Below are 288,358 nucleotides of genomic sequence, written 5' to 3' on the forward strand. Positions count from 1 at the left end.
CAGTGTGTCCTTCCTTCTCATTTGGTGGCCAAAGTATTTGAGTTTCATCTTCAGGATCTGGCCTTCTAAATAGCAGTCAGGGTTGATCTCCTTTAGGACTGATCGGTTTGATTGTCTTGTAGTCCAAGGGACTCGCAGGAATCTTCTCCAGCACCATAGTTCAAAGGCCTCAATTCTTTGGCGCTCAGCCGTTCTTATGGACCAACTTTCACAGCCATACATTGCAACTGGGAAAACCATAGCCTTGACTATACACACTTTTGTTGGCAAGGTGATGTATCTACTTTTTATACAATACACATCTATACATTTATAATTTATAATATGCATTGAATAAATAAATCAAATTTCATTTCTTGAATCTTCTACAGATTTTCTCTTAAGCTGTGTGTTAAAATTTTTTGCTGCCTGTGCCAAAAATAAAGAGAATGTCCAAGAAAGTCAACTAGATTTGTTTCATTTTTGGTGATAGAATATCAACTTCTGTTACAGCAGAAGGCAGGCTAATTCAGGGGACAGTGAGAGCATGTTGTATGATGCAGAGAGCTTTGTCTTCTCAAACCTCACATCTGTTCCCTTCCCCATATCTACACACCGAGAGACCGATTCGCAGTCATTCTCATTGATGGGGCCAGACTTGTTTATATTCTTTTCAGTAGCAAAGACTACAACTATTTGGATTTGCCCAGTGTTATATTGGATACAGTTCCTGCACTCTTTTATTTTCTCAGGAGTTTGGGAGTACAACAGTCTCCAAATATCTGTCTCTCACGAACCAAAGAATTCTGGCTTTTCTACGATCCATTACAAAGAGTGACCTAGAAATACTCTTTGCTGCTTTGTATTATGCAATTCCCCAGCGTAAACTTCTAATTCAGTCTTGCCAGTTGACCTACAAAACTTTTGATTTGTTTGCCAACTGTTTTTCTTTTCGTCTTGCATGATTTTTAACACTTTTGTAGCAAGGAGAAATTAATTAGCTGAGGCAAGAAAAACACTCTATTTGTGAAATCTATAGCTCTAACATAATTATTAAAAGCTCACAGTCTTTTTTTTTAAAGCCTTTCTTATTTTAAGGAAAACATGTAGTTTATAGTCTCCACTAAGATTCATAATATTGAACAGCTTTGAAAAGAAATGAACTATAAAGCTAATTAAGAATGTGATGTGCTTTTCTTGATTCTAGACACCATATGAGAAGCAAATAAAGTGGACAATTAAATGATAAAAATCTTGTTCCTGTAGAACTGAATATTATTTAAATACTTCCCACTAAAAACAGCATAGCCGTAACAACCATAAGAAATAGCTCTCTCCTGTAAAACAATTTAATTACATATAACTCCAGAAATATGAATAGTGCCCTTGGAAAAGAAAGTTCGTAAAATTTGTTTTTAAAGACATTTTTCTGGTTGTAATGGTTCTTCTTTTTAAATATTTCAAAAAATGATGGTTGTTTAGTATTGATCTTCCTATGATAGCACTAACTTACTTGGATCTGCATTGCAATAAAGAACTAATGTTGTTAACTTCTTTTCATTATCCCCCCCCACCCCAAAACAAAGTACAGTAGTAACTCTCATTTTGCTATGAAGTCACAGTGCCTCCCCAAGTTACAATGGCAGAATGCATTTCTCCCAAGACTGATTTTCTGGAAGGAGATATCACCTGCTTTATTTCACCCTATGGTTTAAAGCGGTGGTAGTCAACCTTTTTCTACCTACCGCCCGCTAATGGATCTTTCTTGATGGAAAAATTTCCTTACCGCCCACCAGTTTTTGCGCAAGTGCGGAATATTTTTTAGAAAGGAGGGTGTTGTTTTTTTTAAAAAAGAAATGTACATACATTTATCTTTTTTATTTCTACTTTATGCATGTTTATAATGTTTTTATCTTTATGAGCCAGACTAAACACTGCTTACTCTCCTCTTTTATTTTATCCCCTTTTCTCAAATTTTCTTCTCTTTTTTTGTTAATTTTTTTAATCTTTTCCTTTTTATCTCCATTTTTTTACCTTCCTTAGGGCAACGTACAAAAGTAAGGCTGAGCTAGTTAGCCCACTTATTATTATTAGCCAACAATTCTCTCCTGCCTATAACTTTTCTTTCTCCTATTTTGCAACTGCTCTGTTCAGCTTCTGCCTGTCCCTGCTATCCCCTCACCCCCTTCCCCTTCACACGTGTTTGCTTCTCCTATTTTGCAACTGCCCACTTGCTCAAAAGGAGGTTTTAACCTCCGAAGTCCCTACCACCCACCTGGAATCCTGAAACGCCCACTAGTGGGTGGTAGGGACCAGGTTGATGACCCATGGTTTAAAGAAAAAAATGAACTTATTCAAATAATGCTCACAGCTGGAACTATTTTTAAAATTGTTTCTTATATGTTATGAACCTATAATAGCTCATATTAAATAGTAACCTACTAAAATATTGATATCTATGGTAATTTATTATTTTGAGAAAATAATAGAAAAATCTGCTAATTAATAAGGTGCTGGAAACGAACTTAGGTTAAGGTGTGTCTTGAAAATCTTTGAAAATGTTAACTCCCACATCTCTTCTGTAACCAAACTGGAGTCACCACGAATGGGTATGGCTAGCTGATGAGAGCTAAATAGCTTGAAATAGATCTATACTAGTCTCCCTTTATTTATTTATCAGCATAAATATAACATATATATATATATATAAAGTCACAACCCCTGGTATGCCCAAATATGGAAGGAAGGTCACACTTCCACTCTCTGTCTTCGGCTCGTCACAAGAGACCATCCAGACAGAAACCCAATATTTTTTACTGTTGCCTTTTTGTTACATTTGTTATATTTATGCTGATAAATAAATAAAGGGAGACTAGTATAGATCTATTTCAAGCTATTTAGCTCTCATCAGCTAGCCATACTCATCCAGTTCTGTGGATCCACCAATGGCTTCCCAAGAAATGGGTAGGCTTTAATCTTCCATTAAAGATAATGGAATCCCTCCATCCAAAGATGCATTCGCCATCAAGTGGAACCAACCACATATCATCTCCCAAGACACATTAACCCAGTAGAAGATACATGGGCCTGTAACATGGGTGACTCTGGGATTCTTTTTGGTTCCTCAGTACTAACAGGCTCAAATTCCTCCCAATCCAGTTAGAGCTTGTCTGAATCAACTCCCTGAACCCACATAACAAGTGCCTAACTCAGGCTAGATCTGAATGGCGTTATCTGACATATAGCATCCTTGCAGGTAATCCACTGGTTTCTTGTTATGCAGGAGGGACCAGATAACCTAAAGTAATGGATGACAGGATGCAGACATTGTTAGAATAGAAAAATACACTTTGCTAAAATATACTATGGCTATGAGATAATCCCTAATAAAGAGAGTCACTTTGATGTAGCAGTTACAGCATCAGGTTAGAAACTGGTAAATCATGAGTTCTAGTCCACCTTTGACATGAAGCCAGCAGGATGGCTACTGCGCCAGCCATGTTCTCTAAACCTTAAGAAGAAGGCAGTAGCAAATCAACTTCTGAAAATCTTGCCAAGAAAAGTGCAGGGACTTGTCCAAGCAGTGGCCACGAATCCAGTGAATGGAAGGAACCAAAATAAATAAAATATTTAAAATAAAATCAATATCATAACAAAGTCTTTTATTAGGTTTCAATATCGCTCTTCACCATCCACCCGTTGATGGTAACTTTCCATAGTTGTCAAAATGTGGCGATTATGCACCATAACTAAGGATTTACTGGATCTGGGTTGTCAAAATATAACTGATAGCAAAGAGATACTAAAAAGAAGAAGAAAAATTGTCACTACAATCTACCCTACAGATTTTTTGGCAGCCCAGTTTCAGCATCGAGGGATGGAAGAGTCAAAGCACTGCTGAATTTTCTATCAGAAACTCTTCTATATACCTCTACTAGGATTCTTCCCTTTTTAAAATGGATCGGAGCGCAGAATTCTCTCTGCTAAGCAAATGCCACCCGACAGACTTCAGCCTCCAATGCGTGCGCAGCGGAAAAGCCCTCAAAACCCACCCCGATGGAGGGACGTCTTCGCGGCTGACCCACGCAAGCAACCTCCGATTCAGAGAACAGTTCTGAGTGCAATTCCGCCTGGAGCCCTGCAGGGGGCAGCAGAGAGAAAGAAAGGGAGGTTCTTTCTAGAGTTTCCATCTCTCGTATCCTCGCTACTTCCACTTCCTGGCCGGGTGTCCGTCCGTTCGGCGGCGGTTGGGAGTGGGCTGCGTTTGCGTCAGCTGCCGTGAAGAAGCGCGCGGGGCGATGGTGCTGCTGGAGAGCGAGCAGGTACCGCGGCCTAACGCTCCGTCTCCGGGGGTGCCTATTAGGGAAGGGGCCGCTCTTTGAGTTCGCAAAGCCCGTTGCTGTGGGCGGAAATCCGACCTGACCCCTTTGCAGGGGTGGGTGGGGAGTGGAAGGTTGCTCTCCCGCAGTTCCTTGCTTTGTGGAGCAGAATAGGCAGCGGTGGGATGAGGGGGAAGATTAACAAAAAGAAGGTGGCAGTTCTAGGGGCCTTATCGCTCTTCTGCACCTGGTCTGCTCAAAATCTGTATTCGGACCCTAAGCAGCGCATAAAGCAATTGGACAGCCAGGGAGGGGTGCCCATCACTTCCCCCTTATAGTATTATGTCACTCTTGAAAGTTGTTAAACACCCCCCCCCCCGGCATTCGTTTGCATGTGGGCCGCTTAATGCACAGTGAATGCCAGACGCTCCAATCCATGGCGTCAGTTCTTTGCTACGTGCCACTTCGTTTTCTGGTGGCACCTGATTTGGCAACTGTCAACGTACTTGTTGAATACTCCTTGCCATGGCAAATTAATGATTACATATGGCTCATTTGAAGTAGTTTACACTACATTGCATCTTAAGAGTATTGGCTCTGATTAACGAGGTCTAGTAAGTTAGAATCTCTGATGGGGGAGTAAAGAACAATGAAAGTTGTAGTTTCAGTGCATATCTAGTTCCATTAACAGATTATAATGCTATGGTTTAATGGTCAAGGGCAGCGTTTTCAATATTGGGTGCAACTAATTGTTCACTAGCTTGAGAAAGAAAAATTCAAAATTTGTAACAATTAGATGTTTTGTTTGTTTTTGCAGTTCTTGACAGAGCTAACCAGGCTTTTTCAGAAATGCAGGACCACAGGCAGTGTCTATATAACGTTAAAGAAATGTAAGTATTACATTCCTGTTTGTCTCACATTGGCTTATCAATATTTTCTCATAACAAGTCACATGAAGATTCTGCCCTGCTGAGTAGTGGAACTGCAGTTCAGTTAGTAAATGGATAAGAACCAACTTCAGTAATCTCAGTAATAATATAGGAATTGATTACTTCAAACTTAATCTATGAAAACAACCTGATTTAGACCTGTACTGAGTCAGGGGTGTTTAATGCTTCTTAAGCATAGTTTTTCTTAATCTGAATATTTTCTGCTTGTTGGTTAGAAACGTCCAACTTTTTCCTGAGAGTTTTGACAGAGCTAGGTGATGGTGTGCACCCGTCATTGATAATAGCCTTTAGCTGGGAAATTCTGAGAGTAGAACTCCACACATGTTGCTATGATGGAGGAACACTGGAATAGTGAGTGGGAGAAAACTCCCCCCCCCCACACTTGAATCCTAAACATTATGAAAAGATAATAAATTTTCTTAAGAAAAATGTTATTTTTGGTCTTGTAGCATGGGAAGAAAAATGCTTCCAAGTGAGCAATCTGTAATGGTATTGCCACAACTGGGAAGTGAGTTGGTGGGTCCTTTTAAGAATTAAAGAACAGCTTCACGTGTGCTTAATATTGTGCAACCTTATTATTGTGCCCAGTTTAATATAATAACCAGCATTCTAACAAAATTATTTCCTTATGCTATGTTATGTTTATTATACTTGTATGCCGCCCTATTCCTGAGGGACTCAGGGCGGCTAACAAACAAGTGGGGAAGGGGGAAATACAAAAAACGAACAAGACAAAAACAAGATACAAGAAACAGATTAAAAGCTACACAATTATCGCAACAATTCAAGTGGGGCTGGGAACTCATCAGTCCCAGGCCTGCTGGAACAGCCAGGTCTTGACGGCTTTGCGGAAAGCCTGAAGGGTGGTGAGGGTCCGAATCTCCACGGGGAGATTGTTCCAGAGGGCTGGAGCAGCCATAGAGAAGGCTCTCCCCCTCCAATCTACACTTTTAGATTTCTAATATATGAAGCAGAATTAAAAAATGAAGAAATGTATTTTATTAAAATATTATCTTGCCATCTTTGGATGTTATGTAATTTAACTGGCTAGTTTTGCTAAATACGATATATAACTTTGATGCTTCTGTTTAATGTAGATGATGGTCGGACAAGACCAATTCCACGCAAGGGCCATCTTGAGAGTTTTGAGCCTGTAGACAACAAATGTCTTCTTAGAGCCACAGATGGGAAGAAAAAAATAAGCACAGTGGTAGGTGCTATTCTTTTATGAAAGGATGTTTTTTCACCATTGAATTTTTATTTAAGTGGGGGAGAAAGACTTTATATAAAATGGGTAATGAGGTTTTTTTATGTATTTCAAGATACAGGCTGACTTTTACCCTCAAGGTAGCTAATAACACTTTAAAATTAAATGTAGGCAATTACCAAAAACGGAGTAATCAAGTTCAAAGGAATTAAAAGGTCTAGAAAGAGAAATGCTTTCAACGCTTCCTAAAGCAGTATGAGCGGAGGATATACAGCTTATTCAGTAGATTAACCTGTGGAGTACCTATCTTTAAGAGGCATGGTTATTGACTAGTGAATTGTTCTTAATGAATAGTGATTAAGATCAATACAAAGAAAGTTGGGGTTGACTAGTCTTGTTAGATGGGTTGGACTGAGAAAATATGACTTACCCATATGACTTTCTACCTAAAGGAAACCTAGGATTCACTTTCCTGGTTTTTAGCCCATCACTTAACCAATGCACCAAAGCTAGTACATAAAGTATAAATTCTTATCTGAATTTTGTGATCAGCAGAACCAGCTGTTTTTGAATATATTGGTTCATCATCCCATAATTCTATCATGAAATTGATTTCTTATAGGTGAGTTCAAGGGAAGTTAACAAATTCCAGATGGTAAGTTTGTATCTATTCATTTAGACGTCAAATTTTTAATCAATTTTAATTTTTACACTGAATGCATGACTAACTAGAACCCTATAGAAATGTGTAGCTGCTTTCTCTCAGCAAATATTAGCAGTTTCCTGAAACTTGGGTTTTTTAAAAAAAATATCTTGTTTTTGATTGCAGGCATATTCAAATTTGATTAGAGCCAATATGGATGGTTTAAAGAAGAAAGACAAGAAAAGCAAAAACAAGAAAAGTAAAGCAACACAATGATATAAAAAACATTTCTCCAAAGGATGGACCCATGTTTTACCCCACATTTTTCTTTATGTAACCACTTACCTTTTGACTAATAACTGAATTTACCAACTAGTAATTGAAGAGTAAGCTTCTTGTACAGAGAATGCTCTCAGGATTGTGATACACAAAAATAAATATCTCTAATGCATAAATTTACACACCTGATTTGTTTCATATCTTTGACTTGTTTCAATAAGTGAATTACTGGAATATCTTTACTCAGAAAAATAATTTTGATGTAACTAGTATCTGAAAATTTTTTATAAGTAGAATGAAGGTTGAGAATGAATTTCAGTTCTGGCTTTGCTTTATTGTATTTCACTTGACCTTTAGTAAACTATATTTTCTCAGCAAGAAACAAGAGGATTATAATTAGAAATATGCATCTTATCATAGTTACATAAGTGAATTTGATCCATAGCTATAGATATTTTTCTTTCATTAAAAAATGTAGCTGTTTGACTGTATATTCCTGTACAGGTTTTTTTCAACTAAACAAAACTTGGCCATTAAAATATTGGGAAAATGTGATATTCAGGGAAACCTGGTCAGCTGAAGAGCCATTTTAAAGAACCTAACTGGTTAAGCAAACTCACATTCAGTTGACCCCTATGATCAATAGATTCAAATGATTGATGCTCCAATAGAAGTATCTTTATACTTAGTAATTCTGTAGTTTTATGTTAAATGTTGTATGAATAATGAACTAGCTTGTGCCTTTACACTGAATGGAGAAAAATCTCATCTAAAAGATTTTAGGCTGAAAGGTACAGTATTTAAAAGTCAATTTCTGAGATATCGGACCTACATATAATCAATCTAGGTAGTAAGCAAAGACAATCAAAATACAAGAAAAATTGTCAAAACTTCCACCGCATCTCTGCACTCACTGATCATCCAGTTCCAGTCCGCCATTAACCTTGTGGGCAGAGAGGAAGTAGTAGTGCCTGGGGGGGGGGGGGGAGTGAAAGTTAAGAAATGAAGGTGCCTCTCCCAGACAGCCTTTCAAAGTCAGAGAAGAATGCAGCTGCAAGCCAGCCAACCATAGGAGTGAACGATTCAAAAATATATTGGAAATTGATTGGACAATGAAGGGGCCCAGGATTGGGAAGTGCCCAAGGTTCAAATTGAGGCAGGACTGACAAAAATAGTTAAATAGCCAACCGGGAAGAGGAAGTTTTCCTTCTCAGATAGGCTTTTAAAAAGTAGGAATTCCATTTCATCTTTGTCATTGGCAAAAGAAACAAACCCCCCTGCCTAGAGGCAAGTCAGAGATCCAGGAAAAATACAGCAATCTTAGGACTAATTGTTTCTTTATGAAAAAATGATATGCAGTGCTGCCTTTCCTATACTTGGGTTTGCTTGTTCTGCTCTGTGTGTGTGTGTGTGTGTGTGTTTGTGCATATAACCGAAGGAAGAACAGCTGGGATTACCCCTTTTAGAAGTACTTATTTTTCTTTTCCTTCTTTCAGTTCTTATCTGATTTCCTTAATCTAGACATAATATCAATGATAACATTTTAAATGCTTAATGACTCAGCACTGTAATTCCTAGAAAAAAAATTACCTTAGCACCAGGTCATTTGATTAAGTTAAACCCCCCCCCCCCAAAAAAAAAAAATGCTGATAGGGGAAAGGTTGCCATTGTACTGATGTCAGAGTAATTTGGGCATGCTTGCATTCATGTGCAGGCATCCCTTTTACAAATGTACAAACTACAATATTCCCTTTTGGAGAAGCAGTGCTATGCAGAGTGCAGAAAAATGATAAGCCAAAAAAAATTAAAGACACAACTAAAATTAAACTTGACTAAAACCAGTTGTTTCACAAACTCCAGATTTACAAAAGCACAGTAACTACCTCCTGTCTAAGAAAAACAGGAGGTCCTAGAGAAGATCTTAGCTGATTCTACTGAAAAATATAGATATCCAAGTGTCTTAGCCTCTTCCTTATAAATTCCTTTCAGTTCACAAAGAGGGATGACTGGAGATTATTGCTTTTCTGCTTAGCCTTCTTTCCCAATTTCAAAAGATGGAAGGAGATTCATGGACTGAACAATGAAAATTGCAGTTACTTGACTTTTTCATAACCAAATGACACAATCTGTCAATTTTACTTTAAGCAAAAACAAGTACACCCTGAGGTACCAGAAGATTATTTTATTTTGAAAAATATATGTACAACATATTTTGAAAAGATTTACACCATTAAAGATGCCAACTATGGCACATGAGCTCAACGTAATACTTAGAAAGGTAGCGATTGTCCAAGGAATGGGGAATCAGCATGTTTTCTTTATATTAATGCAAGTTTTCTTTATATTAACATAATTGGAAGCACACATTTTGTCCCATTCATTATCCTGACTTTAATCTTGACATAACTAAAACAGGATTTTGAAGTAATCGTCTTTGTAACTGTAGAGAACAAGGATAGGCACTCTGAAAGAAATAAACAGGCAGAAAGTTGAGAGAACAATCAATTTTCATAAAAAATCCTATTGTATTTCAAATTTGTGTTAGGGTTACTCATCAGGAGATCAAATAAATTTGTCCAACAGCTATTGGACAAATTTATCTTTGTTCTACAAGATCTTCTATACCAATTGAAATCATAGTGCCATATCAGGGGTGGGTTCCTGCCAGTTCTAACCTCTTCTATAGAAGAGGTTCCACAAATCTACAGTGCCATTTAGAACCGGTTCCAGCTCCCTCCCCCCACTGGTTTGCACATCATCAAGATGAAGAACGAGAGGAGGAATTCTGGGAGTTGAAGTCCACAAGTCTTAAAGCTGTCAAGTTTGAACACCCCTGGGGTTTTTTCTAAAGGGTTAGGGGTGCAAGTGTTTTGTAATTTGACAGCTTTAAGACTTGTGTGCTTCAAATGCCAGAGTTTCTGAGCCAACCTTTTGGTTGCTAAGCAAGAGCGTTGTTAAGTGAGTTTCACCACATTTTACAAGTTGGCCACGCCCACCCAGTCACTTGGCTGCAAGCCACTCCCACCCAGTCACATGGCCAGCAAGCCACTCCCACAAAACAGGCCACACCTACAGAAGAGGTTCTAAAAAAATTTGAAACCCACCACTGTGCCATATGGTTCAGCACTTCACATTATAATGGTTCCAGACTGCAGTTCCTTTACTGAATCTCACACAGGGAGAATTTAGTGGCCTTTTAATACCAGAGTCTAATGTCAGTCTTTGATACTATAGAACTCTTACAGTGTTTATACTAGGAGTGTCAAACTGGCGGTGCGTGGGCCAGATGCGTCATGCACAGGCCATGCCCACCCAAACTCTGCGAATGGGAAAAATGTTGCAAGAATGTCACGTGAAGGCAACATGACACGGTGAGTTTGCCATTCGTGGTTTATAATAATCTAAAATCTACAAAATGATCTTCCAGATTCAACCTGAGAGTCTTATACCATATTGCTAGTATGCATAGGAATACTTACTTTTTTTCTATTTTGATGGTATAAATTTCATCACAAACTTGTTTAATATATCTTTGCTTCGGCAGTCGAGACATCAATTGTTTCACAGTTGTATAGAAAGCTTGGTCATCAAACTGAGAAGATGGAAAATATTCAAAGCAACATCAGTCTGAAACAGGGACTGTGAAAAAAATAATGCTGAGAACATCAGGATGCTTTTATTTTTATTTTTGGGGAGGATGTAAATATAGACTATAATCTTTGATTTCTTGGAAAAGCAATTTACAAAAATGTATATAATTAATGTTCAACTTTACTTAAGCTTTTTAAAAACTCAGTTTATTAATTAAATCCACCAGTAAAGGCCAGTAACTTAATTCCTAGCTTTACCTCTAATGATAAGAAGGGTATTATAGTTTCCTTTGGTAGATCAACCTGCAAAAAATAAACACTGAATCATTACGATGATATAAACTATGAGATAGAGTTAGTCCATGTTAAATTGGGTATTGAAGAAGGCTAGATCTACATCATCCAAATTTGGGACTGTTTACCAGCACAAAAATTAACTAGATTAAATAGCCTCAAGCTCTCATTTACTGCAAGAATGCTCTGTAGTCACACAGATTCACTCATTCATACCAGATTCTGATGACCAATAAATAAATTTTCAAACTCCAACCAGAAAAGAACTTGAAACTCTGACATTACAGGGGTTCTAAAAGAGATTTTGGATTCCCTTCAGAATAATTGGGTCCAGGCTTGGTTAAAAAATTAATAGTTCAATGAAGACCCTAATACTGTCACTCCTTTCTCACACTGAATGCTCCATATGCCCATTATTGCCTTTTGTTGCAGGCAAATTATAGCCAATTGTTTAAAGGTTTTGGAAAGTTTCAGAACAAAGAAAGTGATTTCAATGGATTCCAGATAAACAAACAGGAAATTTACCACCAATGAAGCAAATTGATTCCTGGAAATTATATCTGTATCTCCGATACAGCTTTAAATAGAGAGCTGTATGCAACAATACGGCTTTAAATTGAGAGCTGTATGCAACAATATTTCATTTTAATGCATGCCAATTAGTGTACTTTCAAAAAGACAATAAAGTTATTTTAAGTTCTAATTGCTGGTTTCTTATCCAGTTATTAGATTCAATTGGCTTGTAAAAAAAGCAAAGTAACTTACTGCTAAAATTTCAACTTCACTCAGTTTCAGCGGGAAATTAGTAAAGCAAGCTTGGAGTTTGGTTTGTACCTGGAAGTCACAATAGATTACAATAATTAACAAACCCTGACACCAACAGAAAGAGAATATTTTATTTTTACATTAAACAAATATAAAGGTTAGGTTAAAGGTTTATTGCATTTATATGCTGCCCTATTCCCGGAGGGACTCAGGGCAGCTAACAAACCTATTCCCGGAGGGACTCAGGGCGGCTAACAAACCCAGGGGAGGGGGGTAGTACACACAAGGTAACACAACAAACAAGATACAGAGAAAAGTTTAAAAACAATCAACAGTCACACAATTCGAGCGGGGAAGGGAACTCGTCAACCCCAGGCCTGCCGGAACAGCCAGGTTTTAACAGCTTTACGGAAAGCCTGAAGGGAGATGAGGGTCCGAATCTCCGTGGGGAGTTCGTTCCAGAGGGCCAGAGCAGCCACAGAGAAGGCCCTCTTCCGGGTGGTCGCCAATCGACATTGGCCTGTAGATGGAATCCGGAGGAGGCCTAATCTGTGGGATCTAATAGGTCTTTGGGAGGTAATTGGCAGCAGGCGGTCTCTCAAGTACCCAGGTCCAATACCATGAAGGGCTTTATAAGTAACGACTAGCACCTTGAAGCGTATCCGGAGACCAATAGGCAGCCAGTGCAGCTCGTGGAGGATAGGTGTAATGTGGGTGTACCAAGGTGCACCCACAATTGCTCGCACGGCTGCATTCTGGACAAGCTGAAGTCTCCGAATGCTCTTCAAGGGCTGCCCCATGTAGAGCACATTGCAGTAGTCCAGTCTTGAGGTCACAAGGGCATGAGTGACTGTTGCGAGTGCCTCCCGGTTCAGGTACCTGTTATACCTGTTAACTGTTCTTAATGCAAAAGTGACATGCAGGGATTTATCTTCACATTTACTGAGATAAACAGAGGGAGAAGGGGGTGCACTCTCAATTCCATTTTTGAAATCCCTATACTCATGGATTTCTTGCTTTCCATCTCCTTTTCCAGCTTAATGAGGGAAAGCCACACCTGGTCTTTCTCCAATATATCCTCCTGGAGTGATTTCTTACAGTGGCCGCCTTATTCCTGGATTTAACTAAGAAATCTCTTTTGAAAGCTACAGCAAAAAGCAGTATATTTTTCTTTCCCAAAAAGAAAATCAATTCCAGGTTCTCTTCTTTAATCCAATTGTCCCCTGCACCTCCCAACCCAACTCCTGATCCTGTAATCTTCCAACTGTCTTAGAGAAATTCTTACTTAAAATCAATGAAGGAAAAGTGCTAGAAAGAAAACTTAACTTGCTTGAGGAAGGAAAAACCATTTGACTAGGAAGAGAAGCAACTATGAGAAGGAAACATTAAGAAATGCATCATGTGTCTGTGTCATTTAATCTCTCTCTCTACAAATAATAGGCCTGGAGTTAAACAAAAATTTTGTAGAGCAAAGTTTCCTGACTCAATCTTTGGAATTCAAGATAAAATCTGACTCATATCCTAAAGTGTCACTAGCAGAAAGGGTACAAAATAATGAAAAATAATGAACCAAAGGAACCAGAATTCTGCTTGCCTATTTACTATTTCTTACATTTCTTTCTACTTCTACATCATCTTTGTGGTATAGTTTCAAAGTTTCAAGTCATATTGCAATATTATTATTGAGAGAAGAAATACATCTATAATACCTGAGCTTCATAACGTCGTCTGGCACTTGCTGACAACTTTTCTGGTGGAAAAATGTATACATTTGGTATTACTGCCATTCCATGTGGTTCAGACAAACCTGAAATGCAGAATGATTTAGTTAAAAATTCCACTATTTCTTATAGGTGCACACTGGAACTGAGACTATAAAGAATTTTGTTTGAAAATCTGTCTATACACTCATTTAGATTTTCGTTGCTGGACCAAATACAAGTATTGTAAAGGTTTGTTGTTATTATTATTCCTTTCCTTTTAAACTACCCCACATATCTTGTATGATTAAAGGCCTTATATGAATACTAATAAAAATAAAACAGTTATACATTCATTTATTTCCTTTATTCTATTTAACTACCTTGGAGGAGGACTGCTTTCCCAGTTTAATCTCCATCTCTGCTACATAAATACCAAGATCTCTGGAAATACAACACACTAGTCATTACATACCTGAATTACTGGAAAATGATCCTTTCAGATTTTGTGTTGTGACATTATCACAAATTTCTCTAAAATAGGATTCAAAAATCAAAATGTGTTATTCAGTACTGTTTTCAAAGCAACAGGTTAGGACAGAAATCGATATTTTATTAATAATTGAAAGCATTTGTACATTTATTTGTAAATAAATGCTTAAATAAAAGAACTACTAGATTCTGGAAAAATATAATAAACAGATTACTTTTCATCATATATTAATTCAGTATCTTTGTAACATTCACAGAGTTAAATCCAGACTTAATCCTTTGTGGGATCAGGTCATTTTTCAGCATTTTCCAGCCCTAATACCAAATTGTTTCAAAAGACCTCTCAAACCTTCTACTTTAGGGAAGTCTCGAACTAATTCAGTGCATATTACAAATAAATAATTTGAATTCCATCCAATATTTACACAGGGAAGCTCCCCCTCCCCCAAGCCTACAGCCCCAACTTCTATAACATTTCAGTTTAAGACATATTACAATAAAGCAAAATCACTGTATGATGCATTGTTTATAGTCTTTGAGGTGAATAACTGCAAAACCTGCATCACAACCACTTTGTTTATGGTGTATCATTTTCCTGCTGCAAGTAATTCTTATTTTTCAAGTTATGGTACTTGTTGCTACCTGCTATTTCTTTCATCATAGAATTTGGTCCTCAGTTTCTGAGCCAGATGGTCCACTACATCAGACTCCAAGATTCTTTTTTCTGTCTGCCTTTCCCTTTCAAATGATTTTATCTGCAAAATAGCCCCACAAAGTGTTTTAGTCTTTATAAATCTGCTAAATCTAAATAATGAATTATCAGATTTAAATCAGAAATGGATGAGATGCAAGTAAATGATTCCTTAAAAAAAACAGCAGCCTTAAGGATTAAGCCAACGATTTTTTTCCTGCAAACTCCATTCCCCTTTCACTCCTCTTTTATTTCCTCTGAGGGTCAGCATTCATCGTCCACCTGTGGTCTTACTCCCAAGTTGACCCGTTCTTTAGCTGTTCCCTTTTTCTGGCAACTCTGCATGCGCACACTGGGAACAGGCTCCAGCTGTTTGTCTGCCTCACTGATGTCTGCCTCTGAAGGCAGCTGATAACTGGCATATGGCTCTGGGCCCCTCTCTGCCTCCGACACAGAGCCCTCATCAGAGCCTTCCCCAGACTCCAGGGTTGGCCCGTGTTCCTCCCCAACCTCCCCAACCTCCTCACTGTCTGAATCTGTTGCCAGCTCAGCTAGCGGGCTACAACAATATCTTCTCTAGCTATATTCATAAAAAACTTTCAAATAGGCATGAAAGCTTGCTGGGTGACTTTGGGCCAGTCACTCTTTCTCAGCCTAACTTGCCTCAAAGGATTTATGTTATAGGGGAAATAGGAGGAGGAAGGAGAATTAGGCACGATCTCCTTCGGTTATTCATAAAAATAAAAGTGGCATAAAATTCTAGTAAATAAATAAATGTACTGAGTGGACAGAGAGAAGAAAGGAAGTATGGTATGATGCCACCATCATATTTACCTTAACATGATTTCCTTCTTTATCATAAATGAGGGCCACATAGGTGATTCCAGAACATCTGCAATACTCCTGTAATTCTTCCTGGGACTAGCACATTGAAAAAAAGGAACAAAATTACTCTTAAATAGCTGAAAATGTTTTCAGCTGGCAGAATGCTACAGGAGGCACTCTGCCCCACCCCTCCCTTCCACTGAACTACAATGCTGATCTGGCCCTCGAAGAAATCCAGGTTGACACTCCAGTTCTAGAGCAAGTACTCAGAGCTATGGTCAGCTTGTAGGATGCCATACTTTAAAAAAAAAACCTTACAAAATTCCCACCACCTTGTAATAATAGACCGAACTGTGATTGGTGGTTTTCAAAGGTAAAGACAAGAAGTTCACAAGTGAATTTTCTGGTAGTTAAAATTTTTCCTCCTTTAGTGATAACCCCAAATCTTATTTAACTTATCTTTGCTTATTGTTCTATATCAGATGAGCTTAGAAAAAGGAACAGCTATATGCAACAGAAACAATGCTAATTAACATGTAATAAATGACAACTTACCTGAGACCAGTCATACATAATTTCAGCTGCAATTCCTGCAGCCCAGAGCTTCTGAACAACGTTTATGGCTCTTTCCATAGATTTTTGGCCAACACTAACAACTAACAAATCACAGGAGCTCACTGTAAACTGGAAGAAAAGAGAAATGGAAACCAGAGTATTACTTAATTGAATGGATTGTTCTGAAATCACTTAAACTAGAAAGGCAGGCAATGTTATTCTAAAGTTAAGATATTCTTGGTCGCTTAACACGATTCATATTACAATTATGATGTTTTGGGGGATACAAGGGACACCCCACCCCCCCACTCCCAACATCTTGGTTCTTCTGCAGAGATATATTAAGCAGTTTGAAATTACCATATCCTGGACTGTCCTCTTTTATTTGTAATTACAATTAGGTACAATTATCTACAATTAGGTAATGGAAATAGTAATGCCAATTTGAAACTGTGCTATCTCATTTTCATTATTTAGATTGCTTGAGAAAGATCTATATTTCCTACCCTTTATGGAGTCTACCTGAAATATGCAAAGTAGAAAAACAAACATACTGGCTCTTCCATATTCAAAACTGTGGAACTTATTCTGTCCACAGCTATGCTGACTCCAACAGCTGAAGGAACAAGACCAACTGCCTCTGGACCTCTGAATTGTGAAATCTGCAGAAACCAGAAAAGGAAACACGCTAGAAAATGATCAGAGACTTTTCTTGTACCTAATAGGACAAATTTGTAATGCTTACCATATGATCATATCTACCTCCAGCAGCAAGAATGTCAGTAACTGTTCTTTGTCTCCGTTTAATGTATGCAATAAACTGAAATATAATTCCATTGTGCTGCTGTATTTTATAAACCAAGCCCAAATTTATGGATATCTGCAAGAGAAAATTTTTATTTCATCATTTTAATCACACCTCAGACGTGGCCAAGCCTCAAGCTACATGTGAGCCTCCTGAAATTCCTAGAGTGAGCTAAGCTAATTTTTTTGGATACACCATTTGTTTTTCTGCAGGTTTAGGCACCAATGCAGAGGTTGTGGCTACCATCTTGACTTTTTTGACTGCCCCGCTCCTGTGAGGTAAACTAGTGACATCTCCTTTGCAATGATATATTTACTGACCCTTAAATAGAATCAAATAATATAGTTAAATCTGGAATTTGCTTATTTTTTGAAAAATATCCCAAGCTTCCAAACTTATACTACGTAAAATTTTACACCCAGGTCCCTCTTCCTCTATGATGTTTGAATATTCTTTTATACAGTTGGCTGACTTAAAGCCCTGTAAGAAATGCTAATTGTTCTGACCCGCTCCTCCGTCCAGTAACGAATGCCGAGACAAGCTTAACTGGAATGTACTTTATTAGCAAGAAACCAAAACTTCGTGGCTGAAAGCCAAGCATAACAAACATAAGGACCTTGGCAGCAACTCAGACAAGCCTTGGCAGCAATCCAGCCTGCCAAGCTAGTTACAAAAGTTCTCCAACTTTTAGCCAATGCGTTGACTTCTGCAAGAGAGGCGTGTGCACAACCAGTCTTTTTATAGTCTGGAGAGGAGCCTAATGACCACCAGCTGAGTGCAATTACCTCCTGTACTTGCGCAACTGTTCCTGATGCCTATTAGTGCCGGGCATCCAGGAACAACTCACTACTGGCATCCGGATCACTCTCCCTTGTCTCCTCCCCACTGGTCCAAGGCTCAGGTGCCTCCTGGTGGCCAACCAGCCTCTCTGCGCCCTGCTCGGAGTCGGAACCCTGTCCAGGGTCCTCCACATCCTCCAGAGCCGACTCATAGGGCCCCTCGCTGTCGGAGTCTGCTGGCAGCTCCAACGGCTCCTGCTGGGCCACAACAGCTAATTATACAATCCACTGTTTTACAAACCTGGAATTTTATGCCAAGTTTTTTTAACAGACCCACTGTTTCCTCCAGGTCTTTCATGCCAAGTTTCACTAATGAGGCAACTCCTGTCTTTTGCTTCACCATAGTATTCAACAACGGGGTTAGATCTTGCAGCTCCCCTTTTTGCTCAATAAATCTGTAAAGTCGAACAAGCTGAAAAGACACATAAATATGAATGGGTGCATGCTGGAGTTCTGAACTAAAAGTGCAAAAGCCAACTTTTTGTGTTATTTAACTACTAAGTATTAATTATTTGACTTCAGTTTTTTTTTAAAAAACTGTGAAATATAGAGGTAGTCCTTGATTTACAACAGTTCATTTAGTGACCAAAGTTACAATGGCACAAAAAAAAGTGATGTATGACCATTTTTTACACTGATGACAGTTGTAGCATCCCCATGGTCATGTGTTCAAAATTCAGATGCTTGGCAACTGACTTATACTTATGACAGTTGCAGTCTCCTGGACTGCATATGATCACCTTTTGCAATCTTCTGATGAGCATTGGGTTTAGTAGTTAACTAGATAACCCATGATTTGTTGGCCATTCTTTCAATGGGGAAGCCAGATTCACTTAACAACTGTGGGCAGAAAGGTCATAAAAGGAGGAAAAATTCACCTAACAAATGTCTCACTCAGGAACAGAAATTTTGGGCTCAATTGTGGTTGAGGACTACTGGGTAATTCAAAGAAAACCATTGGAAAGACTTTTCTTTGCTCTTCACCTCTTTATTGTAAAATAGCTGGCAGGAGAGGAGGTGATGAGGTGAGACAATAAATTTGTAAAATAAGCGGGTACACAATCTTCTACTAATTTAAAGAACTACTTGATTTATTTGTTCCCACAAAATAGCTATGAATTCTATCTGCACTCTGCCCATTAATCCATCTCAGTTGAGACATCAGAAGTCCTGTGCCTCATCTGACGATGGAGAAAAAGAAAAAGTTAACTATGTTTTCAGACAAATAGAAATATTTGGCCAATTTAACCTTTTGATAGTTTGTGTGGAAGACCAAAAAAATATGAAAACATTGGGTTTAGTAATTAACTAGATAACCCATGATTTGTTAGGCCCATGATGGTGAACCTATGGCACTTGTGCCACAGGTGCATGCAGAGCCCTTTCTAAGGACATGCCAGCCATCGCTCCAGCCCAGCTCTGCTGCGCATGTGTTTGCCTCCCATTGGCCAGTTGGTCTTTGGGTCTCTGCCGCGCATGTGCAGTGGGTGGGGCACATGTGCAGGGGACACTCACATTGCATTGTGGGAGTTTGCACCCCATTTGGGGCCTGGAAAGCCTCCTGCACCAACCTGGAAGCAAAAAATGGGCGAGGGGGGGTGCAGGGTGCCTGCGCAGGGGTCAATCGCATTGCATTTGGGAGGGGGGGTTCACATTGGGCATGCTTTGGGCATGGCACAAAAAGGTTAGCTATCACTGTGTTAGGCCATTCTTTCAGAAGTATTTCTTTACTAGATTCCTTGATGCTCTTAGACAGAACTTCTAATATAACTGCCTTCACTGGAAATGGTGGGATACTTCAGAGATGTATCTGGGCCTTGAAAGTAGTCCAGGTTGAATTGAATTATAACACAATCGATCATCAGCATAGGAAATGTTGTATGACATTTTGTATCTTGTCATAAAGCGTTTTATGATAATTTTAATGTTTACAATTATAAAATGTTTCACAAAACTCATCAAATTTGAATTTCATGAGAGACATGGCCCTCAGATTTTGGACACATTCTGTAAGATAGTCCATTTGAGGTACCTTGGTTTAAAAATTGTTACCCTATTATGCACCATTTTGCCCACTTAAAGGTTACGGGAATGAGAGTTTCAGTAGTGTATGGACTAATCAAAGAGAGATTGCAAGACTGATGAATGGGACTTAAACAATGTATAAATGAAACAATAAAATTAAATTTCAAATTACTTACATTGTTTGCTGAAAGGGAAAGATTGCAGAACTTGGCTTCTACTTCTCTTTTAGTTAGCTTTTCAGTCTGCAGTAACACAAATAATTGTAACAGGTTCATTGATATTTCTTTATTCTTGATTTTTTAAAAAAATCCTGCAAATGTTAAAAGTGGTTTCCATTCTAACACATACGGTACCTGTTCACGAATTGCAGGCTAATCATTAGTGAAATTATAGGTAAATATGATTAATGCTACTAATTACCCTAAATTAGATTTCATGTAAGATCTCCCAACTTTATCTTGACCTTGGAGGAATGTCAAAATAAAACCTCCACTTGATACTATTTGTCAACTATCATGCCACTTTAAAAATGAATGCATAACTATTCATATGAGAATGAGTGCATGTTTAAGCATTCATTGCAATGAAAGAGACAAATGCAAGCAACCTATGGCTGAGTCTGCTTAGCAGTGAACATATCAAGATCTAGGAATCCCCAAGAACAGTACTTTCTACAGGGCCAAACACAGTTCTGGGTGCATCACGCTACTTCTGGTTCTTCTTTTATTCCCCCCTGCATCCTCCACTATATCTATTATTCTTTCTGGCACCAATTTCACATTATAAGATGGTTAAATTGACATGTCTTTCCGTCCCTTTCCTTTAATTCTTAAAGATTTTGAAAGCTACAGAAAAAAAAAAGATGTCACATGCAATATTTCCATTTCTCCTGTAGTGAAGAAAAAGGTAAACAGAGGGCCTCTACTCTTTTTAACTCTATGTTAAAATCATACAACACAAGCATCCAACGTATGGAATTGAATCTCCAGCCATTGCCAAGTTTAGCAGCACCATAGCTTTTTAGTAGGCTCATGACAAGTAGAATGATTGCACCATTGCCTACTTGCAATAGAAATATTTTACTCCGTATCCAACAGGGCTGTTTTGATGTAACTTGAAATATTTCTCTTAGAAAGTCCCAGGAAACAATGGATGCATGATCCAGATTTTTCAAGTTTGCCCTTCATTCATTTCCACTTTTTTGTTTTGCTTTGCTTTTTATTCCCTTCCTACAATTCCCTTCACTTAGCTACAAAAATCTAAACAAGCAACAGATGGCGTAAAAGAGCAGGACGTTTCTGTATCTCTCTGTTGTCATTTAATTGGTATCCATTTTTTTCAGTCCAGTTGTAGGACGGGACTTGGAGACAGTCAAAGTGCATGCAGGAATAAGACCAACTTGGCTGTTTGTTCAAAGAGTCTATGTAGTGGTGAGGCTGAAGATATGGGCAAGGAAGAGGTAGGTAAGGCAAAACAAATACTGCAGCTGCAGCCTGATGTAACTTTCCAAGCATGTTCCCTTTATTTACAGAGAAGTTAATGTTGCCATGACCTGCTAGTTAAAAAAAAGTCTGTGTATGTATGGGGAATAAAATAGAAAATGTTGTCCATCTAGGTGAGATAAAGTGTATGTGTATTTGGAAGGACAGTATATATTTCATTACTGAGCATTCGTTTTTTACTCTTGTAGAGGCTTTTTAGTGTGTTTCATTGTAAAAGAAATAGATCTTTGCTCTCTTTTTCTGGTCATTGTGCTTCTAAAGCAGGGGTGTCAAACTGGCAGCCTGTGGGCTGGATGCGTCATGTGCAGGCCACACCTACCCCAGCTCCGCGAAGGGAAAAAACATCACAAGACATCACATGTTGGCAACATAACGCCGCAAGCTTGACTCCCATGTTCTAAAGGGTATTTTAATGGCCACACATTTTTTCCTCTTTTTTATGAGGTTAATGAACAGCTACTCTTCCTGTTCTGTTTAAACATCCTTCCTTCGTTGACAAAGGTACCCTGTCGGCCCATCCTGTAATCCACAACATAAAAATGCAATTCAAGAACAACATAATGCCTTACCACAGCGTCGTACAGGATTGTGTAAACTTGATTGAGCTTATCTTCAGTGATCCCACAATGCAGAAGGATTGCTTTCAGCAAGGCAGTGTGATTTAAGTAGATACTATAATTTCTTTCCTAAAACACAAATGCATTTCAGTTGCATTTCCATTACTTTTTAATGACAATGAAACTTAAATGTTAGTATCCAGTATTTCTTCTTCTATCCCACCTCTTTTGTGTTATATCACTACTGAGACTACCTACACTGAGAGAATGTTACTTGACAATGAATTTAATTCATAAATGAAGAATCTGAAGACCCATGAATCCACAGAGGCTCTTCTGGAATACAAGCTTCCCTCTCAACAATATTCTGGGATAACACAAAGCTTCTGAATTGGATTTCATTAATGTATTATATTTAATTCAATTTAACGGAATTTAATCAATGAATGAGATTTAATCCAATTGCACTGGATTTCATTAATGAAAAATATCCTTATGGCCAGATAAGAGTTATTAAGTCAAGCATCTCCTATATCAATAATTATAAGTCACCAATAAATCACTACTTTTTGGAGTAATATTGTATATTATATTATAGCAATATTGAGGCCTTTATTATACAATTATAGCACTCACTTTTTACTAGTCACATCAATGTATTTTCTTTATTATTTTATTTTTGTTTAAACTTCCTTTTTATTTCTTCATTTTTGTTTATACTTGTGAGCCACCTTCAGTAGTCCCATGGTGAGACAAGTGGCAAATAAATTTAATAATAGGAATGATGATTTGTTTGCACCTACTCGGAATAGGAACACAGAAGGAACCAAGTCATACGTCTACTAGTCTTCTTAGAAAATAGGAGGAGTTAAATCCTGGATTCTCACATAGGAAGTGAAGAAAATAACATTCCCACCTCTGGCCCGATACCTTTTGGAAAGGTCAAGACAGAAAAAACACCTACTTGCAGCACAGGAAATTCCTGGATTATTTCACAGATTGTGTAGATGGTTTCTGCAATAGGTAAAAAACTATTTCCAGTAGGTGTGATGATATCAAATGCACATTCTAAGAGTTCTCTTGGATGACAACGATCTAGTTTCCGAGGCCTGAAAACTCGCTCAATGCAGTATCTAGAGAGATAAAAGTGTGCAGTTGAAACACCCGAAACCATCTTCTGTGGTAGTGTACATTAATCAATCTGTCCAGTTTTATCTACTCCAATTGGCCATGATTTCCCAAAGCATATTTCCCATTCTTTAGACTTGTTAACCTACGCTCCCATAATTCCCCTGTATTTGGGGACATGGTTTAATTATCAAACTTTGGCTGCAAATGTATGCAGCTTGGCCCTCAACAATTCCGGATGGTTTACAAGAAAGATGTTTCAAAAACATCGATTAAAAAAAAGAAAATAAAAGGTAAGATTGACAGAAAGGATCAGTATGAAGCGAGGGTTCTCACTCTTGCTCACAAAAAGCCTGAGCAAAGAGCCAGGATTTTATGGCTCTTCTAATCAACAGCAAAGTGGGGCATCACTTAGATCTTGAAAGAACCTCCTTCCAAAAAGCATGTGCTGCTACAGAGAAAGTGTGTTTCTGGGATCAAGAGATGACGTAGTTTAATTGAATGATCCTGAAGTGCACCAACCATGTAAGATCAAATAAGTCAGATAGATACTACGGGAGACAGGTAGCAACTCAGGCCCTATGCCATATATTGTAGGGCATTACAGGTAATGTTCAGCATCTTGAATCATGTTCAGAAGCAAACAGGCAATTAATGCAGCTTGCAAAGCAGAAGTTTTGCATGGGTTTATTGAAGCACCTTATCACTTCCTGCATCACCAGTTGAAACTTTTGGGTGGTGTCTAAGGGCAGCCTCAAGTAGACCATACTTCAATAGTCAAGCCATCAGGTAACCAGACATGAGATTCTATCTGAAAGGCCCACAATGACAATGAATGATGGGGATTGTGCTCCAATATACCTAAGGTGTATTATGGGATAGATTGCTTCAAGGGCCCTAAATAAGGATATATTACTGAAGATTCCTTTTAACTGCAGATGCCAGGAAATTCCATTCAAAATATGTGGCTTTCGGTAAACTTTGGTCCCTCTTCTAAGCCAGCTTTATTTTACAGAAGTACAATGCATAAACAATCCATCTTTGTCCAGTTTTGAAAATAAAAAAATGTATACCTGGGAGATTTCCCTTACCTTTTCAAGTTTGTTATATTATTTCTAGCTACAAATCTAGCAAATGGAATCTGAAATGAGATATAAAAGCAGGTTATAAACTGAAAAAAAGCAGTATAAAGCAAAATATAATTTTTATGGTTATCAATAGCAATCTTTAAGTGAAAATATAGTTTATAACATAAAGAAACCAAGATGTTTTACTCAGCATGTAAGCTTATCTTCCTATCGAACATGGAATTATACTGACATTTCTTTTCTTCCTTCCCAATGCATCCCCTTGTGCAAGCTCTTTAAATCAGTTTCTAATCCACAGTAGTTGATTTGCCCATACTGCTTGAGAACTACAGAAGATGGCAAGGCCAGTCCAAGATCCTTGAAGATGATATTCATACTCACTCTGAGATCATAAGGAAGCATCACCAGCATTCCACTGTGGTCCATCAAATATGATGCTTCATTGTGCTCATAAAGTTTTCTATTCCTAGGCATCAGCAGGGGAGTATGCATCTTGACAGCTCCTGTGCATAAATGATAATAACAGTATAATTTCATTGAACAAATATTTTTAAAGAAATTGTTTCAGTATTCACTTAACGTTCTCATTCTCACTTTTCAAATAAAGTATGTGTTTACGACTTGTTTCAAGTAGAGACATTTGAACTTCTGTGTATATTTGCTCAATGTTTCAATAAATCTAATTATATATAGCTGAAAACTCCAGTTAGTAGGCATATACTGTAAATATAATACTGAATATGCCTGACATTAATTCAAGAACAAGGTATGGAAGGTACCAGAAGTACAGTACCTATTTCTGCTGTCAGAATAATAATGCTGCATACCTCTCTTATAAAAATATTTCAGCCTAATTCAAGAATATCTATATAAGCATACATACCATGTCTTTTAAAAATTCGGCTAATTGTCTCACACACATGTTGTTGAATCTTGGTTGACCAAACTGTAAAGCTGCCCTAAAATTAACAGTGATCAGAGGTAAGCAATGCATTTTCCCCTTCAGTTACAAAAATAGAGAGTGCATCTAAACTATGAGCAGATTTATATTCATTGAGCTTAACATACTGTACTAATTAGCAAATATATTTTCAGTAAATATTTGCAGTTTCAAATCATCAAAGGAGGTTTCTATTCCCAAAAAGGGAATACTGAGTAATGTTTATTTGTTTCTTTCCCTTCATTAGCTTTTGAGAGTTTATATGCTTGAAATCTGTTTCTCATGCCTGCAATTTACTCCTACATTCCATCTCAACTCACAAATTAATACAGAGGACTTTGAAAACAGTGCCTGACTAGGCATTCCAATGCTTGTATTTTATTTGCACATGTTAAACTGTGTTTTCCTGATCTGCAGGAAATAGGATCCTAGGATTTTTTATTAACTTTTTTAAAAATGTGAAATACATTTCTGCAATGAATGTGTGCCATGTTTTGATTTTTTTTAAAAAGCTACTAGTTATAATAAATGGCAGTATAATGTTTAAATATATTTCAGAAATTCTGCCTTGAAAGGACTCAGATTGAAAAGGAAGCACAATCTACTGCATGTGAGTTGGGCAGCATAAAAGTTTAATAAATTATTAAAGGAAAAGGAAAAGTTCCCCTCCCACAGATGTGATAGTCGTTCCCGACTCTAGGGGGCAGTGCTCATCTCAGTTTCAAAGCCAAAGAGTTAGCGCTGTCCGAAGGCGTCTCCGTGATCATGTGGCCAGCATGACTAGATGCTGAAGGCACACGGAGCGCTGTTACCTTCCCACCAAAGGTGGTCCCTATTTTTCTATTTGTATTTTTACATGCTTTTGAACTGCTAGGCTACCAGAAGCTGGGACAAGTAATGGGAGCGCACTCTGTTACGCAGTGCTAGGGAATCAAACCACTGAACTGCTGACCTTTCTGATAAACAAGTTCAGCATCTTAGCCACTGAGCCACCACGTTCCTCTAATAAATTATTATTAAGCAAAAATAGATCAGGTTGGCCATAACTCTTGTCAATCTTCTGTAAGGCTTAAAGACCTGATTTGTCACTAGGCCTAAGATGGGGTTGAGCATTGCCTATTTTAATTATTATAGGTGGGTCTGTTTTTACTTTGGCTTTTGTTGTGTGTATGATTTTTTCCTTTTTTATATTTTTAACATGGTTAGAGTCATTAATTAGGGATGGGCAGCCCTATAAATTGAGTAATAAAACAAAATTATTACTGTATTTTTCAGAGTATAAGATGCACTGGAGTATAAGACGCAGCAAGGTTTTGAAGAGGGGAAAAACGTTTTTGCACTCTGCAAACCTCCCAAAAACGGCCCATTTTTGCGAAAAACTGGCTGTTTTTTTTTCTCAAAAAAAGGGCATAAATAACCCTTATAAGGCTTGTAGGGTGCTCCTGGGGGGTGGGCCCCCTAAAAACGAGCAAAAAATGCCTGTTTTTGCAAAAACAGGCCCATTTTTTGTCAAAAAAAGGGGCATGGATAGCCTTTAGGAAGCTTATAGAATGCTTCTGGGGGCTGGGAGGGCAAAAACCGGGCCATTTTTCGCTTATTTCTGTCCTCTCCAGACCCCAAGAGCTTTCTGAAAGCCTTCTAAAAGCTATGCACGGCCATTTTGATGAAGGAGCGAAGCAAAAAATGCTGTATGCAGTGTATAAGACCCAGATTTTCAGCCTCTTTTTTGATGGAAAAAGGTGCATCTTATACTGTGAAAAATGCGGTATTACGGCTTCAAAAGTAAATGAAAAGTGTTTATAAGACATAACAGGAAGCCACAGAGCAGCAACCAAAACAACCACTAACACTTTCTTCCCCTGCCAATTTTCATACTTTGTGTAACTGGAAGCATTAGAATTAGTCAAAGCAATATTTCCCAATGCTTTTCATTTTTCTTCCCCATTAGTCCCCCGCTTTTCTTTTTCTGTTTGTTGTTTCTTGTTCTGTTATTATTTTAAAAGCAATAAAATAAGATTCCAATCATATCTAAGTTGCTGTTTTTTTCAATGCAGACTTAAGAACACACCTTGAGGATATCACTGTCATAGGTATAATCTATTCCGGGAGAAATGCGCTGGGAGAATATTTGGTCCATCATGGTCCGGTATGATTTTCCGTCCACATTTGCTAAAGTATGATGAAGGACTTCATGAAGTTCAGACTCTTCCAACTGAGGTGGTGGAAGATGTTCACTTTTTAAGAGCTCCATAGCAGTTGGCCGTTTTGAAGGATCATGGTTCAATAGCCAAGCAATCACCAGTTTCTAAAAAGCCAAAATACATGGTGACATTTTAAATTTATAAATCAGAGTTTTCTTTCTAACTTCTATCTTTAGATCTGTCTTCCTAGTTATACACAATCAATATATATCATATTTGCAGCTATTGTCAGAAAATACAAAAATATGGAATAATCTTTCAGTCATGCTAATAAAATCTGTAAACTGTATAATATTCCAGTCATTTTTAAAAAATATTACTTCAATATTACTTTCTAAATATTCATTTTTTTTCAAGGAACTAGATTACTTTGATACGTATTATTTAATCCTAATGGGGCAAACAGACATTGATTATATATTTTGTTATTTGCAAAGTCATATCCGACCCATCGTGATCCCAGGGACAACGTTCCTCCAGGCCCTCCTGTCCTCTACCATCCTCTGAAGTCCATTTAAGCTCATGCCTACTGCTTCAGTGACTCCATCTGGCCACCTCATTTCTCTGTCGTCCCCTTCTTCTTTTGCCCTCAATCTTTCCCAGCATTGAAGATCCAGATCATGAATAAGGTCAGGTATGTAAGGATATATTTGACAGCAAATATTTGTGGGGAAGGTTGTTGAGAAGGTGGTGGCCTTTCAGCTCCAGCGGTCCTTGGAGGAAACCAGTTATCTAGATCCATTCCAGTCAGGCTTCAGGCCTGGCTACAGCACGGAAACCGCTTTGGTCGCATTGACCGATGATCTCTGGAGAGCTAGGGATAGAGGTCATGCCTCCATCCTAGTACTCCTTGACCTCTCTGCGGCTTTCGATACCATCGACCATGGTATCCTTCTGCGACGACTGCGGGAGGTGGGGGTGGGAGGCACTGTCTTACGGTGGTTCTCCTCTTACCTCTCGGACAGGTCGCAGTCGGTGTTAGTCGGAGGGCAGAGATCGACCCCTAGGCCCCTAACGTATGGGGTGCCGCAGGGTTCGGTCCTGTCCCCCCTTCTTTTTAATATCTACATGAAACCGCTGGGTGAGATCATTCGACGACACGGGATAAAATACCACCAGTATGCGGACGATACACAGCTGTATCTGTCTGCCCCGTGCCAACTCAATGAAGCGATGGACATGATGAGCCAGGGCCTTGAGGCTGTTAGAGACTGGATGGGGGTTAACAAGCTTGTACTCAATCCAGATAAGACCGAGTGGCTGCTGTGCTTCCCTCCCACTAATTGGCCAAGTGTTCCATCTCTCAGGCTGGGGGGTCAAATAGTACGCCCCTCAGACAGGGTCCGCAATTTGGGAGTCCTCCTGGACCCACAGCTGACTTTTGAACATCATTTGTCAGCTGTGACCAGGGGGGCATTCGCCCAGGTTCGCCTGGTGCACCAGTTGCGTCCCTACCTGAACCGGGAGGCTCTCACAATAGTCACTCGTGCCCTTGTGACCTCTAGGCTGGAGTACTGCAACGTGCTCTACATGGGGCTGCCCTTGAAGAGCATTCGGCGACTTCAGCTTGTCCAGAATGCAGCCGCGCGAGCGATCGTGGGTGCGCCTCGATTCACCCACGTAACACCTATCCTCTGCGAGCTGCACTGGCTGCCTGTTGATCTCCGGGTGCGCTTCAAGGTGCTAGTTGTCACCTACAAAGCCCTTCATGGTATTGGATCTGGGTACTTGAGAGACTGCCTACTGCCAATTACCTCCACTAGACCAATAAGATCCCATAGACTAGGCCTCCTCCGAATTCCATCAGCCGGCCAATGTCGACTGGCAACTACCCGGAGGAGGGCCTTCTCGGTGGCTGCTCCGACCCTCTGGAACGAACTCCCCGTGGGGATTCGTACCCTCACCACCCTCCAGGCCTTCCGCATAGCCCTTAAAAGCTGGCTGTTCCAACAGGTCTGGGGCTAAAGACTTGCAACCCCACTCGAATGGTATGACTGTTGTGTTTTTTAACGGTGCATGGTTTTCATGTTTGTAACTTGTCTGTTTTTTCCCCTCCCTTGAATTGTGAGCCGCCCTGAGTCCCCTCAGGGAAAAGGGCGGCATACAAATAAAGTAAAATCTAAAAATCTAAATCTAAGATGTAGTACACTTAAAGAGAACAATTACCATAAACTTAAACAACAGATTGCGACAGATTTGGCAAAACAGGGAAATTTACAATTATTAATAATAGGGAGAATATCAACAATCAAGATGAACATATTACCAAGGATTGTATATTTGTTCCAGACAATTCCAATTAGATTAGGGAAATATTATTTTGACGATTTAAACAAAATAGTGTTGAAGTATATTTGGCAGGGAAAAAAAGTGAGAATAAAACTAAAATTGTTACAAAATGCTAGAATAAGAGGAGGATTTGGTCTACCTAACTGGGAATTATATTATCAGGCAACAAGTTTGATGTGGGTCAAGGAATGGATAACATTAAGAAATTCTAGATTATTGACTGTAAAAGGAGATGATTTGTTGTTGGGATGGCACGCTTTCATATGGTATAAGGGAACAAAAACGCAGGGGTATTTTAGAAGACATTATATATGCAAGGCTTTGCTATTAAATTGGGAAAAGATTAAAAGGCAACATTACTTAAAAATTACAATCTGGTTATCAACTATTGAAGCTTTTTCATATCCAATAATATACAAAAAGGAACTAACAGTTAGATATGGTGAAATATTGAATGCAAAGGGTGAACTTAAATCTATGCAAGAATCGGAACAGCAGGGTATAAAGATGAACTGGTTTACATCTTAAAATGGAAGGTTTCCATGATAAAATGACTGAGTTAGATAAAATTTTGATAGGTACTGATGAAAAGGTAATTTAAAAACTATATGAATATTTATTAGAAGCTAAGCTAGAAGAAGAATATGTTAAAGAATCTATGATTGCTTGGGGGAAAAACTTTGGACATGGAATTGATTTAGAGAATTGGCAGAAATTGTGGTCTCAAAATTATAAAATGACAAAATCAACAGCATATAAAGAAAATTTGTATAAGATGTTTTATAGGTGGCACTTATCCCCGACAAGAATAGAAAGAATGTTCAAGAATAAATTGGAAAAGTGTTGGAAATGTCATCAGATACCAGGTTCACATTACCATATGAAGTGGACTTGCATAGAAGCTAAAACATATTGGACTAAAATCCACACCTGGTTGGAAAAAACGATACAAAAACATATAAACTTTAAACCAGAAATCTTTCTATTGGGAATTATACCGGAAATATACAATAGAGAAATGAAATATTTGAATGTAAATGTGTTAACGGCAGCTAGAATTGTATTTGCTAAAAATTGGAAAAATGAGAAAATACCAACGCAGGAGGAAGTTATTTACAAAATAATGGAATGTGCAGAAATGAGTAAATTGACATTTGAAATTAGAGAACAAGAAGATAAACAATTTTATAAGACATGGGATTTATTTTATCAATGGTTAGATAAAAAAACATGGAAATGAAAGATACTAGAGAAAGTTACCAATACAAAAATAATAGAATGACATTGAATATAATATAAATATATATTATTATTGGATAGATTGAAGATGATGTAATGAATTGTTATAATATAAATGATCCCAATATTTAGTGTAGTTCATTGAAAGTGAAGTAATAAATAGTGATAGTCAAACAAATAAGGTACAATGATAATAATGTATATAATATATTGGATTTGATAATATGTGAATTGATATAAATTGCAAGTGATGACTATGGAAAGGATGCATAAAACCCCTGTAACCAATCGACACTCTGTATGTGATGAAAGATGGTTTTATGTTTTATGTCTTGTTTATGTTTGTCTAAAAATTAAAAAAAAATCTTAAAAAAAATATTTCCTAGCATTAGGCTCTTCTCCAGTGACTCCTTCCTTCTCATTAGGTGGCCAAAGTATCTCAGTTTCATCTTCAGGATCTAGCTTTCTAAAGAGCAGTCAGGGTTGATCTCTAGATATTAGGAGATCTAGATATCTCCTCTAGATAGATTATATATTATTAACTGCCAATAAAGGAAAATATTTGTAGCTCAGGGTTAAAATGAGGGGTTCTTGCTCCTCTCTGAGCTTGGCTGTTTTCTTGCAGATGTTTTATTACCCAAATTAGGTAACACCATCAATCACTGTTATTTACCTAATGTTATTTACTTTGGGTGATGAAACTGGTGTAAACAAACAATCAAGCTCAGAGAGCACCAAGGACCCCTCATTATTATTCATTATTTTCAAATTTAACTAGGAAACAGACCAGTATTAATCTCAATGGAGGAAACAGATACCACCCTGGGTTGCTCTGGCAGTAAGACGGGCAGTCTCTAAATTTGATAAACAAATACATTAAATTGTTAACACACAATATAACCATTACTTTTTTAAAAAGTGAATACCTGTTTTGCATTTTTTACTTCATCAAAGTCTTCTGGAAATTCAATAAATGGCTGAAAAACAAAACACATTAGAATAATGTGATCACCTTAAAGGTTATATCAAAATGAAAATATCTTTGTCATTTATAATTATGTAGGGTAGCCTTTCCCAACCTAATGACTTTCAGGAGAATTACACCTCGATTTTTTTAGTTCCCAGCAGCGGATCCAAGAGTCATACTAGCTAGGCATTATGAATGTTGAAATCGTATCTAGAAGGTGCCAAATTGGGTAAATATATGAATAACAGACTGGTAAGTAAGCCAATTTCTCACCTGTCTTTCTACTGTGCCCTACAATACCTAATACGAGCAATTGTATGGCGTAAATCCTGTATCTTTTTATACCATTACATAGTTAATGTAAACCAGAGGTAAGCAAAGTGTAAAAAAAGAAGTGTTTCACAAAATACATTAAGTGGAGACAAAGCATCGGTCTTCAAAGCGCTAAAGCAGTCACCTCTTTCAGAAGGTTCAAGTGCCAGCTTCAAAAGCTGTTTCCATCCATATCCATACATACATCCATGCCCAGCTACTGTGTCCATATAGGTACAGTTATGAAGCAACTAAGCATCCCTTGCAAAAGATGTGGCAGCTTAAATAGTCCAAAGAGAAATTTTTCATTTAAGCTCATGTTTTATGACACACCTCTTATTAATGCTTTGTCCTAATACAGGTAGTCCTTGAATTACAACCAGAATTGGGACCAGAATTACCATCGCTAAGTAAAATAATTGTTAAGACAGTCACACCTGCTTTTATGAACTTTTTTCCCATGGTCATTAAGCAAAGCAACAAGGTTCTTGGTAGAATCACATGGTAGTTAACAGTCTCCAGCTTCCCCCATTGATTTTACTTGTCAGAAACCAGTTCGGAGCTGGCGTCTTTCTATAAATCTTGGTGGGGTGTGTGTGGAGTGCTGGCTTTGTTTCAGTAAGTGGATTGATTAGCTGTGTGGTTTTATCATGATTGGTAGATTGGTGCTGGCTGTGTGTCCATTGCTGTTTTGTGCTGTAACGGCCTGGGTGGTAGGTGGGGTTCATTTGTTGACTAGGGTTGGTTTCCAGATGTCTGGTAGGTGGGAGATATCGTCACGTTTATTCATGTTGTGTGGGTGTTTCTCTATTTCGATAGCTTCCATAATTATTTTATATGAGTTAGTCTTATATGACCTAGAGAGCAATTGCCATGAATTTTTCTTTTTAAAAAACTGTCCTATCTAATAAGTTGTTGCCAGACAAATTATAAATGAAATTTATACATACAAGCCTTAACTGACTAAGAACAAAGATTCTTTCCGATGCGGTAGTCATTGGATGATAGGACATCTCAAAGAATATTATACCCAAGCTGAAGAGGTCCACTTTCTAGAAAAAGAAAACTGAAAGTCAGTATACTTGCAAGAAATAGAATCTGGAATCTAAACAGTCCCGGTATCTTACTTAATCAGATTGCTTATCTTATAGTGGTCCCATTAAAAAAAATATTGTGAAAGAGAGTGCAAAGAACGCTTGACTGAAAAATGAATTCTAGGACAGTTGAGAAAATAACAATGACACTGTACAATTGCTGCCATTATACTTTTATATAATACTAATGTTTGAAGTAAACAAAATATAGTATGCAAATATCTCACTAGGCAAGAGAAAAGTGTGCCTAAAAATGTAAATAGTCAATATGTAAAATCAATCCTCTTTTAAAACTTCTACACTATAGCAAGTGCCATTCTAAAGGCTTTCCCCTATCAATAATAAAAGGTTGTTAAAATTGTTATTGCTTCTTATATCCTCTTTGTCTGCCTATACATCAGTGTTTCTCAATCTTAGCAACTTTAAGAGATGTGGACTTTTCAACCCCAAGAATTCTGGGAGTTGAAGTCCACACTTCTTAGAGTTGCCAAGATTGAGACACACACTATAAAACATGCAGGAAACTTCAGTAAAGCAAAACCAATGTGTTGTAATAGTTTCAAGTTTCAAGTTCAAGTTTAATTTTATTTATTTATTTAATAGAGTAAATGGCAATCTTTGGATCTAAGGAACAAACCTGGCTCCAAAAACCCCCATTGTGGATTTCACATGATATCACTGAGGCAATTTCCCTGATAAGAATGTAAGTCTTATGGACATTTTTACCTGATTGTATGTAGATTTAGTACTTCCTTGGACTTCTGGACTCACATAAAGAGCAGTGCCAACCATTCCTGTTAAGTTTCCTATTAAAAACCAAAGATTTAATTATTGAACTTTATTAACTGCTTTCCTGCCTTTTAAATGCTTAGAAAGTAACTCACACATTTTACATTATAGCTTGAAAATGCAATTATTCTACAGTCAGTTTGCAAGTTTGAATACAAGTAGAGATATTTGTCTAAATATTTTACCAAATTAGACTTTTTGTATCTCCTTTGCTTTGTAATCTGAGCTGTAAATATGTATGTGTGGCTATGTGTTCTTTTAAAATCTAAGCTTTCAGTATTTACTGAAACTCTTTATATTATAGGTATTCACTGTATTTTTACCAATATTATGTAAATTATTTTATGGTCACAATCCCTGTTTCATTAAAAAATGATTAGGGAAATGTTGAAGAAAAGTCCTTGATCAGAAGCAGACTAGAAGGTAATAAGAAAAGACAAGAGAGGTTCAAACTGCTAATGTATACAATGGAGCTACTATTGTTCACAACAGAATGCTAGAAACATTTGTTAGAACAAGTCATAAATATGAACATTTCTTAGTGTTCAAATATGAAAATTAATCCTAAATGGTAGGGTATTATTGGGACTTGCTAGCAATCGACATAAGGTTACTTAAAAATTAAGCTTGGTCAGCATTTGAATGCTATCCCTGATCCTGTCATTGGAAAGATATAAATTCATTTCAATCTGCATTTCAAAACTATATGTTTAAAGAAGCAGGGAAACATGCTGCTTTATACCTACCCAATGGATCATTTGCAACCACATTTTGGTTGGAAACTTCTCCAGGTTTAGAGTCTACCTGAAAAAGAAAAATGCACCATATCTGGTTATATAGATCACACTCTTAGATCTGAATAATGGCTGGAAAGTAATACAATACAATACAATACAATACAATACAATACAATACAATACAATACAATACAATACAATAGTAGAGTTGGAAGGGACCTTGGAGGTCTTCTAGTCCAACCCCCTGCCTAGGCAGGAAACCCTATACCATTTCAGACAAATGGCTATCTAACATCTTCTTAAAGACTTCCAGTGTTGAGGCATTCACAACTTCTGGAGACAAGCTGTTCCACTGATTAATTCTTATGTCAGGAAATTTTTCCTCAGTTCTAAGTTGATTCTCTCCTTAATTAGTTCCACCCATTGCTTCTTGTTCTATCCTCAGGTGCTTTGGAGAATAGTTTGACTCCCTCTTCTTTGTGGCAACCCCTGAGTTATTGGAACACTGCTATTATGTCTCCCCTAGTCCTTCTTTTCATTGAACTAGACATACCCAGTTCCTGCAACCGTTCCTCAAATGTTTTAGCCTCCAGACCCCTAATCATCTTTGTTGCTCTCCTCTGCACTCTTTCTAGAGTCTCCACATCTTTTCTACATCGTGGTGACCAAAACTGAATGCAGTATTCCAAGTGTTGCCTTACCAAGGCATTGTAAATTGGTATTAACACTTCACGTGATCTTGATTCTATCCCTCTGTTTATGCACCCTAGAATTGTGTTGGCTTTTTTGGCAGCTGCTGCACACTGCTGGCTCATATTTAAATGGTTGTCCACTAGGTTTCCAAGACCCCTATCACAGTTACTACTATTGAGCAAGGTACCACCTATACTGTACCTGTGCATTTTGTTTTTCTTGCCTAAATGTAGAACCTTCCTTTTTTTACCATTGAATTTCACTTTGTTAGATAGTGCCCAATATTCAAGTTTGTCAATATTCTTCTGTATCTTAAGCCTATCTTCTGGAGTGTTGGCTATTCCTGCCATCTTGATGTCATCTGCAAATTTGATGAGTTCCCCATTTATCCCCTCATCCAGATCATTGATGAGGATGTTGAAGAGTACTGGGCCTAAAACAGAGCCTTGAGGTACCCCACTGCATACTTCCCTCCATGTAGATGCAGTTCCATTGAGGACTACACGTTGAGTGTGGTTGGTCAGCCAGTTACGAATCCATCTGCTGGTGATGCTGTCTAACCCACATTCTTCTACTTTATCTAGTAGTAGGATATCTTATCAAATGCCTTACTGAAGTCCAAGTAAACTATATCGACGGCATTTCTCTGGTACACTAATTTTGTCACATTATGAAAGAATGCAATAAGATTAGTCTGGCATGATCTGTTTTTGACAAACCCATGTTGGCTTTTGGCTATTACTTTGTTTGCTTCTAGGTGTTCGCTAATTCGTTGCTTGATTATCTTTTCCAGAATCTTTCCTGCTATTCAGGTCAGGCTGATAGGTCTGTAGTTTCCTGGATCTGTTTTTTCCCCCTTTTTTGAAGATGGGAACCACATCAGCTCTTTTCCAGTCCTCTGCTCCAGGATCTCTGAAAGATATAGTTCAGTGGTTCTGAGATCTTGTCTGCCAGTTCTTTTAGAACCCTGAGGTGTAATCCACCCGGTCCTGGTGATTTGAACCTGTCTAGGGTAGACAGGTGCTCACTTACCATTTCTTTCCCTATTTCAACTTGTGTTCCTAATCTGATTTTTGTGGTGCTGTTTTTGATAGGTTGGACTGTTTTATCCCTTTTTGTAAAGACAGATGCAAAAAATGAGTTAAATAGTTCTGCTTTCTCCCTGTTGCTTGTCACCTTCTTGCCACATTCTCCCAGCAATGGACCAATTGTTTCCTTAACCTTTTTCTTGTTTTTAACATGTTGGAAGAAGCTTTTTTTAATTATTTTTTACTTTTGTGGCAAAAACAGCATTGTTTGAAAATGTATGCAAATGGCAATGCATTAGACTTCAGTCCCTATTCAGTTATGGAACTCATTAGCTGGATCTTGAACTAGTCAGTGAGGATACAAATATGATGTTGACAAGTATGTAAACCATAATATGATGCACAGCAGTAATGGTAGTCTCTTATTTTAACTATTGGTTCGGTAGTATCTGGGCATGTGCCCGTGATAACATCTGGGTGGGAGGGCGGAGCCTTGCGCCACCGCCACTAACGTTTCTCCTAAACCGGTGCAAACTGGCAGAATACCACCTCTGATGCACAGTGTACGAATTAACATATTTCCTGAAGATGTATTTATTAAATATATAAGCTAAAATTAAAACATTGCCTTGTTCTATAAATAATAATATATCATAAATTATATATTACAGCATACACCTTTTTTTATAAACACTTACTGTATTAGCTGGGTGATCTGTTGCCAAACCAAAGTCACCAATTTTCACATGATCTTCTGAATCTAAAAAAATGTTGACAGGTTTCAGATCTCGGTGAATCATTCCCTTTAATAAAATCAAATAAAGTTTGATATGAAACAGTGTGCATATGAATCACACTTCAAACAGAATATAAGATTGGACCCTCAAGCATGAGTCAGCTCAGCCTTTAAGAGTAGTGGGGCAAACTTTGTTTACATTTCTATATTCGATGATGATTATCAGAAGTCATGATCAAGATGATAAGATGATGATGATGATTATATGGGCACAGTCTTTGAAAACTGCCTAGAATATTATAGCATATGTTATAAATACTTTTATTATTGTTAATGCTACTTGTGAGCCTCCTTGGTTAGGATTTGTATTCTAAAAACAGGATATATTACCAAATACAGCACTAATACTACTGAAAGCCAGTTTGTTGTGGTTAAGGCATCAAGTTAGAAACTGAGAGACTGTGAGTTCTAACCAGGTCTTAAATACAAAGCCAGCTGGGTGAACTTGGCAAGTCACTCTCTCTCAGCCTTAAGAAGAAATCTTAAGAAAACTGCAGCATCTAGTCTAGGTAGTCACCAGGAGTCAAAAACTGATTTAAAGATACCTCCTCCTAAAACCATCTAATATAACCATAACTGTTTATAATTTCATTATTAACAGCAGCACACAAAGTGATTTCAAAGATATATGTGCGCAACTTTGATTCAATATTATTACAATAGAAGTAATATTGCAAACCAGCCAGAGATAACTAAATACCCAGAAAATGTTAGAACATGGGGAACATGGATAAAGAAAAAAGATATCGTAATGGTATTAATAGCAAATCAATAATATCCCAAACTTGGGATATGAACAATAACCTATCTAGCCTGGAGGTTTTGGAGAGGTCAAGTGTGCACGCAGAATTGGCACTGAAGCTTTATGCTGCAAAATAACACTTGCTTGAAATGGTGTGTATCTTCCTAGAATCACCTATTTTCCAAGGGGATGGGAAAGGAGAGGAAAATCAGTTAAAACCTGTCTCATTCTATTATATTGTATATAGCTTCACTAGCTCAGCCAGTAGCATGCCCAGAATATTAAATAAACAAATCTAAAAAAAAAAATTAAGAAAAGGTTTTACAATATCCCATAAAATCTAATATTACGTGGTTAAGAAAATTCAAAATAAAGCTACATATAGCAAAATGTGCCAAGTTTTGTTGGTACAACCAGGAAGGACACCAGATTTGCAAAGTAGGATTTAACAGGTTACCTATCTCTGACTAAGGAGACACATCAGATGGTTAGTCAGATGGTTATCTTGCTGGCAAAAGCAAACATATATTGTTTTGGATTGTTGAAATAGATAAGGAGTTTTGCTTAGGCTTAAAGATGTGGCTTCTGAGTCAGATATACTGGGAAGCACAAATGAAAACTGGATAGCAATGCAATAATTGAAACTTCCCCTGCCTTTATCAAGGCCAGAATAATTTTTTGGTAAATAATTAACTAAACCCAATAAAGTACAAGATATGTGCATGGGCTTGACATGACCATCACTGACCTTTTCATGGATATAAGCTAAACCATCCAATATTTCCCGGAAAAGTCTCCAAAGACGATTGGTATCTTGGTATAAACCTTGATCAATGGTATCTCGTAATGTGCTCTTTTCACAATATTCCATCTTTAAATGCAAAAGGGGGGAAAAATTGAAAGCATTTGGGAAGATCACATGTATAACTGTTACTATTCTACAACCCAGATTTGGGGTGATTAATCATTCAAATACTAGAGGCTTCTCCTTTAAAAGAAATTTATTTAAAGATATGTATTCTGACTGGCTAAATTTAATCCTTTTTTTTTTGAGGGCAGACAATGGAAGGAGACAAAGAAGGAAAACTATAGGTTTGTTTGCCTGAATTTCATTTGCTTAGCTGCCTGACTGGAAAAAAATAAGCCCTTTAAAAAAACCAATGTCTTTTCACCTTGTTATGCTAAGAAGAAAGAAGTTTATGTGATTCATAAGAATGCTTCTGCATACTTATATTGTTTGATCAATTCTAAGGGTGTATAACACTTAGTCACGGTAGCCATTACCGTTTTCAAAGGTACAATGTATTTGATTAACCCAGACACATCAATTTTGAATATTTCCTGCAACGGAATGAAGCAAATATTATACAAAGTGGTTTGTTTTAAAGATCAGCCAAAGCTTTTAACACCTGTTCTGCATGTGGATTATTTCTCACATCAGATGCAACAGGTAGAATGTTCTTTTCCCGCAGCAGGGGGCAGTATCTGGTTGATCTTAAGAAGCTAATGGAATTAATACATGGAGGGGAGACAATCAGGAAATCACAAAACTTTAACCTAGAGTTGAAAATCCTACAGTAATAAGGTCCAAACTGAGCAATCAAAACACATCCCAGCACAACATCTCATGTCCATATTGAAAACAACATGCATGTTTCCATGTAGTTATTAGGAGCTGGGCTTGAGTTGAGAGATTTTGTTATTTTAAGCATGCTCTGAAATCATAAATTGTTTGCTTCTAAAACTTGTAAGGCTGAAAAAAACTACTTCTCACTGATTTCTTAGATGGCTTCTGATGATACTGGATACTGACTGTAACGTTACTTCTATCTCAGAAACAGAAAATGTTCATTTTATTCTGAATATATTTATTCTGGCTGTACCAAATGATAATTTCCAACCTGAATATAAAGATGGTGCACAGTCTGAATCACTGATGTTTTGTTTTCTTCACTAGAACTATCTTTTTCCTTGTAGTCTTCATCCTAGATCACAAAAATACAGAAGTACAATATAAGCAAACTTAATTCTTCACTACATATATTTAATCAGTCCATAAATCCACAGATAACATTTCTTTCATTTAAAAACAGCATTCTTAAGTGCTGAAATGCCAAATAAACCCGTTTTATTTATATTCTACTACCCAACATCACAACATGATGCTGGGTACAAATATTCTTATCAATAAAGCAAATAGCAACATTACTGTGGCTTTTAACTGTAAGCAGAATCATATGACAATACATGCTGTAGAGCTTTTGATTATCAGATTTTGAATCCACATATTTGAAAGAGGATGCTTAAAGATGTATTTTCAATAGAATATTTACCATCATCTGATTTCTACTATTGCCTTCTTCATGATCAAAAATGATATCACTTTCAGAATCTGCTGCTGGCCTAAATCAAGAAACAAGAACTTTTAAATATCGAAATCTTTGCAGAAGGTGCTTTTTTAATTTTTCCCTCACATGTTCCACAGAGGTATGTTTAATGGTAATTCATCAAGTTCAAAAATTACTCTATTGCTGTGATACTTAATTCTAGTTTCATTTATTAATTTAATTATGAGTTTTTATAGTTTTAATTATCCAGTACACTAGAATAGATCTGACCTATTTAATTAAATGCCATGTATAATCATATTAAAATCATATTAAAATAAAAGATGACAATAAAGACTATAGCATCTCACAGGCAAAAATCCTAAAAGGTGGTTTATCTTCCACTTCCGATTTGTCCGTAGGGCCTATTTTCGTCTTCTGGAGCCTTCAGGGAAGCATCCTGAAGGTCTCTGAAGGCTCCGGAGGACTAAAATGTACAAATCAGAAATGACTTCCGCTTTGCTTATAGGGTCGTTTTTCGCCCACCAGAGCCTTCAGGGAAGCCTCGTGAAGGTCCCTGAAGGCTCTGGAGGACTAAAACCGGCCCTGCGAGCAAACCGGAAGTCCGTTCCCGAACTTCCAGCTTGCCTCTGGAGGCCTCCGGGAGGGCGGGGGAGGCTGTTTTCTCCCTCCCCAGGCTCCTATAAAGCCTCTGGAGCTTGAGGTGGGCAAAAAAGGCATGCAAAAAATGTGGGTGAGTGCTAGTCATGCGCTCATGCGGGCTGGGGGTCGTGCATTGCATTATGGGTGTGGCACGCCTGCACACGACCCCCCTGCACTCCCCCCACTTTTGGGACACGAGCCAAAAAAGGTTTGCCATCACTCATCTAATTAATTAATGGTAAACAAGCAAAAGGAAAGCAGAGAAACAAAATGTTCCTACTTACAAGAAAGACTGCGAAAAGACTCCTTCCCCTTCATCATCGTCGTCATCATCATCATCACTGGATTCCTGATCAGCTCCGCTGAACCTGGCACTGGACGATCTTTCACAAGAGGTGCTCCACTCCACCGAACTGGTCAGGATAGGAGGAGGGGCGTTTGCTTCTATGTCATCCACAAACACCTGCTCACCTTTCCCGTTCTCAGCCAGCTTCTCAGCTATTTTCTTCTCTTCAGTGCTTTCTGATGCAGAACTGTTAAGCAGAGGACCCTCATATTTCTCTATCCAGGCGTTGTAATATCGCACAATGTTCTCATGGTTTAGTCGTGACAAAAGCGTTACTTCCCCTTTGATTCTTCGAAACTGCTTGCTTGTGGGATTTATACGAATACGCTTCACAGCATAACAGCAACCATCTAGATTGTTCTGGACCTGCCCATTGAAAAATTTTATAAGACAGATGTTTCAATGGAGATCAGAGGTGGTATTCAGCCAGTTCTGACCGGTTGTAGTGAACTGGTAGCGGAAATTTTGTGTAGTTCAGAGACCGGCAAATACTACTTCTGACTGGCCCCGCCCGCATCCATTCGCTGCCTCCCAAGTACCAGCTGATTGGATTCCCAGCTGATCCTTTTGTTGCCCTGCACAGGAGAACAGAGCTGGAAAGCAGGTTAGTGGGGTGGGGAGGGAATGGGGATTTTACAGTATCCTTGCCCTGGAGTGGGGTGGAAATGGAGATTTTACAGTATTCTTGCCCTGGAGTGGGATGGAAATGGAGAACTGGAGTAGGGTGGAAATGGAGATTTTACAGTATCCTTGCCCTGGAGTGGGATGGAAATGGAGATTTTACAGTATCCTTGCCCTGGAGTGGGATGGAAATGGAGATTTTACAGTATACTTGCCCTGGAGTAGGGTGGAAATGGAGATTTTACAGTATCGTTGCCCTGGAGTGGGGTGGAAATGGAGATTGTACAGTATCCTTGCCCTGGAGTGGGATGGAAATGGAGATTTTACAGTATACTTGCCCTGGAGTAGGGTGGAAATGGAGATTTTACAGTATCGTTGCCCTGGAGTGGGGTGGAAATGGAGATTGTACAGTATCGTTGACCTGGAGTGGGGTGGAAATGGGAGATTTTATAGTATCCTTGCCCTGGAGTAGGATGGAAATGGAGATTTTACAGTATCCTTGTCCTGGAGTGGGGTGGATATGGAGATTTTTACAGTATCCTTGCCCTGGAGTGGGATAGAAATGGAGATTTTACAGTATCCTTGTCCTGGAGTGGGGCGGATATGGAGATTTTTACAGTATCCTTGTCCTGGAGTGAAGTGGAAATGGAGATTTTACAGTATCCTTCCCCCAGGAGTGGGAAGGGACTGGAGATTTTGCAGTATCATTCCGCTGCCACACCCACCAAGCCAAGCTATGCCCACCAAGTCACGGTCACAGAACCGGTAGTAAAAAAATTTGAATCCCACCACTAATGGAAATCATATAAAAACAATTCCTTCTGGCCACCCGCTCATTTCTTTTCCCCAAAAAATAAATTCTATTTTTTTCTCTTTATTGTTTGCACAAATGGATAAGATCAGCATTTGTTACACAATCTGTGTTTTATTTAGCAACAGCAATAGTGTTTAGACTTACATACCGCTTCACAATGTTTTATAGCCCTCTCTAAGCAGGTTTAGAGTCAGCATATCACCCCCAACAATCTAGGTCCCCATTTTACCGATGGGATGGAAGGCTTGAGTCAACTTGGAGCCTAGTGAGAATCAAACTGCCAAACTGCAGGCAGCTGATAGCAGAAGTAGCCTGCATTACTGCATTCAAAACACTGCGCCACCACACTTACACACATAAGTCAAAGCGATTCTACAGAGTAAAATTTGTTTCACACTGAACACTGCTTTACCTTGATGACTGCTCCAAAAGCTCCTTTTCCAAGCAGCTGTAGTTCTTCAAATTCATTGTAATAACGTGAAAGTTGCCTCTGTGTTTCTGTGACGTGAACATCACTGGCAATGTGACTGCTAGAAATAACAGTTTCGATATCGTCTATTGCTGATGAATCTGAAATTTAAAATATATATATATAATAGAAAGGGAGATGACTTGTACACAACCTGATATTTAAAATTAACAAAAGCTGGTGTGACCCTCAGTGTGGGAGATTGAAGCCTCTCCTCTATTCTATTGCAGTCTAAAGTGCTGATTACTACAAAATTGTATTGGCAGGTGCCTCAAAATCACCCATCCAGCTTTCAAGCCTAAGGGAAGCCCAGAACTCATATGATATTTACATCAAAAATACTCCCCATCTGAAAAATATAAGATACTTAAATATAAGATTTTGTGACCATTCAGGCATAAATAATGGCTTAGAATTATTTTATTGCCTCTTGATTCCAACTGGTGTTAGAAATTATGATATTGCACATCTGAAATTCTCTCAAACAAAACCTTTAAATAAACCTCTACCAAAAACAAGAAAACCACCTCAATATTTTTGACATGCATTTTATATTTAGATATGCAGTTCTCGTAACACAATCTAAAGATACATGCCATTAATTTTAAAAACACATTTATATGTTTACCTAAAAGGCTGGCACATTAGAAACACTGAAATATTTACCGTCTGGGCTTTCTTCCAGTATGGGTGCTTTTACTAGTGGTGGATTAACAAAACTATGCTGTAGTAGCTGTTGAGGACTCCATCTTTCTTTATCTTCCAAGCAAACACACCTGAATGCAATCCAGACAGATAGAGGTTAATATTGCTATTTAGGTTGTAACTATATAAATCTTTGACAATTAAAGCTGCAAAACATGTTTATAGTCCTCGACTTACAACAGTTCATTAGTGACCGTTTAAAGTTACAACAGCACTGAAAAAGTGACTTATGACCATTTTTCACAGTTACAACTTTTGCAGCATCCCCATGGTCTTGTGATCACAATTCAAATGCTTTGCAACTGGTTCATACTTATGACGGTTGCTATGTCCTAGGGACATGAGATCACCTTTTACAACTTTCTGACAATGGGGAGGCCAGATTCACTTAACCACTGGGTTACTAACTTAACAACTGCAGTGATTCACTTAAAAACTGTGGCAAGAAATGTTGTAAAATAGGGCAAAACTCATTTAACAAATGTCTCACTTAACAACAGAAATTTCAGGCTCAATTGTGGTCATAAATTGAGGACTACCCATATAGCCTTCTATAGCCTTGTGCTCTTCAAGGGTTGAAATCTTGGGAGACAGAATCTCAGATCTTTCTGAAGGAAAATCGCTAAGTAGGAAGCAAAATGTTTTCTTTAAACAATTGCTCCTAATACAGAAATATACAATTTATCACGAGAAAAATTAGGTAGCAACATCCTAAAAAAATAAAGTTAGATAATAATGCCAAATGACATAACTTTATTCAGATATTCACATTTTAGCATTTCAAAAATCCCAGGTTTTGTGTATAGTTTTCTGTCAGCAGAACACAAACCAATTCTCCTTCCTGAACAGAATGTAGAGGATGTGAGGAGATGGACAGAAATTGCACATAATCCACAACATACGTTGATTGCTATGAATTTACACACTGATCCTGATATTTATTTATTAAACTTTTATATCACACATCTCAACCTAGTGGCAACTTTATTTTACTTACAATCAATAAAAGCAACAATATGAAACATTGAAACATTAAAACATTAATCAGATGTACCTGATAAATACCATGCAGGAAAAAAAGAATCACTATTTGTTCTAGTAGTTGGGATGTGATCTTAAATCCCAATATTATATGTATTAATTTATTTAAAGTTCAAGATACCAAAACACAGTCTAAATCAAAAACCCTCTTACATCCAACTAAAAAAAGTGTATTATCACAAAGTACTTAAAAGCTGAACTATATACTCCAAAATAAACTGCAGCATATCTTTGCAATATTTTTTTATCTACAAAAAAAAAGGTGGATAATATTCTGGTCTAATAAAGGACCCAAAATTTGATTAGAATCCGTAGTCATAATTATATGATACACAGTCAAAGTAAAATTAGGCATGCAAAATAACTGTGAAGTATCTTCTTGAACTTAATACAACCATAAAAGTTTAGGATTTCTATTTATTTTCTATTTCTAATATACTTCTTCTGGGTCTGAGGCCTTTTATGTCCTACAAAACTAACAGAAATATTATGTTGGGCTACAACTCAAAGTACTGAAGCACATAAGCACAGCTTATATCTCGCCAAGGGGGAAAAATAAAGAAATGTAAAAAAAGAAAATTATATACCATATGTTTTGGAGTATAAGATGTACCTTCCCCCCTAAAAGAGGGTGAAAATTCGGGTGCGTCTTATACACTGAATGTAGCCCCACCCACCCACCGCCTCCAACCCTCTGTCTCCCAGCAATTTACCTCCTTGCAGCAAAACGGGGGCTCTCCACGAGGCAAATTGCTGGGAGGCAGAGGCAGATTTTTTCCCCCTTGTGCTAATCAAGCTGTTTGCTGCAAGAAGATAAGTCAATAACTATAAATGCCTATAGAGTGTTCAAATTATTAGACTTTTTTAAAAGACTGCTTTATTATTGTTCTAGACAGTGTAACAAAATGAAGAAGCTTTTTAAAATAAATGCTTTTCCTGCCTAGGCAGTGGGTTGGACTAGAAGACCTCCAAGGTCCCTTCCAACTCTGCTATTGTATTTTATTGTATTATAAATAACAGAAAATAACTATACTTCCAGAAAGCACATCAATTTTAACAGCATCTGTACAAGTATAGTCTGAAATGTAACACTACAAACAGTGTATATTGTCTGCACTGTTGCTGTTTGTTGCAAGGAGGCAAATTGCTGGGAGGCAGGGGCAGATATTTTTCCTTTATTTTCCTCCCCATAAGCTAGGTGCGTCTTATACTCTGAAAAATACGATAAGTAGCCAGCCAACAATTAAAAAAAAGAATAGAAAAAAATCCAGAAGAAAAAATGTAAGTATAGAACCAAATCTAACAACAACCCACCCGTTAGTTAACACAGCATTATAAAATCAATATAAGGTGTAAAAATACATCTGATTATTTACCAACATTTGATTTTAGAGTAATGCATGCTTTTTATTGTCTTCAGCTAATAGGGTAAAAACTTCAAAAAAAAAATACCCGCCATATTTCTGTATGCATAAATTCTACCTGCACACCTAAACAATTATCTTGGTTTGTAATTCTTGAATCATGTTAAAATCACAAAGAGCAATTATTAAATTATTTAAATTGTTAAGATTCCCACCTGTATCCTAAATTATAATTATGCATTATTATGTTCAATAATGGTTAAATGTTATGGGTTATTTACATACTTTTTCAAAAAGTCTTGAAAATCATCAGGCAAATCACTTGGAATTATGATTGGATATTCCTTGGTTTGCCATCCTTGGCTGAGAGCAAGCAACATCAAACCCAATCTCCATACGTCTCCTTTTTTCCCTGCTTTGTTGGGTAAGGCATCTTCACTAAATCGGACTTTGGTTTGCTCAAAAACATCCTCCTTACAGATTTCTGCTAAACGTTTGGAAATACTGTAGTCAGTCATCTTGATGTTTCCTTCAGTATCTACCAGAATGCTGGATGCATTCAAAACTTTGTGGACCACTGAATTACTATGTAAATAGTCAAGAGCTGACAAAAGCTGAGTTGTGTAATGGCGCAACTGATCCACGGGAAGCGGGATGTCTCTGTCCAAGTACATAGAAAGGTTAGATCCATTGATGTGTTCCACCAATATGTGTACTACAATTGAGTCACTGTGCTCTTTAAAGGTCATAGATAGGTAATGCATGATGTTAGGATGGTTTAATTTCACCAGAGAGTTGAATTCTGTTTCTGCTCCCTGTATCTGTTGAAAGGAAACAAACATTTCAATTAGTATTGAATTATGGAAGAAATAGGCTTACTCTTAAGATATTTTTCGTACAAAGCATTGAACTCCGGTCAACTGAACCTCAGTCAACTGAATCCGTCAACTGAACCCAAGTCAACTGAGGAAGCTAGATAAAAGACATTTGTAAGCTTTTAATCATGTGTCCAAACTATTATTTTTCTGTTTTTATACAGAACGTTTCATTAAGAACTGAATCATGGAAGGAAAGGATTATGGGACTGGCCTTTAGGGCTGTTCAAGCCAGAGGTGGTATTCAGCAGGTTCTGACCAGTTCCGGAGAACCGGTAGTGGAAATTTTGAGTAGTTTGGAAAACCGGTAAATACCACTCTGATTGGCCCCGCCCCCATCTATTCTCTGCCTCCCGAATCCCAGCTGATTGGGAGGGAATGGGGATTTTGCAGTAACCTTCCCCTGGAGTAGGGAGGGAATGGAGATTTTACAGTATCCTACCACACCCACCAAGCCATGCCACACCCACTAAGCCACGCCCAAAGAACTGGTAGTAAAAAATTTGAATCCCACCACTGGTTCAAGCTACCCAAATTATTCAGAGGAAGCAAGCATAGCATCTTTGAAAGAGTTTGAATTAATGAGTTGATTTCTTGAAACATACTGACCTGGAAGCCAGAAGACAGACAGACTACTCTTAATGAATAGCAAAGAGATAGCATGCGCACACATTTGCATGAGTGCAAAACACTGCTTCTGAGTCATTTTCATAGCATGCAAAATCCTAATGATTAAAATAACATGCCTACAGATTTATACTGGAAATTTATATTAACCTGCTCAATCCAATGTCTTTTACTTGTGCTCTGAATTGGCACAGAATCATGGCATCTATAGGACCGCAGATTGGAGAAATATTATCTTTCTTGTTCTGTTCCAAAGTACCCAGGAAGAGTTTCACATTCATTACTGATATTCGGTTCTTTGTTATACAGCACATTTAAGGTGCCTGATGTCCAGTTATAATTTTCAGGTAGCAATAATAAAACACACACACAAAAGAATGATTACCTGTTTTTTACACTTTTCAACCTTTTCCTTTTCTTGAGTCGTGAGAAATTTTCCCATTTTCTTTTGCCACTGAAGTACCCATTCATGCACTTGGACAAAGTTGCCAGAACAAATATCTAAAGCATTGTAGATTGATTTACCAAGTTCTTCATCTTTGCCTTTAGATGAAGGTAGATAAAGATATCGGTTATTAATGCAAATATTCTATGGATTCCAAGTTCATATTAAATTAGACATTACTTCCATTTGGTATGTCATGTCCCCTTTTGTTGCCATTGTTTTAGACACACCAGGGTGAGGTAAGGTTGCATTCAAAATTAATAAAAAATTGTCAATATTTTTGGTGGAAAAAAAATGCAGCGTTTGATCATCTTTCATATGGAAGGGGAAATGATCAAAAGATGTTGAAATTCACAATTGCCCAAATAGACCACACATTCATGATAGAGAGACAAACATTCTCACAATTATTACTACCATAAAAGCCATCATATTGTTATTCAAATTCAGAAGCGGCTTGCTGCTTCAGCAGAATGACCAGTACAACTTTAGCCACACCCTAGGACCGTGATGGCGAAACTATGGCATGCATGCCACAGGTGACACACGGAGCCATTTGTTAGGGCACAAGAGGCGTTCCCGTCAGCTCCAGCACTCATGTGCGCGCTGGCCAGCTGACTTTGGCCTTCTCTTAAGGCCGTTTTTCACCTGCCAGAGGCTTTCTTGAAGCCTACAGAACGTGAAAAACCGGCCCTATGGACAAACTGGAAATTCAGGAACTGACTTCAGTTTGCTCCTAGGGCTGTTTTTTGCCCTCTGGAGCTTTTTGGAGGCTTTCCTGAAGGCTCCAAAGGGGGGAAAACAGCCTTACGAGCAATCCGGAAGTCACTTTTGGTTTCGACCGTACGACTGTTTTTCACTCTTCGAAGCCTTCAGTGAAACCTCCTGAAGGGTCCAGAGGCAAAAAACAGCCTTACGGCCAAACCGGAAGTCTGTTCCTAATCTTCCAGTTTGCCCGTAGGGTCGGAATTTTGCTTTCCACGGACTTCAAGGAAGCTCCTGAAGCCTCTGGAGGGCCCTCCGGCGGGGGGAGGGAAGCTATTTTCACCCTCCCAGGCTCCTAGAAAGCCTCTGGAGCCCAGGGAGGGTGAAAGGTGTGCCAAAAGAGGGGGGGGACTGCTGGTCGCAGACGCATGCGCAGGTGGGCGAGGTGTCGCATGTGCATGCACACTGGGGTCACGTGCATAGCATTATGGGTGTGGGCACGCCCACACACAACCCCCCTGTGTTCCCCTCACTTTTAGCACACGATCCAAAAAAGGTTAACCATCATTGCCCTAGGGTTTTACTTGCATAAGCATCTGATATCACAGCTATTCCATAACCAGTGGAGATTCCATTTGGTGGAAAAATCATAGCTTTTTGACATAATTTGCTGCAAACAATGGTAAAATCACAATGTCAAAACTGAAAAAAATGTAATATTTGGCTGGTAACATTTAACGATGCTTAAAGATAAAAAATGAATAGATTGGATCCTTTGAACTGTCAAATAAATACGGGATCACAAAAAGGGAGGTGGCTTAGCTTTCCCCTTTCACAAAGTATATAGGTATCCCCTTTCACAAAGTATATATGTTTTTACCTTGAAAAGAAATGGACAAACCTGCACAATATATATTAGCATTTCTGATATATTGATGTTCAGCTTACCTATACATTTTCCTTTGTGTACTTTAAGCTGACCGTTTGCACTGCTATTAAAGTTCAAAATTTCACATGTTCCTGGAGATTCTTCACTGCTGCAGTTAGAATACTGACGCTCTCTCCTATATGAGCAACATCAATATTATTTTCTTTTGAGAAACACACACACACACACACACACACACGTGTGTCCCTCCCCCCCCCCTGTAACAGCCACTAAATTCACTGAGAAAGTAGTCAAAATACTAGTCTAAGTATGTGGTACTAATAGCAAATTAATGTATTTCCAAAGAACCTGGTTCATTTTTTAATTTCAATTAAACTATTATTAAACAGAAGAGAAATGCAATCATTCTGCATTTGCAGAAAGATAAGTCATTATCTTGTTCTTTAGAAAATGTATATTATTTTCAAAGAAAAAGATAACCAAGGAAGATTTTTTAAATATATGTTCCTATTTTATCATATAATTCATTTATGTATGTTGTACACCTTCAGCTTCATGGACTTCCTGTGAAAAAGAGTCAATTATAACTGAATGTCTATGAACTCTGAATTTACACAATGAACTAAAAATTAACAACTTATATAGCTTTTGCATAAATTACATATTTGCATAAAATATGAATGTAGTTCAGGCTGATTTGCCTAATAATGGGCAAAATCTATTGTTTGATGATACTGTCTGAAATTTGATTTTGTTTATTGCATCCAAAGTCCACTATAGGGGGGACTTAAAAACCAAAGTTTGCTATATTTATCTAACTCATCTGCAGTAAGTGGAAAATTAAACATATATAATGGTATAAACAAATTTCTAAAATGTCTAAGTCTCCTGCCACTAGAATAATCAGACAGAGACCGATGGAAAACAAGTATTCATCCAGCCTTACAAATATTATTTTTGTAATTGTAATGTGTGAAGTATTCATTATTTTTGTTCTTTTGTTAATTTTCACAAATTTGTATATCATTTGAAATGACATGAGCATCTACAAAAACAAGACATTTCATGAGTCAAAGCAATTAATTCTCTTAAAATATCTTAACCCGTTGTGATAAATACATACTTTGAACGTCCTGTGGAATTTGCACGATATTTATTATTCCCTATATGGTCTGTTGCACCAGTTGTTACGCTGACAGTCGTTTTGCTCCCTGCAACATCTTGAACAGTAGAAGGATCCTGCTTTGTCAGAGTGGTGTTACTCAAGCGTTCCTGGATAGGTAGCGATGAAAGTGAATCACATTAGTGCACTAAAATCTTTTAAATAACTGACTTGTAGCCAGAATTGGGATCAAAAATTTGGTTGCAAATCATGATGGTCATAAATTGAGGCACTCACATGAGAAGAAGTAATTTGGGGTAAATATTTCTTTTTTGCAGTGGTTATTAAGTGAACGCTGTGGTCATTAAGCTATCCCTTTCATTTGGATGGGTATTTTTTGCCAGAAACAAATTAAAATGCAAATTGTATTCATGTGACCACAGGGTACCCTGACCAGTTGTAAAGCTGACCCACCCAACATACAGTCATGTGATAGCGGGGAGGGGCAGTACAATAATTTAAGATGGCTGAGAGTGCTTCACAAACCATAAATCACCCATTCTGTGGCTGTTATAACTTTGAAAGGTCGTAAAACAATAAGTCACGGACTAGTGTAGATGGGCTCCTGACCGCAGCTCCCTTGGGGGGAGGGGGGAGGCATTAAAGAATGATGTGCTTTCTTAACTGAATATTATTTTCCTTGCTATTCAAGAAGTCAGTGTTGACAATGTAAGTTTGCAACCTGAGGCAACAGGCAGAGACATTTATTCTACCCTGCTTTTGTATACAAAATCTCTATTGAGTCCAAGAACAAATGTAAGCATCGGGGTAGTCTAGGTCAAACATACTGGTAGCCATTAGGAAAGAGGGGGAGTTTGCATTGGTAAAATTCTAACATTTTATGATTTGGTACATATAAACCTATGGTAAGAATACCACGCCAACCTTCTCTTGCTATCCTCAATTCCGTTTATCCCCCTCTGCTTATTCCTGCACTGAGATGAACAGCAAATAAGTATGTGGCTCCCAAGTCCACCGAGAATTTAGATCAGTGTTTTTCAAACTTGGCCATTAAGATGTTACCCAGAATTCCACAGCCAACATTCGTAAACCCATCATGAGAGAAATTCTAATCTTAAAAGTTCTCTGAGAAATGGTTTCAATTTGGAAGAACGAACTGCTTCACAAAAACCTTGGCAGGGTGTAAAGGAAATGAGAGGCCTGCCTCCAATCTTTCTAAAGAATACAGATGTTGTTTATGGCTTGCAGTCTCCATATCTGGATCAAGGCGTTTTGAACCAAATCATAAAGAATTCTACGAAAGAAAGAACTGGTTGATACACGTATTTCCCTATTCTTTGGCAATACGGAAAATATTTTTATAATACCTGTTTTGCTATTTCCTTCCTTTTTCTTTCTTCTCTTTTTTCTTCCTCCCTTCTCTGAATTTCGTCAAGAATTTCACGTTGCTGAAATACATTCATTGATATGCGATAGAACAGTATCTTATTTTACTAAGCAGGAGTTTGGAAGATTAACACCAGGTAAATGATCAAGCAGAAAAGAATACAGCAATCAAGGAATTACCAAGGAGGAAATCACACCTTCATCAACATTGGCAGGGTTTTGCTTTACTATATAAACAGGAAGCAAACTCCACATTCACTAGCATTAATGATGTTACCTAGTTGGATAATAAAACATCTGCAAGCAAACAACTAAGCTCAGAGAGCACTAAGGACTCCATAGTTCAACTCTGAGCTAGAACATTCTCTTCTATTGGAAAAGTAGACTGATTTATTTATGTGTACAGTTCTTCAACCTTTGGAAGAATAGTACAAAATATATTAGTAACAATACTCATATAAATGAATAATTCAGATTGTAGGCATGGGTTTTTTTTCCTGTTCAGATGAACAGAAATGAAATGAATAAGATGAGGAAGATAGAAATACTGCAACGTTCTCACCATCTGTTCTTCTTTTTTCTTCAGGTCTTGAATTCGTTGTTGTTCTTCCTTGGCTAGTCTTTCTTGTTCCTTTTGTTGATTCTTTAGCATTTCTTCATGGAAAGACTTTGAAGGCGGTTTATTGTAATCACTGAGAAATGACTGTATGTATTCTGCCAGCTCAAATATCATCACCTAGGAAGGTAAGTTAGAACAATTAAACAGTGGAACAACTTGCCTCCTGAAGTTGTGAATGCTCCAACACTAAAAGTTTTTAAGAAGATATTGGATAGCCATTTGTCTGAAATTGTTTCCTGCCTGAGCAGGGGGTTGGACTAGAAGACCTCCAAGGTCCCTTCCAACTCTGTTATTCTATTCTACTCTATTCTACTCTAGACACAACTGTTTAAATGCTTGCACTGGCTATACTTATATAAACAGCAGCACATCCTTCAATTAAACACAACTGATTTTGACTTTTTTCTTTTAAACTAAATAATTAAACCAGCACAAGACTAAAGTAAACTTGACTTCAGAAGATCCTGTCCCATCTCAACAATGAGTATCATGCGTGTTTCTATTGAATATATACCTTGGTGGTAAGGCATGTATTTACAAATATTATAGTTCTAAATCCTACTAGTTAAAGCAGAAACAAAATAATTTCTCAACAGTGATTGAGAATGAAACTATATACCATATTTTTCACACTATAAGACGTTCCAGACTTTAAGACGCACATTAGCTTTAGAGGAGGAAAACAAGAAAAAAAAATCTCTCTCTGCCTCCCAGCATCCACTCAGTATTCATCTGGCTAGCGTCCTTGCAGCAAACAGTCTGCCTCTTCCATGTCTGCTGCCTCCACTGGGAAACACTGGAGCCTTCACTGCCAAGCAGCTAATTGGCAGTTGGATCCGCCTCCCGGAATACTGCCAATCAGCTGTTCTAGGTGGCAGGGATTGCTGCCGCCGTCCATTCACCGCTGCTACTGATCACCGCTACCTATTCGCCACTGGCCAATCCCTGCCCCCAATCAGCGGTTGTGAACGGGCAATGGCAATCGAGCGGTGGCGGCGATTGGCCACCACTGCCTATAAAGCTGATAGGCAGGAGGCCAATCCAACCGCCAATCAGCTGCTCGGCAGCGAAGTCTCCTATGTTTCCCGGTGGCACTTACAAATGCCACTGCTGCACCAACACCCCCCCCCTTTCCCCCACTGCAATAGTTGCTCTATAAGAAGCGCAGACATTTCCACAGATTTTTGGTGGCAAAGTGTGTCTTATAGTTTGAAAAATACGGTATATGTATTAAAAAGTCATTATTAATTTGCATTTGACAGTATTCGTATAACCCTAATATTATACTGTCTATACAGACATTTAAAGAAGATATTAATCATTTTTAACATTTACACTTAACAATTGTAACAGTAAAAAAAGAACTTTGTATTGATCTGTCCCATTAATTTACCTATGCAGTTCACCTTGATGAAATATGATTGCACATTCATATCCTTCTAAATATATCATTTCTGCTTTGAATAGATAATCAAAATGTTCCAAGTTCAAAATTAATGCCTTTGTTTCTTTTGGCAGAAAAATATAATAGTCATAATTGCTGTGGATATGTAGCCTTCATTTTTCTCAAGCCTAAATTGCATTTGAAACTTTGGAAATTGACAATGAAACTTTGTTACATTTAATTGGGTGCAAAAAAAAGGGGGGGGGGAGATTAATCACTTCATTTATTCATGCCAATTTCTGCTCTAGAGCCAAGTTGGTATAGTGGTTATGGCACGAGTGAGTTTGATCTTAGGCATAAAGCCAGCTGGGTGACCTTGGGCCAGTCATTTTCTCTTTCAACCCTACTAACCAAGCAATGACAAAGGACTTCCAAAATCTTGCCAAGAAAGCTGAAAGTCCTGTTGCTCCTTGGTCCAAAGTCCTCTTTTCTGATGACAGCAAATTTTGCCAAAAGCACCAAAAACTGGTTCAATGACTGTTGGATTACTGTGCTTGATTGGCCTCTCCATTCTTCCTCCATACTCTGGGTCCTTGGTTTCCAAATGAGATGCAAAAGTCGCCCTCATCAGAAAAAAGAACTTTGGACCACTGAGCAACAGGACTTTGGACCACTGTGCTTAAGACCAGGGTCAACGCAGCCGTCTACCAGGAGATTTTGGAGCACTTCATGCTTCCTTCTGCAGACGAGATTTATGGGGATGCTGACTTCATTTTCTAGCTGCCCACACTGCCAAAAGCGCCAAAACCTGGTTCAATGACTGTGGGATTACTGTGCTTGATTGGCCAGCAAACTCGTCTGACCTGAACCCCATAGAGAATCTATGGGGCATTGCCAAGAGAAAGATGAGAGACATGAGACTGAACAATGCAGAAGAACTGAATGCCGCTATTGAAGAATCCTGGTCTTCCATAACACCCCAGCAGTGCCACAGGCTGATAGCTTCCATGCCACGCCGCATTGAGGCAGTAATTGCTGCAAAAGGGGCCCAAACCAAGTACTGAGTACATATGCATGCTTATACTTTTCAGAGGTCCGATATTGTTCTATGTACAATCCTTGTTTTATTGATTGCATGTAATATTCTAATTTTCTGAGATGGTGGATTTGGGGTTTTCATGAGCTGTACGCCATAATCATCACAATTATGACAAATCACAGCTTGAACTATCTTAATTGCATGTAATGAGTCTATCTCATATATTAGTTTCACCTTTTAAGCTGCATTACTGAAATAAATGAACTTTTGCATGATATTCTAATTTTTTGAGTTTCACTTGTATGTCCAGGAATCAACACTGACTCAAAGAGAGTAGAATAGAGCTGGAAGGAACCTTGGAGGTCTTTTAGTCCAACCCCCTCCTCAAACAAGAGATCCTATACAATTTCAGACAAGTAGTTGTCCCGTCTCTTCTTAAAAACCTCCAGTGATGAAGCACCCATGATTTCTGAAGGCAAGCTATTCCACTGGTTAATTGTTCTTACTGTTAGGAAGTTTCTCCTTAATTCCAGGTTGCTTCACTCCTTGATTAATTTCTATCCATTGTTGCCTGTCTTTCCCTCTGGTGCTTTGGAGAATACTTCGACCCCCTCTTCTTTGTGGCAGCCCCTCAAATATTGGAATACTGCTATCAAGTCACTTCTAGTTGTTCTTTTCTCTAGACTAGCCAAACCCAAATCCTGCAATTGTTCTTCATATGTTTTAGTCTCAAGGTCTTTGATCACATAAACACACACAAATCTGCTCTATTTTATTGGGCACACTGTTACTGGAAAATAATATATAATATGTAGCTCCATCAAACAATAGAACAGGATTTTCTAGTTTGAGAAAACAGGAACTATTCAGATAATTAGAAAAGTTTCCTCCACATTCATTCGTAACAACATTCTAGAACCCATTTGCACCTATACATTCTCATTTGTTGAAGAAGGATAAGAAATAATTATCTTATAGTGTGTTGCAATGCATAAAAACAAGATCAAGCAAAAAAAACAACCCTAAATTAAAGAAGCATCATGTTCCCCTGAAAATAAGACAGGGTCTTATTTTCTTTTAACCCCCAAAATAAGCGCTTGGCCTTATTTTCAGGGAAGTCTTATCATTTTTGAAGTGCAGGAGGTGGCAAGTGTGGTCATCTTAAGGCTGCTACTACATTGCAATAATTTCAGGAAGAGCTTATTTTTTGGGGAGGGCTTATTTTAGTGCATGTGCTCAAAAGCCCGTTTGTGCTTATTATCTGGGGAGGTCTTATTTTTAGGGAAACAGGGTACTAGATTACTTCAAAACACATGCTAACATAAGTAATACTAAAAAGCAAGCATTTATGACAGAGATGACATGACTTGGCTACAATTAAATCTCACTAAGAGAGTAAAAGTCATATTCTCCCTTGATAAAGAGGGGCAGGAAACAATAGCACATAGTGCTAAGAGACAGTCCATTCAGAAATCCTTAATTCTAAAGAGTTCTTTCTCCTTAAACAGAAGGCTTGCCATCATCACCAATGTAATGTTTCAAGATAAGCCTAATTTCTAGTGGCTTCCCAGGTACATATGTATATTTTGGGAAACATTTATGTGATGCACTACTGCTTCTTCTGGGATGATTCCCTCCCCCCACAACTTTCTGTGTATCCTACAGCTTTTGTGGTACGTCTGTGTGCCTGTGCATGTGTCCCATTCAATCTACCTCACTGAGCTTACTAAAAGTAACTAGATATTACCATCTCTCTCAGCATTAATGGTGTACTGCCAACTCTAATGAGACTGTTAATATTCTGTGAGAATTTTATAATAAATCCCTGCTAAATAATGAAAACTCACAAAGTAATCAAAGAGGCTTTAAAATCCTCTAATCAAGCATGATAAAAAGTAACACAAGGATATATATAAAAGTAATGTATAAATTAATTAATAATTATAAAACGCCTCCTTCTATAGATTGATTAGATTAGTATAGAAATTAGATTCTATACTAATTTCATTCCCCAAGGCTGTTAAGACAGGACTTTTATTTAGGGCTTTCTCAACTTTAGAGCTGCTTTTACTATAATGGATTTGATACCTGTGCTTGTCTATTTTTACCTTTATTTAATTTTATGGATCTTCATATCATTACCGTTTTGTTTTCATTATCATAGTATTGCAATGGTATGGTTCTTTGTATTTTCACCGACTGATTACCACTGAGAATTTTTATTATTATTACAGCATTACAGAATGCACTACAGAAGTGCAATAAATAATTTAGAGATGAGAGCCAAGGTGGCGCAGTGGTTAAAAGCAGCACTGCAGGCTACTGCTAGATCAGCAGGTCAGCGGTTCAAATCTCACCGGCTCAGGGTTGACTCAGCCTTCCATCCTGGGTAAAATGAGGACCCAGATTGTTGGGGGCAATATGCTGACTCTCTGTAAACCGCTTAGAGAGGCCTGAAAGGCCTATGAAGCGGTATATAAGTCTACTGCTATTGCTATATTGCTATAATTCAGTAAACAAAAATAAAATACACAGCACTAAAAGTGGCATTCCAGCAAGAAGACTCACATCTGGTAATGATTTACAGAAAGAAATGAAAAGGTCTGAAGATCATGGAAGTAGCTATTAGAAGCAAAAGTGATCTTCAGATTGCTTAGGAAGAAAAGATAAAGGTGTTGTCACACATGGTGTGAAGCACCAGCAGTGCATAATATGCAACATATGTGATGAATGCTTCTGGTACAAACTTTTCAGCTAATAGACATTACTGGAAAAATATTTTTTTGCTCAAAATTGATGATCATATTCACAAAACACACATGCACATTCGCCATATTCATTTGAAACTTCAAATATTATACCAACAATGTCACTCAACATGTAGAGTTAAATTTACACACTTACCTCTCCACAACTGTCTTTTGCTAATACCTCTAGTTTGGATTTTAACAAGTTTATATTTTCATTTGATAAGCCTTTCACATTTTTAAGTTCTATTTCTGGAACACTAGAGGGAAGAAAAAGAAATCACTAGAACAGGAGTTTTACAAGGAGTTACCCAAGTTATAAAACAGTACTATTATTTCCAATAAACCATGAAAACATGTTATTGACTGTTATTGATGTTATGTCCAGATTTTCCTCCCAAAAATGTTTTCATTCTTTTAATTTTAGAAAAAGTATAAAATAGATTTTTTTAATTTACTCACATATCGGGATAGGTTTGCGGACATTTCACCCATAAGTCAACTTTGGCATAGACTTCGTGGTCACCAGTTAATCCCTGAGGTCTCAAGACAAGATTGATTTCAGGAGATTCCCGTATCTACAACATTAAAAAAAATAATTCTGAATGTGCTCAACAAAGACTTTCTACCTGACAAGAATGTATTCAAAGTTTTTATTTTTCTGGTAAGCTGAATTTGTTCTCAAGGGAAATTACAAACTAAATATGTGACAGAGCTTTTAATAAGAAACGATTGTATCACACATCATATATAAATGTTCTGGGGGAAAACCAAGTCTTTGGGGAAGTAATAACCTTGCTAATTATATTTAAGTAAAACATAATTACTTATTGAAAATAAGTTGTTGATGGTTTTCTTTTAACATTCACGGCACATTCACCAAACACCAGCAACACTTGGGAAAAGAAAAAAATATTCCCTTTCATACTTTTATCCTAATTGCTCATTTTGATAAACAGTCATATTAAGAAATCATTTGATACTCGTGTCTCAAACTAAATTCAAGAAGGAAAAATGAAATAAGGCACACTAGAAAAAAAATTATCTAGTTGGGGATAATCTTACTCTCCAATTATATTTCTCTATGTTTAGCCCTGGGCTATGTAAAAGCTAAAGTTTATTAATCTCAAGTGATTAATACCAGAGAAGAAAGCAGAAGGAATGGATTTAATTATTTACTTGGTGAAGATCATTGGCTGGACATTGTCATACCATTGACACCTGACTTGTTAAAAAAAAATCTGCCAAATATTTTGCGACACTGTTAAAGCAATATGTATTAGGACATTACTCACAATTTCTTATGCTATTTTTTTTTTTAAAATTCAGATAGTAAAACTGGGGTTGTATAATTTTTATATCTGTAATTGCCGGAATACAAAAAATATTCTCATCACTTTGTCTTAAAAAATTGATCCATGGAGATGATATACTTATTTCATTAAGATCTACTTTTTCCTGAGAGGTTCACATAGATTATACAGAGGAAGGTGTCATCTAGTTTTATCCCCTTAAAACTAAAGTAGGCTAGGCTAAAGAGTTCAATGGGGTTTGAGTTTAACCCACAAAACTACAAGTTTTATCTCTGGTTTTCAGCCAAGAATACGAAAGGGTAAAGTAAGTAAGTAGCGGGTTGGGTGTACATGTTCAGTCTTTTAATTGTTAGCACTTGCAACAGTAGGACTTGTTATTAACAATTAATAACAGATGTGTATATGATGAGCATATACTTTTAGGAATCTAAAGAAATATATAATTGAGAAATTCTATAGTATAGGTTGTACATTTTTTCACTGGTTGTGAATGAATCCTGATTGAATTCCCAGTTATCTCATTTTATTTTATTTTTTACAAAAATTACACATTGCACTTTAATTAGTTTATCTCAGTGAGGTTTCTTACAGTAAGAATATTACTGCCAGACCAGACCATTAAAACTGTAAAATTATACTGAAGATTTAAGTGAAGTACAGAAACCGCACCTTTGTTTGGCATTAATTACATTTTAGTAATTGTTACCTTACAAAAGTGTGAGCTTAAATGGATTCCAGAGGTTGGTAGAGGACAGGAAGGCCTGGGGGAAAATTGTGCATGGGGTTGCGATGGGTCGGACATGACTTCACAGCTAACAACACCACCTTATAAATAACTATCAAGTTGTCTCCATTAAAATTAACTCATGTATGTATCTGAATGTATATATGTACCCATATGTGCATAACTTGAAATTACTGAAGCATACTGCACCATGCTGTTAATTTTACGTCGCACATCCTGTTGTAATTTACTTCCATCCAATTGCTCTACAGCCAATGCAAGTGCTGGATGGGTTTGTAGCAAACTATGAATGCTACCAGGTTAAATAGATCCCTGTTATAGATTCACAAGAATAAGGCATATCTGCATACGAGTCAAATTCCATACTACTTCATGGGATGGCTGTTCCAGTGGATTAGTCGTTTTTGGATGTGGATGTGGAAGGTGAAGGTCGTTAATACCCCTTCAAATATTAAATGGTTTCAAACAACAATTAGGAAAGGACAGGTGAAAACAAGGATTGGGGCGAGTCAGGCAAAAAAACCCAAAAGTTCAGTCTCAAAAAAGAAACTTCTAGCCACCTTTAAATCCGCTTAATGCATACATCAATAAATCTACATCTACAAGAGCTTCTGCCTGGATTCCTAATTTGAAAACATCGGACATCATCTGCACAATAACGACAAACAGGAAACCCAGCCAGTCTTTTCGTATTACCTTCCACGGCCGGCCAAGACGCAGGTCTTGAAAGTCCCGCCCGTAGATGGACTCCAGCACCTGCAGCTCGTTCTCTTGGCGAAGCTGGTAGCTCTCCGGTTGCTCCGCGGTCACTTCGGCCGTCTCGGCTTGCGGCTGCAAGACTCCGTTCGAATGGGCCATCTCAGCGCCAGCTATTAGAGCCCGGCGGGCCGAAGGCCGGGCCCTTGCCTAGTCGCCACGGTGGTGGGCGGGACCACGCCGCTCTTCCGCCTTGCTTGCAGGCCCCGCTGAAGGCCGGTGCTGCCCCTTGCGACGGCGGGGAAACGGGAACCCAGAGAGTGGAGTTGGCGCTGCTTGCGGATGAAGCTTCTGTCCGCGGGCTTTCCAAGCCGTCCCCTCAGTCACAAAGAAAAGGCAAGGCTGATATATATATCTCTTTAGTTTAATCCTCCCTACAGAGGCTGCCTGGCCCGCGCTTTCCAGATGTTCTTCTTCCTAAATGAAGTTCAAGCTGTTTTCTAGTTTGAGTGGTTTGGTTGTGGAGAGAGGATGCAAAGGCTTGTGGATTTCATGAAGCCAGGTTGGGTCCCGCCAGGCACTTTTTCTCCATTTGCTTTCTCTAGTGGCAGCTGCTGCCTTCAATTAACAGCTTAGGCTCCCAATTGTAGGCGCCTGCCTTCTGGGATGTGTCTTGGCAAGCAGGAGACAGAACTTATTAAGCCAAAATGAAATCTATCCACAGTGGTTTTGTAAATCACCATTTATTGTCCTCCCATTGGGAGACCATGTATCTTACTAAACTATAGTCAAGCAAGCTGGGGATTGTGAACTATGCTTGTATGAAAATTCCTTTTGTTTGCATATAGGCAAGGTGTATCAATGGCTCAGAGTACCTTTTATCAAGTTAAGATGGGATGCCATCTACAATCGAAATTAGAGAAGGTGGTTTTTGGTTCAATTATTCATAGACATGTAGTTACACAGATGCTTGAAACTTGTAATACTGATGTGTATTATTTTGATTGCTTGACTGCGTTATTCTACTTTAACAAAACTCCAAAATGTATCATTATCTTTAAATACAGCAATTGCACCTATTCTCATTAAAGTGATTCAGAAAATGAAACACTGAAGCAGCAATAATAGCAATAGCATTTTGACTTATATGCTGTCCCATAATGCTTTTCAGAACTACAGAAATGGGTTTTGATGTTTATTTGCAATTTCCCTATGTTTGCCAGATTTAGTTACTTCTTCCATATCTCATAACTTAAATATTTTAATACTTTGCTTTGGCCAAAGTCTATGAAATTAAAATTGTTTTCAAATGTTAAAAACATCTAGACAATAAAATGCATTATAAAGCATATATTAATATAATAAAACAGGTAACAAAAAAGCAGTAGGAGACAAATAGTTGCAGCTATTGAGGAACATGGATGAACTGTTTTGTTAGTAATTCTTTTTCTCTCCTTTTGGTGCCCTTGAATCGCCTAGACAAGTCTTCAGTTTTTTTGGTATGATTTTGGAATGATTGACAGAATGACTGGCCTAATGTCACCCAGTTGGCATCATACCTAAGGCAGGACCAGAACTCACAGTCTCCCAATTTCTAGCCTGATGCCTTAACTCAGTGGTCCCCAACCTTTCTGGTTTAGTATCCTGTTGCGTGGGTGGGATAGGGGATGGTCAGAAATGGTGTAGGGTCACCTGCTTGGGAGGGGAGTTGGACTAGATGATCAACAAGCTCCCTTCCAACTCTGTTAATCTGTTAAATCTGCTAAACAGGGTAAACAAGAATTTGTCTCAGAGTTTAAGAAAGTTGCTAATAGGACTATCAAAAGCTTGTGTAGATACCTACAGTATTTACGTCAACCCTAAATTCTCTAGACATATACCATATTCATTGTACTTCACATAAAACATTTTAGTTCACACTATCCCCAAACAATGCACAAACTCCATTGTTTCTGAAGAACTGCTGATAATTGATGAAATGTAAGTAATTTGTGCAATTATGTATAGAACCTGATGTTACATTATTTGAATTAATTGGTTATGCTACATTATTTGAATATTTGCCAGTATTCAATGAATGCAACTCGATATATCGCAAGCTGATATATTGTTGTCCAAATCCCACCAACTCAAAAGGTTTACTCAGTATACTGAAAGACTTTCTCAATACCAATTGGTTTGGAAATAGGTGAAGAAGGCAACAGGGACCCTCCAGGATAATGAATTAAAGTGAAAATAAAGGGGCTAAAATGATTGGTGAAACTAAAATAAAGGAATTATGGAAGGAGCATATATTTAAACTTAAGCTATAGAAGAAAGCCAGGTAGAACAACCAACTTTGGAGTGGTCAATGAAGAAGGGATATATAGCTTCCGCCTTTGAGATCAACCATCAACAATAAAGGAATAAGCAATAAAAAAAAACCTGCCACAGACTAGTACTTGGTTAAACTAGCATCAAAGGACTTGAGAAAAATATTCAGATTCTGTGATTTGTCTACACCTACAAAAATCAGAATTGTGCAAGCTGCTATATTCTCTGTGAAATTTTGGGAAAGTGAAAGTTGGAGTCTAAGGGAGCATATTCATATTTAGTGTTATGGGATGTTTAGCAAATTGTCCATTTTTCTGATGTAAATGGGTAGGATGATTTCTCTGATCAACTTTTTCTCTATACTTTTCTTGTTATGCCAAGTATAAAAGGGAACTCAGAATTTCTTTTCTGAGTTCCTTCTTTGAAGAGAGACCCTCTTTAGTGAAGCGCTTCAATACATTGTATAAATGATCTTCCAAATTATTGGAGAGTGAGCAGCAGAATCTAGTGCCAATTTGGCCTTTACTAACATTTTACATATAAGTTTTAAAAGAAATTTGCAAACGTTGGGATACTCATTGAGAGTCAATGGCACCTACATTTAATAAATAAATAACTTAATAGACAAAATACTTTCAAAAGAGGTATTTTATATGTGTATTACAAATGGGAGGTCAGAAAAATTTAAACTATTGCAAATGTGGGAAATAAAGTTGTATTGTTTTTAGAGAATTGTAAGAAGACATGTTGGCCTGTGAACAAAATACATTGATTGTATATTTCTAATTTCATGAGCTAGGCTTAAGTTTGAGAATTGTACACAAGAGCTAGGATTAGAGGCCTTTGCTATGCTAGAAACCAGCCATAACCAGAATTTACTGATATGATACTTACTCTAAAGGCAACACCTAGGAACTAGGACCATAAAAGGAAATTTGTAAATCAGGGAGAAGTAGAATTAGAGTAGTGGGAGATGTCATCAGAGGCAGAGATAATGTATTTATTTTAGACAATTTGGATAGGTTGTGACATCATTATTAGTAAGCCAATGAAGAAGAGATGGGAGGTAAATTTGTAATGGTACTAGGGAATAGAAAGCAAAGTGATTATTTAGAGTGTGTCCATGTACCTGTGGGTGCGTGGTCCACCCACTTTGCAAAGTGAAGAATAAAATTAGCATTGTTTTCTCTTGGAAGTTTTGGCTGGTGATTGTTTATATCCAGACTAGACAACGAATCCCACACAAGGCTTGCTAAGTTCCAAAGTTCTTTGTCAATTAAAACTTCAGTAGGTTAAACTTTTATCTCCTCTAATATACATAAATACAGCCACTTTCTTCAGTGCAATGGTGTTCCACCTCCCCAAAAGTGGTTTTAGTCAGTCCTTAAATTGACAAGTCCAAAAGGCAAAATGGCTGCCTCCCCCCCAAAAATATTTTTTTTTTAAAAAATCAGAGCTCACCCCGCTGAGGGTCACGTGTCATGTGCTTCGTGCTTTCTTTCCAAGAAAACAGAAAACTGCCTGTAGTCAACGCGGGAGGCGAACAAGATGGTTCTCAAAAACCTTTGAACGGTTGCTGATCCCCATCTGTAAAGTGAGAGGCAAAAGCGCCAAGCTCTTCAAATGGGATTGCCCGAGAACAATCAAGCTTGCTTTGAAACCACGCTTATCGGAAACCACCCGAGGCTCGCCGAAAACCTGATACGGCACCTGCGTTAAGAAAAAGGATAGGGAAGGAAGGCTAATGCCTCACCAAGATGTGCGAATTTCTGTCCTGAGCTTCGCCATGCCAGAAAGAGCCCACCCACCCCCAAAATAGTATTGTCAAGTGCCCCACTTGGAGGCACGCCGGTTGAGCTTACTAGAGGGAAACGAGCAGATGGCTAGGCTTTGTTTGCGCTTTTGGCGGTGCAAACACTCTGCAAGGGGACGGGCGCGCAGTGGCATTGAAGCGAGGGGAGGGGGGGGGAAGCAAGAAATATGGGACAACGGAGTGCCAGATGCAGCCAGCTTTCCTCCCGCCCCCTCTCCCATTTTGCCATGATGTGTGACCCTCTTTGGAATGAGATGCAGACCTGAAACGTCAGACGGCTTCTCCAGGGTCCAGACATTTAAGTGGAAACACAATGGAAAAACTGCTGCGCTTCGGAAAGCAGGTGCTAACTGCGTGCCTTGTGCGGCGAAGAGCGCTGGCTTCGTGCGGAGGTGACTGTTAAATAAGAGGGAGGCAGAAGGACACCTCCACCCCGCCATGGGCTACAATGCAAGCTGGGCTTCAGCCAACGCGAGCGAGCGCGGTCCCTTTCAGGCTGTCAAAAGCTCCCTGAACGCATCCAGTGCTCAGATCGTGGGAATCAACCGAAGCGCCCACGCGCTCGGGACGTCAGAATACGAGGCATATAGGGAAGAACAAACCTATCGACATTTTACTACCGTTATGCAGGTTGTCATCTTAATAGGTTCTCTGCTAGGTAAGTAAACACGGTTGTAGGGTGGGGTCCCCCAGTGGTCTTGTTTATTCAGGATTTAACTCTTTCAAGGGCTATGGTCTACAGGAGGTAATACACTTAGAAGGAAGATCATTTAGCAGATTTAAGATTGCCACCGTTCAATATTATGCTGCTTCCTAGATGACAACATGCTGTGCTTTGGTCATCCGAGATTGCTATCTTCTGCACAGCTGACCTATTTCCAATAAAGGAAATTACCTAGCTGAACTCCGTGCAGGATTGTAGCCTTTTGCACTTTCTGGATAGGGAGTGAGAGATAAGGGTTTGCCTATATTCATTTATAAAACTTTTATCGAGAAGTCTAGTTTCTCATAGGAGCTCCCTATCAATGCACTACTTCTGCTCCTTGTTTACATTCTGTGCAACTGCAACACTAGAAAAGTTTTCTAGTGGCAAGCCAAGTTGCATAATGATAGTCCTCTGCAGCATCCCACATTATAATGATCACTTGCTCTAGACAGAAAAATCACTATCTCCAATTAGTTCTCTCCTTGGTTGAAGCCAACTCTATTGATCATGCGTTCAGGATTACTACCTTTCTGTAGAAATGTGTGTTTTTCTGTTTGTGTGAATGATATATAAGTCCCTGGAAAATCTATATGAGGTTTTAAGTTATAATTCCCAGTCCAATCCTGTTGTATGCAGAGATGTGAGAGGTAAAGCTGAAGAATTATGTGGTGTTCATGTTTGGATATTACTTAACTTAATGTTTATTTATTAGAAAGTAAACATAATGAAAAAAATCCCAGGCATTCATCTTACTATGAATTGAGGAACTAATTAAAATAGAAATATTTGAGGATTTGGTTGAATTTCTAACAAAACATAAGCAAAAAGAAAGGCTATGGGTTCCATTTTTTCAATTGGATATAGTAGAGTTTGAGATCTTAATATATGACTTCTAAAATATGCATATTTGATACTAAAATTACTACACCAAGTTTAGTGAGAATCACTACTTATTGATTAGTTGATTGTTGTCTTAGATAACAAATGGTTTGATCATTTTACCTCACAGAAGCTGTTAGTATAGAGACACTTCTTTTGTCTAAGTCCTGTCAGTAATTCCTGTTTAATTTTTAAAGTAAATTGCTAGATTTGTTTAGACAAAAAGTTCCCCACCTGTATATTTTTTGGAGATACTTGGAATTTACAGCTAAACCCCTGTTTTCTAGGTATCTCTGAAGCTCAAGCAACTGCAATTGTAATTCCCTCTTCATATCCGATGCTTCCTTATTAGATTAAAATATTGTTTCTTCTACTGTTTTGGAAGTACATTTATGAGTCCTAGAGTTCCTAGTTATATTACTATATTATTTTTATTTGTCTGTGATTTTTTAACCTATTAGATATGTTTATCATATTGTCACACTGGGTCTATATAGTGTTATCTCTGTTTCCAAAGAAAGGTTCCTGCTTTGTGATGCTTCCAGGTTTATTTTGCTTGCACTTTTATGTACCTCCTATAGCTGATATTCTTTGTATCTGCTCTGAACTGAATCCAAGTTAATTTTACATGAGGTTCACTGGCATTTTGTAAAAGATAACTTCTCAGCATTATTCCTTGATACATAAGTTATAAAAGTATAATAAAATAATTCAGTTTGCAACCATGATAGAAATAAATTAGCAAACTGCAATATGAACTAACTTTGCTGATGAACATATAATCCTGTAATGAATCTCTTTGGAGATTCTCAGTCATCCAAGTCATGGTTCTCCCAAAGATGATTTTTCAAAAGGAAACTGGACTTCGTTTTTCCTTGAAGACATTTTACTTTTCATCAAGAAGCTTATTCAATTTTGACTGGAGAACTGAAGAAGCTTCTTGGATGACAAGTGAAATGTCTTCAAAAATCTAGTTTCCTTTTGAAAAAGCACCTTTGAGAATGTAATTAATCATTTTTCCAATTCTGTAATACTATGAATGCTAAAATAAAAAAAAAGAAAAAAGAGAATTTTTCATTGAATATCTTTGAAACGCCATGTATTCTTCCAAAGGTGCTTTTCCAAAAGGCAACTGGACTTTTTGGGGTTTTTTTTCTTTCTTTCTTTGAGAACATTTCACTTCTTTTTCAAGAAGCTTCTTCAGTTCTGTTCATCTGAGGCCTGTGTGTTACCTCTCAGGAGAGCATTCAAGTTTAAGGCCTCTCTACAACACCTACACCAAAGGAACTTTAAACTTTAAATGAATTTTGGGGAATTAAATCTAAGTTTCATACACACCACAGTCTCTTCCAGGTAAATATTTTTTCATTGATACACATAATTCAAACAGAATCAAAGAACTAAAATAGTTTCCTTTAGAAGGAGCAACAAATTAATAATTTATAAAGACTTGAGCTGGAGCAAATTAATAATTAAGTATAAAAAACAAAATGAAGAATAAAATGCAAATCAAAGGAAATCCATAAAAGAAAATAAAGGGTAAAATGAAAATCAAATTATTGCAGAATAGAAACATAGTGTCATTTATGGCACAAACAGTAATTGTAGATACAGAATTCTCATTCTTCTAAGACTGTAAGCCATTTTGAGGCTGGATATGTAAAATCCCTTCTGCAGTTCCACATGAATGGCTGTGAGCCTTGTTCATTGAGCTTTTATATCATTTTGCCCAGTTGGTGTCTCCCCTACTCTGCACTAAAAGACTTGACACTGGGAATTGATTCTAAGTTATATAAAGAATTATTGAGTTATTTACATTGCAGCAGTCCATTCTTAAGATAAATAGGATATGAATAGTCAAATGGCCAGCTATCCGCAAAGGTCCCAGCTGACATACTAGATAGATCTGTGCAATGGCCCTTTTGAGCCCAGTTGCCATCTCTTATTCAAATAGGAGCTGTGAGTCCAACACACACACACACACACACACACACACACACACACACACACACACATACACACTGCACACCAATCTTGAATGGGGAAAATTAAGTAATCTGAGAAAACTTCAACTTTATATACCATTGAATAGCATCTAAATACATGTATACAGAGGCGATGTTATTAGCAATTAATAAGCAAATGGCACACTGTATTGACATAGATTATCTGTGGATGTTGCTTATAATGAAATATGGCTCCCATTTATTGAGTGTGTGTGTGTGTGTATGAGAAAGAGAGACTATATCTCTGCAAATTCCTATATGTTGTTTCTTACTTTACTTTGTTTCTTTTTCTTCCTCCATAATTTGTACTGTACATTGCTTATTTTGTTTGGTTTTATATTGAAGCAAAATAAACTGAAAAGGACAAATACTGTACAATGAATGTAGAAAGGGATTAATTTATAAAAACAATTAACAATTAAATGGGGTTAGGATTAATGTGTTTATTCTGAACATGGACATTTTTTCTCTGACATACACAAATGGAAAATAGCTATATGTAAGCCAAGAAGGAATAACATAATCTAAATTAAGATAGGATTCGATAGTCTGTGGGTGCAGCATTATTATATGAAGTAAGTTATTGTCAAAGCATATTGTATGAATTATACATGGGTTTATTTGTTTGGGCATAGCATGTGATGTAAAGCTAGGTGCTAATCTTGTTCAAGAAAAATAGAAAGCAAATTCTGATCAGGTTAGGTCTCTATATCCTGGAGAGAAACTGTTAAGGAAGAGTTAGGAGGGAAAAGAAATTCAGAGCATTCTTTATCAAATCAGAGTTTGAAGCCCAGGGCAGGCTTCAAACTCTGATTTGATAAAGAATGCTCCGAACAACCTTTCTAAGGGCAGGGGTTACTCTATCCATTCTTTGCTGATAGTAAGATTGGTATAAGTAAAAAAAACGTTTATGCTGAGCATTGAAAATATGTTTCTGCTGGGGGGGAGTGTATTATATAGGTTGCAGTGTGTCTAGAGAAGCATGCACTGAATGTTTGCAGCCCTTTTGGGCTCTGAGAATAGTTTTATTTGAAAACTAGCTGTTTTAAGCATCTTTAATGCTTAGCATAACTATTTTGATCATTTTTGGATAAGAATGGACTCACACAAAATTGGTCATTTCCCACAATTTATAGATTGAAAAAATTATCCCAAGGCCCACGGGGACTAAAGAAAGTAAGCCATGTGTAAGCAGTTGAGTTTCCTTCTGACAAAAGCAATGTGCTCAGAGTCAAACAGAAAGAAGAAAACAACAATTTAAATTTGAATTAATGAAAAGAGTTCCACAGAATTTTAGGTTGCTTGATTTCTTTGAGATCCATTTAACCAAAAATAGACTGCAGGGGGGAAATGGAAAGTGACGTCACAGAGAATAATAAAAGCGTTCGAATGAACATAAAGAGACAATAATGATTCTGGATGCAATTAGTTTTTCCATCTTGTTTTATGCAGTTACTGGCAGGGTAGAAACTGGCAGTCACTGACAGATGCTGGTACTTTTTCATTGCATCAGCCAATGATTTGGTGAAGTTATGTGGACAATCATGGTCCTGTCTATGAAACATCTACTGACTTTCATTCTCATGGTGTCCTATTTGTTGCTGAAAGCCTTCAGATCCATTTGTGTACTTCCTAGAATAAAAAAGAAGCTTCAAGCTAAGACATCTGAGTACTGCCAAGGGAAATAGGAGATATCAGTGGTCAGGAATTCAGCATGGTTGGGTTCTCCCATAACAGGTTTCTAGGAGATAAATCAGCTATAGAACATAACCTGTGAAATACATAACTTAAAATTTCTACATCTAAAACAAAACAGTCTTATTTTAAGTTCAGCCATATCAATATCTATCTATCTACCTATAGTATCTATCTATCTACAGTATCTATCTATCTTCATGCATTAGTATATAAAAAGAAACACCCCCTAAAAGGTACCCTCCCAAAATAGAGAACCAAACAAAAGCATATTGTAATATATAGAAAAAACTTTAATCACACTAAATAATATTGATCATTCTTGATAAAAATAGACATTTCATATGCAGAAAGCAAACATATTTCAGCCATTCATTTGAAATAAATGCATATATGGTAATACTTTTTAAAAGTATACCCATATACTTTACCCATGTATAAGCCCATCTGCAGGTAAGAAGACCCTTGAATTTTTAACCAAAATAAGAGGAAAATGCCTCACCTGTGGATAAGCAATTGTGAAATTAAAACATGAAAATTTTGAAGGACAGTAGTAAAGACTGGAAATTGCATTTCTTCCTGAAGCCTCCGTAGGGAGAAAAATGGCCCAACGCGCAAACCGGAAGTTCATTCCCAAACTTCTGTTTTGCACGTTGGGTTGTTAGTTGCCCTCTGGAGGCTGGTCGGCAAAAAATGGCTGAAAATGAAGGACGAAATCAGCTGGCGAGCGCACGCATGCATGCTGGAGCTGACAAGGCAATGCCTTCCGTGCCCTAAGAAATGGCTCCATGTGCCAACTGTGGAATGCGTGCCATAGGTTCACCATCACAGGACTAGCCTATTAGGTTTTGGGATCTTGGTTCAACGTTGTAGGGACCACAATTTTTATTATCACCCCCTTAAAACTATGATTTTTCTCCAACAAGTCTAAAACTAATAACTACTACAGTGGTAGCTAATTTATTCATTGAACAAGTTGGATGCTTTAAACATCCAAGAATAGTTTTCAATAATCCAGAAAGAAAAGTATTGAAATAAATTGTATTTCTTCCTTAGCCCAAAATATGGCACTGAGAATAAGATTTTGCCAGAGAGGAGGGAATTGGGTTCCAGTTGCAGCTAAATAAATTTGTTACAAAAACAGTAGCTTAGTTCTTTTGCTGAGTGTAACTAGGCTCTTTTTCAAGTTTGGTGCCTATGACAAACTGCTATTTTAAAGAGCCCTCTATATGATATCCAAATGCATATCCGGTGAGGCTTTAAACTAAGAAGCTGGCTCCCAAGAATAGAAGCCAAAGTCTGGCAAGCAATATTCATGGTTTGGCTGAGGATCAACTTCGTGACCATGGGATTGCTTCCACTAAGAGCAATGGGCAGTCATAGATCAAAGCCAGTATTTTTCAACTTCAACAACTTTAAGATGTGTAGACTTCAACTTTCAGAATCCTCCAGCCAGCCTGAGAACCAAAGAAAAGTTTTTTTTTTCCCTTTTTGCTTTATGAATTGGGATTAATTCTTGTGCCCCAGTCAAGTTTACTAATCTAGGTTGTCTCCCCCACCCCCATGTTATCTAAGATATGAAATATGTGTATGCCTACAATATCTTAACTTTTCCTTACAGAATAAACTTGGTTTGTGACAATTGATGGCTTAAATCAAGAAAACTCTACAGCAAAAGAATAGTCTTCCTTTGATTGCTGAAGCTATTTCACATGTATTTAAATGTATTTGTTTTAAAGAGAAGTGTTAATCAGACTTCTCCATTTAGGTTATCTGACTGAGGTTTCATAAAAATGCAAGGCACTTAAATAGGTGCCTTCCTTCTTAAACGGAATATGGCCTTCAAATCAATCCCTCTAGTGTACATTTGCTACTCAGTCCTATTGCCATTTCTTATTCCCCTTTAATTTGCTGAGCATCAGGCATTACAGTTTGTTCCAGGATTGGAACTCAGATTAATTGCCTCTTCAGGTTTCCAAAGGCACTGTGGGCAGATATCCAAACTTGCAAGAAGTGTGAAAGAAACTATGAAAGAACATCATTAAAAGAACATTCTTTCAATCTTAAGGACTTTTTGTTCTCTTTTCTTAGGACCTCCTGAGTACAATAAGATATGTTTTGTGAGTTCTACATATATATTTTAATAACAAGACCTTGTAGAAGTTGCATATGGCGGATACCATGGGTACTCCTTTTTAGTAGTTGATGGGGAATTTTAAATTATATTATATTTTCTGAAAATAGAGCATTGAGCAGAGTAACATAATAGAAAAATGATAGACTGACCTCACTATGTATAAAAGATCGCTCTTTTAATTAATGGTATTTTTAATTCTGCTTTACAGAAATCAGACTTGCTAGAAGCTGACTGTAGATTCCCCATTTATTTCAGAATTTAGACATCTGGCTAAAGAGGATGAACTGGATGTAGTTTTCTCCCTGCTCCCTCTTTGTAAGGACCCCAGTGTACTTCAGCAATGTATTACAATTACATGTCAGCAAGGATCAAGAGGGTTGCATTTGATCACATTATTCGGTAGTAGGAGAAAAACCTTCATCTGTTTCACCTTACTCCTTCAGTAGATTCACTGAGATTCAAAAAATGGTCTATCCACATTTTTCAAGACATTTGGGGAGCTGCAACGTTCAAACACATCATATGTCAACAGCACAAAATTGCTAATCTGAACAATTGCAAATTACTAGGAACTCTGTACAGGCTGTGCATGACAATCTATAAGTTTTGGTGTGGCATGACAGTAAAATCTAAAACATCTGGTAAATTCAGGCTTGGAAGCCTAAATAAACTCAATGCGTAGTTTGTGTTCTAAAAAGCCTCTCCTGTGTAAGCTTTTTGATACAACCATGAAAACTAATCATCTCACCATTCAGTGACAGGTTGGGAGATCAGTTTCTATAGAACAGAAACAAATATATTTAAGAGCAAACCAAACATGTAGGAACAGAGTAGTATAGGGAGAGTGTTAAAAAAGCTAAAACTCGGAATGAATTGATACTAGAAGCAACATATAAGGCTTAGCAATCAGAATATCAGATTTTCGGTGGATAAATCAAAGTGTTTAACAGGTAACAAAGAAAAGATAGAGCTAATTTTTCATGTTTCAGATTACTTTTTTTCCAATGAAAGGAAATGTGTTTCAGATTATGAGCAACAGAATGAAGAAATAGCATTAAACCTTGAAATTTACAGAAGCATAGTTAGGGAATACTTTGAATTATTTTGAAGCTCAAGATCCAGATCAGTAGCATTCTAGGGTTCTGAAAGAACTGGCAATTGGCTTGGCTAAAACTTTATGTGTTAATTTTGAGAAACCCAGAAGACTGGATTAAATGCCAGATGTCTAGAGAACTGTTAATATTAACCTTATTTTCAAAAAGTTGTAAAATTGAGGGAATTAGCAAACTGATATATCTGACATTAACATACGGGGAGCATTATAGCAGATTATAAATATAGTGATTTGTAAGCATTTTAAAAACTATTTGGTGATTACCAGAAATGTATATGAAATTGTCAAGAGAAAAATATTATTAAGCTATACTAAAGGTTTTTTAAATTATTATTATCTAGTTACACAATGCTTTAAAAGCAATATATCCTGATTTCAGGAAACAATTTGGCAAGATGTGTCATAACATTCAGATTCAGTGTAGGCTGGACATGATAATTACATGGATAAATAGGTACTCAAAATGATGCTTAAAGAGTTTTCATCAATGTCTCCCTATAAGGTTGGACTGCAATAATGCATAGTATGTGACAAGGGTCAATTTTTATTTGTGTTAATAGTTAGAATGAAGAAGTAGAAGGGATGCTTATCAGTTTAATGGGGGGGATGCTCAGTGAAGTGGGAGAATGTACCCCCCCCCATAGCTCCTCCCAATCATTGTAAACTTCCTAAACCCGTGTTTAAAAATACAGTAGCTCAAGTGCCTAAGACCTATCAGTAGACAATGACAGCAGGCGGTCTTCTTGCTATTGTGATTATTCATAAATGGATGGGTATATTCACAAAAGGGGGTGATGTTCTTAGGGTCATTTGGAAAATGCCTTCTCCAAATTGCACGGTTTGGAGAACAACTCTTCAGAATAATCACAAGAAAGATGTCCATTTGCAGAAAGGCCTGAGGCGGCCTGGATAGGAAGGCAATAGGTTGGTTATGTCTGTCAGTAGCTGAGGGGGAAAAAAGATGTGCAGCAATTTGGTTGAGTTGGTGGGCCCTGTACATGGCTGAAGCCTTCCAGGCTTGTCAGATAGTCAGCAGTCAAGGCCTCCAATGCTGTAGCAGATTTCTATGCACTGGGGACCCTGTAGCCTGCAACAGGCCTTCCAGTGCCTCTCCCACCCCCACAAGCTACCCACATGATCCTTATCTCAGACTTTGCTTAACGATCCACAAGATTGACTAACAGCAGGAATGCCAAGATTGTGGTTATTGAGGAGAGCAAAGTGGTTACACAATGTCTTTAACTGCTTTGCTCAATGACCAAGATTTCAGACTCAGTTGTGGTCATAAACTGAGACCTACCTGTATTTCATTTATACATTATTATATGAGCAACCTCTGGAATGGATACAAGTTTGTTTTGTGAAATGTGTTATAATTGCTAAGAAGCATACCGTACATTTCAATGGAGACACAGTATTCTGTTTATGGGATTGCCTCACCAGAGTCACTTATCCAGGCCCTAAGAGTGTTATAATTTTAGTGTACAAATAACAGTGTGAAGTGATGCTTGTTTTCCTTTTAATCTGTTCCATTTTTGTAAGCTTTCCTGGGAGTGATAGAGCAGGGCAGTTTATAAACCTTTTAATGCCGATGCTGAACAGAAATACTGTATCAGCTGGTAATGTTGATAAAATGGATCACCCAAATCAGTAGATAGGAAGGTGAACTAAAAGGATATAATATCTTGAATGCACTGGCAAGTGAACAGTTCTTCATATCTACATTATTGCCCTAATAAATCCATCAGTCTAACCTTAAACTTAATCCGAATTAAGCATGTATTCAAGCAGACTCACAAGAAGGATTACATTAGAAAGGTGATAGATGTCAAAAGAGAAGCTGAATTATAAGGAAAAAATTGTAGCTACTCATGCTATGCAAAGAAAATCACAGAGGCCCCTTCTGCCGGACAGAGAGTCTTCCAGCAGCCAGCCCACACCATAGAGCGTACTCCTAGAACGGCTGCTGCTGGAAGACTCAGCAGCCGAGTTTTAGAGTTTGGAAGCCGGAGAAGAAGTTATTCTCGGAGCGCAGCGGAGGCGGAACAGGCGCTTGCGCAACCCCCCCTCCAGCCGGGCAGAGCTCCATGCACTGACCTAGGGGGTATCCCGAATATGCCAAGCCGCGGGAGCTGGGGAGCGGGCAGAGCACCACGTGCCTTGGTGCCTTAGGGATACCTCCTAGGTCAGTGAATGGTGCTCTGCCCAGCTGGAGAGGGGGTTTGCCAGGTGGCTGCTCATGAGCGTTTTCACCTCATAGCTGCTTCGCCCCTGAGGCTGTGCCCGGCTCTTCGGGAGTCAGTTCGCAAGGGAGCAGCCGCCCAGCAACTCCCCCCTCCGCCACTCCCCAACCTAGTGGTATCCCAAAGGCACCAAGCAACATGAGTGCCTTCCCCTCCAGCTCCTGCGGCTTGGCACTTTCAGGATACCGCTAGGTCGGTGAGTGGTGCTCTGCCTGGCCAGAGGGGGGTTGTCCAGGGGGCTTATTTTCGGGGTGGGCTTATATTTTTGCTCACACGAAAAATGTGGCAAGGCATTAAGTTTCAGGGCAGGTTGTATTTTGGGGAAAACACGGTAGGTGAAGAAACATTTTGGTCTGCATCAGAGTCTGCTGGTTGTTTAAGTGACATCATGGCTGAGGTTCAGGATTCTTGCAACCACCTCTTCCCAATTATCTTCCTTGGCTGAGGAAAGCTTATGCGATAAGACAATGGCAGTATATCAATTCGAATAAAATACCAATTACTATATTCCTTTATTGACAGTAGTCAGGTGTTCAAGGGAACCATGCTTTTTTTCTGGAGATGTCATATAGAAACATATGTGGATGTCATCAATATATCAATATTACTCAGCTTTGAATCTTCCAAGTATCTCCTCCAGTGGTTTTATTAAAAATATGGTTTAAAGTTTTTTAAAAGTACTAGAGACAAAATAGGGCCCTGAGGGATATCGTATGAGCCTTTTCAAGGAATAGGTTTGTCCAAGAAATACATTTGAATACATAAGAGACAAGAACAGAATAATTGCAAAACCATTTCCAAATTGTTTAGGTAACCTAACCTGGTACATCTTGCTCAATGCTTTCAAAAATCATGAGAGTCAAGAAAAAACAATAGAAACATACTCCCTAATTAGCCCCATGTATATATCAGCTTGATCAGACTTATCAAGGTTTTGTTCCCTGAAATCAGTTTGACATGGATCAAAGAATCTTTTACTTCTAGCTTGCCTGAAGCCAAGAAGTTACTTATTCTCAGTCACATCACCCAATCATTCAAGGTTATAAACTGACCTATAATTTTTCATCTCTGAGGGATCCAGATTAGACTTCTTAGGAAGATGAACATTAGCTTTTATGAGTGCTAAATAAGAACACAATTCTCTCATTATACTTGCTGTAGAATATCCACCAAATTATGAAAAGCAAAGATATTGGATGCACAATGAAGGACTAATAAAATTACTAGCATCTTAGCTGAAACAGCTGCAAAAAAATAAGAGCACCCAGAGTAAATGCAATGAACTTAATTAAATAAATCAATTTTTTAAAATTATTGACTGTATAATGCTGGGTAAAAAGAAACTAAGGAAGAGTTTATTCAATTTTTATGAAACTTCTTACATGCAATCTTTTCTTGAACAAATGCTAGATATTAAACCTACAAAAACAGAAAAGCTCCTCCTTCAGGTAGATATTCCACTAGTAGATGAGTTTTTTGCCCCAGTATTATCTGTCATCGAAGGTTGGCGCAGTGGTGGGTTCCGGATCCCGTCGCAGCATATCAGGTGTCCACCTTGTGCACATGCGCTGCGCACGCCACCGACTGCGATGCTCCAGCTGCTCGGCGGAGGTCACACGGGCACTGTACGCAGCGTGTACAAATGGCCTGCTAGCTTAAAAAAAGGTAAGGAACGAGGATGGGCGCGTGGGCCCAATGGAAACACTGTTCCGGTACGGTGGCAGCTGTTCCCAGCTGCCACTGGTACACCCGTACCGGGGTATACCTCCTGAAACCTACCACTGCATTGGTGATCATGTTGGCGATCCTATTTTTATCAACGTCACATGAAAAGTGTTGTTGAGTTTTGTCCAAATCGGTCCTTTAGATTTTTGAAGCCATGATGTTGTTCTTTTGCCTGGACAGTTTGCCTTCATTCTTTCCCTGGAATATTAAGTGAAGTACACTGTATTTTTCTGGGTGTTGCATCAAATGTCCAAAATATTCTAACTTTTGCTTTTTTATGGTTTTGATGATTTCCCTTGGCTTTCCCAGGTAGCTTATCACCTCCTCGTTTCTGATTTTATCAACCCAACTTATACGTAACAGCTGCCTGTAAATTCACATTTCAAATACTTCTCGTCTCTTCAAGTGGCTTTCTGTCAGAGACCAATTCTCCACTCCGTAGAGCAGGATAGAAAAGATGTAGCATCTGCAACCGTGATTTTCAATCTTAGGCTTATGTCGTGAATGCAGAAAACCTTGTTCATTTTGAAGAATGCTGTTTGAGCTTTCTCTATCCTTGTTTTTACTTCCGTGGTCATGTTCCAGCTTTCATGTAAATTAGAACCAAGGTACGTGATTATTAGAGATCAGTAATTATGCATTTCAAAATATTTTCTTGGTGCCAAGCCTATGTCATTTTTTTTTGCATTTACACTTTACAGTAGAAAAAAATTGGATAAGAACTTGCAGAGTCAGCAAGTTATTTACTTCAAAATCATAGTTGCTGACTCTGCAAAGTATCATCCAATTTCCCTGCAAAATATTAATACAAAACTTATGACCGTGAACCTAACATAGAGATAACTGATAATAATATTCCACTATGCTTCCAGCATACTGTTGGTATGTCACCAGAGAAATTGTCTAGAATGTATCAAGGCACTTCAAATTTATATTGGAAATGTGACCAAAAAGAAGGGACAATTTATAATGTTTGGTGGACGTGTAAAAAACCTGGAAAATTCATATATATATATATATATATATATATATATATATATATATATATATATATATATATATATATATATATATATATATATATATATATATATAAACTGATTCAGAGGATTTTGAAGATTAATATACAATTAATATTAGGGATTTTTTCTTTGAGGATTGATGGCTAAATTCACTTTTTTTGATTAGAGAAAAGACAGTAGCTATATTTATTGTTGATTGGAAACTCCTTATGAACTTTTTGCATAAAAATGAAAAAATAATGAATGTGATTTATGGTTTTGATGATGGGTATAAGAGAGTCATGATGTAATTTTAGAGAAAGAGGTATATTTATTATCATACTTACTGATGCAAAGAATATTGGAAGCTAATTCTTTCTATCTTTTTCTTTTCTACTTTAGTTTCTCCCCCTTTTCTCTTTAATTACTTTCTTTTTCTTATTTTATATTTGTTAATACTATATTTTATCTTCCTTCCAAAAACCCTTTAATAGATAAAGAAAGAAAATAATTAGATAATGGTTCTGTCACAAATTGGTTTTACAGAAAGTCACAAATCTGATGATATTAGAGTACTCATTGACATTCTGGATATAGGAAAAAATGGTATCTGCAATAGTGATCCTGTGGGTTGAGGAATAAGTGTCTATATTCTAGTAGAAATTTTTTAAATCCAATTTTAAATATATTTTTATTCCTTGGGTTAATATAAGATGCTCTACTCTATTTGTTAAGGTTAATAAAAATTGGATTATCTTTTCAGCTATCAGAATGTCTTGTGGAATTCATCAAGGATGTTCTATATCTCCTCTTGTTTTTTATTTGGCAATGGAGTGATTGAACTGATTTATTAGACAAATGGAAGATGTTTTCAACATAACAGAAGAAGTTAACCATGAACTATTATTATATGCTGACGACTTACGTATTTTGTAATTAATTTGTAACAACGTTTCTCCCTTTGACTCCACCTGTATACTGTTGGATTACCTAGAATCTTAGAATGAAAACTCCAGATGGGTTGACTTCCATAAATTGCATACTTTCTACTAATATACACCAGTTAGTATCTCTTGCCTAGTATTTTTCAAACTTGCCAACTGTAAAATAACTTTGACTTCAGTTCCCAAAATTCCCCAGCCAACATCACTGTTAGAAAAATATTACTCTAGACTAAATGTGTACATAGTTTGGATCTTTTAACCTCCATTTAGTGATCCAAAACAGGCAATACTTCCCAAAGCTCTACAAAAACCCAGGCACCATGGTTTATGTAAACAACAAGCTGTGAAGTCTCAAATATCAATTAAGACTGACCTCCTTGCCAATTTACATGAAGTTGTGAAAAAAGAATCAGAAACAGACATGGATATATATTTCTTTTAAATTAAGCATGTTGACTTTCTGAAATTCTTGCACTATATACCCTGTTCATCTCAATAAATTTTGCTAGAGACAACTATGGTGACATATGCTTTGAAAAACATCACTTTGGCATGAGGAGCTTGGCAAGGAGCTTGACAAAACTTACAGAATATATTAAACACTCGAAGAGTATTGCTGTAACTCATTTAATTTTAATTAAGTTTGTTTTCTCCAGTCCCCACTCATAATAACATACATATTAGAAATAAGTTTCCATACATTTTTGAGAAATCATATTTATGTTTAGGATTTGAAAACACTCTTTACACAAAGGCAACTGGAAATGAATATTTAGTCAGATCTGATTATGCTGGGGGAAGAGATGGAAACTTTTTTGCCTGCTGCAGTAAAAATACCGTTTAGTATTCTCCCACCAAGGATTACTCTACTAGTCTCAGGGAAGATATAAACATGCCCACATTCTTTACTTTGAAGTAATCTTCATATAAAACCAAATATAACTAAATCAGTGACGTGCGGTGAGGTTTATGGCTGGTGAGGCACTGACACAAATTTTTAAGATTTGTGGACTTCAACTCCCAGAATTCCACAGCCAGGCATGCTCAGTTCTGATTTAAAGTGACAGCATTTGTTTTTCTCCTTTGCGAAATAAGTTTCCTTCTTTTTCTTTTTCTTCTCCCTCCCCCTCCCTCCTCCCCCCTCTCTCTCCCCCCCTCAAACACACACACACACACACACAAAGTTGAATTGGAGAAAGTCAGGGAGACCACAGGAGGAGGCAGGAAGCCAGTCAAAGAGTCATACTGGAGCACACACACTTTTCCCCAGCCCCAGAAAGATCCAGCCCAGCTTCACTGATTACAGGTTTGAAAAGACAATGTGGCTCTGCCTGCAATCAAACTACACTTGGGGAGAGAAAGCACTTCCCTCCAGCCTTTGCCCAAAGCCCCACACCAGGAGGATGAAGTTTGAATTCCTCCCCCTCCCTCTGACCCACACGAACCTTTTCCAGCTGTTTCAGAGATGATTTCAACTCTGCTCTTGTCTGCTATCATGAAAAGAAAAAAAAGTGTAAAAGGAAAAAGGCAAGAGCTGAGGTCATGCTGAGCTAGTTGCTGCCAGAGTCACTGTGGATGACTCTGCTTAACTGTTTAAAAAAGCCTCTGAAAAGCACCCTCTACAGAAGGATGCAGGAGAATGACGTGCCTCATCTACATCAGGAATTTTTGGGCTTTTAACTCTTGCTTAACTCTGCTCGAGTGATCATAAAACGTCTAAAGTCAGACTAGATAAGGCACGTCATTCTCCTGCCTCCTCCTGTAGAGGGCTCTTTTAGAGGCTTTTTTAAACAGTTAAGCACTAAGCAGAGTCATCCACGTTGCTGGCAGCAACTAGCTCAGCCTGACCTCAGCTCTTGCTTTTTTCCTTTTACATTTTCTTTTCTTTTCATGATGACAGTGGTGAGGCTCTGCCTTCCTTGCCTCCCCTGACTGCACGTCACTGAACTAAATAATTTTAAGCTAGCTGTCAAGGTCAATAAAAACATAGCATGTATTTGTGAATAAATCAGAGTTCTCGTTCTTCTGCTCAGTAAGGAGGAAAAAAAAAATCCTTAACAAGTCAAGTTGCTACAGAAATGGTACTAGGTCCTCATTTGCCATGTTAGACACAAAGCCAAAATGATTGAGTCACAGTTAGCGATCAAGCCAAAGAAAATGATTTTAGCTTCATGAGATTATTGTTGCTATGGTAACCGTGGAGTAGCCTGTGTTGTTTGTTCCCCTTTGAAGCTGTTGCTAATAGGTGAGTACCATAAACTTAATGGCCAGAGTGAGCTGGGAAGAAAATATTGGCAGAGCTTGCTTTAATTATTCAGAAGATCTCGCATTTTTAAGGCTGTAGTTCTCTGCACATATAGGAGAATAAGTCACTGAGCATAGATTTAACAAACAAGTTTTTGTATATCTTTTGTCTCTTGCTGAAATCTATGAGGTTTAAATGTGATGTTTGCAGGGAAAACCCCAAATTAAATGAGGGGAAAATACCTATGTGACAACTCAGACACTTAAGAGAACTCATTGACTAAACTAAAGAGAAACTACACTTCATATAAACCTTTACTAAAGTCTTTTCCACCTTATTGCGTTTCAGTCTCTTGTACCTTTCCCAAATTAGCACTGTTGCATCTTGATTTTGTTTTCCTCACCTGTACTAACAATGCTTTGCCTAGTGTCTAATGCCAAGCAATTTCAAATATTTATACTTATCAGGAAGAATAGAACAAGGAGGTAAAAAACCAGTCCATAATATTCAATATATCCACTGTGAAATTCTTTTTTAAAAAAAGTATCTCCGGTAACGTACAAATATTTCAAAATAGACCTTTACAGACAACTCAATCAAGAAGATCACAGTTCATGTAATATAATGTAGTACATAAATGATCCAGGGAAAATAACTGCTACATGCACAATTTAGTATATATATATATATACCATGAGAAAAAATGTATATATACACATGTATATATTACATGTATATGTATGCGCACGCGCACACACCCACCCACACACACAAAGGTGCCAATCTCACACATGGGGACTCTGGGCGAACCGCTAGTGGAAATTGTGACGTAGTCGCAGAACCAGTAGGAACGTCAGGCTCGCCATGCCCCCGAACCGGTTCCCCGGTCCCTGCGGCATGTTTTTTTTTTTTTTTTGACATTTTAAATGTGCTGTGCATGCGCAGACCTATTTACAGGCAACTGTGCACGCACACGGAGCACACGGAGCGCACAAATCATGTGCGCACCAAACCGGCAGTAATGCCCGCACAAACCCACCCCTTTACCAGGGTGAGCAATGAATAGCACTTAATTCTGGGTAAATATCTACAGAATTAAATGTGATCCTAGTTTGAGAAAGATATCAGCAAGGTATATAGTTATGTTTGAATTAATCTGTAATGCTGTTTGCTGAATAAAATGAAAGAATTGCAGGCAACTGTATCATTACACATGTATTTCTTAATTCTCATAGTTTGATTTTTGTTTTTCTTCATCCAGGAAACATTGTGGTCTTGTGGTCGACATGCAGGACATCAGTTTTTAAGTCAGCAACAAACCGATTTATTAAGAACCTGGCTTGTTCTGGGATCTGTGCCAGCCTTGTCTGTGTGCCTTTTGACATTGTTCTCAGTACCAGTCCACACTGCTGTGGGTGGGTCCATACCCTGATCTTCTGCAAAATTATCAAATTCTTGCATAAAGTCTTCTGCTCTGTGACCATCCTTAGCTTTCCTGTCATTGCTCTGGATCGGTAAGACACTATGATTATTCACAGGTTATCTTTCAGCTTTCTCCCTTCATAGTTCAACCTGGACAAATCTGTTAATTACCATTCCTCTGATTTATTTTTCTGCTTTCTGTTTGTCTTATTTCCATAGCAACTTGATATTTCTTTTTAGAAAATAAAAAATAAAAAGATTGAATATACAATCAAATGTGAACAATTTGTGAAAGGAGTTTTGTTAAGAGAGACAAACGGATTTGTATAATATGGGTGTTGGCTCTTCTTTTTAAATAACGTTGCTAATTTAACCTGACTGGTGGTTTTCTAATATTCCCGCTCACTAAAAAGATAATTTTCTTTGTGCATCTATTAGAAGAAAGGAAGATATTTCCACTTTTTAAAGTACTTATTAAGATATATTATGGATTCTAACTCTCAACCTTACTGTCTTGGAATCTGTAATAATATTTGAAGGACATGACAGAAGTTCTGTGTTGATTTTTCACTAGCTAATTAATACTGCTCTTATCTATTCATTAATTCCCATTACTAGCAAAGCAGATGCTGGATAGGTTGTCTTCCAATCATTTATTTAATGTCATAGTTAGCTAAACTAAGGTTAAATCATAATGCATTGTTTATAAACCACAATGATCTTATCAAAGTAAGAAACACTATTATGTCTTAATGTGATATGTGAACTGAGCTATTGTGTACCATAGTGGAATTTTCATGTTAACATGCAACATTTAGGTATTTTAGGAAACCTACGCTTTTTGTAACATGGCAGGAATTGCTACACGCTAAGAAACATGGTTGATTCAATTCTATTCATAGTTTGAAACAAAAGAGGTTATAAGATGATATCAAAAAACAGAAGTTTCAGGATAAATTCTAACCCCCATCTGTGATACAAATTGATCAATATAAGTTGCATTTTTCATTATTTCATGTAGGTTTAAATTAGTGGCTAAAAAGTTGTGTATACAGATACTCCTTGACTTACAACCTTTCATTTAGTGACTGCTCAAAGTTACAACAGCACTGAGAAAAATGACATACTGTATTTTTCGGAGTATGAGACGCACCCCTTTTCCTCAAAAAAAAAAAAAGGCTGAAAATTTGGGTGCATCTTGTACACCAAATACAGCATTTTTTGACTCCCAAAGCCCCGCCCCTTCACCAAAATGGCCATGCATACTCTTATGAAGACTTTCAGAGAGCTCCTGCGGGCTGGGGAGGGCAGAAATGAGCAAGAAAAAGACCGTTTTTTGCCCCCCCCCCCTAGCAGCACTCTATAAGCCTCCATAAGGCTATGCATGCAATTTTTTTGACAAAAATGGGCCAGTTTTTGCAAAAAACTGGCTGTTTTTTGCACATTTTTGCCCCCCCCTTCCAGGAGCACTCTGCAAGCCCCCCCCAAGGCTATTCATGCCTTTTTTTGAAAAAAGAACAGGCCCATTTTCATGAAAAACGGGCCATTTTTGGGAGGTTTGCAGAGTGCAAAAACTTCCCCCCCCCTTTTGGAAAGCTCTTTAACTGATTGATGAGATTACATTGGTCATGTGCTGTGCCAGCAGAAACACCTACCTATCTACTGTATTTCTCTCTCTCTATTTCTCTCTATATATATTCCTCTTCCTACCTACCTACCTACACACATCCTCTCTCTACCTACCTACTGTATTTCTCTCTCTCTCTCTATTTCTCTGTCTATCCCTTTATCTACCTACCTATTACCTAACTATTCTCTCTCTCCCCCTATCTATCTACTGTATTTCTCTCTATTTCTCTCTCTCTATCCACCTACCTACCTACACACACTCTCTCACCCTAACTACCCACTGTATTTCTCTCAATTTCTCTCTCTCTCTCTTTATTCCTTTCTCTGCCTACCTATCGACCTACTCTCTCCCTACCTATCTACTGTATTTCTCTCTATATATTTCTCTCTCTCTAGCCCTTTACCTACCAACCTACCTACTCTCCTTATCTACTGTATTTCTCTCTCTCTCTACCTACCCCCTCTATTTCTCTCTCTCTAGCCCTTTATCTCCCTACCTACCTATTGTATTTCTTTCTCTTTCTCTCCCTCTCTATCCCTCTATCTACCTACCTAGTTTTTTTAAAAAAAAATTGCCTCTTCAAAACCTTGGTGCGTCTTATACTCTGGTGCATCTTATACTCCGAAAAAAATGGGTATGTCTATTTTTCACACTAACAATTGTTGCAGCATCCCCATGGCCATGGTCTTGGCAATTGGTTTGTATTTATGATGGTTGCAGTGTCCTGGGGTCATGTGATCAATTTTTGCAAACTTCTGACAAGCAAAGCCAATGGGGAAGCCAGATTCACTTAACAACTGAGTTACTAACATAACAACTGCAATGATTGACTTAATAACTGTGACAAAAAAGTTGTAAAATGGAACAAAACACACTTAACAATGTCTCAGTTAGCAACATAAATTTTGGACTCAGTTGTGATCATAAGTCAAGGACTATCTGCACTAGATCCAGTGGTGGGATTCAAATAATTTAACAACTGGTTCTCTGCCCTAATGATTTCTTCCAACAACCAGTTCACCAAACTGCTCAGAAAGTTAACAATTGGTTCTCCCGAAGTGGTGCAAACTGGTTGAAACCCACCACTGACTAGATCTAACATTGAAACATCTAAAATCCTGGTATCTCTGATAATATTAATTTACATCATAGGTCAAGGAATAGTATTCTGCATATGTAACTATTTGGAGATGGAGTCTAATATGGTAGAATAAGAAGGAATGGCATTTCTGTATCCCTTATAGATGTTTCTGCTCTCTCTTCTTTGGATAGGTACTATTCAGTCTTATACCCACTGCAAAGAAAGATATCAGATGCCAAATCACGAGATCTGTTGATCTATATTTGGGCTCATGCAGTGGTGGCCAGCATTCCAGTCTTTGCTGTGACCCATGTGTCAGACATATATGCTATATCCACTTGTACTGGGCCCTGGAGTTACTCTATTGGCCATTTAGCATATGTTATCACTTACAACCTTACCACTGTGATTTTACCAGTGACTGTGGTATTTCTCTTTATGATCCTCATCCGGAAGGCACTGAGCGCCAGCCAGAAGAAAAAAGTCATTATAGCTGCCTTAAGAACTCCTCAAAATACAGTCTCTATTCCTTATGCCTCCCAGAGAGAATCTGAACTTCATGCCATGCTTCTGTCTATGGTTATGATTTTCATTTTCTGCAGTATTCCTTATATGACTATGGTGGTTTATCATGCTACCCTGGATTCTTCTGATTCTTCTGTATACTTGCTTCTCACTGCTATCTGGTTGCCTAAAATATCACTGCTGGCCAACCCACTTCTCTTCCTGACTGTTAACAAAGCTGTACGGAAATGTTTAGTAGGGACGATACTGCAATTACATCGAAGGTATAGTCGAAGAAACATAGTCAGTTCTGGGAGTGCTGGGGAGGCCAATCTGGAATCTCACGTTCGTTCTGGCAGCCAACTCCTAGAAATGTTTTACATTGGGCAGCAGCAAATTTTCAAGCCTACAGAGGACGAAAATGAAGCTAAATCTGTGGATCCCAATGACTACCAACAGGAGGAGATACCCACAACCAGCTTAGATGTAGAACAAGCCCAAATCCAGACATCTGTTTGTCTTGCAGTTGCAGATTCTGCTGCTCAAATAGCACCAGCTTTATCTACAGAAGCCGAATTGGCCAAAGAAAAGTATTCTACGCAACTGGGTTTTGGACCTTTTGAGTTGCCCCCACAGTGGCTTTCAGAAAACCGAAATGGTAAGAAACGACTTCTGCCTCCTTTAGGAAATACCCCCGAGGAGCTGATCCAGACAAAGCAACCCAGGGGTAAATCAGAACGAAAAATGAGCAGGAACAATAAAGTCAGCATCTTCCCCCAAATGGATTCCTAGCCAAAGAAGGAGCTCCGTATGATGAGAGAAGACTGCCTTTTTGCATTTATATGATCCTATGGATCTGTGCTAAAATGAAATTAAAGGCTTATTTTTGTGCCAGTTATGGCAAAAGCTAAAACTTAAGTGTTCCTTATACACGGGTTTTGTTATGAACACGTATTTCCTTATTTCACAATCCCCCTTTCCCCCATTATATAAAAAAACAAATGAACTGTTTTCCAAAGAGGTATGTTTGATTTGTTCTTGCCCTACAGATTGCTTCCTCTACTGCGATCTATAAGACTTTTAAGCACAGCAAGCTTGCTTAATTAGGGCTAAAAAAAAGTGGATTGCAAAGATTAGAATGAACACAAAGCAGTCCAGAATACAAAGTGAGGCCGAACTAGGAATTCGTTCCACAGTGAGAGGTTTTTTCATGGACCAGAGGGGGTGGTGTGGTTTCACATGCTGCCTGCATCCCGCAGATGGGACTTCGCTTATTTGTGCAGCCTGGTTTCTGGCATGCTGTGGCCAGTGCCATTCCACTGACTGGGGGTTGGGGATCCATGCACTAGAAGACAGCAAGGCAGCCCAGAAAGTCTAGTACCTTTGCTGACATTTAATGGTCATTTGGAGTTGTGTTATACTTCATGCATGCACATGTGCATAAATACACACCTTACAGAGATGTAGCACTTCAGTTATAGAATTCCAGGGAAAATAATTCAGTGAATATCTAGCAACTAGTACTTGGGATTCTCACATAAAAAACACCCAGAATATTTTCGGAGCATTATTTGACTTGGCGATTTGGAATATGTTTTAACAATTAAAAAGACCATGGGCATTCCAATTATATTCTATAATTTACTAAGCATTTTGTCTGTTTATTTTTAAGTATTTTGGCGGGTTGCTGCTCTTGCAGTAAGCATGTGTCAAATTCATACATAGGATTTTAGATTTCCTTAAAGGACTGATTTTTAATATTGTGAATTCTGCAAGCTTTTGATCAGTGAAGCTGCTGCAACGTGACTGGGATATGAAAACAGATACATTTGATGATGCTACTGCATAACATGGATACAGCAAATGTTGAATACAGATAGTCCTTGACTTATGATCATTCATTTAGCAACAGTTCAAAATAATAATGGTGCTGAAAAAAAGTGATTCACGATTGGTACTCACATTTATGATTGTTGTAGCATCCCTATGCTCATCTGATTATGAATTGAGTGGTTGGCAACCAGCAGGTATTTATGATGGCTGCAGCATCCCAGGATCACATTTTTCACCATCTGCAACCCTGCCAACTGGCTTCCAAGAAGCAAAATCAATGGGGAAGCCAGCAGGTAGTTGCAAGTCATAGACATGTGTGATATCTCGCAAAATATGTGACAAAAAAGGTGGTAAAATTAAGTGATTGCATCACTTAACAACTTTTCTGCTTCCAAGTGTGGTCGTAAGTCAAGAACTACCTATATAGATATATGATTATTACATTACCATGCCCTCAAAATCAGTCTCTCTCCCCCCCTCCCTCTCTCTCTTGTATTCAGTCTTTTCTCTGCTTCTCTTGATAATGTGTTCATCTCTGGTGAAAAGGCACTGATGGTTGTTGCTGTTTTGTCTGATAAACAGTAGACTGAAGTAGGAGCCACTGTGTTAAGAATAGTCTTGATTCTGCACTCTACACACTTGCACATTCTAAGTGTATAATATATAAAACACATCTCTTCATTATGATTCTAAAAATCTTAATAACATACAGCACTTTTTTGCTTTTCTGCCTTGTTTTTTAATTATATTTTAATTTACTAATTCTGTCTAATCGTTTTGCCTTTTCTCTGGGTGTGGCTTCAGAATAACAGAATTGGAAGGAACCTTGGAGCTCTTCTAGTACAAACCGCCTTCTCAAGCAGGAAACCCTATACTGATTCAGACAAATGATTGTCCAATTTCTTTTTAAAAACTTCCAATCTTAGAGCACCCACAACATCTGGAGGCACATCCTTCCACTGATTAATTGTTCTAACTGTTAGGAAATTTATTTCAGTTTGTTATGGTTTGTTGCAGGAAAAGAAAAGATGTTAACATGTATTTTGCCTTTGATTTGTTGTATTTTGTGGGATTCCAAGCGATATCTTAGTACTGATGTGTAATACAGTAGAAAAGGAGCGTTGGTCCTATCTGACACGCTACTTCTTGTAGGGAAAGGAAGCTCTTAGCTCTTCTGCCTGGAGACTGAGCTTGTCATCTTTTTTGGCAATGCCTCCTTAGGTGGGAATCTCACCCAGTTTCAGCGAAGGTGCCATGATGATGATGCTTGTGACACGCTGATGACGAGGCTTGCGACCTGTGAAAACATTAGCCCCTCTCGGACTATGGGCCAGACGATCTCCAAGGGTGGGGCTGGATCCTCTTCCCTTCCCTACGAGAAGCAGCACGTCAGGTAGGACCAATGTTCCTTCTCCATAGGGGGAAGGGGATCCAGGAATGGGACTTATCAAAGCCCTCCAACTCAAGAGTTGGTTGTCATCTGGGCCAAAGTCTCCCGATCCTCGTGGACCCTTTTGAGGACCCTCCTGCCGAAAGCTGCTTCGGCCAAGGCATAAGTGTCCAACTTTTAATTTCGGATAAATGGCGATGGAGAGGCCCGCTCTGCAGATTTCTTCTATAGACACCTGCATGGCCCATGCTGTCGTCGTGGCTGTGCTCCTGGTTGAGTGCGCAGTAATGCATCTAGGCACTGGAAGTCCCTGTGTCTCGTAGGCTCTAGCAATGGTTGCTTGAATCCATCACCCCACCGTCGTCAAGGTGACCTTGGCACTCAAGGGAGAAGGCTGAAAAAATATAAAAAAAGATTCCAACCTCCGGTGTCTCTTCCAGTCTCGCTAATAGTCTCTTTGCTCCACACAGCCGCTTCAATCCGTCAAAAAGAAAGTAAACCCCAGGGTGGGGTTGGACTCTCCCGTAGCGCCCAGAGAACGACCGTTCAGGTAAGCCAAAGGTCATTCTTCTGTGCGCTGCTTGGAGAGTCCAAGCATGGGACATACCCAAGCTATGCAGTCCCAGGGAGGGAAACAGGAACATTTAAGGAGCGTGGAGTCGCTACAACTTGTTGTAACACCCTCCTCCCGAAGAATGCCTCGGCTGCGGCATAGGAGTCAATGTGATAGTGTTTGATGAATAAGGTTGGAGAAGTCCAAGTGGCTGCCCAACATATTTCCTCCACGGGGGCCTGAGTCACCCATGCGGCAGTGGTGGCAGCGCTTCTTGTAGAGTGTGCTGTCACCCTAGGTGGTACTGCCTTGCCCTGTTGCAGGTAGGCCAACTTAATACAAGCCCTCAGCCAGCGACCTATTGTAGAAGGGGAAACCTTCCATCCCATCAAGCCCAGCTGATAGGAGACGAAAAGTGCTTCGGATCAACGAAAAGCCTCTGTCCTCTTGATGTACCTGCGGACAGTTCGCCGGACATCTAGCTTGTGCCAGGTGTGTTCTCTGGGATGCTGAGGATGAGGGCAGAAGTTAGGGAGCACTACTTCCTGAGTCCTGTGAAACAAGGAGTTCACTTTTGGTAGAAAAGCCAGGTCTAACCTGAGGATGACACGGTCAGCATGAACCGTGGGGCAGAAGAGCGAAGGGCGAAGAGCAATGGTAGCCAAGCGGCAGAGAGGCTGCGATGGAGAAAGAGGGGGGGTGCACCTGGGACAGCAGCGGCGGCAGACGAACCAGCCGCCCAGTCCCACGATACCTCAGCTCCAACTCACCAACCCCAGGAGGCTGTAGAGGCTGTAGAACACAGCGAAGCTAGAATTCGCCGCACCAGTGCAAGCCCAGCGGCGCCTTGCAGTAGCGAGCTGAGGCCACGACAATCGGGGTTGGAGTTGCCGTCTGCGAGCAGCAGCAACGCCGTCTGAAAGCCATTCGCAGCAGTGTTCCTCCAGCAGCGTTCCTCCAGCTAATTGGCTTTCCGAAGCTCTCTTGCCTAGGTCTTACAAAATCTTCACTTTCGGCAGGTTCTGGCTTTGGCTCAGGTTAGTTTTTGGCTGTTTTTTCTTCTCTCAGGCTCTGAGAGCCATTTTCCTTTGGTCACTGGGAGGCTGGGCTGGCTTTCTTGTAGCAAGTTGATCATTCTTAATAGAAGAAAGACATTTCTTTCGACTACGATTTTTCTGAGAAGGCATCAACTCTGGTTCTCCATCAGAGCTACCCGGCTCAAGGAAGGTAGAGCAGCTACCTGTTGACGGACAGTATTGGGCATCAAGCCCTTGTTCAAACCCTCCTGGAAGAATACCAAACTTGACTGATGGAGACCAAATAGGGGTCAATGTCTGTGCCAGAGCACCATTGGCAAAAGTCTGACCAAGAAGTGTTGTATATCCTGACACTGGAAGGCTCCTGGGAGCCTGAATTGTACGTGTAATCCTGGGAGAGGGCAACTGAGGGTCCAGTGCCCCCTAGCTGAGCGAGATTTTGTCCCGAGGAATCCTCCAAGGTTGAACCACCGACAGATACGAGGTCGGTGAATTACTCTGATTGGTCCACTGTGGCTCTGCTGAGCCAATCCACCTTCATGTTGCGCACCCCAGAAATGTGTTCTGCCCTCAAGGACAGAAGATGTCTCTCCACCCATGAACCTAGGAGTTCTGCCTCCTGCATGAGAGATCTTGAATGCGTGTCCCCCCTTGCCGGTTGATATGGGCCTTGGTGGCCACGTTGTCTGTCATTGTGAGGATCAACATGTGCTGACCTGAGGGTCCAGTGCCACCTAGCTGAGCGAGATTTTGTCCCGAGGAATCCTCCAAGGTTGAACCACCGACAAAGATACGAGATCGGCGAATCACTCTGATTGGTCCACTGTGGCCCTGCTGAGCCAGTCCACCTTCATGTTGCTCACCCCAGAAATGTGTTCTACCCTCAAGGACAGACCTGACATGGAGTCCTTGAATCTCTTTAGTGCCAGTTGTGCAGCCTGCAACTTAGCCAATTGATGTTGTGGCTCAGATCTACCTGAGTCCATTGACCCTGGGCCATCAGTGACTGGAAGTGAGCCCCCCAACCAAATAGACTGGCGTCCGTTGTGATGGTTAGGCGAGTGGGGCCCTTAAAGAGACACCCGCTGGATATTGCCGGAGATGTCCACCATGTTAAGGACCGCCTCACCTTGAATGGCACATGGACTCTGGTCAGCAAATGGCTTCTGCCTGTCCGTTGGTAAGGGAGCAGGAATCACTGGAAAGATATTAAGGGTAGGCGAGCCCATGGGACAATGGCTATGCAAGACACCATCTTGCCCAAGAGCTGTGACAGGAGTGCCAGAGACATAAGGCATTCCTGTAATATGGGAAGTGTCATTGTTCTGATACTCAACTGTCTTTCTGGCGAGAGAGATACCTTGCCTCTTACTGTATCGATAGCTGCTCCCAGGTGCAGCAGACAAATGGTCGGATGCAGGTGGCTCTTATCCAGTTGACTAAGAAGCCGTGGTCCTGGAGAATCTGGATCACAATGTGCAGATCTTTCGTCGCTCGAGCCTCCATGGTGGACTGGACCAAGATGTTGTCCAGGTAGCACTAGATCTGTATAGACTGTGCTCGAAAGTGGGCCGCCAAGGCCACCAGCAGAGAGAGAAAGAGGGAAAGGGAGTGTGAGAGAGAGGGAAGGAGGGAGGGAGAGAAAGAAAAGAAAGGGGGAGGGAGGGAGAGAGTGAAGAGATGGATGGAGGGAGAGAAAAGTAGATTTGATTGACTTACCTTATTTTTTGGAATATACGACGCACCATCCCCTCCCCCTCAAAAGAGGGTGAAAATTTGGGTCCGTCTTATACAACGAATGTAGCCCCAGCCACCCACTGCCCCCCCCCCCACCCTTGGGCCTCTGCCTCCCAGCAATTTACCTCTTTGCAGCAAACGGGGGCTTGCAGAGGCTTCAATAAGCTATAGCAATCCCTGCAGCCTCTAACAGCTGATGATCGGGAGAAATTGAAAGTGAAACTAGCTGTTTGCTTCTCATGGCAAATTGCTGGGAGGCATTTTTTTTTCTTGTGCTAATCAGGCTGTTTGCTGCAAGGAGGTAAGTCAACAACTATAAATGCCTGTAGAATGTTCACATTGTTAGACTTATTTTTTAAAGACTGCTTTATTATTGCTCTAGACAACTTAACAAAATGAAGAGGCATTTGAAAATAATTGCTTGATCTGAAGAGGCCCAGTGCTATTGTTTTAAAAAGTGCTATTCTTTTAAATAGCAGAGAATAACTATACTTCCAGAAAGCACATTTTAACAGTGTCTGTGCAAGTATAGTCTGAAATATAACACTACAAACAGTGTATATTGTCTGTACTGTTTGTTGCAAGGAGGCAAATTGCTGGGAGGCAGAGGCAGGCATTTTTCCCTTGTTTTCCTCCCCAAAATCTAGGTGCTTCTTATACTTCGGAGCATCTTATACTCTGAAAAATACGGTATGTCAGGGAAATACTTCAACAGGAACAGAATAAGACTGACAGCCCTGCATCCGTACGTCTGAACATTCAGGTGACAGAAGAGGAACTGCAGGATCCTGAGCGATTCCTTAGTAACACTGTTGTCTGGGTGATCAGCACAATTGACCATAGGCATTAACACCGGCTCTAAACTCTTATTCTAGAGGAAGCAGGGAAAGAAAAGACGCTCGAGCCTCCCTGGTGGACTGGACCAAGATGTCATCCAGGTAGCACTGGAGCCTCCCTGGTGGACTGGACCAAGATGTCATCCAGGTAGCACTGGATCCATATAGTCCGCCAGCAGTTTCATGAAGGTTCTGGGCACCGACGACAGCCCAAAAGGTCCTCTATTTGAAGTGCCGGCTTGCATAGTTAAATCTGAGGAAACTGGTGAGTGGTCAAGATTGGTATGTGGAGGTAGGCCTTCATCAGGTCTATTGATGTTAGAAAGTCACCCTCCCTGATGCACTCCAGGATTGACTGGAGGGAGTGCTTCTTGAAGTGCCTATACATGATGTAATGATTTAAACATTTCAAATCTAGGATAGCCCTCCATCCGCCTGAGTTCTTGAGGATCAGAAAGAGAATGGAATAGAACTCCTGAACCTGTTGGTCCTGAGGAACCTGGTGGATGGCCTGGATGTCCAGGAGTTACTGGATGGCCAAGTCCGTGAGGTCCCTCTTGACTGGGTCCCATGACACGGGGCAGGGAATAAAGAAACTTGGGGGAATGGATTTAAATTCCAGAGCTAGACCCTGCCTGACCGTGGCTCGAACCCAGATGTCCGACGTGGTTTCCTCCCACTGCTGTGCGAAGAATTGGAGCCGTCACCAATGGAAGGGTCGCACATAAAGTCAGTGAGAGCAGCAGTAGGGGCAGTTTCCTGCTCCTCGAAAGGACCTCTTGCCTTGAGATACTGGGCGATTCCTAAAGCCAGATCTGTCTGACTGTCTGTCCTGCCTGTATCAAAGGACCTCCGGGATCATAGGGACAAAAGTTCTGAAATCCCGAGTCATATGGGCGAAAGGACTGGTAGAACTGCCCCCTAGGATAGAGTCCTGGTTGCCTATCAGATCTCTTGAACACTGTGGGGAGAACCTTGCCCTTGGTATCAATAAGAATAAGGTCTAATGCTTTGCCAAATAGCTTGTTACCCTTGAAAGGCGCTGAAGCTAACTTCCAGTTGCTTCTATTGTTGGCCTGCCAGCATTTTAGCCAGAGCAGGTGTCTAGCTGTGATGGAGGATGCCATGAATCTGGAGGAGAACTTGGCTGCATTCAGGGTGGCATCTGCAGAATACTCAGTTGCCGCAATGATCTTATTAATATCTGATGTAGCCTAATATCCTCAGGGAGAAGTCTTGCCTGCAACTGATGAAGCCAAAGGACCGAGTTGTGGTTGAAAAGAGAGGCTGACGAAGTAGCCCTAACAGCCCAAACCTGGTGAATCCTTAAAGCTTGCTCAACTTTCTTCTCTTCACCCTTAAGTCCATATATGGCATCAGAGGTAACAGGAGTGGCAGAGTGGCAGCCCATCTACTGTGGGAAGTTGAAGCAGGTCAGCAAGATCTGGGGCCACATTATAAAGACTCTTCTCCATCCCTGTTGGGGCAGGACCAGCCCCAGGGTTAGTCCATTGTCTTTTGACAGTGTCAAGGAAAAGCTGGGGAGAGGGAACTACCTCAATTTCCACCATGGGTTCAGCAAATAGAGAATGACCTGAATCCTTGGATACCTGAGGGGTCTCAGAAGTGGGTTTGGTGTCCAAATTAGCAGTGGCCTTAGCCTTGGTTAATAAGGCTCTGAATAAGTCGGGTCTAAACAGACCTGTGAAGTGTGAGGGTTCATGGGGATGTACCTTCATCACCAGATAAGGTCATGGCTTGATCATCCTCACCTGAAGAATCCTCACTGCATACAGAAGATTCCTGAAAAGGTACGCAGATAGGGTCCACCCAAGCCCCCCTGTAAGATGGGCGCCATTTGCTGAGCCTGGTAAGGAGGTAAAACCTGGACAGGATGGTTAGTCTGCTGAAGAGCAGCATAGCCCTGTGAGATTGTTTGTAAAATAAGATCTCTTAAAGGATCAGGCAAAACAGGTGCTTCAGTCCCTTCAGGTCTCAAGCCAGCAGCATTGGAAGTGAAAATAGCCCCAGGCACAGATTTTTTTGCCTGACTCCCTAGAAGTTGAGGCTTGGTTAGTAATTGCCTGGCTAAAACTTGCAACATTTGAAGGCTCTGAACTGTCAAAGACATTCTGCCTAGCAAAAGAGTGCTCTCTGGCGCCCTCTGGTGACCAGGCTCGTAAATATTCAGGCTACAGCAAGCTTGAAGCCTCTAACCGACATTCAGAAGGGTGGGGAAAAATGGATTTTTCCTGAGAAGAGAGGCCTTGCCTTGATCCCCTTGCAGCCTTCTTCACCTTGGCAATCTGCCTTTCCAAGGCCTTCTGTCGCTTCAGGGCACATTTTTCTGTCACCTTAGAGGCTTTTGCGCCCTTAGAAGATCAAGCGCTGCCTTTGAGGCAGCAAACCTCTGACTAGTAGAGGGGATACAAAGAGAGGAATCACTGTCGTTCCCGCCCGGTACCTGACAGTCCTGGTCATTAGCATGCTGAGGAGCCGCCATAGTGCAAATTAAGGCAGGCAGGCTTCAGCGAAAAAAGTGGTAACCGCTGCGTTTTGAAATTGGCGCCAACGCATGCCACTGCTATCAGTGTGCCTGGACTGACCTTGGGCAGATTGGACTTTTAAGGCAAGGACCTACCACCCTGCAGGGTGAGGTCTCCCTTCACTGAGGCATGGGATGACAAGCACCCGGCTGAGAAGCTTAGCTGCACGATCATGCAATGCGCCTCTGATCTCAACTGCAATTTAAGGAAGCCCAATTTATATGCAATTGAGGAAGAGATTCCAAGGATAGCATACTAGAGGAAAAAAAATTACGTCTCCACCAGCAAAAGACAGCTGAAACTGGGTGAGATTCCCATCTAAGGAGGCATTTCCAAAAAAGATGATGAGCTCAATCTCCAGGCAGAAGAGCTAAGCAACACCCATTCCTGGATCCTCTTCCCTTCCCCCTATGGAGAAGATGCAAAATACATCTGATCTAGGTTCTTTTAAATCAAATTAGCATGCAGTTTATGCAAACTGAATATGGAACTACAGATAAAAATATTAATAAAATAATAATAATAATAATAGTTTTACAATATTTAAGACAATATCAGTCATTGAAAAGGCTTAGGAGAGGTCTGTGTGTTAATTTAAACATAATTTGAAAAAAAATATCCTCAATAACTTATCACAACTAACTCATTGTGATTCTATTTGGAACCAAATTGCCTAAATGTCGTGATAAAGACAGAGAAGTTTTGAACATTATAAGGTTAGGGAAACTGAATCTCAGATACTGGAACTCCAATTTCTATACAGCATAGCCAAATGCTAGGAATTTATGAGTTATTTCAATAGCTGGAGGAGCACCATCCCCCCTTTTTGGTATAGACATAAAAGCATAGCATGTTATGAATAGTTCACATCATAGTAATCTCTGAGGGAGATGGGAGGGGTTGGAAATAGGAAACATAAAACGAGCAAACGAAGAAATATTTGAAAATCATTCCTGACTATCTAATGCAGTGGTTAACTCTACAGTATTACACATTATAGAAGTCAAAATCTATTGGAATAACAATTATCTTACATGTAACCAGACACTTCACTCTTGTCTGTTTCCCCTCTTCTGTATCTTGACACTGGTTTATTATTTATTCCATTGTGGAACAAATTCCAATCTGGAAGACCCTTTGTCTCTTCCACTAGTTTACTAGTTTGCAAGCAGTCTCTTTACTCTCCTCCATTCGTCTGTTGTAAAAATGATTATTGCAATTTATTCTCAAAGTCCTAAGTTGATTTTATAAACTTAGACATTCCTGCTTTCAAATAGTTTGTGCTTCTGAGCCACTGAATATAATAGGATTCTGGATTTTAACTATTAGTAAAATATTGTTATTTTTAACATACCATTTCCTGAAATAACTGCTATGTTTGTAGCAATCGTATTTAAATAGCACCATGTTTAATTCTAGGGAACAAAACATCATAAGCAGAGCTTATAAAACAAAGGTGTTCTTTCTTAATTATTTCTGAAATATCAAAGGAATCTACAGTTTCTAAGAAATCTTAAGTTATTTCTATATGTTATCAACTTTGCAATAAACTTTATAAATAATAAAGTAAATAAATAATTACTACCACTGGACCAAGTTTTTCTGTCTCTTTGTGTCTCAACCTTTCATGATAAAAATGGTTTTTGGCTGGCTTTGCTTTTAATTAAATCCTGAATTCTTGAAAATATTTATATGATTAGTTGTTGCTAAATGGCATGACAACCAAAATGGTGGCAGCCCAGCAGCGGCGAGAGAACTGGTTTGGGGGGCGTGGCAGGCCTGTTTCGCTGCCAGTTCTGCAACCCAGGCTCAAATTCCACTACCAGTTCAGATGAACTGTGCCAAACAGGGAACAACCCACATCTGATACAGAGCTAATTCAAAAACTACTCTGCTCTTCAGTGGTTCCTTCTCATCAGCAAACTGGAGAATGGTATCACTTGCGGTGCTACAGAATTTGATCCTTCAAGATTTGTACTAATGACGCTTGTCACCAGATGAAAGATTTCTTGCCAAATTTGTGTATGTTACAAAGATGTTTTGGATGGGACACAGAACTATAGAACACGGGTGAGCATCTCAGAATGGCAGGACTGCATGTGGTTTCCTGCCTTTGGAAAATGGCAAGTTTTGTTTTGTGTTTTTGTACTTTGAAAGTATTGATACCTGGCAACTGTCTGGACTGGTCCTTAAAGTTTTCTTGGCAAGTTTTCAGAAGTGGTTTACCATTGCCTCATATTTCCTAGAGCTGAGACAGAGGGACTTGCCCAAAGTCAGCCAGCTGGCTTCATGCCTAAAGAGGGACTAGAACTCACAGTATCCCGGTTTCTAGCCTGGTGCCTTAATCACTCGATCAAATTGGCTTTCTGAGCAATACAATATGATGATCCCTTAAATGTCACATTTTTCTGTCCTACGTAAGAAGAGCCACAAATTGATGTCTGACTTGTTTAAATAGGCTTCTGTAAAAGGATTTATGTACAAAAGAATGTATCTTGGATTTGGTAGGTTTGCACTCTCTAGTTCATTTGAGTAGGAATTCCTGAGGATGTCTTCCAGAATTAGTACTGCAGTCACACACACCTGGGGGAAAATGTATTTTCAGTAATGCCTAACACCAGCAGATATTTCATAGAGAATATCCTCTCTAATGTTAATTATACATAACATAAAGTGGCGACTCTTCTTGGCTTTGTATCCTTATGTATTAACCAAGCAAGAAGATGCTTGTTTCTAAATGAATGCTTCTGAATTAATAAGAATACAAGTCTTTGGGGGGTATATCAAAGCTAAACAACTAAGGAAAAAAGCAAAAGAAAATAACAATGACTTCTAAGGAAATTATCCCAGCAGTTTCTCCTTCAATCAGCACCTCCCTATATACCCCCAGAAACAAATATAAAACAAGTAATGAAATGTAACAAGGAAGGCATAGCTGAAAACATTTTCCTTAAAATAATACCCTTAAAATATTATAGTCTATAGGAAGGACTCACGGGAGAAGAGGCTAATGTTGGGAAAGACAGGGCAAAAGAAGAAGGGGATGAGGTGGCTGGATGGAGTCACTGAAGCAGTAGGCGTGAGCTGAAATGGACTCCAGAGGCTGACAGAGGGCAGGAAGGCCTGGAGGAACGTTGTCCATGGGGTCATGATGGGTCGGACACGACTTCGCAACTAACGACAACATTATAGTTTGCACCTACTTTCTGGCATTTCAGAGATGCTCTTGAAGGCCAGATTAAGGCCAACTAATGCCCTATTGCACAGTCCCACAGTGGTGCCCCTCGATACATCCATTGCTTAACTGACAAGACATTAAGACTCAAACTTTTAAAATGGAAGATAAATTTAGAGATAATAGAGAGGAGAGAAAAGAGGAAATAAAAGAAATGAAAGAAGAAATTAAAAATGAAATTAAAAGTGAAATAAAAGGACTTAAACAGGAGTTGTATGAGAAATTTGAGGCTAAGGTTGATAAAATTAGAGACGACATGCTGAGTCTTGTAACTGTATTAACAGAACATATTTCTGGAGTGGAAGATACTTTAGAGGTTCTTAATGATGCCAATGCTAACTTGACATTGAAAACAGAGGTGGTGGAACAAAAAGTGGAAAATGCTGAAAAAGAAATTATTATGATACAGTACCGACAAATGGAGTTCGCATTAAGAGTAAGGGGGCTGCGTGAGGAGAAACAGGAGAACCTGAAACAGATCCTATCGGAAGCTTTTGACCGCCTGATGGGAAGACCAGGGACCAATCAAGGCTGGCAAATTGACAAAGCTTACCGCGTCAACTCCTGGCTGGCAAAGCAGAAGCAGCTTCCTCGAGACATCGTTATATATTTTACTACAAGAGAGTTTAGAAATATGGTACTGCAAGCATCTTATAACACTAAGCTTCAAATTGGCGGTCAAGACCTGGTTGTTTTGAAAGAGATACCACCTCCAATGTTAAGAGCCAGGAGAGACTACGCTTTTTTGGTTGAAGAACTCAGAAATCGTCAGATACAGTATAGATGGGATGCACCATTTGGCATCATATTTACATTTGATAAGCAAAGGTACCGCCTCAACTCTGTATGGAAAGCCCGAGATTTTTATTATAATATATTGAAGGCCGGACACCCTGCACCATCTGGACCCAGAGAAAGACCACAAGAAAGACAGGATAGACAGCAAACTACACAACCATCAGACAAGATGGAGCATCTTTCTTCTCTAGAAGTGCAAGGTGCTATGGAACCAAGACCTAGCCGCATGACCACTAGACGTATGGAGAAACAAGCTAAAAAGCAACAGCATCAACAATCATCGGCCATCGATCAAGGATCTACAACAACAAATCTGGAAGCAATGGGAGGAGCTAGACCTAAGGTTAAACAGGCCGTGCAGGAAGCTCTAAAAATGCTTCAACCAACCAAAAATGACAACTAAGATTTTAACATGGAATGTCAATGGACTGAACTCTCCACAGAAGAGGAAGAAAATATTTCATTATCTCAAACAGTTTAAGAACGATGTAATTTGTTTGCAAGAAACTCATATCAAGTCAACTGATCAAAAATATTTGATCAACTCAAAACTTGGTCAACATTTTGCAGCTTCTGCTATGGAAAAGAAGAATGGTATAGTTGTATACTTAAGAAAAGATATGAAAGCTGAATTAATAGAAGCAGATCCCTTCGGAAGATATATTGCTTTAGACTTAATCTTAGAAGGGAAAAAGACATTACTTTTGGGAATTTATGCTCCCAATCAACAGCAAGATAGATTCTATAGAAATCTTCATGCTAAATTAGTACAGTGGGACTATAGTTCCTGTATACTATTGGGTGACTGGAATGGAGTGATAGACACTAAGAGAGATAAGAAGATTTCCCGCCTAAATACCAAGATGCGAGCAAAGTTACCCAAATCTTTCTTTGACATTATGGATGATTTTGAATTGAGAGATATTTGGCGAGAAAGAAATGCAGAGGAATATGACTTCACTTTCTTCTCGGACAGGCATCAATCCCTTTCAAGGATTGATTTTATCCTAACCACTAACGATTTGCTTTCTAGGGTCAAGAAAACAAAGATTGCAGTTAGGGTCCTTTCTGACCATAATCCAGTTTGGATGGAGTTGGGAAGGGTAGTGCAGGCAAGAAGGTCTTGGAGATTGAATGAAAACTTATTTAGATATGAAAAGTATATTAATGATTGTAAAAAATTATTATCTGAATATTTTGTTTTGAATATGAATAAGGGTACATCTATGGAATTTGTATGGGACGCAAGCAAAGCGTATATGAGAGGAGTTTTGATGAATATAAATAAAACACATAGAAATAAGCAAGGGTTAAAACGAACAGAACTGGAAGAGGAAATTAAGAGAAAAGAGCTGGAGTTAACAATGAACCCAGACGATACAAAGGTTAAGGAAGCTATTAACATATTAAAATCTCAATTTGACATGTTGATCTCTGACCAGGTGGCTACTAATCTATTATATGCAAAACACAATACTTTTTGTAATGCAAACAAACCTGGCAGATGGTTAGCTTATCAGATTAGGAAAAAAAGGAAAACTCGAAATATATCTAAACTGTTTTACAGAGGGAAGGAGGTGTTTCAACAGGAAGAGATTCAAAAGGCTTTCTGGGAATTTTTTACAGAACTGTATAAAGGGGATAAAATTAATGGTTTAGACATAGACAAATATTTAGACAAAGAGAAAATACCTTCAGTTAGAGAAGAATACAGGCAAAAATTGAATCAACCAATAACCTCGGGGGAAATCCTGCAGGTAATTAAGCAATTAAAGTTAGGGAAAGCACCAGGTACAGATGGCTTGACAGCGGTTTACTATAAAAACTTACAGTTAGAAATGGTAGAACCTCTTAGAGAATTATTTAATATGATTCAAACGGAAGGTAAAGTCCCTCCATCTTGGAAGACAGCGTTTATATCTTTGATACCCAAAGAAGAACAAGATACTACTCAACCCAAAAATTATAGACCTATTTCATTACTGAATGTAGATTATAAAATTTTTACTAAAATATTAGCAAATAGGTTAATGTTGGTCATTCAACAATTGATACACACGGACCAAACAGGTTTTATACAAGGGAGACAGATGAAAAGTAATGTTAGATTAATTATTAATGCATTAGAATATTTGGGAAAGAACAACCAGATCCCTGCTGCGTTTATATTTTTGGATGCTGAGAAGGCCTTTGATCGAGTTAACTGGCAATTTCTGTTGAAGATACTGCAAAAAATGCAGATAGGAGATAACTTTCTACAGTCAATTAAAGCAATATACCAACAGCAAACAGCACAAATTATAGTCAATGGAAGTCTAACAGACTCTTTTCAAATTGGAAAAGGTACAAGACAGGGCTGTCCTTTGTCCCCATTATTGTTTATTATAACTTTGGAAGTATTGTTGAATAAAATACGGGGCTTGGATGGTTTAAAAGGGATCAAGATTAGGCAGCAAGAATATAGAGTCCGCGCTTTTGCGGATGATTTGGTCATAATATTGGAACAACCGCAGGAATCTAGTATGGTTTTAATGAATATGATTAATCAATATGGTCAAGTGTCGGGCTTTAAAATAAACTTAGGAAAAACCAAAATATTAGCTATAAATATGAATATTAAACAAAAGGAAGAATTAGGAGTGATGCTAGGATGTGAGGTAGTTAAAAAAGTTAAATATCTTGGAGTTAACATTTTAACTTCAAATGGGAAATTATATAAGCATAATTATGAACCACTTTGGCATAGCATACAGACAGAGATGAAAAAATGGGAGAAATTGCACTTATCTTTGCTGGGTAGGATAGCGGCAGTGAAAATGAACATTTTACCAAAATTTTTATTTCTCTTCCAAATGTTACCTATACTTAAAAAAGATGCGAACCTTTTAGAATGGCAGAAGGGTATCAACAAATTTGTGTGGGCAGGAAAGAAGCCGAGGGTAAAGATGAAAATAATGCAAGATGTACGTGAGAGAGGAGGACTGAAACTACCTAATTTAAAAATATATTATGATGCAGTGGTATTATCTGTAATTAGTGACTGGATTCACTTAACCAATGATAGAATATTGAACATTGAGGGACACGATCTGGTATTTGGTTGGCATGCTTACCTGTTATTCAACAAAAAATTGGATAAGAACTTTAAAAGTCATATTTTAAGAAATGCTTTATTGCGGGTCTGGAAGAAATATCAATATAAATTAAATGACAAGATACCCATGTGGGCAATTCCTAGACACGCAATTGAAAATATGAATACAGCACAAAAACAGGACAGAATTACCTACAGACAGCTTCTTACCTCGGAAAGGGGGGTATTACAATTAAAATCTTTAGAGGTATTAAAAGAGGAGAAGGTAGTTCAAACATGGTTCCAGTATGGGCAATTACAGGCTAGGTGGAAAATAGATCAAAAAATTGGTTTTATTCAAGTTGAGGATAATTTGTTTAAACAAATAAGAGATCAAAGCTTAATGCATATAAAGAGGATATATAATGTATTGATACAGATGGATTCGGAAACAGAATTAGTTAAAGATTGCATGATAAAATGGGCTCAAAATATTGAGGAACCAATAATGTTGGATACATGGGAAAGAATCTGGGTAAGAAATGTGAAATTTACACAAGCTCAAAATCTGAGAGAAAATTTTTACAAGATGTTCTATAGATGGCATTTAGATCCTAAAAAGTTGGCTTCTATGTATCCGAATGTACAGCCTAAATGTTGGAGATGTGGTTCTCTCGATGCTACATATTATCATATATGGTGGACCTGCCAAAAGGTTAAAGCATTTTGGATAAAAATATGGTGGGTCATGCAAAATGTTTTTAAAAGAAGGATAAAGTTTAGTCCTCAGTTATTTTTACTAGGTATATGTACTGACTTTACAGTGGTAGAGACCAATTTGACTCTGCACCTGATAACTGCAGCAAGACTGTTGGTGGCGCAATATTGGAAGAAGGAAGACTTGCCTACAATTCAAGAATGGACATTGAAAGTAACAAACTTAGCTGAAATGGCTAAAATATCGGCATATCTCAAAGATCATTCAAATGAGAGATATAAACGAGACTGGAAAAAATGGATTGATTATATACAAAATAAATACGGGACTAAGAAATTCCAGTTAGCCTATGCTTAAGATCAGAAATGATTTAAATTGTTTAAAGTTAGTTCAGTAAGAAGAAGCTAAGGTCAATCTAGTATGTCATTAATTTCTTTATTTCTTTTTTCTCAATAGATTTTAGACTGTGTTAGTTAAAATTCTATACCGTGTACGGGTTCTGGGAAGTCGGGGGGGGGGGGGAAGGAGGAGGGGGGGTGGGGGGGTGGAGGGAGGGAGGGGTACACACAAAAAAAAATTGTACTTCAATGTTTTAATGATTGACAAATGATGACATATTTGTGTTTTTTTTTTAAAGAAAAATAAAAAAAGTTCTGTTAAAAAAAAAAAAAAGACTCAAACTTTGAAACTTTAGCCATTCATCATGCCAAAGAAAACATCTTAACAATGTAGATTAAAGTTGAACATGGCAGATAAGAGCAATTACCAAAAAAAATCAACTAAAGTTTTGAAAAGGGAAAAAAAAACCTCTGCCCTAAGCATCTGCTTCTTGCGCTAAATGGCTGATTCTAATGGCTAAATGATGATTTTTCAAAGCTCATTAAAAAAGAGATATTCCTGTTTCTAATTGGCTTTTTCAGCATTAATTTTTTGTGGGTTTCTGATGTTTCTGCCTTTTTACATGGACTAGAAAATCAGGTTCCTTTCAACCCTTTCAATGTAGTTGAATGTCTAAAGTTCTTGGAATACAATTTCTCCCCATTTGCAGCAACTTAAAATAATTCATAAGGCAGAAGAATCAAATTCTCCACAAAAATATGTGAATACTCCCCCAGCCCCCAAAACTAGTTTGCTTCATTATAGAGAACCCATGGGTCTCTAAAAATGCCAAGTTGAGCCTGACAAATCAGTAATTCTTTTCCCTGCTCAAGAAGATAGAAATAAAATTCAAAATGATTTTTATATATTAAGAAAATAGGTTGTAAAATAGAATAAAATTTAAAAGTGATAAAGGTAAAATTCTTCACACGGCAAACAAAAGCTACCTAAATGGGACAGGCCAGGGATACAACCTGGAAAGTATTTTGGATGTATTTTGAGACTTTATTACACCAGACTTCACTGTAACTGATTTGTATACTGTGAACCAGTTTTATACGACTATTTATCTTATTTGCACAATGACACCATTATAGAAATATTGCAATTTGCATTAATCCCCACAATGCCCAGTTCTCCAGTTCAGTAGGTTTTCCTCAATAACAGAAACCTTCCTCTATTAGATTGTTAATACATTTGGAGGGGGGTATGTGTGCAAGGGGGGGGTTGTTTGTTTATAAACAACATAACTCAGCATGTACACGGCAGTAAAATGGTAATTGCAATTCTAGGCTGCATAAGGACTCAGGAAAAAAAAGTCCTGCATTTTGTCCTGGCAAGAAAAAGGCAAAACCATTGGCTGAAGAAAGATGGCTGAAGAAAGATGGCGGAAAGATGAGAGAAGGGCAGGCAAGCAGGCTGAAGGTGAATGGTTCAAGCATGGTAGAAAGATTGATGGGCAGTTCCTATGCCCAGATCATATGCAGGACTGGAAAGAGGGTGATTAAATTCTGAGCAACATGTGTTTATTTTGTCAACTACAGAATGCATTTCCTGCTTTTGTGCATACCCTTACCAGTGAGAAACCTAAAAGAACTGGCATTTATAATTTGCCTAACCAAAAATATGCTGGATATCTGTCCTTGCAAAATAAATTCAATGTTTTGTAAATTTGTTTAAAATACCATGAAATAAGCATAAGAAAGCCTCCCAAAATGTAATTCAATTTTGGAATTCAATTTTAATTTGTCCCAATACTCCAAACAATTCTACACCTTAATCTGGATTGTTTTATATTTCAGTGGTAGAGCTGAAAGGAGTCAAGCAGCTACTGGATCCAACTCTTTGCTCAGTCCAGAAATCCAAATTAAAGCCTATCAGATAGATGCTCTCTAAGCACTGCTTGAAGTGAAACCAATCACTTGCTGCGTAATTAGTTTTACTGTCGTACGCGAGGAAATGCTTTTTTGCTCCAAATTAGGAGATACATTTAAATTTACTGAGACAACTGCATGGAAATAGTTATACTAAGCTAAATACAAAAGTTAGAATATAGCGTTATATCCCAGTCCTTAAAGATTTTAAAATTATTACTATGATCCAACGGCATCAGGTCTTTTTTATAAGGTAAGCAGATAAGTTTTCAAACACATATTTCATATTAATTTATTAGTATCTGGTTTCTGATTTATCCATATCTATGTTTCTGGTTTATCCATAAATATAGGATATTGTCAGCATATAGTAACATCTTACACTCTCAAGATTCCATACTTTATCCCTAAAACTCCTTTTTGAAATATGTATGATTCTTGCTTCCATGTAGTATGGAACCCTGTAGTATGGGACCTAAAGCTATGTGGTTGTCATGTATCACTGTCTGGGGTTATTAAACTATCATTTATCCTTTTAATAATTATGTTATAATATTACAACTTTGTACTTCTTTTATTTATGTAAACCAGCCAGTCAGTCTTATAAAATAGCATATGCATTTGTAAAATAAATAAATGCAACTTAACACTAATACTAACCACTATGATTGAATAAATGACATCAGTAAAATATGTAAAATTTTCAAGAGCCCCAAAATAAGTAAAACCATTCACATACATACATACATACATACATACATACATACATACATACATATTTGGAGGCACTCCAAAACCAAGGAATATACATATTTCTGAGGTGATATGCTATATTTGCACCAGTTTTCACTGGCCACGGATAACAATATATGTTTATTTAAGAAGTAAGCCCTGTTATGTTGTCCAGTGTTTTAATAACCAGTAGTTGACAACATTGGTTTTATACAACCATGATATTTCTGCATTTATTCATTCAGTAATCCTGGAATCAGGAAAAAGCAATATCTATGTATTAGCAAGAGAAATCCTTACTATTAATAACTGGTGAATAATATGTTGAACAAGAATACTTCAAGAGTCTATAAAAAGAAAAACAAATTAAAATTTCACAAGAGAGAACACAGATGATAAACTTATAAAATTTTGGGCAATATTACAGGTCAGCTCTACCACATGAGAAAACTTTTTTCAATATAATAGATTATGTGATAAGAGTACTGAATAGATGTGGGTATGCCATAAATCAACTACTATGCAAATTTAATTTATTTGTCCTGCCCGCTGTATAAATAAACTAATTAATCATGATTTGCATAATTCAATTAAGCTGCAGCTAAATAAAGAAGAATTTTGGGAACACTTGCTCCCAGTAATATCAATGTGGTGCTTCTACTGATTCAAGAACACTGTGTACTTATTAATGTGAAATTAAAATAATATGTTTTATAGCAGACTTTATAGCAAAAGATCAAGAATATTATTCCCTTTCACTTCATATTCATCTGTATATTAATCACCTTCTCTAATTCTAATTGTGAAACCATTTCCCACATCTAACCTTATGAAGCAAATATCTTCCTTGTACAGAAAAAGCTGCTAACCTCTCTTTCCAATTTATTTTTTATATTGTCACTGTGGGCTACCAATGAACAAGATAGCCAGCTGGCTGGCTGCCATAGCCTAATGATGTATGGGCTCAGGCAGAACTGTTTTTGAAAGAAAAAAGTATCACTTTTTTTTTTAACCAACATCTTAAGACAGGAATGGTAAACAATTAACAGGCTTGGCATGGGGGCCAGTAGAGATCCAATAAGCAATTAACAAAACTGAATGAAGAACAGAACACATGGTTAAGGTGACCAGATTTTCAGATTGGTAAAGAGGGACACCATTGACGGGGAGGGGAGGGGGGGCTTGATTAAAATTTTTATATTTTGTCAAAAGGTCACACAAGGCGATTATATGACCCCAGGACACTGAAACCATCATAAATACGAATCTGTTGCCAAACATCAAAATTTTGATCACATGACCATGAGGATGCTGCAACGATCGCTAAGTGTGAAAAATGGTCGCTAAGTGTGAAAAATGGTCATCAGTCACTTTTTTCAATGCCATTGTAACTTTGGTCACTAAATGAACTGTTTGAAAGCTAAAGCTAGCTTGCATTATAATGCCTTATGCTAGCTTACATTTTCAAGAGGGAGAAGCTAAACTCCTTTTTAGAATTGAAATAGAAATGAATGGAGTAGAATAGAATAGTTTATTAGCCAAGTATGATTGACACACAAGGAATTTGTCTTTGGTGAATATGCTCTCAGTATAAATAAAGAAAAATAAAATAGAATACATTCATGAAGAATCAGAAGCTACAACACTTAGTGATAGTCTCTCCCTCCCTCCCTCTCTCTCTCTCACACACACACACACAAACACAAACACTCCTCTGGATTCACTGGGCTGTTTATAAATTCCCCCTCCTGTGCACACCTTCAGCCCCCCCCCCTCTCTCTCTCTCACACACACACACACACACACACACTCCTCTGGATTCACTGGGCCGTTTATAAATTCCCCCTCCTGTGCAAACAGCCTCTTTCTCCCCCCTTTCTGGTTTCGCTCCTAAGTTTTTAAAATTACCTCTTCTGTATAGAGTCCAGGTTATCAGCCACATGAGACATACACTGTGTTTCTATGGCACAGTAATTCCCTCCCCAAACAACACGCAATGCCAATTTAGAAGCCCCGAGCAGCCGAGGCGAAGCAGCAGTCCAGGGGGAGGGGGAGGGGCTGAGCTTGGACAGCCTCAGAGGCAGCCCGCCAGCTCCAAGAGAGAGAGAAAGAGAAGGGAGAGGAAGGGGCTGCTCAAAGCAACAGAAGAAGAAAAAATCCGTGAGGGAAGCCCGCGGTCTCCACATAAAGTCTTCTCCTCCCTCAGGCATTGGCAACAGCTCCCAAGGACGCGCGGGTGGGAATGCGCTCGGCTCGAAGAATATACGCTCCCAGTTGCTAGGAGAGCCTCAAGGCAGCTGGAGGCTTTTTCGTAACTTAAAAAAAATCGGGACTTTTTAAAAAAAACCCGGGACGCGGGACAAATTGTTCAAAAGAGGGACTGTCCCACTGAAATTGGGATGTCTGGTCACCTTACGTGACCATAGCTGATGATGTTAGACAACAGACCAGAGGTGGGTTGCTGGGGGTTCGCAGCGGGTCGTGAGAACCTCTAGCTAAGACTCTGTGCAGTTCAGAGAACCCCCAAATCCCACTCCTGGCTGGCCCTGCCCTCACATCACATGAGTCCCCACGTGGCCTGTTTTGGATGCAGGTAAGTGCAGGGCACACATGGAAGCTCAGGGAGAGCCAAAAACGGGCCTACCAGAAGTTTGGGAAGCCCATTTCCAGCCTCCAGAGGGCCTCTGGAGCCTGGGGAGGCCTTTTTGCCTTCCTGGAGGCTCAAGAAAAACCTCCAGAATCTGGGGAGGGCACAAATGTGCCCCCCACACCGTGGTGCAGGTCAACCAGGCCACGCCCACCATGGCCACATCCACCCAGCAACCAGGCAGAGAACCCTTAGCTAAAATCTTTGAAGCCCATTCCTGCATCACACTCTGCACTTTCATGGACCTGCTTGTTGACAAGCCTCTCAGAGCTGTAGAGTTCACTTCTCTGTTGAATCTTTATCACACACCTCTGCTTAGGATAACTAACTTCAGAATCTGAGAAGGTAATATTGGGTGCAAGCAGGGAGTCCTGGTTTCAGCTGGAGCAGAGTCCTTGGCTGCAATACTGCTGGAATAATCCCTGCCAAGCCTGTTCTCACTGCCTGATTCAAGGTCCATTTCCTCCCTCTCCTCCTCATCTGATGACATGTCTAACAATAAAAGCTAGACTTTAAAATATAACATAATCTTTATGTCTGTGTGTTTACATGTATCCATAAAAAATATTAAGAGCTAGACTGTATCACAACAGTACTAAACTAGGTTTAATACATCTTGACCTTCCTCTGGAGTGGGGTGGGAATGAAGATTTTGCAGTATCCTTCCCCTTCCATGCCCCACCCACAGAACCGGTAGTAAAATTTTTGAATCCCACCACTGTGAGGGAGGATGTTGGAAAACCAATGTGAGAGTTCTTTTTGCAAATAGACCAGCAGAAAGCTGACATATTTTAACATTATCTCTGAAGATTGTGAATCACGTTTAGTTAATATTCTGAAAATGCAGTTAGGCACTCCAACTTTCCTAGGCAAAATGTTGGTGAAGAAATGATGCCAAATCTGATGTAGGACTTTGCCACTGCCAGCTTTTCTGAAGAGACTCTATTCTGCTCCTTCATTCCAATGACATCAACAATGTCAATATGTATGTCATGTTTACATCTCTTTCCCACAACCACTGTATATTTAGCATCACTAAATAGCATTCCATTAATTGCCAGTGCTTATTTCCCTCTTTTCAGTTCATTGCTTATTTACTCATCACACACTGAACTATAAATTAGTCAATTTAGGATGCTGGACAAACTCACCCGAAACAGCTTCTTTATGTTTCAATGTATTATGCAAACTAATGAGCAAATCATGGTTAGATTTCCATGAGCAAGTATCTCACACAAATGCAGTCTTTGTGTGGGTCAGTCATATAGTCAGTTTCACTTTGCATTTGGAATCCCTGAAGAAAATCAAAACAAGAAAGCGCTCTATTATTCACAATGTATGTATCTAAAAAGTCAATTATGTTTGTGTGTGTCAAAAAAAGAGAAGATAGAAGCAATATCACGATGCATGTCTTGCTCCTTTTGTACAGACAAAAGGGGTAGGGCTTCCATTGTAACATTACTTTCACCACCTACCCCTTTGAAATAACTCCACAGGTGTCAACTCCAAGTCAAACTCAATCCCCAATTATATGTGTTTATGTCCAAGTTGTTTTCTTGACAACACAGTAGAAGTGATTTGTCATTTGCCTTTGTCCTGGATTTTTCAATTTCTCAAGTCTGGTCTGCCCCCTCTATTTGCTGGCTTCCCGTGTAAAGATTTATCTGGAAAAGAAGCAGAATGAATTTGACATAGCAAATCTATGCTTCTCTGAATATGAAGAAGAAAATCAAAGTTTGTGCAGCCTATTTTAGTTGGTCTTCACTGTACTGATATAAGCTAATTAACCATTGTTTCAGGAAAAAAAAGAGTAATAGAATGCAATTCAGAGGACTCCGTCTGGTGGATGAAGAAGAATCAATCAAAGAATTTCTGGTTGTCTACAGGTTAAGCTGTACCATCCATTCACTGCCATTGTCAGTTTTTAGGCTGCTTATTCACATATAAAGGAAAGAGAGGCATTTCTCTGCTTTTATTCTCAAGCGAAGCAATTTCTTTCTGAAATTCTTAAATCCAGGGAAATAGATACTAGAAAACCTTTAGTTATAATGAGTGTGTATCACACCATATGCATCAGCATGTCTGCTGATATACTAAGATTACATTAAAGCAACATTTTAAAAAAACCTCCCACAATAAAAAATGAACTGTTTTTTAAAAAAATAACGTATTTGTTTGGTCATACCCAGGGAAAGTGCTTAGAATCTTTTATCTTCGTTATTCATTCACGCACCCACCCCAAAGAAATACTGTTTTTAAAAAGTCCACTTAAAACCCCCCATATCCCACACCTTCCTAAATTGCAAGCATGCTGGCTGAAGAATTCTGAAAGTTAAAGAGTCCACGAAGTTGCTGAGGTTGAGGAAAAACTCCCTTAGAGAACAAGACTGGACAATGGCAAAACAATGGAAGGCAAAGATATTGCTACAAAGAAAATTACATGAATGTTTCCATAAAATCATCAGGGGCTCCGTAAGAAAGGAGCCTAGGTTATATACGGGCACTAGATTCGGAGTGCAAAAATCCGGATCCCCACTGTACTGAATTCATTGCGCTCTCCAGAGTTTTGCAATCCAATCGGAAGAGACGGAGACTCTGATGGTGTAGCAAAAACAAAAAACAAAAAACCTATCAATCCCCGAGCATCTATATCCAAACTTGGCAGCTTTAAAACGTGTGGACTACAACTCCCAGAATTCAAGACTTAAAGGTGCCACGTTTGGAGACTCCTGATCTATATCAATGCTCCAGTTCACTTCTGCCAACGAGCTCTTGCTTTTTTCCGCGTAGCGACGCCGACGACTAAACTGCTGAGCGTCACCTGCAAAGCGTCAAAAAGCCAGCGTTTTAACTTCCGCCCTTAGTAGCTGCCCTACGTCCTGTTTCGGCTCGATTCCTTGGGTTGCCATAGCAACACAGAAGCTGGGTGACTTGTTGCTGTTTCTTGATGGGGACTGTTTCTTGTTTTGTCTGCCTCTGGAGGTGCATTTCTAATATTGCTTCGGGGTATAAGTAGACTGCGTCTTGTATGTAGCCGATCCCCCCCCCTTTTTTTTTGGGTCTGGTGGGGGGAAATTATCTTTTTCAGCGATCGTTAATGATGAACCTTTTGCGTTCATGATCATGTTGGATACCAATACAATAGCATTTTGTTTTGTTTTCTATATGTCTGCATTTACAGGCAACACCAGAATTAATTTATTTTCCTTCAGTGGGGCTTACTCCCAAAGCAGTAAGCATAGATTGCATATGGTCTTCAAATAATGATCCTCCCCCCCACACCCATTTTGAGACACTATTATAGTTACTTTGGGCTTTTGCTTGAATTTTATGATCTGGATCTTTTCTTAATAGGGTTATTTGTGCAGACGACAGTTTCCATAATACATTGGCATTGAAAATCGAAGATGAAAGAAAACCTCTAATAATTGACCACTTTTCTATTTAGTCTAAACATTGGGACAAAATGTACTATATTGTACAGTCAATAGCAGGTTAGCATGTAATAAAATTATGTTAAATATATAATATAAATATTATACATCTACACTGTGTAGATGTATTTAAAATACATCTACACAGTGTGTAAAACATCAATTAAAACCAGATCTACTGGTTCTTGACTGCAATGCTTTTAAGTTCTTTGTTTACTTATTAGATTTTTATCCTGCCTTCATTACCTTATAAATAGCTCAAGGCAGTGAACATACCTAATACTCCTCGCTCCTTCTATTTTCCCCATAACAATGACCTTGTGAGGGTTGACGGTTGATGTTTCATGGCTGGGCTGTTGTATCAATTTTCTGGATGCTCGAATACAAAACCATGCTATGAAGTTTGTTATGGACCAAAGAGTCACAAAAATAATAATTTCTAAATATTAATTCATTATCCTATGACTGTTTCAATTATCTACACAGTGATAGTAAAACAATCAGTATTTTATTTTGCAATGGCAAACTATCAGCAAATAGTGAAATATCCCGAACATAAAGTTACCTAAACACATATATTTGCAGATGAAGTAGATATGGAAATATAACTATGTCATGGTTTCCATGGTGAAATCAGGCTATTTCCAGATGTAACATTTTTTACTATTGATGTTTGGCTTTCAAGGATCCCCCTAACTTTCATGAAATTACTTATTTTTTTCAATCTAGACATAGTGTAACTGATATTGACCCTATATTTCTAACAAGGGCTGTCGTTGGATTTGTTTGTAGTGGCAATATGGGAAAACCATCGTTATGCAAGAAGTTAGTGACATACTTTGGTTTCTCCTTCATATTAAGAAAAATGTAGAAATTTAGAATTCATTCTGATCTAGCCTGCTTGATTTTTTTTTTCTGAATAAAAGAGAAGAGGAAGATTCTTCATGTATCTTCAAAGCTGTGAAAATCCCAGACTTTTGTTTCCCATTTCTTAGTCATGTGCCAACCAGTCAAGGTCAGGTCTTGCAGTCTCCTGACCATAGCAGGTCCATTGCTTTTGTCAACAGAGTATAAAATAATATCCATTCATTTCTTTGGCCTATTAAACTGAATCACTGATATAAACTGCAAAATTAAGAAGATAATGGAAGTTCATTACTGAAAATGAAGCATGCAGAATTTTAAAAATAGATTCCATATAATTAAGTTCTCCTTTTCTAATCATTTAAGGCTACAATGGATATCACAAGAGGAAGTCTGGATGGAATTTCAAGACCAGCATCTAACTCAAGAAATAATCATGGAAGCAAAATGTTAAGTTCATCTCTAGAGATTTTAACGCCAGAACCAGACCAGTCTAAGGTAGTTTCGCTTTCTGCCCTGTTACTTATTCTACTCTCTATAGGCCTTTCAAAGTTTTGCATAGAATTTCAGATGTTTACCACAGGCCACTAGGTAATTGAATAATTGCATGCTTTATTTAATTTTGTTTTCTAAAAAAAAGTATAAAAAGTCAAATTTGTGGATTTTACTCAAGGATATTAGGTTATGATAATAAATCGGGAGCTTTGGATAAAAAGATTGATACGCCTTTTAAAACTTTCCATTTCATATCATTTCTAGGCTGATGTTTGCAATAACCATATAGGGGAGAACTCAAAAGAAAATTATGATAAAAATGGGGAGGAGTATGAAACTCAACAAATGAGTTTCTCAGAACAAATATTTGAAGAAAAACCTTGTGATTTTCATCTGGTGGGACAGCATACAGATCAGGTCACAGGTATGGCAAGTACTACAAGATCAATGTAACCTTATTCATGTTTACTTAGAGTAAATAATAATGTATAATAAGACCTGCGACGATGTTATAACAATATAAATATATTTTTTATTGGGTTCAAAAGGAACTTCCAATGGAAAGAAGGCAAATGAAACATGTCTCCAATAAAGATGGAGACAATGACCATGGCAAAGACCAAAGAACCAGAGTATATAAAGTTCCTCAGAACTTTTCCAAATAGTGAGGGATGGGGGATGACTACCAGGTGCTTTGGATGGTTTTTCCTTGTACAGACACTGCAAGATAGCAGTTTTCTGCAGGTCTAAGAACTGAGAGATGAAAAAATTAGCCATCATGCTCACAGCTGTAGTGGAGACTTTCAAAGGATGCGGAGTTTGCAAACTTTACTTTCTAATTATTTTTGGAAATCGCTTATGGTATTTACTATTCTAAGGCTGTTAGAAATCTTCAAATGACATGTTTGAAAAGCCATTTTTACTTCTCTTCTGGAGCAAAAAACAAAACAAAATTATAAGTGTAGGAATTTAAAGAATTGGAAATTCTAGTTTACGTTGATTTTTACTACTGTAATTATGAACTTTAATAAAAATGAGATTCAGGTGAATTACATGACTATAAAAAAAGAATAAAAGTAAATTTAACTGGCTAAATTAGTGCTTATGTCTAGGCTTTGGCTGTGGCATTGAACAGTTGTATAGTTTTTCTTACTATAGCAATTACATGCTAAGATAATTTCAATTGCTGAATTTCTGTTTGCCTGTTAAGTTTTGCCAGCAAAGAAGAGCGATCCAACTCTCCTTGAATCTTTATAAAACTTTAGGACAATGTGGAAAAATAAGGAACAATTAATATAGAAATATAAACGTTAAACCCATTAAAGAAAATATATAAATATTTCACAAGATTAGGATCAGTGCACTGAACATAAGACTAAATAGTTTGTTGCAGATTGCAGCCACCTTGGAGTAATTCTCTTTTACAGTTGGTTTAATTCTTTAATAACACTTTTAAATAGCACTTCTATGAACTGTTTCTCCTTTTTTAGAACATTCTTCAAGTTCAGTAGATTCTGAAGATGATTTTGCTGAAAATAAACTCTCTTGCAGCAGTGCTTCTCAGAATAAGCCAGTTGAACCACAAAAAGGTATTTATCTTTTGTACTCTCTCTTATAATTAGGGTTAGAAAGCCAGCTTAGTTTACAAGCATTAAAAATTGTAATGAGAAGGAAGTGCAAATTATGAAATAGTGTAAGTACAAATCTTGCAATTGTTTAATGTGTCTCATGATGGTGCACACTTGTACAAAAGGAATGGAGATTGCATTGTGATGCTATAATGCTGTTTTTGTCATTTTGATGAAAGCTTGAGATCCTATGGCACTTCAGAGGTTTCTATTTTCCTGCCTGTCCTGATATTGTTACTTTGTTTGGATACTTGAATACCAATTCCCTTCTACTTTTTAATGATTGCAATACAGTTTTCTGTTTCTGAGCTTTCTATCTGTATCAGAATGATAATTTGAATGATTATGCACATATAAAACGGGAGGATGGGAAAAATTCTAGTATTTATTTATTAACTTGTTTATTTATGTATAACTTTTATATAGCCACCTATCCTTCAGACAACTCTGGACGGCTCCCAATACAATCCTTTAAAAATCGGTCCAATACACTACTTAACATTAAATTTTAAAAATTAAAACACCAAACATTAAAAAACAATCAAAACAAAAACCTGTCACCAATCCAAGCAAATCTCCCTTAGAGAGATTAGAGATAAGATTGTCTAATCTCCCAATACTTGGGGGGAAACCAGAGCTTTAAGATTTTACAGAAGACTAAAAGGGTGGGAATTTGCTGAATTTCAGGGGACAAGATGTTCCATGGGGCAGAGACCACCATGGAAAGGCATGCTTCCCATTAGATAACAATATTTGGGGGAAGGATTCAGGAGCATGCCCACCCTATCTGGCATGCCTTAAGGAATGGTGGTTTTCCAAGTGGCCTGACCCTGTGCCATATAGGACTTTAAAAGTGATGAGTAGTACCTGGAGTTGCAACCAGGAAGAAATTGAAAGCCTATGTAGCTCGCAGACCTAGGTATCCCTATTATTGTGTGTGTGATCTTGTTCTGGATCAGTTGAATTTTCTGGGGGGGTCTTGATGAACAGCTTCATGTAGAATGTATTACAGCATAAATATTTGCTAGAATTTCCTCTATCTTCCTTTGCATATAATCAACTAAGCGATGATCAATGCATGGTTGACTGAGCAAGGACTTCCAGGCCAGAAAAAGATGTGATTGGTGCACTAGAGTGACTAGACAAATCTGTGCAAAGGCTCCTGGCCTCAGCTGCCACCTGCTTCTCAAGCTGGAGCATGAGGACCCCCAAATTATGCACCAATTCACACAGTCCAGGGAAATGCCACCCTGTCCAGAGTCAAAGATAGAGAATCATTTGGTCCTGGGGAGAAAAGCCAGTCTTGCCATGGTTGAGTCAAAACTGGTTCTTCCCCATCCAGATCTTTACAACCTCCAGGCACTTGGCCTGCATTGCCACTGCATCACTTGTCTGATTACGGATGGACATCCATTTATTTCATAAATATTTGTATTAGCAATAATAATTTTGAAACAATTTTCAGCTTCATTAATGAAGAACAATATTTTCTTTGAAATATTGTAGCATTGGTGTTGTATTCCTAGTGGATTTCTTAATAATATTCTTCATTTGATGACATTTTAGTAGATCAACCTGAAATGTTATTAAGAATATTTTTGATGGAAAGATGATTTGATTTTAATAGTCACTTTTATATTTAAGTGACATCCAGGTCTGCAAACCTAGATGATTCTAAGGAGAAAGATGTAGATCTTCTCATTCTGAAAGCAATAAAGAAGATGAAAAGGTTGGACCAGATATTGGCAAATAAACAATCCCGGGAAAGAGCAGTCAAAAAGCAAGGCAGAGAATTGAGAACAAAACTATGGGAAGAATTTCAGGTTAGAAATACAAGATTGATTCCAGAATACTTCTATGAACCATCATTTATATAGGATGATGAATGGCAATGTTTGTTTACATTTGAATTGCTTTTTGGCATATAAAAATAACTTATCTATTACGTAAGTATTTGACTTCTCTGCTAATTTTTTGCTCAATTAAGCTAGCTGTTGATTTATTTAGTAAGTCTGTAAATATGGCCTGATAGAAGTTCATCTAGTTTGATAAATTATGGATATTTTTCATGAATTGTTACAGAACTGAATATCAAAATCTCTTAGTATAAAATATTTTTGTGCTAAATTTATATGAATTTACTATATTGTAGAGTTTCTATGACAGATGCATATCGTGCAGTATTTTCTGATAATACTCTGCTCAAATCCTTGCTTATAACTTTTGTAATCTGTTGCTAAAAGCTGCAATTTCCAAACAAATTTTGTTGGATACATAGCCCAATGATAGAAGTGTGTGTAAATCATGTGTGGATAAAAAACAAAGTGGTAAAACCTGCAGTTTTGTGGGGGAATTCTTTAGTTTAGCAGTATGCATAAATACTCTGCAATGTCCATTTATCCTTATATGTATGTATGTATTTCACTATTTGAATGCAGTCAATGACATCCCGAAGTTCTTCAATAATTACTGAAGAGGAAGAAAACAGAAGCAGATTTTTAGCTTTGAACTCACCATTATCTGGAACTCCTGGTAAGAATTAAAAAATTAAATTTTGGGGATTAATTCTAATATAGGGCTAGCAACCTGCAACCTTTGAACCCTTCATAACAGCTTTCAGAACCTCCTCTGAATGTGATAGATGAAAATTGGTGGCTTAATGGCATTTTGAGTAGAAAACATCAGATTTGTAGCGTATGTTCTTCACATATTTTTAAAAATCTACCCAGTTTGCATTATTGTATTATCACTGTGGTTCATAGCATCTCCTAAACACTGAGGGCAACTTTTGGTTGTCAAAAGGTTGTTTACCCCTCTTATTTGATATATTGAAGCAAAATGGTAGTTTGTCCTCTAATTCAAAACTCCTTCAACTCATATCAGTCGGGACTGTATGGTATACAAGAGCATACACTTTCCTGACCAAGTATGTCTGTTAATTTTAAATTCACCTTGAAAATATTGGGAAAGTGATTATGGTAGCTAATTTAGTTCAGCCTAACACAGTTGCTAAGGGATCCAATCCAGCAGCCTCTTTGGATCAGTTTAGATCCAAACTGATCCCTCACTTCCTGAATAGAAATCATCTTATTTCACAGTATATGTTTCATTAACAGATCTTTCTGCTTGCGAAGATAATGGAACGTTTAACATATTTAAAACTCAGCTTCCTCCAGAAAATTATGAGACTAACGGAAGACAAACAAAGCAAGGTACAATACACTTTTGTTCTCCAGAAATAATTTTAAAAGAATAACAAATACATGAAAGCATGCTTTTTATTATTATTATTATTATTACACAATTGTATCACAGCGGCCAGTTGTTTCGCCGTATTTGGCATTGGTTACTAGTCAGGCCCCACCTAGGGGCCTGACTAGTAACCAATGGTTACTAGTCAGGTAATGGTTAATATCAAGTGAAAATTCCTCGCTTGATATTAATCATTCCGTAGATCTCATTCCCTACTGCCAACTCAGTTCTCCATTGTTTCATCGCCTTTTCAGTAAAGGATGTAATATTTTTGCTAATGCCAGTTGTTTCTAAGCATTTTATGATCCAACTATGTGGCAGTGAGTCAAATGCCTTTTTGTAATCAATCCAGACCATATTCAAGTTCGTTTTTCTGTTCTTACAATTTTCTAATATCATTTTATCAATTAGGAACTGATCTTTTGTGCCCCTGCTCCTTCTTTTGTTGCCTTTTTGCTCTACTGGCAAGATGTTGTTTGTTTCCAAATAATCCATCATGTTATCTGCAATAATGCCTGTGAGTAATTTGAAGGTTGTTGGCAAGCATGTTATTGGTCTGTAGTTTTCAGGTGTTGTTCCTTTAGTTGCATCTTTCTGAATCAAGTATGTTTTTCCAGTTGTCAACCATTCATCAATTTGGCCCTTTTGTAAAATTTCATTCAGTTGCCTGGCCAATATTGCATGTAAACTGGTCAGATATTTGAGCCAGAAACCATGTAATTGGTCCTTTCCAGGTGATGTCCAATTCTTTACCTTTTTTACTCGATTTTTGACCACCTCAGTTGTTATTTCTAATACTTGCATTTGTTTGTTGCCAATGCTTTTCTCAAAGTCATGTATCCACTTTGCTTCCTTATTGTAGTCCTTTGCATTTTCCCACAATTCTTTCCAGAATTCAACTGTGGCCTGCTTTTCTGGTTTTTCACTTTTGGTATCACCATTCACATTAAGACTTTAATAAAAACGCCATTGGTTTGATTGAAATTGCTGGTTTTGTTTATATTGGATGATTCGTGCCTCATATCTTTCAATTTTTCTAGCTGTTGCTGTTATCCACTGTTTTACTATCTCTACAGCTTCATTGATGTTTCTTGTATCCAATCTATATCTTCTGATTAGCCGATCTATGGTTTTGTTGTTTTTAAGCCGTTGCTCATGCATGTTCTTTAAGTTACTAGCATCTGCCCTTAATTTTTTGATTTTTTGTTCTAATCGGATTTTCCACTTTGGCTTTGATGCTTTTTCTGTTGTGTGACTAGGTACTTTGATTTTAATGCCTAGTTCATTAGTGACTATTACAGCTGCGCTGTACATTAACTGGTTCATTTCCAAGATGGATCCCGATTCAATTGTTGAAAACACTGCATTAACCATTTTCATGATAGGGGCCAAAATTTTCTTAGGCACAGTTTTTAGTGATGGTAAACGTTGCCTTTCCTCATTAAGCAGAAAATGCTCCATGATCTTATCCTTCAATTCTTTTTGTTTTTGAGTTAGTTCATCAGTTGGTTCAGTGATAACTGGTTCTAGTGGTGGTGGTGTTATGTCCTCCCCGAGAGCTTCTTCTGGGAGTTCTACTATAATGTATTTAGTTGTGTCTTGAATATCAGTTATTTCTGCTTGTGATATTGTTTTTTTGGTTTTGCAATTTGCCTGAATTTCCTTTAGTTCAACTTCACTAAACACTTTATTCTGTATAATAAATTGCCTTTGATCTGCTAGTCGTTGTTCACTAACATTTGAATCTGGATATTGTTGTTTCCATAATTCATACATTCGCTTTAAATAGCCTCTTTTTTCTGGCTCTGAGTTGTAGTAACAGGCCATTATGGCACAGTTTTCATCTGCACTATATTTTTGTCGTTTTGTTGGCTGGTCCACTTGTAGCCCACTTGTCGACGGATGTCCAGGGACCCCAACATCCGCCGCGGCCCTTGTTAAACCGCGTGACGACCGATGCGGTATGGAATTCTTATTCGTTTTTTTCACCATATTGTATGGATTGGCGGGGTATTTTTATGGGACCAGATGCCAACCTGACCCCAACCCTCCTCCTTTCTCATCCGGGCTTGGGACCGGCAATGGCGGAGTTTGGGACCGGCAATGGCGGAGTTGTTGTTGTTGTTGTTGTTGTTGTTGTTGTTATTATTATTATTATTATTATTATTATGTTAATCTTTGGTGAGATTCAAAGCCTTTGGGGCTGGTTGGTAGCTCAACAGCTCGAGTCCTAACCAAGGACCTAGGAAGGTAACATCGGAGGATATAAGCTGTTCCAAGTAGGTTTGTTTTTTGTAGAATCAGAATGTTCAAGTCTGATAAATTTAAAATTTCCAAATAGCGAAGTAGCCTTTTGGGTATTGCTCAAAGGTATTTTTGCCTAAATGTTGGTCCACCATTGGAGATATTTAGACGTAATACTGTAAAAACTCCTTTTTCCTAAGAATTGTTTTGTACAAGCCTCCCCTCACATTTTATTACACTGATGTGAGATCAAAAGTTTCAGTTTCATGTTCACTTCCATTCATAGAAAAATGCATTTTGAATTTGAGAATGGTTTGTGTGGCTTTGCATTTCATAGTAGTTTTCTTTTTTTGTAATTTGTTCTTAATTAGTGTTATCAATGTGGTAAAGCTGTAATATTTTGTTAGGGATAATATTGAAACATAGTTTACAATGTACAATATAGTAACAAAATAAAAACTTTTATACAAAATAGTGAGTTGGCCTCCTCAGGGTGCCGTTGGCCAGACAGTGTCGGCTAGCGAACCCCAGGAGGAGAGCCTTCTCTGTAGGAGCGCCTTCCCTCTGGAATGAGCTGCCCCTGGAGCTTCGTATAATCCCCAACCTCCGGTCCTTCCGCGCGCCCTAAAAAGTTGGCTTTTCCAGCAAGCCAGCCTGGCTTGAACAAAACAAAATAAATTATTGATCACTGTTAATTTTAATTCGAATTTTTTTTAAAAAAATATCATTGTCAATTTCAATTGGGTTTGGGATATTCTATTTAATATTTTTTTTAACTTTTGTATTATGTGTTTCTTTTAATGTTGTACGCCGCCCTGAGTCCTTGGGAGAAGGGCAGCATATAAATCTAATAAACCTAAACCTGAAACACAATTCCAAAATTTAATTGAGATGGCTAATTTTTTCTTCTTTTTTTTTTAATTAAATGTTTTTTAATTTTAGTTTGAAACGGGTACAGCATCTTTCTTAATATATCAATCGATTACAAATAAGTTTTGGTACATCTCCTCCACAGTCAACCAACATAACTCATGTTAACTCAAGCATTATTATATATCCATTTTCATTTAACTGTAATTATTATTTAGGAGTATTGGTAGGAGTAATAATCTTGAACAATACCTACCCACACCGATGGGAGGGGAGAGAAATCAAAAAAAAAAAGAAAAAAAGAAAAAAGGACAAGTAGAAAATAAAAATTAAGATAAAAGATAGTAGATAATACAAAAAAGACAAAAACGACAATCAGGAAAACAAAACAAAACACAGGTGTCTGTTATGAAAAAAAAAAGAAGTATATCAACTGGTTACAACATGTTTTGGTGCTTCTCTTCCGTTAATTCATATTAATTCAAATATCTTAACTCGCATATTTACCATATCAACATCATTATACCTCCAGTTTCAATTATTATGGTTATTTAAACATCCTTCATCCTTAGCTATGCTAAAGAATTAATCCATAACACATGCTGACAATTCATTTACTTATTTGTAAAATCCTCTATTGTCATCAAATCCTCATATCCTATTTTAGCTAAACATCCATAATATTCAATTATATCATATATCATAACATTTTCCCAGTATTGATTAACATTTGATTGTATGAGTTTTATTTAGTTTTTTTAATAGTGCTAATTATTATAGTTAATACTCTTTATGTATAATCTAAAGGCGTTTTTTCATATCCAATTGTCAGTTATCATATCAACTCCACATTATATACATTACTATCAGTATCAATTATTATTCAGCAATATCTGTTACAAGAAAAAGCAATTAGGTTTAACTAGTTTTCAATTGTATTCATCAATCTATCAGCCAGTTCCAAATTATATATATTGCTATCCATATCAGTCATTATTCAGCTATATCTATTACAAATTGAAGTAATCTGATTTAGCTAATTTTAGGTTGTATTGTCCCATCTGTCAGCCTGTGTCCCTCCAACAACGAGATTTCCTCAGCCCAATAGCCATTCGTTGGATAAATTTACCAAATGTTTCCATAAGCAAATCCAAACAAAAATATTTCGGCACCTTTGGATTCTGAATGTCGGTGATGAAATAATAATGTTGTCCTAGGCTTATAAAATTTCCCAAGTTAACTTTAATTCTCAAGGGTGGATTCTCCATTCCTCCTACACTTTGTCTCTTTAAATGAATCTTCTTTATAGCTTCCCCCCTCCTTTCTTCCTCTGAGATAGACCAGACACCATTTCTCACATTTTCCATTTGTGTTTCAGGAACATTTAAGCATTCAACGATCTCAGTTTTAACTTCATATTTTAGAATCAGTTGATCCAGGGTTCTTTCCAGTTTTTGGTAAGAATCAAAGAGTCCTTTACACGCAGAGAAAAGAGCCTGAAATGAAATCTTAGAAGTATTTTGGGACGCCATGATGTGTCGTAGTTAAAAATTAGAAGCTCTCTTTTTTTTCCCCCCACAGGCTTCGAAGCACTTTTTTTTGGTCTCTTACAGGCTGTCAATCTTATCTAGTTGTAAACAGAACTAGGTAGTAAAGTAGTAAAAATGTCGAATCGTGACGGGCTAATTAGAAGGAGATAAGTTTTACGATCCACTTAGGGAGATTCAGAGGGGGGAGGATGTCGCGGAGTTTCTTGAAGCATTTAAGAAGTAAAGTAACCACCAGTCATAAATCCATTAGAAAAGCCAATTCGCCGCTAAATCTTCTTGTTCTTTGGTTTCAATTAGCTTAATTTTTTAACACGAACAGTCTCTCTTGGATAATAAAATCAGCTTACCAGATGACATCACTTCTTCCATTCTTAGGGGCAACCTGCAGTTTCAGTTAGCACGCAGCTAATCCAAAAAGGAATTGGCACGAGGAGTTAATACCCTCCCCCAGAGATTTGCGGATACTCTGGAGTCCTGGGTCTCTCCCCACCTTCACTGTCGTCTCCGGGACAGCTAGAGTTCAAAGAACCCGTCCAAAAATCCTTTGGTATAGAGGAATTTCAGGAGTAGCCTGAAACTCCATCTTCTCACTGCTAAGCCCCGCCTTCTTGTCCGCTAATTTTTTCTTTATTATTTGTTTCCTCAATAATTCTTTTTCTCTTTCAATACCTGAAGGTGATTCAGCTGATAGCGTAACTGATAGCGCAAGAGGTTCAATGAAGAAAATGGAAAACACTTGCCCAAAAAGAACAGCAAGCTTAAAAAAAAACCAAAACTTTGTTAAAAAGAACATAGAGGTATGTATTTAAACGTAAGATTAAAATTTGTTCCTGACAAATGCCCCTCCCAACAGCATCTCTTTAAATATGATTCCCCAAGTGAACCTTCTGAAGAGGAGTGGGGCACCCACCTTCCGAGTTGTTGGGGCATTCTGTGCTGATCCCGCATCGTCTCCATTCTCGGTGCTTGGGGATTGGTGTGGAGGTAATTGCTCATTGCCAGAGCTCCATTGCTTTTCTACTTTGCTTCCTTGCCCTCTCTTCCCCCTTTGTTTGGCCATCCTGCACCCTCTCTCAATCACCAGTGACCCTTCCCAGGCCCAAGGGACCTGTGACTGCTTCATCCTGCTTTGGTCATTTCTCCATCAGTCCTGGCTCCGTCTCCTCTTCCTCGGACCTAAGCTCCATGACATTTATATCTTGTTACTCATTTAGAAAATCACCTTATTAAAATTTCTCTGCAGTGTATCTGAAATATATGAGATTAATGATTGGATTCTAATTATTTTCCATATCAGGTTTTGCTGGAAAAATAGAATGTTTTAAACCACTACATAATTATATCTACATAATGGAATGTCCTCTGTTAATTGCACATCCTATTTCTTGTTCTTATGCTGTGCCTGATATTTGTTGATAAGAATGTTTACAAAGTTCATTGTAGCTAAAAGTTATGAGTGAGGTAGTGGAAGGGTAACACTGTCAAAAGATTTCTATGGAATATACATAGCTTCTGGCACATGTAGTGTCAACTTGAGTGAGTATATTGTACAGTAAAGGTAGTGCAGCTTATCGACTACTCATTCAGCAATCATTCAAAGTTACAACAGTGCTAAAAATAACTTTATGACCATTTATGACATTCTCAGCCTCCCTCATTCATGTGATCTCTGTTACAATTAATATATATTGCCCTGCGTCTGATCTTTTTTTTTCTACCCTTGCAGAATGGGGAGACTGGAGAAGAAGAGATTAGAAGAGAGTAAGCAGGCACACAATGGGGAGTAGACATGAAAAGTAATGTGCTGATAAAACTCTCAGGAACATTGAGGTATTCTGCAGCCATTGTATGCCTGTTTATTCTCCTCTAACCCCAAGCTCCATCATGACATAGCACCCCATTGGGAAAATAATTGATGGCTACCAATCATTCCAATCATTTCCAGTGCTCCCTCCCATGTGCCAACTGCATCCCCTCTTCTTCCCTCACTGCTCTCAGAAAAAAGAGCCCTGCCAAGTGATTTCTATAGGCAATCTCTCCTCTGCCCCGCATCCCCCATCGGAATAGAGAGATTGCTGATAATGGGATTAAAGAAGAGTATAGTAAACAAGCACACAATGGTGAATACACAGGCTGTTTGTCAATTGGCTGCTGACATCAACACATTGCTTTTGATGTGATTACTCTTTTCTAATTACTTTCTCTCCAATAAATGTAAATAGAAATATTAATTCCATTCTTATCTATTGTCCAGCACCTTAGTGAACATTTTATAGGGTGAGAGATCAGTTAGGAGGCAAACAAAAGCTAAGATATGAAATTGGTTACTTTTTTCAGCTTTGACAGAAAGCTTAATCATGATCATGTGATTTTACACTTAGCAATTGGTTCATTTAGTAATCAATGTGGGAGTTCCAAATGATGTTGCTAATCTAGAACTACATGTAGTCCCCTTCCTTCTTTATTCAGAATGTGCTTGGTTCAAAAATGATTTGGAAAAATGCTTTGGAGCCTGTCGGGTGCAGCACCTCTACAATACTCATTTACTGTATGTACCTGTTTTTTCCATACTTCCGGATGATGTTGAAAAAAGGTTGCTACTGTTTAAAGAATCGTCCCTTAAAGTTGTAGCCCCTTTCTTCTCTCTTGGTCAGAAAGCCTGTTGTTTATTGAATTAGCAGGCAGATTTGTAAGATTGAAAGCACATTTTCCATCCATATTGTTTTTTGAAACATGCACATCTCTAATTCTTACTGATATTCAAAAGACTATTGTTGATCTCCCAAGACTATCAATTTTCAAATTGCTTTCCTTTTTATGCAGCTGGCCAAAGATTCGTCAAGTGAAGTTATGCTAGATGAAGAGAGACAGAGACTATCCGAATTACTGAAAGATACAGAAAATGATAGTAATAAACTTCAAGTTGAGGTAAGAACAAATGATATTGATTTAAAGCACTTTTTCAACACAAGGTCTGGGAAACCGAAATAATTCACTGTAGTATTATTTTCTTAGGCTTCTGCTGCAGTGAGAAAAACTAATGTGGTATTGTGGAGAAGATACTAGCCCAGGATTGGTGATCCATGTTCAAATCTCCAATTGATGATGAAATTCACTGTGACTTAGGGCCATTTATTCTCAGGAGATTTTAAGGGTTAAAGAAAATGGAAGTGTATTTTGTTTTGAGTTTGGAGCAGAGTACTTTGAAATCAATGTTCCAAATCTACTGTGTTGCAAAGGAATAAAACTTTGTTTTCCAGTTTCTGTCAGAATAAAAATCAAAATGTGTTTCCAACTATTGGAAACAATGTAAATTTTCTTCACTTTTAATGGCACCCTGAAATTTAACTTCAGTGCATTACAAAGGCATGCATACGTTGCATTTACAAACTCAACAAACCAGCTCAAATCAGCATTATATTGGTACTCTTTAAATTTTATGCTCATAGTATGCAGTATAGACAAAGTACAGCAGTATACATGTAATCATGCACCTTTGCATTCACTGCCTTATCTATTCAGATTATATCCAACTTTCCTTAATGAGCAAGTTATAATTAAAGAGTAACAGTATCCTAGGGTCTAAGTTGATGTGGGAAATGGCATGAAGCAGGAAGAGTCCTCTCTGCATCTGAACTTTTGTCATCCAAGGCATCATCTTCATCTTTGAGGAATCCTACTTAGAGCCTCATAACCAGGAAGATAAGACCTACTAACATTATTGTTGGTTATGAAAGTGGAGCTAAGGATGGATGGTACCTGCTTTGATTACAACTTAAGTGAAGCTGGTATTGATGTATCTTTCATGGAATGTAAGCCAGAGACTCATTCCAGTACAACTTGCTCAAATAAATCAGCCATCGGCTATACATTTGATCAAGTGGGAGGTCTGAGTGATAGAAACCATCCTAGTCAGTGGATATATCTGTGGAGAATGTAGTCCAGAGTGACAGGAGGGAGGGGCCTTTTCCTTGAAACCAAAGAGATAGAAAAGCTTGGAGTCTCTGGTATGCAGGAAAAGGGCAAAGGTGGACCCTTCCTAATAGTTCATAATTCAAATATATCTAGTATGCAGATATGCAGATTGTTGTCTTGAGTCTGGCAAGATTAATGTAAGGTCAAAGGAACAAACATTTCCAAGTAGTTTCTTTATTGTCTTCGCCTACTGACAAACCATTATCAAAAAAGTTATGTATCCTGTTCTATAGACATAATTGTCTGAATCTCTTGTGGCAGATGTGATTTTTGATTCCTACATGGCATTGATGGTCCAAACATTTCTTTTAGAATCATCATTTCAACAATTTAGGTTTGTGCAGTTGCAACCACTGTTCCCAGCTGAAGATATGTAACATTTCCTGAGTAATCTGGGTCATTCTATGTATGTTTTCAAAGTATCACATGGAAACTTATTTTGAAGGCAAAATATTTATGGAAATTCTTTCCATAAATAAACCAGCAACCCAATTATCACAGGATTTTCCAACATGCTATATTGAAAAATTCTGTCTTCTGTCTACTGCAAATTCAAGATCAAGCCTTGTCTTCCTTCTGTATTTATATGCCAGTAGGGGGTGCACTTGTAATTTGGAAATGGCCTTGGAGACTTTTTTTTTGTTAATATTTAAAACAATTCTAAGAACTTCATTAGAGGACATAATGGTCTTCCACTTTTCCAAAACTATGATGCATTTAAACTGCGTATGATTTTAAATAGATAATGGAAATGCATGCTCTGATTTAGAATATGCATTGTCAATAGAAATACATATTCATTTTCATATAACTTTATTTAAAAAATTGAAGGAAAAAGATAAATGCTAATAAGAACAAATGTTTAGAATAAAGATACGAAAAAATAAATAAAATAGGAAAAAGACAAAGCCAAAAGTGCAAGAAAAAGAAACAAAGGAGAAAAAAGTATAAACAAATGACTTCTTACATATTAGCTATGCATATAAAAGTAAACCAACTTCTTACTCTGTGGGTACAGTATAACATTTTTATATAATTTATAATCTATTTTTTCTAATCATGTAATTTGAGAGGGAAATAATTATTTCACTTTACTTTAATAGGAAGAAACAATTGGAATAGTTGTACCAGGTGAAGGATATACACCCGAACCAATGGAATATTATCACCTTGCAGAAATTGATGCTAAACTCAAAATAATAATATCTGATGGAGATTTGTCTGTATTTCAAGGCTCCTGTTCAAAAGCCCCCAGTAAGATTTATGAGGTACAGAATAGGTAGAGGATGCCTTGCTGAGGCAATATTATACTTTTAAAAATTATTTTGACAATATTAACAATATTTTTTAATTGCTATACATTCTGTAATAGATTCAGTCAGATAGGAAAGTATGTTTCTCATAAAGATTGTTTAAGGAAATGTGGTTGGGGACTGGGAAGTCTGAGAGTTGTACTATTCAATCACTTTCAGCTGGTTTGTTAAAAAAACCCTAATATAATTAGTGTAATAATTAATATAATTATTAATTAATTATTTAATATTTAATTATTATTTAATTAATGTAATGTAATAATTATTTTTTATACAAATGCAATGTGAAACACTGATTACAGAATAACTCCCCAAGGAAATTCTAAGTAAAGCTGCTATGTTTTTATTTTTTATTTCATCGTGTACTTAAAAGTGATCTTTCAATTTTGCTGGGTTGATATCTTCCTTTTCCCCCTTAACAAGGAACCTTAGTGTTTTTCCTGGAAAATACATTTAACAGCTTGATTTTTCTAATTAAAATCTTGATTTTCCAATTCAAAATCTACGTTTTTAAAGTAAGAAATAGCCATTGTTTTTTATACCAGTAATGTTTGGTAGGGACCTTTGTTTAACTACACTACCACTATACTTTCAAACAGACAAACTGAGAAGCTGATTTCACAGAGTTGCTGTAGGTAGGATCTTATTTTTGGAAACAGAAAAGGATAGGTAACCCTTTCAGACATATTTTGCATGGGACTGTTTAGCTCCACATTACCATGAGGTTATTTGGGGATAAAGTCTGTCTTTTGGGGGTTAGTTGTAAGCAATTTATTATACTAGATTGCTCACCTGACACCATTAATATCAACCCCTTGCCCCAGTTGGGATCACTGTGTAAATAGATTTGAATTTTTTTAAAAATCTGACTTATACATAGGTTCTACTTTTACCAAGAAAAGTTCATACTTTAATCATTATTTTATAAAAGAGCTTACTCTAATTAGCGGTTTAAATTATTTTATCATTGCTGGCATAACCAATTGCTTTTTATTTTGGAACAGAAATAGGACAATTTTACATTTTCTAAAGCATTATATATATATGCTAATTATATTGTAGCTAAACTCAAATTTTAGCTAATGCCAGACTTACAAATGAATTTTACTTAACACACATAATTGAACTGGAACTCAAGCTAATTTGTAGAAGGCATTTAATGTATGGGGACCATGCTTCGGTAACAAGGGATTGGTTGAGATTGTTACCTTTCCTTTTCCTTTTAAAATTCAGTACTCTTATTATTATTTGTTTTTTTAAAGGAATCCTTGGCTTATGCAAATAGAAAGTTGAACATTCCAGGTGAAAAGATCTTAAGAGATACTAAAGAAGAACGTGATCAACAAAACAGACTTAAAGAAATCAACCATCAACTTAAAAACCTAGAAGAAACTGTAAGTCTCCTAAAGTTTATAATTTTAAAAAGTATTATATATGAAGCATAAGAAAAAGTTGCAAATACTGATTAATCAGTAAATGTTTTGTTGCAATACTACTGTGATCTTAACAACAGATGGAACTCGCCTCCTCCAAGTTCCATCTGCCGGTCAATGTCGACTGGCAACCACACGGAGGAGAGCCTTCTCGGTGGCAGCTCCGACCCTATGGAACGATCTCCCCGTGGAGATTCGTACCCTCACCACCCTCCAGACCTTCCGCACAGCCCTCAGAATCTGGCTATCCTGTCAGGCCTGGGGTTAAGACTGTAACCCGCCCGAATGGTATGAATGTTGTGTTTTTAATTATGTATTGTCTTATATGTAAAAGTTTGTCTTCTTCCCCCCCCCCCTTTTAAGTTGTGAGCCGCCCTGAGTCCCCCCAGGGAAAAGGGCGGCATATAAATAAACTTATCTAAATCTAAATCTAAATGTGTCTAAGTAGCTTAGAAATAAGTGTGTATTTTGCTTATTTATAACATATAATGTGTCTAGATAAAATGAAAAATATTAGATTGTATGATCATTTAAAATATATTACTAAAGATATTTAAAACAAACTTTTCTCTTCATTTTCTATCTTCACACTATATGTAGCTAAAACAATATCAAATTGATTTATGCATCATCAGGTTGGAGTCAACTTTTAGTGACCACATAGATTGATTTTCTCCACAACCATCTGCTCCCAACCTGATCCTTCAGGTCTTCCAATATATCCATCACTACAATAATGGAATCCATCCACCATGCTCTTGGTTAATCTCTTCTCTTTCTTTCCACCTTTCTCAGCATTAGAGCTTTCTTCAGAGAGCTAAGTCTTTCCATAATGTATCTGAACTAGGATAATTGAGCCTGGTCACTTGTGCCACAGAACTCTGGGTCGATTTATTTGAAGATGCATTCGTCTGTTCATGGTATTCTCAGAAATCTTCTCTAACTCCAAAGTTCAAAAATGTCAAAATTATTTCTATGCTGCTTCTTCAACTTCATATTGGAAGACCAATAAACCGACAGAAATATCAGGGGCTAAAAAGTCAGCAATAATCTCCTTGTGTGGTTCCTCACTTTAAAAGCAGAAGGTGGAGAAAGACTGAAACATGTCTTGAAAAGATGTTACATCTTTGAGGCATCTGTATTAATGATTCCTATAGAACAAGGGTGTCAAACTCAAGGCTTGGGGGCTGGATCCAGCCCATGGGGCTGCCCTGGAAACAGCAAAGGACTGGCCCACAGTGCCCCTGCCAGGGAAAACAGAGCTGTTTGTGCCCCTCCTGAGCTCCATTTTCATTGGCAGAGGTTTGCAGAAAGCTGTCGCAGCCGAAAATGGATCTCGGGAGCCAGTTTTTGCAGAGTGCTCGGGCCACCACAGGTGCCCCTGACACAAGTGACATCGAGCTGACTATGCCCACCCTGGTCACACCTATTCTGCCCCCCCCCCCAGGTCAAACACAACTCTGATGCAGCCCTGCAATAGAACATTCTTATCCAGTAAGAGGCTTCAGTTAATGCAAAGAACAACGAGAGTTTTTTTTTTGTAAGGGGGAAAAAAAAGCTTTATCTTATTTAAAGTAGGGTAAGAAAAGCCAAACCGAAAATAAGAGTGAATCAATGTTTGCCTGTCACTGTTTTCACTTTTTATGTTTGAGAAGTAGTTTGCCACCTAGTTGACCTTGCATTTTAATGTAAATTAATCCCATAAAATGAGATTTGCCTTTGGGCAAACAAATGGTAAGATACCATTTTATCAAAATTTATGGTCCAAAAGTTCCTTCTTAGAATGACATATCTACAGTAGCTTATATCGGTTTTGTAATATCATTTTAGTGAGTGGTGAAACCTCCAAATAAAACGTATCTAGGCTGTGTAATTTCTTTTTGCTGTTGACCTTTGCTCCCTTTCACCCACTCGGTCACTGAGCCTTTCTATTTATGGGAATACAAGTCTGGACAGGAACCCTCACATTGGTGGCTTAGTCTGCAATAACCAATGCTTTGGAATGCTTTGGGCTACTGATTCATTAAAATACAATGAATGTTCACAGGTCAGTTTCAAGGTCTGATTAGTATAAAACTGTTCCTTGGAATTTGCTTAGTAGGTACTTACCACTCCTTCACTGCATACCAGACATTTTTTCTTGACGAGAGAATGCCCATAAGACATTATGGAAGTAGAAACTATTCTTCACTTATTAAATTATAAACAAATAAACCACCTGCATTGTTGCATAACCTAGAGCCAGATTGGCATTTCTTTATACTGTGAAAACTCTTTGGTACTTTTGACCCTCATTTTCAAAGGAGATATGTGAAGTATTGGGAGAGTTTATAGGCAAGAAAAAAAGCTATATTATGGTAGAAAAACAATGACTCTTATTCAGTTGCAGATTTATCAATGTAGTGCAGATGTAAAAGGAGATATGCTTGAGATATCTGTAATACTAAGGATCATGCCTTATTCATTCTTCTTTCCTCATCTGCATATACCAGCATTGTGTATATTTCTGTAAGTTTTGTAATTGCTTTGTTCAGTTATTTTACTCATTTTATTTAATTGTTGTGGCCCACCGGCGGCCAGTGGAGCTGGCAGCAGAGTCAGACAGTGAGGAAGTTGGGGAGGAATATGGGCCAGTCCTGGGAGCTGAGGAAAGCTCAGGTGAGGGCTCTGCCTCAGAGGCAGAGAGGAAGTTTAGTTTAGTTTAGTTTGTTTATTATTTATAGGCTGCCCTTTTCCCTGAGGGGACTCAGGGCGGCTTACAATTTGTGGGGAGGGGAAGCTAGACAGCAGTGAGGCAGAGAAACAGCTGGAGCCTGTTCCCAGTGTGTGCATGTGCAAAGCTGCCAGAACACAAGAACTAAGAAAGCAGGGTCGACTTAGGAGTAAAGCCACACCTTGTAGGTGATTGGCCCCTCCCATAGGAAACAAAACAGGAGCGAACGGGGAGTAGACTTTTGCAGAAACAATTCGTTCATTCAGTTATTTCAAGAGTGAAAAGTTCTGTTTGTGACTATAAGAGACTCTGTGCCAAGTTTTGCCTTGCCCTGCATTTGGAAACTAGTTATTTGGCAGCTCTCCAAACAAGATAAGGTTCATATTGATAAACATTCCTCTGAAAGACTGTTTGCTAAGCCTATGGAGTGTGAATGAAAGGAATTCACAGTCGTGTAAATAAAAGGGTTTTTGCCGGGACCAAGACTCTGCTTCTTGCTTTTTAAGGAAGCTTGGGTCAAAACATTAATACATTTTTGCAAGACCTTTCTGAAGCATTATCTGCCAGGAGGACAGGAGAAGGCAAATTATGACACATGCATAATTTAATTATGCAAATTCTATACCTTGTTTACTTGCTGAAGATACCAAGACACAAATATAAAATAGCAGCATTTGCACATCATTCATCATACACATGTAAATATTTTGAAATCATTGCACTTTGCTAAGAATGCCACTGTGTTCTTGACCTCATTATTAAAAAAACAACTAAGAAAGTATTTTTCTAATATAAAAATCTGTGATATATTGTGTTACGATGGCAAAATGAATGTACAAAAATAAGTGCTAATAGCTGTTTAAAGTATTGTATAACGCTGCAAAGGATCCAATAGCAAGTTAAAAAGCCGACTGTATGAGCAGAGAAATTGGCATCAGCGAGGGGTGGGGTTGGGGGAAAAATAGAAGGATTCAAAGCTAAAGACAGGAGGACAAAATATATCAGGTTTGAGGCTTCCAAATCTAGTTACTCTGGGCTGCTTACAGTTAAAATTGACATTATCAATGAAAAAGAATGCAGCTGAGGAGAAGAAAAAATCCCAAAATAATAGGGATTTAACCACCATCCTAATCCAAATAGTTATGTTTTAAATCAATGAAAGAAAAGCAACATCCTTATCAATTCCTAATCTGCTTTTGATTATTTTAGCTCAATTCATTTCCTCTTGTATGTGACTGTTATTCTTTTTTCTATGTTCTTTCACTTACAGTTCCTGCCAGTGGGAAACTGTCCCATCATGTAGCACAAAAACGAATATTGTGAAAATATTGTCAGAGTATATTCTCTGAGCAGAAGCCAAATTAATTAACTTGCAGAGTTAATTTGGTTCATTTTCTTAGTCCACTGAAATCCCATGAGGCTGTGAGGTTATGTAAGGTCAGCAGTGGCCCTCATAGTTTTTCTTTTATAAAAAATATGCAACAAAAAACAGTTGTTAGCCAACAAATTATTTTAATCACATTTTTGAAGTTGTTTTACAGAGATTTTGCATATAGATCTTCTATAGCTGTAATGACCTTGCTCTTTCCGTTGCTCTTTTTCCATGTGAAAGGAGGATATTTCAAGGCTCTGTTATTGGTTAGTAACAACTTGTTTAGTGCAAGTAAGGGTAAATGCTAATTTATTGAAACCATAATCACCTTGAATAAATTTTACAGTTAAGGAAGGATAAAATAAATCCAAATCTTGTTTTGAATGACATTATTTAGGGCTCAAATGATTCCATTTATGTTTCTAAATTCTAAAAACAACGGCAGTTAACTCATAGTGAAATAACAGACAAATTAATGCTATTGGTACCTAGTTTGATAATGAAATATCTGGAAGCAAACAAAGATCAAAAAGCACCAAGGATTCCGTAGTTGCTTTTTTCTCCCACTGAGGGAGGGAGGGAGGGAGGGAGGGAGGGAGGGAGGGAGGGAGGGAGAGAGAGAGAGAGAGAGAGAGAGAGAGAGAGAGAGAGAGAGAGAGAGAGAGAGAGAGAGAGAGACTGTTAAATAAGGAAAAAATACATGACCAAATATAATATAAATGACCAAATATCATGACCATCAAATTTGATCCCTTCCCCACACCGAATCTGTTCATTTTGTTATTGGAGACCGCAAGCAACAATATCATAATTAACTATATTCCCTGTAATTATCAAGTTACTGGGAATTTGATTAATCTATTATAAGGCTGCCCAGGTCTTGTGGAAAGGGAAGAGAATCTCTTCTTAATTGAAGTGAAGAGGAAACCCTTGTTCATAGGCGTTCCACTCTGTATTTAGATCTCAGTGCTGTTGCCTTTGCAAGAATAATAGATTGAAGCAAATTTATTCACAAAGACCAAGTCACTGAGCAAATTCTTTTCAGTATATCATAAATATTCACTATATCTTGCTCATCAAATAAATCAAATGCAAATCTATATCATTTGTTTCTAGAAATGTTTCCCTGCTTTTGTTATGGATGTACTCGGGTATTCTGAAGGTCAGATGGAGCCAGCAGACCATAAAATCTAGCCAGTGAGAGAACTGGAGCTAAGGAAATCTCAAGGGTTTATTAAATGATGAGAAACTCTGTTGTTTTGCCCATGTGTTACATAATTGCTGTCTCTGCAGTCAGTGCTATTAAAATTCCACACTAGTCCTAACATGAACCCCATTTTTATAGCTGAAAGAAGAGATAAAGAAACTTCTAGCTAGCATTTCAACAATATTATAACACACTTCCATTTTTATTATTGCATCATCTTTGGTTTGGAAGACTCTACCTTGAATATACTGTGCTAATTACCATATAAATTAAGCAGTTAAATAAGCTTAATACAGAATTATCCTCTATGCCAGTAACCAGATTCTGCATAGTAAAACAAGCATAATGCAGGCTAATTATGTTTAGAATGCACAGTTTGAAGTGTTGTCCCTTTCTTTCTATTCATTCTGGTCAAAAGTAAATTGAAGTTATTTAGCTACAGTGCAAACAGAAGGTCATTATTTCTTTACAACATGCTCTCAGTAATAATATTCCAAGAATGAGTTTAATCCATACAAAGTTAATTCATAGCAGCTCATTGTATTGCAGGTTGCATTTGTAAGATTTAAACCTTATGCATTCTTTCTTACCATAGCAAATTTTAATTAATTTTAAAAACATGATGGGTAGGTAAACTCTGTACTTTTTCATTCTTTAAATGAGTTTATTCAAATATTTAACACAATTAAAACTTTTGTTTCAAGTCAAGATTGATAAGGTTTATATAGCCATCATTTGCAATGAGTTTGGTAACATGCTGAACAAAGGTTATTTTATTATTTTATTATTTTATTTACTAATTTATATTGCTATCCAACTCATACATAGGTGACTTCAGATGGCTTATAACATTTTAAAAATCCATTATCTAATAAAATCATTAAAAGCCCTACCCCACCTCTCATGGCTGCAACAATACAATAATTATTAATTTAGTTGACTGACCAATAATTCTTAAATTCTGACTGCAGAAGCCATGGCGTTTGCCCTTTAATACTTGAATATCCACAGTCAGGGGCAGTGGTGAAACAGGGAGGTAGTCGGGGAGATCAGAATGAGGAAAATAACTGTCTTTGCACCTCTATTCCTTTTCTGCATGCATTGTACTGATAACAACAAACTTTATGGTGTGACACCATGTGCAAAGTCAGCAGGTGTTAAAACCTACTTCAGTTTACTTCTTTCTTCAAACACTCATTTCTTCCTTCAGAAATTCACTACAAAGCTTTTCATGCATGATAGTGAATTTTCAGCTCTTTAGACCAAATGTGTAGTTGAATGTTATCCCACGTCTAAGACATCCTTGGTTACAAAAATCTCACTTCAGATATTGTTGCTTTCAAATGTATATTCATATACGTATATACCGTTAGGTTTGATGGACAGTGTCTTAAATACAAGGTAAAATAATTATTAAACATTACTGTAAGCCTTATATTATTTTTTTTATTATTTTTATTTTAATTTAACAAAAACACAAAAAAAGAATCATCCTTCATTACATCTTGTAGAAAGTGTGTCGATTGGTTACAGATAACTTTCGTGCATTTCTTCCACAGAAGAAATTACTTATAGTTCATATTAGATTATACACTTTAAGTAAAAGATCTTTGTATATCTTACTATCAATATACCACAATTCTCATTTGACTACAATTATTTGAATATGCTTTTACCTCAAATCATTCATACTTAAAGATACAACCACATAATGGCATTCATTAGCTGTTTCAAAAAATCCTCCAATAACATTACACCTTTATAGCATCTTTTAAGTAAAAGTCAATAGATAACATTTTAACCCCCCCCTTTGCCCCCCCAACTCACTGACTAACATTTATATCTAAGTTACTTTAGCCAATACCATAGCATGTATATATTATTAAACAATGACCATTAACATTTCCTTGTTGTTATAATTGGCTAAAAATCATTTACTATTTATGCCCCATCTCCTCTCATCAGCCCCCCCGCCACCAAAAAAACCCTTACACCTTTATAACAAATATAACAATTTGTTAGTGAAATTTATAGGTCTTTTTCCCAAGTCATAATTTATAATTTATATCCAAATTTCTTTTACTAAATTGTCAATACATGTATATATCATTACGCTGTATCAATTATCATTTCATTATTATTATTTATGGTTAATTAATTGTTAGCGAGTAAACATTTAATAACAATCTAAAACAATCTAGAAGTTACAAAGTTCCTACTTATTAATCACCAAGAATAAAAAACCTAATTTTTTATTACCAACTTTCATTGTCAACCTGTATCTTTCCAATAACAAAATAGTCTTATCTCTCTTGCCAATTGAGGAGTCAGTTTTCTTTTTGTCTCCTTTGTAAGGTTTTTTATAGGCTTCTCTCCGCACTTTGTTGCTTGAAGGGTCTCTCAGATAATCTACTTGCCCACCAGTTGCTACTAAAGTTAACTTGTCTTTGTTTGTCAATCTTGCTTCTGAAAAAAATTCTCTTCTTATATCTAGCATCATTAGTATTTTTTTCTCTTCTGTGTCCTGGAATCTAGGGTAGAGCTCCAATTTGTCGAATTCCCTTTTCCACATTCCCTTTTCATTTTCACCCACATTTGCTCCATTATTAAATTCATCTATTTTCTTATCTTTATCTCCTATATCTTCATTCTCCCCTTTAATTTTGGGGGCTCAAACCCCATCATATTTTGCTGTGAGGAAGACTAGTCTTTCCAGCTTCTTCTCAATTCTCCCATATCCTTCCAATAGATTTTGAATTCCAGCCAAGATATTTTGGAATTTTAAGGTTTCCTCATCTAAGTATTGACCCATGAACAGAAGAGAGAGAAAAAAAGAAGAAAAAAAAACTAATAATGACTGCCAGTCTAGTCTTCCAGGCTTCTCTTAGGTTTTATTTTATTTAAGTTGACTTAAACACAAGTTCTTTTATGCTCTTCAAAGGGGAAGTGTTCTGTTCCCTCCCTCCCTCCCTCCATCCATCCATCCATCCATCCCCCCTCTTTCTTTCTTTCTTTCTTTCTTTCTTTCTTTCTTTCTTTCTTTCTTTCTTTCTTTCTTTCTTTCTTTCTTTCTCTGCCAAAATAGTTCTCAGAGGCACCTTTTAGTGTGATTTAATAACAAGTATAGGAAGAACTGTTAAAATAAAAAGGAAGGTTTTAATCCAGAAGTCAAAAAATAAGCAACAAGAAGCAGAAGAGAAAAAATCAATCCGTTCACTTTAAGAGGAGAAATGGAGAACGTGACAGACATTTCAATCCACAAAAAATAGTTACAATGACAAAGGAGAAAAAACTTTCCACAGCGATCCCATTAGGATTATTTTCACAGCTCAATTCTTTTGTTTAAGGATCAATTTGGCTTTAAGGAAACATTTCTTTGGGCAGTCTTTAGCAAAATAGAAAAAATACCTCACCAGATACCTCACTTTCCCTTCTCATTTCCTTCCTTCCGTCCCGACTTCATAAGCCTAGGGGCTGCCTGTTCACTGTGGGCTTGAAGCACTTTCCTTGGGTCTAACGGATTTTTCTATATCGCTGAGACCAGCAAGTCTTTGTCTTCCTGATCATCGTCTCTACGGCACGGTTTTTATAATATAAAAACAGCGGCAAAAGTGTCAATGGCGGTCTCAGAGTGTCGAGACCGCACGTTGTAACGTCGCGATGTGGCTCCTCCTCAAGCCTTATGTTATTTTTAACCTAGGTTTTTTATTGTTAAATATAGTTTGGGTTCTTTAGTCTTGAAAAATTTGAGAAATGTTAGTTTGAATAATAGAAGAAAATAAAACAAACTTCTGTTCCATTTTGGAGGCTTGCTGAACTTGTTTAGTTTACAAAAGTTAATTATTGGAACAAAGTAATCTAACTTCCAATTGCGAAAAGAACTGCTGTATTTTAAAATATAATTTAATTAATCATTAACACAAACAAGGCAAATTAAATGCCCCTTCAATGAGTTAATTTAGTCTACACAAGTCCCAAACTGTCATATAAACATTTCCACTGAAATTCTGTGCATATGTTCGACATTGACATTGTTTATTTTTCTACCCTCCAAAATAAATAATTATTCAGTCTTCAGTCCTTTTTAAATGTAAATATTTCTATTCAAATTTTATGTGATAAATGCTGCCTTTACATTATTAAATGAAATTACAATATATTAATCAGTACTTCAATAAATGTAGTATTTTAATAAATGCAGCTGAAAACACTGACATGATTTCACGATAAAGGGTTTTTTTTAAATAAAGTACTGGAAGTTGTCTGTGTATGATATTAGGCTTAAGAGTTAAAGCTGCAATAGAAGGGACAGTGCTAAATATAATTTAGCATTAAATTAGATTAAATTAATGCAGACAATGCTAAACATACTTTAGGTACAAAGGTGGTGTTATCTTATTTTTGCTATGTTTATGAAATTGCAAATTATAAAGTAAAAATTCCAGAGTATAAATGTCTGGAGTTAAAGGAATAGGTCTGGACTAAATTCAGTCCATCCCCTGCCCCCTTCCATTTTTAAAGTGTCACCATTAATTCTAATCTTTCATATATTTTTTTGCTCTCTGTCTCTGGATTCTTCAAATGGCACAATGTCTTTTCAGACTGATTAAAAACAGATAAAGCAGGCGATTTAAAGTATTCCCACCTGTTTTGGTAAGTATGAAGTAAAAGCCTAAGATTCTAAGAGGCATTTGCACATGGCCAGCATATTTCATCACAGGGTATTTTTACAAGTGACATCATGCAAACTCCCGATAAGTACAATCTGTGACTTTTGTTACTTTTTCCTGGAAAACTTAATAGATAGAAACTAGTCTAGAGATAAATATATCTTCCTCTGACCTAATTCTGTTCAATTATAAGAATTATGTATGGTTTTCCAATGCCTTAACAAGAAAAAAATTGGGATCCCTACCATGTTCTTCTCTCCTTGGAAGTACAGGATATCTGCTTTCTTTCTGCTGTATATTAAATTAGTCACCATGTATATAGGCTTAGTTGTATTGCCAACGAAGAGTAATTAATATGATGGTAATCCATTAGCTTTCAAAGGAACAGTGTGATACAACAAATGCATTACCCCAAGGGGTAATCTGGACTGAATCCTAGATGCAATCTAAGATTTGAAATTTGAATCTGGCATTTTCCGCTGCTTTAAACAATGATTACAAACAGACACCTTAGAAATTGTGTGTCTTGAGATTTAGTGGTTGGCTTTAACTGAAGCTGCACACAAATATCAGTGCTAAGAAACCAGTCAAATTAGGTTACATATTTTAATATAGTGAATGTTCTATTTTATTTTTTAAAAAGAAATGTACAACAGGTGCAGAAGCAAAAGGCTACTCTGTCCAATAAACAGGAAAAGGATGTGTGGCTAGCAAAGGGTGTGTGATATAGGTTGGCCTGAGAGGAAAGAAAACCAACCATTTAGTATCCATGATTGAAGATGGAGTTGAACTTGGGATTCCATGATTTTAGATTCCATGATTTTACTCCTAATGAGACAACCGGTTGGGTCATCCTTTGTGGGAAAGATGAGTTGGATATTGCCAGAATGAACACTAAATTTTAATCATAATCACAGTACTAGCACCAGCACTTACACTTACATACTGCTTCCTAGTGCTTTGCAGCCCTCTCTAAGCAGTTTAGAGAATCTATCATCTAAAAATATACTGTATATTGTACATAGAAAAATGATTGCAGTGGCAAACCAATTTCAATAATAAGCTAATATTAACTTATCTAAACAGAGTCACAGAGTGACTATGGACAAGCGAAAAAGTTAGAGTGATTTCTGACTTCCTGCTAGCTCCCTCACTGACTTTGCTTGATGAATGCAAGAAATCATGATCTGCAGTGACTACAGAGACACTTCAACAGCCACAATTTCGTGTATAAAACTAATTTGAACATTGTTGAAATTTCAATTTCACAGGTGTAATGGGTCCCAATTTTTGACAGATTCTTTAAGTTAGTGGATTTTATATATCTTGATTTAAAAATGTTTGGTGTAATGCACTATTTGAGCTAACTTGAGGGTACAAACAGATTAACACAAGTATATACAGTAGTTTAGTTCCCCAATTCAACCCTTTTAAACTATAAATTTTCAATTGCACATTATGGTTGAAGATTTCATTATATTGCTCCTTTGAAGACAACATATATGTTAAGGAGAGCTTGCTTTAGACTTTTTTGTGATATTTTACATTTGTGTGAATGGAATCTGCTTTGTGTGATAACATTTAAATTTATCCCCATCATCCCAATCAATAATGTACATATTGTAGTAGTACTATTCAGGAAAAGTGTATGTAGATTTCCTCTCTTGATTTACTTCATCTAAGTATCTATGGACATTTCCTTCCTTCCTTCCTTCCTTCCTTCCTTCCTTCCTTCCTTCCTTCCTTCCTTCCTTCCCTCCCTCCCTCCCTCCCTCCCTCCCTCTCTTTCTTTCTTTCTTTCTTTCTTTCCATAATCACATATTATCAAGCAGCTTTTTACAATTTTACAGTCTGGATACTGTATAGAATATCAGTATAGAAACTTTCACAAATGTGCATAATACTCCCATATGTTCTATGCATGTACTAAATTCCTATAAAGTGTTGAGGCTTTGTAGAAGTTGCATGGGGGCTAAACATTGATATCTAAATTTAGTTTTCTGAACAGCATAGTTGAATAAGATCATCGTAGCATCTAGCATACTTTCCACCATGATAGCAGCTTTTTTAATCTCAAGGATCTTTTTTAGCCCTGTTGCTGTTAGAGATCTTTAAAACTGATAGACTTGGAGGATAATCTTCAAAAGTTCTGAAAGAAAAGAATAAAGCTGTTCCTTCTAGTATACTTAAAAATATCTGTCTTTGTTTTCTAAATGTTTTATAGTTTTCTTAGTATTTGGCATTAATGAAGGTTGTTATTTACTTTGGAGCTTTGTGAATAAGATTGCTAATATGCTTGAAAAGTAAACTAAACAGCTAGCTTGCTGTGTATATTAAGTTTATTTAAACAAACTACTGTAATAGATTTGGGCTTGGTTCCAAAGAAAGGGTGTGTATACATGGCAGAAAACTATGTATGTAGTCACAGTTTTGTTTGCCGATTTTACGGTACAGAGCTAGAACAAATTATATCTTCTTTTTAGTTTCTGGCTGTATATTTATGCTACTGAAGAAAAGTTGTGTATATACTACCTGAAACACATTGTCACATAGCAATGAAACTTCCTCTGTTAATTTTTCACTTCTGCTTATCAAGTAGGATATCATACTCTCCAAACTATATAAAATACAGTATTTTGATTCATTCAGATTAAAGAAATAAAAAGAGACCCATAACCTTCAATGGTATTCAGTATCTTATCTTTTATACAAGTTACTGTATTTTTTGGAGTATAAGATGCACCAAGATTTTGAAGAGGCAATTAAAAAAAAAATTCTTGCACTCTGCAGATGTCCCAAAAACAGCCTGTTTTTTGCAAAAACGTGCCTTTTTTTTTCTTTTCAAAAAAGGACATGAATAGCCTTTAGGAGGCCTGTAGAGTGCTCCCCAGGTGGGGCAAAAACAAGCAAATTTAGGCCTGTTTTTTGCGAAAATGGGCCCATTTTTAATCAAAAAAAGGGCATGCATAGGAGGCTTATAGAGTGCTCCTGGGGGCAGGGGGGCAAAATGACCCGTGTTACACTCATTTCTGCCCTCCCCAGCCCCCAGGAGCACTCTGAAAGCCTCCTAAAGGTTCTGAACAGCTATTTTGGTGAAGGGGGCGGGGTTTACAATACAATAGCAGAGTTGGAAGGGACCTTGGAGGTCTTCTAGTCCAACCCCCTGCCTAGGCAGGAAACCCTATACCATTTCAGACAAATGGCTATCCAACATCTTCTTAAGGACTTCCAGTGTTGGGGCATTCACAACCCCTGGAGGCAAGCTGTTCCACTGATTAATTGTTCTAACTGTCAGGAAATTTCTCCTCAGTTATAAGTTGCTTCTCTCCTTGATTAGTTTCCACCCATTGCTTCTTGTTCTACCCTCATGTGCCTTGGAAAATAGTTTGACTCCCTCTTCTTTGTGGCAACCCCTGAGATATTGGAACACTGCTATCATGTCTCCCCTAGTCCTTCTTTCTATTAAACTAGACATACCCAGTTCCTGCAACCGTTCCTCATATGTTTTAGTCTCTAGACCCCTAATCATCTTTGTTGCTCTTCTCTGCACTCTTTCTAGAGTCTCCACATCTTTTCCACATTGTGGCGACCAAACTCAGAACTAGCAAAATTGTTTCTCATTCAAAACCAAAAAGAAACCATTCATATACAACATAATAAACTCAAGAATGTTGCTGACACAAATAGCATAACTTTATAAAGATTTTGTGATGGACAGTTTATTATTAAATGAAATCCAAAGATGACATACTTTGAATACCAGGTGCAGCCAACAAAGAGTGGAGGAAGGCTTTTCCATGGATTGCATGCCCTGGGAGACCAGCTGAGTGTTTTGTTTCATTTTCTTTTATTTAAAGTGAAAAACATGGCCGTGAATTATACCTGCCATTGGATCTAATACCAGTGAAAATGCCACAATAAAAGTACAGCTTCAATAGAATGCAGTGGAGGCGGTACAGATAAAAGTAGTCAGTGCTCAGAATGGGTCTATGACAATTTGCAATGGCCAATTCACCCTGATCAATTTGCCAAAGCCAACTCACTGTGGATAACTCGTCACAGCCAACTAACCACAGCCATCTTGCCATAGGACAACTTGCTGTTGGACAAGAGTTATACCAATATCAAAGAAATGGTGGAATAGAATCATTAAACAAATGATGCAAAAGAAGGGGCAGAATGAAATGTAAATGGCAAAAATTAAAATATGTTTTATTTATTTTAAATAATTAAACAGAATTGTTACTTTGTCCCACTGCAAGTTGTCCTGTGGTGAGTTGACCATGGCGAGTTGTCCCACAGTGAATTGGCCATGATCAGTTGGCTGCAAAGAGTTGGCCGTGATGAGTTGGCTGCAGCAAGTTGCCTTGACTGTGGCAAGTTGTCCCATTCCCCTCAGAATGGACTTCATTAGCTGATAGAAAATTCAATAAAGCCACACAGATTAATTTTGTGGTCCAAATGGTCCTAGAACTTGGATGCTATCACAGACAAGATCTGTTTTCTAATCATGGGCAGGGTATATAAATTGAAGAAAGGGAAAAGCATCTTTATCAGATATTAGGCATAATTGTTTGAAATAATTCAATAAATAGGAACATGTCATTTGGAAAAGTCCTATCAAAATTTGTCTTATCAAAATTAACAATGTAATTAGACACTATGCTCTTGCATTCCCTTGTTCTAACAGTACTAATATTGATTTTAATTGGTAATGCCATATGTGGTTTTTTGTTTTGTTTTTTTCATAGGCTTAACACTCAAATCCAAGTGATTCTGTGACTGGCACTATTTTAAAAAAAACAGAAAATAAAATAAAAGAGAAATAAATTATATATAACCAATTAGGAAAGAAAAACATGCTCACATGCAAACTACTAAAAATAAATGTTAGATTATAAGTCTTGTGATTATGATTATTGAAATGTTGTAGAATAATAAACAATTATTTGTTTTCAGAAGTAATTTATGATCTTCAGGAATATCATGAGATGCAGTAGCCCATAAAATATTCAGTATTGGCCTGATTTAATATTAGCGTCTCAATTGCCATCAAAAACAATTCAGATCTGAAGTGTAATTTTTTTGTACAGTGTGATTTATCAAGCTATTGTTTCAAGGCTGTAGTTTTTTCATATCTTGTCAGTAGCATTCAATTTAATTCTTGTTTATTTGTCATTTTTATTTATTAAAATGTATACTAGGATTTCAATGTAATGCATCCCAGATGCATTAGATATAATTGGCAAGACTGTGTTAGCTGCAGAAGAATCTGAGCACAGCAAGAGGGGATTGTCCGGACAGGAGAGCAGGAATGTGGAATATGCAAACTTGCAACAACCTTCAACAGATGAGACTTGGGGAAATGAGAAAAGAAAGGCTAAGACCCCTCTCTGGATGTGAAGACATGGGAAAAGAGCAGGCTGGATTTAAAGAACTGCATATAAATTCTTTATTATATTTCCTGCTTCTCAGAAACTATCAATGGTCGATCTATTGTGGTTGCTGGCAGAGAAGTAACAATAAATACTTAATTCCTAAACTCTTAGCTGACCAGCTATACCAGTATTTGAAGTACAACTATTTGTAAGTTTTACTACAGATACTGGAAAAGATGTTAGTAAAACAAAATTTGTAGCTACAAAATTTGAGTCATGTATAAAGCAGATCCATGTTCAAATCCTATAATGCTTTTTTCTTTCTGTATATTGTAGTGGGCTATTTATCTTGTGGCCAGAGGAATGTTTAATGCCTCTATATTGTTATTATGTTTCCCAAGCATATCCTGCTGGGAGTATAGTTAGAATTATACAGCAGAATCTGGATATTACATTTCAAGGCAACATTTGAAAACAATCTTGGGATGGTAACTTTTTGATTTGTAACTTCTAACTGGTTGCTAGAGTGACTTTCAGCCAGTAGAGAAATCCAAAAATGTTCCCTACCAGTTCTGTGGGCATGGGTTGGTGGGCGTGTCTTGGTGGTGATGTGACTGGGTGGGCATGCCCAATTTGTAAAATGTGGTGAAACTCACTTAACAACACTCTTGCTTAGCAACCAAAATGTTGGGCTCAGCTGTGGTCATAAGTCCTTCCTTCCTTCCTTCCTTCCTTCCTTCCTTCCTTCCTTCCTTCCTTCCTTCCTTCCTTCCTTCCTTCCTTCCTTCCTTCCTTGTCTCTCTCTCTCTCTCCCCCTTCCTCTTCCTCTTCCTTCTTTCTTTCTTTCTCTTTCTTTGTCTCTCTCTTTTCTTTTCTCTCTCCCTTTTCCCCTCTTTTTTCCTCTTTTTCTCTTTCTTTCTTTCTCCCTCTTTTTCCCTCTTTCTTTTTTCTTTCTTTCTTTCTTTCTTTCTTTCTTTCTTTCTTTCTTTCTTTCTTTCTTTCTTTCTTTCTTTCTTATATCGCCCTTTCTTTCTTTCTTTGTCTCTCTCTCCCCCTTCCTATTTTTTGTTTGTTTGTTTCTTTCTCTTTCTTTGTCTCTCTCTTTTCTTTTCTCTCTCTCCCTTTCTTTTTTCTTTCTTTCTTGTCTCTATCTCCCTCTTTTTCTTTCTTTTTTCTCTTCTTTCTTTGTCTCTCTCTCTTTGCTTTTCTCTCTTTTCTTTTCTCTCTCTGTTTTCTTTTCTCTCTCTCAGGGTGTACTCTGCTGCTACTGCTGTTGTTGCTGCTGCCGGGCACAGGAGAAGTCCCCAGTGCGAAACAGTTCCGGGATGGTGGAGAGCTCAGGAAAGCTCTGCCCCCATTGCCACTGCCACCGCTGGCCAGCTTGCAAAGGCAGGCAAGCGGAAAGATGCGTGCAAGGCAGGCAAGCATGTCTGGACCCGCTGGCCATGGGCAGCCTACTCCCTTCCCTGCAGCCCTGCCATGCTTGCCTGCCTGCCTTCCATGTGGCCTTCCCAGAGCCGCCCCCCCCCATGCCCGCTTGCCTTCCTAGGTCAGCATCCATCCCAGCCTAGCCAGTGGGTGGGCGGGTGGCCCTTGGTGGAGATGCAGCCACTCTCTGGGGCTGAAAGGAGCGGTGGCGGAGCACTGCTGGATGCTGATCTTGGAAGGCAAGCGGGCATGAGAGACCGCCGGGAAGGCCTCGTGGAAACTAGACAAGCATGGCAGGGCTGCGGGGAGGGAAATAGGCTGCTTGCTCCCTTTCCTATGGCCGTCTGGCCCCAACATACTTGCCTGCCTTATGAATTTCTCCTAAAAGGCCAAACTTTAAAAAAAACAAACCGTAAGTAGTTTTTTTTCCAAATCTATTTCCCACTGAACAGGCTCAAACTGGCAATAAAATGTTAAAAGGGGAGAAAAAGACTGGGGATCATTTGATAGAGATGGGAAAAATTAAGCAATGTTTTCTTTTTGTCCATTTTGGTCTTACATTAACATTCCTCCAGTGAATTAAGGTTACCTAAAAAAGAAAGAACCTGTTCTACCACATTCCTTTTATATAAAAAGTTTATATCATTATTTATACCAGGGTACAGCACTTCAGATAGAGTTGGAGTTGAACTCCCATTCTGGAGTATAACATTGGTGATTCCCCAGCTGATTCCCATGCTCTGATTTCTATCTGACTTTTAGCTGATTAGTTCTTTCCTCTTGGAAAAACAAATTGCTTACAAGTGACTGACAGCTTGAAGCACTAACAGTATTTGACTGCTGAAACATACTTTCCCACCTTAGACTAAGAGGTGCACTTCACATTTACAATTCCAGTTGGTTTTAGTGTGCATAAAGATAAAAATCATCTGTCTCACAAGAGTTATACACTTCTCGGTATTTCTCCATAGATTTGCCTCCTGATTAGGAGCAAACAAAAGCAGAGCAGCAAAGTCTAACTCAATTGAGCAAGGGTTAAGTGCTGCTGAAGCCTTTCAGTCATTTCTGATTTAAAGACAAAGCAGTGTTGTTTATTCCCAGAGGCCAAGTTGGTAGAGGTATTCATATAGTAATTGTTCTCTCAGAGACATTTCAGCTGATTCTTTCCAAGGGGCTATTTTGTGATTCACAGGAGCTGTATATTAACCAGAGTTTCTCCAAACGCTGTTGTAGTTATTGTATGATGTGTAATGTAGTACACAAAAGAGTTCAGCTGAATTAATTTTCTGGTTTAAACAATCCAGAAATTAGGCAACTCATCCCCTTGAAATAGTGCAGAATTTAGACAACTGATGGTGTGCTATATCAGTTTAACAACAGGCAGAAATGGTTTAAGGGAATGTTTGCGATGCTATTAAGGGTTGTGAAATCAAAACTAATGAACCAAGAAATATGAGAAAAGAGCCAAATGCTATTTAATTCCCATCAAGAAATGTAAACCATAGGAAATAAAAGAAAAGGGGAAACAATGGACTTACTTACTTTTATAATAGATTCTCATACATAAGATTGCCATTTTATGTCAATTTGAGACATATGTCATTTGCTTTGTGTCTTTTAAGAAGGAATAGTTTAAAAATAAATCTTTCCTTTATGTAAAACTTACATTAGAGTTTAGTATAGTGGTTAAGGCATCAGGCTAGAAACATTGAGACTATGAGTTCCAGCCCTGCCTTAGTCACAAAATCAACTTGAAGACCTTGGGTCAGCCACTTTCTCTTAGCCCTAGGAAGGAGGCAATGGCAAACTATTTCTGCAGAACTTTGCCATGAAAACTGCATGGATTTGTTAGGCAATCTCCAAAAATCAGACATGAGTGAATGACATTTAATAAAAAGCCTATATTAGGGACCAGCATTTTCAACATATTTTAAGTTCCATAACCCCTTCAGCTGTTAATCTTCAGAACTCTGTAGCTTGTTACTGTTGTTTATCCTTTCTGTGGCTTCTTATTCTCCTCTGCATTTTTATGATCTGACCACTAGAAAGAAAATCAGGAATCGCTTTCCTTCCAGGGATCAGGTAAATCAGTTTAAGTTCAAACCAAATAATCTTCCCATGATGAGTCAGAAAAAGCAAATATAACCAATAGTGTGTAATGGTGTAGTACATGTGCTACTTAAACATCATTTAAAAGATTCTTTAGATGTATTCTTATCCATTGATTACCATTACACTCATAAGAATTCACATCAGAAAGTGGCTTTTAATAATAACACACAAACATTGATAGAAGAGAATATTTGTAGCTCAGGGTTGAAATGTGGGATCCTTCATGCCCTCTGAGCTCCACTGTTTTCTTGCAGATGTTTCATTACCAAACTAGGTAACATCATCAGTGCAACTCAGTGCAAGGTTGGAGAGCATCAAAGACCTCACATACAAATCTGCTTATCTGAATAAAGTTCTGTATCATCCATGATTTAAACTGTACTTACACCGTGTACTTTATTTTTCTTGCCCTAAGAAGAGTCATGCTATCTTGTGGGTCCCTGTGTAACACTTCATAATCACACAAAGAATCATCATTATCATCATCATATTAAATTTGTATGTCACCTGACTTTCATTGACTCTGGAAAAATAGGACAATTAAAAAAATCCAAATCCTCAAAAGGATTGAGATGGCAGACTAACTATCTGGGTAAAATCATAAGTTGAATGGAATTCTGAGTAGCAACATTGGGGATTATTTTTGGGAGTATAAAACGCTCCGGAGTATAAGATGCACATTAGTTTTTGGGGAGGAAAACAATAAAAGAAATTCTGCCTCTGTCTACCAGCATTCATTAATATTCATCTGGGAAGCGTCCTTGCAGCAAATAGCCTGGTCAGTGTCAGCACGTTATTGCAGCCTGATTCAGCACGAGCAGCTGATTGGTGGTTGGATCGGCCTCCCGGAATACCACCAATCAGCTGTTCCAGGCTGCAGGGATTGGCACAGCACATTGCCACCGATCTTCACCTTTGTGCATTGCATTTTCGGCCTCTGCGTGTCACTTTTGTGGCCTCCATGTACCCCATTTTTAGCCTCTGTGCATCGTGTTTTTGGCCTGTTTCAGGTGGTGGGGATCGCCACCACCATTGCCAATCCCTGCCACCTGGAACTGTCTGAAAATGCAATGCACAGAGACCAAAAATAGGGTGTGCAGAGGCCAAAAACTCAACATGTGGAGGCAGTGATGGGCTGTGGTGATTCCCCGCAGCCTGCAACAGGCTGTAAACGGGGCATGCGGAAGTTGAAAACCCGACACGTGGAGGCTGAAAACGGCTGGTGGGGGCTGACTGGTGGGCGGTGCTTTGGCAACATTTGCTGTATAAGGTGCACAGACATTTCCACCCACTTTTTTTGAGGGGGGAAGTGTGTCTTATATTCTGAAAAATACGGTAGTATGTATCCTAGTTTAATTAGCTAAGCAGGCATATCATGTCTACATAATACCTTGTAGGCAAAAAACCATGGTAATTTATGCTGGCAAATGATCAGCAGCCTGGTAGCAGCATTTCCAACTAATACATTTTATTGAAAAGCATAAAAAAATTTAATTGAGTTTAAAGGTCCTCACCTCCCTTTTTCAGATTTTTCATGTCTTGGTCTGTGATGGAAAATATATAAATAAATGCGAGACAATTCTAAAAGGTTTACACTAAAGAATGCATTGGGGAATGGTAGCAAAATAGTTGACCTTTTAAAGCCAGTTATGTGCAGTTGGCAATGATTATTTTTTTCATCTGGGATCAATTAAGAATGGGAGTGCAATGACCAATGGCAATGGCCTGTTTCCCTGTCAAATTAAGGGTGGTAATATTTAAGCTATCTCTGTTAAATTATTTCTCAAAATGCAGTCATATAAACATGTATTTGGGAGGAAGCACCATCAAATGTAGTGGCATCCATTTCTTTTAAAAGTGTGACTGTATCAATTGTCTATTCTTTTCTGCAGTATTTTTTTTAAAAAATATTTTCATTAATTTGGTGGGTTTTTTTGAATGCTGAATGGCTTTAGTGCTCCCTCTTCTTACTGGGGAAAATGGTAGTGGGCTTTTATGAATTTTTCCGATTCCATTCAAACTTATTTCCATAAAGTTCAGAGGAACAAGGAAATACATAAAACTTCTTCTCTTGAAAGAGTGAGATCCTGTTATTCTTTCTGCAATTCATCTGAAAGTGAATTGCCTTTAAGAATCAAGGTAGCTATTAAAAAGGTATTTGAGGAACTAAAATAACTGTTTGAATAAACAAGATGAGTTATTGCTAAAAAATCTTTGTTATCATACAAAGCATCATTAATAAACCCTCTTTAAAACTTTACAAAAATAATGAATGTTATTCTTAGGTTTTCCTAACATCTTCAATATAAACTTTCAGATGGTGAGCATTGAGATCACTAGATATCTAAGTAGAAAATAAAAGCATACTAGGGAATTATGTGGCTTTTTATCATTGAAAAGAGCCAAAACCACATTGAAATATTTTTGGCATACAGAGAAGCTTTAACTGAAAGACAAAGTTAAGGACTATGTGATGAAACAAGATTCATATTTTTCTTTTTAAAAATTTGCTGGCATATAACATGGAATAATTAAATACTGTGTGTGCATGCACATGCCCGTATCGGAGCAAGCTAAATTGGATTGTCAAATAGTAGACTGAAAGGTTTCTTTGTGAGGCTCAAGCAGCATATATGGCAGTAACAGATTTATCTCCTAACCTCAGGTCTTCCTAGAGATTTTTGAAAAGGCACCATTTTAAGGTTTCATTTAAGAGCAGAAGCAATGTTTAAGTGGGGAGCTAGAGCCTCTTTAAGGATTGCCTCTGTATGGTAGTTATATTTTTCTGTTTGTTTCTTTGCTGAGTTGCCATTTTAGTATAAAGAATAATATAAAACGTCAGTATTTGTATACAGGAATGAAAGCTATTAAGCCAGAGATTATTAAAATGCAAGATTTATAAAATCTATAAGAGCTGTGGTAGCACAGTGGTTAGAATGCAAATATTGCAGACTAACTCTGATGACTGCCAACAATTAGATCCTGACCGACTCAAGGTTGACTCAGCCTTCCATCCTTCCGAGATCGGTAAAATGAGGACCCAGATTGTTTGTGGGCAATAGGTTGACTCTGTAAACTGTTTAGAGATTAGTTTAAAGCACTATTATGGGGTAGTATATAAGTCTAAGTGTTATTGCTATGTGTCATTTACATTTTGCAGTGGTTTGTAGTTGTCTCTTTATATGCTTGAAGAATAATTTGAGGGGAACTGTACATGTGTCGGATATATATGAAATTACAAAATGATGCATGGTTAGTAGAAAAGAATTTCAGAAAGGGAGCTGCAGGAATTAAACAAAAGATCTGAAAGAGGTCAGATCTCTTTATTGAAAACTCTCACTCGCTGACTAATAGACTGTTTCTCTTGGGAGTGGTGAAGTTTAAACAGAAATCTGCTATTATTACACAATCTTTTGGAAATCATTTCTCCATGTTATGCAGGTAGTTCTCAACTTACGACTGATTGCTTAGCAACTATTTAAAGTTATCATGGATTTCTTTAGGGGGTATTTAGAGGGTATTTACAACCCAAGTTGTGAAGGCTGCCCCCATGGTCATATGGTCACATTTTGGGTGCTCAAGAACCAGCTGCAATTGACTTTCAGTTGAAGTTGCGGTGAGAATGGCTGCAAAATAGTGAGGCTCTGCTGAGCCCCACGAAATGCAGCCAGAAACTGCTGTCAGGAGGCCCCACAGGGTCATAGCCTCCTTGAAGGGGAGGTGAATGAAGGAGAGGTGCTTCACTGACCACGAGGAATCCGCAATGTCACATTAGGTCTGAAGCAAGCTGAGTGGTGGGTTCCTACCAGTTCGGACTGGTTTGGCCGAACCAGTAGTAGCTTGGCAGCCTGGGTCACTGGAATGGGCAGCGACCCAGGCCTGCCACACCCCCAAACCGGTTCTCCCGGCAGTGGCACCATCTTGTTTTTTGCTTCTGTGCATGCGCAGAGCAATTTTCATTGGACTGTGCATTTGCACACAGCATGCATCAAGCACACACACACATGTGGCATGTCCCTGAGCGAACCGGCAGTAGTGTCTGCCAGAACCCCTACTGAGCAAGCTCTCCCCAAACATCAGCAACAAACGACCACAATTTTTGGGCAGTCACGAAGCTTGGACAACCGGACAATAAGATTTGTGCAGGAGCTGTGTATGGGCAGATCATTGAAACTGGGTAAGATAATTACCATCTTTTACCTTAAAGATTGGATATAACAACAACAAGAATGTTAAAATATAATTTCTAAGTTTAAAACAGCGGCGACCTAACACATGGTGGGAAAAAAATAAAACAGGGACTGGAAATTGAAGGCAGGAGAAGCCCTGAAGAAGCTATAAAAATACAGAAAGCTCAGGAAAAAAAGAACAAATAATTTGAAAAGAGAATTAAGGGAGAAATTATTTTGATTATTGGTGGCTTTAAATCCCCTGATTTTACTGGATAATCAGCTATTTTTGATAGACTGTTTAGCATTGGATTTGGGAATAATAGAGCCATCTACCGGAAGAAAAGAAGTACTACAGCACTATAGATACAGCATATTCAGCGGAAGCTAATTTAATATACATAAAGAACAATACACAGAATAGAAGTAACAATATCTGGAGGACAACCTAACCTTGACTTTATCGGATAGAAGGTGAGTGGGACAATTTGAGAACATTTTTTTCCTTTCTTTTACATTTGAAGACTCATAAAAGGAACTAACTTACAAATAAATAAATTTTACTAAAATTGGACACTGGATTTGGACTTGAATGATTGGAGGACTTTAGCGGACTAATTTGAATTTGGATTGGACTATTAAAATTATTGGATAGAACATTCTACGAGGCAAAAGAAGAAAAGGGCCAGAAGAAAGGAAAAAAAGGAAAGCTAAAAGACTTTAAAATTTGGATAATTGGGAGATATATAATTGTGGAACTATAAGGCTGCATAAGCATTAGGAAGTTAGGATTATAAATTGTGGGGCTTTGGAAGTTTAATTATGGGATTGATGAAATTTTATTAAGCAGGAGTTTTTAAACACAGAGATATTGAAACTATAAAAATACATTTTTTTATAATTCTGAACAAACTACTTTAAAATGGATTTGCAAGAGACATTAGAGATGCATGACTAATTAATAGCTATGGTAAAAAACATGGGTGAATCTTTGTTAGATGATAAGGAGATATAGGGACTGTTTAAAGATACAGAAAAGTGTGTGGAAGTTACACAACAATTGGGGGAAAAAAGAACAACATGACATACAAGAAATAGATAAGGAACTGGAAAAAGCAGTGGAAGGGAAAAATCAAAATGAGATGCAAAAAGTCAAGGATAAAGAGGAGAAAGGATTAATACAGTGGTGGGTTTCAAATCTTGTTCCAACCGGTACGGTTGGAACGGGGCGGCAACATCTTCATGGATGTGCGCAGCATGCATGCACATACGCACAGCACGTGCATGCATCTTAGCGCTTCCGTGACGCTCCAGCTGCTCTATAGAGCGTCGCACAGGCGCTGTATGTGCCATGTACATGCACGGCAGTGCAGAAGCTTTAAAACACAGGTAAAGAGCTTGGGCGGGTGGGCTCTCTGTACCGGAACGGTATCCGGTGCTCCAGGCTGGCTCCGATATGCCCCTACCGGGGCATACCAACTACAACCCACCACTGAATAATAAGTAGAAGATAATCATATAATTTTTTGAAGATCTATAATAGAGCTGAGAAAAAGGGGAAATATCTTCAAAAAAAAGAAATTTTTGTGGATGGGTGTTCAAGTAGAACAGCAGAAAGTGATAAAAGATGCTCAGAAAAGAAAATTTAGTAGGTATAAAAAAATCAAAGAGGTACAAGATTTTAAGAAAGAAAGTTAAAAGGCTGATTAAAGAGTCGATAACAGAGAGAATTTCAAAGAGATTAAGAGGTAATGGATAATGAGTAAATGTATTAATAAAAGCGGAAGATATCTATAGATAAAATGTACATTAATAGACAATATATATTTGTTATGACCTCAATAAGTAAACATTATTAGGTGGGGATTTAAGATTATATAATGTAATTGTGTTAATAACATTAATAAGGTATTAAAGTATATTGTGAATTTAAAATAGTAAAGAATAGAAATTATGGGGAGTTCAAAATATATTCCTGGGATTGATTCACAGGTCTGCAAAAAAATTTTTTTCGAGAGCTGTTTTGGTTATTCCATGCAATCTTTATGTTTTTTGGTGCACTGAATCTGAAAATGTGTCAGCCTCTGCTTTGCTGTTGCTTCGGCTGCCATGAAACGGGGAGGGAGGGCATGGTATTTGGGAGGGGTTACTCATTGTGCTGGAGGAAGGTTCTGGAGTTCAGCTGCTGGTCGGACTACGCATGCATGGGAGATTCCCGCCAGGACTAACGGCACCGACATTCCATCTTCGTGATGCCTTTTGAAGTTATCTCGCACCTGACACTTGAGAGAATTATGATTGGACTGTAACTGTGATGCCAAGGGGAGGGAAATGGGCTAGTCTATATATCAATTGCTTTCGCGCCTAAATATTCAGATTTCGCTTCGCTATGCCTTTAATAATTTATAATTAGTAAAAGTACACTTGATTTCCACACATGGAGTCTCGTGGTCTTTCTTTCCTAATTATCTAATGGAGAGGTGCTGACAGTAAGCAAAATCTCACTCGCACCCCACCAGGAGATTTCAACCTTCCGTGGGGGGTGTACTTACAAGAAGAAATGAGGACGATGTCTTTGCAAGCAAGCGATGAAGAAATTGAAAAGGAAACCGCTGACCCATCATTACCTGAGAGAATGGCTGGGTTGGAAATAGCGGGCCTTATGATTCCCCCCCAATGCTCCTTGACTGTGGGACAAAAGGAGGACAGCGAAAGTTGGGATGCTGGAGTTACCAGGAGAAAACAACAGGCGAAGCCACTTGAGATGGGACAAATCTTGCCCGAACGAAGACCCCGAGAAAGAGATCAAACGGAGGACTTTGAACAAAGGTACTCTATGCAAAAATTCAGGGAGGGTGAAGAGGCCGTGGGGGGATGGGAGCAAACTAACCCAGAAACCGCTTCCCCCCCCCAGCCAGGGCAGTTGCCAGAGCTGGGGGGCCCCCTAGAAGACGCAGAATGGCAAAAGTCGCTCCCTTAACTGTGAAATATGACAGGAATCCGAAAAAACTGGGCCTCTTCATTATGCAAGTTTATAACTTTATGGAAGTTTATGGCCCCGAATTAGAATCAGATGACATAAAAGTATGAATGGTGTTGCTTGCTTTGGAAGAAGAGGCAGCCGAATGGTGCTTAAGTCTACACTACTGCGTTTAAGAGAAGATTTGATGACCCCCTGACTGAGAAACGAGGAAAGTTGAAATTTATGACCCTGAGACAGGGGGATAGACCGGTGTCTCAATATATTCAGGAGTTTCAACAACTCGCTGCTTATATGAGAGGGTGGTCCCAAGAGGCCCTTTTGGACCAATTTGCGTTAGGATTAAATGAGGACATTTATCAACAGTGTGTTAATCGTCACCTTCCCAAGCGTGTTACTGCTTGGTATGAAAATGCAGCAGACATTGAGCTTGATTTGATTAGACTGCAATGTGCAAGAGATGAAAGAGAGAGAGAGAGAGCTGAAAAATCACCCCCACGAACTCGAAAGCCCCCTTTCCGAATCAGGGGTGAAGGAAAGGGAACCTCCACAGGCAAAGCCAAACCGTTCACTTGTTTCCGTTGCGGGAGGGAGGGCCACCGTGCTCTAGAGTGTCACGCTAAGCTCCCCATGACCGCCCCAACCCCTGCCAAGAGGAAAGGGAAAACAAGCAAGGCCCCAGACAAAAAGAAGAAAGAAGCATCCTTCGCTGCTGACACCATCCCCCCCCCCCCGCGGTTCATGCAGAACGTGAAGGGAGAAGCTGACGCCTCCACCAGCTCCTCTGATGACTCCGATGATGACGCCTCGCCTCACTGGGTGAGTTCAAACAAAGGCCCCATGCTGATCCCAATAGAATTAAGGGTACCGCCCGATGGGGTGTCAGAGCAGCTTCCCGCCCTCCTTGACTCGGGTTGCTCCCGCTGCATGATCAATCCTGCAATGGTGGAGAAACTAGGCCTCAAATTAAAAACTTTGAAAACCCCTATTGTCTTTTGCCAAATAGATGGTTCCATAGCAGGGGGTGGCCCAGCCCATTTCTATACTGAACCTCTAGAGATGAAAATGGGCACCCACATAGAATTGATCTCTTTTATTGTGGCTCCTGGAATGGACAGACCCCTCATTTTAGGCCTCCCCTGGCTTCGAAAATGGAACCCTCGCATAAATTGGAGGGAGGGATGGCTGCGCATTCGCACAAGCACACCTCCAGATGGGGAGGGCGTTTCCCCAGAGCCTGCTGGCTGCAGCCCCGTTTTGGCCGCCAGAGGTCAGGAGAGGATTGAAGGAGAGGAGAAGATTCCAAAAGTGTATTGGGACCTGAGGGGAGTTTTTAGTGAAAAATCTTCAGATAAACTTCCGCCCCACAGACCTACTGATTGCTCCATCGACATTTTGCCCGGTGTTAAGCTTCCAAAGCCCCAAATATATTCCATGTCCCCTAGAGAGATGGAGGAAATGAGAAAATTCATTGATAAAAACTTGGAAAGAGGTTTTATCGAGCCAGCATGATCTCCATTTTGTCATAGGACATCACGTTTCCTGACAATTTAGGTAACTATGTTAAATAAGGCAATACCTCAAAATAAATGGAAATAGACTTATAAAATTAAAGTTTTATTACAATATTTTCATGAAAATCCTTTTTTGAATTGAAATGAGCTCACCTACACACACTAAACTGGATTCTTCTTCCTTGTGAGGCTCCTCTTGGTGCATTTACGCTTGTGAGTAGCATCTGGAATGTCTCTCTGAAGCATCCAACAGTAATCTGCCATCATTGTAATGCTCCATTTTCCCTGGTATCTCCTTTCCATCTCTTTAATGTCTTGGTGGAATCGTTCACCTTGTTCCTCATTTACAGCTACCAAATTTTCAGGAAAATAGTCAAGGTGGGACTGGAGGAAATGCACTTTCAAACTCATGAGGCAACCTAAAGCTTGAAATGCTTTCAGCATTCTTCCGACGATCTTTTTGTAGTGAGGATCTTAGTTATTGCCTAAAAATTTCTGTACAACTTCTTTAAATGCAATCCATCCTTCTTTTTGAGGATCCATCATGGTATTGACAAACTCTTGATCAACTCTAAGCCTTCTAATATCTGGTCCGACAAACACACCTTCCTTCAATTTTGCCTCCGACAGGCATGGAAACTTGGTGACCAAGTATTTGAAGCATTCTCTATTGGAAATGATTTTACAAATTGCTTCATCAATCCCAATTTTATGTGAAGAGGTGGTAGAAGAACTTTATGGGAAGGTACCAAAGTTTCTTGGAGGACATTTTTTTCACTGACTGTTAGCATCCTCGGCTGCCAACTCTTCTTGGTCCAGTGATTTTGTTGGTCTCGACTGTCCCATAGACACAGAAAACAAGGGTATTTGGTATACCCAGCTTATTGCCCGAGCAGCATGCACAAGACCTTCAAGTCCCCACACACTTGCCAACCATGGTCTTCATATTTAAGTTTATGAAGAATCAATTCCAAGTTCTCATAGGTTTCCTTCAAGTATACAGAATGACCTACAGGTATGGAAGTGTAAAAACCGTTGTGGAGTAAAACTGCTTTGAGACTTTTTTTTTTTGAAGACTCTATAAAAAGATGCCATTGCTCTGGATTTTAAATTTACCCATCAGACCTTCGACATCGATGCAATAAACCAACTTGTCTTCCTGGGCGAAGTAAGGAACGAACTCTTTTTCATGATGTCTGAACCATGAAGATGACACTCCTGGCAACAATAAATTCCTGCTTTTCAGCCTTGATCCGAGTAACTCAGCGGCATGTTTGGAAGGATTCAAGTCTCTTACCAAATCATTCATTTCCTCCTGAGAAAACAATTTTGGTCTTGTATCATCTTCAAAGTCAGAACTTGATTCGTCATCTGGTTCAGGTATGACTTCACCTTCATCGGAGCTAGGTATCCCTTCCAAGGTAGCAGGGGGCTTGGGTACTGGTATATCTGTGCTATGGGGGATGGGATGAATTGCGAGTGAAGATTGGGGTATGAAATGGAATGCTTCCATTTGGAATTAAACTCTTTCACATCACATGAACAAAAGTAACAGTCATCACTATGGTTCTTTTGCTCTCGCCATACAGTAGGAATCCCATAATGGAAAGACTTTTTCTTACCCTTGAACCAGTTTCGGAGGTCCTCAACACACTGTTTGCACACTTTATGAGGCGCCCAAACTTTACCTTGATCTCCAATTTTTAGTCCAAAGTATGCAAAGTATACTTTTTTCACAAAGTCTGTAATATTCTGCTGTTGCTTCAACACTGTATATTCACCACAGATGAAACAGAAACTGTTTGGTGAATTAATACACTTTTGTGGAGCCATAACATAATGGTTGAAGAATGACGAGCTAACATGAATTGCGATGAAAAAGTGTGAACAGCCTAGAACCAAGAACCTGATGATGATTCATGCACAAGTGTGGCACGCAGGAGAGAGCAGCTCTGTGTCTGTACAGGAGACGTCACAGTGCTGGCCACACTCCCTGAGCTGACCGGAGATGCTGCTATCTGCCCTGTGTCTTCCTCCCACTGGATTCCTCAGGAAAGATTAACCCCTTCTACCATTAGAAGCACAGACTTAAAACTTGCTTAGCTTATGTATATATTGCATACAGTCAGATTTACAGTGCTATATTTTTTTTTACATAACTCGGACAAACCCTTTAAGGTTTTTTTTTTGTCATTTTATATTTTAAATGCACTTATGTGAATTAATTAATAGTAATTTGGACTTTAAATTTGGTTAAAAACTCATAATATAAAAAGAATACCAAAAATTTTAAAAAATGATAAATTTGAAGACAATTTTGCATGTTGTGGCAAATCATGACATCTTGGAGTTTTTTCAATATTTTATTTGTTTTCAGCACACCAAAATACATGGAAATTAGATGAAAATAATCAAAGAGCTTTTTAGTCACAGACCTGTGTTACATATTGTTAATAATTGGTGTTATTAGCAACCCTACACATTCAGGACATTGAAGTTATGGTGGAATAACGAGTAATTTTCAAAACTATTAAATGATGTTACTTAGTAGGAGATAATAAATACAGGGCAAAAAGAAATGTTATTTATGTTTAAATGAACTATTGAAAAAATGATAAAGGATTATGAAAAGAGACCAATATTCATGAAGTTGAAAGAATTGAAGTATATATATTAATTTGTATTACTATTGTTTAAGTGGTTTAAAAAGACTTTAGCCAGTCAATTTACTGTCCATAAAATATGAATGTTTATACTGGAAAAAATAAAAATTATATAAAAAAGAAAAGAACAAACTGCGATTTATGACCATTTGCAGCATTCCACAGTCATGTGACTGAATTTTACAACATTTTTGTAGAAAACCAGCATTTAGTTCTGTTTTTTGGCAAAACTGACTCCTAACAAACTATTGGTTCGCTTAATGACTGTGGCATTTGCTTAATTTGCTTAATTTACAAAGGCTGTAAATTTGAGTTGGTCACATAGGTGATCTATTTTATGAGCATTATGATTTATGACATAATGGGCAAGGTCAATTATGGTCATAAGTTGAGGACTATATGTAATGGAAATGATTCAGTATACAGTATCTGCTGCTGTAAGTATTTATGTGGTATGTATGAGAAAAAGAGAAAGAGAAAGAGATAATATTTTCTCTGATGTAGGGAGTACTCATATTTCTAGTGCCATTTTCATGGTAAAAAACTGTACACCAAATCCTACTTCTCCATTAGTAAAAATATACAAACTGGATCTATATATTTTTATTCTTTCCCTTCTAGTGCCCAGCTGTTACTATATAACATTTTCTTCATGATTTCAAAATTATTCATAAAGAAAATCTCAACATGTTTGCATGATTCACAGCTGTTACACATCCCCATATAATAATTCGATCATTTGACAATTTTGTTGAATAGAGTAATTTTTAATTAATGGAAAGGAAATTTAATTTTTAAATACTGAAATGCCAAAAGCTTTTCCTCCTTTGTTTTTTTTATCTAAACTGTTTTTCTCCCACCGTATACCTGCAGAAAGCTTAGGTTATTGGTTGTTATAAATGTTAATAAGAAATGAAAGTATTGTAATCATTAATGGGCTTAGGACAGATGTTACCACTCCCCCTAGGGACCTTGGGTTTTTGTCTCTGGTGAGCAAACTATGCAGGCACCTGGTTCATAATGCTCCAGGTGACCCATTTCTGGGAAACCTTACTGTTCAATGCTACCTTTTTATGTACTTCTGAAAGAAATAGGTGTTTTTTTTCATATGGTAGGATTTCTAGCAATATGTAAAGTTTGCAGCACACTTTTCTCTAATGTCCTCATCACTATATGTATTTTTATTTGTAGATCTGAATAATATATTTTAGAGAAGTACAATATTTAAAATATGTGTGCTGCTCCTCTTATTTTGTTTCTAGAATGCATGTTTGCGAAATCTGTATGAGAAGCAAACTGAACTACTTTTTTTCTTTATCTGAGTGCTATTTGAAGTTACGTTTTAAACATATTTATTTAAAGAGCATAAAAAAGTAACACATTTTAACTATTTTGGTGACCAGTCCCCATTGTAGTGCTCTCACAAAAAAAGCTAGAAAACTTTGAACTAGAAACCCTGGATTTCCAAGAGGATTTGTGCACAAGGTGATTATGAATGGACATTCCTACCACATGCAGAGGACTTGTCCTATAGATTGGATTTATCCTATATCCTCATACAACTGAGGAATGTAGCTAAGCTCAAAAACTGTCAGGTGGAAAATGAAATCTTGGGTCAGGGGAACCATGCTAGTAGCCTCCCTCTAGCTTACTACAATACAATACAATACAATACAGTACAGTACAATACAATACCAGACCAGACCAGACCAGACCAGACCAGACCAGACCAGACCAGAGTTGGAAGGGATCTTGGAGGCCTTCTAGTCCAACCCCTGCCTAGGCATGAAACCCTATACCATTTCAGACAAATGGCTATCCAACATCTTCTTAAAGCCTTCCAGTGTTGTGGCATTCACAACTTCTAGAAGCAAGCTGTTCCACTGATTAATTGTTCTAACTGTCAGGAAATTTCTCCTCAGTTATAAGTTGCTTCTCTCCTTGATTAGTTTCCACGCATTGCTTCTTGTTCTGCCCTCAGGTGCTTTGGAGAATAGTTTGACTCCCTCTTCTTTGTGGCAACCCCTGAGATATTGGAACACTGCTATCATGTCTCCCCTAGTCCTTCTTTTCATTGAACTAGACATACCCAGTTCCTGCAACCGTTCCTCAAATGTTTTAGCCTCCAGTCCCCTAATCATCTTTGTTGCTCTCCTCTGCACTCTTTCTAGAGTCTCCACATCTTTTCTACATCATGGTGACCAAAACTGAATGCAGTATTCCAAGTGTTGCCTTACCAAGGCATTGTAAATTGGTATTAACACTTCACGTGATCTTGATTCTATCCCTCTGTTTATGCAGACTAGAATTGTGTTGGCTTTTTTGGCAGCTGCTGCACACTGCTGGCTCATATTTAAATGGTTGTCCACTAGGTTTCCAAGACCCCTATCACAGTTACTACTATTGAGCAAGGTACCACCTATACTGTATCTGTGCATTTTGTTTTTCTTGCCTAAATGTAGAACCTTCCTTTTTTTACCATTGAATTTCACTTTGTTAGATAGTGCCCAATATTCAAGTTTGTCAATATTCTTCTGTATCTTAAGCCTATCTTCTGGAGTGTTGGCTATTCCTGCCATCTTGATGTCATCTGCAAATTTGATGAGTTCCCCATTTATCCCCTCATCCAGATCATTGATGAAGATGTTGAAGCGTACTGGGCCTAAAACAGAGCCTTGAGGTACCCCACTGCATACTTCCCTCCATGTAGATGCAGTTCCATTGAGGACTACACGTTGAGTGTGGTTGGTCAGCCAGTTACGAATCCATCTGGTCGTGATGCTGTCTAACCCACATTTTTCTACTTATCTAGTAGTAGGTTATAGTCTACTTTATCAAATGCCTTGCTGAAGTCCAGGTAAATTATATCAATGGCATTCCTCTGGTCCACTAATTTTGTTGAAGAATACATTATTCTGTAATGTATTATTGTTATTTTTGGTTTATAGATATATGATTTGCGCACCTAACGGCGGGCCACTACCGTAGTCCTATGGATCTCTTTGACTCCCCTCTTGAAGCCAGTAGCTCCACCCTCCAGCCTCAGGAAAGTTCAAATAAAATGAGATAATTTTACTCTATTGTAGTTCTATGGATCTCTTTGACTCCCCTCTCACAGCCAGTAGCTCCACCCTCCAGCCTCAGGAAAGTTCAGAGAGCTGGCAGGAAGATTCTTTAGAGGACATCCAACATGACTGAATATGAATAAGGAACTGTTTCGTTTACCCAGACCTCATTCTCCATTTTTGGAATGAAAACTATCATCTGCATAGACATAGCATTTGATTAAAAATTAAGAAAAAGAATGAGGCTGTTATTTTTTGCAGTTCGATCTGAACTGCATAGCAACATTCATTCTTCTTTAAATGTGGCCTTCTTATATGAGTGTTATGCAGATATGTCAGTCAAAATGCATATCTAAAAAGTTCACCTTTAAATATATATTAATTTAGCTTTCAAATATTTATTTAAATATTTTAAATATTGAAAGACTGTAGAAGTATTGTGAATTCCAGAGGACTTCCAATTTGCAGTAAAAGCCCAGAGCAAGGATGGTGAAATAAATTAAGGCACGGCAGTGATTGCATTCATACACTGCACAAACTGGAATGTGATTTGTTTACTTTTGGTTTACTATTTATATGAATCTAGCCTCATGATTTATAAATAGTAGCTTATGATTTAGCAAATTCAGCAGACTGTCAATTGGGGTTTATTAAAAATTCTAAAATATTGTAAAACGCTAATTTTACAATATTTTCTCTAGTCTAATAACAGAAGACCAAAAATGTTTATAGATTGAGGCAGATATTTATTTATTTATTTGGAGAAATAGGAATAACTGCCACATAATTATTATGGCAATAGTGCAAACACCTTGTACCCCAATTCTTCCTGTTCGCCTTACACCTCTTTTTCTTCCAGCTTCAAGAAATAAGACCTTGCTAATCACAACAGTTCAATTCGACCAGAGAAGTCAAGTCTTAATGATTTCTGGGAGATATTTGGTTTTCTCCACTTAATTCTCCCATTAAACCTCAGAGAGTTTTGTCTTTGGCCAGATTTTGCCCTTTCTGGTGCTGTTAGACACATCAATAACATACAATTAAAGTGTTGCATTTTACTTTTACAAGAGAAAATTTTAAAATGAGATGGAATTTCTATTGCCAGAGCTTTGCTGGGTTCCACTGAACATAGATGTCTCCTCTAAGTTGGCATTTGACAGGCTTAACAATTTTAGTACAATTATGTACAGTATGACTACCAAGTCTGTAAGCAGAAAACTAGATGGGTTCATACAGGTAACCCAATCTTTTAATTATTTATCCAAATGTCAGGCCTTGTGCTGATTGTCTCAGCTGATTTACTTCTTGTCAAGAACTATTTGTATAAGGAGACACACAAGAAATATGAGAAGAAAGGAGCCCCCCTTCTCTAAAGTACTTCCCCTTAGAGAAAATTGGAAGAGTGATTTTACTGTTACATCTACTGAATGGGCAATTGTTTCTGGATACAGAAAAAAAGAGAAAATTATATGCAAAATCTAAACTCATTTTGATTTTGTACAACAAAACTGTTCCTTTTACATTCTCCTGAACGGTTAATAATTGAATGTCCTTACAAAATCCTCACATTAATTCCTTTCAAGATAAATATATTGTGTAAAGTTCAGAAAAGGAACAAAAAACACAAACCAAATAAAGATCTGAAATAAGAAAGGTAAGGGAAATATAGTTAAATCTAGTTCATGTAATATCATTCATTACAACTCTCAGTCCCAATCTATTCATGAAACCATTTTTGCCTCCTCCATCTTAACAAAGCCTACTATATTGCCTTTTATGCTTTTAACTTCTCATCTTTATCTTTTGTAGCATCTCATCAAATTTATCCAACCATGACCATGTAGTTTCAAGACCCCACCAGCCAAAACCTTTAAGCTCCATTAATTTTCATGTTGTTGTTCAGTATACATATAAATATTTCCCAGTGAACCCAAGGTTGATTGGGCGAATTGAAATGATTGGCTGAATTGAATCCAATACTGATTTCCTGAAAGAATTGGTAATATTCCTAAAACATTCAATGTGCTGATTTTAGGTTAGATAAATAGAACTTGAAATTTTTCAGAAGTATAAACGTAACATTTTGTAGATAATGCCTGATCATTCAAAACAAGACTTTGTCTGTTTGGTGCCAAAGTGAGAGAATAGCTTACTTGTGGAAATCCACCCATTCTGTCTCTTAAGCAGGAATTTAGTAGCCATCACTTTCATCTAATTTTTCAATATTGTTGTGCTACATATTGAATTAACTGGTTTATATGTGTTATTGATTTAGTTAATATTGAACTGTTAGCATGTTTTATTTAGATGTCATTTATTATACAAACATTTTAGTTATGTACTTTGATTGATTTTTAATCAAGAAATATCATTCATTTTATGTCTGTATTTGCTTTCAATATAAATAATAAAATATTGTTAGAAATATGTTTAACTAAATAGGTCAATCAAAACAGTTACTGTGGGTTTAATCATTTTTTGAGTAGCCATTTGAAAGGGTGACAGAACTTATCCAGTTTTTACATTTCTAGCACTTCTCATGATTAATTAAAATATACTTCTGTCCTAGATCAAGGATGTCAAACTTGCCACATCATGTTGCTGTCACGTGACGTTTCATGACATTTTCCCCATTTGCAGAGCTGGGAGGGCATGGCCTGTGTGTGACGCATCCAGTCCGTAGGTCACCAGTTTGACACCCCCATTCTAGAGTATTCTCAATATCACTTGATGCAGATAGCTTACTATTTAGCCTCCTTAAAATGAATTGGGTCCAGTTTAGCATTTATGAGAAGCAGACGGTCCTGTTATATACATGTTGTACTGGACCCAAAGATCGTACAAAATGAATCTTTCAGATTACGTGAAGAAAAATTAAAAATATAATAATTGATAGACACACGTTCTTTAAAAAATGTAACTTTTGAAAGTAGTTATAGTAATCTCTACTTAAGTGATAATAGTCGCCTGATTCCTTTATTTGTTTAGGTAACTTGATCTGATAATTTTATATTTTATAGAAGTATCATTATATATTGTTTTCTATATAGTCCATAAAATGTGACTCAGTGGGCCATTGTCAGGGTTTTTCTTTTTATCATTGGTTATAACAAACCACAACAAAATACACCACTAATTATTCAGTAGGATATAAATTACATAATTATTAAATAAAATGAACAGGAAAAGGAACTATGTTAATATATATCTTTCATCTTATCATTAAATATAGACTATATAGAAATACTTTGCTCCATCTTCTAGTTTTTGGACTATAAAAATATTTAAAAATAGGTAGCAATTATCTGGAATTCATTCCTTAAGATCAAGAGGATTTTTTTTTCTTTTTTCATTTATGTAAAAGTATTTTGCTCAGTACCACTTTTGATAAAACCTAATGGCTCAGAAAATGACAAATTCTTTCTTTTAGGAATATAATTTAACACCATGCTACTTTGCTATAAAATTTTGAAATAACAACAATTTAAGAATAATTTAAATTTGTATATTGAAATGACTTATATATTAATTCGAAGATTTAAACTGGCATTAAACTTAGACAGTGTTAGAATTACGTTCTGTTAACAACTGTGACTAATATTACTTTATGCATTACAAAATGAAGTAAAAGAATTACAAAAAAATTTCTGACTAATGTTGAAAATTTTGCAAGTTTAAAAAGTTGACTATAAGGTCAGAAAATTCAAAGTTCAGATGTGGTAACTAAGATGTGGTAATTTTCAACGAAGATTAGTGTTGAAAAATGATTTCCCTAATGAATTAATTTCTAGATCAGGTATGTTTTGTGATATGTGGTAAGTTTTAATATTGATGTATGTTGCCATAACTTAATTTGCCATTCTTCTGAAGAAGGAATTGTTCATAATTTCCAATGAGAATCATGGAGAATCATAGCAGCTGTTAATATTTAGACAAGTTCTCAATCCATAGAAATAGAGGTGCTAGAATGGAAGCACAATGGTTAGAGTTGAAATATCTGGTAGTTTGAAGCCACTATCAAAAAGCAGTCTAAATCTGAGGAAAATTATTTAGGGATTTTGGCCTTCCATGAATATTTTGTCAGTAATTTCTACAAAATATAGAAAGGTAAAGTTAAAGTTTTCCCTGTCCAGTCATGTCTGACTCTAGGACATGGTGCTCATTTCCGTTTCTTGGCTGAGGGAGCAAGCATTGTCAAAAGACATTTTCCATGGTCATATGGCCAGAATGACTATGCACCAAAGGCACACAGAATGCTTTTACTTTCCCACAGAAGTGTTACCCATTTATCTACACTCATTTGCATGATTTCAAACTGCTATGTGGGCAGGAATTGCTATGTGGGTCGAGGAGCGGAAGCTCACCCCTTCCATGGCATTTGGGTCTTGAACCCGGGCTGTCAAACTCAGCTTCTTTAACCACTGAGCCATTGCGCCCCCTCCATTAAATATCTATTAGTAATTAATATTTGAATCCTTCTTAAAATATACATTAGTATTCATTTGAAACACTGTATATTGATAGGTCAGTGAAGAAAAGAGATAAAATCTAAATAATGGGATCGCATATTGTCAGTGGGCTATCTTGTGTTGTTTCTCAGGATCACTTCATTTCATTGTTCTAGCAAGTTTGTGTATGCTTTGTTAAAAAAAATTCAAGGGCAACAAGTGTATTTCTAATAACAGATCACACTGAAAATGCCTTGATTCATAATCTGGGCATGTTCATTTCTTTTGGATCTTAATTTATGACCTTTAGCATCAGGGATCATTATTTTTCTGTGCTGTTTTATGATAAAATTATTTGTAGCTTTATTTTAATGGAGGGGATTTCCCCCCCCCTTATTTTTGCAGCCAGATGTACCTCCTTGCCTCTCAGAAGAGCAGCTTCATGCCCTTCTGGAAGACTGTATGCAAAGCTTAAGAAGAGGATGTGATCTTAATCTAACCAGATGTCAGGAAAATTCTGTTGAGAGGATGAGCCCTTGTGACATCTTTGAAGAGAACATGTCAGACTCTAGGAATGAAGTGTTAGATGATATTCAACTACCAGCAAACGAGGAAATGCTTGGAGACGAGTATGAAAATATAGACTCCTGCTGTAATCCCAGCAAGACATTTTTTGAATTTTCCATGTCAGAGAAAAAGGGAAATGAAGAAAACCAAGAGGAGGCACCAGACACTGCTAATGGCTCTGAAGATTTCTTCATGTCAAAGGTTCCCACTACAGACAAGATGAAAAGGCCTTTTCTTGATGAATCTTTTTATTGTGTCAGCATGAACAATGAACTTTCCACAGATGCCAGCATTCCTAGCATAACACTAAAAACCAGAGGAGGTGAGGCTGTTAATAAACTTTTAGACCAAGCATTTGATTATGATTATAAAAGCCCAGATAAGTCAAGCAGGATTTCATCAAACATATGCACTAATGTTTGATGGTTATGCTGGTTATGCGCAAAAGTACAGAATGATGTTGAGAATAGCAGACCATTTCAAAATGTTTTCTTAAATTTCAATTCACACAAGGATATTAGCTATGCCTCTTTTTCCATGGCAAATTATTTTAAACATGCTGCCAAGCTTCTCATTTTTCTCTTCAAATACAGGCATCTCATCTGCATCAATTGCATTAATTGGAATATTATTTAGTCTGATGCATTCTTCACAATATTTAATAATATTCTTAAACTTTGCTTAAGTGTGTTCTTTTATCACACAACAATATTTCTTCTGCTCCTTGCTGGGCAATAAATAATTAATGTTGCTGTTGAAATAAGATGATCCCTCTGAAACTGTTGCAAAATCCAGTTGCTCTTTTGCTTGTAATATTTTGAAGTTAAATAACACTGGTACTGGATGGAGGAATTTGAATCAAATAAAAAAATCAGAATAATACTCAGAAATGAGTATTAAAAATACTGATTTATTCATTTCAGAGGTAAATAGCAATATCTTTCTTACATTGTCTATTGCTGCTTTCCTTCCTTGCTGAACTTAGGTTGCATTTAGTATTTACTAAATGTCACCTCTTATTTTGCTAATATTTCATGCCAGATTTAGAATATAACGCCTATGGATATTCTCAGTCCTCAGGTAATGGTTATCCCAAATGTGCTTTTCAAAAGGTAACTGTATTGTTGGTCGTCCCCCCCCCCCTGAAAACATTTTGCTTAGTTAATATACTCTTCTTTCACCATTTCTTTCTTTTTTATGTGTCATTATGAATGGATTGTGACTGGGCCATTGTGTTTCTGTTAAGACCTGTGGTTAAAATTAGTGGATTAAATGCCATTGAATGAGGTCGTTACTCTGAAACAATGCAGTTGTTGAAAGAGGGATTTTATAAGGGCAGAAGATGGGGGAAAAGTGTGATGGGAGAGAGGAAGGAACATGGATAACAAAATAGATTTGGTTAGCTCTCTACATATCTCCCATGGTTCTACTACTAATGTTAATTATGCTTTAGTTAAGTGTCTTTGCCCTAATAAATATACTAGTCTTAGTCTAGATTTAACCATTCATGCCCTAGGGATAGATTATTAATGCTAACCTCACTCAAATAGACTGTAAGGTTCCCATGTTATTTAAATGCAGCTTGAGCCATTGAAATTTTATCTATTTGGAGAATTAAGAATATTTTTAGGCTCCTTGAGAGTTTTTAGCTTTCACTGAATTAAATACAATGAAATATTTTTGTCTGGGTCTTGCATACTTTTTAGAGTATTTCCAGCAGGGTACATAATAGCCTTTAAGTACTCCTGTTTTAAGTGATAACAATTAGAATAATTTATTGTGTGAGAACAGATTTGCAATTAATGTCTCTGGGGAAAAGATTAAGAATGGAGGTCATTGCAGTATAATTTATGAAATTTGTCAAAGTACCTCTGGCTCCTCCAGTACTGCATAGAGATCATATGAAAAGGAATGCTCTTACTAATATCAGTATTGATTGGCAGAAGTTAAATAAGATAGATAGGTAAACTTTATTATACTTTGACTAGCACAGATACAAATATGCATCTATAGATAAAATTCTACATATATTACAAAATATGTGGTTATAGAACTGTGTAATGCAGAAAAATATTAAGATGGTGATGATGAGATTTCTTCTGACCAACCAAATTCAAAATCTATATTTTCAAGTTGAATACTAAAGACCTTTCATTAATCCAGAAATGGTTTTATTTCTGTGCAGATGAGCTGAAAGAGGAAGATGTGAATGAAGAGTAATGTTCTACCAACCTAAACAACGTTGGTAAAATCTACTTCATTAATTCTTTGTGTATTGTTTCAGGAAAATTTGTCTCATAATTAATATTTTTGTCTCATTTTCATGTTGCAATAGGACTTCTAAATAAATACCTCCTGATTAACTTCTTTCTGGGGATGGCTTATGGACATGCAAATGTTTTACAGATCTAAAACTGTCAAGCTCCTCTATCTGCCCATATATATTTCAGTTATATCAATATTTATATTGTTCAGCAAATTTATGTAAGTGATAATAACACTTTCCTAAACATAAACTATATTTAAACATTAATATAACTATTTTTATGTTTGTTATATTCATTATTCCCTCATGTTAAGGGCTCATATGGAAGGAACCCAGTGCATGTACAGTCATATGTTTTCTGGCATTTCTCCTTAGCGTGCAATAATCTGTAAACATAAATATCATTTCAATAAACATTTTTGGAGGTGGATGATTATCTAAATCATTCAATAGTTGAACATCCTGGATTTTTTTAAAACAAAGCAAACGTGCAAAGAATAATGTGAATAACATACACAAGCTATTGGCAGGTATTAATCTGTTAATCTGTTATTAATCTCAGACATTTGGCTGTCTGAGATCTTTCGTATGATCATCTATCCATTAGCAAACTGTATTTCTTAAAAGAGAATCTGTACCAGATGGAGATATCCGGTATCAATAAAGTGCAGGTAGATTATGGTTGCTTTACAGCACAGGTGTCAAACTCGTGGTTTCACGTTGCTGTCATGTGATATATAGTGATGTTTTTCTCCTTCACAGAGCTGGGGTGGGCATGGCCTGCATGTGATGCATCTGGCCCATGGGCCACCAGTTTGACACCCCTAGTGGGGTGTCTTGTCTTACAAGAATAGATTGACATTTCCTTTTAATGTTGTTCTTTTGTCCTTTTAACCTGTGTGGAACTTCTGATTCTAACAATTAGTGTGACTTTTCAAGTTTGAAATGAGAAGGGATTTTTAGTCACACTACCTAAAAAACCACATTGGCCTAAGAAGCATTGTCATAGAGGAGAGGGTGGGTGCAACAGCTGCTAACTCAGACATCAAAAGGAATACAAGTAAGTCAGGTTTAGATTTGCTATTTTCACATGTTTTAAGAACATGGAGAGGTTTTGGCAGATAGGAGAAGAGTGCATGAAATCAAGAAGCAGAAACAAACGTGATTTTTCATTTGTACAAATAGATTTGCAGCAATCAGTTTAGCAGTGGAACACCCTAGGATGGTGCTGTGTATTACTGTTTTTCTGAAAATAATGGGAAAAATAATGCTCACTCAAGTAAAGAAGCAGACAAACATTGACTATAATTCAGATAAATTAATACAATTGTTCATAATAGGCTACAGCAGTGATGGCTAACCTTTTTGCCATCGTGTGCCAAAAGCAGGGGGAATGCAGGAGGGGTCGTGCGTGTATGCCCACACCCATACTTTTATGTGTCCCCCATGCATGCACATGCAATCCCCCCTGTGCTCTCCCCCCCGGTTTTGGTATGAGATGGCACAGTGGACCCATTTTTCACCCTCCCCACGCTCCAGACTCTTTCTAGGAGCCTGGGGAGGGCAAAATGCCTTCCCCCCCAGAGGCCCTCTGGAGGCTGAAAACAGCCAACTTCTGGTGGGCCTAGAAGGCTTGCGTGCCCACCAATATGGCTCCGCATGCCACCTGTGGCACACGTGCCATGGGTTCGCCATCACGGGGCTAAAGTAATCGGGTCTCTCTGTCCTGGTTGGGACAACATGGAGGAAGGGCCTAGCAATCTCTACTTTTCTGACAGTTCATTTGCATTCTCTATAGTTCAACTAGGTTTTTATGCAACATTGATCTTTCTTTTTATATTTTTGCAAAATTCTAAGAAAGCACCAATAAATTAGATGTGTCACTATATTCTGACATAGGTTTGACAGAACTTGTCAGCTTATTAGTTAATACAACTTTACATTGTTTAGCAATGTATGCAAGACATTACTCATAAACACCAGATGTTCTGTTCTTAACCACAAGTATTCCACAATTCAGCCTTTTTAAATTAACTGGCTCACCATTCCAGGTTCCTGTTTTTTCAATTCTAGGGTCAATTTATAAATTGAATTGAAATAATTCAATTTGTAAATCAATATATTATTTTCTGTTTATTAATAATTTAATTTAATGTATTAATTTAATGTATTAATTTAATGTATTAATTTAATGTATTAATTTAATGTATTAATTTAATGTATTAATTTAATTTAATAATTTAATTTAATAATTTAATTTAATAATTTAATTTAATAATTTAATTTAATAATTTAATTTAATAATTTAATTTAATAATTTAATTTAGTTAAATCAATTAAAATCTTAATAATAAATGTAATTATTAATAGTATTTAATATAGCTTTTTGAAACAGATATGCCTTCATCTTCATCACTGAACCTATAGCCTGTAGCAGGGTTATCAAACACAATTTCATTGAGGGCCTCATCAGGGTTGTGTTTGACTGCAGGCATAGCCAGGGTTGGTGTTGCCAGCTTGACGTCACTTTTGTTGGGGGAATCTGTCGTGGCCCAAGCGCTCTGCCAGCAAAAACGGGCTCCTGAGCTTCATTTTCGGCTGGGATGGCCTCCTGCAACCCTCTCCAGTGAAAATGGAGCTCAGGAGGGCTGCACATGGCTCCCGGGCTCTATTTTGTCTGGCAGAGGCACCGTGGGCCGGTCTTTTGCTGTTTTCAGGGCAGCCCCATGGGCCAGAACTAAGCACCCCAGATCTGGCCCATAGGCCTTGAGTTTGACACTCCTGGCCTATGGTGTTTTCTGTATTAATCAGGCCAATCTCAATGTATATGTGCCTTCTTCTACCCATTCTGGTCAGCTAAAAAAGTACATCAAGTCATTTTCATGTAATCTGCACTTCATACCGTATTTTTCAAAGTATAAGATGCACCTTTCTCCTCCCAAAAAGCGGCTGAAAATCTGCATCTTATAGACTGAATACAGCATTTTTGGCCTCCTGAAACCATGCCCCGCTCATCCCATTTTTCGCAAAAAAGGACATGCAGAAGGTTTGGGAAGCCTGCAAAGGGCTCCCGGGGGCTGGGGAGGGCAAAACCGAGCAAAAAATGGGTATGTTTTTCACAAAGATGGGGCTGTTTTTGCCCTCCCAAGCACCCAGGAGCACTCTGGATGCCTTCCAAACTATCTGCATGCCCCGGGTTTTGCAAAAATAAAAAATAAAAAAAAATGGGCCCATTTTCACTAAAAACAGGATATTTTTTGCTTGTTTTTGTCCTCCCCAGACCCCAGGAGCACTCTACAGGCCTCCCACACCCTCTGCACAGACACCCCCCCTTTTTTTTTTTGCAAAAAACAGGGGCATTTTCGTAAAAAAGGGCAGTTTTTTGCCCTCCCCAGGAGCACTCTACAGGCCTCCTACACCCTCTGAACACCCAATTTTTTAGAAAAACAGGTCCGTTTTCACAAAACATGGGCCCATTTTCCGCCTCCCAAACCCCTCACATGTTGCATTTTTGCCCTCTCTGCATGCCTCTTTTTCACAAAAAACATGCAGACGGTTTAGGAGGCCTACAGAGCGCTCCTGGAGGCCGGGGAGGGCAAAAGCTTTTTTTAATTTACCTCTTCAAATCTTGGTAAGTCTTATACTCTGGTGTGTCTTATAGTCCGAAAAATACGGTAGATCCTTCATTTGACCTGGGATTTTTACTTTGACTCAGTCGTATATTTTTCTACCTTTTCGGAACAAGCTTATCCTATATCTGTGGTGTAAGGAAACAAAAGACAAAAATCTGAAGGAATATATTATAAGAGAATGTACGTTAAAAATTGATCTAATTATATATGGTCAATGATACAGCTGGACTCAGGAAGTAAACTGAAGACATAACAAGACATAACAATGAAAGAAGGAATTTATCATGATTAATGTATTTGTAAATAACTGGAAAAAAGTGATCTTAAAGAGGAAGGAAGGACCCTGAGAAAGACAACAGAAATTTAAACTCTTATAGAGAGTTAAGATAATTTATTAGGATATATTTACACATTGTTACTCATTTATGACACAGAGACAAAAATATGTGATAAAACAGACACAAAATCTCAAAGAAGTAATAAAAGTGGGCAAAACTATGAGGAAAAATCAATCAAATGTACACCAAGCTGCAATTTGAGGAAAAATTGTTGCAAGTGTTCTATACATGGTTTATATCTTCACCAGTGACTCCAAGATGAACAAATTGTATAACTATAAATGTTGGAAATAACAAAAAAGGAATATTTTTCTCTAGTTATTTTATTTTTTTTAGAAAAAAAGACTAAAAATGCTAAAAAGGGAAACCGCCCAAAAATTGAATTAATATATTTAATATCTAATATATATTTATTAGATATGATTCCAGAGGCTTAAATTAAAAGTACCATAATTTATTAAAGTATATTCGAACAATGATAAGGTTCAATGGACAGATAAGGGAAACTTTGCCTTCAATACAAGATTGGGGGACTAATGTTGGAGAAAATGTTGACATTGAAAAATTGACTATATGTATATATTCACAGCAGAAGTCTAATTGAATTCAAGCAGGAATTGTTCATTTAAATGCCATGTATACATCAACAAAGCAAGTCAAGATACCCACAATATGTTATTTAAAAAAAAAAAAGATAAATAAAAGAAAAAATAATTAAGATGACTCAAATAGAAATGAGTAGTACAGGTAGTCCTCAACTTACCACCTCAATTGAGTCCAAAATTTATGTTAAATGAGAAATTTGTTAAGTGAGTTTTGTCCCATTTTACAATTTTTCTTGGCTCATATGTTAAGTGAATCACTGCAATTGTTAAAGTAGTGACCCAGTTGGTAAGTGAATCTGGTTTCCCCACTGATTTTGCTTGTCAGAAGTTCCCCAAAAGGGTCCACATGACTGGAGCACTGCAACTGTCATAAATGTGTCTCAATTGTCAAGCATTCAAATGTAAATCACGTGACCCTGGGGATGTTACAATGGTCATAAGTGTGAAAAATAGTCATAAGTCACTCTTTTGAGTGCTGTTGTAACTTTGAACTTTCACTAAATGAACAGTTATAAGTCAAGAACTACCTGTAATTCCAGGTGATTAAAGTGTCATAGAGTTTAACATAGTTGTGCAGGAGAGGATCTTCTTTTGGAGAGGATATTTGCCTTGATGTCCCATTTTTGCCACAACATTTTTGCCATGTTGTTTCATTTCCCCGCCCCCCCAGATTTCCCAATACATGTGCTGATGTGGCATCAAGATCAGCAATAAAACGAAGAAACACAGACTTTACTTTTGTGCATTATGTGTCATAAAGCATTGCAATTGCATATTTCAGTTTGCCTAGCATCATCAATGCCAATCAGAGGTCATGACAGAACATTGAATCCACGTTCAGTTCACTTTTTGTGTCTGACAAATGTATGAGTCTACCCATACCATGGGGTTGTGATGGGTCAGACACGACTCTGCAATTAACAACAGTGTGTCTTTCTTGCAATTTACAGCAGCCTCTAGGCCAGTGCTTCTCAACCTTCCCAATGCCGCGACCCTTTAATAGAGTTCCTCATGTGGCGGTGACCCCCCAACCATAAAATTATTTTCGTTGCTACTTCATAACTGTAATTTTGCCACTGTTATGAATCGTAATGTAAATATCTGATATACAGGATGTATTTTCATTATTGCAAATTGAACATAATTAAAGCGTAGTGATTAACCTGCCAATCTCGGTTTGGGAGAAGATTAGCCAGGCTGGGATTTTCCAGGATAAAACGACTTCCCTGCCTGCCTCCAGCAGCAGTTCATGGTTTACATGAATTTCATTTTATTAAGTGTAGTTATTTTACATTCCGTTCCTCCCACCCACCCAGTTTTCTTTTCTTTTCTTTTCTTTCTTTTTTTCTTTCTTTCCTTCTTCCTTCCTTCCTTCCTTCCTTCCTTCCTTCCTTCCATTCTTCCCTCCCTTTTCTTTCTTTCTTTCCATTCCTCCCTTTTCTTTCTTTCTTTCTTTTTTCTTACTCTTTCTTTTTCTTTCTTTCCTTCCATTCCTCCCTCCCTTTTCTTTTTCTTTCTTTTTCTTTTCATTCCTCCCTTTTCTTCTTTCTTTCTTTCTTTCTTTTTTACTTTCTTTCTTACTTTTTCTTTCTTTTCTTCCATTCTTCCATCCATCCCTTTTCTTTCTTTCTTTCTTTCTTTCTTTCTTTCTTTCTTTCTTTCTTTCTTTCTTATCGTTACAATCAGGCATGGGAGCATGTAGCGGTTAAGGTTCCACCACAAAAGCGCGTAGGACAAAATCGCGCTCGACAAAAGCGTGCTGTGACGTCATCACAGCGCGACGAAAAAGATCGAAAAATTGTAAAAATAAAGCGAAAACCTTACCCTAAGCCCCCAAACCTAAACCTAAACCTAACCCTAAACCTAACTCTTAACCTAACCCTAAACCTAACCCAAAACCTAACCGTTAAAGTAACGAAAAACCTAACGCTAACCCTTATCCTAACCCTAACGCTAACGCTAACGCTCTAAAGCTAACCCTAAACCTTAACCTAACCCTAACCCTAACCCTAACCCTAACCCTTACCTTTATGTGAATCAGCTTGCTTTAATTTAATTTTTATTAATTTTTATTTGAATTTTTCGATCTTTTTCGTCGCGCTGTGATGACGTCAAAGGCGCGATTTTGTCGATCGCGCTTTTGCCGTCCGCGCTTTTGACGGGTCACGAGCGGTTAATTCATGCGAGGAATCAATTTAACACAGATTAAGAAATTGCCCTTTAAATGGAATTGCCCTTTAAATAGTCTAGTTTTAGGATTAGAACTCAATTACTGAAGACAGTGGCTCAGAAAATAATTACAATTTTTTTTACTACAGTACTACAATTGCCCTTTCATCATTTTTCTTCTGCTGCTCATTTCTGCTAGCTGATAAGTGCAATTAACTATCTTCATAGCATTCTTAATGCTAAATAATATTAACAGATTTTTCAATGCTAAATGAAATAAAAACAGATTATTCACAAATTCTCACGTTCAAAAGGAACACAGTCAGAAGACCACTGCTTTCTTGCAGATGGTGTTTTGGCTGAATTGGGGGGGGGGGGGGGGAAAGGGTCAAGCAATGCTGAGCATACTCCAGTAATCCCAGTCCATGCTTTGCCTTTCTTTTCTCACTTTTGTCAAACTCAGAAATAGGTGAGAAGGTTGAAGCAAAAGGAGGAGGAAAGGAGAGGTAGCGGGGAAAAGTCACTGCTGGGAGACATGGGAGGAAATTCAACACCAGCACTTTGTTGTTTAACCTCTTGTAAATCCCTGCTGAAAATAATTGCAAATAGTAAAAACTGTAAAAAGCACCCCCATTATCCATTGTCCATTATCACCTTTGCTAAGAGATGCATACCCACTTTTAAAATGAACCCTGTCACACTGTGACACAGTTATAGAAAACGTGCAAAACATAACTACATTTAAAATTATGCTGACAAAAATGCGTTAGAGAAGTTGCATTTTCCCTTTTTGATGTTCTCTATATCCCCTGATTGTGTAAGAGTAAATGTAACATTAAAGCTGTTTTGAAATATCTGCATAACTCTTCTCACGCTTTTCTTTTATGCATTCTGTTCTTACTGTATTTTCTGAGGCTAAATCAAGTGTTGAATATGTGCCCATGGAAAACATTTCTAACTCTGGTTTAGATTGTATTCTAGTTGTTTAAATAAAAGAAAACACTAGAGGGAAATTTCACACAGGATTAAGGATCATCTTCCTCCATGGAGAGTTCTTTGTTCCAGAAGATGTGAGCTCTGGGGTCATTGCATTTACATTTCCCTTCCCAAGGTGGCGCAGTGGTTAAATGCAGCACTGCAGGCTACTGCTAGATCAGCAGGTCAGCGGTTCAAATCTCACCGGCTCAGGGTTGACTCAGCCTTCCATCCTTCCGAGGTGGGTAAAATGAGGACCCAGATTGTTGGGGGCAATATGCTGACTCTCTGTAAACCGCTTAGAGAGGCCTGAAAGGCCTATGAAGCGGTATATAAGTCTACTGCTATATTGCTATTATTCATCCTAGGGAAGCTATCTTCAGAATGAGGGACACTGGTCTTCCAGATGTAGCAAATCAGCAGGCCATGTGGTACACTATTACCACCCCCACGGGGCTAGGGGCTGGAGCTGCCTCACACAGCCCACACCAGCTTATCTCAGGGCCCCTCCAGCCAGGCTACCCATGCCCTGACATCTACCTCACTTTGCAGAGGCAGCTCCAGAAGACCCATCCAACAAGACCCTGCATGGCCACTGGCCCATTTCTTCTGCTTCCTCATGGCCACAATGGTGCAGGAGGCCAAGCACGAACCAGTGCTGTAATCACGAAGTGAGTCAGGGTGGTGGAACCACCTCACACTGGCGCATGGAGCAGTTCTACCTCTTGCCTCATCTCGTGGTCATGGCACCTGTGTGTTGCTCAGCCTCCTAATCCATTGTGGATGCGAACAAGGAGAAGAAATGGGCTGGTGGAACTCAAGGTCTTGCTGGATGGGGCTGCTGGAGCTGCCTCTGCAAAGTGAGGCAGGTGTTGGGGCATGGGTTGCCTGGCTGGAGGGGCTCTGAGGTAAGCTGGTGTGGGGTATGTGAGCCAGCTCCAGCCCCTAGCCCCGTGGGGGTGGTACTAGTGTACCACATGGCCTGCTGATTTGCTACATCTGGAAGACCAGTGTCCCTCATTCTGAAGATAGCTTCCCTAGGATGAAGGGAAATGTAAATGCAATGACCTCAGAGCTCACATCTTCTGGAACAAAGAACTCTCCATGGAGAAAGATGATCCTTAATCCTGTGTGAAATTCTCCTATAGTGTTTTCTTTTATTTAAACAACTAGAATACAATCAACACTTGATTTAGCCTCAGAAAATACAGTAAGAACAGAATGCATCAAAGAAAAGCGTGAGAAGGTTTATGCAGATATTTCAAAACAGCTTTAATGATACATTTACTCTTACACAATCAGGGGATATAGAGAACATCAAAAAGGGAAAAAGCAACTTCTCTAACGCAATTTTGTCATCATAATTTTAAATTATGTGGCGGCAACAGTAGTGTACCACTTGTCCTCCCCCCCCCCCATGAGCAAGCAGAAAAAGTTGGCCACCTGTACATGGAAAAAAAATAAGACATCCCTCAAAATAAACCTGGTCTTATTTTCGGGAAAACGTGGGTATTGATTTGGAGTATTGTGAGTGTTGGGCCACATCTGAAGGGCCACAGTTTTCTCACCTCACAATGAACAAGTATGCAAAGCATTACTCTTAAACACACCCTACAAAAAAGGACATCGTAAATAAAGTTCCAGAAAATGTACTTTGGCTTGACATTCAAGCAGAATTCAAACATTTCGATTGTTTCATATTCTTTCTAATCACTGCTTAGGCTGTTGAAACCTGCAATGCTTTCTTCTCTTACCTATATCACAGCCCTTTTCCATTCAGACTATTGACTGATCTGAAAAATCATTTGTTTTGATTGATATCCAGAAAGTATTTAACGCATCACATTTATTTACTACTTTCAATAGACTGTTTCTCTAAATCTAAAATCTAATAATTTAAACCATATTAGTACCTAAAGGCGCCACTTTAGGTGAGATGGGCAGCTATATAAATTCAATAAATAAAAATGCTATAACAGCCTGTTATTAATAAAAATCTATTCTATTCTATTATCAATCATATATCATATCATTACTATGGTTTATGCACAAATGAAATAATTATATACCAAAGAAGGTCCTGCACTATGAATAGTAATTAGAATATGGAACAAACAGGGATCTTGTATACACATAATACCTTTGTTACAAATATGGGACTTTGTTTTGAGATGACTTGGCCCCAATTAAAAGCATAAGACTGGCAATTAACATAGATTTAACATGGTGTCAGCAAAATAACAAAATAACAAAATCTCAAATTCCTAAGACCAATAGTATATTTTACTAGAAATACGTAGAAAAAAATTCACATTAGTGGTATCTAAATTTATTTGAGATTTAAAGATTTAGAGATTTGAGTGCACACACAAAAAATATGATAGGGCTTATTTTCGGGATAGGGCTTATTTTCAGGGAAACACAGAATATTAGAAAAACACCAACATGGCCTATTTAATTGAACTTTCCAAAAGAAAAAGAATTTGTGCAGCTTCAAATAATGCTGTGAAGTTTTCATAAAAAGAAAGCCCATGGTTTTACTTTCATGCAGTTCTTTTTGTTTCAAAAGTGTGTTCTATTTCTGGATGATTTATGTGTGCCATTTTGAAATGGTTGGTTTAAGTATACCCATTTTAAACTTTTAAAGCTGTGAGCCTCAATTATCCACTTTACAAAGGCATTGGCTGTTATCCAGGTGAAACTGGTCCAGTGCCTCACTGACATCAAACAAACTCCATGAATCAGGGCATTATGTACATCTGTTTCCCTCATGTATTAGACAGAAGTTCTGCAATCATATATTATTTTTATTTATGTAAAATATTTCAAAGCTGTCAACATTGAAATGTCTTTTTATTAGGTATATAAACATCTTACATGATGTTCAGTATTAAGGCATGTATATACATGGATGGAGGTGGTGTTCCACAGCTATATATAACTTTGCCTAGATAGTGGGTGCTTAATTTAACTGGCCTGGTATATGTTAAGACTACTAGAATTGACTAGCTTATTTATGATTATCATCCCTCCCTCCCTCCCTCCCTCCCTCTCATCTGTCTATCCTCAATTTATATGACCACCTGTCTTATACAAAGTGACTTCCAATAAAACCAATGCCTGATACATATTATAAAACCAATTCAAACAATTAATTACTAAAACCAAGTTACAAGAGAGACAAAATCATAAAGTTATGTGTGATGTCATCACCATACAGATTCCCTGCTGTCAGGGAATTCCCAGACCTGATAGAAAAAAAATGAGTTTTCCAGAAGGGTTGAGCTAATCTCAATTCTGATTAAATGATTAGCAACATTAGCATGATGAAGATCTATCATTATATGAGTACTAAATGTTACAGCAGAAACAGGAAAGCTTCCTATTTGGGTGGTATTTTGCACACCATTAAGGTCTTATCATGGAAAACGGAATGCAAAATGCCATCCAAATAGGAAGCATTTATTATTTCTGCTGTAACATTTAAAACCCATATAGTATTGTCAACTTTCAAAACTACACTGGCTGAGGCATTTTTCCCCGTTTCTCATTTGCCACACAGATGGGGGGAGGCTAGAGATTTGGGGTGCCAAAGTCTTCTCAACAAGTGCTGAGCAAGAATGGATACGAGGGCCTGAAATGTAAAGTGAGCTCTAACTGAAGTGGCAGAGGTTCAAAAGAAGCAAGCAGATAAAAGGTGGTCCCCTCAGAGACCGTTTTACATTGGGGAAAAGATTTACCTCTCCACTAAATACTTACAACTAAAACTGCCCTGCAAGAAGCTAGGTTCTAAGTTCCTAAACTCGTTCTCAATAATGAATGTCATCAACATTGCAGCTAAAAATTCTCTGCCTACATCCTATCTTCCAGGGCAGCTTATTGAAGCCAGTAATAGGTTTGGAGCTATGACCAGTAGCTCAGGTAGCTCCCAGTCCCATAGTAGTAGAAGCAGTGGTGGGTTCCTACCAGTTTGGACCAGTTTGACCGAACCGGTAGTGGTTTGGTGGCCTGAGTCGCTGGAACTGGCAGCAACCCAAGCCTGCCATGCCCCCGAACTGGTGCTCCGGGTGGTGCCATAGGCACTGCCATCTTGTTTAGCAAAATAATTTTTATTGCACTGTGCATGTGTGCACAGTGTGTATCAAGCATACTTTAAACTTTAAACTTTAATGGTATTTGTATGCCGTCCACTCCACGAGTGAACCGGCAGTAGTGACTGCCGGAACCCACCCCTGAGTATAAGGGGAAATCCATTATGACATAAAACAAATCCTAGACTCTAGGCTATATTAAGGGAAACTATAGTATCTAGTTCAGTGGAAGGATTACCCCCTGTTAGAGGCTACATGGGTAAAGAGTAAGCATGTAAGGGCAGAGGGGCTGGTTAGGAAATTTAATGACAAGAATCCTCAGAAACCAAAAGAACCACCTGAGGGAAGAGGGGGTTAATGGAGAAGTAGTGTGTGCTTTACTTATTATCTTTCAGTTGCTTTTTCTCTGTAAGGGGGCGGGGGGCAATTTCAACTTTCAAAACAACTCTGGCTGAGGCTTTTTTTTTTGTTTCTCAGTTGCTACACAGATGTGGGGAGCATAGAGTTTGGAATGCTATTCTGTGAGGTGCTGGACATAACACAGGCAGAGGCTGGTAGAGTCAAGATCATCTCAACAAGTGCTGAGCAAGAACGGAGGGGAGGGCCTGAAGAGCCTGCCATTTGCCCAGTTGGGCAACATGATCTGTGACACTTGAGGGGAGGGAATCATCTACTCTTTTAATTATACTGAACCACAGGAAATGTTTAGAGTTAGCTTCACGTTTGAATGTGCCAATATGATGTACGCAATAAAGAGAATCTTTGAGAAGAAGTCCAGTCTCAGAGTCCAGTCTCAGAGTTCTGACTTGGTTGGGATCATTACTTGGAAGCATGATAGATCACTTTGAACCTCACTTTGTGGAAAGCTGCTTCACAGGTATAAAGTCAGATTCTGTGTGGTATAGTGGTTAAGGTGTTGGCCTTGTAACGGGGAGATCCAGGTTCAATCCCACCTTCAGCCATGGAAATTCTGGGTGACTTTAAACTGATCACTTTTCTTCAACACAACCGACTTTACATAATGACTACTGTGAGGTAAAGATATATCACTTTGCATTCCTGAATGAAAGATAAATATAGATCTGATATATAGATCTGATAAATAAACACTTCTCCTTAGATTCCTCACCTTGAGCTTGATAATGTAGAAAACATGAATTCCAGCATAAATTAAATACTGATTAACGTATTCATCTTGCCAATTAAAAAATTCTGAATATATTTCCTTTGTTGTTGATAAAGTTTTTTCCTTTGGTAATTTCTACTTAAAATCATTTTTTTTTATTTTCTACCCATTTTTTCTATCATTTTTTTTAAAAAAAAATTGTGATTGAAGTGCTTGGAATAAGTAGTCAGAAAAGATTGAAGACCAGAACAGTAATGAATCTGTACAAACAGTATGAATCAATAGGCTATTTTTTTTTAGAGATGTGCAAAATATCTGGTGTACAAATTGTTCCATGTTTCTCTGCACAGTTCATTTTGTGGGGTGTTCAGTTCAGAACTGAAACTCAAGTTTCAAAAGTTTTGTTCCATTTGCAGAACACAATTGGACCATTTTGCCCTGGGCCTGGCCTGAAACATACATGTTCCAGGCTAACATACTGGAATGAGGGAAAGCATGGAAAAAGCCAAAAATGAAGCAGCCGGGATGGCTGAAGGGGTAGGAGGGTAGGAAAAGACTGGGAAAATTACAGGTCAGGAGAACGAGTGAGATGAGAAGGTCATTTTCACTATTACTCATTTCTTGTATGCTTCATGGTTGGATTGCAGCATGTGCCTTACGTGGTGCTGCCCTTGAAGATCTTGGAAGCTATAGCTGATCCAGAATTTAGCACATAGGTAATTATGGTCACACCACAATATGCCCATGTAAACTTGTAACATTGCGAGCTACACTCTCTCCAAGTTGGCTTCTGGAAACAATTCAAGATGCTGGTGATCATCTATAATGCTCTTTATGGCATAAAACATGAATATTTACAGGGCAACCTCTCCCCTCTTGAATTGTTTCTTTCTGTCCTATAAAATCAGACCAGGTCAGCATGCTCCAAGTGTCATCAATTAAGTATTGGAACCCATAAAATATTGTTTCTTTGTTGTTGTGTTTACCCTTTGAAATAATATTACTCGTGAGATCCATATAGACAGGATCCCGATGGCTTTTAGGAAAATGTTTGAGAATTGGCTGTTATCAATGGGTATAGTTCAGGATAGGAGATGGCCTTGCTAATCATGTATCTGTGTGGTCTTCGGGGTTGATTCTGCTCTTACAACTTGGATGAATGGATCTTGTATTGCAGCAGCTAGGGGGAGGAAAGGGAAGGCACTTGAAAAATATTGGGCAGGCAATCCAGTGGGAGAGGCAGTGCTAGATATCAATGGTAGTGGCGACAGCTGATGAGAGAGAGAAGGATGGAGAGGACTAAAAACATGACTGGGATAGACTGAAAACTGCAAAGGGAAGAAGGGGCCATCTCTTACCAGCCTTTCTGTGTTCACCTGAACTGTTTAATGGCTTTGATGATTTCCCTTTGCTTACCCAGGCGGCTCATCACCTCCTCATTTGTGATTTTGTCAACCTAGTTTATACGTAACAGCTGTCTGTAAATCCACATTTCAAATGCACACAGAATGACTATGGGCAGGCAAAAAAGCGGTGAGACTGGGAATGACCCTTTGCTGTGAGAAGCTGGAGGGAAGTGTCAGAAACCATAATCATATGACCTCAGGTGATTGCAATGGCATTGCAGTGATCACATATTTGCACATACAACTTGTTTGAGGATCCTTAAAGTTGCAACCAGTGGAAGTTAATGAGTCTTGGGTTTTCTATGCATTCTTTCAATTACTGCACTTGAGGTACCTCGATTCCAAAATTGTTGCCTTATATCAAATTGTTTTGGCTAATTGAAGGTTACAGACAGACAAATAAACAGGATAGGTTTAGTGGTATATAGATGGAAGAAGTATTGAACTGCAATAACTCCCTTTGTTTGTTTTAATAAAAATAGGAAGAAAAATATGAAGCCATAGCTAAAAGTTGTAAATATAAACTTTGAAATTTTTATTTCATGTACATGGGAAATTCTATCACACAATTAACATCTTTTAAAACTGTAAAATGGTTAAAATGTGTACAAAATATGCTCATTCTTTGAAAAAAGTATTTACTAATAGCAACACTACTGGGGAGGAAAATCAAATTATTCTTCAGTTCAGTGTGCAAATGAAATATAAAAATAGAAGCGCTACAGCTCTACGGATAGCATTTCCTGATAATTTATTTAAATAGAACATCTACACAAACAGGAGATTAACTATTCCAACAGTTATGAAAAAAAAATAATTTATACAAATTCAAGGAATGGAATACAAGTTGTCAAAGAGAAAAAAAATCTAACAGAATATAAGAAATAGTTCTCAGCACTGTTCCAATGCTGTTTTCTTACTGGGAATATGAATTTTGACTATATACAACTTGCAATATATATTTTTTTATTAAAAAAAACAACCTCCTTCTAATACTACAGTAGCTTTAAATTTTGTTAGATATTTAAACTCTGCTTGATTCAAAGGTTTTTTTTTCATTTTTCAGTCAAACAACAATGAGGTAATATTTGTATATTAAAAAATTCGCCTTTGACATTCCTTGTTTTCTAGTAACAGGGTTGGAGAGAAAGTGAAGCTAGCCTTACACTACAAGCAGTCTTCAAATGATGCTCCAAACATGCCCCTCCCCCTTGCAATGTGTCTTCTGCAGTCCATACTGGTGAGAAAATTGGGTATTCTGTTGGAATGAAGTTCTCCGTATCCTCCAAAATATTTTTTCTTTTTTATTTGGCATATTGACCAACATGAATGTACCATAATCTTAGCCAGCAATATTACAAAGGTGGCAAAGCTAACACACGAATACCTCCTGTGCAAATATCATAGGTCAAAGGAATGTGACCTACGGTGATTTGAAGCTATTCCATTTTTTTTCTTGACCGACAGGGACAGTCAACATGTATACATTTTTCTGCTTTGGCAATACAACAATAAGTAGCCTGCTTGGTTACTTTGTCAGCTGTTTTGCACAGAGGAAGAAAACATACTGAGAACAATTCCTACCCTATTGTTCCACATTGCTTAGGGGAACTTACTCTTTGCAATCTAAAATAGTATTAAAAGTAACTATCAAAATTCATTTAGAACAATAAATAACCTTTATTTACAATCTTTCTGTCATAGAAAAATGTAGCAAAATGGATAGTCTTGACGCATTGTTTCCGTTTCAATCTACAGTCCTTTGTTATTTGGAACAGGCAGGATAGGTAAAAAATAAATATTTTACATTTATTTTATCTACAGATGTCTTCCACAAAACCCCTTTTTTTGGAACATTTTTTTTTAAAAAAACCCTCACCCTTGCATTGTGTAGAACAGAATTTTGCATTTAACTGTACTCGCCACTCATTGTGCTTTTGAAATTTTCATTAAAATGTTTATGAAAATTTGCTGAAGGCCACCACAAGTGCTAAATTGAGATGAAAGTGCTTTTTGACACTTTTAATATTGTTGCCCGATCTGCATGAGAACCAGATCTTGGATGCAGCAGCACAGGAAATCTTGCTTTACCCATATGTTCCTTGCTGTCCTCCCCCCCCCCACAAAAAAACCCTACTTGAATCAAAAGTGCCATGATTGTTTTCATTTGCCCCATTGTAATTTTTTTTAAAAAAATGTTAATATTGCATGTGACTAGTTAGCAAGTATAACTTGCAAGTATTTTCCTACACAATTAAGCAAAATAGGCCCTATTTGTGGACACAGAACTAAGGTATAATCTTAGGTGTGAGCATAAAGTGATCCATACTGCTGAATTAAGTGGGGCTTATGCCTGAGCAAATGTGCACTGGATAATGATCCAGGACAGTGTGTAACGATTCATCCAATTTACCTTGACATGAACCCTAGGAAGCATAGCCGTCTTTTAGAAAGGGAGGAAAACTCAAACCTAACTCAAACTTTCTTCCTTTCCTTCCTCTATAGGTTGAAACCTCTGGTTTAATTTTTAAGTAGTCCATACAAAAATACCCTTGTTGCAAAAGTGCTGATCCATTGGACCTCCAGTTAAAAAGAGGCAGTGACAATGCCCAGCTACTACAAACATATTTCTCAAAGAAATGTCTATTCATTTCTGAAGCAGAGGAATGTTCTTGTTCCTGAAAGACATGTTTCTTCTCTGCTAACAGAGATGAGATGGGAAGATTTGCAAATTTCTCTCTCTCTCAACAGCATTCCCTCGAAACAGGTCATGTAGTCTGAGTCTCACGAAGGCAGGAAGAGAGGAATGAGCAAAAAACCAAAACACAACACAACAAATGGTTCCCCCAAGGTTCCTAGAAATTTAACTGTTCAGAAGGTGCAATACCAGCATTTCGAATTTCTCTAATTAATTGCCTTCCAATCATTGATCTGCAAAAAAAGAGAGACAAAAACCATCAATTGTTTAGTAATTAAGCAACTACAATTAGGGATAAATTGATAAAACAGTAATCAGCATTCAAAATGAAGAACTAACTGTACTTGTTTTTGTACAAAAGGTGGGGTTATTTCAAAGGAAAATATGCCAGAGTAACAAGCCTACTGCTTCTCTAATGAAGCAGTTGCCCAAATCAGATATCTGTAATTCAAATAGTTATTTTGAATTTCCCACCCTCTCCACCGTCCAGGCCTTCCGCACAGCCCTTAAGAACTGGCTCGCCCGTCAGGCCTGGGGACAAGGATAGTTATCCCTCCTGAATGATGAATGTATGTTGTTTACTATTTTATTATATGTCTCTATCTTAACGTCTGTATTCCCCCTCCCCGATTTTATGTGAGCCGCCCTGAGTCCCCTCAGGGAAAAGGGCGGCCTACAAATATTAATAAAATCTCTAAATCTCTCTTAATTTAAATCACCTTAAATTTAAGATCCTTTCTTTATCCAGCAAAAAAACCCTATTTGCAAACACATTTTTTATTTATATTTATTAAGTGTGATCTAACACTTATTATTTTAAAAATATTAAGTTTATAAAGATATACTAAATACTTCATGCTTTTAAATCTAACAAAACAAGGTAAGTTCTTACCTTTGCACTCATATTTTAGATCAGAGAAGAATATCATTTCCTGAGAGAAGACAAACAGTCCTAAGCGACCACCAGCATAGGTTTTGTCATAGAGAGGGCCAGAGTCAGCCATGATCTTCTTTCCTTCATACATTACCACTCTGTCAGGAAGAGTAGTGATCATTAATCTTTAGCATGAAATAATATATGGTACTTACACTGTAACCTTGAATAAGCCTTTCCCAAAAGATATAAATTGTTCAGTCTATATCGGTGATGCTTACCTAATGAAGCCAGTTTTGGGCCTGTGACTGAGACGCCATCTATAAGCAGTGAAATCTTTCCAACCTATCTGACGAGGGTCATGCCACAGGGTCTTTACCTGAAAGGTAAATGTAAGGATGATTTGTATATTGTACAAAATTACATTGTACATTGTAATTACACTTATATAAGCTCTGGAGATAAAACATAAGCTCTTAGCAGGTACAGAAGAGTTTTCTTTAAAAAAAAGTTTGTTATGCTTAAAATATTTTAAGATCTCTATGTCTTTCAATAGTATAATTTGCCAAGGTTTTTGAAACGAAAAATGAATTCATTAATAATAGAAATGATCTATTACCTGTCCAATAGTATTTCCAGTATGCCACAAAGCATTACGAAGGTGCATTCCAGGACCTGTGGTAGAGTTCACTACTTTGATAGAAAGACCTGAATATCCTTGAGCTTTGGTTGGCTGTGATTCCCAATATGTTTGGGTAACCTGCTTCCACATGACCACATAAAAACGGCTGCTGGATTGATACCCAAATACAAAGCCAGCATAGTCATCATCTCTTTCCGTGTTAATGAAGAAAGTACCACTGAAGTCAACAGCATTGAATTCATCAAAACCTAGGAAAAAGAAAAATAAGTAACTGTTAGCGTCAGATGGATGTCAATTCATGCTTTAAAGTCCATCCTTTGTAAGGTTTTCATTAACAAATCTTTCTCTCTCCCTCTCTAAAATTGGTCTGGGGTTTGTACTCAAAACTTCTAATCAAAACATATATTTTATGGATGATTACGTTTTTCCTCTCACTATTTGCCCTGTCAAACTATTTTTAAAGAATGAATTGAAATTAAATGGAATTAGAACTACGATTCATGATTGCATCTTAAATCACAATTTACATCTATTGCATTATGCAATGCTGCATCTTTCCAGCAAAAGCAAAAATGAATAGGCACACTGAACAGGGATCCAGTATTCAGAAAGAGCTTTTGTATGTATATTCATAAGTTCTGTTATGCAGACTTATTGTCCTATTGGATAAGGCTTAAAGGAGCTTAAGCAACATTGTTGTTGTTTAATTTCCTGAAATCAATGTTTTTATCCTTGCCCTCTTTGTTTCAGTGCCTGTTCATTCCAAAAACCGAGCAGCTGGTATTTTTAAGAATGCTTTATGAAAAACATTTTTTTTTAAAAAAAATAAAGTTTAAAACAATTCTAAACATGGTGATGAGGTGAAGAATACCCTTATCCTCATACAACAATGGGGTTTTGTTTGATCAGAAGGAGATGTGTCTCAGTGGATGTGTGTGCAGGCATGCACCTATAAAAGAAGCCAGAACTTTGATGCTCACCAATAGCAAGTCCAGGATCACAGTTGACAGTCTGAACCAGTTCTTTGCCTTTGTGACGAACAATCCAGTTGGGATCAATTTGAGATGTTCCCTTCGGATCCAAGGGAATCATCTGGAATCGACGGAAGTCTGTCTCACTTATGAGAACATTCTCAGGGCAGACGTCCTCAATGTCATTAACCTTGTCATTGTCAAAATCATCTTTGCATGCATCTCCCCGCCCATCACCTGGCAAAAAAGGGAGGAATAAGGGATGAGTTCAGAAAGAGAGAAATGAACATCAAAGCCAAACATGTGGTATATTTTAGACTTTCAGTAGCAGATAGCTTGAGCAATTATACATATGAACCAGTTCAGGAATTAGCTAAGTGGCTGGAATTCTTAGTAGCTAAGAATTATTAAATAACAGCAACTTTTAAATGTTTAAACAAGAGGGCCTGTTTAAACATGTCCTTAAAACCTGGCTATGTTCCCTGATCCTGGGTTACCATGGGTGATATGTATATGGAAGATATTTCAGTTGTTAAATTGATTGTTTTTTCTCTAGGCATTGTTTCTATTGCTTTTTTCTAGATGTAGAAAAGGTATGTGTGCCTGTATGTATATATGTACTCTATGTATGGACAGTTTGCCACTCAGAGATATACAAATTGGAGTAACCTAACATTTTAATAAACAAACAAACAAAATTTAAATTATTACAAATTATTACAATATTACAAGGAGTAAAGGAATGTTGCATTTGCAGAAAAACAACATATTCATTCATATTAACACTTTGTAGTAAACCACATTGAAGACTGCATTACATGTCTAAATGTTATGCTGTCTCTTTCTAATTTCATGCAAGTTATCTTTCTTACCATCTGAATCAACTTGGTCGGGGTTGGGAACCAATCTACAATTATCTCTGTCATCGGGAATGCCATCATTGTCATCATCATGGTCACAGGCATCCCCTTTCCCATCTTTGTCATGGTCAGCTTGGTTCGCATTGGGCACATAAGGACAATTATCGAGATTATTCTGGTGGCCATCTCCATCAATATCCTGGTCGTTATCACACTTATCCCCTATGCGATCGGAATCTGAATCCATCTGAAAGCAAAATGTGGAACATTTGTCAGGACAAAGATTTACAAACCCTAGAAGATAGCATCTTGAAACAGGAGGCAATCCAGAGGTCTCTTTTGGGGCTGAGCCTCCAATGGTCTGATTGAATTCTTCATTTCGATAGCTTGTGGACAAGTGTTTTTTGCCAGCATGGGCCTTTCACTTTACTAAGGAGAACAGAGATAAATATGTATAGTAAGATACTAATGTCCACTCAAAGTTTGGAATTATTGGGTATTTTAGCTCTGTCTAGGATTTACCTTCAGTTAGTGAAATATAATCTCTTAGCGCCTATCCAGTTTGCTTTGGCATATTGGGAAAAGTCAAACTTTGCTGTGGCTTCTACCATGTTTCCCCGAAAATAAGATACACTCTTATTTTCACTTCGCCTTATTTTCAGGGAGGTCTTATTATTTTTGAGGTGCAGGAGGTGGCGAGTATGGTCACCTCATGGCTGCTGCTGTGTTGCAATATTTTTGGGGAAGGCTTATTTTCAGAGGAGGGCTTATTTTAGTGCATGCACCCAAAAGCCAGTTTGGGCTTATTATCCTGGGAGGGTTTATTTTAGGGAAACAGATTATTATTATCTGTAGTGCGTTCTTAAGGTTGTTAGAAACCAAAATGTTTCTGCATTTCTAAAATATAATCAGACGATGTTTGCATGTAGAAGGCTATATTAAATAAATCCTATAAAAAACAACTGGTCTTCAGTTTTAGCCACCACACAAAATAAGTCCTCTGAAACAGATTTTCCTCTTAAATCTAGACATAATTCATAGTGGTGCTTAATGTGGTACATTATTTTGGAAACCAATATGGTTTTGAGATTGTACATATCCTTTTAACTAGATAACCTGCAGGATAAATCTAGATTCTGGCTATTTATTGCACTTTGACAAAAACTATTCAAGCATTTCAATTATGCTGCTGAGTACTATGCAGGCTTTTCCCACTGCTAATTTAGACTTGAGGGAATTAAATGGGATGAGATAGACCTCTTCATATTTTTAGTTCTTAATCAACTAAAAATTATTTGAGCTTTTTTTTAATTAAAAAAACCCCTATTGGTGATATACTGGTGGTGTACTACTTTATCCTTTACCCCCAATGAACATTTTTATGGGTGCATTTTTGTACTAAATTCCTAGCTTCAGGACATCATAAGTCATGATAAAAACTTTTTTGCAGACTATATATTGTTTGACATATTAACAGTATTTTTATTGCTAAATTCCTGAAATACTTAGGTTGTGCAACTTAGCATATGCAGTTGCCTATAAATAGGTCTGTGCCCGCACAGAACATTTAAAAAGTGGCAATTTCCACTAGTGGTTCATCTGAACCAGTGCGAACTGATAGCAACCACCTCTGTTGCAGAGCTATACATGACATTCTGTAAATTAGAAGATTAAATAAATATTTACTTGCCCAAGTGCAGTTAAACTGACCTGATCTGGATTATGCATCATTGGACAGTTGTCACACTGATCTCCAACACCATCCAAGTCTGAATCTATTTGATCCACATTGTACACATACTGGCAGTTGTCTCTTTCATTAAGAATGCCTGGAAATATAGAGTAACCCATTCAGGTATTTTTAATGGTAAATGCATCTAGATAATAAGTTATTGCATAAAAGTAATTAAGAAAAAATGGTTCATAGAAGCCAAAATCATAGCCTATCTCTTTAAGCATCTAGCACTAATAGAACTGACATTTCAGTTAACCGTTCAATGGCAGCACATTTTCAACTATATCTACAAACCAAATAGGATGCAGTATAAAATTAAATCTGCTTCTATAGAAGCTGTCATGTATGACATAAAATAAGCAGATGAAAAACATGGGATGCTATTAGAATATGTTCCTCCAAAATGGCAAGTTTATAACTTAGTTTTTCTATTTTTCATTTATTTATTTGAAATGTTTGGTATATCCAGGTCATCATTAAGAGTAGAATTTGCTCAAGGGCAGGCTCTCTCTCTTGAAATGACAGTCATGCCATAATAGAAGAAAGCAAGAAGTAACCAAACTTTACCATCTCCATCAATATCCACAGCACAGGCATCGCCTTCTCCATTCTGGTCTGTGTCTATCTGAAGAGGATTGTGATTGTATGGGCAATTATCACAACGATCACCAACATCATCCCTATCGTAGTCATATTGTTGTGGATTGTAATGGAATGGACAGTTATCCTGCAGAAGGAAAATTTAAAAGCCTTGTTAAAATATGCTCAGATATTAGTGTCATGAATAACCTATTCAGTAGATTTATTAGAGTAAGAAAGGTAGCAAAGGAATGTTGCGAGGATTATTTCTTTGACATGTAAATGAAAAGTGAGCAGTAATAAAGGTGATAAGCAATGCAGCATCCATATTTTATTGCAAAATTGGTTTTTTTTTAAAAAAATCAATTTTTAGCTACAAATTAGCTATTTCAAATTGCTGCGATCTTTCAATCTCGTATCATGGATTCAATCTCCTTCTCTCTGTGTGTTTTACGTTAGTGGTAGAGAGGGACAGTATATTGGTGGGCAAACCTGTTCTTTTATGAACAGAGTAGGAAATGAGTAAGGATTTTTATTTCATATTTTACTTTTTCTTTCACTGACTGCATGGGAAGAACTCAACTAATCCACTCCAAGGTTTCACTGAACATGCAATTTTCTTTTGGTCTTTGGCTATCACTGAGGTGGACATTGTCACAGAGGAACATGAATATTTTTATTAAACTTGCCCTATCATCAGGAATGTTGTCATTGTCATCATCATCATCACAGGCATCACCAATTCCATCACCATCATAATCTTCTTGTCCAGAATTGGGAAGGTTGGGGCAATTATCCTGCAGAAAAAGATACAGAACACATGTCTTTAATTTCACACAAAGTAGTACTCGGATTACAAAGACAGTATTGTTGTTGTTTAATCACCTGTCTTACTGATTCTTTAATTTAGAGCATTGTCAGCATCACTAAAATCATTATTTTTGAACAATAGCAACACGAAATTAATCTGAAACACTTATGCTTATACAAAATAAGTAGTTTAAAAAAACTACATGAGTATCAATGTATTTCAGTAAATTTGGATTGTGGCAAAACCATGGCAACTAATTTATTTAAATATATTGACTGCATAGTAAATGCCAACTATCATATCTTCATAATATTGTGCTTTTTTGTGCTATCTCCTTTAGGTATATGATTATTTTCCCCAGAAGATTGCATCAGAAAATTTGGAAAAATGAGAAAACTAAAGGGCCACTTTGTTTCATCTCATGAATTCATTTAAGAAGCATTAATTCAATAAGCTCATATTAAAATACTAACCAAACTACTTTCCCCTGATATTAAAGGGTGGAATGGCATGTAATGAAGAAATATGCTTACTTTAGTGCAGTGGTAAGTAGCATTGGCAACACAGAGAAGGTCCTCATTTGGCCATCCATCTAAGTCAGTGTCTTCTCCACAGATAACCCCATTGCCGGCATACCCTGGTTTACATTCACAGCGATACATCGGGTCACTGAAGTGTCCAAGGTAGATGCACTTGGCATACTTGTTGCAGGTGTGAGTTCCATCAGCACATGGGTTACGTGGCTTGCATACCTAAGACAGAATTAAGAATACACTTGCAGAGATGTCTTTACCTTATTCTTTATTATTATTATTATAAAATAAATAAAATTATTATTATTATTATTATTATTATTATTATTATTATTTTCCTTCTACAACACCATTATATCAACATGTCATATACCTGTACATGTAAATATTATTTCGCTTCTATGTTTATAAACCTTTATACACAGTTCTCTCTCTCTCTCTCTCCCTCCCTCCCTTCCTCCATCTATATCTATATCTATATCTATATCTATATCTATATCTATATCTATATCTATATCTATATCTATATCTATCTATCTATCTATCTATCTATCTATCTATCTATCTATCTATCTATCTATCTATATATATATATATATATATATATTGGATTAATTAATGTTATTCTTGTTTGTTCTATTTGTACCAATTTTTCCAAATTTCATAATATTCCGACTCTTCTTTGTCTTTTAATTTTAGTGTTAATTTGTCCATCTTAGTGATACAATTTTTGGGGGGGATTGTGCAGAGATGGACCTCATTCTTCTTTTAATGTATCAAAGGAGGACTGACATTTTTACTGTGTTTTCAAAGCAAGCAGCCATTGACTGTGATTTTGTGTGAATTCTCTTTAAAGAGAATTAAGTATATGGTTTTCTTTATCATATTTTAGATACCAATGGGGGCTTCAATTCTCAGTTGTCACTCTCTTTACACAAAAGAAAGGACTGCCCAGTTAATTCCATCCATTGTTTGTGGTTCCCCACTTGCTTATTTTATGGGTTTCCAGCTTAATTCAAACTGAATTTCTTATATACAACTGGGTGCTTCTGAACAAAATCACATGGCTGCATGTAATAAAGTAACTGCTCCCTGGTATCTTCTTTAATTCTTGGTCATATATTCAGAAAGGACTTAAGTTTCATAAACGGGAAACATCTCTATGTTGACAGTACCTGTTTGTTTGCCATTGCATCTTCCACACCCCGACCAAAAGGCTGTGGTCCAGTGAAGCGGGAGGGACAAGGCTGGCAGTGATAACCAGGTACAGTATTCTCACATCTGTGTACTCCACCAAGTACAAAGCATGCATCTGGGACCTCTTGGCACTGAAATATGAAGAAGTGGGAGAAAGGTTTGGCCATAGATTCATTTGCAAACACCTTGAACATTGACTATATTAATGCATGCAAATATTATCTTACTTCATCGATATCTTTGCATCTAATTCCATTTCCTTGATAGCCAGCAGGGCATGGACCACATTTCCAGGAACCATCAGGGAAACTAGTGCATTTACTTCCCGCAAAACAAGGATTAGACAGACATCCATCTAAAAACAGAAGGAAAATTGGCACAAATTAAGTTTTATTTTCTTGGCTGTTCGTGTTATTAGACAGAATGAGGTGGCCACCTTAAAAAATACCTGATAGAGTACCAGGAGTAGCAACAAGATCACAGAAGCCATAATGCAGTCATTTTGCCAAAATATTTCACATTTCTTTGTTATAAAATTTAAGTTGTTGCATTCCCAATGCATTCCCAGACTTTTCTGAAAATGACACAGCACTCTTACATATGCTGCTTGATAGTTCATGATGAGCCATTACTCACCGATTGGGCAATCCTGCTTGTTGCACATCTGAGTGGCTGTTGCATCACCAATGCAATCCTTCCCTTCATATTTGGGCTCTGGATTATTGCAGAGACGGCTGCGTTTCTGAATGCCTCCTCCGCATGTAATTGGACAGGCATCCCAAGGTGACCATGGTCCCCAGTTCCCATTAACTGTAACAAAAAAAGGAATATTTATGCATCTTGGAACTGAAGGGGGAAATGCCATTGGTATTAGAAATTCAGGTTGATTTGGGTGATTTTTTGAAAACGATTGAATAACTCCTGTTCTCAGTCTCAGACGATGAATATTAAAAGACTATCATGTTTCTTGCACAAAATCATTTTAAACAGTGAACTTACTTGGGCATGGGCTTTTCTGGCAAGGCATGTTTTCGCGTGCCTCCCCTTCACACGTTTTGCCTCCCATCTGAGGAAGTGGAGAATTGCACAGACGGATTCGAGTGATTAACCCAGTTCCACAAGTAACAGAGCAGGAAGACCAAGGGGACCAATGGCTCCAAGCACCATTCTGTCTGACTGTAAGCAGTAAAATGTTGCTTAGTGAATATCAAAATATTGTAACAGTCGATTAGGACATTACCATACTGTGGGGTCCTTGGAACTCTTTGAGTTTGATTATGCTAGGACTGATGATATTACCTAGTTGGGTAATGAAATGTCTGCAAGAAAAGAACCAAATTCAGAGAGCACTAATGAACCCACAGCTCAACCTGAGCTACAAATATTCTCTTCTATTAATTACCATGCTGGAAAAATGTTTAGACATTGCTGACTCTTGAATCAGAAAATCATTTTTATAGGAAGTATTTTTGTTTTAATCATCGACATCTCATACATCCCATTACAACCAAATGTTTTACACTAATCTGAAGTAAATCAATGTTTCCTATATTAAGTATGGAAAGACAGAGTAAAAATAGGTAGCAGCTATCTGTAATGTAAAGAATTTAAATGCTCACATCTCTTATCACATTCTTGCATGTTACATATCCGTGTTTGCACAGAGGAGCCTTCACAAGGATTGTTGATTCTGTCACAAGAGCGGCCTCTCTGCTGAATCCCATTGCCACAGGTTGTAGAGCAAGAGGTCCATTCAGACCAGGGAGACCAAGCATCATCTGCAGAATCTCTTGCTGTAAAAAGAAGAAAAATAAATATAATAAATATATAATAAAATAAAAACAACCACCTTCTTACAAGTTACCTCAATAGGAAGCAGAGATTGTCAGAATAATAGAGTGAAAGATTCTATATTGTTCTGTAAATTTCAATTTACTCTGAACTTTGATAACCGAACTATCCAAATTACATATGAATATTTGTACGAGATATTCAGAACCAGATGATCAAGGTCTCGTGTAACATATTTTTTGAGATTTATAGGACACCTTGTGCCCACCCAAGAAAATAAAATAAACAGAGATATTCATGCTACCAGTTCCTGAAATCTCCCAAGGGATATGAAAAACTCTATTAAGATTTTGCTTTGTTTTCCTCAAACACAACTCAGAATAAACTTGTGGGAGTTTCATCATTCTTAGAAAATTTTATTCTCATGTATGCTATCCTGACTGGATTTGTAGGTCTGTCTTGATTTTATTTGACTTTTAACGTTTACCTAATTCAAGTTACTTTGACACAAGCCATCTTTCTGCAAACTAAAAAAAAAGATTGCTATTGTGTCCTTAGTTCAAAATCTAATATTTTGTAGCTGATCCTGAATGTAGTGGCAATTTCAAAGATGTCTGCATTAGTTTCAGAATTTCGGGCTAGAAACTGTGCTCTCTCACATATACAATTTTTGAGGTAACTGTTACCTCCTAAGTACAGACACTGGAAATGCAAAAACAAACAAAGAAATAAATAAACTAAATCCTATAAAATAAGTTAAGGGGATAGTTACTTACGCCAACATCGTGGGCAGCATTCACCATCAGGAACGGTGGCATTGGAACAAGGCATGACAGGACAAGATGCTTTATGACACATTACAGCAGAATTCTAAACAGGGAAAAGAAACCCCCATATTAAAAAATACATACATCTGACATTTCTTTTCCCAATGCCTTAATGCTTTTCTACAACCAGTCATACTCCATTGTTCAAAGTATTTTTTTCCCAACAGTTGTTTAACTTTTAGAAAGGAGATACTATAATTAGTATGGGAGAAGAGAAAGAGAAAATAAGCCCATCTTCTTTCCAACTGGAAGCGGTAAAGATACTTTAGGAATTGACTTTAAAACAACTTATGTCCTCAGGTTAGTAATCATGAAGCCAGAAATAGGCTTCAAATGTTACAATCAGGACAGATTTTTTTTTTAGTCCTGACTGTAAGTTTTGAAGCCCATTTTGGACTTTCAGCCCCATTAAGCTGAATGCAATTTTAATAAGATTGTTCAGATTCTAGACAGCATATAACAGAATCTGAACAATGGGTAGTTTGGCTTTTGGTTTTGAGGCTTTTTGAAATCAAAGCAAACCCATAAATATCATTCATTTCAATTATTTGCACCCCTTATTTCTTTTTGTATCCCTTCGTTTATTTAATCAATAGTTACTATTAAATGGGAAAACCAAATCTTGTTGAGTAGCTTTCCAGATCTTGTTTCATTAGGCTAATAAAAATTCTCAAAGTTGCCATTTTGGTTATGCGCCTGAATTTATTTGATCATCAGAGTCATTGATAGAATGGATTTAGGTAAGTTGGCTCCACATTCAAACAAATCCATGTTGTAGCATGATGTGTATTTTCATCTTATGCCAAAAAAACAAAAAACAAATGACTGTGCAAAAGAAGGAATGTTAACCTTTGCCAATTCTGTTCTTTAAAGGATAATAGACAATATGTTTTTGTAGCTTTAGGGGATAACATAAACAAAGACTGAATTAGATGTCAGTAGTATAAAGAAAATCACAGAAGCTTTAGCCAAATACAACTGTCTTAAACTGCCAAAAATGCAACTCTGATTAGGAAGCAAGTTTAGTAGAACTTTCCTTGCTGCAAATATTCATTCACAACTTATAGATGGTGGCAGGTTTAAGTTGAAAACTTTCTTATAAAGACAGTAAATAGATATTTGGGTCACCAATTTTTCTGCATGAGTTACATTGTGCATAATGTACTAAGTAAGGTAAAGGTAAAGGTTCCGCTCGCACATATAATCATTCCTGACTCTAGGGGGCGGTGTTCATTTCTATTTCAAAGCTGAAGAGCCAGCACTGTCCAAAGACAGGGGTCATGTGGCCGGCATGACTAAATACCAAAAGTGCACGGAATGCTGTTACCCCCCCCCCATCAAAGGTGGACCCTATTTTTCTACTTGCATTTTTACATGCTTTCAAACTGCTAGGTTGGCAGAAGCGGGGATTTGTAACAGAAGCTCACTCTGTTATGCGGTGTTAGGGATTTGAACCACTGAACTGCCTATCTTTCTGATCGACAAGCTCAGCATCTTAGCCCCTGAGCCACCACGTCCCTTTATGTGCTAACTAGGTACATGGTAAATCGTTTACTGATGGGTTAGCTGTAAAGAATCTTACCTGGCAGGTACATGTGGTACAGGTATCAGTGGTCCATTCAGCTGCATTTTCATACACAACATTATTGTGGAAGCATATTCCTTTCTTTATTATATTTGGGGCGATAAGTTCCTTTACATCAGACATAAAAGGAAGAGATAATAATAAAGATTTATAAATCAGTCTGAATCTGAAGACAAGAAAATTGCTTTTACACTGATTACTTAGAAAGGATTGTGATTCCATGTTAAATGCTATAGTTCTAAATATCTTCATAGTATTTAAACAATATTACTAAAGTAATACATTTATTTTTCTCCATTTGATTGCTCACCTATGTTAGACCATATGGAGAAGCTTCAGGGGAAGCTGGACTATATACAGATATAAACTTTAGCCAGATTTTGAGGACCATAGTTGCTAGAGAAAGTTTAATAAAAATACTGCAAATGACTATAGGTAGACCTCAATTTAAAACCATAACTGAACGTACAATTATGCTAATAATTGTGCTAATTGTTAAGTGGGTCATCTTGTGACTGCATCCAATTTGATGACTTTAAGCAAAGGCTGTAAGCCCTATAGGATGGGGGGGGGGGTTTGTTGGAAACTGGAAGTAAATGCTAGTTTCCAGCAAAAATGTGATACATTGCAGTCATGTGACCATGCAAACAATCATGCATGTGGGCCAATTGCCAGCATCCAAAATGAGATCACATGACCATAGGGTGGAGGGCGGCTCTCTATTGGAACTTCAAATCTGGGTTGTATATAGGTTTTTCATTGTAACTTTGAATGTTTGCTGAGTAAGTAAAGGGTTACATGTACAGCAGGACATATTTACTTTTAGGTCAGTTGCAAAAACTATTCATATTAGACTAAATTTAATGTAATGCTATATTGGCTTTGATTTAACATAATTATGTGAAGCTAAACATTATATTTCATTCAGCATACTACAATACAGATTAGTTAAGCTAATTATGGCTTAACATCTATGAAGCATTTTGGGTTGGCGGCTGAGAAGAAATAAAAATAGCTTTCTTCTCAAACATTGCCCAGGCTGCTCACTTAAAAATATTTCTTTCTTACAGTACTGTAAGTGAATGTCTGTTTCCCATCATTGTGGAATGGAAAATAGTTAGCGTTTATGAGTCAAGGAGTCCTTAGGAGGCTTTTGATTCTTTCTTGGGTATTTAATATCCACTTACCACCTGCTCGACATAGTCTTGAACTTTTACAACCAGGGCACGCAGTCTTTGCAGTTCTAGAAACATTTTGGTTAGATCGTCACAAGAAAAGCCACAGATGTCCTTGGTTTTCTGGCCAATGTAGTCGGTGCGAATGGCTGGGCGGGAGTCATTCATGGGGTTGTCTAATTTAATAAGTGTTCCAGTAGCTAAAAAAAAACAAACCCAATTAAAACACATACAGATTATATATAGAAACACTGTCAAAACTGACAGAATTCAGTTTAAACAAATGTAAGGCATTATTTCCTTAAAATACAGTGGGCTGCATTTCATTTTCTGTCTAATCCAGTGGTGGGATTCAATTTTTTTTTTACTACTGATTCTGTGGGTGTGGTTTTGTGGGTGTGGTGTGGTTTTGTGGGCGTGGCTTGGTGGGCGTGGCAAGGGAAGGATACTGTAAACTCTCCATTCCCTCCTGATCAGATGGGACTCAGGAGGCAGAGAATAGATGGGGTCGGGGCCAGTCAGAGGTGGTATTTACCCGTTCTCCAGAACTAGTTAGAACCTGCTGAATACCACCTTGGGTCTAAACTCATTCACCTCACATAAACAGGACTCTTATAATCAATGGGCCAATACATTTGAAGAAAAAGGTTTCTAACGTACAGATCTGACAGCCTTGATTCCTCAGGATGGTTTCCAGCGTAGTTCCAAACACAAACCGCACATTCTGCAGCATTCCCTGAAAACATAAGGATTGAAATAATCCATCACTATTGCAAGGGGAATTCTTGATGCATATATACAGTATATGTGTTGTTTATTTGGGCACAATCATCAATTTATGTTTTAACTCTCACATTATTTTTGCCTGTAATTTATTAGTCAGCTTGGGTTAGGAGTGACCTATATTTAATTCAGCATGGGTAAGAATTTTCATGCCTATATTTAAATATGTTATTGTTTTCATTTGTAATGCAAGCATAAACTATACTGGCCAGAATTCTCATTAGTTGATAATAAGTCAGTTTTTCCACTTCCTTTCAACATCAACAATGATCAAATCTTAACATTGCCTAATTTGTAAGAGAAAACTCAAGTTCAATTTAAAGCTTACACCATTGGATGCATTTTGACTGTACATTTAATATTCCAAGTGTCAGCTAAATCCCCATTGCTGTGGATAGTAGTCAACACTGAGTAGTCAGGGGCAACAAATCTACTTTCTTGAAACTATTTCTTCCCCCAAAATGGCAAATCAAATTGGCTCCCTTGAATTGGACTCTTGATCCTGTTGTAAGGAAGTCTCTTACCTGGAAGTTGTCATTAACTCCTCCTTTAGCAAGACGGAGCCTGGCTCTGTTGGACAGATCCCGAGTGAAGATGTCTTGAATAGGAATTTCCAGCTCCACGTTTGTCATTTTATCACAGCCTACGTAGAGCTGAGCCTGATCTTCTTGCACAAAGAGGGTGATGCTACTCCATCGCGCAAGGGGCAACTTCACCTCCTCCACTGACACCAAACTTTGGTTACCTTCATCGGGAAAGACACTCAGGTCCAAAGTTTTTGCCTTGCCATTTAGCACCAACTTAAAAATGTAGCCAGAATTGTCCTTGCGCTCCACGGCCAGTATGGTGCCAGCAACCTTCTTTATCGGGCGAAGATTAGCTAACAAGATGAAGCCCTTCTCAGCTTGGATGGAATACAGAATGTCTTGAAATATGTGATCAGGAACCGCAGGGATACGGTTGGCATCGTCTATGCGGTAGGCAGGGCTGAAAGCCTCCAGTCCTTTGGTCGGATGCACCCCCATTCCTTTGTGACCTCCCTTGCGGCCAAAGCCAATTAACTCAAAGAAATCGAAAACACTGTTGTCATCACTGGTCTCTGTCAAGATAAGGGAGAGGGAGGGAGAGACAGAAAGAGATGGTTATGTTGGGCAGGGCACATAAGGTCTAGCTGCTACTGCTGTTATAATTGGACTCTCTCTTTTGTAGGTAAGAGGAGCCCCAAGAAATATATGCTACCCAAAGTTATAGAGTAAAGGATCTTAAAAATCCTCCGGTCACACAGCAATCTCCCATCACTACAGCTTGGGTTCTGTTGCAGCAAAGCAATAGAGGTGAGCTGCAAAATACTTGGCTTTCCCAGTTTTTCCTGGTTGAACGAGCCAAGAGGATCAAAGGAGAACGGTTGGCCAAATGACACTAGAAACTGAAGTCTGGAATTCTTCTTGCCTTTCCCCTTTGCCTCCTCCAGGGACTCTGAAGTTGCAAAGTGGAGGGACACATAAAGCAGAAACTCCGGAGTGATGATCGAGACTGTGTGAGAGGGACAAACCCAAAAGAGGGAACCCAAAGCAATAGAGAAGGATAGAAAGCCAGGTCTGCCCCAAAAGAAGGAGAGCCGAACAGCAGGGGCTCAGTAAAGCTCCAGGGCAGCTAGGTGGGAAATATAAATAGCATTGCTTAGAGCAGCGGTCCCCAAACTTGGCAACTTTAAGACTTGTGGACTTCAACTCCAGCTGGCTGGAGAATTCTGGGAGTTGAAGTCCACAAGTCTGAAAGTTGCCAAGTTTGAAGACCTCTGGCTTAGAGTCTGGCTCAACACTGGACCAATGCCTTGGATCACCTGAAGCATCAGGGATCTAGCTGAGGGTAATGCCACCACCCCCTCCCGTGAGGGAATTCTGCAGCTGGGCTTACCCTCCCCACTACTTCTCTTTTACTTTATAAATAAAACTTCCATACAGAACTAGGACACCCCGCCAACCCGCCCCTTTGCGGTGCGTCTGGTGCGGCGCCCTGGCCCCAAGCGAGGCGGATGCCAAGGTCAATAGTCCGCTCGGAGCCAGCACCCAGAAGGAAAACGCCTCGCACGCCTCGAGCCCCACCGTCCCTTCTCAAATATCAAGCCACAAAGCCAGCCGAGCCCGCCCAGCTGGGGGAAGCCCCGGCCAGAGGAGCCGCTCAAGCAAGGGAAGCGGGACAATCAATTGCCCACATCTGGGCACCATCCTTCAGCTCAGAATAGAATATAGAATAGACTTCTTTATTGGCCAAGTGTGATTGGACACACGAGGAATTTGCCTTTGGTGCATATGTTTAGCAGAGTGATGGCATTGGGAGGACGGGGACCTGTACTTGTGTCTAGTTGTCTTGGTGTGCAGTGCTCTATAGCGTTGTTTTGAGGGTAGGAGTTGAAACAATTTCTGTCCACAGCTTCCCACAGGCAGCTTCCCACCCCTGGCTAGTGGCCGCCACTGCCTGGCAAGCAAAGACTGGGCAAGTGACATCCTTCCAGGGAACGGAGACTGTCTTTTCAACCCGGTCTGCAACTCCTCAGTGTTGCCCACAGAAGAGAACGAGAGGTGTAAAGTCCAGCTGGAAGGCGCCAGGTTAAAGAGAGCTGTACTGGGTGGCGATTTTGTTGTTCCGTTTTAAGCAGTTTCTGTCAGCCCTACCTGGATGTAAGCTGGACGAGGGTTGTCTAGAGACTTTCTCCCTTCTTTCCCTCGAAACCTAATCCCGAGTTTGAGCGGAAAGTCTCCCAAGTCGGAATCGCCTCCCCATTCACCCGCGACGTCTTCTCCCCCTCCGCGATCCCACAATTTTTACCTGGAATCCGGTTGGTTGTGCCGACTCCAAGCATCAGAAGGAGAAAGAGACCAGCGGATAGCTCCATGGCAGGAATCTCGCTTCCAGGGACAACCTTCAAGCAAGAAAAAAAACGTCCCCGGTCATTCGACGAACTCGGACCTCGCCCTCGCACCTTCTAACCACAAGCAGCCGTCTCGAAGAAGAAGCAGCGCACAAGTGGTGAGGTGGAGGAAGAAGAGAAATCGTAACTACAGACCAAAGCCTCGAGTGAGCAAGGTAGAAGGAGAAAGGGAAAGAATTGAAAGAAAAGAAGAAAGGAGGAAGGAAGGAAGGAAGGAGGAAGAAAGAAAGAAAGAAGAAAGGAAGGAAGGAAGGGAGGGAGGGAGGAAGGACGGAAAGAAAGAAAGAAAACGAGCGCTGTAGCTTTTTTCTAGTTATCTTGATTGTCTTTTCCAAGCGAAGTTGTAGAATAAAAAATGTCTTCAGGACTTACTTTTTGTAGGAGGCGGCGAAGGATCCCCCAGAATCAGATCCTCTCGAGAGCAAATGTGGTTTTATAGAACTCAGTACAAAAATCCTTCCCGGTGTTCTTGGGTTCTGCGAAGTTTCCCCTGCGTGGGCTTAACACCTTGGGTCAATAGACACGTCCGAGCGAGTAGAGTGTCCTTTGCGATCCTGGGTCTTTGCTGCCGGAGGATTGAAACGGATCAAGAGGAGCTCGCCCTTCCCCCAGGTCTCCCCTGGTGGTCACCCTGGCTGTTTGCACTGAGCGGCGGCAGGAGTTCCCTCGCCTTTAAGGAGGTCGGTTGCTCGCACCCCCGAAACTCCGCCAGCCAATCAGCGGCGGGCGGACAGGAAGCGGGTTGGAACGGATCCAATTAACTCGCAACGAGGCAGAAAATAGGCATGCGCGCATCCAGGCACCCCCATACCAAAAGCCAGTCCGGGAGAAGTCAGTGATGCGCGGGGGCGGTTGATGACAGGTTCGTTCCGATCAGTGGGACTTCCCCCCCCTGCCCTCCCCCCTTGGCCACCTTGGGGGGAGGCTGTGTTGTCCCTGGAGCTTTCCCATTTGACAATGAAAGGGATGTTGTCTACATTCCAGGCAGTTGTGAATTCCTGGGTGTACAATGTGCGGGGAAATTCCTCACAACCCTATTCATCCAGCCAGCAAATGCGCTGGGCGAGTTCTGTGCATCTAATGCCCGAAGGATGGGCTCCCCATCCCTGGATCTGCCGAAACAAAGAGTACTTCAAGGGAAAGCAAATATGGGCTTTTGCTCTTTCCAGCCCTTTGCCTGTCTCTTCCTTCCTCATCTGTGCTCAGACCTGCATCCAAAGTTCAACTTTGCTACCGTTTCGTCTCAAGAGCTGCAGTGATCAGAGCGAAGTTTCTTGACAGTCTTCTGCGCCTTTTCGTGTTTCCCATCTTCCACCTTGGAACCAGACCCTGGTCCCGTTATCTCTTCCCATAGCACAAAAGATGATTTGTGGGGGACGGGATGGGGAGACGGGACACAAAGGGGTTCTGACGCCCCTCCCAGTTAAAGAGACTCTTAACTTGAAGCTGATCAGGTGTTCTCACGCGCGTGTGTGAAACAGGTTTATCAAAAGTGTCTAGGTTTTATTTTTAAAATTAAAGTCATCCTGTAAGTAAACAAAGTTTTACTAGCTTGTTCTCACCATCCTGCTTGTGGACACAACAGAGGACAATACCCAGGATCCCGCTATTTCGAGTAGCGAAGATGGGGTGGTGTTTTTTTTTTTTTTTTTTTTTTGATAAATCGCGTTTCATTTTGACCAGCGCGCGTCCCCTTTTGTTCCGATTGGCGCGGGGAATGTCCGCTAGGGGGCGCCGGGTGAATTCTTTATCTTGCGGGTCAAGCGAGGAAAAGGGTTTCCGTTCAAGATCGGCATTCCTCGGCCGAGGGGGGAGGGAGGAGGCCGGGCGGCTGCCTTTTCCCTTTTATAGAAAATCGGGAAGAGGAACGTCAAACGTCTCTCCCCCCCCCCTCCCCGTGCGTATTTTCGTAGCACTTGCTCCTGTTTGGACGCGAGCGGGAAGAAACCACCCAGAGGAAGCTGGCTGCCCCCGTCTATAGCTTCTTACATCCGAAGGAATGAGGCTTGGCCGGCCCCGGTTCTGCCTCCTTTCCCCTGCGGCCTTGCTGCAAGATCTCCCCAGACGGAGATTCCGCAGAGGTGCGGGGCGCCTGCGATGCCATTTGCAAGCTTTCGCGTAGCGCAGGTTTTTGCGAGCGTGACTCCGCCGGGCTGGAATCCCATTCACGGCCTCCGCCTCTAAACCTGGAACCGGAGGCAGCCCGGGGAAAGGGGGGGGGGAGAGGCTGACCTGGAATGTCTGGGCGAAGCTGCTCTTTGCGCTTCGTTGCCTTGTGACTGTTAGGTAAGCAAATGCCAGGTGATCCTGGTTCCCTTCCAAGCAAGAACGGAACGGGGAATACCTTCCATTCCCTGACCGCTAAAAAACAACAACCACAAAACAGAGCCGGCTTTCCAGAGAACCAAGCAGGGGGTCCAGCTCTTGAAAAAAACATTGTGATGGTCCCCCTGGCTCATTGGAACGATTAATCGATTACTCTCACAGCATCTAATCAAAAGTGCTCACACCGGGCGTTTTAATGAGGAAAACAGTGTTAGGGTCCATGACAAATTATATCAGCCTGAGCAGCTCTGTCCCCACTTTGGGACAGATGAAAAAAGCTTTCCCACAAGATAGACCTTGGGTCTATGTAGGCCTGCAGGAGCTAGTCCCTTTAGTTAGGGCCAGGCTGTGGGTTCTTCCTTTTCATAGGATTGGATGATTCATAAGCACAAAGAGACTAGGTTTGGACTAATGGTTAAAGCCCCCAGGCTAGAAACCCAGGAGATTGTGAGCTCTAGTGCCATTTTAGATATAAAAGCTGGCTGGATGATTTTTGGCCAGTTACTCTGGGTCTAATTCACCTCAGAGAGTTGCTGTTATGGGTAAAATTGGAGGAGGAGGAGGAATTAGCTATGTTTGCTACCTTGAGTTATTTATAAAATTAATAAAGGAAGGATCTCCTTTCCCTCTCTCCATTATCCATCCATCATCCATCCCAATTGTTAAATAGTCTACTATCTTAGTATAAATAAATGCATACCAAGGGAAACTTTCAGAGCTAATGAAGACAAATTACTTTTTTTTAAAAAAAAAAAAAAAGAAAGGTCCTCATCCAATATGAGGAATCTAAAAAAAAAAAAAATCCTCAGAGACAATTTGGACTGAAGCCAAATAAGCAAGATTTTCATCATTTTATTGGCTCTTCACAGATTTAAAGCCTTACATTCAAGTCTTATCTTATGATTCTTGATGAACGTATCTTTTAATGTATTTTATGTACACTGAGAACATATGCACCAAAGGCAAATTCCTTGTGTGTCCAATCACACTTGGCCAATAAAGAATTTATTCTATTCTATTCTATTCTATTTTACATTGAAGAATGAGAAGAATGGAACCCAATGCATTAGATCTGTGGCCTTTTCACAATACCAAGTGTTCCCCAATTATCATCTATTTAGAGAGGCCTAAGTGGAGAAACATATTTAGTCAAAATAATCAAGGAAATAAATAGGTACGATTATTTCTGACAATAGAGTCAAGTGGTATTTAGCCTTGTTTTAGGGCAGAATGCTTTGCAATTTGAGGATATTGTTTTATCCAGCACTGTCATTAGAGATATAAGAGCACCTCTTAGATTATACTGATATACCAGTTGCAATACATACTTTCCATACTACAAATGATTTAACAATAATTGCCCCATTATTGCAGTGAAGTACATATGTAGCAATAAATAACTTGGTCTGACTTCTAAAATAATGGGATTCCACTGCTTTGTCATCTGTAAGAACTTTCCATCTTTTTCCAAATCTGTTCCAAAGCGTTGGTTAACACTAAAGATCCCAAATGAATGGGAGTAGATTATCCTTCAAACTAGAACTTTTAAGATAATCTTTTCAAGCCCTTAGATGTCTAGATGTCTTTGCCCTACAAAGTGCAGTGGTTGACCCTTACTGGGAAGGCTTTTTCAAAAGTAACACCTCAATTGTGGGTTGATGAAAATTCTCAGTCATCAGGTAGGGTTGTCTGGAAGCTGAGCCATGGCAACTGGACTTCTTTTCTTTCTTGATGGCTCAAACATTTTGCTGCTTATCCATGTAGAAGTAGTTGAAGAAGCTACTTAAATAAGCAATGAAACATTTTGAACCAGCAAGAAAAAAGAAGTCTACTTGCCATGACTCACTCTCCAGCCAATTAGGGATTGTTATTGCCAGCTGGGAAAGCCAAGGGAAATCATCAAAATCATTAAAAAGTGAAAATTAGATTATTTTGGACATGTGATGCAACACCTGGAAAAATATGGCATATTTCATTTAATCATCCAGGGAAATGTGGTCCAGGCAGAAAAAGAACATCATGGCTTCAAAATCTAAGGGACTGGCTTGGAGAAAACTCAGCAGCACTTTTTCGTGTGGCTGTTGATAAAAATAGGATCGCCAACATGATCGCCAACCTATGATGACTGATATGGCACAAGAAGAAAAAATCCTCAGGAGGCCAACTAGGATCAGTATTGTGGCTTGACATTTACATGTTCAATTTTAAAATCTTAAAACACAAGCCCAACTTCCTTGGGAGTAAATTACAGCAAATTCAATGAGATTACTTTTAAATAAGTCTATATAGGTTGCCTTATAAGTAATTTATTGGAATTTTCAACACGATTGGACATTTAGATTTAAATGTTTTTATAAAGCAGTTTATCATTTTTAATTAACACAAAGCACTGACCATCCATAATATTCCTTCCTAATTTCCCCACAATTCTGTGAGATGGGTTAGGTTGAGAGAGAGAATGATCAGCCAAAGGTCATCCAGCTGGCATTCATGACTAAGGCAGGACTAGAACTCCCAGTCTCCTGGCCTGGTTTCTAAACCAGCACCTTAACTACTACACCAAACTGGCTGTCTTGATTTTTAGCATAAATGATTTTTATTATTGTTGTAAGCTCTGCTTGTAATTGTTTTGCTCTTCTGTATTCAATATTATAAGCTTATGTTCTTTTATATTTATTGCAATTATCTACAAAATGCTGGTGGTAAAAATATCCATTTCACATGATTAAAAACAAATATGAAATCACAGCTAATTAGTAGCATAGCTAATTGTTGAGTATAAGGGAGTAAGCTTGTGCAGAAATATACACAGGGCTGTGAGTTACTTAAGGAAGTCCTCTAGAACCTATACCCATAAGGTCACAGGAACTAAACAAGAGATGAAGCCAAAAAAGAACAAGAATTGAAAGCAATAATAATTGATGTCTGTAGGGTTAATCCCAGTGACTGCTCTTTTAGCTAGAAGTACACAAAGTAAATCCACAGAACAATAACACCACAATTCCAATGATTTCCCATAATACAAAATATTTTAAGGCTGATCTAGCTCCCACTAATTCCTCAGTTGCTATATATCATCTGGATCTCCAGTCCCACACCTGGGTGGTATGCAGAATTGGCATTTTTATATGGCTTTGAGCCAGCCATGGACAGAGAGAGGAAGGGAGATGGAGGGAGGGAGGGAGAGAGAGACTTCATCCTCCAATGAGTGTCAGTCACTGAAGAAAGACCAAATGAGTTTTGCATTTCCTTTTTTTAAAAGTGTACCTGAAAGAGCATCTTCAATTATGTGGTTTGCTTTGCTTTGGGAATGAGATTTCTCCTCATTCACTACTTTTATCATAATACATCTAATTGTGGCATTGATAAACTCTCCAATAATAACAGGCAATTTAATGGAATAGATACACAATGATAATTGAATACTAAATATTTCAGCAACTCAGGTTGCAAACCTAAACATTGAGGGTTGACAATTTGGTGCTGTTCCAGTGTTTGGGATTACTACTGTCATCAAGTATAGATAGCATAATTGTTGCCAAGTCCAAAATATATGCAGGGCATCAAGTTTCCTATTGCTGCCTTACACACTTTTGAGGCAGAATTCAATTGAACATTGTGCAATGTTCTTCTAAGCAGACATTTATGGTGTTGCATTCAAAATTTTGCACTTTCTGCTGTTCCCCTAGGAGAAAGAATGCAAAAAGTTACAAAATGTACATTTTGCACAGGAAAAACGAAACAAATATAGGAATATGGAATGCAATGTTTTGTTTTGATGTATCTTCAGTATTGTAATTTGAGCAAAAGGCAATACTTGGAAAGATACATCTCATTTAATCTAGTTTGTTGTATGAACAGTTGATTTTGTTACTTGCATAGATTTTACTGTTCATTAAATTCTCATTTATACATCACTTTAAGTAAGCCTTGTTCTGAAACAGACATGTAATTATTGTAATTAAAAAATATAAAATTTGTGCATGAATTCAAATGAAATTAATCAATACACAAAAGCATACATAGTTTTTCCATAAGTGAGCAACTGAAATGATAACAGGACTCCACAGATAGCGCAAAAAATTGCCTGTAATGGTTCCAGTTTCCAAATAATGTTTCCCTTTTTTCCCAACACAGATTTGCTGTGGATATGATCTACTCTGTTATATAGAAGATGTGGTTGATATGTAGTCAGGGGTTGGAATTTCCTGAGACGCTATTGATCACTTAAGGCTCCTGTGAGCAGCCCCCTTCCCAGGGCTATCTTAACGCATGGGCTGTATTGCATCTTAGGCAGATGTGTTAACCATTAAATGGAAGCAGTGAACTTCCTCCCATATTTGGGCATACCAGGGGTTGTGACTTTAAATATATACCTTTCTCCCTGGCTCAGCTGATAAGGAGAAGAACTCTGTGGCTTAATGGTACATATATATTTATATTTATATTTATATTTATATTTATATTTATATTTATATTTATATTTATATTTATATTATATATATATGGTATATATATGGTATATATATATATATATATATATATATATATATATATATATATATATATATATATATATATATATATAAATACATTTGGGCATACCAGGGGTTGTGTATATATATATTTGCTGGCTCAAATCTTATGGATAGTCCTTTAATGCAACCATCTGTCTGTGCCCTTAGTTAAATATTGAAAGAACTGCTCAACCTCCTTCACCACAAAGGGGAAATCTCAGCCTCTTCTTTATGCATCTATAACCATAGCTCTGTACTTTTCTTCATCACTGTGTCCTTTCTAATGTGGCCTTTGGTTCCGTCCTTTCCTTAGGTTAAATATGACTCACAGCATCTAAAATATTGCTTAATCCAACATATATTACTATAGTTATATAAATTATAATGTGTACAATAAATAACAAAAGGTCTAGAATAATGGGTCTCCTTCTTCACATTAAAATCTCTGGTTACTATATGATGCTGCAAACTCCAGAAAATTCAGAAGAAATCTTAATATAAACCTTTTTATAACCTAGTAACAAGTAGAACACAAGCAGAATCATTTCTTTGTGATATTTTAAAAGAAATTGAGTAAAGTAGTGAAAATGTTCACGTTTTCTCTTTGGCATGAATGATATAAAATCCAATTTCATCAATAAGTTGTGTTCAGATGTACCACAGCAATAGTAATAAACATGGCCACACATCTTTTAGTGTTTTATGGACATTTGTAAAATGCTTTCTAGTGTTTTTGTATCTGTTCCAAGAAATTTCATTTTCATTTATTTTTCATTTATTTGGGATTTATAGGCCGCCCTTTTCCCTGAGGGGACTCAGGGCGGCTTACATTCATAGGAAAAGGGGGGTGCAATACAGAGACATAAACAATATGTGAATAAAATAAACAGTAAAAACACAACTTTCATTCAACACTCAACACTCGGGTGGGGCGAATTAGAAACTTATCCCCAGGCCTGACGGGATAGCCAGGTCTTAAGGGCTGTGCGGAAGGTCTGGACGGTGGTGAGGGTGCAAATCTCAACGGGGAGGTCATTCCACAGGGTCGAAGCTGCTACTGAAAAGGCTCTCCTCCGCGTAGTCGCCAGTCGGCATTGACTGGCGGATGGGATTCGGAGGAGGCCCAATCTGTGCGATCTAATTGGTCGGAGGGAGGTAATCGGCAGGAGGCGGTCTCTCAAGTACTCAGATCCACTACCATGGAGGGCTTTATAGGTGGTAAGTAATACCCTGAAGCGCACCCGGCATGAAATCAGTTCACTCTGATTCTTTTTAAAGTTGGAGTGCCCTATTAGAATATAAATTTACAGTATACCTCGGGCAACACTAAGAGCACTATATAAATATATCGTTTGCACATGTATTAATCAATTTCTTAAGCTTAGAGCACGTGACTAGTTCAGATAGAGAATCCAGTCTGGCCAATGACTTCTCTCTTGCTTTATAGAGTAGACTTCATGACACTTTGTCCTTCCCAATAGCAACTTAGGGGAGAGAAAGGAGAACAGCAAATTGGGGCCAACTGGTTTTCCTGGACCATCATTTTCTACTACTCCGGCTGGTCCTTGTGTATCTATATTATATCACACTACACACATATGTTTTGGTGCCTGCATTGTTTTTGCTCCTCTAACATTCATTCATTCATTCATTCATTCTCTCTCTCTCTCTCTCTCTCTCTCTCTCTCTCTCTCTCTCTCTCTCCTTCCCTCCCTCCCTCCCTCCCTCCCTCTCTCTCTGTCTGTCTCTGTATTGTGTCCCTTAAATTGTAAATAGCCATTTTATTTCCTTTATTATTTGGCTGGGAAAATAGCAAGCAGTCTCTTTCTTAGTACTCTGCCATCTTCAGTGTGTCATCTCAAGTTTTTTTCTAAGAGCTCTGGAATGGATCAAGAAAAGGATTTCAATGGTGGTAAGCAGCATTGGATCCTATTTTTCCAAATTGCAGAACAAAGCATACAATCAAGATGATAGGACTGGTTGGATGCAAGCAATCTTCAATCATATTTATGTCAGGAACAATTCAAGGCACAGTGTCTAACAAGTGTTGCAGCTGCAGACATATTTATCAGGAAAGCAAACATTCATTTCATATTTGGAAGGAAGGAAAAAAAAGAGAGCCTGGGATTACTTCTGTTTGTACTTTAATTGCTGATAATTGTACTTTAAATCATTGCAAATAAGTAAAAGAAGAAAGAGATTTCATGTTCATCGTAAAATAACTAGACATGTGTGGGAAGGCATAGCATTTATTCTGTTCATGATATATTTCTGCTGTGCCAAATTTTCTAATTTCATGGGACACTCCCAATTGCTGATTCAATAACTGCAGAACTGTCATCTTTTACACAATTTAATAAATTTAGCACTTGACATTTTGTTTCGGTCAACTTTTATCTTTTCCTGTGTAATTTTCTTTTCCTTATAATTTACTTTTTGAATTAGTATAAAGTTTCCCCCCTTTTTCCTTTGCTGTTACGTACTCTGAATCCTAACATCTTTGATAAAAATCTGTTGATAGTGTTCTGAAGAAAATAATTTTCTCTGTAACAGCATTTAACTACAACTGTATTTCAATTGATAATGTGATCTATGGAAAAGTAGTAATGAAAAAGAATTTTGCTACTACTGAAGTTTTATGATGATTTACAAGGGAAAAGGACTATGTCAGCCTTCATTGAACTTTGTAAGCGTTCTTAAGGATCCTGATTTCTATTGTGAATACAATTTTGCATCCTTTTGGGGGGGTCATTGAAGCACTTGGAGGTTTATCTGTGTCCTCAGAATCACCTGCATAGTGCTAATGGTTCCTGTAGTCTACAATTTTTTTCTGGAAACCCGTTCATGCTAATGGTTCCTGTAGTCTACAATTTTTTTCTGGAAACCCGTTCATACTCCCACACCGTTCAAAGGGTGTTCATCTAAATTTCATAGCTTCATTAGCACTACTCAGGGGATCCCAAGGACACAGACAATCCTCCAAGGGCTTCAACAACCCTCAAAAAGGATGCAAAGGACCAGCTGTCTGCAAGGAGTATAAATCCTTCCATTCCCCACCATCCAGTCAGAGCCGAAGAAGCTGCTTGGGTGAGAAGTGAAATGTCTTCAAAGAAAAAGCAAGAAAGTCCAGATGCTGCCTGAAAAAGCACCTTTGGGACTTTGCAATAATGCATTTTCTTGACTAAAGGTTTGGTATGCTTAAAAGGATCACAGTAGAGAGATGTATACAAACGTAGAGATGCTTAGAGTGGAGATGGTGTGAGTAGAAGGGAAAAACTGAAAAAGCTTTCTTAAGTGTAACAAAAGATACTGTTCTTTCTTCACAAAGAATGAACTAATTGATGCATACTAAACCATAATTGGATAAGTCATACTTGGTTAAATAATGCTAAACCATAAGCAACCGGATTATACTTAATATGATGTGAGAATTCACTCAGCAGGAATTTTTCATAGGCAACATTTAAGATTTTACAGAGAGGGGGAGGGAGAAAGAGAACAGCATTCCATTCACTCCCCTCCTCCCAATTTTGGATAAACTACTGATAAAACTTATAACAGAAATATGTGTTTATTTAGAGCAATTCTTGGAAATAGTATTATCTGCTTCTAGTTACTCTGCAGATCAAGCAATTTCCCCTCTTTAGCTGGTAAGACAGTGTTTCAAAAGTAGAAGTGATGGCATTCCCCCCCCCCCCAAATTACAACTTTCTGCTCTAGCCAATTCTAAACATGAATATGTGTGTAAATTAAGATATAAGCCTAACCAATGTATGCACTATTCTAATTCTACTCTTCTTATTTTTCCTAATTGTAGAATCAAGAAAGGATTTGCTGGTATTAGTAGCAAGATTTGCTCTTTTGGGGTTCAAATCAGATGCATTAGCAGCTTGATCTAGCTGGTGTTTCTCTGACAGATAAATCTTTTCTGCCATCTTCCATTCCAACAATGTCCTCTGCAATAAGAAGATCAAATCCCATACCTTATCTTATAGCCCTTTTTAGTGTTCTCCCTGCATTGTGCCCAAAAATGCTTCATAGATTTCAGACACCTTAATTTCCAGGGTTTTATTTCCAGAATTTTCCTGGGTTTTTCTAAGGCTTTCAACTCCATATTTGCTCCTTTTCTCTTTGTATGAGAATTACTTCCTAATCTGAATCTAAACTAAAGCCTAATCTCAGCTCCTATATCAGCAAAGCAAGTTCACATTGTTCTATTTAGATATCTTCACATATATCAGAACATCCAGCAAGAAGTTATGGCTGAAAATGGGTTTATCATAATTTTGTTTTTGGGGAACCATTCCCACTGTGGGCATAGGACTGGGATGCAATGATTATGAAACTAATTGCAAGATCAAGATAATACATTTTTGCAATATTAGCAATAGCAACAGCACTTAGATTATTTACCGCTTCATAGTGCTTTTACAGCCCTCTCTTAGCAGTTTACAGAATCAGCATATTGCCCCCAGCAATCTGGCTCCTCATTTTATCCAAAGCTGAGTCAACTTTGAGCTGGTGAGATTTGAATTCTGAACTGTAGCTAGCAGTCAGCTGAAATAGCCTGCAGTACTGTACTCTAACCACTCCACCACCTCGGCTCTTTAATTTAAATTTAACTTTAATTTCTTTCCTATAGTGGGTTTCAGCACCTGGTTTTAAAAAAATCATAGATCAATTGAACATGTCTGAAAAATATGTGTAGATTATTTTATGCAGACACTATCTAAGATTTCTGTTCATTAGATATGTCATCTTTTTCAGTGTCCTCATAATTCATCCCTTCTCTCATTTGCTTTCCTATGACAGGGAAGTCTCTGAATGAACAACCTCTTCTTTGAATTTAGGAGTTACCTTTTGGACAAGAAATGGTCCAAGCTTTCCAGGGTTACTAATTATAATTTTCTCCTGCAGAACGTGTGTTTACTGAAAAGCTGGCTATTTCTGGCTTGTACCATAAGTAATGCTCAAGTAATGTTGTCAAAGAGAAACCTTGAGATGGGTCATAGTAATGGAAGCTTATGGTTCTTTTTGGAGGGAGACTGAGATTTCAAGTTATTCAATTAGAGAATGAGCCCAGACAATTCATTAAACGTTGGCCTATCTAACCAACACTTTCCATGGCTTGGCTATATTCTGATTTTCTGTGATATGAATAGTGGCTTTCAGTAAAACATCCGTTTATTTGATATCACCTAATTAATAGGCATAACATAAAAGTCATTAGACACAATGAACCATTTTCCCCCCTTTGGTTGGATCATACCAAGAGAAATGGCAGCCTCAACAAAAATCTTTTCATCAACAACATAGATTTCTTTGTACAACTCTCGAGTGCCAAAGATTAATTTCTTCTCGTTTGTATGTCACCTATTGGCAATTGTATATGTATCACAAATATATGAAGAACGTTTGGAGGATTTGCGTTTGGCTAGTTAGAGGAAAGAAGGACTGGGAGGGCATGATAGCAGTCTTTCAGTATTTGAGAGGCTGCCACAAAGAATACAAATACAATAACAGAGTTGAAAGGGACCTTGGAGGTCTTCTAGTCCAACCCCCTGCCTAGGCAGGATACCCTGTACCATTTCAGACAAATGGCTATCCAACATCTTCTTAAAGACTTCCAGTGTTGGGGCATTCACAACTTCTGGGGGCAAGCTGTTCCACTGATTAATTGTTCTAACTGTCAGGAAATTTCTCCTTAGTTCTAAGTTGCTTCTCTCCTTGATTAGTTTCCACCCATTGCTTTTTGTTCTATCCTCAGGTGCCTTGGAGAATAGTTTGATTCCCTCTTCTTTGTGGCAACCCCTGAGCTATTGGAACACTGCTATCATGTCTCTCCTAGTCCTTCTTTTCATTAAACTAGACATACCCAGTTCTTGCAACCTTTCTTCATATGTTTTAGTCTCTAGTCTCCATATCATCTTTGTTGCTCTTCTCTGCACTCTTTCTAGAGTCTCCACATCTTTTCTACATTGTGGCAACCAAAACTGAATGTAGTATTCCAAGTGTGGCCTTACCAAGGCATTATAAAGTGGTGTGTGATCTTGATTCTATCCCTCTGTTTATGTAGCCTAGAACTGTGTTGGCTTTTTTGGCAGCTGCTGCACACTTCTGGCTCATATTTAAATGGTTGTCCACTAGGACTCCAAGATCCCTCTCACAGTTACTACTATTGAGCAAGGTACCACCTATACTGTACCTGTGCATTTCGTTTTTCTTGCCTACATGTAGAACCTTACTCTTTTCACCATTGAATTTCATTTTATTAGATAGTGCCCAATGTTCAAGTTTGTCAAGATCCTTCTGTATCTTAAGCCTGTCTTCTGGAGTGTTGGCTGTTCCTGCCAGCTTGGTGTCATCTTCAAATTTGATAAAAAGAGGGGCTCAATTTATTTTTTTGAGCACCAGAGGGCAAAACAAGAATCAATGGATAGAAACTAATCAAGGAAAAAAGCAACTTCGAATTGATGATAAACTTCCTAACAGTGAGGACAATTAACCAATTGAACAGCTTGCACAGGGTGCTTCATCACTGGAGGTTTTTAAGAAGAGACTGGACAGTCACCTGTCTGAAATGGTATAGGAGAGTGATGGCTAACCTTTTTGTTGTTGGGTACCAAAAATGCATGCGGGTGTGCAATGGCACGCACATGTTAGCACCCATAATGGAAAGCATAGCCCCCCATGTGCATGCACGCTCCTCCCCCCCATTCCCCTCCATATGTAATGTACTGCTTGCCTCCAAGCTGTACATTACAGCTTGGAGCAGGGGAGGCCATTGTTTCCCTGCAAGGCCTTCAGGAGAGTCTCCGGAGCTTGGGGAGGGCAAAAAGCAAGCTCAACGAGCCTACTGGAAATTCAGAAATGATTCATTTCCAGCTTCCGGGGGCCCTCTGGGAGGCCGAGGTAGGCTATTTTTACTCTCCCTAGGCTTCAGGAAAGCCTCTGAAGCCTGGGGTAGGTGAAAAACATGGCCAGACTCTGAAGGCTTTCCTGAAACCTGGGGAGGGTGAAAATGGCCTACCATGGCTCCCCAGAGGCCCTCTGGAAGCTGGAAATGAATCATTTCCGAACTTCGGTAGGCCTGTTGGGCCCATTTTTTGGCCTACCCAGCCTCCAGAGGCTTTCCCGGAGCCCGAGGAGGGTGAAAGTGGTCTCCCCCACCCTCTGAAAGGCCAAAAATCAGCTGGCCAGCATAGACATATGCGTGCTGGAGCTGACGGCTCATGTGCCGGCAGATATGGCTCCACATGCCACCTGTGCCACACGTGCCATAGGCTCGCCATCACGGGTATCCTGCTTAAGCAGGAGTAGGGCTGGACTGGAAGACCTCCAAGGTCCCTTCCAGCTCTATTCTTATTCTAAATGTATTCACCTATGAAAGGTACTCAGAGATACACTGCTGATTGTTCACAACAAGTTGTCAAAATTCTCCCCTTTTTCCTGACAGTTCCAAGAATTTCAGTGGTTTAAATCCCATTGGAATTAATGTGTTTTTCCTGTCAGGTCAAGGAGCACAGCCTGTTTCTGTTAAAGGTAAGTGTAATTAGACAAAGAGGGAATTGTGGTTGATCTCTGAGGTTGCCATTTAAGCAGGAAAAAAGGCATGATGAACTCTTCATTCACTCATTCTATTAAGTGAATAGAATGTCATAGACGAAGAATGTCATAGACGAAGAGAGGTTTTTCGGATTGCAAAGCCAACAATGTTGTGGTAAGTTTTTGTAAACAATTTGAAAGAGTGTTCATGAGCCATCCACCAAAATCTGTATGGCTATTTTATTAATCTGGCAGTTGCTCCATCAAGGTAAGACTGAAATTGTTTATTTTACTGTAATTTATGAAAACAAATTCTGGATATTGTTGACATTCCAAATTCAGTCTTATGGTTTAGTTGATAGCTCCTGTTATAACCAATATTTATTCACATGACAAAAAAACCATTGGTATAAAGCTTTTAAAAATAAGGTTAAAAAGTTGTTACATTGAACCACTATATATTTTTCCATATGGGTACTGTACTTCAGTCATTCTATTGTCTGTTCTAAAGTCACACACATTATAATCATTACCTCCATTATAACATTTTACCCTATAAAATGAATTCCATTTGACCTTTTCATTTTTGAAAATTGTGACTTGTTTCTTTGACTTTTTTTGCTTCTATCCATAGACAAACCTTGTAATAATTTATCCATCCATTGCTTATATAACAGAATATTGGAAAAGAATGAGTGTTCATGGAGCATGCTAATTGAATTTTTAAAATATGTATAAACACTTCCTATTCATGTATTTCTCTGTAAAGTTACAGCTATGTCCTCATTGTATGAGGATGCATGAGTTTATAGGATGAGAACAAACATTTGGTTTGGAAAGATTTGGGACGTACACATTTACCAGATTGTTCTGTAAAACTTCAAGTATTGAAATCACAAACTTTTATTTCCATTTCATCTTACATGTTCAGTGTCTGGATTCTCTCATAGACAAAAGCCTGTTTCAAAAACAACAGTGGCATTAAACAACATACAGTCAGAATGAAATATTGTGAGCTGAGATATTTGAGCTGAGAATCAGCAATTATTAGGATTTTGATCTGAAATCCAGAATTTAAGGAATGGGGAATTATGCTGATGAAAATGGAAGTCCAAAATTCTTGCGTAGCCATTGCAAATCCTTCAGAGATACTTTATATTTTTAAGCATCTTTTTTTTAAAGAATAACTTTTAGTCTAATACCTTTGCTCAGAAACAAAAACCTGGCATTAGAATGTTACTTCAATATTAGGGATAGGACATTTTTCTCCATCATTCCTAATAGTTACCAGGGGATGCAGAGTGCATGACATCCTTCCCCCCAGAGAATTAGTCCGGATACATTGGAAAAATGGTGGAAACAATCTGTGTTCCTTTCAGCTGCTTCGTCTTGCATCATCTGCCTAAGAAAGTTGCCACATTGTCTAACGGAATGTTGGCTCTGATCTTCTTAGCCCAGTTGTATGTTGAATAGTTTTCTAGAAAGCTCACATTTTAATGAATGCACCTCTCACATCTCTTACCACTTTAGAAATAAGTTCAATTTAGTACATACCTGATAGATTTTCCTAGTATGGCTCTATTTCTCAAGATGCCCAAACTGAACTTTATTCAGACTCGTATAGATCGTTTTTTAAAAAAAAACAAAAAACTGTGTTATAATTTAACATTCACAGAGGGTTGTGAGGCAATCACATTTTCAGGATAATTTGAAACCCAAACTATGTGAACGAATGAGGAAAACAACACTAGAACAAAGCCAATAAAAGAAACAACATGAAAGAAATAGAATTGTTGTGTAAAACAGAACTTAAACATAAATTTTAAAAATAGCAAAGTTAGAGGTTTTTCCCAGATGTTTGTTCTGTTACCTATTAAGTTTAAAGGCCTGGAACTTTTCAACAGAATTATAGTGGAAACAAACAAAAACAATCATGGGGAAACTATTAATATACAGGTAGTTCTCGAACTATGACCATTATTGAACCCAAAATTGCCGTTGCTACACAAGACAATTGTTAAGTGAGTTGCACTCCATTTTTACCATAGTTGTTAAGTGAATCATGTAATTCTTAAATGAATCATGTTGTTGTTAAGCAAATCTGGCTTCCTTCATGGCCTTCCCTTGTCGGAAGCCAGATAGAATGGTCATAAGTACATGCCAGTTGCCAGGTGCCTGGTCATGACAATGCTACAATGGTCATAAGTGTGAAAAACCATCATAAGTTTCTTTTTTCAGTGCTACTGTAACTTTGAATACAGACTGAAGCTTTAAGATAAGCTTGTGAGATGCTATTAGGATTCTTCCTGTGGAATCATTGGTGTTTCTGAGTTGCTTGTTTGCTTGCAGATGTTCAGTGCTATATGCAGTAGTTTGGTAATGAAACATCTGCAAGCAAGCAATCAAACTCAAAGAGCACCAAGGACTCCACAGTTCAATCCTGAGCTACATATATTCTCTTTTACTGAGATTTTAAGTTTCTAAGATCTAACTGAGGACGTAGATTGATTCTGAAAGTGATAAATGCCTCATTATATTAAGGCTGATTCCTCATTATTTTGAAACTAAAATCTTTGGTTCCTAAAGAGCATGGGCCTAGTGTTACTTGAGACCTTACTTTTGTAAATACCTTTTTTTTAGACAAGGTGCTCATGTGGACAGTAGCTAATCAGTTCCAGAACCTCTTGCTGGATATGGATTAGCTACAGTCATTCTAATTGGATCTTGGCTAATTATGAACAAGTGATAATTCTAATTACTCGGGAGAAAAACAATGTGATTTTGTTGATTCTACTGGATTTCTCAGGAGCTTTTTATACCATCAAATTCCTGCTAAACTGATTTTCTGACAGAGCAAAATCAGAAGCAAAATCAGGGGTGAAATCAACTCTGTGCATGTGCAGAGCAAAATCAGAAGCAAAATCAAGGGTGAAATCCACTCCATGCTTGTGCAGGACCTTAAAAAATGGGACGTGATGATATACGGGTGGGTGGGTGGAGTGTCCCGCCACCTCTGCTACCGGTTTGCCCAAAGGGGATAGAACCGGCTGAATAGCACCACTGAGCAAAATCTATTGTCCTTCAGTATTTTTGTTCCTTCCTTTATGTTCAATTTCAGAATGCTGCCTTTGGGGTTGACCTTTGTGGTTGACAGGTGACTTCTCCAAGGCACCTAAGGGTAGAACAAGAAGCAGTGGGTGGAAACTAATCAAGGAGAAAAGCAACTTAGAACTGAGGAGAAATTTCCTGACAATTAGAACAATTAATCAGTGGAACAGCTTGCCTCCAGAAATTGTGAATGCCCCAACACTGGAAGTCTTTAAGAAGATGTTGGATAGCCATCTGTCTGAAACAGTATAGGGTTTCCTGCTTAGGCAGGGGGGTGGACTAGAAGACCTCCAAGGTCCCTTCCAACTCTGCTATTGTATTATATTGAATGTTCAGGAATACATAGTGGCTAAGCTGCATTTTAAACTTGTGATATAACATTTAGACATGTGAAGCTACTGGATTCATATCAACTAATGATCTTCCAATAGTTTGTGACTGGATGCCCCTGAAATATTCATTACATTTCATTCTTTTTCATAAATCATCATAGTTAGAAAAAAAATGCTGTTGGACTAGTTCTCTATGTTGTGATGGGTTAGATGAAGGCAAACATAGCAGAGACTTTTTGGCCTGGAAGGTCATGGATCCACAAAGTAGATTATACTCTAATTCTGCTTGAGATAGCAATGTCTCCAAAGAAGCTGGTTTCCAGCCTCAGTGCAGTGCTGGATATATCATTGACTTTGTACTGTAAGCCTGAAGGGCATCAGAGGGCCAGAGTTCATTTGGCCAACTGGGTCTTTCCCGGTGTTTGCAACCTTTCCTGAATAGCAATATCTCAGCTCCAGTAGTTCACTCTCTGTTAACTAGCCATTTGGATCAGTGGTGGGTTTCAAATTTTTTAGAACCTCTTTTGTAGGTGTGGCCTGCTTTGTGGGAGTGGCTTGCCAGCCATGTGACTGGGTGGGAGTGGCTTGCCAGCCATGTGGCCTGGTGGGAGTGGCTTGCCAGCCATGTGACTGGGTGGCCGTGGCCAACTTGTAAAATGTGGTGAAACTCACTTAACAACGCTCTTGCTTAGCAACCAAAATGTTGGCTCAGAAACTCTGGCATTTGAAGCACACAAGTCTTAAAGCTGTCAAGTTACAAGACCCTTGCACCCCTAACCCTTTAGAAAAAAAAACCCAGGGGTGTTCAAACTTGACAGCTTTAAGACTGCTCCCAGAATTCCTCCTCTCGCTCTTCATCTTGATGATGTGCGGACGGGCGGGGGGAGGCAGTTGGAACCGGTTCTAAATGGCACTGTAGATTTGTGGAGCCTCTTCTATAGAAGAGGTTAGAACTGGCAGGAACCCACCCCTGATTTGGATCCTGCAAAATACTCTATGTGAGTCTGCCTTTTAAGGTGAGCTGGAATTCAGTGGAGGTAGAACAGCAAGGCTGTTATCTGAAATAGCTTTTGGAAAGCATTGAACTCTGGTCTTAAAAGAATTGCCTCCTGTAGATCTATATACATTACCAGTTTAACTTTAATATATCACCAATGTTGTTTATGACTCTTAGTAGTTTAACATCCTGAGACTATAGAGCAGTGATAGCTAACCTTTTTGTCCTCACGTGCCGAAAGTGTGCGACAGCGTGCACGCGTGTGCCCACATCCATAATGCAATGCCCCTCATGCACCCCCCTGCTCATGTGCATGTGACCCCCTGTGCCCTGCACATGCATGTGCAGCTCCCTCTCCCACCATGCATGTGTGATTCCCCCCACCCCTTGCACATGTGTGCACATCTCCTGCATGCACAGCAGAGACCTGAAAACCAGCTGGCTGGTGGGAGGCGCGTGTGCATGCACGGTGGAGCTGAGCTGGGCGATGGCTCAGGTGCCCACAGAGAGGGCTCCGTGTGCCACCTGTGGCACGTGTGCCATAGGTTTGCCATCTTGTGTATAGAGCAAGATTTCCCAATCTTGCCAATTTTAAGACCTATGCTGGCTGGGGAATTCTGAGAGTTGAAGAACACGTCTTAAAGTTGCCAAGATTGGGAATCCTTGCTATAGAGAACAGTTCTGCTAGTATGGGCCTTTCCAAAAGTTAAGATTGACTACAGCAGGGAAAGGCACATTTGGTAATGATATAGGAGAAAATCATTTCTGTTGCGGTTCTCTTGCATAGCAATGTTATTTTTCTGGAAGGCAAGCTAATGCTGATATTATCTGTCTTTGTCCTTTTGTTTTTGGGGCTTAGCATCTACAGCTGGATCATACCTTTTATCTTTTAAATTTCTCTCTGTTAGAAATGTTTATTATCATATAGTGTTATTTATTTATTTTACTTGTTTTTATTGTTTCATCTTTTATGCACTGTACTCCCCACAGGTTTGTCTACACAAGCTATAAATCTTTTAAATAAATAAAATTATGGCATATTCATTTACCCTTTGAGCTGTTTACCATTTTGGATCAAATCTTGGGCCATTATATAGTTCAACACTTATTTATGGTCCTTGAACAGGGATCTGTTGGAATTGCCTAGGTTTGTAATGCAACATTTGAAAAACACATTGTTTCAAGTATCTGCTTTTTATTATTATAACTATGTACATTTATTATTACTGGAAGTGGAGGCAATGTCATCATGTCACACAATGTCACATTGACTATTTCAAAAATCTCCCCTGAAGTCATTGGGTTCTTCCAGGGAAAGGCGCAACAATTGCTTTCTGGTGATCATGTGATATTGTAAGTAGAGGATTCCAAATATAAGCAATTAGTATATATCCGTGTATGAGCAACCCTGAAATTATGAACTGGAAAATGCCATTTCAAAACAATAAACGTCACTTCAGAAATGGAACATATCATTGCTTTGTACTTGAAGGAGTCCTCTGTGCTGACATTGGAAGACGGAAGACTTTGCCGCCGCCTCCTCCTCCTCCTCCTCCTCCTCCTCCTCCTCCTCCTCCTCCTCCTCCTCCTCCTCCTCCTCTGATTTTATAACTTACTGGCATGATCTTATGAGCGTCTTACTGACACGATGAGAAAAGAAAACCAATATGCAGAATTGCCAGCATCCCAGCATTTGGAGATTTGAAGGCAACAGAAGTTTCCTAACATGGGCAACAAAGTAATATATTTTTCTACTTTGGGAACTATAAGAAAGGATGTGTGTTTCAGCAAAATGGCATGTGTGTTTAAATATGACCTTGAGGTTTTGGGATGAAAAATTCTGCTACTGATATCAGGAAAGCACCGTCTGGATGGTAGATCTCACTGATCAACCATACTGACTGTCTAGCAGATCTCTCCCAATATATAAATGTGCAAACATGCAAATGTGCTCATGTCCTTAGCCAAGGTGGCGCAGTGGTTAAATGCAGCACTGCAGGCTACTGCTAGATCAGCAGGTCAGCGGTTCAAATCTCACCGGCTCAGGGTTGACTCAGCCTTCCATCCTTCCGAGGTGGGTAAAATGAGGACCCAGATTGTTGGGGGCAATATGCTGACTCTCTGTAAACCGCTTAGAGAGGCCTGAAAGGCCTATGAAGCGGTATATAAGTCTACTGCTATTGCTATTGCTATTGCTTAGCATCCTGGTATCTTAATAGGTCTGACAATTATCAAAAGATCTCAGATCCACCTTGGGTGTGTTTAATCTGAATTTGGAAAGATTAAAACCTAGAGTAGACCTTTGGAAGCAGCTAAAATGAATTCAGTATAACACATGTATTGTTCTTAGTGTGAAATTGTTTTATTGCTTGGACACCACCGACAATAGCAGAAAACACAACATTCCCAAATGCCAAACCAGTTGGTTTTTTTCTTGTAGGAATGTGGCAAACTCATTATATGAAATTAGGCCTATCCACACAGCACAGTACTGCATAATTTTTGGCAATACCTCTTCAGGTTTACAATTTTGATTTTGGTTTGTATGTTTACATATTTAAAGTTTGGTCAACAATATACTAGACAAGGGAAAGCAGTAATATGTTACATAGCTGTAATAATAAAAACTGAAACCATTATAATTATATGGTAGTAGAAATCTTACTGCTTACTTTAAAATATATTTATTAAATCAGAAGAAAGTTTTACTCATCTTGAAGGATGCTAAATGGTGCAGTATAACCTTCCTGAAGGGGTCAACTCAGATTATACTATTTTAGTCTGACAATACCTGCCTTGTCATAATTATAGGAATAAACATTTCAAACCATAGAATCAGATTTCCTGTTTTATTTATTTACACACTTAAGAAGCATCCCGATCATATAGCAAATAGAGTAATAGAGATGGAAGGGACCTGGACCTAGAAGCTCAAGCGGGAGACCCTATACCATTTCAGAAAAATGGGTGCCACTTAAATTTTTAAATTTTAAATTAAATTTTCATTTAGAAGAATTAGGACTCTTTTAGTTCAAACCTCCTAGGACACTCATGACTGCCATACAGTTTAAAAACGTTTAAGTTCAATCCTTCACAGCATCTGAACTTTCAGAAGAAAGAGCTGGTAGAAGGTCTAGTGGAAGATATCTACATGAAATCTTGGACAATCACTATGGTTTTGAGTGCATAGAGCTTGATTAGATGGATCAATCACCTGGTTTACTATATCACGTCCATTAGAATATAGCAAATTTGGAATAATAAAATAGGAGAAAATTTTGCAGGTATCTGATTGGCCATATCAGAGACATAATGTATGGTATGACTGGTTGTTAGTTTCATGCAACAGAGTTTATCTTATACTCTTTTCTTAGAATAGTATAAGTCATAGCTATTAATCAAAAATCTAAAATACTGTTAGTCTGTCACCAGCAAAAGATTTTATTATCCAGCAGGATCTTTGTTGATCTCATACATGGAAATTCTTAGGAAACATGGAAATTCTTAGAAACAGAGTTTAAATATATTTATTGTTCTTGCCTCACACAGCAATAGTATTTGCAGCAACACTTTGAAAGGTAAATTATACACCCAAAGTTCAATCACACCGTAGTAAATTCTTGCTGTTTCCAAAATTGCTCTGCATGCTCTATTTACAATGTAGTCTATTGGGAGATGATGTAACTTTCAGATTCTTAGATTTATTTCTAATATACGTGTATGATCTACAAGGTCCACTCTGTGAAGCTTATTTTGATGGTCTGGATGCATGCCTTCATTTTTGTCTTCCCTGTTTGCAAAACAACACAGCAACAGAATCCAGAAAAGAAGAAGAAAAAAGAGGCGAGACAAGGCCAGTGACCCTCATGACTAACAAGTTGTTTGCTCAGTTGTTATTGATTTAAATAAAAAAAGAAGACAGAAGGCTAGAAGGACTATGAGAGAAAAGAAGGGACGTGTGAGAGGTGCAAGTGAAATAGTAATAATCTGAATATGAACAAAAACGGAAATGTCTGAGATTCATTTTTGAAGGATATTATTTGTGGCTTTATTTATCTGTGTGTGGCAGTCTATATTTTTTGCCTAATTTTTTATTTTGCTACTGTCCCTGCTAGTGGAAAACAGTCCACATTTCTATCCTACAATATTCTATTATATCTTCCAAACTGTTGTCATAGATTTGGGGAGACTTGAGGAAGTGCTGCATATGAATAGATGTAAACAAACATTTTTCCCAATTTAAACAACTGAGAAACTCCCCTGTATTAAAACCTGCCTGGGAAAGGTTTGTATTGCTTTATATTATATGAATTGTTATTTTCATATAAGACTTATTTTTCTTAATTATCTTGGTCAAGTTATAAATAATGTATAACACAAACTAAAATGGCTTGTGCCCAACTTCTGGGGCAGTGTCTATTTGCTTCTTCTGTTTTTCTTCTTCTATCAATTACCATCTTTTGCCATGTCCTGTTCTTTGTTTTTATTATTGGATCATTTTATTGTTTGGGGCAGTTCACAGTTTATTTATGAACTGCCACAAACTGCTGGAAATTAGGTGGTGTAAATGAATGACTACATGGGTGAATGAATAAATGAACGAATGAATACAAGAATAAATTAATAAATCTGCCAATATCAGTTTTCTCTCTTCCGTTCCCCGCCCCTGCTTCTCCTAATAATTACTAAAACCTTTCATATTAGAAACATGGAAAGAATGTATTTCACAAATGTTGCACTATCTTGGTAAACAAAGTTGCCCAGATAATGAGTCAACTCAACATTTCCAGTCATATGAAAAGCTATATGTTCTCTGGACCATACAGGAGAGCACTACATGGAGACAAACTCATGACATCATAACCCCCTCTGTGACACCACTACAGCCTGAGAAGAATGAATTCCATTGGTCACTTAGCAACACCAGCAATGGATAATCCATCAAAGTTCTATAACAAAGCTATGAAGAGAAGAATTCTTGAAAGGTTTTTCTTTGTCCTTGGCCTGGGATGTTGTCAGCTGTTGTGTCCTTTGCACCGACAGTTTTCAACCTTTTGCTACCCTAGACTCTAAGCATCAACAAAGCAAAATAAATGCCAGCATAGGAATAATGATGGATACTGGTCTGAATTTATTTTTCTTCATATTTCTAGAACATTGGTTGGATCCACATACATGCATGCTGAAAGAAAAGACAGAAGTATTTTAATAGGTTCATAGGTTTAAATCTGAAGACCAATATTGTGTTTGATTTTCTGCATAGTTGTACGTGCACACTAGATTTTAAGAGGCTCAATTTAAATAAGCTTAGAAAAGTTATAGTTAGGATCTCATTAGAAGTGGTATTCAAAAGGTTTTGACCAGTTCTGGAGAACCGGTAGGGGAAATTTTGAGTAGTTCAGACAACTGGTAAATACCACCTCTGACTGGCCCCACCCCATCTATTCTCTGCCTCCCGAGTACCAGCTGATTGGGAGGGAATGGGGATTTTGCAGTATCCTTCCCCTTGAAGGGAAGGGGAAGGGAATAGAGATATTACAGTATCCTTCCCCTGCCACACCCACCAAGCCATGCTATGCCCACCAAGCCATGCCATGCCCACCAAGTCACACCCACATAACCAGTAATAAACATTTTTTTAATCCCACCACTGGATCTCATGGAGAAAAATATTTCAAGGAAAACCCAATAGAGTTGAGAATGTCAAAATAAGATATTGAATGTACAACTGCATATTCTTTTAGCAATTCTCATACCAATAGAGTAGGAACTAGGCTGGTTGAAGAAACTGTTGTGGATGCATATGCAGCTTCTGAGTAATCCAAGAGTCAAATAAGACCTGAACAGAAAATAAAACAAATATAATCATCAAGGAAGCATGGCAACAAGTAGGTAATATCTGCAGACATAAAAACAGAAACACTAAAGGACAAAAAGGATTTAGGAATGGAAGGGAAAGTGTATTGGAGAAAAAGGGAGGGAAGAGAGGGGTTAAATCAATTGCTTGGAGAAGATAATAGGATGGTAACATATGATGGAGACAAGGCATTTTCCTCAAATAGTTTTTTGTTTCCATCTTTTCCACAAGAGTTTGGAATTTGGATCTAACCATAACAATTGACATAAGGAGTAAGTAAAGTAAGTAAAAATGGTTACAGATCAGCTAAATGCCATGAATTAGTTTTAGTCTCCAGCAGTAGATCAGTTACATTTGAGAGCCCTGAATACGTTTTTGAAGGTTATCTTTGAGTCTCTTTCTGCAATGTTTGAAAAATCCTAGAACATAAATACAGAACCAGAGGACTACAGGACAGTTTTTGTTCCTGTGTTTAAAACAGGGAAAGAAAGGACCCAAATATAATTATAATGTTTGACATCAATATCAGGCAGATCTCTAGATGACAGACAGACAGACAGACTGCACATGATGTCACTTGTGTATTTGTGAACTTACTGTTGTGTAAATTCTGAGAACCTCCCTCCCTATGGAGTATTGATTCCAAGGCAGAATCAAAATTCAGCATTGAAAATTCCTATGCTGAATGAGAAACAACCAATGGGATCTTATGAACAATTATTCATATCTTTATACCAAGATTTGAGATTAAGCAAATGAAAAGAAAAATAATAATCTCACCATTTAAATATATCATACATGTATTATAAAAAGAAATACTTTATAGAAAATTATGAGTTTTTATAATATAGCAAAATTATAAAAAAGGAAGCTTTGCTCTGAGGAATGAAGCCCATGTTGTAAACACCTGGTACTGATTATTCTTTGGGTGCTGCAAAGAGGCCAAATAATTATCTAACATGAGATCTGTTTCAATCTAACTTTCTGATCTGGTTTTAGGCTGTTAACACTAATTCCTTTAAAATGATTAATTGAAAGATTTGGACAAATCTCCATAAAGTTACTTCCCCTTTCTTCTTGCTTTTCTCTTTAAACAAATTTATGATGCAATTCATATTTTCCATCTGCACATATGAAATTGTTTGAATGGCCTTTCTGTGAAGTACGACTACTTGTCAAAAATGATCTATCAGTAAGAATGTCTATTGGTCAATACTTCCCTAAGCCCTGCTGTGTAACCTTATGGCGGCAAGATGTGTGATTCTTGGATGGATGAAGAATGCCAGGAATATATGCCATGAATAAAATCCCAGCATTCACCCAAGACTATTGTAGGTCATTGCGGTTGCCTAGCTAAAACAAGAGAGACCTACACTGAGCAGTAGTGATATAGGACAGTGGTTCCCAAACTTGGCAACTCTGCTGGCTGGAGAATTCTGGGAGTTGAAGTCCACAAGTCTTAAAGTTGCGAAGGTTTGGGAACCACTGATATAGGAAGATGCTGGAGATAGAAGCATCTACCTTCTTTAGAGTCAACTGCAAGACATTGTTTCATACTGTATATACAGCATTTTAATTTTTTATGAATACCTATCAGTCTACATAAGTCCCCGAAGCATTATTGTCAACAGCAACAATGTTGAAGGTCAGCAATTTGCTTTGCTTTATATCATTCCTCAAAGTAGCTATTAAAAGGGATTTGATTCTGCTAAACTAATCCTCCTCCTCCTCCTGTTATTTACTTGTATAGTTGTGCGGTTAGCCAGAGGACGTTGCTTTTCTCAAGATAAACACAAACTTTGATAACCATATTGAAACAAAGACTATATTTAAACAATATGGTGATAGAAACACAGGAAAACCAGTTATCTTACTTTGAGTATGTTTTTACAACTCATTTTCTATTTACTAAATTAATCTATTTTGGGGGAGGGGTGGCCCAATGTATTCAATGATACCCAAATCAAATGGACTGGGATCATGGCTATTTTTCAGCAAGATCATGATTAAAGGGAGTAGGACATAAACATAAGCAGAGTTGTATATTTTACTGAATAATCAAAGAAGGCCCAACTATTCTGGAGTTCTCTGCAGATTGCAGATGTAATATGAAAATATATTGCGAAACATTTACCTTTAATAAGTAGGAGCATGTTAGGATTTAGTTTTATGGAAGGCTAAATGGAATTTATTGCCATCTGGAGTTACATATTTGTGTCTTCATTATGGCTTATCTGAGGCAGCCATGTAAGGCAAACAGCTGGGGTAAATTCCATCTTATTGTGTCACCGAGGCTCATTTCTTTATTCCCTTCCTTTAAAAAAAATTGTAACTTCTGATTCCCCACATTTCTACAGATTCTTAGCATTTTCAATAAACGAATCGATTCCTTTCTCAATTTGCCAACTTACTAATGCTTGAAATCTGTTCAAATGTATCTGTTGACACATTTAAAATAATGAATGTAGGGATTATTAAGGAATTTGGATGTGTATATGTCTATAAGTTTGAGAAAGTCCTGTAGACTTTTGTAATTTTTGCTGAATTTCTAAATACAGGGTCAGGTGGAGAGCTGGAGAATATAAATTTAGTTCAAAGCTTGTATAGTTGAAGAATAAGGAAATAAAAATAATAATTTTTCAATATCCCCGGCTTTAGATGTTTTCATGACATCCTAAATTGCTATAGCAAAGCTGTAAGATTCAAGGTATCTTTATTAAGAGAGTTCTCTTACCAGAAGCGACTTACTGTTTAGCCATAAAGTGAACTAAAAGATCCTGTGAATGGACTGAATTATGAATACAATAAATTCCATAACAGGTGACCAGACCAAGACCTATCAGAAGATACTCAGTAGTTTTCAAAATTAGAAAGTTGCTTAGTTTGTGATCCATCCTGGTCAAATGAAAATGCACATATGCAAAAAGTCATAAAGAATACATGTATAATAATTAAGAAGTGATCAACTCCAAGAAAGGAACAGAAACGTCTCTCTAAGCTACTTATGGAAGATCTATAGCAATAGCAATAGCAGTTAGACTTATATACCACTTCATAGGGCTTTCAGCCCTCTCTAAGCAGTTTACAGAGTCAGCATATCGCCCCCACAATCTGGGTCCTCATTTCACCCACCTCAGAAGGATGGAAGGCTGAGTCAACCTTGAGCCGGTGAGATTAGAACCGCTGAACTGCAGATAACAGTCAGCTGAAGTGGCCTGCAGTACTGCACCCTAACCACTGCGCCACCTCGGCTCTAATTCCTTAAAGATCGAGAACATGAAATTTATACTACCTCCCACTGCAGTGACTGCACTATAACCTAGCTGGTCCCAAATGCTTAGAGAGCTGTAGTATTCCACCTTCTATGCCATTGATGATTCTCTTTTTGAATCATCCACTGTATGTGTCTTGAGAACAACTTTTACAAAAACACTTAATTTCCATCCCTGCATAGTCCCTTGACCTTGATTAATTGCACATGTAACAAATCAAATTCAAGAGAATATGCAGGGATGGGAATGGAAACATTTCTTGGACTAATCTAACATTTTACTTTTAGTGAGATGTAACAAAAATGTGCTTATTCTTTAAACAAAGTTTGGTGTTTGGGAGCTCTGAGGCAATTTCCAAGCTCTTCCTGAGAAATGTAAGCATAATGTTAGAATTACCATCTCTTGGACATGGACAAAAGCATAACAATCAGAAAAACAATAGTAACGCTAATTATGTAATAAAGTGAAGTAGCTAAAATGAAACAGAGATGAAAGAGCATCTTCAAAACAAAAACACCCTGGTGTAGATCTGACCAATCTTTTATCACTGGAGTTAGGTATAACATTAAACAATCCTATAAGGAATTTAGGTGGTAAATGGGTGCTTCTGCTGCTTGCCATGGCTCCTTTGACCACAATTCCTAGCTGTATTTCTTCGAGCTACAGTACCATGCTGGCTACCCTGTCAGCTTGTTTCTTCCTTTAGCCATTCTCTGCCAATTCCTGTTTCTCTCTCTGATGCTGAGGGTGATGCTTTGGGGAAGAGAGGAAATTCTAATTAGTGGGCATACCTTGCTCCCACTGCTGTAAGATAGTCTTCCCTGTCTAAAATTCTTCTGAAATCTTTTAAACAGCCACCTCCTCATTCCTCTGTTTTGCTGCTTCTTTCCCATGGTTTCCATCAGTTTTCCTAACTGTATCAGCTTTTGTGCTTACATTCTCCTCTTTATCCTATGTCCAGGGATGGGCTTCAAAAATTTCAGCAACGAGTTCTCTGCCTGGTTACTGGGTGGGCATGGCCATGGCGGGCGTGCCCTAGTCAGCCTCCTGCACCAAGGCATGGGGGGGGTGTTGTTTTCGCCTTCCCTAGGCTCTGGAGGCTTTCCTCGAGCCTCTGGTTAGGCGAAAACTGCTTTTCCCAGACTCTGGATCCCCTCGGGAGGCCAGAAACAGGCCCGTTTCTGGCATTCCGGAACTTCCATGAGACCAGTTTTTCCCCCTCCTCGAGCTTCCACATGGGCCCTGCATTTACCTCACACCCAAAAGGGGCCGCATGGAGACTCCTGGGAGGGTGGGACTGGGTGTGCAGGGCCAGCTCCTGGTGGGATTTGGAGAGTCTCCAAACCAGCCATAGTGTTAGCTATGGGTTCTCTCGAACCCGGGCAAACCCATAGCAGCCGACCCCTGCATGTGTCCACTGTTGAATCTTTTTTTTCCTTCTTGGCTCTAATTTTACTTCCTCCAGGCTCCCTGCTCTGAATGAACCCCACTTTTATTTTGAATCATAGCAATAGTTGAACCCCATCTATGCTGTTCCACCTTCATACTGCAACTGATAATAACATAAAAAAGATGGTGAGCTGTTTCCCCCCACTTTTCTTTCTCATTGTACAGTAGTCCTCAATTTACAATCCTTTGTTCAGTCACTGTTCAAATTTACAATACCACTGAAAAAAAGTGACTTATAGACCAGTTTTCACATTTATGACCAGGAGTAGAATTCAAAATTTTTAGCAACGGGTTCTCTGCCTGGTTGCTAGGTGGGTGTGGCCATGGTAAACGTGGTCTACTCAGCCTCCTGCACCACGGTGAGGTGGGGCGTTTTCGCCCTCCCCAGTCTCTGGAGGTTTTCCTCAAGCCTCCGGGAGGTGAAAACGGCCTTCCCCATTCTCTGGAGGCCCTCTGGAGGTCAAAATTGGGCCCATTTCTTGACTTCCAGAACTTCTGGGATGCCCGTTTTTCACTCTCTCAGAGCCTCCACATGAGCCCTGCACTTACCTGGCATCCAAAATGGGTCATGTGGAAACTCCTGGGAGGGGAGGGCTGGGACAGCCAGTCCTTGCAACTACCAGTTTGGCAAACTAGATATAAAATTAGCATCGGGTTTGCCCGAACTGATCCAAACCAGCTGAATCCCACCCCTGCTTATGACCATAGGAGCATCCCTATAGTTACGTGATCAAAATCCAGGCGCTTGGCAACTGTCATGTACTTATGAGAGTTGCCTTGTCCCAGGGTCATATGATCACCATTTGTAACTGATCCAACAAGCAAAGTCAATGGAAGCTAAGTTCACTTAATAACCATATGATTCACTTAATAACTGCACCGATTCACGTAATAACTGTGGCAAAAAGTTCACAAAAGTCCAAATGCAACAAAACTCACTTAACAACTGCTTTGCTTGGTTCCACCACAAAACCACGGTAGACTAAAGCGCGTGTGATTAAAGCGCGGTGACAAAACCGCACTGTCAAAACCGCGTGACAACAGCGCGCCGACAACAGCGCGCCGACAGAAGCGCGCTGTAACATAACCCTAAAAATAACCCTAAACCTAACCCTAAACCTAACGCTAAACCTACCCTAAACCTAACCCTAAACCTAACCCTAAACCTAACCCTAAACCTAACCCTAAACCTAACCCTAAACCTTACCTTAAGTTAAATCGCACTTCTGTCGGCGTGCTGTTGTCGGCGCGCTGTTGTGGGCACGCTTTTGACATCGCGGTTTTAGCGCCACGGTGTTGTCGGCGCGCTTTTGACGTTCGTGGTTATGTCGTGCCATGGCTTTGCTTAGCAATAGAAATGTTCAGTTCATTTGTGGTTGTAAGTCAAGGGCTACTTGTATATTCTTTTTGTTGAGAGGGCATAAAATACACTATAAACAACACACCGTAAATAAATGGAATGATCTTGTCCTGTGTTTCTAATTAAAAAAATACAAAGGCTTTGTAATGACATGTAGGGGATACCCATAGAATTATAATTCACTACAATTTGATGGGAAGATGCATAAACAGGACCAGAGGAAAATAAACCCAGTTTAAAACAGTGAAAATAAATTCCTAAAGTTCCTTTTCCTTTGTTTTGACACAGCTCATTATTGTAACCTAGCCAGGAAAAAACAAAAAAACAAAAACCAGCAACCAACCTCAAATGCATTAGCATTCATATTTTGGAAAATAATCAGCCTTGCTACTAGCTATTATTTTCATTAACATAACAGTTGTAGTTTCTATATTTGTTATATATTTCTGCTTTAAGTTTATTACCATACATTACTCAGCCTTTAGGGACTGAATTCTAATTTAATTTTATTATACAGTGACTAGGAATAGAAAAAAAAATACAAAGTAGAACATCTTGTTTTCTTTTGCACGAGTGGTGCTAAAATGCTAGTAGACATAATTATGCATAAACATGGACATAATTAAGGAGCCAAATTTTGGAACAATTACTCAGGAATCTTATATAACTTTTATACAGTTTAATAAGGTTAATTAATCTCAAGATTTCCAATCAAACCCCAGAAACGTATTTTGATGTGCTCATATGTGAAGTAAAGCTATCATGTGTTAACAAAGGATGGAGAATGATTCCATTTACAATTTTAGACAACAAATTATCTTTAACATGTTGTTACTTTAACATTATTTTGTTAGCATTGAATGGAATCATACCAAAAGAACTCCAGAAAGATTATTATTATTTGTCCCATAAGAAAGTAAGACCAAAATTGTTCCTCTTTGAGGGAGATGGGTGGTTCAGAAATATGGAGAATGAACGAATGAATAAAACAAACAAACAAACAAACAAATAAAGGAATACTTGGATGTAGCAGTTTTCTGACAAGCTTGATGCCCTAACACTATTAATCAAAAAAGATCAAATGGAAATACTAGGCCAAACTGTGCAGTTTTAAATAAAAAGTATTTAATATGACTAAGCAAGTAGAAAACGACCATACTAATCTACAGGGGCAATCAAAGAAGTTAAGATTGGTGGCCATGATTGCATAATTCAATGGTTCCCAATCACGGCAAATTGCAGATGTGTGGGGTGTTCACTATCTAGAATTCCTCAGCCCACATGGCCATTGCTGAGAATTCTGGGAGTTGAAATCCAGATCTTGTCAAAATGACCAAGGTTGGGAAGCCGCTATAAGAGGCAGATAAAAAAGGACAGGACTTCAATTGTGCAGCATTTGCCTTTCTGATCCCCATTCTCCTGCATAGACACTTCTGTAAAGGACTACAGTACACACATGTGTAAAGAAAGAAAGGGTGGAATTTATAGGAACAGAACACAGATGCAATGACAATCCTTGTGGGCCCTTCTGTTGTGCCTTGTCTTCTCATGTTCTCAGAGCCCACATCAGAGGTGGGTTGCACATAATTTTACCACCAGTTCGCTGCGCACCGAAACTGTGATCACTTTGCTTGTAAGCGCGGCTTGCACGCATGCACACAGCTTAGAAAACAGGGCTAAATAGACATGGAGCTGGGGCAGGTGGGCCGCAGATCGCCACTACTGGTTCGCCTGAACCAGTCTGAACTGGCTGAATACCACCACTGGCCCACATCCATGGATACAAACTCAACTCTCTGATCCTCCGTCCATAGTAAGTGAGTTCCAATAGAAGGGATTGCCAAAACTGCTACAGGAACCATCTGGGAATTCCAGCCAAGCCAGATGTCTTTCATTTACTTCTTCAGTGGCTTGTTATGGCTTCCTTAAGTAAAAATAACAAGGTTCAGAGTACAGCATAATTTCCTATACTTAGGCTTGATAATGCAATTAAGAAACAAAAGAATTTCCATCGTACTTACAGAATCTTTAAGCAAAAGTTTTCTTATACATGAAAAAAAAAATACCATGGCCACAAGCCAAATTATTTAAATGCGGAACCAGTCTTCTACTCAGTTAAACAATATGTTTTCTCTGTCCCTTTCATACTTCCTTATTTGCCATTCTCCCGAAATACACTAGCAAGTTGTGGCTTTATGGCTCCTTTCTGTGTATCTGTAGGAGAAAGAGTGGCAGAATCTGGGGGAGGAGTCAGCCTGGACAACCATGACCTGAATGATTAAGAATCTCCATAGATATTGAGAATCTCCATAGATGAATCAGCTTGGAGTGTCTGCATAGCTATAAACAAAGTCCAACTCCTCTTGAATTCCACTGACCCTTATCTAGAGGCAAAATAGTGCTAACTGTTAGTTGATTGGTTTTCTGTATATAGACATGATCAAAGTAGTAATCAATTCAATTGGAACTTCGTATGTGGTCCTGACCTTTCATGTCAGACATTATATTCTTCTGTACACAGTACATAATTGCTGTATGTGTTTTTGAACTTGTACTGATCTATGTATGTGATTATTCAAATCTTTGAGTGATAATCCAGTGGTTTCCCCCTTTCCCCACTACCCAATTACAATATCGTGAGGAATTGGAATTGATTTTTAGTTATCTGGGACAAAGTTAATAAGTCTGAACTAACTCCATACCAGTACTGGACCTCCCTGAATCTTGTTATTTATATTTTTCTGGAATTTTATGATACTGCAGCAGCTGGAGAAGTGAAACTTTTTATTGTTTATGCAAAACATCACAGCAGGGAGGGAGATGTGTCTGTCCTTGGAATGATTACATCATTGATCTTCCCAGAAAAATCTTTAGTTTTATCATTCACTCTACCTCATTGTTATCCAGGATTTCTGAGCAATGGTAGATGATGTTTGATAAATTGTGTCAGGCAGGAGACTAACTTCTGGTTGATTTTATGGCAAAAAAATTCATTGCTTATATTTCAACTTCAACACTCAATATTCAGTTCTGCTCAGCTCTACCACATTTAAGACAAGGAGATCAGCAAGTCTTTTTTCTTTTTGCACAAAATCTCTTCTGAAATTTGGCCAGGTTCTTTGCCATTGCAGATTTAGGTTTAACCTGGTGGCATTATGGTTAAATTGCAGTATTTCAGAAAAACTCTGCCCACAGCCTGGAGTTCAATCTTGATGGGGCTCAAATTTCTGTTCATTATGCTAAAAAACAGAGCAAGAACTTGATCCTTTATGTTTTTTGAATGACAGGAGAGAACAAAATTCTGGTTTTCTGTATAATTGTGTGGATTGTTAAACAACATTAGATCAGAACTAGTTGCAGTGAGATGGGCAGCAAATAAATATGATGATGATGATAGATCTTGACATCAGTCTGGACTGGATTATCCGTAATTGATATAGGTCAGATGATAATAGCTCTGAAACTCCAAATTGGATTGAAAATTGAATTGGCTTGTCTCTATGTATCTCTATTTTATGCATTAAAGAACACTAATTACACTGTGATATTTGAAGAAGTTTGAATATGCACAGTATACTGAATAGTCATAGATAACAATCTATCTTATTAAATGAATAACTGGGTAATAACCAGTAAAACTATAGTTTTGCCTGGCAGGCATCAGAAAATACTTTGCTGATTTTGATAACAGCAAATATCAATAAACAACAACAGGAGAAATTTATCAGATTTAATATTCCCAAGACACAGTTGAAGAAGTAAGAATTGGTTCAAAAGTTCATTTAAAAAAAATGATCTCAGCACATAATAGTGCACGGAATAAGAAACGGAAAAAAAGTTGTTTTTCAAGCATAGCATCACTAATCACGATCAAAAGTTAATGTTCTCATACACCATGTTTTATGCACCACATAAACATCAGCTGAGGCTTTAGAAAAGGAACTAAACCTGTGATGATAAATATTGCCTAGTACAGAGGTGCAGAGTTGAGACTAAGTAAAGAGGAATTGCTAGGAGGCATGACTTCCTAATTCCTTGGGGAGCTGGTTGCCAAGGGAGCGGGGCTGCTATGAGGAGGACATACATTCTTTTATCCTGTTAAGTCTTGAGACTTATTTATCCCCTCTATGGTAGTTTCAGGGGAAAAAAGAACTCCTCTGAACTAAAAAAAAAGTATATGATTAGTGTCAAATCTCAGCTATCAGGACTGCCTTTCAAATTGTTTTCCTACTTTAAATGCACAGTGTTCTTCCACCCAAAACTCCTTACAATGGATTTGTATGTGTTATAGTTTAAGGTGGTTCAGAACGTTGTCTATTGAGAATTCTGAGCTTCTTTCATAAGCATCGGACACAGATACAGGCACTATATGAGGCATTTTCTACTTCCATCACAAATAATTGTGTCTGTCTGTTCTCCCACAGCTCACACCACGGCTTCCTTTCCCTCCTTCTGTGTTGTTGATCATGAAGTGATATTAGAATGGTATGACATCTCTCTCCTCCAAATGACTGGCCAAAAGAAAATACAACTTTTGGAATTGAGTGCACCAGTAAAACACAATTGCTGATTTCCTTAGTTTTGGGAAAAACAGAAGAGACAAAATGAAAATGAGGAATTGGACAAAATCCTATAAATTGTGGTTAGTGATAGCAACTATTCCTAAAGGAAACAGAAATTTGGTCTTACATCAACAATAGTTGGAACATCAAAAAGTGAAATTAGATACTGTGGTAGGATGATGTGAAACTTCTGTTAACAGGAGATTAATCATATTGTGATACTGAATCGTTGCCAAAAAGAAGTATAAACCAGGAGTAGACAAATCTCAACATGAAGTTAGTGTTTTGGGGGTTCTGGTCCTTTTGTGACCCATATTTTTCTATAACCTCATATGACATTTATTTAGGGGAAAATCATATACTTGATACCACTCATCTTTTATTCAAATACTTCTTCCTGATTTGTCAACTGGGTGAAAAATAAACTTTGGTTACCCTACATTTCATAACCGGTTTTTATCTTACAACATGGATTCAGAAAATGTAAAACCCCTTTTATTCATTCCCCACCCCCAAAAATGAAGGAAAACAAGCCAAAAGCTAGAAATTACCAAATTAAAAGTGAAATATATATATGTATATATGAAAAAAGAAACAAAAATCCAGAATGTATGCATACATAAGTAATTTTAACAAATATAAACCTTTTAAACATTTAGTAATTAAGTGTCTTGACATTGCATCAAGTTCATCCAGCACCCTTCCTTTTGAAGTCCAGTTTTATATAAATCTTATAAATTTTATCCCCATTCTTTTAAAATGTGCTTTCATCTTTTATATAGTCTTGGCTATTACAGCTAGATTACTTTCCTGTTAAAAGGATTCACATCTGGCTTGAAAACTTTGAGGAGTGCACATGTATAATTCCTCCTCAAACTAAAAAAAGTTATTAAGACGCCATTGTTAAAACTCCAGTATCTCCTCATTATTTCTATAATGATACAGATGAGAAGGTGAAAGGGATCTTTTTAGTATCTGAAGGTTGAGTTTGAAATGAGTGATTAATGCTCTAAGAAATTAAGTTCAAAGTGAATGCCACAGATTTTAGACTGGCTGAAAATACTGGGAGTGAATTTAATTGAATTTAATTTAACAGAGCCCAACACAAAGTTACTCAAGTAGAAAAATAAATTAAATGTAAAGATATAGGAAGGCAGATACTTAGCAATAGAGATGTGTAAAAAGGATGGCAGAATTATACTAGAATCCAAACTGAATGTCAGGCAGCAGAATGTAATGAGGAATTTTAGTAGCATCAGTGTAACCCTAATCTCAGGCAGTAATGGTTCTACATCACTCTGTGGTGGCCAATTTCCTGCCTTGAGTCTATGATTACATTGCCACTGGCTTCCTCAGAAAGATCCAGATCAGTGGTTTTCAGCCTGTGTTCTGTGAACCCCTGGGAGGGGTATGACATGATCATAGGAGTCCACGAAGGCTTAAAGAAATGTTATGATTTAAATCTTGGTGGTCGGTGGCCATGATCCATGCCCACAAAAGGCATTTAAAGGGGGCCTGTGGTGAAAAAAAGGTTGAAAACCACTGATCCAGATGAAGTAGAACCTGTAGAGATGAAGGCCATCCAGGGGACCTGGGTGTGTGTGTGTGTGAAAACCAATTCCTATAAGGAGAGACTGAGGGAGCTGAGTATGTTTTGTCCTTTAAAAAGATGACAGCGTGAGACACAGTCATGACTGTGAGGGGGTGGGGGTGTGATAGCATCTTCAACTCTCTGAAAGGACATAACAAACAATTAAAACCTGTTATTTCCCATCTCAGAATGCAAGAGTCAGAATAAATCAAGACTTCCTAACAATAAGAACGGAACCCGTAATCTAGAGAAGGATGTGAACTTTTCTTCACAGGGTGTATTCGAGTAGAAGCTGAATGGAGATTTTTTAGGGATTCTTTAATTTAGTGTTTTTCATTAGATGAGGGTTGGACTCAAAAGTTTAAAGAATCATTCCCAGCTATATGATTAAGTAACCTCAAAACAACAGTAAAATAAAAGTTAAACATGCAAACCCAATAACAGACTGGGCTGTGATACGTGTGAATGGATGGTATGAGTTTGTGAGATGGTAACCATTACCTTACCAGAACAGAATAACAGAGTTGGAAGGGACTTTGGAGATCTTCTAGTCCATCCCTCTGCACAAGCAGGAGACCATTCCAGACAAGGGGCTGTTCAGTCTTTTCTTAAAAGCCTCCAGTGATTAGAGGCAGGAGGTTGTTTTTTTTAGTATAATTGAAGGAATAATAATACTGCCTGATATTTCATCTTAGACAAACTTTCAGCAGATCAAGTAAAATATCAGCACCATATCCCCTATATCAGTTATGGCTAACCTTTTCTCCATTGTGTGCCAAAAGCAGGGGGATTTCAGGCGGGTCGTGAGCGGGTGTGACCACACCCATAATTCTATGTGTGTGACCCCCCCCCAATGTGCACATGCACACGCGACCCCTGCCCTCCCTGTCACTTCCGGGTTGCCCGTAGGCTCCAGAGACGAAAAACAGCCTTACAGGAAAACTGTAAGTCACTTCCAGGTAGCTCGTAGGGCTGTTTTTCACACTTGGAAGGCTTCAGGAGGCTTCCCTGAAGCCTCCAGAGGGAGGTAAACGGCCAAATGCACAAACTGGAAGCCTGTTCCCGAACTTCCGGTTTGTGCGTTGAGTTGTTTTTGCCCTGTGGAAGCTTCAGGGAAGGCAAAAAACAGCCGGAAAAGAAGGCCAAGTCAGCTGGCCAGTGCGTGAATGCACACTGGAGCTGACATGGCAACCCCTCACGTGTCCTAACAAATGGCTCTGCGTGCCACCTGTGGAACGTGGGTCATAGGTTCGCCATCACCGCCCTATATTAACGGCTGCCTAGAAATACTCGGAGTAAACAATTTATTTTGACCTACATCAAATCAAAATATATATTGGAATTCAGTAACTGGAACTATCAATGTAATTTAGTTGTTTTTTTTAAATGAAGAAACGTTGCCTGAGAATTTGACTATGGTGAATGGGAGATGGAACAAACATTTTGTTGTTGATGAAAAAATCTTGACGAAAATTCTCCATCTTAAATCACTATCTTGAGGCAGTGTTTAACAACAAAATGGAAATTCTAAGGGCCTGTATGTTTTCCTGCTCAATTAATCTCCTCACAAGTATTTAGATATGAAGAGGAAAACATCTGGTTTCTAAATTTCCACTGACATAGTCCATATGGCTTAGAATTTTCTTTGGATCCAGATGTGATGCTGAAGAAAAAAGAATAGGCCTGTTCTTTATGAATCCAATCCAAACTGATCATCACTGCTCTGTTTCTTAGGCTTTTCCTTGCACATAAATGATTCTGATCCAATTATTTATGCTATTATATTAATTGTTTGTTTTAATGTATATTACAAAGAATGGAATTAACATGTCCTAATACCACTCAGAATCAGGTTCGATTGTAAGGTGCCTATGACTCTGGGAAATTTATAAAGTTGAAAATCCCAAAAAAGAATACAAAAAACCCCCAACCAAAAGTATAACCACAAATATTATTAAAACCTTTAAAAAGCCATTAAAACTACAACCCCACTAAATCTGTATGATTATCTGTATGGTCCACCAACATCATTGGATCCCCAACCACGTGGTGAAGCCATGGCTTTAGGCTCTTCCAGAAGGCCAATAAGGTCAGGGCCAACCTCACCTTTGGTGCGATTCCAAAGTTTTCTCTTCTCCTGAGTCCCACCAGATGGCATTCCTTCAAGGATGTGACCTGCAACACACCTTTTCTGTTAGATTTGGTGGGGTGAATAGATACAATTGGAGAGAGGCAGTCCCTCAAATACCCTGGTCATATGCTAAGTATGCTGGGGGGGTTGCTATGGGTTTGCCCAGGTTCGGGAGAACTTGTAGCTAACGTTATGATCAATTCAGAGAACCTTTAAATCCCACCTCTGGCCCACCACACCCTGCCCCTGCCACCCCACCACGCCCCTCACAGGAGTCTCCCTGCAGCCCATTTTGGATGCGAGGTAAATGCAGGGCCCTTGTGGAGGCTTGGGAAGGGGGAAAAACAGGCCTCCCAGAAGACTTCCAAAGCCTGGAGGAGGCAATTTTTGCCCTCCCAGACGCTCGAGGAAAGCCTCCGGAGCCTGGGGAAGGTGAAAATCCCCCTGCTGTAGTGCAGGAGGCTGACAAGGCCACGCTCATCCACCAACTGAGCAGAGAACCTGTTGCTGAACTTTTTGAAGCCCACCCCTGTAAGTATGGCTTTTTAGGTATCACCACTACCTTGAACTGAATCCAGAAAGAAATTGGCAGCTACTTGTGGAGCATAAATGTAACATGCACTGATCTAGGCATACACATAATTGCCCACCCTACTGCATTTTGCAGTAGCTGAAATTGCTCTTTAAGGGCAGTCCGAAGCTGAGTCCATTACAGCAACCAGCACAATAATACAATGTATATCTACTACCTCAGATAATGTAGGTACCACAGAAACATCTACAGAGGTGTTAATGTAGTCTCAGAAAGCTTGGTCCCAGCATTTCTCCCCAAATTTCTTAGTCACTGCTAATTTAATTTATTTAAAATATTGAAATTGCTGTATTCAGGATTCACAATAGAGTAAAAAACAACAACAACCCTCTAGCCAGAAATTAATCCATTAATCAATCAACTAAACTAGCACATGGAGCAGAGGTGGGTTCCTACCAGTTTGCACCTATTCAGTAGAACCGGTTCGTCAAATCTACTGAACCGGTTAGAAGAGGTTCCACCAGTGGACCCAGAAAGCAGGCCACACCTACAGATGAGGTTCCAAAAATTTTTGAAACCCACCACTGAAATGGAGCAATAAGAACAAAGATAGGTGCAGGGAACAGAACAATATAAACAAGCCCGTACAAATAGGCAGGTCACAAACAAACAGTAGATATAATATTACCTAAGAGCCGTTGTGGCGCAGTGGTTAAAATGTGGTACTGCAGGGCTAACTCTATTCACTCCAGGAGTTCAATCCTGACTGGTTGACTCAGCCTTCTATCCTTCCGAGGTCGGTAAAACGAGGACCCAGATTGTTGGGGGCAATATGTTAACTCTGTAAACTGCTTAGAGAGAGCTGTAAAGCACTGTGAAGCAGTATATAAGTCTAAGTGCTACCGCTATTAAACTAAGCAACGTTGACCAGGTGATAAAAAAAGGTGAAACAAGGTTCAATTCTAGCATATTAGGGGATTTTCCAAGCCTTGCAAGACCGTACAGAAGGCCCTCTGCTGCACCCAAACCAGCTGTGATTCAGTCTTCATCGGAACAAATTTCAGGAAGCAGACAGGCATGCAAGGGAGGAGATGCACCAGGAAAAGCATTTATCCAACACTGACATCAGACAAATATTTTTTCTGTTGGTGGTAAGTGCAGAAGGAGCATTTCTGACAGCAGGATTGTAACCTGAGCAGTGATTAACATGTTTTATGACTACAATTGGAAATAGATTTATTTAAGAAATGATGTGATAGGGATAGGTAAAACTTAGCACCTAGTTAACTATGTTTTTTTTTAAAGATTTTTAAAATCTCAACTTTATTATTTTTTTATTAATAAGTCAAGCCGGTGATCATACCTAATACTCCTTCCTCCTCCTTTTCCTGCGATAAAAACAATTCTGTGGGGTGAATTAGAGCTGAGAAAAAATGTAATCCAAGGTCACCTAGCTAAGGCAGGACTGGAACTCACAGTCTCTGTCCATTTGTGCCTGGAAAATAGAAAGAAGTGATCAAAATTTAACTATATCTGCAGCAAAAAGAGGGGACCCAGAGTAAACCAGTAACTTTCTATCTATACTCATATTTTCCTGGTGATCACAAGTAATGAGCTGCTGAAGCATCAGTGCCATTGAAGTCACACTTACACAGTTCTGATGCAGAGCAGCACAAATGTGTCACGCTCTAATAAACTGCCATTGTGTTAATGTATTATGATAATAGAGTAACAGAGTTAGAAGGGACTTTGGATGTCTCCTAGTCCAACCCCTTGCTCAAGCAGGAAACCTTATACCACTTTGGACAAATGGTTGCTGAATCTCTTCTTAAAAACTTCCAGTGAACTTTTGAAAGCAAGCCATTCCACTGATTAACTGTTCTAATTGTCAGGAAATTTCTCCTTAGTTCTGGTTCTCTTAGGTTGGTTCTCTCTTTGATTAGTTTCCATCCATTACTTCTGCCTTCAGGTGCTTGGAGGAATAGGTTGTCCCTCTCTTCTTTATGGCAACCTCTTAGAAATTGGAATACTGCTATCATATCACCCCTAGTCCCTCTTTTCATTAAACTAGACATACCCAGTTCCTTCAACTGTTAGTCATACGTTTTAGCCTCCAGTCCCCTAATTATCTTTGTTGCTCTTGTCTGCACTCTATCTAGAGTCTCAACATCTTTTTTTATATCATGGTAACCAAAACTGGATGCAATATTCCAAGTGTGGTCTTACCAAGGCATAATAAAGTGGTATTAATACTTCACATGATCTTGATTCTATCCCTGTTAATGCAGTCTAGGACTGCGTTGGCTTTTTTTGGCAGATGCAGCACCCTGCTGGATCATATTTATGTGATTGTCCACTAAGACTCCTGCTTGGGTTGGACTAAATGGCCTGCAAGGTCCCTTCCAACTCTGTTAATCTGTTACTTATACCTTTCACAGTTACTACTGTTGAGCCAGGTGCAACCTATTCTATGTAGAACCTTACTTTTCCCACCACTGAATTTAGTTTAGTTTAGTTTAGTTTTATTGATCTTGTATGCCGCCCACTCCCGAAGGACTCCGGGCGGCTTACAATAAAACAAGGGAAGGGGATAATACACAAAACAACATATTAAAATACACAACAGTCACAATTTCCGAGCGGCTGGATATTTCGAAAGCCCCCCGGCCTGCTGGAGCAGCCAGGACTTAACGGCTTTGCGGAAGGCCGGGAGGGTAGTAAGGGTCTGGATCTCCACGGGGAGATCGTTCCAGAGGGCTGGAGCTGCGACAGAGAAGGCTCTCCCCCGGGGAGTCGCCAGCCGACATTGGCTGGCAGATGGGATCCGGAGAAGACCTAACCTGTGTGATCTAATCGGTCTATGGGAGGTGATCGGCAGGAGGCGGTCTCTCAGGTACCCATTTTATTTTGTTAGATAGGGCCCAGTGTTCAAATCTGCAGGATCCTTCTGCTCACTGTGGTTAAGAGAAAAGGAAGTTTCTCCATTTTGTAGGGAAAAAAGTCATTCTACATGAGTCTAATCAATATGTAGATTTGGGAGAGATAGGCAAGCCAGAAAATGAAAAATAAGTAAATAAAATAGGAATCTGCTTTGTTTCAAACTCTTCAGGACTGAAAGAAATTGATACCATCTGACTCTGAATTATGAGAGAGAAAGGGGGGAGGGGGAATAACAATTAAATAGAGTAAATAAACGAATGTATATCTGCAGGTACATGATCAGATCCTTGCTTGCAAGACCTGTATTTTACTGCAGGCAGTGTAACTGAGGGAATACTTGGTTCATCAGCCTTGAATGCAGTAAAGTGGAGGCATTGACTTTAAACAATAACAGATGGACGAGCTTCAGACTAGCTTGGCTGCATCTATTATCTTTCTATGCTCTACTAGGCCCAGCACGATCATTTTGGCTTGCTGAAAGCACTTCTACGTACAGTTTTGTAGGCTGCTTTATGTCGGCAATACGATGCCGCACGACAGTCTGGAAAGAGAAAGGGCATTCTCATTGAAAGATATAAGCAAGCAGAGGGACAAAGCTGGGCATAAAAAGATAAAGGTTTATTCTTCAGATTGTTATAAATGGAAGAGATTTAATGGTGGTTGTGGTGGAGAAGAGATTATTGTGCCATATGCCACTACTACTACCATACATCAAATGCTTTCAACAATACAAGCAAAGCTTTTTCCAGAGCTTAACTGCGCATCTGTTTAGAAATGGACCAGAGAACAAATAACTTGGGGAATGGACCATTCTGCCACCATGTTACTCCAATGCTCCCTTTATTCTTCAGGCTGAAGAAAGTGGCTTCTAATGGCCAGCTGAGTTTGGAACAGATGGTTGATGTTGTATATATTTATGTATTTATATACTGTAGCATATGTATATGTGTGTTATGTATGTGTTTGGGTAGTTACACACTTTCTCTTGATAGCAGGCAATAGAATTTCATCTTTTATGTAGGCCAGTGTGCTCACAGTAAAACAATTAATGACAATAAAAGTTATCTTGTCTTAAAAGCAGGGACAAGATTGTTTTCATTATATTTCTTGCTCAAGGTCAAGGCCAAGGCCCAGGAAGGTAAATTGAGATTGACTACTATAAGGGCAGTTCAGCAATGAAACAAATTGATCAGAGCCATTTATGCAGAGCTGTTCCAAGGAAATAATCTGGAGATGCATCATTCGGAAATGTTTAGTTCAAGCTTGGCCAATGTGTAACTCACCATGCTAAGCACAACAAACATGCTCCCTGAGGCATGGTGGGTAGGCTATGTTGTATTTGGCTCTAGAACCAAATCCAAAACTCATATAATGTCCTTGAGTCAGTTCTTTTCTCTCGATTTAACCCATTTTGACTGACACTTAGTGGAGCATCAATGCCTGCTTTTTCCAAGCTCCTTACCAAAATAAAAAGACACATAAACATGCAGTATCAAGTACTTGATAATTCCAAGATCCTTGGGAATTTACTCATAAGTAGAGTTGGCAGTAGAAAGCCTTTTAAAATAGTTGTTTCTTTTCCAAAGAATTTTCTTCCTTATAAGAAGCCTTAGCCTTTAGTCAAGCCTTAATGAAAAACAGCATCAATTTTCCTGAGACATTACATCGAAGGAGTAAATAAACTTGGTGTAAGAATTTGCCAGGTGCACTCATCATAGAATGTTATCTGTTGCTTGACTAATTGACGTTTTGTTCAGGGCCGCAGAGAATTTTTTTTTTGCAGTGGCATTCCTTCCATTCAAAAGCAAGCAGGAGCTTGCAAAAAGTAAACTTAAAAACCCACTGGTCTATTACCAAGGAAGTTTTGCTCTTGCCCTTACATGCAAGGGTATGACTGGCATAAAAGAGTATCGTTCTTTTTAAACGTCTGCAGTTTTTTACTTTTCCAGCAAACAATTGGCCTACACATTTGTCTGAAAGATGGAGATGCTTTATTTGTGCAATCATGCTTGGCTGATAGGAGATTTCCTGTGAAATCTGTAAAGCATTAAGACTTAAGTTTTAAAAAGGAGAAGAAGCATGCTTGTTGAAATTGTTGACATTAAATGTGTTTATTCTTGTTAGAGCTCCTTATTGATAATCTATGCTTAAACATCCACCTCTATTGGGCTGGACTGAATTTTGACGGTTGAAGAAATCCTTACAGGCAGAGAGAATGGCTATTAAGCCTGCAATGGCTGTTTGCCTCCTCTGACTCACAGCTCCTTTGTTTGGGCTTTTACAATGTGTTGTTTTTTTCCATATCGGCTAGTTAAATCCCATTATTTCCAATCTCTAAGAAGAACAAGACCTGATGATCCTGGTTTACTTCTAGCCTCACTGTACCGGCAGTGCTAATTGGCATTAGTTGCCAAGGCAACATCTCTGGACTTCACTGCAGCTAGTGATCGACTTTGGTCAGGGGTCAGTGATCCAGAATCACTCCAAATTCCCGTCAAGCATTTCAGGCTGAACCACTTCTCTCTTGCATTTATTTGAATAGCTGCTCACTGGGTATTCTGCAAAACAGGCAGGAGAGGACAAAGTCTCCCAGACCAAAGTAAATGCAATCTGGATTGACAATTTGGTTCACATGTGAGAAAGGAAACCTATCTAAAGGGCATTGTTCAGTGCTCTATGGCCTGAGGCATTTTTGTCTCGGTCTGTGTCAAGGTAAGTTGGATGGCCAGGTGTCCCATTTCAAAGTGTATGTTTTCTATGTGAATCCTCTATTTCAGACCAACATCTGTGAATAAATCAAATGCTTAAGATTTACTTTTTCAGGCAGGCCTTTTGTTTGTGCTGATGGTGTTTTGCTGATTACTAGCACTGGTTTTAATTTTTGTTGTCTTGCATTTTATTCACTATGGTTTTGTATGAAATGTGATCTATACCTTTAATTAAACCACAAAGACAAGACTAAAACAACCAATATTGAATTAAGAATACTGTGCTCCAAAGTTTTCTAAAGAGTTCTGATGAATCATTATTTTACACAGGTTACTCTAAGAGAAGTCAACCTCCTTCCCTTTCCCTCTTTCTTTACCTTTCTCTGTCATATATGAAAGAAACTTCATATGAAAGAAAGTGGAAAGGAAAACAGGGCATAAATGAACTGTGTGCAACCTCGATTCTGAAGAGAGAGTTTTCTTCACCTTTAAGGCACTTTTTGCATATTTTTGATATATATTCTGCTTAACAATAATGAAGGGAGCGTGGGGAGACCTTGAATTACTATTCATTAGATTGAGCATGGGAATAAGGACCTTGTTCACAACCTCTTTCATTGTTGCTTTCTATTTAAAATAGAGCACAAAGTTCCAATTATACATCTTTACATATATGTTGTATACAATCCATGGCCTCTATTTGATGACACTTTCCTTTTAGGGCAATAGTTTCTAATTTAACATATCTGTTTTTTGAGAAATTGGTCTAATTCCCCCACTTTATGTGTAAGCGGAAAAGACTCATGGCTACACAAGCATAGTTGCTCACATCATGTCTAGTCTGGCCTTGAGCTAAGATAGAGAACGTTTCAATTATTTCTGAATCACCAAAGATTGTTCCAGGATCAGGGGACAAAAACTTTTATGTTGATGTCAGTCCCAGCAATTATTTATTTTAAACATATTCGCTTTGTTATAGAGCCAAGATAATGGAATCAGACTATCTGATGGAAGATGTGTGAAAACCACAGGAACGCTGTTAGTTGGATGGTAAAAGAACCATCTGTTGTTTCATATTTACAAAGCACCTCCCTGTAAAAGATCTTGCGTCACTAATGGCAAAGTGCAAAGAGATGTTCGGATAGCACATGGAGAGGGCCGAGGCTAGTCCAATGCATTTTGTAACAAGTAATTCTGTGTGCAATCCAAGGAGATGCATTCCAGGTACTTTGCAGGATATCACCTCGAAGTGTGAGATGAGTGGCACCTGAATTTGATAAATAAATAAATAAATAAATGTGATCACAGGATAAACTCCCCAGAAATGAGTAGCACTATCCTGGGAACACAGTGTTTGTCTAACACTCTAAAAAAATTCTATTCCAAATCACTGAATCTGTGTCTCTGTGAAAATTGATTTACTATGTGTTTGAAAAGTACAAATGACCCTGAAATTACAGCTTCTGAGAAGTGTCCTTCAACAATTATTATGAGTCCTGGACAACTCTTTCATCTTCAGACATTGATTTAGACTTCAGAAGAGAAGATTTCTAGAACTGAAGAATGGTTTCATTAGTGGTTACAATGGGGCAGTGACTATATGCAGTTAGTCTACAGCTAGGGCTAAGCAATATGTACTGATTAATCAATAAGTATTTATGAATGGGAAAGTTCTGACTCTGTTGTTACAGCCTCAATCCCTCACAGTTTCAATCTCAAACTGTCTACCATGGACCTCACCTAAGAGGTCCCTAAAGGGGACGTGCATAAACGCACCAGCGTACCTACTGTCCCTGTCCTACTATCCCCCATTTATTTGTATTCATTTCCTTTGTTCATGCCCATGTTCATACTTATACCTGCTATCTTGTACATGTTTGACAAACTAATACATAATAAATAAATAAGTAAATAAATATTTGATCTCTGTGCAATGATGATTCCTTAGGTGAATCATTTACTTTATTTATATAATTTATTTGCACATAGATCAGTAGTTCTCAACCTTCCCAATGCCATGACCTTTTAATACAGTTCCTCATGTTGTGGTGACCCCCAACCATCAAATTGGTGTCTTGGTTCCTAAGACCATAGAAAGTATGTGTTTTCCGATGGTCTTAGGCGACCCTGTGAAAGGGTTGTTTGACCCCCAAAGGGGTCCTGACCCACAGGTTGAGAACTGCTGACATAGATCATAAGAACAGCCAAATATATTTCAAGGGTTTTTTCAGTATCTTATTTTTCTAAGTCTGTGGGGTGTGGGGTTTTCGTAAATCAATTAAAATTAATTCATCAAGCTTGGTTTTTTTTTAATAAAAAAATTGTATTAAAATTGTATGGATTTTACTGTACATTTTCCCCAATGTACTTTTCTCTACCTATTGCTACCTATTTTCCAAAGAATTCCCCAAAATATAATGCATTTTCGTACATTTTGATGCATTTTTATCTGGGCTTTCCCTTAATATGTAAATGTTTAAAATTGGTGAACTGCTTTACAAAATGTGAATTCTGCATGATAGCTAAATTTAATGTTGTGTAATAGACGAATTCAGTTAGATAAATGTATACTGCAAACAATAATAAATTCAAATTCCTGTTTTGATTACTGCTATGCCCTGTCTGTAGAACTCCCCTTGTTAAGTTGTCTGGAAGTTGCAGTTGGTGCACGATGTGGCCATTAGGTTATGAATTGATACACATTATAATTATGATATGCACTGAAAGATCGGCACCAATTGTTGATTCCTTGCAGAATACTATTTAACTTGTTCAAAAAAGCTTTAAAGCTCTAAAGGGAAGAGGACCTGTGTATGTAAAAGCTGCCTTTCCTTGATATGAAACTGCTCAGTTTCTAAATATATAAAGGAGAGGCTCTTTTGAAGATCTGCTATCAGAGACTCATCTTTCTGAAAAAAGAAAGAGAAGCCTTCTCTTGTTCTCACACTCCCTTGCACCACCCCTCTCAGGTGTTAGCAAATCTGTAAAAACTCAGTTGACAGGGTCTTAATTATTAAAGGACTAGCCAATAACCCGGTGTTGCCTGCATATTTATTTATAGGGGGAAACTGTCTGGACCAAACATAATTTCTAATGTTGGATTTTTCCCCTTTAACAGAGGGAGCCCCCTTGTGGAATACTGTGAAGCTGTTACCATTGCAACTCCATTGCACTGCACAATAGAAGCCATTTTACAGCAGTACAGTAGAAGCCATTTTAAGGCACAACAGGCTGTGTCTTCACAGGGCTTTAGGGGTTTCTTACCCACACAATAATTCTTTCCAGAGAGCAGTCATCTGTGTACCAAGTTTAGCTGAAATTGCTTGAGGTGTTCCAGATTTATGCTGAAACACACACACACACACACAGCAAAATCATTTTATGACTAAATTAATAAAATAAAAAATACTTTCTAATTTTAAGATGTTTTAAAGTTTCCTTAGCTGCCCTGGAAGCTCGGCAGAGGAAAAAAGAAGCAAATAAGAAATACACAAACACACAAAAATTATTTCTGTTCCACAGTACGGGTTTACACAATGATTGATCAAGTGGAGGAAGTCAAGAGTGAGGGATAACCCAGCAGCTAAACACCTTTCCTGCATGTAGATTGTTTCCAGATTTATAACATCAATACAGAAGTCTAGTAAGTGTGCATAAGTGATATTTTTTGCACATGGGTTTGATATTAAAGAGTCGAAAATGTTGCACACTCTGCATCTTGTTTCAGCAAAAATGAAAATCTGGACCTTCAATAAAATGAATTCCTCACATTTAAAATATTGCCCCCACTGTATAGCAGATCACCAGTCCTGCTGAGAATGCATTTTTTTCAGCTCTTAAACCAAATATGATTTATACTGTATTCAAAAAAGCTTATGTTTTAAATAAGCATGAGCCTTTTTTTCTGAATTTTGACAATGGTGTATCAAAACTAGAACTGTCAACAATGTGTAAAATTGAATTTCCAGTATATTGCTGAAAGTAATTGCTTCCACTTGTCCGATCTAAAACACATGTCAGAATTAGTAGACCTAGCACTTGTTCTGAATTGCTGAATTGCTGAAAAAAGATAGACATAAAAGTAGTAGTACATTTCATTTGCATAAAACAGTAGAAATGTCTTATATGTGGGCTTGATTAATTATATATTATTTTGATTTAGCTTCATAAATTTATTGATCTCTTTGATGGATACTTGAGAAATATGTGTAGCAAATGTGAATTAAATTGTTACTGTAATCCTGTGTTTCAAATTATATGTAACGGTATTTTCCCTCCTGTAGTGATCATATGCTGAATGATATTTCCTGTAGTTAATGAGTTGCTGGTTATAACAAAATTCTTCAATATTTTGGAATGGCTTATTTTCCAAAAGCATCATGGTAACATAGAGTGAATTTAGGAAACTCCACTGAATTTGACAAAGATTTATTTATCATACTCATTTTACTTTTTAAAACCTCATTTTATTCCTTTTTTAACTAGCACAGAAAAAAAATTCCTTGCATAGACTAATTGGCAGATGATTCAGCCATCACAAATGTATCTTTGCCAAAACTTATCTGTATCTGATGCAGAAGTTTTGAAAAACTGAATCATCGAGACAAACGTAAGTTGAACCAGGATGCCAAACACATAATATTCTCAAGATTTATCATTTGGACTCTAGCTAGCAATTACTTCATTCTTGATCTAAGGCAGTGCTTCTCAACCTTCCCAATGCTGCGACCCTTTAATACAGTTCCTCTTGTTGTGGTGACCCCCAACCATAAAATTATTTTCGTTGCTACTTTGTAACTGTAATTTTGCTACTGTTATGAATTATAATGTAAATATCTTATATGCAGAATGTATTTTCATTATTACAAATTGAACATAATTAAAGCATAGTGATTAATCTGCCAATCTTGGTTTGGGAGAAGATCAGCCAGGCTGGGATTTTCCAGGATTAAACGACCTTCCTCCCTGCCTCCAACAGCATTTCGTGGTTTACATGAGTTTCACTTTACTAAGTTTACTTTTTTTACATTCCATTCCCCCCACCCACCCACCCAGTTTTCTCTCTTTCTCTTTCTTCTTTCTTTCTTTCTTTCTTTCTTTCTTTCTTTCTTTCTTTCTTTCTTTCTTTCTTTCTTTTCCTTTCTTTTTTCTTTCCTTCCATTCCTCCATCCCTTTTCTTTCTTTCTTTCTTTCTTTCTTTCTTTCTTTCTTTCGTTCTTTTCCTTTCTTTTTTCTTTCCTTCCATTCCTCCCTCCCTCCCTTTTCTTTCTTTCTTTCTTTCTTTCTTTCTTTCTTTCTTTCTTTCAAGACTGATCCGCCACCCAGAAGAACCCGTCTCTCTCCCCCTTAAGCGCCTTGGCCTTTCCCTGGCATGTAGACCGGGCGGGGTGACATCTGGGTTGCACCTGGAGCCGGGAGGAGGCTGCTTTGTCATCCGGTGCTCTTCATGCACCTGCCACTTCAGGACGTGCTCCTGAGCATGAGTGATGCCGGTGGAGCTGGATGATCTTAGGCAACCCCTGTGAAAGAGCCGTTCGACCCCCAAAGGGGTCGCGACCCACAGGTTGAGAACCGCTGATCTAAGGCAACTTTGTTCCACTGCCTTCTTTCAAATGGGCAGGGACTACATCTTCCAGAATCCCCAGCCAGACTAATATGTCTGAAGATAATGGAAACTGTAGTATAACTTCTGGAGGGCACCAAATTGTGGGAGGCTAGCGCAGACTTTGTTATATGATCAGTTACAAGAAACTTATTTACAAGAAAGTATTTCAGTTTTACAATAACATAGTCACAATAAGCTATAAGCACATATATTAGGTTCATATTTAATACGTACATTCTGTATATTCAGAACTAAAAAAACTTAACAATTAGGTCAGTTGTACATGTGACTTTCAACAACTGAACTAGTCATGCTGCACACATCACCCCAGCAGCCCTAGAGTGGAGTGCAATTGATTGCAATGAAGGTCTTTGACTACTGACAAAGGAGACAAATAAGCTGCTATTAGTGGGGCAGACCTGTTGATTTCCCAAGCAGATTGACTTTACCTGGACATCTGTAAGATGAAGTGCTTATCATAACAGATCACCCATAAGTCACATATCACCATAGCTATAATTAGAATAATCCTTCCAAAATTATTTTCTTTCATTTTGGAACAGATATCTGATCACTTGTGTGGGAAGGAGGAATGGAGGGATGGAGAAAGAAAGAGAGAGAGAGAGAGAGAGAGAGAAGGAGAGAGAGAGAGAGAGAACTTTCATTAAGAAGAAAGGCCAGTAACTTTATTTATCATGCTGAATCAGTCTTTCCTTCCTGCTCTGAAGTAAACTATTGATAACTAGAGAGGCATTTTATTGAATGAGCAGCTCATAATCATTATTCAAGTATTGTTCTTTATCATTTCCTAAAATGAAGCTTCTTGGATGACAAGTGAAATGTCTTCGAAGAAAAATAAGAAAGTCCAGTTGCCTCTTGAAAAAGCACTTTTAAAACAAACCATGACCTGGATGACTGAGAATCTTCATAGACATTGAGCTTGTAACTTGCTAATAGCAGCTGCTCTCATCCTAGGTCCCATGGCCATCCTTGGTCCCCTAACAGTCAAGATCCCAAAGTATCTAGAGGGCATCAATTTGAAGGAAAGGTAAACCGAAGGAGTTAAGGTAGACTGATAGAAGTTAAAGTAGGCTAAAAGAAAGAGAGGGAGGGAGGGAGACACACACACAGAGAACCCCCCACCCCAGTGATAGCCCAGAGAGCTGAAAAGATTCAATCACCATATGTCATGAAAGCACTTTTATTCATTTAAGACATGGCGTGCATCATGTCCAAAAGTGATAAAAGGAAAGATTGTTCCCTTACTTAGCCTATAATTTTTGCTTTCATACATTGTACTTACAGGAAATTGTGGCTGGAATTCTATGGTGGATTGCTCTAGTTCTGTGGTCTTGAAACCACAATTCTGGAACACCAGGGCTCTATGAGAATCATCTAGGGGGTCCACAAGACAATTTTTGCTTATATTTTATGAAATGTATTACTACAATGTTAACCACAGCTATTCGGTCAAATCAATTGCATTACATGAAATATAATGGGTTCCACATTGCTTTTTCATCCTATCATCCCTTGTATTCTGCAGTAGCAGTTTTTAAAACTGCTACTTTTGCTAGGGATGCATAGTAGTGAAGTCAGCATTCTGTAGTAGATGACATCCCAATGGATGGTGGGTTTGAGGTAGATGCCTCGTCTGGATAAATCCTGAGTTCTTGGATCCAGGTAGAAGTCAATTATTATCCTGGTAGAGCTTCTCTGGAAACCCTATTTGTGTTTCCAGTGTAGTCTAACAGTGTTTCCTCTTTCCTAGAGTGTGCCTTGGATGTTAAGTAAGTACCCTGAGTTCCACCCTATTCCTCTCACCCCCATTTCTCCAGCCCTTGAATTATGTTTCCTGTGAGTATTGTTGTGGTCGGGGAAGTCTTTCTTCTATGTTGTTGCTTTTCTCCCTCATTAAAAGTAACATTTTCCTTGCAAAGCATTTGCAAATGCATTTCTTCTGAGGCACCAAGTTGGAGATTGGCTTGAGGATGGTGGGGAATAAAAGGCTTTTCAATACTTCTTCTGGCTGCTTGTCTTCTGCTTTCTGCAGTTGAGTTTGGGGGGATAGCATGGGTGATACTGTTCTGTGATTAAACAGATGGCGGGAGTTAAGGAGATCAGGATTGTGGGAGGGAAGGACAAAGCAACCACAGGCAGTCATAATGACTGGGAGTTCTTAATTATTGAGATTGGTCTTTGGAACGATGCCAAGTTTCCACATTCAACCCATGCTTTTGTCCCATTCCTTTCCACACTACTGTTGTCTTCCTGATCAATGGTGAAGGGGCTCAAGATGTCACAATGCCTTACCAATATTAGTCTGGCACAAGGTTTCATAAAATAATAGGAAGGCAGATTCTGTATTCTCCAAGGAGCATTTCTGAGAGATTTGTGTCTAGATAAATGTGTGGATAGCCATTGTATTGTGGTAATTAATGTATTGGATTAAAAGCAGGGAATTCTAAATTCAAATTTTGCACCAGCCCTATAAGCTTGTTGGATAGCTTTGGGCCAGTTACACAATGTATCAGCCCAATGTAACCAATAGGATTTTTGGGGGTGGGAGGAGGGGAGGAATAGAGGCACGGGACCCTGAACTCTAGGAAGAAAGACAGGATATAAATTGATTGAACAAATATGAATAAATAAATAAGTCATGGAGGGAAAACTCAATTTTCTTTATAATAATAAGATTACTAGAGCAGAGGTTTTTTGTACCACATTCTGCATTAATATAGTTGGTCAATAATTATTTTAAGATCAAATGAGCAGACATTGTTAAGTTCGGAGGATGTCCCAAGTACACATGTTCCTGAAGTCAATGAGTTTCATAAGAATTCGTATAAGTTACAACAATGTGTACTCAGCAGGGAACAGAAATGAATTCAAGTGTTCCAGGAAGCTCAAAATAGAAATATTGCAAAATCTTGTGGGATATTTTTTTCCGGATGTACAGTACGTTAATATAATCTAAAATATTTCTGAAAAGTGTCAGTATTTTTTTTAGAACTGCCTGACTGTAGAATCATAGTCTGATGGGACTTCTGGGAATTGTAGTCTTAACCCATCTGGAAGACAGTGGTTGAGAAAGGTTGGACTGGAAACTTTTGTCTTTGAATCTTGTTGTAAATATGCTGGTCTTGTTGTAAAGACCCGAATACAACAAGACCAGCATACCTACACCCGTGAAAATCTACGAATATGTGTGTATACACACACATACAGTATATATATACCTGTTTTCTATTAGGTGTCAGTGGAATGTCATCTGCTGTCCATAACAAATCAATAAAACAGGGTGAACATCCTTCTTCTTGCATCTCATGGAAATTATTTAAGGAAAGGTGGCACAAATTTCCTGAGGCAATTAGCTATTCAAAATCAGCAACCATGAAGTATGCAATAAGTACTGTCTTAGTACTGGCAAAAGAAGAAACATATGCCCTTTCTTCTTATTTTATCTTCAATGCTGATCCCATTCATATGTAATTGCTGAGCTAGTTAGAAACAGAATCCCTTCTCTCCAAGAATATTAGTTCATGAATGAAGGTGAATATATGTGTCCCAGGATAATGTTGTAGGATCCAATCTCACCAGGACTATAGACTGCTAGAGAAAAGTTCCCTGAAGATGGGCTCCAGCACGAATCTGAAAGATCGGAACACAAAACCTATGGTCCCAGTAACTGACCCAGGTTGGATCCTGCAATATTAATTCACTTTCCATAGCCATTTGGTGACTGTTGTACCACTGAACTTCACTGAAAGAATAGATTTCGGCCTCCTCTCATCCACATCTGCTGCAAGAGGTAGGAGGACCATCTGGATCAGACTTATCATGTTAAGGAAATGCAGGCGAAGATTGAAGGAAAAATACTAGTTGTTTTAGTTGTATTCCCCCCCCCCCCGCCTTTTTAAAATTTTGTCAAAATTTCGCATCGGAGAAGCATGTAGTCATTCATGGATTTTTATTCGCCTATCTCTTTCTGTACCCAAGCATTTTTATTTTTATTTACAATTCAATGATTCGTTTATTTTTATTTTGTTTGATCAAGGCCATAATTGGTAAGATTGCCCTGACTGCTAATAGATAAAGTTTCAGCCAGAATCCAGTGATTGAAGTTATCTGAAATTTCATTTCAATTGCAAATACATAGAAATATTCACTTCTCTGTGAAGTCACTACTATCAACTAAATCCAGAGTCTTGGTGGGAAAACCTCTAAGAAAACTAAGCCATATAAACACGCTTTGTGACACAATTTTTTAAAAATTGTATATCAATAGCTCATTTTCATAGGATGAATTTGCCCTCACACAGATTCATTTTCTTCTCAGAATAAAAATACAGAGTATTTCAAACTTCTTATTCTGAAACCTGTAAATTAGAGGCAACTGCAGCATGATGTCAAAAAAGTCAAAGTGGTGGCCACAATCACACAACCAAGGCCTTGACTTATTTCATTCCACTGCAGATGCTTCTGCTGAACATTGTTTTTATTTGGGCATCAATACTGTATTTTTTTCCTGGAAGAAAGCACAATTGGAAGAATCATAAAACATTCAGATTAAACTAGTGTTAAGCTAGTCTCCAAGTTCCTTTTTATTTTTTTCTAATATTAGCTCTGCTCCATTTAATTCATTTCATCCACATTTCCAGGCACAAAGTCATTCATTTTCTAAAATCATCTCATTGAACATTTTTGTACAGAAACTGTGTTGCCTTTTTTATCTTCATACAGCTCCCATTTAACCAAAGCCTGGTTCCACATGTAACACAGTATAACCTGTCAGCTCTTGCTTTTCAATTTTTTCTTTGATTCCCAAAAGCCACATTCATTTGTGAAAATGCTACTGTGAGAAATATTCTTTTTATGTGTGAGATAGAGTTACTTGAACCTGCTCAAGCCAGACTCCAAATGGTCTGTTCCAGGTAAAATGCCTGGGATAAGACCCTGCATGGTTGTTGATTCTGAGAATTAGACAGCGTTTTCCAATCTTTTAGCTTGGTCACCTGCTTGTCACATCCAGATTTCTCTCAGATGTTTAAAGCTTTCAAGGAGATGGTCTCTGGTGCCAGCTTCTTTGAATGGAGGGGAAGTTGTGGTGTAACCTCGCCACAAGAAGCCATTTCTGACCCTGTACAACTATTGTGTGGTCTCCAATCTTCCCCTTTCAGGAAAAGTAGTAGAATGGATGGTCAGTCTTCAGCTTCAGAGGAACTTGGAGAAAACTGATTATTTGGACCCATTTTACTCAAGCTCTGGACAGGCTTTAGTATGAAGGCAGCATTGTAAAGCCTTTATTTAGTAGTCTAAAGGTAGCTCCATCTCTATCGGATTTGCCTATTCTACCATGAATATTGAAGTCCAAGAATTCAATTTGCCTGTATCATTTAGCTCAGGGGTGACAAACTCAATTTCATTGAGGGACGCATCAAGGTTGTGTTTGACCTCAAGGGGGGTTGGGGGGCATGGCCAGCTTGAAGTCACATATGTCGGGGTGCCTGTGGTATCCTGAATGCTCTGCCAGCAAAAATGGGCTCCTGAGCTCCATTTTGGCTGCAACAGCTTCCTATAACCCTCTGCCAGCAAAAATGGAGCTTGGGAGGGTCATATGCACTTCTCCGAGCTCCATTTTCACTGCCAGAGGCTCTGCGGGCTGGTCCTTTGCTGTTTCCAGGGTGGCCCCACAGGCCAGATTTAAGCAACCCGAGGCCCGGATTTGGCCTGCGGGCCTTGAGTTTGACATCCCTGATTTAGCTGCTTCCTCTTAAACATTTCTCAAGCATATGTAAGTGGTTCAAAGATTTCAAACCATTTTGTTGTATATAACCAAGAGGTTATATAATGACTTACTTTAGACTTAGAATACTTTGCCACTTTGAATGTACTTTGAATTAGTATACATTAAAATGAAATTATGTTGCATACAGCTCTCAAAAGGTGTCCACCTCTAACATAAACATAAACCCAACAAGATAAATAAATAAATCCAAAATTACATATGTACCCATATATATTAAATGACATGGAGAAACAACACAGTCTAGTTTGGATCTATACATGTACATGGTGAGAGAAACAAATAATAGTCAGTCCCCATTGCATTTTCCAGCATCTGACCAACCAGAAGTGAGATCTTGAGTGTTTTGCTTACTGTAAAGTCATAAAACTGTTTTGTTGATTTCTTCTCCCCCTAAATTCACAATTTCTTCCCAGCAGACCATTTTCACCAGACCTTGAACATTCCTAGTCTATGGCTTCTCAAACTGCTACAATGCCAGCTCCCCAGTACTGCTTCCCATTCTTTATGTAGCAAGTACTAAATCATCCAGTTTTCTTTCTCCAATTCTCTAAGTGGTTAGATTCATAAATCACATTGAGTCATTCTGAGATTTTCTTAGTTTTGGCTTGGTGCGTTGTGTCCTACTGTGGTTTATCTAATAAAGTAAGTGATGGCATAGCACAAAGTGTGAAGCCAGCACATATCAAGACTATGAATGAACTAGAAGTATTTTCAGTGTGCTAAAAAGGATGGTAAGGTGTGTTAAGAATTAAAATATAAAATCAATGTGTTGACAAATCTGGCAATGGGCAACACCTATTTGAAATGAAGACTGAAAGGTTATGAGCATGTCCTTTTTTCCTATTACATTTTTGGAGTCTATGTAACTTTTTTTTAAATAACTCCATTTAAAAATTTTTGAATTACTTTTATAAGGCTTTATATGTGTGTGTGTGTGTGTTTGTGTGTGTGTGTGTGTGTGTGTGTGTGTGAGAGAGAGAGAGAGAGAGAGAGAGGGAGAGAGGGAGGGAGGGAGGGAGGGAGGGAGGGATGGAGGGGATCACCCATAGTGTACTTGGCTTACATTTATCACAAAAATTTGTACAAATCAATTTCTTGTAGTTTGTAAATAATTATGATAATTCTTTGAATTATTGCCAAATCTCAAATCTCAAACAGGTTTAGATGCTGAAATCCTTGCCTGGATTTTCCATTCTACTTACGATATAAAAAAACATCCTAATGAACTTCATTTTCTATACCATTTTCTTCTGAGTAATGCAAGTCTAAATAAAAAACAAACTTTTAAAAAAGTTTGTGTCTTTAATTTCTTTCTATCTGCCTTGGGTTTTCTTTAAGCAAATAGATGAGATATACATTTTATCCAAGTTATCTTAGAATTATAATAAAATTCTCAGTAAAATCCTCAGGTAATAAGCTAATTACTCAGTTTAGCCAATTACCCCAAAATTTTATGTGAAAGTAGACAGTCATCTTATGATGTTATTTCCTAGAAGGTGTTTTTAACTTAATTCCAATATAGTTGCTTCTTTCATTATATGTCTGTATTTGAGTCCATAATACTCAGTTATTAAACATTACAATTAAAAAAGTAAGAACTAATAGAAACTAAAAAATTAAAAGAATAAGAAGAAAAAAATAGAAAGTACAAAAAAAAGAAAAAAGAAAAGAAAGAAAAATGCAAAGAAAAAGAAAAAATATATATAAAGGAATGACTTCCTCTTCATAACAACAAATATGAACAATTTTAATAATTTATTACCTCTTAAAATACAACAAACGATCTCATATCTCAACTCTTATCTATAAACAAATCTTTAAAGCCTTGTCATTCAGTCCTGATCAGAAAAAAAATCCATTAAGGGTTACCAGAGATAACAATGTATTCTTTTTTACTTTGATCAATTAAACAAACTTTATATTCTTACATTTTTGTTTCTAAAACTTTCCTCTTATTTTTTAACAAACTTGATCCTTACTCCCCTTATTAATGCCTTAGAACTTTATTTATTCCCTTTTTTTCTTTGAATCTTTTCACAAAATGTTAATAAATATCTTTTGTAAATCTAATATAAGCAAGTTACTCAGTTCACATGTTTTAATTTGTTAAGATAGCTGCCAGTTTCATTTATACAACCGATATAGCTGCAGTGGTGCAGTGGTTAGAGTGCAGTACTACAGGCTACTTCTGCTGATCACTGGCTGCCAGCAGTTTGGCAGTTTGAATCTCACCAGGCTCAAGGTTGATTCAGCCTTCCATTTTTCTGAGGTTGGTAAAATGAGGACCCAAATTATTGGGGGCAATATGCTCACTCTGTAAACCGCTTAGAGATGGCTGTAAAATCACTGTGAAGCAGTATATAAGTTCTTCCCATAGTCCATCATTTTTAAATCTATTTTCCAGTTAGACTCTGTCTTATCAGGTAAAATTTGCTCTTCTTCTATATCCTTTTGCAAACACAATATATCTATAATTGCAGTCACTCTTAGAATCAACTCCTGAATCTCTTTTTCACAAATAACCTTTAATATAAGCCATGTTAAAGTATTTTGCTCCATTCTGTATTAATGAATCAAATGTATGTGTTGTTCATCTTCTTTAATTGTAATCTTAAATTCCTTCTGCTTCTCTCTAGTGCAGTGTTTCTCAACCTTGGCCACTTGAAGATGTCCGGACATTTTCAAGTGGCCAAGGTTGAGAAACATTGCTCTAGTGTCCAAGCTTCAAAATCCCATCTTATTGTATTTTTAAGTATTCAAAACAACAGCATTTCCCCTCAAGAATTATTCTTATAATTAATTTCAAGTTCTTAATTCAAATCCACAATTCTTAGTCCATTTATAATTTTCCAAAATCGACATTCTAGTCACCTTTTATGTTTGTTCAAAAATAAATGTAGTCCTTAAACTTGTATTACACTTTTTTCCTTAAGATTTGAAGGAAACAGCCAGGGTAGTAAAAAGGCCAGTTTATCATTTCTTCCTTAGAAGTCCCCTGTTTTTTGTTTGGTTTTGGCTCAGCACCCTGTTGCTTACCTAGTCAACTATAGTTTATTCAATAACTAAATAACTAAACAATACTTTAGCAACGTATGTATGTATCAGGCCTATATGTAGCACCTGGAAGATCAGTATTGGTTTTTTTTTAAAGAAAACATTTCTTCTTAGAACACATGTGTTGCTTAACCAAATTAAGCAAACAGTCATGAAACTTCAAAGGACTTGCGCTCATATAAAATACCCAATGCATATAAATTGGGCTTATTCGCTCTTTGGAAACATCTCATAAACACCACCTCATTTCGGTTTTTCCTGAATAATCAACTATGCTAAAACATTCTTCCCAAACTGGTGCCTTCCAGGTATATTGGACAAGTCCCCAGATTTCCAGCTGGAAGCATCCAATTGGAGCATTCTGTTATATCATCATTTGGTTGAGTTTCATTTACATCTTACAAGGAAGGGAGTTAATGGAGTACTTTAATGCCGCAGCATCTAGGCCCATGATGGTGAATCTATGGCCTGTGTGCCAGAGGTGGCAAGCAGAGCTCTCTCTGGGGCCATGCACGCCGTTGCCAGCTGCTTTTCAGGTTTTGGGCGCACACATGCATGCTGGCTAGCTGGTCTTCACATGTGCCGGAGTACTGGAAACCCAAAGACCACCTGGTTTGCATGCGCACCGCCCCCTGGACTTTGGGTTTCCAGTGGAACAGTGCGTGCACACGCATGTGCATTCTGGTTTCGGCACTCAGTGCCGAAAATGTTCACCATCACTGATCTAGGGTAATTCTATGGGATAAGGCAATAAAGTAGTCTGAAGTGAGAAACCACAGATGCTGTATATGCTATTTTAAGAGAGATAATTTGCAATATGACTTTCCACCTCTACCTTCACTTGGCATATGATTTTTCACATATAAGAATTTGTGAGCAGGGCAGATTGCTGTCCATATGCTCAGGCATTAGGATAACTTGGTCACTTGGTAAAATTTATGGATTTGGTAAAAAGAAGTGGTGCAGTGGTGAGAATGGAGTATTGCTGGCTAATTCTGCTGACTGCCAGCTAACAGCAGTTTGGTAGTTTGAGTCAGCAAAATGAAGACGCAGATTATTGGGGGCAGTATGTGGACTCTGTTAAACTGCCCATAGAGTGCTGTAAAATACTATGAAGCAGTATATGTCTAAGTGCTATTGCTATAGTTTTTCATGATATTCCCAAACTGTGGGTCACAATTGCCTTTTAACTAGAATGAGAAATTCATATCAAAAGTTTTTTAGGGGATCCTTTTCTACCATTTGCTGGAATGCAAGTCATGGCAAATAATAATTTTTGCTGACTGGAAGTTGGAGGTACAATTTAGAAAGGTGTTGGTAGAAGAAAGTGTGACAACCTGGACATTTTCCAATTCTTAGGGACAATTAACAATACTTAGATTTATTTTAATAATGGCACTTGTTGGGAAAATCCACATATTGGCCCATTTCAGCATGCAACATGCTAGTAGAAGCAGCAATGTGTGTTGCCATGTGTAAATGAAATTCTGCCTGACAAAATAAAGTAATTGCATCCTAAGGAAGTGCAGCAGAAAAGTGGATTTAGAATATCCAAAGCTTTCTCTGGAATTTAAATGAGGAAATTAATAATTATAATAGCCAACTATAATGAAATATAAATAAAATGATTTAAATAATGGTTGTATATGGTAACTGACAGTAGGAACCACTAAGGTATGTAGGATTGTAAGTATATCCTCAGAGTGGAGGAATATTTTAAAATTAAAACGTGAAGGAAATATTTTTAGCCCACTGCTGATTAGTATCTTAAATATTTTCTGAGCTCATATTTTTTTTAAAGATAAAGACACCCCTACCTCTTTAAAAAAATCAGTCAGAGGAAACAATCTTCTATTCTTGTTTTTATTTTTAGAACTTTCCCCCCTCTTTTTTTGCTCAACCATTAAAAAGGTTATTTTAATGTAATAATGGAACAAATTCCATGGATTACAATTTTGTGGTCTCATTTTTCTGCCACATGCTTAGCAACATCTGTCAGAGAGATGTTTTAGTTTGGATTCCTGCTCTGAGTAGCAAATTGGACTCAATCGCCTGAATAGCTGCCCACCAGTTTTGGAGACTCAGAGAATAGTTGGAAGCACAGAAGAGAGAGATTTAGCCAAAGAACAAATGACTCAAGAAAATGAGAGTACAAGTAAAGATTGGTAAAAGATTAGAAGGTGTTAGATTCTAGCCAGTATGGCCAATGACTGTTGCTGAAAATGTCTGGACTGTAATGTGTTAGTAATCCTATTCTAATGCAAAATTATTCCTAAAGATGCCTAATATCCTTAAGCAATTTCTTATATTCCTTTGGTCAAAGGGATAAATGCTGCTGTCTACACCTCCTCAGATTTCAATGTCTTTCTCGTGCTGATGTCAGTCATTGCCTAATTATAATGGCCTGTGAAATTTGCTGATGCTAGGCTGGTAAAACATATGGATGAAAGTTTCTCTATACTTTAAGATGGTATATACAGTAGCTTTGTCAACCAGTCAGCTGGTTATCCATAACATTACAGAGCCAAAAGTTATCTATTCAGATTCAGCAGATTTAAGTCTTACAATTAAAGACTAATTGAAAAGCAGTTGCCCTTTCCTCAAAGCAGGTATCATATCAAATATCTTTATTGCGATCTTTAATTAGCCTATTCAGTAAAAAAAGAAAGGTAATTTAATACAACAATTTGAAAAAACAAAAAGACAATAAACCACAGATCTAATTAGAGGTTTTGCACAGGTAGAAGTGTTTGGCCAGCTGTACATTTGATTATCTGGAATGGAAAATGCTTGTTCGGGGAGGTTGGATTAGAAGACCTCCAAGGTCCCTTCCAACTCTGTTATTCAGAGTGCTTTGTATATTTGTCTGCCACATGCTGTGCCATCCTGGTTGAAACCCTGCTTCCTCACGTCGATTATTCCCTCATAATATTATCCAGGTGTGGATAGCTGGTTAATGAGATTTAAAAAAAAACTTCCTTGCATATAGATGGGTATAAAAGAAGAGAAAATCACATAACAAAACAAGAACTAGTTTCTATAATAGACTTCAATAACTCTGGATGGACTTTTGCCTACTTCTTAAATCATGTGAAGGAACAATTATTTGTCTCTCCTTGATTTGTTTTGAAAAAAAAAGTGATGGCGAAACTATGGCACGTATGCCACAGGTGGTACGTGGAGCCATTTATTAGGGCATGCAAAGTGTTGCCCTGTCAGCTCCAGCACGCATGCGTGTGCTGGCCAGCTGACTTCAGCCTTTTTTTGGCCCAACGTGCAAGCGCGCATAGCATTATGGGTGTGGGCATGCCCACACATGACCCCCCTGTGCTCCTTCCGCTTTTGGCACCCAATGAGAAAAAAGTTAGCCATCACTGCTATAGAAGCTTGGAGTCAACTAGGAGGCAACAAACGTTAAATCACTGGTGGCCTCTAATATTTAATTATTGAGCAATATTTAATTGCCCTGAGTCTTATAAAAATAAGAAAAGGCAGCACACAAACACATGTGTGTTTAGAAGACCCTGCATTCTTCTTCAGCTAGCAGAGTCAGTTGGCTGATGTCAGAGATGATTAGGCAGTACCTAAATATAAAATGATGTCTACAAGATTAGACATGTATGACTAAATATATGTATCTGATTTCTGAAAAGCTCTTGCATTGGGATAAATGTTCTTGTCCTTCTTGTTTTGTTTCTCCTCTTCCCTCTATGTTGCTCATGAGATATGCAGCCCCCCAAGCAAGGGACAACATGTACTACTTGGAACAGGGGAGAATGCAAAATTCCATTTTATCCATTGTTCTTTTCCCCATTAGCAACAGCATCATCTAGAGTCATCCAGGCTTCATTGTGCCAAAATAACAGTAATGAGGACAGCCTTTATACTGCTTCAGCAGTAGCTGGGTGATGCTATGAAGACACCGATGCAGAAGTTCAGAAGCTATTGTGACACTTTGGCCGTAGAGAATCTCAGAGGTAACCTTGGAAAAACTATGCAGTGGAAGTTATGCGCAAGCCAGAAAGAGGGCTGTGAAAATATCTACAGACCCCTCACATCCTGGACATAAACTGTTTCAACTTCTTCCCTCAAGATGACGCTATAGGGCTTTGCACGCCAAAACAACCAGGTACAAAGAAGTCCACCCACATAATGCTATCACTCTGCCAAACAATTACGTCACACAACATTGTCTATGCCCTAGGATATCAAACCAACAAGTAGAGCTGTTTTACTTATTAGCCTTCTCATCTGTCCTATTTCCTATTTCCTTAGATTCTTATGACTATAACTTCTTGTATCCCATGATTTATGTTGATTGCTATTATTTAGTATCTTATTATGATTTATGTTGATTGCTTTACCATCCTATGACTATCACTGAGTATTCTATCTCTGATTTAAGATGGTTGCATTTTATAATTATGATTATCATTTGTTGCTTGTATGTACACCGAAAGCTTATGCAATGAAGACAAATTCCTCGTGTGTGTCCAATCATATTTGGCCAATAAAGAATTCTATGTTAGAAAAACATAATTAAGTCCAGGACAGGGGAAAAAACCCATTCAAATTAGTTCTGCTCTAACTTCCTTGTAAGAGGGAAGTAAAGAAAATGCTACCAGACATTCAAGATTCTGTTACTATAAAACTAAAGCTAAAGGTTCCCCTTGCACATATAGGCTAGTCATTCCTGACTCTAGGGGGTGGTGCTCATCTTCATTTCAAAGTCAAAGAGCCAGTGCTGTCCTAAGACGTCTTTTTGATCATGTGGCCGGCATGACTAAACACCGAAGGCGCACGGAACGCTGTGACTTTCCCACCAAAGTGATCCCTATTTTCCTACTTGCATTTTTACATGCTTTTGAACTGCAAGGTTGGCAGAAGCTGGGACAAGTAGCAGGAGCTCACTCTGTTACGTGGCACCAGGGATTAGAACCGCTGAACTGCCAACCTTTCTGATCAACAAGCTCAGCGTTTTAGCCACTGCATGCCTCCTGTCTGTTACTATAGCCTACCTATCTCTTACTATAGCCTATCCCAATAAAATAGAGACACAATTCCTCTTGAAGAATTTGCTTCTTGACCAAGCCCACCTCTGAGGATTGACATAGCAGAAAGAGGGCATAATTTCCATAGAAATCCTTCATGAATTCTGCATGAAAATAATATGCCTTAGTCTCTGGATGGGTCCTTCCTTTTAAATAAAACAACCAAATCCAGCACTTAGTCTTCTTAGAGTAAATCAAGTCACAATTTTCCATTCAAATAGGCCAAAAGTGACATAACTTTAATATCCATTGCCCAAATTTAATTCCTTTTCTCCACTTTTTTTCTATTTGTTCTGCATTGTGTTTTAATTATTATTATTTATTTATTCTGAAATGTATGCTCTGATCTTTCTCTCTCTGTAAACAACCAAGGTAGCTTACAATAGTTTTAGGCTGTAGATAGAATTAGCTCATAGTTCAAAGGCAATTTTAGAAGTTCTTTACACAATAGGTAACTTCTCATGTGCAGGGCTTGTTAAAAAATTAATGTATAATACTGGTCCAGCGTTCCTTTAATATTTTAAACATTACAATTAAATTTTCTTGAAAAAAGTTTCCATTACATATATTTGTTGAGGGAGAAGAAGTTATAACCATTTATATAATAACTACTGGCACCCCAAATGTCTTGAAGTACAATATTGAATTTGTGACGCAGTTCAGTGTTTTTTCAACCTCAGTTCATAAACTCAGAGTCTTTTGATCTGGTTCACCAGCCTGCAATATTCCATGACAGGTGTGTCAGCAAGTTCCCCGAGCCTTATTTCAGATAACTGGTTCCTCTGCAAATGCTGAAGAAGCCAGTAAGTCAGAATTGATCTTTCCCAAAGTAAGGCCATCATTAGGAACTGTCTGAATTTGTGAAGGGCCATCATTGTGAACCTGGTTGTTAAGGTACTTGTGCATGGGATGACATAGAAGGCAGGTCATTTGTATGGGATTGGTATCCAGATCTCACAAACAGATTATTTGTTTTGTTAAAGGATTTTTTTATTATACAGTTTTCTTTGTTTTACATCACAGTTTCAGCTTTGCAACAGTGATATAGCAGTTATATCCACATTATACATACTATTATGTCTCCTACTATACAGTATCATGTTTGTAACTATTGTTCCCATATTTCTAACACAGATCTCTATATAATTATCATTCTAGATATTTTATTTTGTATTTTACATTTTTATAACATCTTACCATAATATTATTTACAATAACTATTTTTATCATTATACTTATGCTTATTTCTAATTTCTTAATTCACTGTTAATTTTCTAATCTTTGCATCTGTTATCTAACCAATTATACTATACATCCCAAATTAAATAGTATTCTGTTTCTCCTTTGTCTTTCATTTCCATTGTCAACCTGTCCATCGCAGCACAGTCTAATATTTTCTTTATTACCATTTCCTCTGTGGATATATTTCCTATTTTCAAATTTTTAGCATATACAATTCTAGCCGCTGTTATTGCATGTAGCATCAAGAATTGGGCTTTTTATTATATTTCCCTGTTAACATGCCTAATAGAAATAGCTCTGGGTCTATTTGTTGTTTTACCATTTCCTCTAGCCACTTTTTTTATCCTTATCCAATACTTTTTTGCCAATGGACAGGTCCATCACATATGTTAACACATAGTATGTTAATAAAACCTAGTTTCCTATATCTGTTTGCATTTCCAACATTCTGGTGACCTGACAAACAGATTATTTTGACAGCAGTCTTTGGCGACAAAAAGCAGAAGCAGAAGTTACTAGAATGGACCAATGTCTAGAGGTTACTAGAATTTCATCCTAAGGCAGCTGCAAGGTAGCTGAGCTTTTCAAAAAAATAAATATCTTATCATTTGTATGCCTTTCTACATCACTTGTGAAAATCTGATCTTTACCACGTGGTGGCAATCACCTTGCAATTGGATTTAAAGACACTTAAATATAGTAGTCTTGGGAGCTGTATTTAAGCAATCATTCTAGTTGGACGTGATGTACTGCCTTAGGGTATGAAATGCAAACTGTCCCCCCTCCCATTTTCTTTTAGAAAACACCCTGTACTTTCCACTTTGATGCACAGAACTGAAAATTCAGTAAGTAACCAGAATTAATCTGATTTCTTGAGATACTCTATAGCTGAAAGGAAGCACAGTTTCTGTAGCCATTTCAAAGGGTGTGTTTCTTGTAAGCAAATTTATTTTGTGTGATGTTGTTCAAGTTGGCAAATTTTAATGACATTTTTCAAGATTATTTAAAATTTCAAAATCCTATTCTTAGGAAAATGTTCCTTTATTAGAAACATAATAAGTTCTCTGCAGATGTTGGACAAAAATAACAAATATTGCAAGAAAAACAAGAAAAAGATGGGGCAGGGGAAAACACTAATTGATCACAATATCATTTCAAATTTTATTAAACAAAACAGTGTTGAGGCCTAAAAGAGTCAATAATAAGCAGAATTCTTACCTGCTTTACAATTTTCAAGGAACAGATTAATCTGATACTGCCTACAATTTAATATGGCATGGTTGAAAAACATGAATATATCTGAAATCCTAAACCAACCTTACCCAATATGGAAGGGAAAATGTCTAGATAAATTTAGTATTATAATCCATCATGTGTGGAACATAGGGTTACTTTTTTCTCTGTTCAACTCATTAACGTGAACAAGGATTGTTTGTAAAGTTGGAAAAGGAGAGTTTTTAGGGGTGTTTTTTATTTTATATTCTGTCCTGTGATTATTTTTTTTTGGCCTCTATAGACTGTAGGTGGGTTGCCTTTATGTTGAAATCCCTACACCAGTTAGACGTAATTTAGTTGACTGCTGAATGGGAGAACTGCATAGCAAGTACATGCAGCTGTTAAAAACAAAACACAGAACAGACGAAGGCTACCTGAGAAGGTATTAAAGGCAGTATTAACTGAAATATAATCTTCAGGTCACAGGATGCAATGTTCTACTTGGTCCTGCTTTACTCATGACATGAGGCATTGACAAATGCTCACTTTCAGAGAAGAGCAACTGGTGGGATGAAAGAGCAAGAAACCACATCCTATGAGGAACAGCTGAAAAAACTGGGGATGTTTAGTCTGCAGAAGATAAGATTAAGGGGAGACAGAATTTGCAGTTTTCAAAACATCTGAAAGCCTTTCAAAAGGGAGGTGAAGGAGAATTTTCCCTGCTGTTCGAGCAGAATTGCCTGGAAAGCATGACTAGAAGTTGCAGCAGCCTTCATTTTAAATATGTGTTACGCCAGGCAGTGGAAAAGTGGGGCCTCTACAAGCGAAATGCCATCATGCCTCATCTAACTCTTATTTTATTTATTTATATAATTTATTGGCTGGCCATCTGGGTATGTTGGTCTCCACGATAAGAAGTTCTTTTCTGGAGAAATCAAAATTTTAGCTTGGAATATATTTCCAGATATCCCAAAAAACAATAGTACTCCAACTTGTAACTTCCTTGACATTCAATGGTGCTATTTGCAAGCATAGTATACCCAGACACACAGCACTCGTCACTCACACCATCAAACCCCACTTTATCCTCTCCCTAGCCAGCTTGTTCTCATCCAGGCATAATTGTAATTTGAGAAAGTAAGCGGGAGTTGATATAATAGGTACAGAACCAAACTAAATGGAATTGTTCTTTGCATCCATAGAGGAAACTATCCATAGGCAATAGTAAGAAAAAAAAATTACATGAACGATCTTACATATAGACAGAATAAATATATACATTTCCAGTTTGCATTTATTAATAAATTGATAGATAACAACCAGATTATTTATTTCTGATTTTAATAAGACAGCAATCTTAGTACAAGAAATGTATGAAATTTATGTTGGAAATATTAACAATTGCTTAAACTTAAGTTAATGGTAAATATAATGATTCTTCACTATTTCCTGGTGAATTTATTTCAAGAACAATAACTTTCTTAGAATTTCCTCCTTATAATCTCCTCCGACTCTTCCTCTTCCTCATTATATAAAGACCCTAACATTTTTTATCTAATTGCATTGCGAATTGCATATTTGCTAGGTTTTATATTCTCTGTAAGAGGCATTCCTTAATGCATGAAAGATTTCGGAGATGAAAACTTTTATTTTAAAATAGAACAACATTTGAGAGGATTTCTCAAATACTTTTTTGGGGGATGTTTATCAGTACATATTTTAGTGAGTCTGATGATTCTAATTCAAAGTGTATTCTTTGGTTAGAAATCATGACTTAGTCTTTCCAATATTCTCAATTCTCCAGTGATATCATATTAAAAGTTTGTTCACATCCTCTTATAAGTTACATATTAGATTGGGAAATGATGTTCAGGAGAGGTACACTCTGTACTTTAAGCGAAAATCACTATATTTTTTTTTCACTTTTAGGTTATTTCATAAGCTATTTATTTAGAAATGTTTCTCCTAAGTCTTTCTTCAGATGTTACCTATTAAAGAAAGTGCACACCAATATTTTGCAATACCCTATGAAAAATATGAAAATATTTTTGACTTTGGATACCCAGATGCATAATTACTGGAACTGTAACAGCATGGGTAAGCTTGGTCAGGCATTATACTTGGCAGATCCAATTACAGATATAATGTAAACCATAATCCCCCCCCCCATCAAAGTGGATCCTAGGTGCTGCGCTGCAGTGGAGAAATGGGCAACGGAGTGGTTGGCATGAGGGAAGGAGAAGGCCATTTTACCTCTTTCTTTTCTCTGCTCCTCCTCCTTCCCTCATGCCGGATGTTCCTGTTTCTGCATTGCAGTGCAGCACCCAGGATCCACTTTGATAGTGAGGGTGTGGGGGGTGGGTTAGGGGTGGTAATTTACAAAAACGGTTCACCCAGGGTTGGCTATTGTGTGAGGCTTGTTCTGCACTTGCAGTGGAGCTGGAGGATGGGTATGGGCCACGCCTCCCATGACAGCCAACCTGATCCTGGGCGAACTGATTATTAAATTATTTGAATCCCACCACTGCTACATGCTATTATAAGATCAACATTCACACTAATAACCAATAGATGGAGCAAACCAATGAGTCTTAACAATTATAAAGTTGTCTTTAATGTCCCCGTGGAGGTTATTGATTGATTGATTTACATTGATTTGATTGATTGATTTACATTTGTATTTACTTCTTAGATTTATAAGGCTGCCCAACTCAAACAGTGTGACTTTGGGTGGTGAAACCATCATGCTCATAGACCACAGAACACCATCACTGGTTGTAAAATGACAAATGACCAAGTGCCCAACATGCAGTCACATAATCCAAGGGCGTTTGGTGTGACCATTTACAATGGCCAAGCAGTGCTCTATGAATACATAGAACTTAACATAGATTTTTTTAAAAATCTTGTAAACATTTTCCTAAGGCAAGGAATTTTTTTTTAAAAAAAACATTGTATAAAATTAGTTGAGTCTTCTTGCCTACTGCTATTTTAAGACTATCATTACTACATTGGTATATATTGGTATATTGGTATACCATATATTGGTAGATGCAGACTAGCAGATGAATAATTTCATGAATAACGGCTGTTTGTTCATGGGGGAAATATGTGAGTGCTGATCTACCCCTGAGAAAAGAAAGTTCTTGTTCACAAAAAGGGAACATCAGTATTTAAAAAGGGATTCTGTGTGACAAATCCAGTTTTAAGTATTGTTTATATGACTAACCACTTAGGCTGTTTGGTCACTATAGTAGCATAGATGACCCTGGGAATCCTGAGAAAAGAAAGGAGAATCCGGTCCTTGGTTCATCTCGTGTCATTGAACTTTGCGTGCCTTCAATATTTGTACATGATTTGTTGCTCTCGTGATTAAAATAGACTTCTGGAAATAGTGTCAACACAGAACCTAATATGGAAAATGGAAGAGTTCAGGAAAGAGAAAGCAGCAAACTCAATCAAAATCTGTAAAAGCAAATAATATTTCCAACTTCTGATGAAACAAGGGCAAATTTGTCCCATGGAAAGGAATAATAAAGTTTAGAACAATAGTTAGGGGCAGAGGTGGTATTCAGCAGGTTCTGACCAGTTCTGGAGAACCGGTAGCAGAAATTTTGAGTAGTTCAGAGAACCGGTAAATACCACCTCTGACTGGCCCTCCCCCCCATCTATTCTCTGCCCCCCCCCCCCAAGTCCCAGCTGATTGGGAGGAAATGGGGATTTTGCAGTAACCTTCCCCTGGAGTGGGGAGGGAATGGAGATTTTACAGTATCCTTCCCCTGCCACACCCACCAACCCATGCCCACAGAACTGGTAGCAAAAATTTTTGAATCCCACCACTGGTTAGGGGAGACATTAACATTTCTAAATGGTTTCTGTTTTTGTAAAACAATCTAGGTAGCATTATCTGATACAGAGTAATGCTTATTCTGTTCCAAGGATATGGTTTATTCAGTTCATGGATTGATTCATTTTTTCTTGCATAAAGATTAAATATTCGAGTTGTCTTCATTTTAAAGAGAGAATGTATTTATTTTGAAATATTCAATATGTAATTAAAATACCCTTTGATATTCTTGTATTGTTCAAGAACACTTTTTCTCTATGAGCTGAAAGTGCTCCACTTTATGTGGATTATGCTTTATAGCTGGGTTGCTATTTTTTTTCCTTTACAGAAATATCAAATTACTTAATTTTTTTAATTAGCAATTGCTTTAGAAGCAATTCAGAACACACAGCCTATCTCTCCTCGTATAAGAATCTATTGCATCCTTTAAAAGCTTCATAGATCAGTGGAACATACATATAGAACCTGTCTACCATATATTTAGAGCATGTGCATCATTTCCAGGGATCAAATAGGAAGAGCAGAAGACATCCATACTATCCCAGGAAAAGATGCAGCTGCTGTGTGAAGATGCAGCCTAGTCCTACAGTTGCATTATCTGCCACAACTTGCAAACCATTTTTAAAAAAAAACTGAATCTGAAGACAGCTGCATAGCCCTATTGATTATATTCATATTTATAAAATAAAAATTATTACAACTATAATTTGTTTCTGGGTAAACTGATTTCTTATTGCCATGTTTCACGAACACATCACTAACTTACTATATGTTAGCAGGCATCAGGCCTGGTTGGGAGTGATTCGTATTAAAACCCATAGTTTGCTTGTTGAGTCTATTAAGCATTCATTCAACATATTCAGTGCTGCATTGATAAGTTCTATTCTGCCTGTTTAACAATTCCATTCTAAAACACTTAAGTTTATATCAATGCCTGTGTGTGTGGCAGAGGAGGCATTGAAGGTTATCCCAAAGGTGCATTTTTTTCAAGAAGCAACTGGACTTTCTGCTTTTTAGAATAGAATAGAATAGAATAGAATAGAATAACATTGTTGGAAGGGACCTGTAGGAAACCCTACACCACTTCAGACAAATGGCTATCCAACATCTTCTTAAAGACTTCCAGTGTTGGGGAATTTACAACTTCTGGAGGCAAACTGTTCCACTGATTAATTCTTCTAACTGTCAGGAAATTTCTCCTCAGTTCTAAGTTGCTTCTCTCCTTGATTAGTTTCCACCCATTGCTTCTTGTTCTACCATCAGGTGCTTTGGAGAATACTTTGACTCCCTCTTCTTTGTGGCAAACCCTGAGATATGGGAAGACTGTTATCATGTCTCCCTTAGTATTTTTTTCATTAAACTAGACATGCCCAGTTCCTGCAACTGTTCCTCATATGTTTTAGCCTCCAGTCCCCTAATCATCTTTGTTGCTCTTCTCTGCACTCTGTCTAGAGTTTCCACATTTAGCTTCTCATCTAAGAAGCTTCTTCATCTCTGACTGGATGATGGGGTTGGATGAGAAGTGAAACGTCTTCAAAGAAAAACCAGAAAGTCCAGTTGCCTCTTGAAAAAAAGCACCTTTGGGACAACCATGAGCTGGGCGACTAAGAATCTCCATAGACACTGAAGGTTATCTAGAAATTGAAAGCCTGTTTTAAGGCTTCCATCTTAGAATAAGCTTTAAAATAGAAGAAAACAGTGCTTCTTGATGTTTGCTCCTACTGAATTGAACTGGTTGGATTGAAGATAATCTTTTGGAATATCATGAAGTTTAGGTTTTCCTCATTTTAACTGAAATAATATTACAACTGGTGAACAGAGAAAACTGCCTCCAAATCAAAAGTTAATGAGCTTCGGATTAAAGCCTGAATTTTTAGAACGTTAAAAAATAAATTGAGCATCTGATGAAGATTTCTCCAAAGCTATTTCCCAGAAGAATTGATAAATAGAATAAAGTTTTGCCAAGAATAACGTTTTTTTCATGGAAATGCAAGTTCATTTCTATTAAAGTTGTGCCAACAGACTGACATTGATTTAAGCAGGCTACCATATGTCTTGTTAACAATCATTTCACTGGTGACTTTTTATGGGAATTTCAACATTAATTTTACAGAGAGTTCTTGTGAAAGGTTCCTCTTAACTTAAAAATGGGAAAATAGTTTGCATTTTTCCACTTTTAAAAGATGAACCCCAGATTTTGAAAATCCTCCTCTGTGAATCAGAGCTCCAGAAATGTCAGAAATAGGTTACCCACAATAAAATGTCATCAGCATATCAGCTACAGAGGTTTTGGTAGTTTGGAGACAATGTGAACATACTTTGCCATAGCAAAACTTTGTAGAACATGCCTCATCTTGGACTATACAGTAACTTCTACCAGGGATCTTTCCAGCTTATTCCTGATTGAGAACGTATTGTAACAAGTTTATACAAATGTAAAATTCTTTTGATGAAGGTTTAAATACAAGTCTAAGTGGAAAGAAGGGGAAAATATGAAAATATTTTCTGAGTAAAATCAAACCAATTGGGTTTTTTTTTCTAAATTTCAAAAAGATTGCTCTGTTAGCCACTCGTCAACTGTGTTTAACAGAATTTAGTTATAAATTTAAGATTGAATATCAGCATAACTGTCAGATGAGCTTTTGGAAACTTGGTACTATTACTACATTTGTTTTCTTCCATTCAATTGTGTCCGATTCTTGGAGACTGCTCAGATTAGTCCATGAAGTTTTTTTGGCAGTTTGTAATAAGTTGTTTGCCATTGCCTTCTTCCTAGAGCTGAGAGAAAGTGACTGGCCAAGGTCATCCAACTGGCTTTGTACTTAAGAACTCATAATCTCTCATTTTCTAGTCTGATACTTTAACCACTATCCCAGACTGGCTCATGTTATATAACCTCCCCTATTTTATCCAGATGCACAATATCTGATCACATGGCTTTATTTACTTAATGCAAAATTGCTGTTTCATAGTTCCTATCTCTTTCCTGTCCCACCTGCCACGCCAGGTCTTTTGAGCTTCAATTATAAAACTTTACTATGGGGAAATAATAAAGAAATTATTTTTCGCATATCTATAGCTACCAGCATTTCTAGCATTTCTATTTTGCTATATCAATTCGACATATTTCTTACTCCCACATGAATTTTTCATAGTAACACATCTTTATATAATTATAGGCAAAATTAAAACTATTACATAGATCTTAGAGGAATGAGCATTGGTCTGCTCTTTTAAATATGCCACCATTCCAGCTAGCTTCCAAATACATCGAGGGAAACAACTATTCATGAAATATTTTCCAGACTGATGCAATTCCAGAAAACAATTTTCTAATTGTAGCAGATGCCTGTCAACCTGATGTGGAAAATCTAAAAGTTCACCTTCCTATAAATCAGTTTTATGTCCTAACCCCCTAAGTGACCCTCACTTACCATCCCTTCCTTCCTTCCTTCCTTCTTTCTATTTTCACAAGAATGACTGGGAAAAATAATATACGTATAAATAATGGCAATAAAAGCAAAACATGTCTGCCTTTTTTTTTAATTAAGAGAGATTGTTTATTAACTTTAACGCATATTGAAACTAAATATTTTGGCAGATATGAAAAAAGAAGAGAACTTTGACACAGTGGGGGGGTGTTATTCTCTAAATTGCTGAGACTGCTAGTTTAAATCACAGAAGTAGCAAGAGTAGTAATAGGTGAGTAAAACTACTTGAAAGTCAGGTTTACTCTGCCAATTACTGAAGCCAATATTGAGTTATGAATATTGAAAACATTTCCAGACAATGGTTTCATTCCCTAACCCCTACTCCCAACAGAAACAAAGCAGCCACAGACTGCATCTACAAAGAGATGCATAGCCACAACTCCCAAAGAAAGAGCAATTCTCTTCTCATCTCCCCCCTCTCTCTCTTCCCCTCGCTCCCTATGGTGGGATTCAAACTTTTTACTACCAGTTCTGTGGATGTGGCTTTGTGGGCATGGCTTTGTGGGCATGGCTTTGTGGGCATGGCTTTGTGGGCATGGCTTTGTGGGCATGGCTTGGTGGCATGGCAGGGGAAGAATACTGTAGGATCTCCATTTCCTTTCAATCAGCTGGGACTCAGGAGGCAGAGAATAGATGGCCAGTGAGAGGTGATATTTATCAGTTCTCCGAACTACTCAAAATTTCAGCTACCGGTTCTCCACAATTGGTCAGAACCTGCTGAATATCACCTCTCCTCCCTCTTTTCTCTCAGTCAATTCCTGGCTGTTTCCTCACCAAATATTTCAATACTATATGGCCAGTCATAGTGAGTGGCAGAAAGAAAGTAATTTCTCTGTTTATTCTGAAAGAATAGAAAATGGTAACATGGCGCCATGATTACCGAACCTCATCTGGGAGAGGGAAAGCCAGAAGTTGGGAAGCCAGATGAGAGGGAGTTGTTACCAGTGTGGAACTGTTATGGAATTCCTTCCATGGTGATTCTTTTTGGACACTGAGGAGATGTCAGTTGACTGGCTCTATCAATAGGAGATCCAGTGGATGTGAAGGGCTCTGAGTCATTATATGTACTGTATCTAGCTCAAAATTCAGCACAGACAAGAAGCAGTCATTCTATGGGGTTTCAGGCTAATCCTTTCCAGTGTTCTACCTGAAGATGTGGAAGACTGAATGAGGAAACAGATCCTCCCTTCCAGTTATCAAACTTCTTAATCAGTCTGTGGGCTTATTTGGTGAAAGGCATGTTCCCATGTTTTCCTTAAGAATACAGTTATACACATCTCCACACAAACTTGTGTACTTGCAAAGATTTTTGGGTCAATTATAATTCTTTTACTACTAAGTTTGTGGGTGACATTTTTTGTCTCTTTACAACCAGTTTCTCTAGAATTAAGTACCACCTTTTGAAAAAAAAAGGAAAGGCAAGAAGATGAGATACAGTTTTATTCCCATAAGAGATCTGTTTTATAGAAACAAACAAACAAACAAACAAACAAACAAACAAACAAACAGTATTATATAAATAATAATTTAGATGCAGTCAACTTTTTTTATTAGTTGTTAGCTACTCAGATTTATTTGGCTGGCTGGAACAATCGGAGTTAATGCTTTAAGATGGGCAATCATATAAATTTCTGGAATTAATAACTAAAGTAAATCAATAATCTTGAACATTTAAAGTCTAGGATGGTGGTTGCAGGCTTTAGAGTAAAAATGTTGTACTATCAGTTGATATTCTAATCCGGAATGTGTGAATCCTCAGGTTTAAAAGATAGTGTTATTCTTTCCTACACATATAGAGTGTGCTTTTGAAAATGTTTTTCTCTCATTAAAAAAAGAACATCTTTCTGCAACCTTCCCAAAATCAATTGCTTTCCTTAATCTGAAGATCTCAGATTAAGAAATCCTATTAACTGTGATTTGTGGGATCCCATTATATCTAGAGGGAGAAAGGCTGGGAAAATCTGCTATAGAAAAACAGCCACTTAGAAAATTATAGATTTGCCTTAAAGTAAGGACTAAAATAAATCCCAATTTATTTTAGTCCTTACTTTAAGGCAAATCTATAATGATATAGAAAACAGTGATAGCTCTATTAACAACTCTATATAGTGTCTGACTGTCATCCAAATGCTAATATATCTATTGGCTGGGCTGGCATCTGTTGGCCAAACATATAGATGCAGATCTTGTCTCACAAATATTAAATGCATGGCTACCAAGAAAGGGATCTAGCTAGTCATATAATACAACTTTCTCCTTGTGGGAATAGTAAACATATATTTGCTCTTCGGAACTGTTCAAAGTCAAAATCAGCATGAAATTGTATGCATAAGAAATGAAGAGAGCGAAATGTCTGTGGCTCAATCTGATCTTGTTCCCACATTCAAATGACAGAGAGGAAAAAAAGACCAGACACAGGAAAATATTCTGAGAGTGTATATGAATATACTCTAAACCTTCCCCACCCCACTGCCAAATAAAGATTGATTCTCTGGAGGATTTGGCCATAAAAATGTAAACACTTTCTGAGCAAACAGCTAGGGAATCCAAAATATTTTCCAAATGTTTGCAAAATATAGCTGTATCGTAGACTGTTTTGTCATAAACAATTACAATCAGTTATTATATGTCTCCTATACCAAGATGCCCATATAGAACAATAATTATTCCTTTTTCATATCAGTTTCATAAACAATATCAAATGAGAGTCAGTGTGAGTGAAAATAGGTGTTAGAAAAGGAAGCTAAAATGAACAAAAGTGATGTTCCCTTTCTGCAATAGGTTAAGATGAAACAAAATGAAATGAAGGCTACAACTCACATTTTTATTTAATGTTTATTATAAATATAGATTCACCTCAGATCATATCTAGATCAAGAACACTAAGCACCCATGTGAAATGAAAATAAAATATTTGTCTAAAGAAGAATTAAATGAAATGAAAAGATATTTGTGTGAATAAGAATTATGTTTTATAGAGTGATTGTTGCAGGAAATGAACAATGTAAAAAACTATAAATTATGTTACATAATTAACCTCAGGAAGATATGCTACTGGTACCTTGGTCTCAGAAATGGTAAACTGACAGCACATTTAATTTAAGAGGACATTGAACAATAAAAAGATGTCAGGCAGAGGTCAAAGAGATCACAGAAAATCTATTTGCAAAACAGCAGTTGCATTGATTCATGTGACATGTCATTAATCAGTTTTATTACAGGGTCATGGGACCTTCAACAAGAATAGCAGGTGTCAAATATTAGCATTTGCAAGGTCTAATTTAAGGAAGTATTTCTACAAATAGATATACCATGTTCCTAGTGGAAGTTGGTAAGGAGTTCGTCTAACAATAAAAATTCCAGTGTATTCTGATAGTTAAACATTGACTGAAAGTAAATAAATAATTTTAAATGGCTTTAAGAACAAGTTTGTCTACAACTGTCTCATCGAAGGTGTATGAAATCACTGACTTCCTTTCAGTTAAGTGTATATTGGATTAGTCTCATTATAATTGTTTCAAGGAAGTGTCTTAAGTGTCAATGTATACTGCCTGTGCCGCCTGCGGTCTGATCCAAGCATAGTACACAAAATTGTCAGCTACAACATCTTACCTGTCAACAACTTCTTCAGCTTCAACCACAATAATACACAGGCAAACAGTCTATATTAACTCAAGATAAACTGCTTCAAACTCGATTACAGAAAATACAACTCAGCAACCGAGTGGTCAACGTCTGGAATGCTCTACTCAACTCCGTTGTTATAGCCTCAAACTTTCACAGCTTCAATATCAAACTGTCCACCGTGGACCTCACTCCATTCCTAAGAGGTCCATAAAGGGGGCATGCATAAGTGCACCAGCATGCCTACCATCCCTGTCTTACTGTCCCCATTTATCTGCATTTACTTCCTTGTTCATGTTTATGTTTATACTTACACCTGTTATCTTGTATGTGTTTGACAAAACATAAATAAATAAATAAATACATATAAAAATGTTTCTCAATCTTGACAACTTTAAATTTGTGGACTTCAATTCCCAGAATTCCATGGCCAGCCACATACCCACCATATTTTGCAAACAAGAAATAGAGAAATTAATTAGGAAACAATAAATATTCAACTAAAGGGGAGGGGAGATTTTGGCTGAGGGAATTTTTCTTTGCATGAAAAAACCTACAGAATTATGCAAGAAAAACATACCCTCACTGTTTCACACAGCAGCAGAGTCTTCATCACACTATACTATGCAAACAAAGGCTTGTCATTCTTTGAAATGGGTACTTCAAATGTACAGGAGGGACCTATTTTGAATTATTTAAACAGCCATGTTTTTTTCTAGATATGCACATCTCTTTTTAAATTTTTTTTAATTAAACTTATGCCAAAGTTGCTTTTTAAAAGACTTTCTGGTATTTTCCTTGAAAATATTTCATTTCTCATCTAAGAAGTTTCTTCAATTCTGGAACTCAAGAAATGTGAAGAAGCTTCTTGATGGAAGCAAAATGTTTTCAAAATAAATATTAAGAAACTCCTGTTGCCTTTTGAAAAGCACTTTTGGGACAACTATGATCTGGATGATTGAGAATCTACATAAATATTAAACTTATTAAAATGTAAAATACAAGTGGAAATGAAGCTAATGGGAAAATGTGGAAATGAAAAAAGAGAAGGAGAAAAATGTGGGCTAACAAGGAAAAAAGTAACAAAAAGGTATTAATTTCCAACTCTTTTCAGTGCAGTAGAATAAAATTACAATAAAATAATTACATTATAGCCTTTTTATTTTTGCATACAGCACATACTAGCCATTTCCATAACAAAAAGCTTATCTAATCAGCAAGATTCAAAGTTTCATTTTTTTTCTGTCTCAAGCACAAATTCTAGAAGCTGTTTCCAATCAGAAATATTCTTTTGTATTCTTTTGTTTGATTCTTTTGGATGTATTCTTTTGTTTGATTAAAGTTAATTTCACAATTTTCCCTGCTAGTTCCATCAGTTCTGCCAGCCATTCTTCCATTGTGCGTAGAGCACTCTCATTGCTGTCAACATGTATAACAACAAAGTTTCAAATCCCCCCGCCAAGTTCCTTGTTTATTAAACCTAAAATAAAAGTTTCTGCTTTGATTTTTATACATATTTTGAAAATCTTCCGTATTCATTTTTATGGATTGCACATCTCTTTTGGAAGCTGCTCCTGGCTATTTCTGCCTGCGAGTTCATGAACAGCCACTTCAAAGAATTTTTGTAGCCCTTGCCAATTCACCACATGTCCAATCTTTGAATAAACCAGTGTCTTCTCCATGTGATCAAGTCTTCTGCTTGTGAAAGAACTTGTACATATATGCAAGTGCTCATTCTCACAAATCTCAAGCACATCCAGAGGCATGGTTAATAGTGAAGAGTGCTGGAAGCCGAAGGTCAAAAAAGTTATTCACTACAATGCAATACAATGAGGAACTTATTCATAGCATTTAGATTACTAAATGCGCTATATGGATGCATCCTTTTCAGTTATCATGGGAGAAACAGGAAAATGGTGGGGGATTAAATAGGTCCTTCTTTAGGAAAGAACTCTATAAATAGTATAAAAAAGCATGAATGTAACATGAATGAAAATTGCACTTATTAATATCAGTCAGGAATCCCCCCCCCAAAGAAAAATAATCACTAGTTACAAGCAGTAATAGTTCCCTGCAGATGGTTTCTGGATGTTATGATGAACTGAATGGGTTGGAAAAAATATTTTTTAGCAAAAGGATCTATTTCTCAAAGAAAAATATTAGTTTGCACTGCCCCAGACTGAAGTTAACAGCAGGGGATTGTTTTTTTGCAATCAGAAGAATTCACTTTTGAAATCTTTAATTAGCTGTGCAGCAATAAAAGCAATATATGGAACCCAAGGGAAGATCTAGATATCTACTGTGAATTCAAATGATTGAATGGTCAGAGGCAATTTACTATGTTTAGACATTCTGTTAGCCCCAAAAAACTGTCTGGACACCACAAAATATAATAGACTTTATGGTATGCAGCTGGAAAAATGGAATCACCACATTTTCTATGTGGAAAGAAACAAATCTCTCAAAAATGTACCATATTACTCAAGGAAATCCTGGTTTGCTTAAATCTTACAATTCTTCTATAAAGCACTCACAACTTCTGAAGGCAAGTCATTCTAGATTGCTTCTCTCCTTGACTAGTTTCCTTGCTTGTTCTGCAGCCCATTAGATATTGGGACACTGCTATCAGGTTAACCCTCAGGCCTTCTTTTTGCCTGCAGTCCCCTAATCATCTTTGTTGGTCTTTGGATTTTTTCTAGAGTCTTGCAATATTCCAATTTTGACCTTACCAAGGCACTACAAAGTGGTACTAACACTTCATGGGATCTTGATTCTATCCCTCTGTTAATGCAGACTAGGACATCGTTGGCCCTTTTTTGTCAGTTACAGCATACTAATCTAGGGCTTCTCAACCTTGACAATTCTATAATGTATGCTCCCAGTATTCTCCAATTAGCTTGCTGACTGGGGAATTCTGGAAGTACAAGTTCACATTTCTTAAAGTTCTTAAGGTTGAAAAACACTGGCCAAATCTATAACAATTTTATTTAATAGAAGTGCTCTTCGTGGAATATGTAATCTGACTTTCAATTAAGCTTCACTGGTTAATACCAACAAATTAAAGTCTAACTACTAAGCCTTTTCCATAATGTTCAAACTGTAATTTCTAAAGAAAAAATACAGTAACTTTTGTAATTTTTAGAATAGTCATGGACAACATTCTATGATTTTTGAATGCAGAGATTTCCCTATTTGTTCTTTTTCTGTCTCATTTTGGAGCTTTCTAGGTCAAATCCTAAGAACATCCCCAACAAATCACTGTCCAACTTTGGCTTGACAACTTTGTTCTAGAACATCCAAAATTCTCACGGTTAGAAAAAATTTCCTTGTTTTGAGTTTGAATCTTTTCTTGTAAATCTTCGATTGCTGATTCTTCTTCGTATAGGAAATGCTGACAGGAAATGCTGAGAATAAATCTACACCTTCTTCCCTGTGACCACTTTTCAAGCGTTTGAAGGCTTCTATAATTCTTTCCTTAGCTTTCTTTTCTTCAGACTAAATAAACGCAACCCCTTTAACTATTTTTAATAGGGTTTAGTGTTGCAAGTCCCTCACCATTTTCATTGCTCTTCTCTGCACTCTTATCAGCTCCCCAGTGCCCTTCTTGACTTATGGCAGGTATGGTATGACTCTAGTAATCATAACATACAACTATAACTTCCTATGTTCACCAGCCACATCTCTGTTGATAAATCCTGCTGGTTCATGATTCCTAATAAAGAAGAGGGCTTCTCTGTTCTGATTAAAACTTTGTCATCCTCAGTCACGTTCCCATTAGTCACTTTTCCTTTTAAACAAGGCAGTTCCAAAGGTCTGAGATGGCACTTTCAGCAAGTGTTTTAATCTCTTCATCACCTCCAGTTTGTGAATGCTTCCTCACTTCTTACTTATTTACTGTACTTCAAACAAACAAACAGTATTGGGCACTGGATTTCAAAAAGGATGATAACATGGACTAAAAATATTTTCCCCTTTTTCTCCCCAGTCACCTGTTCTTCTTCCTCCAATTTTGAAAACGGAAGTGACATACATGGTGAAGTTTCCTTAATTGCTTTTATCTTGAGATTTCTGGCTTGGATTGCAACAGCAGGTTCAGAGGCATTAATTGGAGGAGCTGCAGAGCAAACAGCCTATAAACAAAACATTGAATATCAAGATCACATCCCTGATTAATTTCATTTATATTGTTATACTCACAATAAATGATTACAAAATTAGATAACACTATCAAGGTAAGACAGCCACTCCTCCCTCATCCCTTTCAGTAAATACATTTTTGCTTCTGGCCCAAAAGAAACACAGCCATTCATTGCAGCTTTAGAAAATTGAAAGCTGGAATGTGAAAACCAGAACCTCCCATTTGTATCACTTTAAGTGCAGGGGTGGTTTTCTAAATCTCA

At 37.9% G+C, this 288,358-nt stretch overlaps 5 protein-coding genes across 6 annotated transcripts; 3 read left to right on the forward strand and 2 right to left on the reverse strand.

The window, feature by feature from the left end:
- Positions 1–4,176: 4,176 nt before the first annotated feature.
- Positions 4,177–7,557, forward strand: SRP14 (signal recognition particle 14). The gene is made up of 5 exons (XM_014061113.2): positions 4,177–4,301; positions 5,116–5,188; positions 6,346–6,458; positions 7,078–7,110; positions 7,285–7,557. Exons 1-5 carry the CDS (start codon positions 4,278–4,280, stop codon positions 7,372–7,374), a joined length of 333 nt encoding a protein of 110 aa, XP_013916588.1. The 5' UTR covers positions 4,177–4,277; the 3' UTR covers positions 7,375–7,557.
- Positions 7,558–9,544: 1,987 nt separating this feature from the next.
- On the reverse strand, positions 9,545–61,350 carry EIF2AK4 (eukaryotic translation initiation factor 2 alpha kinase 4). Of its 2 annotated transcripts, XM_087722926.1 has the most exons (39): positions 61,004–61,347; positions 58,712–58,827; positions 58,407–58,509; positions 53,023–53,196; positions 52,442–52,522; positions 51,075–51,223; positions 50,011–50,126; positions 48,298–48,455; positions 46,696–47,231; positions 43,967–44,076; positions 43,244–43,401; positions 41,335–41,762; positions 40,394–40,463; positions 39,962–40,045; positions 38,809–38,931; positions 37,221–37,325; positions 34,811–34,868; positions 34,002–34,081; positions 33,132–33,233; positions 31,829–31,879; positions 27,242–27,478; positions 25,117–25,192; positions 24,615–24,736; positions 24,237–24,286; positions 22,982–23,150; positions 22,030–22,146; positions 20,135–20,200; positions 18,175–18,345; positions 17,035–17,169; positions 16,844–16,951; positions 16,290–16,418; positions 15,744–15,830; positions 14,861–14,973; positions 14,202–14,260; positions 13,736–13,833; positions 12,027–12,095; positions 11,226–11,270; positions 10,857–10,969; positions 9,545–9,841 (listed from the first exon to the last, which is right to left on the reverse strand). In XM_087722926.1, exons 1-39 carry the CDS (start codon positions 61,163–61,165, stop codon positions 9,784–9,786), a joined length of 4,986 nt encoding a protein of 1,661 aa, XP_087579052.1. In that variant the 5' UTR covers positions 61,166–61,347; the 3' UTR covers positions 9,545–9,783. The 2 variants fall into 2 exon arrangements, with proteins under 2 accessions (XP_087579052.1, XP_087579060.1); XM_087722934.1 differs by lacking the exon at positions 53,023–53,196 and having other exon boundaries at positions 61,004–61,350.
- Positions 61,351–64,455: 3,105 nt separating this feature from the next.
- Positions 64,456–88,508, forward strand: GPR176 (G protein-coupled receptor 176). Its single transcript, XM_014070558.2, has 3 exons — positions 64,456–65,787; positions 83,086–83,338; positions 86,149–88,508. The coding sequence occupies exons 1-3, from the start codon at positions 65,568–65,570 to the stop codon at positions 87,251–87,253; spliced, it is 1,578 nt and encodes a 525-aa protein (XP_013926033.2). The 5' UTR covers positions 64,456–65,567; the 3' UTR covers positions 87,254–88,508.
- A 24,254-nt stretch (positions 88,509–112,762) lies between these two features.
- On the forward strand, positions 112,763–171,886 carry FSIP1 (fibrous sheath interacting protein 1). Its single transcript, XM_014070557.2, has 13 exons — positions 112,763–112,830; positions 114,513–114,644; positions 114,906–115,065; positions 116,132–116,230; positions 117,914–118,092; positions 118,708–118,801; positions 119,386–119,481; positions 124,861–124,982; positions 127,009–127,113; positions 129,264–129,428; positions 130,736–130,867; positions 169,031–169,514; positions 171,378–171,886. The coding sequence occupies exons 2-13, from the start codon at positions 114,519–114,521 to the stop codon at positions 171,410–171,412; spliced, it is 1,797 nt and encodes a 598-aa protein (XP_013926032.2). The 5' UTR covers positions 112,763–112,830; positions 114,513–114,518; the 3' UTR covers positions 171,413–171,886.
- Positions 171,887–186,305: 14,419 nt separating this feature from the next.
- On the reverse strand, positions 186,306–206,431 carry THBS1 (thrombospondin 1). Its single transcript, XM_014058045.2, has 22 exons — positions 206,167–206,431; positions 205,692–205,785; positions 203,387–203,961; positions 202,740–202,815; positions 202,092–202,279; positions 200,902–201,012; positions 199,269–199,362; positions 198,321–198,494; positions 197,701–197,877; positions 197,338–197,511; positions 196,929–197,056; positions 196,680–196,832; positions 195,505–195,723; positions 194,850–194,957; positions 194,149–194,308; positions 193,557–193,675; positions 191,859–192,093; positions 190,996–191,223; positions 189,992–190,263; positions 189,654–189,751; positions 189,391–189,530; positions 186,306–188,731 (listed from the first exon to the last, which is right to left on the reverse strand). Exons 2-22 carry the CDS (start codon positions 205,756–205,758, stop codon positions 188,724–188,726), a joined length of 3,504 nt encoding a protein of 1,167 aa, XP_013913520.2. The 5' UTR covers positions 205,759–205,785; positions 206,167–206,431; the 3' UTR covers positions 186,306–188,723.
- Between the last annotated feature and the right edge of the window lie 81,927 nt (positions 206,432–288,358).

This window comes from Thamnophis sirtalis, unplaced genomic scaffold, assembly GCF_051295495.1.
Source record: "Thamnophis sirtalis isolate CommonGarterSnake01/CBP01778 unplaced genomic scaffold, rThaSir2_p1.2 scaffold_1, whole genome shotgun sequence".
In the NCBI taxonomy this organism is placed as follows: Eukaryota; Metazoa; Chordata; class Lepidosauria; order Squamata; family Natricidae; genus Thamnophis; species Thamnophis sirtalis.

Bases quoted from the DNA above. Each gene is read 5' to 3' on its own strand.
- SRP14 (XM_014061113.2), top strand. From the start codon at position 4,278: ATGGTGCTGCTGGAGAGCGAGCAG. The intron at 4,302-5,115 runs GTACCGCGGCCT...TTGTTTTTGCAG, and splicing joins TGCTGCTGGAGAGCGAGCAG to TTCTTGACAGAGCTAACCAG. The intron at 6,459-7,077 runs GTAGGTGCTATT...GATTTCTTATAG, and splicing joins AGAAAAAAATAAGCACAGTG to GTGAGTTCAAGGGAAGTTAA.
- THBS1 (XM_014058045.2), bottom strand. From the start codon at position 205,758: ATGGAGCTATCCGCTGGTCTCTTTCTCCTTCTGATGCTTGGAGTCGGC. The intron at 195,724-196,679 runs GTACTGTCAACA...ATTCTGTCTTAG, and splicing joins ATGCAATGGCAAACAAACAG to GTATGCAAGCCACGTAACCC. The intron at 191,224-191,858 runs GTAAGAAAGATA...CTTTTTTGCCAG, and splicing joins CGACCAAGTTGATTCAGATG to GTGATGGGCGGGGAGATGCA.
- GPR176 (XM_014070558.2), top strand. From the start codon at position 65,568: ATGGGCTACAATGCAAGCTGGGCTTCAGCCAACGCGAGCGAGCGCGGT. The intron at 65,788-83,085 runs GTAAGTAAACAC...TTCTTCATCCAG, and splicing joins CTTAATAGGTTCTCTGCTAG to GAAACATTGTGGTCTTGTGG. The intron at 83,339-86,148 runs GTAAGACACTAT...TTCTTTGGATAG, and splicing joins CCTGTCATTGCTCTGGATCG to GTACTATTCAGTCTTATACC.
- FSIP1 (XM_014070557.2), top strand. From the start codon at position 114,519: ATGGATATCACAAGAGGAAGTCTGGATGGAATTTCAAGACCAGCATCT. The intron at 118,802-119,385 runs GTAAGAATTAAA...TTTCATTAACAG, and splicing joins ACCATTATCTGGAACTCCTG to ATCTTTCTGCTTGCGAAGAT. The intron at 124,983-127,008 runs GTATGTATTTAA...CTTTTTATGCAG, and splicing joins TTGTTAAAAAGAACATAGAG to CTGGCCAAAGATTCGTCAAG.
- EIF2AK4 (XM_087722926.1), bottom strand. From the start codon at position 61,165: ATGGCCCATTCGAACGGAGTCTTGCAGCCGCAAGCCGAGACGGCCGAA. The intron at 41,763-43,243 runs GTAAAGCAGTGT...TTCAATGGGCAG, and splicing joins CTTTTGGAGCAGTCATCAAG to GTCCAGAACAATCTAGATGG. The intron at 40,046-40,393 runs GTAAATATTCTA...TTTGTGATCTAG, and splicing joins ATAGTAGAAATCAGATGATG to GATGAAGACTACAAGGAAAA.